The following is a 279,384-nucleotide window of genomic DNA, read 5'->3' as shown; positions in this document are numbered from 1 at the left end:
TCACTCACTGAACAGAGATACTGAATCACTTGCCACTGGGCTCAATTTCTGTATTATACGCAGAAAAGGTGTTAAAATCAAACATTTTTCTTACCTCATGCATACAACTATAAAAATATTCTCACAATCTTGAGGCATTATCGCTCTACATTTTCAATTTAAAAGGCTCCAGTTTGCAAAGCGCCGTGAGCTGCACAAGACGTTAAGGCCAGTCTGTGTTTCAGCAGGTGACAGAGAATGACCGTCACGTTTTGGAGAAATGTGAAGATTACACTGAGGAAAATAACCAGGGCATTGTGGGTGCACCTATCAGCTACTATGGGTCACAAAGTAATTCCATTTTATGCTGCTCATGTTTCTGCTCTAAGGTAATAAAATCTGGAATCAGCAGCCATTTACAATTCTCTGAGCAAAAGCTATAAACTCGACCCCTTCCAAGGGCCAACACCTCACGACTGGCAACATCCGTTCTTCTCATCTTCAGGCAACTAACAAGGCTTTGCTAAATCATTCCACTAAGAGAAATGTTTATTTTTAGGTTGTCTATGTTATAATTCCATCTAAGATGTCCACAAAGGCACCCAGCAAGGATCTATACATCTACACATACACATACATGCATGATCTGAAGTCTCCTGTTAAATAGAAGGTTCTGACATGATAAAATGCCATAAGTGAATAGGTTTTACTGAACACAAAAAAAGGTTTACACGTGCATTATTAACTGTTTTCCTTCCACTGGAAACAGTTATCGTGGGCTATATTGTAAATGTGAATTGACAAGGCCTTAGCTCTGTACAATTAACATGGATTTTAATTTCCACGACTCCAGGAGGGCTCCTGGAGAACGTGGGGCTCCCACCTCACCTTCGCTTTCCTCATTTCTCTATTTCTGGTTAACGAGATGCAGATTACAGCATTTCTTTATGCATCAATGATTCCACATTAATATTACTCATAAACATTTCTGAAATATGAGAATTTTCAGGTTTGCTCAGATTTTTGATTTAAAAAACGCAGCATTTCATTACAGTTTTAAAGTTTGAATCTTCACACGACTGCTAATTCTTCGTCAAATTATGGATATCCTGTTCAATTTAATCAAATTTGCTATTACACTGGAAACAAAATGAACGTTACTGCTTGGCTTTATTTTATTCTATAAGTACTAGAATGGAGAAAACCTTTTATGGCCTAGTTTTATTCTTGCATTATTGAAGACTAAAACGTGAAAATCATTCCTATGTTTAATAGTTAGTTTACAAATATTTCTATTTTGCATGTAACTTTACTTGATTCCTCATGTGTATTTTGCCTGTTTTCCACCCCATAGAAGATGAATGGCAAAACACCAAGACATCCAAAGCGTAAGTCCAATCAGCAGACTAGTCCAGGTTTCTTTCATAAAACTTACACAAGCTCAGATGAGGTCCAGGTAACAAAAACGTAACACTGGATAAAAAGCTTTTCATGTGCAAAAATCTTTCTCGGCCAGCGAAATCTAAGCAGAACAGTAGCAGAGAGGTTGTTCACATACAGTCAGATGAACACGCTTTCACATTTAATTATTAAAAAGGCAGAAGTGAAGGAGAGACCATTAGACACTGAGATGTGGAACTGGTTGTTTCGAGTCTCTTTACCTGCATTTAATGTCACCCTGGTGACCATTCTCTGCAGGGCAGCAAAGAAGGGCCGCGAACTCACCCAACACGTCTGTGTGACCTGCCAGCCGCAGGGACAACCTACGCTCCGTTAAGCTGGTGTTGATTGAGAGAACTATCTTATCATTAAGTTACTCCATTCAGTAGCAATTGTAAATTCCTAAGAACATTATTCAGCGCATTTTTTATGTTAGGAGGACATAAAATATAACAGATTGCCATGGTATGAAAAGCATCCTGGATCGCCAGCTCCTCTTTCCCATAAACACTACCTGTGCTCAGGTAGCCGGCAAGGCCTGTTGCACGACATTCTGCACTCGCTCTTTCCAGACAAAACGACCAAAATATGAGCATAGAGGTATTTAGTGGAGCAACCAGAACATTCAACCTCATAGGAGTTACAGAAAATCAGAAAAACAATTAGTTAAAGCCCCTCAGCTCTGAACCATTACTAAGAACACGGCAATGGTATGATTATACTACAGGGACACTTATAGATATGAACAAATATACAAATACTGTAAATATTTATTACATTAAAACGTATTTCATTGAATCATTTGAATCTCATCTCATGTAAAAATATATCAGTTTGTCAAGTGAACCTAAATGCAAGTGCTGCAGAACTTAATGGGACTTTTTCCGATTAATTTAATTAAAGCAGACCGAGGCCATCTCTGATATGTTGTATATAAGGTGGTTAAGGCCACACAACCATTCCCAGCTTTCAAGAAAAAAATAGAGATGGGAAAGGGCATTTTATTTATCTACTTAAGACAAACAATAAAATGTTCTATGTGTGCCTTGCAAAAATACAATCTACCCTAAATAATGGCCCCACGTGCTCTGAATTAAAGACCTTCATTGATCTTTTAGAAAGAGAATGTTGCAAAAGGACTCTAGCAAGAGAAAGGACAGTCTTGTGACAGAGCAACTGCATCCCCCTGTTAATAGCTCAGTTCTTGCCTCTGACACAGAGATTCTGTGTGGCAATGGGCAAGTGGTTCCAGCCAACATTTCACTTTCCTCAGCGCTGTTTTCAGGCCCCGAATGTGAGGCAGAGGGGCTGGTGACACAGCGTGTTCCGAGGGTGATTAACAGCTGTCTCTGGGAGGTGTAGATGGGTCAGCAGTTCCAGTAAGACTTGGAACAGCAGTATCACTTTGTCCTATAAATTGTTCTTCTGGTTATTTAGAGAAAATCATATCATCTTACTGCATTTACTTTTCCCTGGGGAAAAAATGATGCTACTATTTAGACTTTTGTCTCAGTTCTCCAGTCATCAAGTGGAAGAACATTGTCTTTCCCTCTGGCCTGTTCTCCGCGTTACGTTCAAACAGCTGTCTTCTTCAAATTGTTAATATTTCTGATTGTGTCTGAGTACAGTGAGGCTTTAATCTTAGTTTAAGCCATGAGAAGATACCTTCTTCAATCATGAAGATGATATATTTTTCATTCCTGGTATCTGTCATTACAACAGACTTTATCTAATAGACAACATTTGCATAAAATAAAGGTAATTTGCTTTTGGACGAACCAAAGTATGTGCATTTTTTTCTATATTGCAAACAGTGACTCAAAGCTCTTGGGCATATTCCATTTAATATGTTAAAACAAGCACTGTGTGCTCTGCAGGCTCCTAAATGTGACAGTCCCACGCATGGACCCGCGCTGCTCCGTGTTCTGCTGCTGCGGAGTCAGCAGAGGGAGCACAACTTAACTAAAACCCCTTTTTTCTAGGACTCTGCTGACACAGCCAGCGATGCCCTTCAAACAAACAAACAAACAGGTACATTCAAAGAGCCCTGTTGGCTGATACCTGCAATTCAGTGTTTGGCAAAGTAACAGCAAAAAGCTATAAAGACTTGCTTTCAAATCCCATTACAGAATTTCATATTGCTATGTTTGCTTTACTAAAAAGCAGAGATAAAAAGGATATTTTAAAATCCATGTACATATAGAAAACATTGGTATAATTCATGTTTCATTTATGTGATGACACATGTATACTGCTAGGACTTAAAATAATTATCCAAAGCAGCCTTCTTCCAAGCAGATTACACACTAGAAACCACTATGACTGCGGGGAAAGGACCCAGGCTTAGTTAGGCAGCTGATAGAATAAGTATTGACAAATCTTTGCATTTTAAATTCAAACAATCTTTGAAAACTCAGTATTACCTTTCAGCATTTCTACTCTAGATCTGCGCATTGTAGCAGCAACACCAGCGCTTCTGAGTGCACCCCAGACTCCAGCACACTCCTGCTTGGCCCACTGTCTCTGTACACCTGCTTTTCATCTTTTCAACTACGAATTTATAAAAAATATTATGGATCTCTTTCAATTAGACAACCCTAAACTACAGCTCCTCAGTCTCCTTAATTTACCTGTAAAAACAAAGAAAATACCTAGTGTCCTCCAGCAAATCTTGAGTGTCTAAATCAGCTCCATGGTAAGGAGTGACTTAGTGAAGAAGTCAGCTCTTGGTGTGCTGCTTTTAACATCAGCCTTGATGCCAAGCACAAGATCAGGACAACGGGTGACATTTTCTTCTCTGTTCCGCAGATCCAACCCTCGAGCCATCTGAACGTGCCCTCAAACCAACCATGTGCATTAGGAAAGACACCTGATGATACCTAATATACAATACCCAATATACAATACCCAACATACAATACCCAACATACAATACTCAACATACAATTGACTTTTGAAAGACGGGGAATAAACTTTCTGTATAAAAACAAGACTGCTGGTTCTAGACAAAAGCGTTTTGTTGCACATTTGGGCAGAGGCGGAGGGTCGGTGTACAAGCGCTGTGGAGGGTGCAGCCGCCAAGCACACCCGAAAGGTTAATCACCGAGTGGGAGGGGTATCACCTTATGAAAGTCTCCAGTCCGCTGTACCAACCTGCAGAACCAGCATGGACCCAAATTCTGATCGCAAAACGTGCTAAGCTGGGGCTGAGTGGAATGCAAAAGGTGTGATGACAAACCAGGTACTCCCAGAACATCCCAAAACGTTGCCATCAGATGCAAGTTTGTGTCACGGCCTCAAAATGTAAACGGTTCAAGAGTTGAGAACCAGGCTGAGAAATCCAAGTGGTGCCCTGTGCTCTGCAGAGAACCGTGACACCAAGGTCCTTCAAAAAGCCAAATAAAAAGTAAGGGGGGAGTCAACCCCATCATCCTCCCAGCAAGGCTGCACGGGAAAGCAGCAGAAGAAATCTGAGGAATGATCTAAGTGCAAACACTTGAAAAGGCCAAAAACGGGGAACACATATATCAGTACGAAATGTATTTTATTCCTGTAACTGAATTATGACTACAAGCCGTGATCACTAAAATCACAGTCCATAAAATTTACTACAATGTTTAGGTGGTGGCTGCTAATAGAAACACACCAAAAAAAAGGCCATTCAGGGACCAACAGAGCTGTTTAATTTAAGATATATTTTCTAGTCTGTGCCTATGGAATTCACACAAAATTGTAAATGGTCTGGGTTCTTATTTGAAACAGCAGCTTTTTATACCCTTGCAGCAACGTGAACCATTTTAAATATAAATACACAAAAAATAGAAATGCAAATGAGAAACAAGCTCCACAAATGCCACAGACTGCTCAGAAATGCTACAAATTCTACAATCACATTTTAATTATTTAAGGTAGGGGTTGTTGCATTCTCATACTGGATAGATATCAATGAAACTTCAAGTTATTTCAGCTTATAAAAGAAATCTATTGCAAGGCTGTGCTCAAATGACAGCTTAAATAGAAAATGGGAATATCGGACAACGGGAGACAGCTGTAAAGAAATAGTGATTTATATATTTGGAAAACGTGGTAGACAGCTCAGGTTTCAGAGGAACGGCACTTCAAAATCATAGAGAACACAACTAGAAACTTCTGGAGGTGACACGGTGTTGGGTGTTGAAAGACTCACAACAACAGGAATGAAAATGTTGTCCTGCTGTCCCCGACCGAACACCGAGCTGCAGGATCGTTTCTGCTCTGTTAACTCACAACGTGTATGGGAAAGGACTCTCGAATGGATCTTAGAAACACTTGAGCAGAAAAACGGAGCAGTTATTTAGTTCCACACAGCTGCAATCCATGCTTTGTGAGGCGCCTTGTATTGAAACTAAAATTAATCCTGATGATAGACTCCTCTTCCAATGCTTTTTGTTCAAAAATATCTTAAAATACCTCCCAGTCTTCAAAATGGAAATTATCGTTATTTCGTTCCAGCGAACAGAAACTACTCCAGAAGCATAAAAATCTGAAAAACAAGATATCATTGGATTGCTAATATAAAAATCAAAATAAATGTCTACAGAATTCTAATGGGTGAAGATAATACATCGGGGTATTTACAATATGCCCACGTGCATTAGTGGAGCTCAATTCTGGATCACTTTGGTTTTGAGGGATTTGAGGAAACCAGAAAGAAACAACATGTCCCTAACTTGCACTGGCAATAATGTAAAACTATCTCATGACATAAAATGTAGGCGTTGCTGTCGATGAATCACTGTGATTTAAAAAAGGATCCTGATAGATAGGCAATGAATCACCTTCAGTTTTGCAATCGGAAGAAGCTGGCGTCTTACGGGAGCCCTTTGCCCCCGTTGGCAAGGAGATGTGCCCACTGCTGGGATCTCCCGGCACAGCAGCAGCCTCAGAGCAACACAGCTGGATTTTGACATGTACAGAACCGGGCTGGATACCAGCAAAGCTTCACCAGCTGCAAGCGACAGCCCAGGAGCAGTTTGGTAGATGCCACTAAAAGTACTTTAAAAGCAAATGCCACATGTAGAAGTTTCATAAGCAGACTCACGCCTAACCTGTGACTGTGCTTTCAGATGCCATCAAACTTGTTCTGAAGTCAATAGGGAGTTTATAGCTTCAACAGAAATTCAGTGTTTAAGCCCCAGTTAAGCAAAATCCTAATTTGTATGTCAAGCACTTTAAAAAACCCATTTCCCGGCTAAGGGAAGACTTCTTTAGGTAGGGTATATTACTAAATTATGTATCATACATACGCATGCACACAAATAAATCAGTGTATGTTGTAATACAGATCCATAAGAAATTAGCTTCTCATAAAATGCCGTGCTTTCTATACAGAATTACTGTTCCTCACTAACCACAGTCACAACACCATGCCCAGAATTAATAAAATAAACTCCCACGAAACCCTAGATTCAATGTTTAGCCAGATACCTACAGTATATTTAAATACTGTCCTAAAATATTCAAGTATAATAGAAACGCTATCCAGTAAATTTATATTGTGCTCATATGATTCATTATATGAAAATTAGCAAATTCCTCTGTGGCTTCTTAAGCCTGTGCAAGATTTTCAAAGATTTAAGCATATAGTATGGCAAAATATATGAGAAGAGATACGTAGGCACTGCAGCTATTTACAGGACAACAAGGCTCCATTGTTTGTTTAGTTTCATTAGATCATTATCACTGCACCTTTTAATCTATTTTAATATGCTAATCATGAAGTCTATTCTTAAAAATGGTGCTTAGTCAATAATTATCAACTAAGGTACCAATTTATCAATAAATTTAAAAACAGATGTACTGCGTTATGGGGCTGAAATCTGCACATGAAAATTGTGTTTCTTTTGGAAGTATTAATAAATTAAATAGTAAATGCTGTATATTATGTGCACAATATCCAGTTAATTTTTGTCTTCTAAGACATCTCAGGTGCAATAAATTTTATGCTGAGACTGAAGAATTTTTGTAATATCAATACTTAACTAACCACATTGAGTTTTCTCAGTGCTTTCAGTAGCAGAGAATTTCCCAAGGTCTGTTTGCGGGTGGATAATACTGGTGGTAGGAAGCCTGGGAGATTTCTCTTTCCTCAGCCCCTGTCACGTCAATGCTGTTCAGCGTTCACAGGACAGGCAACTTAAGCATTGTTTCCAAGAGATGAGCTAATAAGGCACACAACCGTAATAGGGCAAAATACACTCATTAATATCCCAAATGCAGATCCCTGCCATGGCAGAATACTCAATACTCCCACAGGAAGAGGAGGAGGAGGAAGAAAAGCAACATGAGTTTAAACTCATTCCTTGAATGAAATCCCACTTTTAAAGTTTTTCCTGGCAGTCAAACACATTGCAAATTATCCATAAAAATGCTTCTCTCATATCAGGATGGGCCATTTTCATCACAAAGCTGTCATCTTCTAAAATACTAAAACTGTACAATGTATTTTAACATGGCAAGACTATACGTAGCACTCATATAATTTGATTGAATGCTTTTTTATTTAGTATCACTTCAAATAGTTTAACTGTTGGACAGTCACTAAGTCCTAAAAGATAAAAAGCACCATGTCGCAAAACTGATTCATTAGTGCAAATAGTGCTATTTGTGTACCAAATACAGGAAATATCTCAGCATGAGAGGGAACACACTTTCCTATATTAAATTTTTTAATATATAATTGCATAGAATTTCTGATATATGCCAAGTATAAGATTGATATTCTGATATATGCCAAGTATACTCGCTGTATATGTGAGTGTACAGCCACTAAACTCTGCGACGTCAAGCTAGTTCGAGCACATCAAAGCTTCAGAAAGTAGGTAAGTAGTACTAAAGAAGGCTTAACATTTAGCGTTCTCCTCTCCGAGGAGCCCCTACATTAATCTAGCACAAAACATATTCAGGCTGTGTGTGGAACGCAGTCATTCCCACACTGTGCTGGGAGCAGCAGTGAGACTCGGCCAGCGCGGAGCTGCAGGACCCCGCTTGCCGCTCCGTGTCAGTGCTGCCGTTCCTCCAACCAGACAAACACCAGGCACAGTTCAAACGAGCACCCCACTTTGACTAGATAGACCAGCAGGCCTCGCACCAGCCTATAGTAAGATTACTCAACTAAAATTGTAATAATACAGACACATGAACTTTTGTCCACCTATCATCTGTTGCACAAATGTGTCTCTTTCATCTGTTAAATTAGCAAAAGAAAAATTAACCTTCTCAACTGTATGAACCAAGAAGCATCTAACCTGCTCAGCCACTTTTCAGCAGCACAGTAATCTCTTGTCATCTGACTACTGTACTTTTGACCCTCCAAAATATTCCCAACTAAAATATGTTGACGTGTTTTTACATGTGATTCGATAATTATTGTGCTCAATAGTGTGGGATACTTATCACATACTTAGATCAATGTTCTTTGCATCTCATGTGCTCCATCTTTCTAAATATTAATTTTTCCAGACAGCTTTAAAACTACCCCATCCAGGTGACTTGAGGCTGTCTACACAAGGAGTGGAGAATCAGGTCACAAGTGGGGTAAGTTTGCTTTTGTAACTGAAATTCCAACGTTGTGCAACGCTCTGAGAAGTATTTAATGAACACCAGTACATTAATTATGCTCTAAATTTAAGTTACCTTGAACAGTTCCACTTCTGAGTCTTCTATTGGACTACAGGACAAGAGCATCAAGAGAATCTTCCCCATTCTTGTTTTTTGGGGGTTGGTAGAAAATACAACATAACATAATGTTGTACTCTATTTTGTTCCAGGAAAAAAGAATATAAAACAACCCACAACATTTTGAAGGAAATTTAGCACTTAAAACTGGTTATCATAAGAGCTAGATAGAAAATATCCATTTTAAAGCCTGCCTGTGGCTAAATAATAGCAATATGAGAAAAAGAATACTTAAGTATCAACTACGACAATTCAGAATTCAGTAAGCGCCAACTTACCACCTTTCACGTTATCATATTTCTTACTTTCAACAAAAATTATAGTAATTTCGTTATGAATTTCCTATTTGATATACTTCAGAAAGACTTCTTGCATACTGGAACCCCAAAAATCAGAGCCCAGGATCAGAGTTACTGTGAAACAGATGATACCAAGAAGCCCTAGAACAGCACTGCACTATCTTGAGTTCTAAAGTCAATAAAATGGGTTAAAAATAGAAGTTTGTGGGTGAACATTTTCCCCAGCAAACTCCAAGTAGTCCGGGATGTCAGTGTATACATTGGGCAAACCGAACTATTTTTAATTACGTCATTTCTGTTCCTACCATCTAACTCTAATAAACAAAACTCCCTTTACCACTGAAGAACAACATACCATAATACATACATTCAGATAATGGATGATCATGGCAACATCATATAATAATACAAAAATGGGTACACGCTAAATAGTTCTACAAGGTTACTTAAGCCTTCTGTCACACATCTCCCTGTAGTTTTCTGACATGAGTATTTGGTAGTGGCACAGAATTTGATGGAGATGTTTAAGTCTTTTCCAAATGTACTTTTCAAGTGTAAAAAAGCCAAGATACGTCTCTCTTAAGGATATAGAATAACTTACTAAAAACACAGTGGGTAAGTGCTATTTGAATCTTAACGAAAAACGAATACTCTCTCTGCAGCCCTTTGATAAGAAGAAGTAGACAAATGCACTTGAAAAATAAATATAACCCAGATAATGGTGTGTTAATGCAAAATTCTACAAAGTTCTTACTTTGTTATTAATGCATCAACTTATTGTATTTCCTAGTAAGAGATCTGGCAAGGTTGGAATTTTACAATGTGCATGAAAGCTAAAAGGAAAGAATTTCTTTGTTGCTGTTGTTGGGTTATTCTTCCTCTACGTTATTCATATCCTAAGAATATGTCTGCTATGACTTGGCCCTACTTTTGTCAACCTTTGTTTTAAAGCGTGGCCATTGGAATTGCCTTGCTTTCCCCATGAAGAAATGAACATTTTTACCTGCCAAGGTATGGAAAATTATTTCACATAACTCAATTTTTCCTTTATGTGAAATATATGTCACTCCTGCTTTTCCTGTGTCATTCACTGAGAAAGTAGGGTATAGTAACATTAATGTTTAAGTAAATATGGCAATAAACAGCATCCATTTAGCAGTTCCATGGCTTGTGCTACTGTTCTTTGCTTCTGCAATAAATTAACCTTCCAGAAATGGTGCTTGATGTTATTCTTCAGCTACAGATATTGATCCTTAGCCTGCGGTGGCATGCACAGCACGACCCCTGTCACATATCAACACGGGCCGCAGAGCTGGGATCTGCACAGTGACTGCGTAACTGTACAAATGATTCTAGTCAAGGAAGAGGGAAAGTGGTGTTGCTATTTTTGGCAAGAAATTTTCAAGAGATAAAATAACATCATTTTAGGACACCAAACTAAAAGTTGAGTAGCCACAGCTAAGAACAACTTACTGTTCGGATAAAGTAACGTATACTTTCAGAATTTTGTTACTTTTAACAACTAAGGTTAAACAAATGCTTTAAGAACTAATGCTAAAGAGTGATTTTTGCAGTTGTCCTCATTTTCAGCTGTAAAGAATCTACTGATGCTTGACTAAATCAGTAAAGACTCTGATTGCACTTTGTATTTTGCACATAAACATTGTGGAGAGCATGAAGTGTCTCTTAGCTCAAAGCCAGAAAATCTCTGTGCCCCTGTGTTCACATGGATTTCAGATTGTAGGAAGCTTTGTACATGACAATTCCCCAGAGACATCCCAGCTCATGTAAACCTGCCTGTTTTCTTCAGAAACATGAACTGTCATTCTGTTTCTATATTTGACAGCATTTGCTAGTTTCAAGTGAAGCGAAAAGCATATAATCAAGTTCTAACTCTGTGTCAGTAAGATTAATAATTATAGGGTTATGCAACATGAACAATAGCGGTAAAAGCAAAGCAGCTATGTTAAATTTTAACAGCATTAAAGAGAGGGGAAGCGATTGAGAAAATTTCAGTTCCCTTCTCTGTCACGTGTTCTTGTCATCATTTTTTTCTGTATTTAAAATACTTCAAGAATTTCTTCCGTAAGTGATCTAAGAAGACAGATAACAGCAAATCTTTCTGTTTCATGTCACGATAAATAGATGTATACACCACAATTCAAGACAAAAGAGTATATTTAAATACTTAGACTTATAGCTAACTTCTTGTTTTTCTAGAATATTTATTAAGTTAGCATATTGAAAAAATCATATTAATTAACTTTCTAGAAAGTATTATTTTGAATAATTACATGCAACTCTATTTCTTTAATCTAAATAAGCATGTCATTTTCACATACAAACCACAAATTATCCACTGGAATTTTGTCCATATACTCTGGGCTACTTGCTAACTTGGTCGTTTTATTTTTAAATCAGTTATTCATTTTTAATTTGGACAGAATACCAATAGTTAACTTTGCAATCAATTATATTGTCATACTCCATTATTCTTCAGAGGAGATTAATTTCTTAAGCAAGCAAGTTTAGTGTGAGGAACTAGAAGTTGTCACTGTGACTTTGTGTAACCCCTCAAGTGGGTTTGTGAACAACCAAGTATCCTGTGGCTCTAATATATACTGAGGATAAGTTACTGTGATTTCTCACTGTTCTCATTACTTTTTTAATTGCTAAACAAAAATCGGTAGTTTGCAAATTTCTATACGCTGAATTCGAAGCATGATCACAAGACAGATGGTCGATCTCTTCAAAGATTCGGTTGTATTTAAAAGGAATCGTATTAAAATGCTGTTGAGATTATCACCAAAAATAATCCTGCATGGCCATGTGGATTAGATCCAGCGCCATGTGCTGTAATGTAGAGCTGGCTGGCAGGATAAGGCCCTGCTTCTGTTCACGGTGCATGCAAAGCCCCACTGAAACTTTTGGAACCGTCTCTAATCCAGAAGATCAGAAGGGATCTTCAATGGCAAAGTGCTTCCCACACCCTGTACTTCCCGTCCTTTGTGTAACAAGGTGTGAACATCTGCTTTCAACCTTATTGCTGTACTCTGTCCAAAACTGGAGGTTACTTGGCAGCAGTCCAGGCGACCCTTCACCAACAGTGACAGACTTGCTTCAGAGGGATACAAGGATGAAAATGAGGACAACTATGACCTGGGAAATTTGGGGCATTTAGAACCTGCTTTTCATCTCTCACCTCCACTTTGTGCAGTCAATATATCATAACAAAATAGGTTTAACACCAAACTATTTGCAAAGCAGAAATAGTTTTTCATTGGGTTACAAGAAGACAGTTTTCACCTCATGGCTTGATACAGGCACACCCTTCCAATGCAACGATCGGGCTTGTAAAGTGTGCGTGGCATACTGGGTAAAACTAATACAATTGCATAATGGTGTCTCTTGTATTTTGAGAATTCCTAAACTGTTTGAGGTGTAAACTGGTACCAGACTTGGTTCATTGTTTGGAACTAGGGAATATTTTGTACAACTGTACATAACAGCTTCACTGAGTCAGACAAGAACTCTTGGAGTTAAATACCAGCTCCTTTAAAACTCACTGTCAGATTTCTGTCAGTTGACTTAATTTACCTTTTGTGGGACAATGAGGAAGGCACGTGTTTTTGAACAGGAATTCTGCAGCTCTTGGTCAATATCTGAACATAATGTGTTCAAAATCTCTGCCGACACAAACACAGGCACCATACTGAGCAGGCTCTCAAACTGAGCCCCCCCTCCTCAGACGTGCTGAGGAAATCGTGGGTCTATAATCCTAGGTTAGGGAAAAAAGTAGAAACTATGGATACCGAGATCACAGTAATACATCAACTGATCAATAAACAGCTTCCTCATAAGATTTACACCTCAATCAAAGCAGAAGAAGTTGCCGCTTCCATTCTATTTGTCAGATACAAAGCCCCCATACTATCAATGGGCTGTGTACTGTGAATCACAGAGCTCAACTGGATCTTGTATCTTGCCAGTTGTATCTTTATTTTACTATTTGTTCTCGGATGTTAGAAAAGCTGTTGGAAGCAGTTCAAAATTACATTGTTGGAAAATTGTTAGTACCCTAGTCATACAATGTCATTTTGAAGCTCCCTGGGAATTTAGATGCGCACAGCTTATTAGGATGTGACCTTTCCCTTGATTTTTTATTTTAAGATCAAGTTAACATGAAATTTCCCCAGTGGGAGTTGCTGTGTTTCCTTCACAGATAAGGAAAAGAGCAACGTCAACTCCGTATAGAGACAACTTTCATACATTTCTACAATACGAACAACTTTGTGATCTTGAAAGATATCCAAGGCATTCCTAGAGGTTGAGAGGAAAGTCATGCGGTATGTTAACAACAAAAAAAAGGCAGAAACATAACAAAGGTATTTCCCTGAATCTTTCACCCATTTTTTTTTTTCCAATGTCATTTGAGATTAAGCTTTGAGGAATTTTAAGGCCTATGGACTCCTTGCATTCAGAGGACCGGGATAGCACTGGCTATGAGGTAACTGTTTCTGGAACAAAGTCATGTTCCTTTGGGTGATCACAATTACCACCCCTACAGCACTGTTTTTTTAATACACAATACAGATCTTGTCTCACAAATCCACACACTTCAGCATTTCGCTGGTTATTATATTAGCATATTTTTTCCTGGGATCTCATCTGGGCAGGAACAACCCCAGGTTCCAGTATAAGTTGGGGAATGACCTATTAGAGAGTAGTGTAGGGGAAAGGGACCTGGGCGTCCTGGGGACAGCAGGGTGACCATGAGCCACTGGGCCCTTGTGGCCAGGAAGGCCAATGGGACCTGGGGTGGGTTAGAAGGGGGTGGTCAGTAGGTCAGAGAGGTTCTCCTGCCCCTCTGCTCTGCCTTGGGGAGACCACACCTGGAATCTTGTGTCCAGCTGTGGCCCCTCAGTTCCAGCAGGACAGGGAACTGCTGGAGAGAGTCCAGCGCAGCCACCAAGATGCTGAAGGGAGTGGAGCATCTCCCGTGTGAGGAAAGGCTGAGGGAGCTGGGGCTCTGGAGCTGGACAAGAGGACACTGAGAGGGGACTCATTCCTGGGGATCAATATGGAAAGGGGGAGTGTCAGGAGGATGGAGCCAGGCTCTTCTGGTGACAACCAGTGACAGGACAAGGGGTAATGGGGGCAAACTGGAACACAGGAGGTTCCACTTAAATTTGAGAAGAAACTTGTTCCCGGTGAGGGTGTCAGAGCCTGGCCCAGGCTGCCCAGGGGGTTGTGGAGTCTCCTTCTGTGCAGACATTCCAACCCGCCTGGACACCTTCCTGTGTAACCTCATCTGGGTGTTCCTGCTCCATGGGGGGATTGCACTGGATGAGCTTTCCAGGTCCCTTCCCACCCCTGACATTCTGGGATTGTGTGATTCTGTGATCTAAAAGCAGAATGCTGAAAAAATCAGTTTTCAACATTTTCCTTTGTGGCCGGTATTCAGAATGACTGACAAGAATAATACCTCAAGTTCCTTGGTGGCCAGTGAGAGGTTCCACCAGAGGCTGATCCAGAACAGCAAAAATAGTCTCTTGCTCCAAATGATTCTGTAGAGGAGAGATCTCTTTGTGGTACGGGCTGATTACCAATGACCAATAACAGTGTTTAAATACTTACAGAAAGTAAACATTTTTCAATAGTTTTAGAAAGGTATATTCAACACTTCTCAGCCCTTATCTCTCTATGCTGCTGAAGCCTGCAGAGATAATTAGTTAAATAATTAGAAGCTGAATGATTCTGCTTGTATTTGAAAAATTACAAATTGTCCAGACTGCAAAACTTAACCATTTAAAATAAGTTCTTATTCAAGAGAGAATAATTTTCTCACTGAAAGTAAAATCGGTATGCCAATAAAGAGATAACTAAAGAGAATTAAATATTTTGCTTTTTGGATACTCAGGGTAAAAGTTTTAGGCATTAAGCCTTTGCAATGCAAACAACATTTTTTGGTCAATTAGAGATACCAAAGGAAAACATAAACATGTTGAAATAAAATAAATTACTTTTTTTTAGCTTTTCATATACGCAGTCTGCTGACTCGGTACTTTGGGTGGGCATTGTACCTATGATGTTCTTGTAATGATACCACATTATAATATAAAGTAATGCAGCATAACATAAATTCATCATGATCCTATTTGAAAGTCCTAGTCGTGACACATTCAAGAAAACAATACCAAGATTCAAATGGTTCCTAAAGTAACCTCAGCCAACTTTGGAGTCTCAGTGGTCTGCAGTTCTTCACATCGCAGTGATGTGTATTTCTGCTGGAACTCAGCTGTGCAGATGAAATGTAGCCCTTGAAGTTCTCCTACACCACTATTCACAGGGGTATGTCCTCATGTGCTAAATGTGCGTTTCCAGAAACAGCCCTTCCTCTTTCAATGACTGCCAAGAGATGCAGGTTCACTACTCTGACACGCAAGTAGCAGACAGCCTTAAATCAATTTCGATTATAGGCAGACTGTAGGAGTTAATTTGCAATTGATCCAAAGCTAATGTCTCTCTTTGGGGTCATTAACTACATCACCTGTTAAAGACGTCTGTGAAACCTTCTATATCTGACAAAGGAGTAAACAAATCCAAAGTGAAACAGTTTACTGCATATCACTGTAGAGTGCACTGGTCATATAGAGTTAATTTTGCTGCAAGCAAAGCTACCAAGATTCTAGGAAAACGCTAATAATATAGAAGGAAAAAATTACAAGCTGAGTTCTACAGACTTGGAGGAAACAATTTTCTGGCTCCCATGATTTCTAAGAGCAGAGTGTATCAGCAGCAGGTCTGAGAAGTGATTCAACACCAGTTGTGTATCTTTTTCTACCCTGCTGACACAGACTCTCAATGCAGATGCATAGTGTAAGCACTAAAAGTTTATTTACAGAGGGCAGGACTGAACATTTCATGTGAACACATTCAGACCAGATAAAGAGCTTTGTCTCCCATTAGTAATTTAAAGAATTGTGATTTGGTACTTCCAACACACCTACAAATGAATTCCTCAGTCATAAAATCACTGGTGCTAAACAAGTTCTGATATCTTTTATCAAGCCTCTTTTTTCTTGTCATTTGTTAACGTATTTCATATGGAGCTTTTCTTCTTTTTATAGATACATTTGCTTTAGTTATAAATTAACCTCGGAATTTACTCTCCCAGAGGCCACGAACTGCTTTTTTATTCCCTTGTAAAAGTTTCAAGCTATATGAATTTATGATTTAGAACCATTTTGAATAACAGCTGATAGTTCAAATACAGAAAGGAAAGGAAAATCCAGAAGATTGACAATGTAATTAAGAAAAAGCCAGAAACGTTTAGATGCTTTTCTGTGCTTTCTGCTCTGGAAGCCACGATTGATTTACCAAAAGGGAACATATTGAGCTGTGGGATTTCTGGTGCTTCTGGTTCCCTGTAGGAACATTAACTAAGAGACAGCCTCATTCTGAAAGGTCCTTCTAAAAAGTCCCGTATTTCCGTGGCTCCTGAGGATGGCTAGCATGTCCCACAGGTATGCAGAAGACTTGAAAATTTAGACTCCCATGCAATTTGAACCATCTTATAGAAACGTCAACATTTGTTTAGCAGATTGATTCAAGTAATGACCATTGAAGGACTAATTTTTCATTTGATAAAGGCTTATAATATTCACTGTTTGCTCTTGTATGTCTGTGTTGGTCTCTTCACCTCCAACAGCTTGGGAAACCGTTGGCTTGTTCCAGCCTGGACTGACTACAATGGAAAGCAGTTTTAACACAAATATCTAAATTGTTGTTAGTGTCACCATGGAAGGAGAAACAGTTGGACCTCACCCTGTAATAATATCAGAAAATCCAAATGAAAAAGTTCTAAAAGACACATCCATAAGAAAGTTAATTGGTTCTAGTGTTTGAAGAGCAATTTGTATAAGGACAGAATAATACTTTTAAACAGCCAGAGTAACACACACACTAATTCCTTTACTTGTCCTTCCGTGCTGCTCTTATTCTCATTACAAACCATTTAAATTTGAAAAATCTGATTTGACAAAACATAACAGATATCCATTCATTATGGTTTAATTCCCGTTCTAGCGAAGATTTTCCAAGGTGGAGCAATTTGAAAAACGTGCCTTCAAGATTTAGAAAATAGGAAACGAACTTATGGAACTTTGCATTTCTGGATCAGTGCTCCTGATCGGCTGGGACAGGCTGCGGTCGTGCTGCTGCATACACCGTGCGGAACAACCTGCTCACTTACTCCACTTTGGGGTAGGTTAAAAATGACGCTGGTTGTTTACAAAAATTTACTTTAAAAAGTAACTCTTAATTAAGAATAATGCAAAGGATTGAGGAGCCCTGGGGTATTTTTCCTGTAGAAATAATTTTCCTGCAGTGCTTACCCCCATCTTTAGTTTCCTGTGCTCAAGACAATATCTTTCTTGCAGAGGTAAACGGACAGAACTTCCTTCTCTACATGCTGTTTCTGAGATTGCCAGTTATTTGAAGTTAAAATATTCAAATCTTCATCGTATGTTGTGTTTTGTGTCTCTGATTTGTCCTATTTTATTAGTTAGTGCCTCATCATCTTGAAAAATGTTGTAACTTACTCTACATTTATTCTTGAATGCTTCATGTGTTTAATTACCTATTCTTGCCTTCTGTTTGTTAAGTCTTAACAAAACATGGTATTTTCTTCTCCTTTTAATTGAATCAATAGTGACATGACATAACTAAAAGGATTTTAACAGTCAAAATATTTAGCAATTTTTACAAGAGAAATGGAGTGTTTAAAATAGTGGCCACATTGTTAAATATTTCAGCTCTCAGATCTTCAAGTCTTAAAATACATGTTCATCTATTTAGATTTTACAGTTCTGTGCTTTCTATTTAATTAAAAAAAAATTTAAAACACCATGGCTTATTTGTTGACTCTAGTTGGGGAAAATCAGTCTGATTTGGCCCTAATATTCATTTTAATCCCGTTCAAATCAAGGAGATGGTGAACGTAGGGGTCAGATTGCCCTGACTACCCTGAAAGATCAGAACCATAAAGTTATAGACAGGTATAACCATCTACTCTCACACCTTGTGTACACATTTCATAACTTTGTTTGCACTGTGTACTTTCACTCGGGCCAAAAGGAATTTTCAGCTCAAATAAGTTGTAATGTATTCTTGAAAGGTGAGTTACAATGTTAGTTATCTATAGTTCTTGGAACAGACAGTAGGACAGCAAAAATGTCAAAATATTGTTCATATTTTTCAGATTAATGACTATGTCATACCCAAGTATTTTCCTGACATCTGCTCAGGACAGATGTACAAATAAAGAGTTTTGCCATCGCATAGAACAAGTTCTGATAACAACTCGATCCTTCACCAAAGGTTAGAAAAAAATTCTAGGATTATTTTCCAAGATTTTGGGCTTTATGTTATATGTCCTTTTATTTATTTATATGACAGCCAAATGGACAGACAGCCTTGACTAAAATGACTTACATAGATTTTTTTCTTTTCTTAAGATGTCGACCATACACCTTCCATTTCTTTCTTACGTGCCACACGATTTCAATAATTTCTAATTTTGAGATCTTTGTAAGTTTAATTTTTTTAGGGCTAAAAATCTATGAATGGAACATTAAGCACAGCTCATCTTGGTCTGCAGGCAGGAAGAAACTTAAAAGAAAATTATAACAAATCTGAGAGGCATTTAAACTAATTCAGTTTCAGCTATACCAATAAACTAAAGAGCACCGAGACTTTCACTCTGGCCATATTTCTTCCACCCACGTTATCAAGCTGTCTCAGTCATCAGAACTGGGTGGCAACACCCAAATGGCTGGTTGCAAATGGTCCATGGCCCATGCTAACTCCTGAACTATTTCTGGAAAGTGTTCGAATGGCTGGTTGTTGGCTGAGCCAAAACTGGACCAAGGACAATTCTAAGAATTTAGCCATTTAACAGTCCAGTTCCTGAGTTGGTTCCCAAGTTACAGCACTTCTAAATTTACTAGTATGGATCTAGCCTTTGAGTTCAATTAGACTTCTCCAAGACTAGGGAATATAATTGCTTTGGGGTTTTGTTTTGTTTTCCCTCAAATTCATTGAGTTATTCCATTTGGGATCAGCTTATTTTCCTAAATATGGTCCCACCTTCTGCCCTCAGCTGGCAATCCATGGAGAAGGTAATCCCAGCTTGCAGGAAGGGGAAGACGTACAGCATCAGTGTGAACCTGAGTAAGACTCCAGAACTCTCCTACACCCCACCAAACATGCATTTCCTTTGTACACCATTTATTGAGCACTAACATAGAATGTACTGACCTATTTTTCCCCAACTCGCACTTCATTTTGATGAAATATTATATCTGTGCAAAAAGAAATTGCAGAGATGGAAAACTAAGATACAAGTTACATTCTTGATACACAGACAAAGCAAGTAAAATTATCAGATTCCTGTAGCTGACATCTAAGAGAGGCATTTACCTGTCTGTTTTGTGCCAAATGAAAACAGAAGAAGTATTTTGCTGCTTCGAAGGTCCACAATATAAAAATGGCAGCACCATAGCAAACTGGAAACAGCTTAGTATTTTTCTCATCTTATTCTCTGAGAACAGGTAACAACACAGTGGATACAGTGTCTCAAAATCGCCCCTAGCTTTTAGGAGCTAAAATAATCCACGTGCCCTATGCTTGTAGAAGAAAACCAACTATTCTTCAGATGGCCTGTACGGCATCAAAGGGCACAAGGGAACCTGTTATGAAAAATGGCTCACATAACATGAAGGGAGGAAAATCCTGTGGGGTCTCTCAGTACCTCTTCCCAATGTAACACGCATCTCTGCAGGATATTTTCTGATTTTTTTCCTGCAGTTTTATTCCAGCAATTCTTATTCAGAAGATGCTTTCTTTGAGGAGCTATGCAACAGTTTATATGACATCCTGGAATCAGAAAACGGTGCTATTTAGTATTTAGCCTACATTGTCTTTATTTAATTTCCATATTCATAGCTAAATGAGCACTCCCTCACTCCTAGCGTTTGAACTCCAAAGAATGCCTTTCTCCCACAGAGTAACTGCCAGATATAATTACTACATTCATTAGCCCTTCCTGGAGTAATTGTCAGGAAAGCAGCAACCATACCTGCATCAATTTCTTCTTCCTCCTTGCTTTTTTTTCTGCTTTCGTTCCAGGACAATTCGAGTTTTTGCTTCATCTCTCCCCCTTACCCTGGGTCTCTCACCTTTTTCACCTCAAACCTTCTCCTCTCTTTATTTTTCCCTTCAAAATGCAGATTTGGGGAGGAAAGGGAGAGATAGCCATACTGTCTCTCAGTGTTTTAATGTCTACCAATTTGTTATTGTTCCGGTTGGTTTTGCTGTAATTTAAATCCCTTCGTTTTGGCATAAGGAGATTCATCGTCCAGTTGTTTCATCAGTGACAACAAGAGAGCTGCACTCCTGTCTAGGGGCCAAGCTTCAGCAGAAATTTAGAATTGCCACATGCTGTATGAGGCTGTGCTGTGCCTTCCTGTTGGAGGACGGGGGAGGAGACAGGAATCCGTTGCACACCCTGCGTCAGAGAACGTGGTCACGCTGCAGTATATCACATGTAGGGTATGGACGTGTTGCTGTGATTCTGAACTTACCTCCAACTCCAGCAATATTCACTGCCTGTCCTCAGCGACAGGAAAGCTGTCACTTGTTGTTAGCATATCGGACAGTCCCTGTTCTCGGAGGAGTCATAAACAAAGCTAGATTTAAAAAACAGAACAAACTTGGGCAGAAAAAGAACAATGAGCAGGAATGCCAAAATACAGTGAAAGACCACATTATGGCATTGTCAGCATATCTTAAACCAAGAAAAGCTGGAAATCTCATAAGAGACCAGAGAGAAGAATTCAAAATCAAGAAGGTTCCAAGAACAAACTTTACACTTTGAGAAAGAAATTCAAACATCTGTATTTTCATAGAATTCCCCTGTTTTTTAATACCTTATTTGGCAAACATAAAAAGAGCTAAATAAATAGAGAAAAACAACAGTCTCGGCCAATCTTCCCACTGCCTTCCTTTGAAATTGCCTTCAATTAATTAATTCTTTCATTTCCTTTCCTGATATTCATAATGGACATTTTTTTTCACTCTTTTCCACCCCTGTTCTCTGCTGGGCCTCCAAAGTCCCACATTAGCCTCACATCCCTGTCTTGACCCGCCACGACAATTCATCTCATCATACCGAACACCAGTAGCCTCTAGACAGATTAAAGGTATTCTAGCTTTTGCACAGTATTTTAAAGCCAGAGCCTATTTTAACATTGCACATTACTCCATCTATTCTGCACAAATTTTGTTTCATGGATATTTGCATTTGCAAAGAATCAGAACACTGCTGATAAGATTTTTCTCTTTTGAAAGCAGAATTGATAAGACGTACAGAAGGTCGCTCTCTTGGATTTTCATTTGGTCTCTCATCTACTCAAAACCGGCACTCTGGTGACCCAAAAAAGAATGGAAAGAAATGCACGTGACTTCCCCATCCTCAGAATTGCACCACGAAGGATGAAACAGCATATTCTGTACAGAGGGCCGCTGTGCTGTATGGAACCCTTTTCTTGCATAAAAAAAGCCTTTCTTAACAAAACCGTGACTCATTAAAAATTTGACAGATACCACAATCCAGTGCATAGAACAAGGAAAATGGTGATAGACCGTTAGACACAGGCTCATTTCATAATGGGATCAGTTACTGTGAGCGCTGGCATCAGCATGCAAAGTGTCTTGGCTTTTTTAATATAAATTAAAACATGAAGGTATGTTTGTAGGAAAAATATATTTTAAAAATGTGATTTTTTTAATTAAGATTTTAATTTTCAAAAATTTTCAAGAAGACGTGTCTACAAGAAAATATCTTTGTTGGAGGAAAAATGGATTCTTGATATTGAAGGGTTTTCCAGTACTGTCTTCAAACACTGTCGAGAACTCCTGCCAACACCAACTGTGCTGTAATTACTATTTCTTAATAAATTAGCAATCCTGGTCTAAGAAAATAATTCTTCAAATGTCATTACCTATGACAGAAAGTAACTTGCATAACCTGAGGTTTTATCCTACCTAGCCTGAGTAAAACCTAAACCAAGTGCAATGATTTCAAGGGTATATTTTACACAAGGTATTGGATCACCTCAAAAAACCTCAACTAAACAAGATATTATGAACATAATAAATATCCGCCACACCCAATTGAACTGGGTGAAGTTGGCCAGGCCAGTCACATGAGGCAGACCCAAAGAACAAGACTTTGGGCAGTGCCCAAAGGAAACTGTGCAAGGAACTCTCTTGGGTCTCTTATTCATCATGCCATTATGTGCTTCTCTGCATCACAGAAACAATTAACCAGTTCAGGAGAACTGGCAAGCTCGCATCATCACTCATACTCCAAGGAGTTTGCAAAACAGAACCAACATCAATTGACAAGCTAATCATGGAAAGCAAGTGTGGAGTTTGCTTGGAATAGCATTTCCTAAGTGCGAACATTCAAATAATTAAAAAAAAGAAAAAAAAAAAAAGGCAAGCTAGGAACTACTAATTAAGCTTCCACAGGATTTTTGGAAATTATTTTGCATTGTCTTGATAATTAAAAAAAACTTTAAAACCACTGTTAAAAACCTGAACCTTTCCAACTAGTTCTTCAATGGCTGCTTATTTCCTATTTGAAATTCAGGATCTGTCATAATAAACTTTTGTAATATTAATTTTGAAACTTATTCTGCAGTTAATTGTAACAACTCATACTTAGCCGAGATCTTTACTACATAAGCTACTCCAGGCCAATTGAGCAATTCTGGCCATATCTCTAGTGTAAATGTACGGGGAAAAAAATAAAATCCAGGAAAAGAAACCTTTTTAATGGTGCTTATTTCATTCAGAGAATTGATTTAATGTGAAAAGCTTTTGTTCTAAATAAAACTTAAAGTTTCATCTTGTTTATCATCTCGAACCATCTTCAGCAACAGCTGAAATTCTGAAAGTGAAAGCATATTTGCAGAACTTGTGTTTCCACACTCTTTTCTATGTAGAACTCAAAACATCTAAACCTTTATATGAGCGCCTTGCCATATGCATTCCTTTGGCAAACTCTTTTTATGTTGACAGTTACTATAGAAGATTTAAAATAAATAAAGCACTAACCAGCTTTTCTCAATATTCCTAATAATTAAAAAAATCAAATACACTAACATGACTAGACGTACAAATAAGGCATCTCAGAAATGCAGTTTAAATATAAATGTGATGCTACAGAAGAAATACAGTTAAATCCTCACAGGCGTTTAGTGTCTCAACGAAGTAAAAACATCCACTATCAGTGGTTAACTTCAGCAGAATCGGAGGAATAGCCATATCACCAGGGCAGTGCCAGAAGTCTGTTTCAGACATACTGCAAGCTAGAAAGCAAATAGATAAAATAATATCTCCTCACCCTGGAGGGAATGGGGACCTCAGCCTGTGGCCTCTTCAAAATCTGTCATGATTCCATTAAATATGGTCTCAAATAACGTTAGATAATACAGGTAAAATTATGTGTAAATAAAGCAAACTTCTGCCCTCACGTACTTCTGTACTTGCTTATCCAGAGATTTCTCTGGGTGTAACTGAAAAGAAAATTTGGCTTTATTGTTTATTTTTTTACATTCTTAGGTAGGATTAAGAATCAATTTAGCAATATACCACACAATAACATGCTTCTATTAAGCTTAAAAAGTGAGATTTGGCATAAAATTGTGCAGCTGAAATACCACTGTAGGGAACAGCGAACAGTAACTCCAAGTAAAACGTATTCAAGATGAAAGGATAAACCCTCCAGTTTTATTTACTGTAGACATAAGAAGTCAGTACCTAAGCCTATCATGAGGAAATATGTACATTATGAAAGGCAGTAAACAGAAGTGGCTGCATTTTTCCACAAGACCCCATATTAGATAGCACCACAAAGCACCAGGTCTAGGTAGTAAAACCTGTTTTTCTGACCACCCCTACTAGAAGATCTTGGTGTAAGTGTTAAAGCCTGTAATTAACATTTTTCTTTTCATAGTTCCTTTTTTTTTGGTGTAACAGAGTGACTCTTTTGGTAGTCTGACATATGTTTCAAGCCACCACGGCTGAGGACTTATTTCACGGCAACATCAAAATATTGCCCTAGCATAACTATTGAAAACGTACATCATTCTATTTGTATACAGATAGCAACCTAAGTTCAAAGCCTCTCAGACTTCAGAATTGCTGCTACACAGCCATGAATAGTTACAGCAGTTACACAACATCCCTGTTCAATAAATCTAAACGCACACACAAGTACTATGGACTTACAATGCAATATTATAACATAAAATCCTATTTTATGCAATGCAGTGTAATCACAGATTGTGTAAAAAGTTTAAGACAAGATCATAATTCTGGGCAGGGCTACTTTGTGCAAATATGAAGTTCTCCGAGAAGCAATGTGCTTCAACTCAGTGGAAAAACACAAGGCGCAATAAGAAAACTTCCATCACTATCACTTATTCTATACGCCTATTCCATGACAACTTAAAGTGTCGGCATGAAAAGAACATATTTAGAATTTTATACATACATACAGGTAAGTTAGAGGAATGGTAGCTGGAGGTCTTCTATAAAAAATTACAGTATTCTGGCAAAAGGGAATGTAAAATATGTCACAATCAGATCCGCACTAAAGGGGAAAGACGTGAGCCCCCATGGAGTTAATGAAATTCCAATAATCCGTAAAACAGTAGGGAGTATATTTTCCTCCCATAATAGCTGTTTCAAGACAAAAACTGGAACTCATGTCTAATTTTAGGGTCTAGTATAGACTAATATCAACTGCGTCTGTATCAAAATGTTAGTGTTTAAAGTTAAGATATGTTAAGAAATTGATCACACAAATTCCAGAACAAAAGACAGATAAATATATTGCTCCTGTTATACTGGTATTTCTTAATAATTTAAAGAAAATTATATAGGACTTTTGCTATAATATATATTCACGGTTTTTTAATTTCAGGCACTTAGTCTCACTGAGCAAACAACAATTCATTTAGAGTCAGAGACTATATTTTCAGTGTACTAACCCCACAGACTGACAACAACAGTCACGGCATGAAGTAAACCATATACAGGACAACATTTTGAACACCGCACACAAGCTGCAAAGCAGACCCTACTGGACCAGCAGAACCGCCACTGCCCCAAATGAAGCTGAGCTTTTTTTCTAGACCCTTTGCATCTTCCAATAAATGAACATCATCTTTTTTTGATACCGCAGAATGTTCTGGGTACTTCTCTGTTGGGATATTATCCGATATTTATTATACTGTGTTATCAGATGTTACATATAGCCTTTCAACATTACTGAGATAAGTAAGAAGCCATTCTATAACATAGGGTTAATACATTACCTACACACACAGATCCCCTACAGGTGTGCACATAACCATACATACGTGTTGACCTCAGCAGTCACCAAACACACTTGTGCCGGGACATACATACACAGAGCTACGTCAGCTTTGTGGTTTTTAAATTGCTAATTATCAACCAGCAGAGTAGACTTTGGGATTCATAGACTTGAATTCATAGACTTTGTCCGGAATGTGCAGCCTGCATGGTGTGGAGGTGATCTGCTTAGTCATGACGGAAGGGAGTGGCTTATGCAAGTCCACAAAGCATCATCTGCTGAGCGACTCCAGAAATCCACAACCTGCCTTTTGAGGTACTTACTCATCTTTCCCCTTCTAAGTAGGATATTTTTCATATTTGCAGTGAAATCTAGTGAAACTGCAAGTAAAACCAGCTCTATTTAGAGAATAGAGTGCTGCTTAGAAGTTCAGGGTTTTTTTCGCTATGAATTTGGGAATTAGTTATCACACATATACCCAACTTTTCTGAATTCATCGTGATACAGATTAGAATCTATTACCATTGCAATACTCTATTAGTGTTGTAAGGATAAATCAAAACACTGACAATTTTTGCAGCAATCTCACTACTACGTTGTGCCTCTGTTGTAAATTTATAACTGTTTGCATTCCCATGTCATGGGTCATACAGCATTAAGGATCAAAACAATCTTTTCATCTGAGTGAGTTACAAGATTGCCCAAATCTTGACTAGTCTGCCAGGTACTACTGCAACACAGGTAATTAAGAATATCTATATAGTTCATATATAATGAATTTTAATTGGAGAATGATGTAATTGGTTAGTTGAATTCTACAGAGTGGTTTAGGAGGGGACAAACAGGCCAAATAATATAATGGAAGGTGTGAGTGGACTGGGAGAATAATGGGAACCTTATCAAATTGACTTAAGTCCTGCAAAACGTTTTCACATATGAAGACTGCAGACTAGGCCTTGCCTTTCCCCTGCACCCCCCCTCTAAATTAAAGGAATAAAAGCCTCCAAAAGATTTAGCTGTATATTTTTGCTGTGGTGTGAGAAGAGCTGACATCTTTGTAGCAACAGGCTAAAGAGAAGCCCATGTTGCAGCAGAAGGCCTGATGCTGAAGTAGAAACTTGGTTCTTGTCCTGTGGTTCCCACATGGATATTCTCCTTCATATCTGCTTACACCTGCAAGATCTGGAAGTATCCTAAGCCCCTCTCACCGCGGGTGCTAGCACTAGGCTGACAGTTTGCTTAGCGCCTGCATTTTCTACATACTTTGTCCCTGGAACCTGCAAGAAAGCACAACTGAAAAAAAGATGGACTATCCTTCATATAAAAAAGTGGAGGGGGATGGAGGAGAGCGGAACAGACAAAAGAAATGTAAGATGTTTATCATTTCACGTAGGAATCAATTTACATTTCATATTCCTGCGAATCTAAGTATCTCTTATGACAAATATTATAGCTCTTTCGTTTTTCACTCTGCCTTGGAAAGCGGAAAAAAAAGGGGGTAGGGGAAGATTTTTTTCCATGTACCCTGTAACAGTTAGATGAAAACCTTAAGAACAGACCTGTTAATGTGAGAACTCCCACCTCCCGCTTGTGGCACGGGTATGTAGGACCTGAGTATAACAATGTTCTCTTGCTTCGCATTATTTTAACCTTTTTCTTTTGTTAATTCACAAAAAGTTAACTGACACACAAGGAACATTTGGTACAAAGTACCTGAAAAATAGACCCCTGCTGTTAAAAAAATAGACATCACAGAAATACAGTATGGAATAAAGCACTCATCATCTAATATCATGCTAAAGTCAATAAGCCTATCAGTGATTAAAAAATGAAACAAGTAGCAATAACTAATGGAGAGTATTGTATCCAGGACTTCAGAAGAAACTAGCATGGAGAGTTGAAACTTATATTTCAATTTCTCTTGAGTAACTGCACTGGTAACTGTTTTACCGTGTGCCAGAGGAGAATACAGGAATAATCCTTGTAACAAAAGCTAGTAAAAGAAACGAAAACGCTGAATAGCAAATATGCACAACTAACAATTCACAAATAGGCTACAAAAAAAAAATGAGTAGTAAGGATATTCAACACCGTGCTGTATAGATTATATGTAAAAAAAAACAAAACAAAACAAAAAAACCAAAAGAGAGCCTCAGCAATATGTGAACAAAATGTCTAAGTATACTTTTCATTATTTAGTCCAGCTTTGTACAAGACTCAGTTTTTGTTCTTTTAAACTTTTCCTTATTTTTACAATACGACTTTTGGCAAAATTCATTTTATTAGCCACTGCTATAAGTAGAAAATCATACTGACAGTAATTGAAGCTGGGACTAAATTTCTTTTATTGGCTTAGAAATGGACTTATGGTTATTTTAAAACATCCACAGAAGAGTCAGATTTAGAAGCAGTGTTGGTAGTGGTTGTTTTTATCACTATCATAAGGAAGGTTAGAAGGCACAGCTTAAATATTCTTCACTTATGTTCTAATATTTTCCCACTTTCATTTTTTTTGTGATAATTTATTATACAAAATATAAATTTCTATCGGGAGAAAAATTTGTATATGCTATATTGTAATGGAAGTTTCATCAAATGCTGATGTTTAATGAATTGTATTATCCATGAAGACATTTCTAAGAAACACATCCTATCTTAAGGGTGTTTACAGATACATAATCTCTGTAACTAAGAGTTATAATGAGATATTTTACAAAACTGATGCCTAAGAACATTTACATTCAAAATCTACCGGTGTGAAAATATATTTAAATTGTTTGTCTGATTGGTGATCATTCAAAGTCCATGCCAACTATTTTTTCAACCCTCTCTCCCCTTGACAAGTCCATGCTTATATTGCACCACGTGCTTTAACATACTGCTAAAAGTGATTTCTTACAATCTCAAAATTAAATCTCTAAGCAATTCTTGCAGCATTTTTTTTTTGGTGACAGCCAAAGAGAATAATGATGTCAAACATGCAACTTCGTGCAACAAATTCCGATATTAATGAAAGCGAGTCGCATGAAACTTTTTTCAAAGGAGAATCCTGAGTATCATCTGTCATAGTCACTTGGTATACACTGGGAATTTTTAGTTAACCAGTAACAAATCATAGTAACCTTTTAAAAGGTAAATTACTGATTAAATTATGGACGAAATGGTACTTTTTTTGGTTTTTTTTGAATGCTCATTTTAAATGGAACATTACAGTGATGTTTCCCAGCAGAGCCTTGTTCAGAGGTGGGGCAGTAAGTCACAAACACAAGGCTAGCCCAGGACCCCAGTTATTGCAGAGATAACTATAACTAATCCTTCTGAGTTAAAGGAGCAATTGATAATGCCCTGAGCTTTTCACCAGAATAAATACCAGTCTTACGTCACTGCTACTAATAAATACATCACTGTTAAGTCAGGATTGTATTGCCGTGTGCACACAGTGCTACCGCGTTACAACACCACAGGAACTTGCACTCTCCAGTTGTGGAATACCCTGAGAGAAATGACACCAGGAAGATTACAAAACGCTCCTGCGAACCTGAGACATGCCATCAAGACATAACTTATTTCAACACAGCCTCTCGGTTGTTGCAGGCTCAGAAAGGCTCCCCGACTTTCTGCAGTTGAGAAATTTAATTTAAAACAACAAAAAAAGCCCGTTCATTCATTAAGCGAACGAGGCAGGAGAGCAGCAGCGCTTCCCTGCGCGCTCCTCGCGCAGCGCGAACGGGCACCCCGGGGTCTGCCCTTGCGAACACATCCCCCCATCCCCTCCAGCTCCGGGAGGGAGGAGCTCGGCCCTGTCCGCGCCTCCCGCTCTGCTCAGCATCCTCCTCCCGGCCGGGCTGCGGTTCCCGTGCCCGGGTGCAGCACCATGGACACAGCGCCCGGGCCCCGCTCCCTCCCGGCCCGGCAGCGCCGCGGGGCGCCCGGCGCACCTGGAGCTCCCGGTGCGGGGTCCCGCCCGCCGCCTCTCGCCGCGGAGCAGCCCCAGCGCCTCTGCCCGCCCACGCAGCCCCGCGGGCAGCGGCAGCGGCCCTGGCAGACCCGCTCCCCGCAGGGCCGTGCCTCGCAGTCCCTCAGCGCTCCGCTGCTCCGCTCCGCTCCGGGAGAAGCCCTCTAACCCCGCCCCCCCGCGGAGCCACCGTCCTTCCCCGCCGCCCCGAGCATCCCCGGCACCACGGCCTCCTCCCCCGGCCCGGGGCTCAGCCCGCTCCCCATGCCGGGGCGCAGCTCCCGGCCGCGCACGCTTCCCCTCCCCGCCAGCAGCCCCTCCTGGCCCCTCTTCACAGCGCGGCGCCCCTCGCCAGCCCCCGCGCCATGTCTCCCTCAGCCCGGCGCTCTCCTCACGCCCCCGCCAGCCCTCTCACCTCGGGGGACGGTCACCCCGTAGCCCGCACTGACCTGGCGCTGTCAAGTCTCAGCGGGAGAAATTGTTCCCTTCTAGTGGGATAAACTCCCCGGCTCGGCCCGTCCTACCGACCGGGCGCCGCCTCCCCCGGGCCGGGCGCCGCCTCCCGCCCCGCCCACGCGCCCGGCGCTCAGGGGGACCCGCGGGCGGCAGCGGGGGTCGGGCCGTGCGGGCGGGCTGGGGCACCGGCGCTGGGACACCGGCGCTGGGACACCGGCGCTGAGGCACCGGCGCTGAGGCACCGGCGCTGAGGTGGCTGCGGCCGCGGGGTAACGCGGCGAGAGGGACGGAGCAAGGGCTGCGAACGGGTCAGCGGGGAGGAGGCGCCGCTTCTCCCGCCTTTCCCCTCAGACCCCGGCCTTTCACCCCAGCCGGTTCCCTCCGGGTCCGTGCCCGGGCGCGAACGCACAAGCGCGTACCTGAGGGCAAGACCGCGGGCCCTGAGGTGGATCTGGAGTTTGGTCTCTGCTCTCTGTAATCTCTTGGCTGAAAAGTCAGTATTTCCGACTCCTGACTGCTTTCTCTTTTGCATTCCCGTTCTCCAGCTAACTCCTGTCTGCGCTCCTGTCGCTGGTCTGGCCACCTCACGTCAGTTTGTGTCCTGCTGTGGCAGCAGCAAAGGCTTTTCTGAAAAGATTCTTAGCAGTGACAGAGGTAAATGGAATTCTTTTTTTTCCCCTCACGTTCTTTAGCTACAGATTATCTCTCCCTTTTCCCCCTCCGCGCTGCCAGGAATGCAGGGGGAAATGGCACAGGCGGTGTGCAGTGAGTCTCAGGAGAGAGCAAGTTGAAACAAGCATGTCACCTCCTGCTTCACCCTCTGATTCCTTCAGAAAGATGTGGAAAAAAGAAGTCATAAGATCACCAGGGTTTAGGGAGTCATCTTATAAGTCAAGATGCCCCAGGATACAAGAGTTTATCTTTAAAAACTCTTGATCTCTCGGACATCATTAGAAGATTCAGAGGATCCTAAATTTGCCTCATTATGGTTCTTACTCATCAAGGATTTTGAAGGAGAACCTACATCTGCTTCATTATTTGTATACTGAAGGCAATTTATAGATTAGACTTGAGTACGTCAAAATACCTGGTCTACTTATATATAGATACTGACATCGCCTGCAGCTTTTTGTTCATGAGAGCAATCTTTCTGTCTGTAGAAGCTTGAAGCCTTTGTTAATTTTTATGAGAATGATCTGCCTATTTGGATAGGCTTGAAGTGTTACTTCTGCTTTGACATATCAGGGAATTTTTTTCAATTCATGCTTTTCCCTCTGATTTTTTTAAGCTCTAGAAATACGGAAATATTTTGTTTGTAAGTTTTTGTTGTTGTTGTTGTTGTTGTTGTTGTTTTTCTTCTGGATTTTATTTTAACCTGCTGTAGTAATATGTATTCAGTAATACCCTGACTCAGAATTAGGAGTCAGGTACGGAAAACAAGTAAAACAAAACCTCAGAATTAGCTCAAGATGTCATGAATGAATAAACAGGCAAATGTGGGTAAAATAATCTAATAATAACAGAGGCTGAAATACCTAAATTATTAATATTTCTAACCATTGTACAGCAATATCTGCGGTACATTTACAATAGAAGGTTAAAAAGAGGATCTTAGCTGGGCAACTCCACAGAGTTCAGATTTAGCCCTGCTGAGAACAGAAACAATGCTGTTCTCTGTGCAAACTGCTGGAGAATATACCCATTTAATTTAAGTGTCTGAGTAATAGAGGGGCCCTCCCAAAAAGCTAAGGTTTAACATGCAAATTTTTTAAAACTCCATGAGACTGGGAGCGTTCCAAAAAGAGGCAGGATTAATGAACATCTGATTGTGACTATACACTTACAGTTTGAGCCTAGACTTTCAGTAAGTTCATAAGCAGAAATACAAAGCATGGTTTACATTTTAATTAAATCGCATGGATGAAGTAGGGATATGTAACTCAGTCCAAAGAAATCAGCCAAACTGAGCTTTCAAAGAAGTGTCACAAATACTGTATCATTTTATTTCTGCTATAAGCATTATATTATTTTAGCAAGTTCATCCTTTGAACAGAACTCATAAAATATAAAGCAGAAACCGTAATCTTGACGTGTACAAATTACTCAGGTTTTGTAAATATGCATTTTAACAGATTGAGACAGGAAAGGAAAAAATTGCTTACTCTGATTTCCTGCTTAACATAGATTTTTAGGTAGTATTTGGTACCTCATTAAATGCTTCTTTTAAAAGGACAGCTAATCTTAATTTGAAGAATCAAGCGATGAAGAAACCATAAATATTTTTGGTAGCTAAAAATATGCCTTATTTATAATTTGAATTAATCTCTTTTCCTTATCAACAAAGAGTGTTGTTTTTTGTTGTTTTTTTTTTTTTTTTTCCACACATGTGACACAGAAAGCCAATTATTTTCATATTGGTAAAGAAATAAAATTGGCTACAAATATATGATCTGTTCTATAATTCTAGTGTTTCATTATACAGTAATGAAATGGTCATAATAAAGAAATTATCAATTTCTCATACAGCTTTTGTTTGCATTATTTGACTGCACAGTTTTTGATTATGTGGACTTTCTCCCCTGCTTATCTGAGAGAATTCCTAAGTTTAGCTGGGACCTTTAAGTGTTATGAAATAAAACTGAAATGTTGGACTCAGGCCTTCCTGAATCCTGGGCAATTCTTCCCTAATCTCCAAAAGAAGCAGAAAAGGGCCTCTCAGCATCACTTCTAGTTTTAAAATTGGATGATAATTTGTCTTCGCAGAAGAACAATTATACTTTGTTTTTCTTATTGGATATAAAAATGTTAGTTCTTTCCATGTAAAAGCATTGCATTTTATATTAATTCCAATCATTCAGTTTTTCATGCTAAGTCTTTTTAAAGAGTTTGATGCATCTGAAAGAAAAAAATCCTCCTTCTGTGTACGTTATTAGTTTTAATTATTAAGAAAATTTCAAGCAGATTAAATTGAATCATATGACAAAAATAGTCCCACTGAAATGAGAGAGTACTTTGTGGAATCTCAAGATTGGTAAATGGAATTAGTGTGGACCAAATAGCCTCCCTTAAGCATTTTTATTTCTCTTTTCCATCTTAATGAATGGATTTTTGTGCAACAGGTTCTAAGGTATGCCAGGTAGGGTTTTATAGTTTGATCCAAGGTTAGAACAATGTATGTATTAAAGACTCTGCAAAGACACTAGTTCCAACTTTTACTTAATTATTTTGACATTTCCATTGTGTCTGTGCTTTAAGTCTCCAGGTGCATTACAGAAGTTTAAAATCCCAAATCACACAGCGTGTCTCATCTCAGTATTCTGGACAGAATGGAAAATTATCTAACCAAACTTTTAATATCTAGAGGACAATTTCATACCTTAGTAGTGTGACTATAAATCTAGCAGTCAGAGCAAGATCTGATTATGGAAATTGTACTGGTTTAAAGTACTGCAGTTTAAATAAGCTAAAAACTATTGTATTCCTGCCTTTTTTAAAGTTACCCTGTGTACTTTCTTTCGGATTATGTGATTTTTTTATACTGATGTATCTGGGTTCTTTTATTCTAACAATAACTTTGTCTTAGCCTATCTTATTCTGTCTTTATTCCCAGTTTTTGGTCTGGGAAGATATGTTTGTAGAAGTATTTCATAATATTCTGCCACACTCTTATCTTCAATTTTCACATTTTGTATATACACACCTGAAGCAAATCAGAAGTTTCAGCAACTGTTGGTGGCATTTTATACAGATATATGGCAAAGCCTATAGTATAAACCCCATTTCTTTAAGTAATGGTAAAGGACTATCCCTTGGTATGGTTCCAAACTCTTTGAGATCGCACTCCAGTATTGTTGTACCGCATTGCGCATGCTGTGCTTCGGATCCAGCAAGAGCGATAGGACTAGGCATAATGCAGATTTCTCACAGATAACTGCAGAGCGGGTCAAAACAAGAACCCTTTAAACTAAAAATGATCCTCCTTCCTTGAACTTTGAGGCTTAGATAAAAAGAGAACAAAATCCAAATCATGCCTGCTATAAATTCAGTGAAGCCAAGATCACACCAGGCTGCCTACCTCTTAATTATAAGGCTTTTTTTCATGGTCTTTGGTCTCTCCCCAACTCTTGACTTCTCTGATTTCATCCTCTCTTGAAGAGAAAAACTTTCTCTCTAGGATTGTCTTGTTCTTCTGTAATTAGATATTATCTTCTGTTCTAGTCTCATTCTGATCAAACGGGTCCAAATTGCATAGTGCACACAGATAGCAGGCAGAAGAATAGATATCAGAAATTTATTCCTTTTAAAGCAAGCGAAAGTTTATGCTCATTTTGAGTCTCATTTAAAAACAGTTTATCCTGATTTATTGGGTGATTAAGTTAGGACAGATTTATGAATGTCTCTTATTCAGCTTTAGAAATTCAGATTTCTACATTTGTACATGCTTAGACATCTTAAAATAGTAGCTGATGCAACCAAGACTTGGAGTTGTGCTAATGTAAGATGGGAAGGCGGTGGCTCGTCTTGTGGTCAGAGCATGGGACTGGCTGCTGAGAGGTCGCCGTTCTATTCCTGGTGGTGTCACCAGCTTCCTGTGGGTCACTCTCCCAGTCACTCAGCTGTGCCTCATTTCACTCATACAAAATTGAAATAATACTTGCAGTGCTGTTGCACTGTGGGACTTAAGTCATTAGTGTTTATACAATTGTTTTATGCTCATAAAAGGACTTTGTGTGTAACTGTATCAGCAGGTCAAAACCTATATTCCTAATGTAATTCCTTTTGTATAATTTGCTATGTCTTTCTCACACAGCAACTCATCGATTCTGGTAGAGAAAACTAAGAACTCAGAAGTGCCAAATTTAAATTAAAGCATCTGGAGAACTTTGCTTCCAGGTTCCAATTAAACATCTGTTTATGAAGAAAATTGAGTTTTCTTTGTAAGAGTGTGAGAAAGGTAGTTTTGTGGTATTTACTCCCTCATAATTGTTAAAAAATAATTAATTGCCTCGGTCCCATTGTTTCTTTTGGAGGATTGTGTGAAGATCTCTTGGTACTTCCATTTCCTATAACCTTTGTCCCGTTTTATAGTTTTTATACATTGTTGTGATGGAATTAATTTGAAATACTATTTTTAAAATCCCTGCTTTTTACATATTTTACCCTAATCTCCAGGGTGCTCCAGATAGATGGAGGAAATACTGTCGGTCAACCAAATGATGACTCTGTAGAAAACCAGTATACGTTGCAGCTACTAAATCCCGGCAAAAGTCATGGAATCAAGAGCATCTCCTGCATACTGCCCAGCCTTAGGGATTAATTTCTCAGCATTTCGGTCACAGGGGCACGGATCTCATGTTCATGTTACCACAACTTTTATTTCTATTGCAGAGGGAAACTTGGAGGGGTTTTAACACAAGGAGATTGCTGTATCTTTCAAATGTCTGCTAAATTTTGTTTAGATACTTACAAACGTTTTAAATGTTTTATAATCCTTCAGAACAGATAGTAAAGACATGTAGATAGTAAAGACTGAAAGAAAATAAGATGGCATTCAGACTATCCTATAGATTTAGTTAACTGAAATGCCTTAATTAGTCTTTACAGCAAATGGGTTGCATGCCTTCCAATAGGAAGACCAGAGACTAAATAGAGCAGTTTCTTGTTTCTCTTTGTAATAAATACATATAATAATGTTAAACATATCATTTTAGTAGTGTTGTTTCTGAAAGAATCACCAGGAGTGGCATAGCAATAAAATAGAAGTGTCCTTTTCTTCCCTCTTACAAATTGTATTGCAGAGGCTTCTTTTTCCACGCAAGCTGTGCCCACCAAGGTACACTCCAAAACATGCACACGAACCTCTGACTTCTGGCTTGTACATGTGGATTCACAGGCAGTGGTGTGAGACTCCTGACAGCAGCGTAGTGAAAAAGGACATAAATATTTGGAGTATTAGGGCATAATATTTGTCAAATGTTGTTTTGTGTAAATGTACACAGATGCTAAACTCAGAGGCCTCAGATGACAGTTTCTACTGCATAAACAGAATCTGCTTACTCTGTGATTAAATCTACATCATAAAAATGTGCTGCCAACATGCATGGAATTTTGCTGGGCAAACTTTAATCCTTACTGATTGTTGAATTTTGTTTTGCAGAAGCACAAGAAAATAAAATATGGTGAGGCAATACAGCTTGAAATAGCTATTATATTAAGGTCATAATGTTTTGTTCATGCAGATAGTTCCATTGGTTTATCAGCTGCTCTTCTGAACAGACTCTTGTTAGTCCTTTAAGTAAATAATTATTTTAATTTAAGATCTTAAGACTCTTAAAAAATAAAGTTAATAACTGGTTTTTAGTCTGTGCTAACCATTAGAGGATGCCAGGTAACTTTAGCAGTGAATCAGGGTCTATTTTGGGAGGAAAATATTACAATAATTTGCAGGAAATAACCTTTTTGTTCCAAAACAGCTGTCATTGAACACTATTATATCTACAACAATTAAAATTATCTTTGGTAACTTTTAGCATTTGGCATTGCTCCATTATTGTTCAGTTAAATATTTTTCAAGTATGTTAGGACTTCTGCCCACTGTGTGCTTGAAACCTTTCATTATCAATACAGAAGCTCTCATTTTTGTCATATTGTAGCCCGTCATGGCAGGACGTGGTATCTTCCATGAAGATTCTATGCCATTCTATAGAACGGCAACAGGACTTCTACTGAGTACTGCTGACTCTACCTTTACAGTATAGAATTTGCTTTTTAATATGAACACTTGAATGCTGAAAAAAACAAGTTAACATATAAAGTGAATTAGGAAACGTGCAAACATCCTGGTGAATTTAAATAGCTGGTTGGATCAGAAATGGAGGAAAAAAACCATTGCGTCGGGAACAAAACACAAAGCAGCCAGAAACCTTGTATTTCTAACTTAGGATATTAATACTCGCTGCTAAAAAATTATTTGTTATGAAAATGTAATGGATTTTAAAAATGCAGTTTTAGGGGGTGTTGTTGGTTGATGGCTTTAATATGCTTCAAATACTAATGAGAAATATTTCCACAGTGCTTAGACTGTTTATTCACTCAGATTGTAACTAGCTGATACACCACTAGCACTATACGTGAATTGTCTCTCAGAATCAAATCTTTATTATTTGTATTGTAGCAGCACTTGTGATTCCTATTTATGGCTTTGGGACCTCAGTATTAGCAGAGCAGAACTGTGTGCGGAGTGTGCTGGCCAAAGAGTCTCTCATCCGCGTGTAACATACGGCAGCACTTTATTAATAGCACATTTGCATACTATGGTGTGCTTACTTGTATTTGCATCAGAATGAGTTAATATAGAAGCATCTTTTCAATGTGACATGGCAGATGCCATCAAACTCATTTTTCTACATAAATTTTACTCTGTGAACTTAATTACTAGTATTTTCTTACCCTACGTATTGTGTTAGCAAAAAAAAAATGCGGTCTTGAGAACATATAGAGGACATTGTGTTGATTTCTGGTATTTGAATCTTACATGTAACTAATAAATAGAGAAGTGTAGCAGTTTAGTACTCTGAGGGCCAGAACCTGGCAAGCCACTGTTGTTTCAATGAACTAAAGTAAATTTAATCTGAACTCTCCTACTTTCATTTGCAAATTTCTGACATTTGGGCTGGCTCACCCCTCGATGTCTTTATTTATCTCTGAGGACCTTGCATTCTACTGTGTACAGAGCTTTGGTCCAGCAGTCGAACCTGAAGTAATACTAGGTTACCAATGTTTAAAAGAAGGGTAGGACAGAAAATCTGATTAAATTGGGAAATTATAATTGAAATTTATTTTGTATTTAATTTATTCCAGCTCAAATATGCTTAGTTACAAAGTATCCATGTGTAAAAATTAATTTGTGTTGTGTGGAATTAGACCCCTTGCTAATTTTTTTTCTCTACATAGGCATTCTATTCTATTCTATTCTATTCTATTCTATTCTATTCTATTCTATTCTATTCTATTCTATTCTATTCTATTCTATTCTAGGCTTTTTGGGAAAAAATGGCTTGTTATAGACTGTGGCTTGGACAGCTTCGTTCTGCAAGGACTTTTTTGCAGGCAGGATGGAACAACTTCTCCTCTAAATTACAGTAGTAAGTAATGGAGTGAAAGCGTAACAACCAATGCCCAGGAGGTGAAAAGCGAAATTTCAAATTCAGTATTCCATATTGTAATGTTAGATGGACAGGAAGAGTGTTTTAAGATTTTAACTTTCATTGTGATTATTGGGAGAAAATAAGCAGAATAACTTCTGTCACTAGATATAAGTCCAGAAGATTACTAAAAATGGTAAAAAATGTTAAGAGTTTAGCCAGTTCCTTGGAATTAAGTTATTAAAAGTGCTAACGTTAGCTCAGGACAAAGAAGTGATTTAGGGTAACTGCTCTCACATATGGCAGCAAACTCCTTCCATTCCATCCTTTCTGTTTCCAGCTTCCTGTTTACTCATCACGCAGCTCCAGTCCCCTTTTGTCTGCAGTTCTTTATTCATGAGTGTACCTTTTGCATTTATTTGATTTTGTTGTTTGTTTGGAAACCTCAGTTCCATTTGTACAGGTTTTCACCTCAGCTTTTTTGTTATAGAATGTTCCCATTGTTTAGACTGTATGATGTGATTTCTTATGGTCTGACCCATTTACCAGCTCAGGTTTTCAGGTGCTCTCAAAGCTTTCCTTAAATTCATGTTTATATTTTTGAGAAACAGTCCTTGTAAAAACACCTGCATTTCTATTACTAGCAGTATTTTTTTTGAAACAGACAGTTATATATCTTGTTTCCCAGTTAATTTGCTTCTCTAACACTCTGAAACCACTTAAATTGTGAAAGTAATGATTTCTAGTAGCCAGGTGGAACTAGGAGTGTGGAAAAGAAAATAAGCCAACCTGCTATGAGAACTGAGGGTGTGACAGCAAAGCCAAATGTTGAATTCACCTCTTTCTGATTATATTAACTTTGTCTTTTGAGAAGTTATCTAAATATTTTATGTTTCTAGATCTGGTAAACTTGTTTATAAGACCATATTGGTATATTCCTTCACATGTCTAAAACCAATTTTATAGATATTTCTTTTAAACATTTTGAGTAGTGTTGACTTCCATCTACACTTTTAATTTACACTGTACTGCTTTTCCATATGCCAGTTATCTATTATCCTTCAGCTTAAATAATAACAGTTGAGCTAGTGCTGAAGCTCATCCCTATGGCTGTTTAAATAACTTATAAATCTTCCCCATAACTAATTTCAAATTGAAATATGTCCCTCGACTCATATTGAAAATAGAGAGTTGCCTGGACACAAGGCAGTCTTTTAAAATCTCTTTTTAGTGAGAAAGGACTAAAATTGTTTGGGCATCTTTAGTTTGCTTACCTGTTGGGTTTCAGTTGGAGATAAATCAGTCCTTTCTTTCCACTTTTGTTACTGTTCCAAAGGCAGCCGCACCGCCGTGTTAAGGCAGAGCACAAGTGGGCACATCCTGCTGGCAGAAACGTGCACACATGTGAGTTACAGCAGGAACTGGGGGGTGTCTGAGATCAGAGCCCGGTCCAGCGCAGGCTCTGCCTGAGTTCACGTCCCCTTTTGCTGGGTGGTACCAAAGACCTTCACCCCATCTCCAAAAGCAGAATGAGTGTGTGGTGATGTGCCGGGGTACAGCCGGGTCCCTCATGGCTTCCTGCTGGGAAAGGGGGTAAAATCTCTAATGTCGCTGATAAATTGTGTGTTGGGTAGGGGTGGGCTCACAGGCAAAAGGAAAAGGCGGCATTCTGAGGTTGCTTATAACAAGGAGCAGATCTTCTGTGTTTTCTGACCTCATCATTACATTAACTGAACCTGTCTTTGTTTGCTTTTGGTGCTTGGGGAGGCGAGGAACTAAGAGGGCTTTTTGATCTCTCCTGGGTACTTTGCAGCAATGTATCCAGGTGTGTGCTTCAAAACACATCTTGTGGAAAAAAAGGGCATTAACAGGAACCAGTTGATTAACAGGAACCTGCTGATTTTCTCTGTTGCTTCAGTTAGACACCTTTTCTGTTCTCAACCATTGCCAAATGCCACTAAAAGGGACTGCAGACTAACAAGAACTAATTAAAAGAAATACTTTCCTAATCTACAGATTTATGCTCATCATGTAGGGCACAACAATAACAATCCTAGACACCAAACCAAAAGTAAAATAACTGTAATAATATAACTGTAATAAATAACTGAGTCATGATTAACACAACTTTCCAGAGTCTTTAGATTAATTCACATAATAAAAAACATTAAGCAAAGCCAAAATTAAAGAAGGGTTCACTTCCTAGGTCTGTGTATTACTTGTATTTAAACACAGATCTCTGAAGTTCCAAATGGGCTGGTAGAAAAGCTTTTTGAGTCCTAGAGACACAACAGAAGGACACCTGTCTATCTATCTGCTTTTGACTGAGCTGAGGGAAATGAATCTTTTTCTTGAGTCCTGGAACTTTCTTCCCTGCCTGAATGGTGGATCCTGTGACGTATGTTCCCACCATCCCATTTGTCCTAGTAAGAAACTGGCCAATCTAACAGTAGGAAATGGACTTCAGAGGCCCTAAAAATTTAGGACAGCAGTTGGTGGAAGAATAGCTGCAGTTGGAATAATCACCTTCTAGTCAGCGATGTTGCAGAAGAGACAGACTGGAGGTGGGGAAAACGGGGTTTTAGAGAGGACCTTGCAAAGACAGCTGTGTTTCAGGGTTGATTTCCTAATAATATGTGTCTATTCACATCAGACCATTTGGAGAACAGGTTTTCCAGCTATAGGATCTCCAGTTCATTTTTGGTTTGTGTTTTTTGTTTGGTTTGTGATTTTTTTTGTGTGTTTGGGTTTTTTTAAGTTTTTGTTGTTTGTAATTTTGTTGTTTCTATTGTTTGCTTTCTCTTTTGTTACTGAAGTTTTTAAGTCTGCTTTGAGCTTTCTAAGCAGGACTGCATTTCATTCATGTGTGATGTTCCCTATCCTGTGGTTAGAGAAGCTGGCATTAGTGAGACATGTTGAAGAGAAGCATAGACCTGCATCGCCTATCGTTTGCCCTTAAGTGAATATCTTTCACTGGTAGTTTATGGGCAGAAACGTTAAACATTAAAAATCTGCTCAATTGTGTACAAGATTCTTTGAGTAGATAAATGACCCTTGTAATAACTTTAACTCTTAAAGCAGATGTTAATTAGGCTGTGAGTAATTTTTAAAGCATTGCCATAGTGATGGTTTCCAGAATGTTCTCTGCTCAAAGTAGAATTTGGGCAACTCCTTTTACAAAGTGGCCTTAGTTATTCCTGGAATATAAATGAATAAAAATATTTCCATAAATTATGACTTTTTAATGTTATTTCAGCAGCTTAAGCCAGTGAGGTGATTTGACCTGTTTATGGATTCCTTAAAGGATAGAGCTGTATTTTGAATATACAAAAGTTGAGGAAGTTTTGTGTATTTTCTGTAAATTTCAAAGTAGCCTTGTAGTACTAGGACTGAGGCCCCAGGCACACGTTTACACATCTCTACTGTCACTACCATGGAAGAACTTACATTAATGTACTTATTTCTATGTGTCTGTCAATGACTGCAGGAATCAAGACTTCAATTTATGTCTAAGATGAGCAGAATGCCATCTCCTGCTGCTTTCCTCAGAACTCTGGGTAGTCTCTGGGGGTGCTTTGCCCCAGCTCTTTTAGTCAGTGGTGCTTTATGGAAAACAGGCATTTATCTGCAACTTCTTTCCCCCAGTTCTGAAAAGCGGTTTCAGACTCCTACACAACTACAGCTGCATGGATGAAAGCTAGTAAGCAGACAGAAATATCCATTCCTGCTGAAAACAAAAACATACCTGTTGTACAGAAACAACACCTTCAGGAGTGGAAACTGTGAGTGACAGCTTTTGCTTGGGTTTCTAAGCACATGCTCTCTAACTGTGAGGGAGAGGAAGATGCTGGGAAGTGGCAAGCTCATGAGGAGAGAAAAGTGGCTTCTAGAAAGATATTAAGCTCTAAAAGGTGTTCTATACACCCTTGCTTTGCTCAAGTGTTAATTTGTGCAGAAAATGGCCCTCAGCCTGTCCTCCTATGGACAACTTTTACCTAAATCTTCTCCTTTCCTGTGAACACTGAGGTGCTTTTCTCTCTTTTCTGCTTGGATAACTGTGTGCAGGGTATTTCCACCTGGCTTCCTTGTTGGTGGCTCATAATAAAGCATTAAGACTGAGAAAAGGTCCTGATGTCTTTCTGCACATTATCAGGAGGTTTTTGGTTGATGTAGGATTCTGTTTTGGCTGGATGTGCCAGAATGGATTTACAGATATGGCAAGGAGCACCTTTATATTTGATTCAACAACACCAAAGAATCCATTTACCAATGAGGTAAGGAAGCGATGGAATATTAGTAAAAATAGGTAGTTTTCTGAATTACTTAACAATTCAAATGGGCTGTAGAAGCAAAGACTGTTGGAGGACTATTGATACAAGTGAAGTGTTGTAGTGTGTGGGAAGCTGTACTAACAGAAGCAGCGCTGCACTACACCATTCAGCATATTCTCATGGCTTGTAGACATCAGGAACTTGGACCAGCCTATAGAAGGCACAGGTCAATTGACTCATTAACCATCTCTGCGGGGAGGGTTCTTCTAGCAGCAGAAACTGGAGAAAGACGTAAAAAATATGCTACTTGTGATTTCAACTACACGGATTCGGTTTAAGAATGCAATTGAAACAAGTCATCTAGAAAGTGATGTATTACCGCCCAGAGCCTACAAACCAAGTTTTAATATATCTCTAGAAGACCCAGTTGACTATCAAGAATTAGTTAAAGGCTTACTAGAGCAATTTCTTTGTGTTATGCAGGCGATCAAATCAGATAATAATATTTTCTGTCTTTAACACTGAGGACTGGTAGTATCAAGCAATTCTTTTCCTTTCTCTGGAGTTGCTTTGATACATTCTTTCCGCTATGGTAAGTAATTTAATGAATAGTAAAATCCATGTAATCATTCTGTTAGCATCAGATTTATCATCTGTTGGGTTTTTTGGTTTGGTTTTGCGTGTACATTTTCTTCACTCTTTCCGTAATCTAGATGAAAGAACATAAATGCCTCCATAGCTGTTCACAGTGTTTTGTTCCCTGTGCAATGCTACTTCTGCTTTATAGTTTAATTCTGTGAAATTCTATGTTTAATCTTAGCTTCCTAAATGTTTAGATTTACCACTTTCTGGTTCTTCTCTAGTTTTATATAGATGTGAACCATTTGGCATGTCTGACATCACATTTTCTGCCAAACAACAGAGAAGCTAATTGAAATACTCTGAGTATTTCAATTTCAAGCTGTGGGCCAAATTCTCGGTTGTCATCAGCTCTGTTGTCGTAATCATGGAGCTCCACAACAGTACGTGGAAATATGCTGACACAAATGGGGGCTATAGCCTGCAATCTGGGATTGAGATCCGTTCTTTAGTTGCCTGATGGAAAGGAAATTTTTTGTACATCCTGGTGCTGTTTTCTCCAGCAACATGGTTTCTCAGTAATTGCCACCTTTGTCCTCCTCATTACAGAATGTGCTATATCTAGCAGCTGAGATGAACTGTTGTACCATCCAGGATTGAATGGGGCAGCGGTCACATCCACTCTTGGCAAATAGTTTCAGCCTTGGATCCTGTTTCTTGTATCCTGATGCTGAGCGTTCTGTTTACTACAGTTTTCACAATAGCCTTTGAGAATGAGTACTCCGAGAACACAATAGTGTACCTCCAAAAGGGTTGCCAAGAGGGAAAAAAAATAGACTTCCTTCTTTGGCAGTGGTAGAATATAGGTAAGGCCAAGCAGTGTGCATGGCCAGCAAGAAGGGCATAACAATGCATTTTCACTCCAACAGCTCAAATGAAGTTTCCTTGAGAAAACTCACTTTCCTTAGGCAAGGGGAGTCCAGAATGACTCTTCTTGTTAAAGAAAGTTGCATGTAGAGGAAAGGAGAATAGAATTCAAACATTTAAGGGGAAAGGAACTATGGTCATTTCATAATTCTCAACCTGCTATAGATAATTGGTAGCAAGAAATGCAATTTAAAATAGAGGATGCTGTGAGTGCCTATGAAAAATATTGGGTCATCTTATTTATAGGCAGCACATCACAACTGCTTTTTTAATACCGTTAAGAGAAATGCTAATATGAAAAATAGACCGTGATATCCTGAGTACCCAGGAGATGTTTCTGGGAGTTATAGGAAGAGTCAGAGAACATACAGGACTACTGTGGCTCATCGGGCGGGCTGCTGCTTGATCCAGCTCCCAAGAATTTTTTGCTTGTGTGGGAGAAGGACGGAAGGGTCAAGGTAAGAAGGGAGGAGGATATCCATGCTATTTTTTTTCCTCATTTTCCCTGGAGAGTGGAGAAATAAATCATATACCCGCCCCTGAGGCTGGGCCTGGACACCGATCACAACGCCAAGGAGCATCACGGCAAAGCTGGTGGTGCCAAAGGACTGAGTATGAGCTTTGGTTTATACTATGAGGGACTGTAGCAGTAAAGGGCTGGGAGGATAAAAATATAAATCAGAATACTTCATTGGGAAAGGGAAACAGAAGAGATAGACACATAATAAAGGAAGAAATAGGAAGAGAAAACAGATGAGTGTAGAAACTTCAACTTCTGGATTCCCAGTCATTAAGATTTCCTTGCAGAGTTGAGCGGTATGGGTGCTGATTTTGAGTCAGCTAACAAAAATTAGAGCTGTAGTCTCATAATTCAGGTACTAGCCTGATTGTGACTCTTGTGTACGCATGAGGCTTTTTCCTCCCCACTTACACTGTTAGTTTTGTTCATCTTCAGCAGCATTTACAACAGAATTAGTCAGACTTCCACTCAACTCAAAAGACATGTTTTTTAAATTAAGCCTCAGCCAAAGAACAAATGGATTTAAATTACAGGAAAAAAAATATTTCACAAAACTTTGAAAAGTTCAGTAAAGCTGAACTTATAAATTCTAGAGGTCCGACAAAACTGCACATACTATAGCCCCCTTTTTTTACCTCATCTCAGCTACCCCGTGAAAGACTTCAGTGCCACTGTTTTAATTCCTAATGCCTGTGAGATAGAGTTTGTGCCTTAAACACATCTACATCTTTCCATAATCTCACCTTTATTCAGAACTTCTAATGTCTGTGTTTCTGTAATTACACAGAGGGTGCTGGAAACTGCGACAGCGTCAACAGAGTATAGGTGAGGTACATTAATATAATCCATAGGTCATCCATAGGGCAGGTGTACCCTGGTAAGGCATGTTGGAAACTTTTTCCCATTATACTGGCCAGATGCAGCGATTGCTCTGGGGAAGGGGAGGATGAGAGAATGAGCGTGGGCGGTGCACGGGAATTCACTCTGGTTGGCTGAAAGCTCCGCTCTAAGGAGAAATATGCTGACTTTTGTATGTATGTGATAAATGTGTTTTAAGAATAGCAGTGATTTCTTAATCCAGTTTTGCAAGTACAAGCAATTACAATGCCTTGTAAAATAGTTGCTTAGATTCCATAGTCCCAATGTAACAAAGATCAAACTGCTTTTCAGCTTCTGATGATCACTTTTACTCCTGCTTGAAGGAGCAGAATTTGAAATCAAATATTTATATCTTAATTTCTTTATATGAACTTCTGGGGAAAAAATATTACAAATGGATCCTACTATTCTACTTTTTATTCATGGATGGCAGTTAGCGTTGGTGGCTTTAAACACACGGGCTGTTTTGTGCTGTGAATGCAATAGGAGTTTTCCAAGGACCCAGTGTATATTGAAGTACAGAAGAAAAGCATTTTAGTTCTTCAGGACAGAGTGAAACAGTTTTTTCTTAACACCTTCTACATTAGTGATGGGATTTGCTAGATAATGCTGTTCTTTCTAAGCCACATGGGAGATGAACAATTTGTATTACTATATGTATGCAGCTATATTTCAGTTTAGAAAGTGAGTGGAAAGCAAATAATGATATTTAAGCTCCACGTGCCCAAAACAACCCAAAACTGGATCTTCATTTAAAATAAGAAATGTGCATTACCGAGGCATTATCTTTTTAAGACCAGTCCCTAATGAACAGTGCTGCAGTGGCATTTGAAAACACACAGAAAATAAATCTGCATGATGTGATGCTGTTGGCAGGAATATTTTTTGTGTGTATATGATAATCCCAGGACTGATCTGGCATTTGTTGTCTGAATTGTCTTGCATCCCAAGAGTGAGTTATTCTTGTAACACAGGGCTCAACACTGAAGGTGGTTACCCCTTCTAAGTGGGGATTACAGAATCTATGTACAAAACTACAGGGTAAAATACGCTGAACACGCGGGGGGTTGGTTTTGTTTTTTAAACTGGGATGCTATAATGTTATGAGTTTAATTGCAGTTGTATCTTTCCTATAGGTAGTATAGCCAAGATCTGTTTCAGAGCCCATGGGTGGAAAAAACCCAAGCCCTGCTTCTCTTTTTTTCAGTTCCCTCCTTTCCCTCCCATCTCCATATTGTCAACCAGGGGAATTGGCAGTGAGGTTGTGTGTGTGTGTGTGTGTGTGTGTGTGTGAGGAACAACCCCCAAAGCCGCCTTCCTGCAGCTGCAACACGCCAGAAAGCGAAATGCAGCATATGCGTGCACTCAGTCAAACAACTTAACATGGACATTTTAATTGTAGGGATATATATGGTTTTTTTTTTTTAGTGTGCTAACTAAGGTTTTTCTTCTATAGCAGATTTCTAAAATAATGTATTAATTTTCCAAAGAATTTTGCTACCATGGGTAAAATATAGGACATGGTTTAGCCATATTTTTGTAGGTCATTCAGTTATTTGTAGCCCACTATCTCTCTGTTACTCATATTATTTCCTCTTTTTGCAAACCCTTTTCATATGATTTCTTATTGTCTGGAGGCGGAAGTTTCCAAGCTCACGCTGCCCAAGCTGAGTTTAACAAAAGACTAAAAATGAGGAAATGATTAAACGTATTTGAATTTTATCATGCTTTCAGTTTTAATAGCGTTGGGACTCTTAACTGCCATCTAAGGAGTTTGGAACAAAAGCTGATGCAAGTTTGTTGCTGTACCACATTCAACAATAACCTCAAATTTCCCTATGGCCATGGGCAGTAGAATTTGTGCGATGCAGAAGTGTCAGCTCCCACTTCTCGACCCCGTTTGCTGGACGGAGAGTGTTCCTGGCATGGGGTTCTGCACTTACAGATGCCATTGCCCCCTGCTGGGAAACGCATGAAATACTCATTTCTAAGTAAAACAGGGACAATCTTCTTTTTCCTTTAGTTATTGAGGAATTGAACTCACAGTAGACATGTGCCTCCTTCGAAATTAATGAATGGCTTCAGCTTTCAACATTGAAACTGAACTTAGTAAATAAATTTCATAGTAGCATCTCAAAATGTGTTGTGGCATTAACACAGAGGAAGCTTTACTTTAAAACTAAAAGCTTCCATATTGAGATTTGTTTCATGTATCCACAGTGTTGATCTTCTAAGAACAATTTAGTCTTTATTTTACATTTTGGCACAATAATAAGCAGTAACTCTACCAGAGACTGTAAGTTCAAATTCAAAACATAGGTGTAAAGCTGTAAAACTCGTATGAGTAGTTACAAATGAACTTGAGATTAGTTAGTAGCCAGCTCACAGAATCAATAAGATTGATGTCCTCAGTGTTTGCATCAGACAGAAATGGTATCAGCTGCTGGTCTGACGTTGGTGGAACGGGGTGTGGTGGCAGCTGCTGAACTGGTGCAATGCCTTCGCTTTTGGTGATTAATGGAAAAGCAAGGAACTTACAAGACGTGAACACTGTATCAGCAGCAGCGTAATGACCGAAACAGTCTGTGAGTGACAAATCATTACTTTGATACAATAGCAGGACTACTTGTGGTATCTCCGTGCATTCCAGAAGGGGTAAGATAGCACAGAAGTTAGTTAATGTGTTCTACGAATTGTCCTTTTTGCTTCTGTTTTGATAATACTGTGATTCAGTATCTTTACAGAAATTGTGAGGCCTTTTCTTCTGAAATATGCGGTAATTTTGTTAATATTGGGAAGCCAACAGCCAAAGAACAGCTCCAGAATATCTCTAGTGAGCAGATGGCAACAGACTTGGAAAACCCATTCTAACCAAATCTGCTGGAGAGAGAGAATGGGCCTTTTACGCTGAAGTGAGTTTTTGGCATACATCTTCTGTACTCTGTTAGAAAAGCTTATGTGCTCAGAGTAAGAAATAATACGGGTCACTGAGTGCAATCACATAAATTACATATATTGTGTGCGTTGTGAAGCAAGAGGCTGATGCGGACTGTCTTTTCTCTTGGTAATTGAAAAGCAAGTCTTTGGAGCAAGATGCACAGAACCACTAAACATATACGTGTAGATAAGTTTGAAAATATTTCGTTGTTCAGAGACTACCTCACATGGGTTTTTATTTTTTAATTTATTCTGCTTTGGGGAAAATCCTCTCCTAGAAGCATGAAAGCCTTGGGGCGCAGAGCTGTTCTGCTGGGTGGGAGATGGTACACAGGGATCGAGTGCCAGTGCCCGCACAAACCCATCACAGAACCCCAGAGTGTCAGGGGTGGGAAGAGCCTTGGAAAGCTCATGCAGTGCAATCCCCCCCTGGAGCAGGAACACCCAGATGAGGTTACACAGGAAGGTGTCCAGGCAGGTTGGAATGTCTGCACAGAAGGAGACTCCACAACCAACCTGGGCAGCCACAGGTGACACTTGGTACCAATGGTACCTGAGGGCCCTACCAGGGACAGCTGGCCCATCGCTCTGCGGTGTTTTCCTGAGAAGGGTCCTATAGCCTCTAGGTCTCTGCTGACCAACGCTTGCTGCCTGTGGTGGATCTTTCACAACAGAACCGGTCTGTTAGTGTTCTGGTATGCGGTTTGTTCCACGGCCACTTCTCCCATAAGGCAGCAGCATTGGTCAGAGCTGGCAGTTACCTGCTTTTCAGGATTTTTTGGTAAAATGACTATTTGAGAAGATAGCTGATGCCTTGGACAGAAAGGAAGCTTCTGATTTTTTACAGAACACGGTATTCACATTTGGGAAACGTGTTATTTCCTCCGTTAAGAATATACCTTGTGAAGTACTGATATGCATACTGACCCGTACTTCCATTTGTTTAAAATGTAAGTGATCTTTTCACTGGGTAATAATCGATCTTGCAATGTTATGGAGTTCTCTAGCTTAAATCTCCCTTACAGTACACCCCTGATTTTTAGCCTTCATTGATACTAAATAAGTGTAATGGCTTGTAAATGCATTGGACTCCTTTTGGTGTGGGGTTCATGAACAGAGTACACTCACCATAGCAGCAGGTTGGGGGCCAATATTTCACATAGAAAACCAGTCAAAGCCCAGTCTACTCCAAGAAAGTCACCGACTCCTACAAAAATGGTATAAATTAGTTAAATTATTGTAAAACGACTTTCAACACTGTTAAAGCAACATCAGGTAAATAAGCAGAAAATCACTCAACCTTTTGTATGTGTCAGAAACTAAGGAACAGGGGGCTTGATCAGCTGTGCTGTTAAATCACTTTCGATGCTGATTGAAAAGGGCATGTTGCTGAAAACCACAGCTGGCATTAGGATACTTTTCTAGATTAGACGATGGATTGTATTTTAGAATTGTATTGTGCGAACTGGGCACAAAAGTTAGTCTTGACTTCATCATTATTTCATCACCTATTTCAGACTTATCAAACTTGATGCAAAGGAAACGGCAGACCTCAAAAATTGTTTTTAAAGCTCCTTTCAGACTTTGTGAATATAACCTAGAAAATGCAAGTTCTTATTTCAGGAGAATGAACAGGCTTTCTGGACCACGGTAAAATATTTGACAATGATTGATTTAAATGAATGTGGTGTGGGTTTTTTTTTTCTGTGTGAATTTTATCCCCATATGTTTGTAATTGTTAGGGATCTTTTCAGAGTTCTTTTCGAAGAACGAGGCTAACTGGAAATGTAGCTTTAAGATTTTTTGCAGTTCTTGAAGACCACTTTTTAAATGTAGCATAGCCCAAAGGAAATGTTTGGTCTGTCATTGTCGGATGATGCAATTCAGTCGGTTAAGGTCTTGTGATATCTTGTTCAAGTATGCACAGATTGCAATTGCTTCCTGTCAGTGGCCAAGGAAGTTATTTAAACATTAGAAAGCCGGGGCTGAATGGAAAGTGATGGTCTCAGTTTTAGTCAGAGGGTGCTGCGTTTTTGAGAGCAGAGGTGCCAACCCCAGCCGATGCTGAGCAGTGAGGTGGAAAATGAATGACCAGATGCAAGTATCAAATGCCTCAAGTTGGATATTAACTCCAGTTCTCAATGATAGGCCAAACAAACAGCAGAAGTCTCCGGGAACAGGTATAAATGTTCCCGATTCTCCTATTTATAACACAAACCAACCGATTCGATTTAGTTTTCACAAGTCTTTCTGGTGAGGAAGGGAACATAAGCATCCACCTTCCACAAGTGACTTGCACACTTACAAATCTGTTTCAGAAGACATTTTGGCAATCCTGCTGAATTAACTTCAACTTAGGCCAACTTAATGTAATGGGTGCAAACTTAGAGGGAGGAGGAGAAAGACAAGAACTGTCCTGTTGGGTCACACCAATGGTCAGTATAAATCCATCTCTGACTAATGGCAATACGAGAGGATAAGAAGATATTTTACACAGTTAATGTAGATAATCATGGTGCTTTGGTGTAGTATCCAAAATATAGAATTAATGAGCATTTCCTGAGATGTCCTATTTTTTTCTTTGAGCTTTTAGAGAATAGACAAAATTCTGGTGTGAGAGGACCCAATCATAGGAAAAAAGGACTAATTAACCGCTAGAATTACCAGGAATGTTTGCTCTCCCAATTAAGTTTTAATTTCAAATTAGAATTTCCTGTGTTGTAGTAACTTGCAGAAAGGAGCTGGTAACTCAGTGGGGAGCAGCTGCTGAGCCGTTGAACACGTTTCCTGCTGCTCCCGCACAGAAAGCGGCGTGAGAATGGGTCTGCGAGCTTCGCGTGGATCTTCTGCTGAACAAGCCTGTCGAGCTGCTTCTGAGTAATCCAGTGTCCCCATTTTGCCCATTTCGTGGCATTTTAGGAGAAAGTATTAGCGAAGGTTCACAATCTTCCAACCGGAAAGAAAATGGAAACACATTCTTGTGAAGTGCTGAGTCACCCTGACGCTGGGAGCCAAAAGCTGATGCAATTCTGGTGTTATCACCGGAAGATCTCTTTGGTAATCACAGACACACCTCTTGTTTCAATAGCTTCGGCAAGGACTGTTGATTCCGCAGACCTAACCCAGTGTGTACAAACCGCATCTTTGTTTTCTAATCCCCGTCTCTAAAAAGAAAGGTTTAAAGCTTGAGAGGCTGCAAGGGGCTGATATCGAAGGGAACTTCAGCCTTTTGCCGTGGAATTGCGAGGTGCACAGAAACCCAGGGGAAAACCTCTTCTAAAATATGGAACACTATTCTAGTGTTTTGACGTGTATTTCATTCTTCACACTTGCTGAGTCTTCATTTTGTGCTGTGTGCCACAATGTTTTTAATTGTAGCAGAAACTGGGTTTTAACTGAGTGTAAATACAAGCACTGTAAAATAACAAATTCTCCATTTTACGTCTCTTCTATAGTGCTGTTCAGAATATCAGATTGTATCACTACAACTATGCGATTTCTGCATGTAACTGAGTTAATAGTGTTTTGTTACCAACGGAAGGAGGACCCGTAGTGCTGTTTCATTTCTTTTCTGTGATCAGCTTGATTAAGGAGGGATGGTGCTGTCCTAAGAATGTTAAGCTTGAGCTGGTAAGAATTGTAATACAATTTTTACTAACGTCTGCATCCAAGGAACAAGCCCAGTGATAACAAAGTGTTAAGATGGCATATACGTTGGCTGTAACACTAAGTAAAAATTAGAAGAGAATTGAGAGAAATGAGAGATCAATGTATTGCTTGTTTTACTGTTAAAAGATCTCCAGTTTAAAAATAATTGATATTCCTTCTTCCACACCCTTCTGCCATAATTATGTAAAGAATCTGGATTATGCTTCCGACTTGATTTAACTGTTTTATAATAAGTCACAAGCATACCTTGCCTACTTGATGATATTCCTTTAAGGCTGTGCCAGTCTTTCCATTATTAAATCATGTTTAGTGTTATATACTGGTTGCTTAAAAAAATTCATTTCAAGCTTGAACTTGCTATGCATTCTCAGCTAGCCATATGTGTGAGGGAGCACAAAAAACATCACTGCTAGTTAGCAACTTAACACATTATTATGCAATTTAATGGAAATTTTGGCTTTTCATTAAAAAAAAAAGTGGAAAAGACTGTTTATCATAATAAGGGCTTGAGTTTGTTAATCAGGAGAATAAAAATAATTAAGATCTGCATTCTGTGTATATGGCCTGTGTGCTACCCCTATATTTTCCTCTCTTGCTGTCCTTCCATCATAGATCTGACCCATCTATAGAAAATTTGACTTGGTTTGAACAGGTAGCAAGCGACTAGAAAGGATTAATTGTGTGTAGAGAGTACAAAGGATTGTAAGTTTTAACACAGCGGTTCAGATACATGGACAGGTACAGGAGTCCCCGTTACCCGCTCTGCTACTATTCTGGCTTGTTAGCTTTTCTGAAATTCAGAATTAGACGAGAAATGAAAGAAACGATGGGTCTTTCTGTAACCTGGTTAGTTAGAGCCTTTGCTCACACACCACCCATCCCTTCCCCACCATATCCCAGAGGAACACACGGACTCGGCAATTCAGCAGGGCTGATCAACCTAAAGAAGTTTTTAGTATGGAATGCTATATGTTTTGTAGGACGGGGCAGAGATTTGTGATAGCTGAATTAGTGTTTTGGGAGTGTTCAGAATGAAACACTACATCCCTTATGGGTCACACGCAGACTTCATAGCTGGTCAATGTACTTGCTCCCCACCTTCTAAGTTTTATATATGACCTAGTGAAGGTCAAAAAGAAATGTTGCTCAGCCATACCTACACCGCCAGATGTACTGAAACATGTCTGAAGGAGTTACTGGAAGGACAGTAGAAATCTCCCCTTCTGGGCTTTGTAGGTCTCCAAGTAACTTTAGGCAGCAGCTCCATTTCCCGGTATCCTTGTGCTGACCCTCGTCAAACTGACTCCAGTAACATATTTTTACGCCTTCAGTCTAAAAAGTGACCTGGTCTGTAATCTTTCTTGGCTATAATTATATTCTCAGTTTTTCAGAACAGATGATCAAATTCAGTCTTTTTATTATTTGCTATTTCTTAAGATTAGACACAAAACCAGATATCCCCCTGCTAACTCCCCCAAATGACCAAACCGAAACACCCACCAACAACAAAAACTGGAGGCTTTGGGGGTTGGGGGGCCGCAGGTTGGCTTGTATTTGTTTAAAATCTATTTTAGGGCGTCAGTGTGGTCAGAGAGGGGCAGGCTGTAGCACTTTGGCAGGTCCATGGGCTCTGCGCAGCTCTGTTGTGAGCCCCCCTCACATCCAAGCGCTCAGCTCCGGGCGCATCCTGCGCTCACGTCTAGCGCCATGTGGGGTTGCCAAGTGGTCTCTTATCCAAATACTGACTAGGCCGGGACTGCTTAATCTCCAAGATCAGGGAGACTTATTCTGATGTGGCTGTAGACTCTAGACAGTTAAATCTGCAGAATGCACTGAAGGCAGATTGCTTTTCAGAAGTTGCTGAGGGCATAATTTGGCTTTTTGCAGTTTGAGGGTGGGCTGTTTAACCTGAACAAGTTCCAGCTTGTTCAATGATAATTTAACAATATGTTTTCCCCATACTTGCTGTGTTCCTCCCAAGAGATGCTTGCATCTCCTTGATGCATTAAAGGAGACCTGTATTTAATGTACATATTAAATAAGTCTCTAAAGCAAATTCTCACATAATTTTACATTTAAAAGTACTAGTTGAGGTGTGTGTGTATATATAATTTTGTTAGATGCATATATAGAAATAAAACAGTCTTTGCTCTTCCCTTTTGTACCTCCTCAAGACATGTAATCTACAAAGCAGGAGAATTGCATGATAAAATGTGCCAGAGTGGAATGCATAATTATTCCAGAGGAGGGTAAGTCAGTTCAGAACTTGTACTAACATTCTTAAGGGCAGCAGGAGTCTTCTTGCCATGAAATTACATCAGCTCTCTATGGCCCAGAGTCAATGCACATGCTTTCCCTTTCTAGTAAAAAAAGGTGTGAAAAATGCTAATGTCTTCAAAAATGTACTGTAGAACAAAGCTGAGTAAATGAGTGTATATTATGGCGTGGTATTCACCTGTGAGTGAACTTGAGTTTAAGGGGAGAAGAGATTGAGACATTGTACTTTTAAAACAACCATTTCACTTTTTTAATAGATTAAGTCATGACTTGCAAACAGACAAAAACTATCTAAATAAGAAAAAGAATGCTTCCTTGATCCTAGTTCAGAGACATTCCCATAACAGGTGGGGCAGAGGCCTTTAAATTACGAGTCTTCATATACCCAAGTTTGTTACAATTCCATCAAGCGATGAGAAAACACATTTTTACGGTAAACAGTAGTAAATGCGGCTAACAACACCCATTTTCAGGATTGTTAGAAGATGAATGTTTGGTTGGGCTTGTGTAGTAACAATTTCAGAGGTAGGATCTCTTCTTGATGCAGTTTCCTAGGAGCCTTAAGATGAAGCATACAGCACTTACTGCTAATATCATGTCGCCAAGACAAACAGGTAACGAATGCAGCTCGCAGTTCTGAGTTACTATCATTTCTCTGCAGTAATCAGGCCAGCTAGTGGATAGGGAGCAAATCTCCATTTCCCCACGAGGAGAGGGGAGGAAAGGAGCATTTATTTTTTCTTAAGCCAGAATACCTGACACTCCCAGCTGTTTGGTGGATCTACGGTGTGAGACGAATCGTACATAGACTGCAAGGTGATACGGCACCCTGGCAGCAGAATTTGCTTGCTCACTGAATTCTAGTGGCAGTTTCTCGAGTAGCACATCATGTTTTTTACCGCACAAACCAGTGGGGTACGTGGTCTCAAGCTCTGCCTGACTCAAGAAAAAAGTGTAAGCGGGAAAAACATCCCTGAAGATATATCCGTGTTCATGACACTATGGTTAATATAGGTTGCAAAGAAAGAAAAGTGTGCAAAAAACAGAGGCTACAGGAGTTTGGCTTGAACCAGCCAAAACTATCAAGTGCTCAGTGATGATAGATAGAGTCAGGATAGCAATCTGCTGTTTAAAGGGCCCATCTGGAAGGTTTACATCATCACCACTGGGGAGATGAGCAGAGCGGATCTGCAGCCAGAGCGCTCTTGGCAGGTGAGGTGTTGGCTCAGGGCATTCTGCACTCAGGGAAAGGATGGGGAGAGGATGCTGTGCCCCCTTGGCTTGCTTTGTGTGTTCAAATTCTCCTGACTTTAGGAGAAGATGCATATTAGGAGTGAAGCTGGGAGATACTTAAGTTTTATTACTGTAAGTGGCAATGAAATAAATATATTCTTCTCTCACATTGACATCTTCTGATTATCCAAAAAATTTTCCCTCAGTAGCTCCAGTTCCCACAAACATTTCAAGAGACTTAAGTGGCAGAATTTTATGGGAAATCCCTGAGGGGTAGGGGAAAAGGCACACCAGCTGATCTTGGTTTTCCTTAACAGCAGAACTACTGAAAAATCTAACATCCGTGGACCTTGTTTGTTCTTTGGGTGATCCTCTTTGCTGCTCTGAGTTACAGTAAAACAAAGCCCATGCTGTAGGTTTTGCTCCGGCCTCGGAAGGGCACACGGCTCGCTGAGGAACCGCGGCTCTCGTTAGTTTAGCCTCCTGCATCCAGAGTGCTGCCCTCAGTGCTGCGGTGCTTCTGTAACGGGTGGAGCCCATCTAGCTGTAGAATTTAATTGTCCCTATACCAGATCATCTCTTAAAGATGGTTGTCACTCCAACACTTGTAACAGACTTGGGAGAAGTAGCTCTCGAATTAAAAATTGTTAAGTAGAAGCCCATATGCACTACTTCTTTTTCTTCCTCATCTGGATGGACAAAACCAAGTTATTTCCTATCACCTGTCCAGGTGCTTTTAAATTCAGAAAAGAAAGAAGAAGAAAGCAGGAGAAGAACACGAACAGTTAGCTTTCATTTTTTACTACTTCAGCTGTCTTCACGTGTTAGGAAGCATAGACCAGCACAAAGAAATAACAACAATTCCAAATCTTGCCTTAAACAGAAACCCAGCTGCTCCTCAGAGCTTATAAATCCTCAAAGTAGAATTTAGCTGATTGGGATTGGGAAGAAAAACAGGCAGACGTAAGTAAAATAGAAATGATTAGGAGGAGAGACAAATGCTAGCAGAGCCTGGGTGTAAAGAGTTAAGGTCCCAATTAATCCATTCTTGGTCTTCACACTGTTCTATCCATCGCTTTTACAGGACAAAGATTTAGCCATAAAGGTTAGGTACCTTCTCCTCCAGAACATATATCCTGTACTGGCAAACTTAAATGTCAACTAATGTGAAGTGGATCAGTTTTTAAATGCTAAGAGGAATCACAACTCGAGTTCCAGGAAAAAATACAAAATCTGCCTTTTTATATATATATATATATATATAATTTTTTTTTAAAAAAAATTATTTATTTATTTATTTATTTATTTTTTCTGTAATGTGATCTATAGGGAAATAAAACATATCTCTTTTACCTCTGGGCCATCTTAAAGTGAAACAAGGGGATCTGTTGTTCTTCTTGCGTTAGTTTAAATTTAAAGAACTCACTTGACACTCTACACATTATTTAAACTCTTTCTCTTTTTAAAAAGGTGCTATTTTTATTTGCATTCTTTGTGCTGCAGGCATCTAACTACAGATGAGCACATCAGTGTTTCAGGAAACAATGTAAAGAATCACCTTGAGGTGGAACATTCTTCCTTAGAAAATGAGGAGGAATTAGAGGAAATGAGGAAAACCGGATTTTGCAAATTTGGCTGCTTATTTACATGACCGAATATGCATTTGGAAAACTAATTAACTAATTTTAAGCGCCTGTTTTGAAAATTCTGCTATGAGTCCTTAAAAATATCTTTTAAAATTGTTTGTTTGGAAATGTATGTCTAATAAAAAGCATTTCTGTGTCGGAGATGCATGTTGGCATTCAGAACTTAAATTCATTTCTGCTGGCGTATGTGAGGGTCTGGACCATCTTTCTTAAATTACTCCGAGTCAATAAGCACTTCTAGTTGTTTTCGGTATGGAAAAATAAACTCTAGTAATGATCCAAATTTGCAGATGTGGTTGTTTGCAGCACTGTGTCGCCAGGCAGCTTTATTCTGCCGGCGGGAGAAGAAAAGCCAAGCTCAGTTGAGGTGGTTCCAAGGGCTGAGGGAGTCCAGCCTAAGAGGAAACTCCGTCCCAAACACTGGCTGCGGGTGCCGTGTCGCACCTTCCTACCCCTGCCTGGTCTCCACCTGCCAGTTTTGGGGTAGCCCTGGTGGCCCACAGCCCACCCCTCCATGGCCACCCCGATGGGCAGGGTGACAAGCCCCCGGTGCCGGCTGTGCTGGGCTTAAGCTAATTACAGCAGGTGGCAATGAAATAAATATATTCTTCTCTCACATTGACATCTTCTGATTATCTGAAGAATTTTTGCCTGCCCAGCCTCACTGGAAGCTGCTGTTGATGGACAACGTGATAGGAAATGTATTTGTAGCATTCAACCAAATGCTGGCAACAACCACGTCAATGCGCAGACAATACGCACCGACTTTTAGAATTTAGTAAATAGGAGCTTTATTGTATGTGATCTTTTCCTTGAGACAACATTGGCTCCGAGGAGGGACTTTGTTCTTGTGGAGTAGGAAGTATACAAAGCACACACAATATTTACAAAGTACCTTAGTACTATTTTGACTAATTTTGACTGGAGAGTTAGTGGTTGTTTCAAAGCTACATTAGTCACTTTGCCCGTAATCATAATCTCTTGAAATCTGCTTCAGTGTTTTGAATTGGCTTCGGGCCTAATGGCCAGAAAATGGCTCCAACTTGATCTTAAGACTAAACTTGATTAGTAGCTCTGTAGATTTTATATTCTCCTGATTTATAACTGCAAGATGAAAAAAGATGGAGCGCTGTTGCATCGTGAGCTGCATCTCCATGGAAAAGGAGCAAATGAAGTACAGACCATACATTCCTAGGCTGACGTTCATAGAGATGAACAGTCACAGACACTCAGATTATTTCTGTGTTACCGTCTGTGCAACCCTAGATAGCATTATATTGGATAACTGGCCATGTAGAGCCTGCACATGAATTCAAAGCACAATTTAATGAGCTAAGACAAAACGGACGATAAATCTTTGAATAAACCTTTTGCAAAACCTTTTTTTCTTCTGATTAGTATTTTGGAGATGTGTTATAGATTGCTTAAAAATGTCTTAACTGTGAAACACCGCACAAGGAACATCAGCGTGCATCGGCTTGCGTGTGACACGCTTTAGCACGCTCGGAGGTATAGAGAAGTCTTGGCATTGTGGCGAGGCAATGTGTTATGTACATTGTGTGGGAGGATACACCATGCAGATTTGATTGCATCATCTTGCTCTCTTTTTTCTTTTCTTTTCTCTCTTTTTTTTTTGTTCCAGATGGTAAAACAAAGACCGTAGTGAAACCCGTTTTCTCCCAGGAAGAGGTGGGAGGGAATTTTATATGAGCAAGAAACTTTGCCCCAAGTCGAAATCTGGGGCCTGGACTAATGAACTACCTGTAATTCACATTGTACTAAATATTGCTGAAACTAGGCATGTACTAATCATGAACCACGCCAAACTATGCATAATTACTATGCTTTCTCTGTAGCAGTAATTAATTTGCGTTGGCAACTTTGATTACTCTTTCTAATCTAGAAGTAAAGTGCTTCTCAGACATGAAAGGCTGTGTAAGTGCTCACGGTGGTTCCAGCAGCCCAGGAAGGGTGTTTCAATCCAGCGGGGGGCAGAGGGGGACAGAACCTACAAAAAACCAAAGTAGAGCTGACACATGAACTCATGAAAACTATTAACAGAGCATTCTGTTTTGCCACAGAATTCGTCGTCTAAACTACAGGCTTCTGTCCTCCTGAAAGAAAAGAGGATGGTCAGTAATTCACTCAGAAGGCTTCTCTGAGAGCTGTTCCATAAAAATGAGGGTTATATGCTGAGCAGAGAGACTGAGATGTCATCCTACAGAGGCCAATGCCATGCATTTAACGCCTGTAACGCTGCAGTGCAGACTTACCCATAAAGTCACTTTAGTCTGAGCCTGGAGGAGAGCATTGCTCTAGGCAAGATTGTTGATTGTTGTCAGTCCCCGTCGTCAGGCCAAAAAGGGTGTCAGTCGTGCTGCCTGCGACTGATTTGGCCGTGTCTGCTTTTCAGGAAACACACATGCTAAGCTCAGCAGCCTCGGCTCTGTTGACAAACAGCGAGCTATCAGATGCGAACCTACCAACTACCTCTGGCGTGACGGGAGATGAAAGTCCCCGCAGCTCAGCGCCAGCGTCCCGGCCCGAGCCCTGCGCACAAAGCCAGAGCTGCTGCCAGGAGTTCCCCATCAAACGGTGATCGTGATGCACCTGGACCGCGCAGACTATCCCTCTACGAGCAGGAAAGCTTCCGGGGCAAACATGCGCCTGCAAACCCACTGCGAATCCCACAGGGATTTGAAGTTAACGCCGTGTTGCTCGTTTTCTCCCTCAGACACACTCATGTTAGTTATTTTTTCTTGTTTCCCCCCTTAGCGCTGTTTCCTGACGAGGAATACTGACGCGTGCAATTCAGGATAGGCAGAATGACATGATAATCATTTGGAAATGAATGGTCTAGAGATTACTAAATAACTTCAGTTTGATTTAGGTAATTAAACAAAAATTCTGCTATTACCTCAAAATCTGGGATCAATTCTGCTTTTGCAAGTTAGAGAAATAGTCTGAAAAGGCACAACTTCTTAGAAAATATGTAAATGTGATTCCTGGAATTTATGAGATTTTATGATGCTGATTCAAAAAGGGAATTATTTGTGATAGTTTATTTTCTTACAGTTGTGGTTTGTGTCCAAATATTTTCTAATCATAAAGCTACCCTTGTGATATCAGTCAAACCAGACAGTACATATCGGTGTTGAAACAAGCTTTGTAGAAGACATTGTTTTAAACCAGGCATGGGACTTTACATTTATTAGAAGGTGTTCACAAAAATAAGGGCAACATCATGCATATTCTTTGCAACTAAACCCGGTTATGGTTACAATTTGGAAAAAAATGTAAATAGACATATGGAGATACAGCAGTACATATACACTCTATTTATGACATTAAGTTAGGGTACCGATAACTCTCAGCGATACATCAGAAGTCCACAACCAGCTGATGGGGAGATTGTATAAGGGGGAGGAAACTGCTTCAATTTCTCACATTATTTACGTGGCTTGACAAGAACGTCAGTGTGAATTGCCCCCTAAACGTGGGAGGCAAGAACAAGTCAAGACTATACTTTTGCAGTACAAAACATTTACACACAAAATACACATGCATTGCAATGCATTGGAAATGGGTAAAGCAAGAAGAAACCCATTACTCAATGCTTTATTAACACAGTTCTACAAAGGAGTCTCAAATAGGGTTATATAGTTCAGTCACAGTAAGGCCACAATATTACAATGGATAACGACCTTAGAACTCGGCAATCTGTGCTAGTAATAGAACCCTTCTTTTTTATAGATTTTTATATGTGTTCCTGAATGGTATCTCATCAAAGTCCTTCTTTTTTTTTGTCTTTTTTTCTTTTTAAATTTAACATATTGCTTAATACAACAGTTAGCACAGTAGAGAAGGTACTGCCACAGGGAAAACAAAACCTATGTAACATTCACGTAGTGTTCAGACTATACGGTAGGCGCGGTTAGGTGGAGCTGGCTAATCAGAAAAAAGGCTGGCAAAGGATTTCCTCAAGTTTCGAATAGTTTCGGCTTTCGCTTCATCTTCGTTCACAGACGATCGGAAGAAGGACGATTCTGTGAAACTGAAGGCATTGGTCAAAGACTGCGACTTGCTGCAAGACAAAAACACAACATGTCTTGTATGGTCACATTGCTCACCGGCTTCCAGTCACATATCACTCCTACAAATTATGAGAAATGGAAAAATGTCCATGAGATGGAGACAGTTTGCATGGGAACAGAACAGACATTCAACACGAGCCATGGAGTTGGATGCAATACTGGATGCATTCCTGCTGCGCTTTGACTTGAGAAGTAGGACGAGATTTTTCTGTGGAGAACACACTGCTTTTTGTGCACATCTGAAACACCATATTCTGGTAAACTGGAAGGTATCAATTAGAACTGGAGGAAGAAGTGGGCCTGCCTGCTAAATCCACATCACCACCCACCACGGCATGATTAATACTTGTGTTTGTTAAGGCTGCAAACACTTACGTACAAAGAAAAATCAGGTATATGGCAAGAGTTTGTAGAAGCTGTAATGTGCTTTCTCTCTACATCTATATGGGATGTTTGATCCTTCCTGGAGGCTTAATGACACTTCATACCTTTTAAAATCCCCAAATCACATATAGTATTTTTTGTCTATAAGCAGTTAGTCTAGCAATGCTATGCTGGTTTTAGTCTTATCATGTTACTACGTTATAAGTCTCTGTAAGCATGAACAAAATAACATACAAGGAAAAAGTCTCAGGTTTAAAACTTTAACTCATGACTTGTCAGATAAAATAATATTTACAAAGTAGGCTTGAATTTAAATACCAAACATTAATGAGTTATAATCTTTTTAGGAAGATATCCATGCGTTAGTAAAAGTAGTTCACCGTAGTAAAACTGATTTCATTTTTATCTCAGACCCATAACAGGATTTCAGTTTTGGCCGTAGTAAAACTGAAACACTTTCCTTATTCAGATTGTCTTATACTCCCCACGGTTTGCAACTTCTCTCCCTCTAAACTAATAATGTACAGCAAACAGTGCTACAGGCGCTTTAGGTTTTTCATAAATTATAGTTGTGTTAATGAGAATAGACTGATAAATGTTTGTTTGTACTCACTGAAAGAGGGAGGGTGGGAAGCAGCACTTGACTTGATTAGTAACACAATAAGTAGCCTAATTAAATATTTATTCACAGATTAATAACATGTACATACAGGTTAGGCAACAGCATGTGGGTGAATACAAAGAGCACACATGCAAATAGAGTTAATCCTAAAGGCAGGAGATCTGAGTCTTGGTGGGGACCTAAAAATGCTTCTTGAAAGTTAGAAACTTTAATTTCTCCTTTTTTATTGTATTTTAAATAAACACTATTCTCTTCCATTTGAAGAAAAGAGAAATGAATCTAGATTTGAGCACGGAACTAAAGGAAAAGGGGCAAGCTGGGAAACGGTACGTGGTACAGTTCTTCTGTACCTGTTCTTAACTGTTTTTCTTAAATGCCAAGTTCACAAGTTAAGTTACAAACTATAAATGACCTTCTATCTTGCTTAAGAAAACCCACCTTTCTCATCTCTATCTATACTTAAATTATGGCTTAATTGATTTGAGTTTTAAGATTACAGAACAGAATAAAGGAATCCAGTGTCCTAGGAAGGCAAGGAAAATATTGTTGTCTTTGCCTATTGTCACCTAATGCCTCTTTCCCACTGAACTGTGCTCAGGTGAGGATTCAGAATGGGCTCACACTGGTATTAGAGTGTGGGCGGGTGGAAAAGGGGGATCTGTGTTAACTGGGTAGAACAAAGGCTACCTGCCAGCCTTTGTACTTACCAAGAGCGGGAGAATGTGTCTGTGACTCTACCAACAATAGCGCGCGGCCCGACTGCTGTGCTGAGAACCGGCAAATCATTGCCGGGACCTTCCCCGTGTCCCTGCGGTGGATTTAAGCTGCAACAGGGATCACGGCTACAGATCCCTCCCGTGTTCTGTACCACAGCACAGAACCTATAGACCCCTCCCGTGTTCTGTACCACAGCACAGAACCTATAGACCTCTCCCGTGTTCTGCACCACAGCACAGGGAGGGCTAGTTCTGTGCGGCACAGAACCTATAGATCCCTCCCATGTTCTGTACCACGGCACAGTGCTGGTTCTGTGCAGTAGCACAGAACCTATAAATCCCTCTTGTGTTCTGAATCACAGCACGGGGCTGGCTCCGTGCAGCACAGAACCTATAGATCCCTCTTCTGTTCTGAACCACAGCACAGGGCTGGCTCCATGCAGCACAGAACCTATAGATCCCTCCCGTGTTCTGTACCACAGCACAGGGCCAGCTCCGTGCAGCAGCACAGAACCTATAGATCCTTCCCATGTTCTATACCACAGCACAGGGCTGGCTCCATGCAGCACAGAACCTATAGATCCCTCTTGTGTTCTGAACCACAGCACAGAACCTATAGATCCCTCTGGTGTTCTGAACCACAGCACAGAACCTATAGATCCCTCTGGCGTTCTGTAGCACAGCACAGACCCTGCAGCCGAGAGAACGACGGCGGTTCTGTGCCTGTCCTGCCCACAGGAACCACGACCCACGCGTGGCCGGACAGAAAGACGGCTTGGCCGCCAGCGTGTTCACTTGGGCCATTTGTGAGATCGGCCTTTTGAAACTGGGATCTGTTGTCCGAGTGACTGCGAGGTTAAAAGTTTACAGAGATAAGACGTCCCCTGCGCGCGGCCCTGCAGCACACCCAGAGCATGAGTCAGTGACGTGAAAAGGAGAAAACAAATACGAGAAAGATGATGAGTTTTCAGACCTAGCTGGGGCAGAAATTGCACAACTAATAGATGAAATTTTGTGTAGTGCTTAGGATATAATTAATGATACTGTCTTACCAGTCATAAACAGAAAAGCTTTTTGAAAAGCTTGAACCTCATTGTAGACTTGGGAACACAGGTACATTTTTTTTTCTGGATATCAGACTGACTCCCAAATTACACTCACGACAACAACATCTGTCTTATGAGGTGAAAAGAAGATGGATAAAGCGAATCTTACTTCAGCTGCGGATGCGACTGCGGCTTCTGCTGAGGAGCGGGCTGCGGCTGCGGCTGCGGCTGCGGCGCGGGCTGGGGAGCAGGCGGGGGCTGCGGCTGCGGCTCCGCTTCCTTGGATAACCTGGTGCCGGGAGGACCTTGCGCCTGGGGCCGCGGCTGCTGGGTGGTGGGTCCCGGCGGGCGCTGGGGCTGGGGAGCCGAGGGCTTTGCCGCCTGCCCGGGGGGGTACACGCGCTGGGGCTGCAATGGCTCCTGGCTTTGTGACTGCATCCCTTGGGGTTGCACTGGGCCCCCTAGGTTCAGCACAAGAGAAACTTCATAACGTTATAGTATCAACGAATTTTTGCTAGATTTCATATTCAACACTTTAAAATAATCCTTGAATGTGCTTAATTCTGGTTTTGAGGCAAAATTCTATTAATACGGACTGCAGTTTCATGTAGGCAATAGTACTAATCACAGCTGCTACATTAGTAACTTGCTTGGAGCCCCTAAAATTGCTAAGAACTACCCAATTTATCCCAGCAGTAGTAGTACTGATTTCAAATCAAATCAATGGAGTTACACCCAATATAATGATGGCCCAGCTCAAGGAGAGGCTGCAAGAGAACCGAATATACCAGCAATATCTGTTCCAGCAATACAGCTATTTTCTGTGTAGTTATTGCAGTTTTGTTCCTTCGAGGTTTTAAAGTTATTTCTATAATACTGCTCTTAGCTTCACTCTTCTAGCAGTTAAACAACTTTACCCTGAAATTTTCTGGCTAATTTCAAGTCTCTTGATAACTTATTTAATGCCTCAGTGAAATATATGTCAAGAACATTACAAGAAACACAAGTAAGTCATTACTAATTTTTTTTACCAAGGAGATCTCTCCACCGAGCAGGAACTATCAGCAAAATACCCCAGCGAGTGTGAAACTACCATGTGCAGCAGAGACTGAGGTTGTGAAACCCATAGCTGAAAGATGCTACATCATCATACAGGGAGTTTTCTGCTTTCTCACTGAAAAAGTGCTGTGTCAGATACCAGTGGCCACGCTGCTTTTATCGCACATCAGCCGGCTGAATGTGGTTTTCTGGGCTGACAGCTGTTGGAACTATTCGCTCTTGCATGTGACAAGGCACACGGGACATCGGAGTTAAGGGGAGGAAAGGACAAGATGAAACGCTGAGGGATTTGTTGTACAACGCTTCAGTCAGGGCGAGAGCTTTGCTGAACAGTTAATACTAGAGAAGACACCTGATCTACACCTTCCGAACACTTTGGGATTTTTAGTCTTACACAGACATTTAGTGCAAGTAAAAGACTTAAATCTATTCAGGTGCCTAAAAGAAAAGCTTCATCTGTGGAAGTAGTGCTGCCATACATGATTTTTTTGTTGTTTTAATTGCTATTATAGTTAGCGTTCCACTCACTATATGACATTCCAGTGTATGTCTGAGAACAGCATGTACTAACACTGTGGTAACTTTTAATACAGTTGTAGCAGTGTGTTGTGGTGTAGAAAGATAAATAGCACGTACTGTATGTTAAGGAATGTGCCTTCATTGTTTATTAATTTGAACCACTTTTGTAGGAAATATTTGAAGGTGATAACACAGTCTTGCAACATCTTAATAAGGATCATTTTCTTATTAGCCTCCTTTCACTCAATATTGAAAACCAGAAAGGTTTCTTTCCCCCACTTGTACATACAGGCTTGAATGCCAGAAACTTTACACTGAAGACAGATATAACTTTCTTTTATTGCACATTAAGCTGTACAAGATATTTCACATAAAAGATATACTGCTGTCACACTTCCAGCATTTGCTCACTTTCTTGCAGCTGGGTTGTACAAAAGGCAACAATCATGAAAGAAACTTTTACCAAAAAGAACTCAGCAAAACTGAACATTGAGCCTACACTGTAAAACATCTGTTCCCTGCTCCCCACAACATCGCACCTAAGCATGCTGGCATGCAGAGACGTCTGGGCTCCTGGCGTGCGGTGCGGAGCGCCCGGGCACGGCCCCCGCGCCTCCTCGCACCCCACTCGTGTGAAAGCGCTTGTGAGCACTGCAGCTACTGCATGCAACGAAATACCGACTGCTTGAAATGGAATCAGTCATCAGATTCATTTCTCCACCCCGGGGCAGTGTGGTTGGTTCGCTTTGAGGGTGGCTGGAGGTAAGGACTTGTGAACCTGATTCTAAGTGGCATTTTCTCAATATAGAACAAAACAGCCAATGCCATCATTGGAATGATCGCTGACCCAGACGAATGCTGATCACTAAAGCAAAATATTCATGTAATTTACTGATAGGTAGTAAACAGCAGCACTTACCACAAACATTTAAATAGTTAATAATGCATACCTTAATTCTCATCCTACCAGCCAGCTTGTACAAATAAAAGAAACACTAAGAATGATGATTCTCACTGATAATTTTTTCCTGTGTTTGTAGGGAAAACAGACGTAGAACATGAGGCTGTTTTCCCTTTCAACAAAACTGTTTGCACTAAACTAATGGCCACTACTCATCTTTGTACATATTCGAGATTAAAATTATAGCTTTGCAGCTCACTCCCAACTAAGCTTTATGGTATGCTAGCACTGTGGAGCCTGTGATTCTAGGCTAGGTTTCTCACAACAGATTAACTGCCTGCTGTGTATTTCTTGTAATATTACATTATAAATTGCTTATGCAAAAATCACCAATAATTTACCTGGCAGTTGTCAGGCAGCTCGAGTTTTTGTGGGTTTTTTTTGCATGTTTGATTTCAAGCAACTATTACAAACCCTATTTATGTGGATAATGCCAGGACTGTATTTTCTTTGTAGCTATCTGGGTGTTTCTACGTTTAAAAGAGTAGACCTGAGTTGGTAAAGAAAACTGCTGACACAGTTTTTCTTGCATTCTAATCCAAGGGCAAGATCCCCTGCTGGCCAAAGGTACCTTGGTCGACCATCTAACACCTCCGTACTTGAAAGAAACCAGCTCCTACGGGAAGTTTAACAGTCCTTGAGGTACTTTGCACCAAATAACCTGGGATTTGACTCTTAGGTACGTATAAGATTTTTGAAAGCATTTGCATGAGTCTTCGTTAAAAATCTCCATGGATTTCTAATTCAGAACGACAACGAAAGGTACTACTTACTTGAAATAGGATACATTAAATACTCACACTTTCACTGAGATATTGCACATAGGTGGCCCATTTACATAGCTTTGTAGCGAATAATTTAATGCAGCATTACTAAAAATATGAATACCAGTATGTAAAATAGAAGATACTTTAAATATTCCTTGGGAAGAACTGTCTCTTATGGAGTCACTGAAATATTAGACTTCCACTTGTGTATAAGTAAAACTCAAATGTTAACAAACTTTATAAAATTATAAATAAAAAGCCTCACTAGCAAATTCTAATCTAGACTTTTAAAAATATATCTGGATCACCTACCTATTAGTCATGCACACGCACAAAAAATAAAGGCTATGGGTACAGTGTGCACACTCACAGAGTAAGCCAAAGTATTCGGATTTGAACCTTGGTGGTGTTTTACTGAACGATATATAATACTCCAAAATACTGTCTAACCATCCATAATGTACAGTTGCACTGGGCTCTAAAGAGGCACATTCTTTGTACACTGTTGACATCAGCCCTGAAGTCACAAGTTTTACAGAGGAAGGTCGGTAAGCATTACACGCACAGACAGAACAAGGAAACAACCAGACGGTATAGTTGACACTGCATAGAAAAAACACAGTCCAGGTCAGCACTGAAACAATGCGAAAACTGAACAAAACTGCTATGTTCGCTTTTAGGATTGTGTGTTTCGGTTTTGTTTTTGTTTCTCATTTTTGCTTTACCCCTTGCATTTAGTCTCAATTATCTAAGTAGCCTGGACTTGTTTTGGTCCTACTGCAACGCCATTACAGTCGAGAATGTACTGTAAACAACCTTGAGGTGGTGGTCGCTGAGGTGGGATTTTGTTTGGCTCTGGCTCCTTTAGTGATCCGCTCTGGAAAATACATTTGAAAACAGAAGAGAAAAGTATTAGAGTAGCTTAGTCCCAATTTTTCACTAATTTGTCTTTATTTTCACTAGAAATCTCTTTATTGGTTGGGGCTGAACAGATACTTTTAATTTCTTCCAGATAACTTTTTCGAATGCAGTTGCTGTCTGACATGATATATGAATCCTGGACTGAGCTGAGTTCTTAAGAAAGATTGTTTTCCCCTAGCAGCCTGTGATCATGAAATAGGGAATAAGGAGTGTTCTCCAGTCTTCCCTCCCGTTGGGTACGGTCTCCTTCAGTTCCCAGCACCTCAAATGACTTTTCTGTACCTCGTTGCATCTGCTCTCTTTTTTTAGGACAGACTGAATAGAAAATGGACTTTGACAGATACCTGCGTGTAATGTAAGAAATAATTGATATTTAGTTACATTCAGTTGTATCTGGAAGCACTAGCGCAGCAGGGGTGTTTTTGCCAGTGGTAGTTTCCCTTTGATTTGCTGAGTGTAAATGGGGAGGGAGATGGACTCCTCTAGTTTCGCTGTTTTGCTGAGCAAAATGAAAGAAGGAAGCAAAAGCCACAGACAAATAATAAAAATAATTGAAATTACTTCATGCTACTCCATCTGACATGTTATTAGAAACACATGTGATACTTCACTTTTCAAAACAGCAGATTTATTTGGCAATGTCCTTTTCAAATGTGTATTTGTCGAGAGGAAAAGATGGGCCTGAACCAAACCCTTGGAGCAGAACACCCTCTGGGAACATAAGTACTTGAGTCCAAACTTTGTCTTAGGCCCATCTCTAATATTTTGAAAAGTGAAATATGGTAAATCATTAGGCATAATAGCTTGGGGTTTTTCTTAAGGATCCAGAAATGAAACTGCCATCTGTCAAGAGGGAAAAATCCCAGAATGCATTAAATAGTAAATAGAAAATTAATTGAAGTTTCTTGCAAACTTACTGTTTTTTTCCCTGATAGATTTGTATTTGATCTCAGAACTATAGAAATAAATCTTACTCATAGTGACGTGAATTCCTGCATAGCGATCTAGAAGTTACACTCTTAAACGTTTCAAAACAACACCACTCCACCATACACAGCTGTTGCACATTGCTTTGTCTGCTGTAGCCACCTAACTAAAAGGACATAGGACAGGCCTAAAACTCTAATTATTCAGAGTTACCAACCTGCAGGAAACCAGACAAGGAGTGAAAACGATACGGACAAAATGAGGCAAAATCTGGTCCTTATATTAACTGCCCCAGTTACATAGCGTCATTGTAAGGACGAGGATATGTAGAAAAGAGAATTCCATAAGGAAAGACACAGCCACCAGAACATTTTAAAGGGCTTTAGTGTGGGTTAAAGTCTTCTCTGTTTTGTTTTTCTCCTTCCTCTAATTTGCTGAACCACATGTAAAAGTCGACGTTCTATCCTATGCATGTTTCAGTAACATTAAGTATTTGTGGTATAACTCACATAATGCCTTGGAGCTCACTGGAACAATGTGCATTTACATCAGTAACTCCTTGGATACTGGGGAAATTAGCCCAGGGTGGAAACCTTGAAAAGCTGCCCTGGAGGAGCTGGCTCGTTTCACATCCTGGCGCTTGCTGTGCCGCAGCGGCACCTTCGCCCCGCGGCGCCGGGGCGGCCCCGCTCCGCCTCGGGGGCTCTGCCTCGGGCACACGGAGCGCGTCCCTCAGGGCAAAACTAAGTCCTGGGGCTCCAGGACCTCCGAGAGTTTCTGCTGGAGGACCAAACAGATATGTGGCTTTTGTTAGAAAGCACGCGTGTTATTTTATAAGGAACATTACTACAATTACCATGCGATAGACTTCCTAGCCTTCCAAAGGACCGTGAGCCACTCTATGTTGTTATCCCAAGTGGCACGAGAGGACTAGTGAGGATGTGAGTGTTGCTATTTTGCTACTAAAACAAAAAAGTTATGTAGGTAAGACTAGTCTTTTATCTGGCTGGCAATTTAAATTCTCATCTACTTGAGCGTTAAAACAACATCTGCAGGGCCTGTGTCTCCTCCATGCCTTGAGGCTGAGGCAAACCTGCCATTTGTTCTTGCACCAAAATGGTCTTGGGTTTTATCGCACACACCACCTAACTGACGTGACAACATCAGTACTTACACAATCTGCGTATCTCTCCATCTTACAAAGAAATTATTTTATCCTAAATTAAGCTCTCAATAAACCCTCCAGAAGCTCGCTAACCCTTACCTCAACTGTTCTGAGAGCCGAGGGCCCGCGTGTGTTTGCTGCTGCAGATGTGCCTCCCCTCGCCAGTCACTGACTGCAGCTGTCCTGGTTTTACCACCCACACATCCTTTTTTCACCAGCTATCACCTGGTGCTTCCAGGAACCTCACCCACACTCCAGGCCAATCACATGGGTATATTACTTTTGCTAATTAGCCAACCCACCCAGGCTGACCCAAAAAGACTAATTAGCACTACATTCCTAACTGAGAAATCTTACTCATGGTTTTTCAATGGTCTGTAGTAATCCAGTCCTTTTCAAGAGTCTTTCTTTCAGACAGTCTTGATACTTGATATTAAAGCCAAGCTTTGAACCAGTCTTGTTTGCTGTCCTGAGCCAAGGCCTTTAATAAAATCCAGGCTTCTTCTAAAGCACCAGTTGCTGGCAAATTAACTCCAGACTGTTAGTTCTCACCTCTGCAGGGTGGTGTGCCAACGGAGTTGTAAGTGCTGCTCGCTCCTCGTGGGCAACACGGTCTCTCTGAACAGCGGTGCTGGACCAGACCTGTCCTGCAGATGTACTCACGCCTCTTGGGTTTTTTCTTGTTCCCTTTGTTGCCCAGCCTAGGAGCTCACCCTCCTACTTTCTGTTAGTACAAACATGTTTTCCTGCACTGCACCGCGATTTACAAACTCACCTATAGCTTAGTTCAAACACTACGGGAATCACGGATTAGAATGCAGCATGTATCACTGAAAGTGACCCTGAACAGATTCTTATTTGGATGCCCAGGGCTAACGAGTAAAATTGGAAGAACAGAAAGCAGAAACTACAGTGTTTAGTATGGTTATGATTACCTAAGTGAGGTGTGGTACTGCTGTCGTAAGGGGCCCTTTCGGTTTTCATTTTATGGAGCACAACTTCCGAACCACATCCAAATTCCCCAAAGAGAAGGGACTGCTGATGTTGATAGTAACTCTGTATAGAACTGCTTATAGAATCTCTCCTGTGCAAAGGGGATTTACTGTTTATATAACTATTCTAAAAAAATACAACAAACCTCCAAGCCACATGAATGCTGCAAGTGTACTATAGCGATTTCTCAACTCTGGGTATAACCATTGGTGCTCTGGTTGCATAATGGTCTGTAAGAACACTGGCTAAGTTAATTATAGCCAGAGCAGAAACCCCACTACTTGTCTAGGAGATGGGTGTCTCCAGATGTCTCTGTAGCACTTTCCTCCGTTCCATGCTTACCTGAAATAGCCTCCTTCCAATGTTAGGGGTAGAACTGGAGAAAAGAACTGTTTGTTCTTCAGAGCATGTTGTATTAGCGTTTGATCAGTGATATTACTTCTTTTTCTACCTTGTGTATTTATCTAAATGCAGAGTGGATTCATATATACGTGAATTTGGAGTAGTCTGAAGAATGTTGAATGGGTGGGAGCAAAAGCAGCAACTTGGCAGGGAAATAGCCCTTGGGCAAAAGAGATGCTAAACTGAGTCCCAGCAAAAATTGATTTTGATTTGGCTGAGTTTAAAGATTTTGGGAACTATAGTTGGAGCACATATAGTTGTTCTTGGGTTCCATTCGGTTTTCTTTGTAATGCAATGATAGAAGCTTTTCATAGGTATTTCAATATTTGAAGGGAAAGCCATGTTTTTCAGATCAAGAAGTGGAGGGATCAATTGGGACTTGCCAAAATATGAGCTGAGTTAGATCTCATATAGGAACAAGAATAAATAGTAAAACAAGGAACAGGAGAACTAGGAAAAAATGTAATTGCTAAGAAGAGAGGTAATTGAGATAATTTAAGTGGAGTGTCAATAGTAAATTAATGTTTGAAGTGTCATACATTGTGATAAATACAGGAGCAAGGGCAAGATGGCAGGTGGGATAAAAACTAAAAATGAGATGGACGTCAAAATCAAAGATCTTCCTGGGCTCATATTGGTCAGAAATCTTCTGCCTCTTGGAAATCAAAACCAGCTGAGCCAGGAGATACAGAATTCCAGAGCAGGTATCTAGCAACCGGGAATGTACGAGTTACACAGGAGAAGGTGAAGCACTAATACTACAGGAATTATGTTGCCAGTAAGGAAGTGGCTACTGAGGAGACACACAGTTATTGAATAAAAACAAATGGGAAGGATATAACTGGGATGTGGAACTCAAGCAGAATTTCCATGAATTAAATTAGCACAGAAAATTAGGTGTGTGCTACTAAAACCTGCAGGTGATACAGAGCTGGAAGCCTACAGGACCAAAATATCCTAAAGGAGGAATGAAACTGATGAGTTGAGTTAAAAAAGAAAGAAGAAGCAGAAATACAATGTCCAAAAATATTTATGGACTAATAACATGCACCTGTCACAAAAGCAGAGCTCAGAAACTGAAGATTTTTGTGCAGTGAAAAAGGCAAAATCTTATCTCACATGGAGTGAAATGTTTCTGGCAGGCGCTGGCACGATGCTGAGTATCATTCACAGAACCCCAGAGTGTCAGGGGTTGAAGGGCCCTGGAAAGCTCATCCAGTGCAATCCCCCCATGGAGCAGGAACACCCAGATGAGGTTACACAGGAAGGTGTCCAGGCGGGTTGGAATGTCTGCAGAGAAGGAGACTCCACAACCTCCTGGGCAGCCTGGGCCAGGCTCTGACACCCTCACCCCCAACAAGTTTCTTCTCATCTTTCAGTGGAACCTCCTGTGTTCCAGTTTGCACCCATTGCCCCTTGTCCTGTCCCTGGTTGTCACCAGCAGAGCCTGGCTCCATCCTCCTGACACTGCCCCTTTCCATACTGATCCCCATGAATAAGTCCCCCCTCAGTGTCCTCTTGTCCAGCTCCAGAGCCCCAGCTCCCTCAGCCTTTCCTCACACGGGAGATGCTCCACTCCCTGCAGCATCTTGGTGGCTGCGCTGGACTCTCTCCAGCAGTTCCCTGTCCTGCTGGAACTGAGGGGCCACAACTGGACATGATATTCACATCACCCCTGCTCGAGAAAGGTGAATGTGAGCGGATCTGGTGCAGAGAAGCGGTATTAAAGTGACCAGGCAGATGAAGGGAGAGGAGAGGAGAGGAGAGGAGAGGAGAGGAAAAAGGAAAGGAAAGAAGGAAAGAAAGGAAAGGAAAGGAAAGGAAAAAGAAAAGAAAAGAAAAGAAAGAAAAGAAAAGAAAAGAAAAGAAAAGAAAAGAAAAGAAAAGAAAAGAAAAGAAAAGAAAAGAAAAGAAAAGAAAAGAAGAGAAAAGAAAAGAAGAGAAAAGAAAAGAAAGAGGAAAAGAGAAAAGAAAAGAAGAGAAAAGAAAAGAAGAGAAAAGAAAAGAAAGAAGAAGAGAAAGACGCAGATTTTGATCTTAATATGGGATGTCATTCTTGCATGAACAGGATGAAATTAAGATCTGCAGAACTTGCCGAGCCACAGAGATCCATCATTTAATGGATCCGCTAATTGAAATTTATGCTTTGAAACAAGAGAGTCTGGAAAAAATAAGGTGGAGCTCACTCTAACGGTCTTATAACCCACATTTTATCTTAATAGTATGGTCAGTGTTGGAGAAGCGAGGAGCGGGCAAAGCAGCAGTGCCTGGAGCACCCCGGGAGCTGCGAGATCCGGGACAACCAGCCGTGAGCAGCTGGACAGACGGACACCCACCCACCGCTCCGGTCGCAGCTTTTTCTGCTATGGACCAATCAAGAATATTTGAAAATGGATTTTTTGTAATTACTCTCTGTGCTTTTCCTTGTTTAAAAATTCTAACTTATATTTAGCACATGGTCCTTACTCAAAATAAACTGCGGCCATGACTGCTGGGGAGAGAGACAGAATCCTTGCAAGTTAAACATGGACGAAAGCCAAGCAGCTTTGGTCAACAGGTTGTGATTTAGAGGTCAGAGAAATCAAATACAAGAGTCAAGTGGAGACAGAGAGAATCATAACAAAAAAGGTAGAGGGGAAACACCCACCACAGCGGGAAAGGAAAGGAGAGCAACGAAAAGCCTCCAAAGAAAAGATATTTCTATTAGGCTCAGCTTAAATAAACAAAATCAGGGAGTAAAAATAGATGAAAAATAAGATAAAATAAAAAATCAAAAGGATGTTATGTGATAATAATTATAGCACTAAAACACAACAGAAAGATCGGACTTAGACTCTCCTTGTCTATTTGTGCATATGGCAGCTGTTGCCTGTTCTAGAACGACAGGATTACTGTTGTCTTTGTTTTAATTTTCCAAAGGCTGGGGTTTGCTCTGTAATGGATTAGGACATGACTGTGGGACAAGAAAACTGTTTCTCACAGAAGTCTACTACGCACTTACAAAGGCTGCTCTATAGTGAGGGCCTCATGATTGCTTCAAAATCAAATGTTTCCTGTAGTTCTGGAGGGTGGTCACCATGGAGTTTCCCTTGAAAAGGGATTGTAAAGGCACACTTGTTCAGTTCTTGGCACATTATTTCAAAACACGCTAAGAAAGATAAGAACTTATTGGTGTTTTGGTTTTATCATTCTCATTTAATGGATAGATTCACAGCTAACAAGCAAAAGCATTTATGTAGGCATTTATCACTAGCAAACATCCAGCGAGCTATTTACCTGTTCTGCTCATGGGTGAGACTGAATAAGCAGCAGGATTGAGCAATACACGTGTACCTCCCTTAGAAATTGCTCCATCTACTGGTACAGGATCTCAAGAAGCATTGTAAAATCGGTTATCTTAACTTTCCCAATCAATATTTTAGTATCTGTTTGATATTTGTATGTTGGGTCCCACTCTTTTCTAATTACTGTCAATATTAAAAAACTTAGTATTTATTTTCCTGCATGATCTTTAATATATTACAGTACCTGAACACCAAGTTCTAATGCTTAAAATAAACCAAGCTTTGTGTAATGACACAGCGACTATTTTAAATACACGGACACCCTTCAACCAGCAGTTAAATTCTGGGTCTCTGCCCCTGTTGTGATCTCTGTCACTTGTTTGAAGAACACAGGAAAGAAACCCTGATGGGGTTTCTGATTCAAAGATGGAAAACCCATGATCGGTGTTGTAAAATACATGCCATCCTTGTATACTTGTGATAAATCGACTCCACTGTTGTAAATGCCGCTGGAATGAAGTGTGCCTCAAACGTGGCCTCCTACCAGCATGTGAGAGCGCAGGGTCCATACATGTTTATTTTCTTCTGCTTTTCCTAAATCCACATTTATATTAGGATCTAAAGGGGTAACGGCTGTTTTTGGTTTATTTTCACCAAGATAAATTAATTAAAAGGTTAAAAACCCCTTTGATTAAAATAAGCATCTTCTCATGCAAATATACATGGCTAAAGACCGTGCATGTGTGTATATATATATATATATATATACACTTGAAGGCAGCACATTAAAATATATTCTGTATTAAAATAATGAAAAGAAATGAAATAAGTACAATATCTTTATGAGAAATTTTTGAATAGGGAGCATTTAGTGATTGTAAAATGTATACCCCATTTCTCGTTTAATGTGACACAGATCTGTAACGTGTTGCGATCCCTGGTGACACTAAATAATCCATAAATCCCAGAGTCAGTTCTCCCACCGGAGAGCCCGCCAGAAGATGCCGCTGTGAGCCAGGGAACCACACCGCGCTGCAGTAAAAATGCTCAGCACCTCCTGCATTTCAAAAATTACTCCGAAAAATCAGTTTAACGTGCCAATTTAAAGAAAGGCTTTTGAGTTATATAACCTTCCCCACGTATTGTGTCTCAGGTTCCGCGATGTCTATACGCTCCAGCAATATTTTCCACTGTTCCTTATGAGTTTTGGTGGCAATGTTTTTAGATTCTCTGCCAATATTTTTAGGAAGGCATCTTGCTGCTGCCTGCCTGATTTTCCTTTAAGTCACAAAAATAACTCCATAAGCATTTTCATACAAAATTGCTTGCTAGGGACTATGATTGAAAAGAACTTCTGGGCAGATGGACAGTGCAGCTGGTAAAGAATGACTGCTTAGAGTGCTCATGTGGGCTGCGGGTGATGCTCAGTTCACATGTACACAGACACACTACGTGTTCCTTGACAAGATATGCAGCTCTGTTTATACAGAGTAAGCTGCTGTAAGGGTTCAGAAAGGTCAACCATTAAAAGCCATATAGTACAACTGCCCAGATTTTGGGCAGGGGCTCTGTGTTCCCCTGCCCTGGGCAGCCAATGAGTCTGGCTGAGCTCTTGGGTGTATTTAGGATCGGCGCTTCCATCAGAAGTTACTCCACAAATCGGGGCACATGAGCTTTATGGTCACATGAAGCCATAACTGCCATTTATCCCCTATTTAAATGTCTTCCTAAGAGAAAGAAATGTAAGATGTATGGTTTCAGGGGTCATTAGATCTTTTAGAAGGCTTTTGAAGGCAAGCTGTTCTTCCATGACTCCTGCTGTCTGTTAGTATAGATCTAATTACCCCAGGGAGTGATTTGCTTTGCACCAGTTCAGCAGGATTCTCAGGTACGAATACTGGAACTCTGTATTTACCCTCATTCATGCAGAATGCTTCAGTGTGCTCTTTCAATGCGCCTGTTTGTCAGGCAGCCCTTCCTTCCTGACACCAGGAAGAAAAACGTGTTTCCACAAGTGCCAAGGGGCTGTGACAGAAGGAAAACTCTTGGTGATGATCTTAATTAGTGGCAAGAAGAGTTAGCATTAGGGGTCTGAAAGATGATACCAATCTGTAGCAAACCTACAAGTCATGGCCCTGTTCCTCTTCCCCTGATCAATGGTTATACATATACAATTTGAAATCACTGTATCTCTGCAACCACGAACCACCCGTGAAGGAGGGAACATAGAGCATTTATAAAACGGTCACTAAAACTTGATAACTCATTAAAATGTTCGTAAACTTTTGTCTAATTGTAACACATTGTCCTCATGAAATACATTGCTTTGAAATTGGGTCCATCTTTTTGAAACACCCTGTACTTCGGCTGAACTTCTACGAGACCGTGCAAAGCAGAAAGTCATTTAGATAACGTCCACACCTCAGGTTTAGTGTGGAGAAGGTTACTTCTAATAAGCAGGCTAATACTGAATTCTAGATGTCCATATAATTCCACGGTGGGATCCTTCCCAGTTAAATGCATTCTCCTTCAGATAAGATCAGCTCAACTAACTGTATTGTCTGGCCAGCAGAAAAGCTTCAGTGGTTTGAAACAAATAGCTGCTTATCATGAGCAGCTTACTTTAAAAAAGAAGGCAAGTACAACAGATGGAATGTAATAGAACTGTGACTACTCTTACGGAAGCACAAGAATAGGTGATTTGATAATGGTTTGCTTTTCTCTCTGGAGGTAATACTTCTTGTTGTTTACACTATATTTACATTTTGTTCAATTTTCTCTCTGAACATAGAAAAATAAAACTGGAGAAAACCTCTTGGCTTTAGTCAAATAGCCCAAAGGGTCAAGGAACCAAGAATAATTAAGAGAAAAATCGAAAAAGTGGAAATAAATCAAAGCAGACCTCTAAATAGCTGAAGAGAGCTGAGCAAGGGCTCCCTGACTCCAGTCTCCACTGAACGCAATGTAACTGTACTGCACCGGGTACGGAAACAAGCGCAGAGCAGCACCGAGCGGCACCCGCGGAGGGTGCACACCAGGCAGCTGGGCTTCAGCAGGGATCTGCCCAGCAACAGATGGAGATGGAGAGAAGCGCTTCCCCTGGCTGCAACGCTGCACCGGGGACATTAACCCTCTGCTTTGGGGGTTTTTTACGGAAAGATTTGAAAAGGGCTTCTCAAAAGGTCTTTCAAAAGTATTCAAAGAGGTTACAAAAGGTAGAAATTTCGATTTCCGTCATTTTATTGCCTACAAGCAGAGCAGGTTTGTCTCATGGAAAACTTCTATTTAAATCGTATTCCTAGATAAAGTTCTACTATATAGTTTTATCACGGTTGTGAGTAAAACAGGCTGTCACATTTTTAAATTAAATAGAAACAATGTAATTTTTGCAATGAGATTTTTGGCCATGTGTAGTCATGCCAGCCAGAACTCCTCTGAGTCCAGGGACTCTTGCTTTTCTTTGCAGTGGGAAGACTCATGATAAGAACAAACCGGGCAAGCTTTGGATCCTGTAATCAAGAGTAACTTCTGGTTCGGTGTTGCAGCCAAAGGTCTGCAGTAACCACTCGAGAAGAGCAGGAGCCACCGTTTGGTGGCTCAGCGAGGAGCAACACGACTGCAAACTGTGCATTTCCCCTCCACCGATTCTCTGCCACGCTGGGTACCAGTCAAACTTCTTATAGAGCCTGGGCAAGTGCTTACAGATAAATAACTCAATAGATCATATACAAAATGTATATTTAAAAATTCTCTACATATCTGGTATCTCAGATGATAGATTTCTTGTGTTTAAGAATCCCGGGATCTGAGGGTTCAACACAACCAAGACAGATGTTGGGGTCCCCACAGCTGGAAGCAGCTCCTCCTGCTGCTCCGACCGAGAACACGCTGCCCAGCCAAGCATTCCCATCAACATCTGGCTGCACAGCTGGAAACAAAGCCTTATTTTCCTAATCGTTGGTTTGTTTTCTGATGGGTAGTTAATTGGAATAGTACCGACCATTGCAGGCATTTATAAATGTAAGCGTTCCTTTCTGTACCATGCACCCAATGCCGTAGCAGTGGGTAGATTATAATTAATTTTGAAAACCCCATGCAGTTAATAAGGGAATTCAAAACATGGCACATCTACAGCTGTGCTGTTGACTGTAAAGTCTTCATTGAAAAGCAGAAGTAGCAAAACACACCAATTGCTCTTTGATATTTATATTACTTTGGTTTCTGAGACCAGATACATATGCACATAGTTGACTTGGGAGAAGTTACTGATTTGCAATTTATGTGACATACAGAAATATGCAGTATCCCCCTGCCCCACAAGTCCATGGACTGTGCTTGTCAAGATTAGGAAATAATTTCTCAGATTAGAAAAGGAGAAGACTGTTCAAAGATGAAAGGGACATCTTGTTTTAACAGACTGATTTGTTATTAGGAAAGCAACCTAGCTAAAAATTAACTACACATGAGGAAATATCTGTATTAAACAGTATAGATCTGTTGAATGATTCTTCATGATTTTCCCTTAAAGCTGGGAAGATCAATGGGTATTTGCAAAGAGTATCTTCTGTAGCAATTCCGATCCCCTTTGTCTGTCCTGCAGTGGTGGGTGATATGAGAAGGCAATTTTTAAGGAAGCAGTGTCTGATTAACTGAGAGAAAAACTCATGAATACTGCAAATATTCTGAAGGGATATCTCTGGTTTTGGTCAAATGGAATCCACAATTAGAGGATACGATAAGGGAAATAAGATTAATGTTGAATAACATGCAGTTGCTGTAGCAAAGTCTGAATTCTTCAGTAACCTAAACTAAGTAGAAATCTATCAGCCAGCCAGCAAATACTCTCTGTGGATCCATCCAGAACTTTTTTGTTTCAGGGGAAAAAGCCTTTTCACAGACATGATAAGTGACAGCAACGACTGAGGAATTTAGGAAGTTTCTTACAGTGCTCCTTGTGTCCCGTTTTCATTCTGGGTTTACGTAGGCAGCTTTTCTTTGGAAACAAGTAAAAGCTTTATTTACATCCAATAGATAAGCAGTTTCTTTGGATGACACCAGTAACCATAAACATTCCTCCTCGTCTTCTTTAAAATGCAGAGAAGGATGCCTACCCAAGACAAACTGGGCATCCATCAATGTCACAATAGTATTTGTTACTGTTTTAAATTTTGATTTGGGTTGACTTGCATGCTCCGGGCAACTCTAAATTTGCTTCATTCATATGGCTTCATTCATATGGCTAATTTACTAGTCCTAAAAGAACCTGTATTTTGCCATAAGGTGGTATCTTTTTTCTCCCTCCTTGTCTTCCTTTTTCAGTGCCCTTTACAATGGACCAGAGTCATGTTGGATGGAAACTTCTCCATTGTATGTGGTTCTGTGGTTGAAACAATTTTGTGCTTAGTTTCAAGTGGCTGTAATATAAATAGAAGCCACACCACTTTTTTATGTGGGATGGTGTATTTTTATAACTTGAAGCATGATGATATATTTGAAGAACAAATTAGTCATTCTGCCTCAAGAACTAGTCTGTCTGAGGTATGCCACAAAACTGTTTTCAAATTGTTTACCTGCTGTGGAGCCTACTGGGAGTAAAAATAGATCCTTGATTCAGGCTTGGTAATTCCTGTATTACAGTTTGGCTTATTCTGATGCTTCATTGATTACCATGGAGCTGCGCTGGTACACAGAGCAGCAATACAGTCCTTCAGAGTTTATTGTCAGGAGGTATTGTCATGGTTTATTCCTTCAGTATATTAAAGGAGGTACATGAAAGTTGTAGCTCTTGATCAGACCTGCTGCTTAGCTATAAAGACATAAAAGATGCTGTTCAGCATTTATATAGCCCTTTTCAAAGACTCACAGCATCATGGAATGGTTTGGGTTAGAACCGGCCTTTTCAAAGCTCATCTAGTCTGCCCCCCCGCCACAGCAGGGACATCCTTCACTGGATTGAGCCCATCCAACCTCACCTTCAACACTGCCAGGGATGGGGCATCCACGGCTGCTCTGGACAGCCTGGTCTAGTGTCTTAACAACCTCATTGGAAATAATTTCTTCCTTATATTCAATCTAAATCTATCCTCTTTCATTTTAAAACCATTCCCCACTGTCCTGTGACTACAGGCCTTGGCCCCTTTTCGGTATAGAAAGGTGCAATAAGGTCTCCCGGGAGCTTCTCTTCTCCAGCTGAGCAGCCCAACTCTCTCTCGCTGTGTCTGTCATCAATGAAGATACTAAACAGGGCTGGTGTCAGCACAGACCCTTGAGGGACACCACTTGTTACTGGTTTCCATTTGAACACTGAGCCGTTGACCGGAACTCTGGGCACAGCCATCTGGCCAATTCCTTATCCATCTGATAGTCCACCCATCAAATGTGTATGTCTCCAACTTAGAGGAAAAAATGTTTATGTTCTTAGACACCTTTACAAAAATACCACACTCTCAGAAGTTATTTAAAGGATCAGTAAAATGAACTTCACATTTTGTAAGCAGGGAAATGGAAGCACAAAGATGATTTCCAAAGTCTGAATGGTAGCAAGGCTGGGGCAGAATTCTGCATCCCTGCACTTTAACTAGCAGGCCATGTAAAAGAGAAGAAGTGAAATACATCCATTTGCAACCTTTGACACAAGTTTTCTTATATGCTAAACATATTTCATGAGTTTCCTAGATTTTAAAGGTATTTTTTTAATTGCAGCAAATTAAAAAAATATATTATTGTATAATTCATTTATCACAAGAACAAGTATTATTGTCTTAGTATTCTTTCTGACATCCTCAGGGCAAAGGTTGTCTATGAAAGTGCTTCTTATTATTTCCATTATATTTTATACAGATATAACTGAGAGGAAACAATACAAACCCTGGTATTTCACTGCATTCACAGCTACCAGTTTACTGGTGGAACCACACCAACACTTGCACTATTTGATTATCTCATTTGAATGTGACAAACCTATAAAACATGTTGATAAGTTCTTGAATCCTTGTAGTTGAACATAGGTCTGCGTAGTTTTCCAGCCAAATTCCTTGAGGGAAAATTTGAGCTTAAAATTATAGAATAAGATGCTCTATTTTAAACCCCGAAGTTTCCTACCTGAGGCTGCTGAGTGGCAGTGGGTCTCTGAGGAGATGGTACAGGAGTTTTGGACAACATTTGGTTCATTTTGCTTACGACTAGCTCGGTTATGTGTTGCCTGTCTTCAGCCTGGTGCTCACCGATCAGAGGCATCGCACAGTCCATGACCTGCAACATAAACCACATCAGCTACTGACACGGCACCGGAGAAACCGATCCACGCCTGCCGAGAAAGTCGGATCAGCCACTTGATTGGTTATTTTTAACAAAAGCCAAACAAGATCTGTGGAAATGATATATGTTATATCAGAAAAAAAGCGCCCGAGCGCAGGATACGGGTCAGCAGAGCAAGAAAAGAGCGATTTTACAATGTCATCCCTTTCCAGCCTTTGAGCAACACACAGTCTCAGTGTGATGACACTGGGGGAACGGGGCTCCCGTGGGAAGCGCATCACACATAAGCAAAATCATGTTTGTCAGGCTGTTCAGTGGTCTGCCCAAAATCACAGAGTCACACAGAACCCCAGAGTGTCAGGGATGGGAAGGGCCCTGGAAAGCTCATCCAGTGCAATCCCCCCATGGAGCAGGAACACCCAGATGAGGTTACACAGGAAGGTGTCCAGGCGGGTTGGAATGTCTGCACAGAAGGAGACTCCACAACCCCCCTGGGCAGCCTGGGCCAGGCTCTGACACCCTCACCCCAAACAAGTTTCTTCTCAAATTTAAGTGGAACCTCCTGTGTTCCAGTTTGCACCCATTGCCCCTTGTCTTGTCACTGGTTGTCACCCAGAAGAGCCTGGCTCCATCCTCCTGACACTCCCCCTTTATGTATCTGTAAATATTAATGAGGTCACCCCTCAAGTCTCCTCTTCTCCAAGCTAAAGAGACTCAGCTCCCTCAGACATAATCATCCACGTTTCTGTATAAAGTACATTTCTGAAGATTTTCTCATGTGTTTTTGTGACTCAAAATGTGTTCATCAGCTGGATTAGAACATGGAAATGCAAACTAAAACTTCAGCTTCCTGTCTGTTTGTTGGATTTCTGCTAGGGAATGCTGGATCCTTATTGAGAAATGAAAAATTGTAAATAAGTCCTTGTTATAATTGATATGCTTTCTGTAGTGTTGCTGGAGTGCAGCTGATGCAAAAAAAGAAGTAATAACCTACAGAGAAAGGATGACATCAGAGAGGCAAAAAAAAATGTGCACGTTTCCATTCTAGATGTGGCAGGTTAACTGTGTTCAGCAATTAATTAAGTCAGGTGAATAAAACTGATACTGAATTCAGTCACTTCGGTGGGTTACAAGCATTTGTTATTTCTACAGAATCTTTGTTATTTCTACAATGTATCTACTTTTGGCACATCTGTATTTGTTTCAGGGGAAATAAAAGTGTAACATAATAACCCCAACTATTAGTCACAATGGCACTGGACATTCTTATCTTGACAATAAAAGGATTTAATTCACTTTTGGGACACTGCAATCCTTTTCAATACGGATCAAGGCACGTCACCTGCAGTTTGATGTTTCTCAGGTACGGATCTCATGTGAGCGAGGCCTACAGTGCAAACAGTAGTAGTAACAATTAATGAGAGGCTGTTGGGATAGAGCAGTTAGACTGCACCAGCAGCGATACTCTGTGTGGATGTCATTCTGTGTCCAAATAGAGTGGTGTCCATCTCCCTTTGGGTCTGTGAAAGGCTGCCTAGCTGCCACCTCTCACACAAGGCTTCTCACCAGCATAGGCGAGGGATGCTGTAGAGACAATAATAAGCTGGGATAGTGAGAGAGGTGGTGGGCGAAAAAGGAAAGAATCCTTAGTAAGGGATCCTCATGGGGTTTGCACAACTGCGGAAGGATCGGTGAGTTTTACAGGGGTGTTTTAGTGCTTCCAAAAGTACGTCCTCCTGTATCTCTTTGGCTTCTGAGGTTCCCTCTCTGTTGCAGGTAAACGGAACAAGACTGAGAAGGTTCAACAGAGGCAAACGGAAATGTTACAGGTAAAGGTGCTCAGAGACATGCGAGGAGTGGTACGATGTGTAGGTGAAGGCTAGGGAAACGACTGAGAGTGCTGCTTTACCTTCACTAGAAATTACGAAGAAGGGCAGACACTGATTTCCTTAGGTGGGAGTGGAAAGCTAGTGATAGCCTCAGGGGCTAGTCCTACACAGGTACCTCTGTGCATACGCTTTATGTAAAGTAATCAGTTTAGAGCTACATTTAAATGATCATATTTCAAATCGACACATCTTATCCATTTGCCATTAAAAAAAAATCTTGAGAGCTTTCTGCAACCATGTTTCCTGATGCCATGGGCAACTGTGGGTGCCAGTGGCCACAGAGCCAGAGGGGTTGGAATGGCCCTGGAAAGCTGATCCAGTGCAATCCCCCCATGGAGCAGGAACACCCAGATGAGGTTACACAGGAAGGTGTCCAGGCGGGTTGGAATGTCTGCACAGAAGGAGACTCCACAACCCCCCTGGGCAGCCTGGGCCAGGCTCTGACACCCTCACCCCAAACAAGTTTCTTCTCATCTTTCAGTGGAACCTCCTGTGTTCCAGTTTGCACCCATTGCCCCTTGTCCTGTCCCTGGTTGTCACCAGAAGAGCCTGGCTCCATCCTCCTGACACTGCCCCTTTCCATATTGATCCCCAGGAATGAGTCCCCCCTCAGTGTCCTCTTGTCCAGCTCCAGAGCCCCAGCTCCCTCAGCCTTTCCTCACACGGGAGATGCTCCACTCCCTGCAGCATCTTGGTGGCTGCGCTGGACTCTCTCCAGCAGTTCCCTGTCCTGCTGGAACTGAGGGGCCACAACTGGACACAATATTCCAGGTGTGGTCTCCCCAGGGCAGAGCAGAGGGGCAGGAGAACCTCTCTGACCTACTGACCACCCCCTTCTAGCCCACCCCAGGTCCCATTGGCTTCCTGGCCACAAGGGCCCAGTGCTGGCTCATGGTCACCCTGCTGTCCCCAGGACCCCCAGGTCCCTTTCCCCTGCACTGCTCTCCAATAGGTCATTCCCCAACTTACACTGGAACCTGGGGCTGTTCCTGCCCAGATTCAAGACTCTACACTTGCCCTTGTTCTATTTCATTACATTTTTCCCCGCCCAGCTCTCAGCCTGTCCAGGTCTCTGATGGCAGCACAGCTTCCAGTGTCACCACTCCTCCCAGCTTGGTGTCATCAGCAAACTTGCTGACAGTCACTCTGTTCCCTCGTCCAAATCATTGATGAATATATTGAACAGTACTGGCCCCAGCACTGCCCCTGAGGCACTGCACTGGATACAGGCATCAACTGGACTCTGCCCCATTGACCACGACTCTCTGGCTTCTTCCCTTCAGCCAGTTCACAGTCACCTCACTGCCCGATCATCCAGACCGCACTCCCTCAGTTCAGCTGTGAGGATGCTGTGGGACACTGTGTCAAATGTCTTGCTGTTTGTGTGCCTCTTGAAATGCAAAATTTTTGTGCACTTACTCTAGTATTAACATCTGCTGAGTTATTGCTCTTTCTTAATAATGTTGTAATACTTAAAGATCCACTTCATTTTATCAGGAGCTTTTTCTTGCAAGAGTAATATGCATTATCCTGGAGGGAGGAGGGAACCATATACACCAGAGACTCTAGCCAGGACTTTAAAGCACTATTAATGACTGAACATTGGAATGTCTTGATGTCAGCGTGAAGGACATGGGATATGTGCCTGGTTTTCAGAGGGGGACTTATGTCTGCAGTCTAAAAAACAGCCCCCCTTGAAGACAGGCATTAGCGACAGTTATTTTTGTACATACTGCCCCTCGCACCAGCAGGTATGTGTTCAACCCCCTCTTACCCAACAACAGAAGCAACAGTTACATGTTTCACAAGTGTGCAAATAAAACTTCGCTTTGTTTACCATCCACTTACATTAAAAAAATGATTTGGAATGACTGTGAAACAGATTGCCTAAAATAAGATCCTGCCAAAGGATCAGACGGGATTAAGATCTGCAGGACGGGGTCCTGACCGAATTTCTATTTTTAAATATTTCTCTAACTGCAAGTTTACATCTAAACTTCCCTTAGGATATATTACCATGTTGTTTGCCAGAACACATATGAAAATTGTAGTTCTATGGCTAAGGATGAAAAAAGAAGCCTCGAGGTGCTTCTCAAAACCTCATGTCCACTTCAGCAGAGAAGATCTTCGATTTCTTGACGATGGTATTTTTAAGCATAGCTGCCCTACTCACAAATCGAGGCAGTTTCAAACCCATATGACATAAAAAGCACAGCCGCCTGCCCCGGACGACCTTTTGTCACTTGGACAGGTTTGGATGCTGTTAAAAACCCTCGTGTTTGTTGCCAAACTGGGGTAAATATTGCTGGCCACAGATCTGCCGCACACAACGCTGAATAAGCGCTGGGTCGGCTGCGGCTCTGAACGATGATGATGTGCTGGTGCCTTCCTGAAGGGCACAGGCAGCAGCCAAAGGTAAAAAGAGAAAGGAAGGTGTCACATTATCAAGAAAACTACTGATCCCAAAGAGAAACGTCTTCCCTGCGGTGCCACTGCTGCTGTTCGTGACAAAGCAGCTGCGGTCACGGCGAATACTTTACAAGGAGGGTTTGTTGTCCTTTTTTCCCCCAGTTATCAAAAATCAGTAATGTTTTATATAAATGTACCTTAAGAATTGAAAATATTTTGGGTAACAATACCAGTTTTCCAGACCTGTGAGTAACTTACAGGAATGCCACGCTGGCATTTTCCCCGCTTTAGAGGGCCTGACAAAGCTTAAACATACACAAAGCATCCTGTTTATAAATAGTCTATTTGTACTAGTTTTAAAATATCGTTTAAACACAGCCAGTTTTTTTTTTTTTCAGTGCCTCGTTCAGCCATTCAAAATATTGTAGTTTCCTACTAAGAGGATTCCATAGAAAAAAAGACATCTGTAATTTATAAAGTCAAATATGTTACTCTTGCAGATGTCAGTAAAAACATGCATCACTGTGAATTCTGGTCACTTAATTCATATCACTTCTATCTTTAATTTATGTACGTTTCAATAACCAACTCTATGGGATGAATTTTATCACCCCGAAAATGTACTTGACACATCTTTATATTAAACTATAAGAGACTGAGTAGAAGTAACAGAAGCTGGAACAGGATGTTCCAGTGAACACAATACTGTGATAAGCCAGATCATCAACCTTGTAGTGATACGACCTTTTAGTGAATATTAGTCTGTGGCCTCTGCTGCTAGTGGGGGTTATCAAACATCTGAAATTTGGGCTGCAAGACTGAGACTGGCCAGAAAGAGAAGAGAAATGCTGCTGAACTCTGAGGAATATGGGAAGAAATGGGATGGGATTAATAAAGGAGGCAGCACATGGTGAGGAATCAGTAATTGCAAAGGGATCATCATGTTTGAAGGAGAAACTCCCCCAGCTGCCACTGTCCAGCTACAGTTCTGCACCCACTGCCACGATGGGAAAAGATGTATGAGTTACAGGAGAGGATGTGATAAGTGGTAAGTGCAGAGAGAGGAGGAATTAATTTCATTGTGAATCAGGGTAATTTTCAAGGTCTGTGCTTGAGAGTGTGAGGACTGAGAAAACCATTTCCTTTGGTCTGTGAATAAGAGGAGCTGGACGGTGTTGTTGCTGTGGTATGAATGTGTTATTCTTCTGGGTTGGTTTTGTGGGACCCGGATGTCTCCAATTGTGGTGAAAATTTTGACTGTAAAAGCAGAGGCTGATGAAGATTTTAATTTAAGAGTTCTAAGTATAGGGAAGGTAATTGACATTAAGCAAACACAACGTTTGCAGAGGTCATTTAAGACTGAGCGGGGTGTAAGAAGAGCTGATGTGATTTCTGAGAAGCCAGGGAGTGACTGGCCATGAAGCAATCGTGGGGCTTTCCCCGAGGGCCCCATAGCAGATGCAGGAACCATTTGTAATTGGAAATGTGACCACACCTGAGGAGCTGGGATGGGGCGGCAGAAAAGCGGCGCTGACGGGTGGGAAATGTGCACAGTCCATCCTGCAGCGGCGAACAACAACACCGCAGCAAAAGTAACAACAGCTGCGATTGTGAACGGGGCGTCCCCAGATGAACCATCCAGTGCCTACAAACCTACATGCCTTGTTTTAACCTGGAATGAGAACAAGCCAAGCAAATGATGTCTACGTCCCTTCAAAGCTGATGGAGGAAGCTGAATTTGTATGCTGCAAACTCACGTGAATGTAGGAGATTTAAAAAAAATTGTAAAACCATATAAAAAATGCAGTTAATATAGCTGAGAATAATTCCAGCACTTCGAAGAAAATACGTGAAGGAGATTGGTGTACTCTATAAAATAACAAATAAGTTAACATCACAATGAATTTTACCTGTATTTCCCCCCCTAGTAATAAAGTATGGTTCATTCTGAACAAAAGAAAACAGTAAGCCAGTCACCTACAAGAAGTGCTATTGTTGCTAATTTAAAAAGTTACAGGTATTTTGACAATAGACACAATAAACATAGATACTATGTGAAAGAATATTAGGATGGAAGCCAAAATACTAATGTTATTCATGCGGGTCAATAATTATTGCTCAGTTCAAATGAAAACTAGTGCCCTAGCAAAACAAATTCACCCCTTTATTAACTATGTCTGTAGATAGACTTCATTTACTTCTCTGTCTAGAAGAGCAGCTGACATGATTATTTCTGGAATGGTGTCTGGAAAATTTCAGTGGATTATATCTGTTACTTCCAAAATATTAAAAAAAGTCCCAGAAGAGTTCATTGAATAAACTGATTTTTTCTATCACATGAAGCCCACATACGAAGGAATATATTAATGAATGCAGCACTAATGCATCAGAAACTTGGAAAAAGGCTGTTTTTTCTAGAACTGTAGCTTCTAAGCCATTTCTTATGAAGCTTTATTAAGTTCTATTAGGACATGTAGGAACACTCCTTGGTTTGGAAATAGAGTCTTCCCAGACAGATGCGGTCTTAGTTATACCACCAAAAGAGTCATTTTAGACTCCTCAATGTTCAAAACTTGCAGTACCAGATGATAAATTATGAGAGACTTTCTGACTTGATCAACTATTCCAGCTGGATTCAGTTCCCTTTCTAACCCGAACACAGGATATTCTTTAATGGAAGGAAAGCCACTTAGTATGTAAAAAAATCATGGCCATTATTATTTGCCACTCTTGCACACATTTACATGCCAAATCACCTGATTTACAGATAAAATTATGTTTCTAGGGAACTTTAAAAGATCTGTTTATTATAGGAGACTTGTATCTACGATATTGGCCAACGTGGTAAGAAACAAAGCTCCCTCCCATCTTTCTTTCGGGAAGGGCCTGGGCAGCCCTCCCTGGGTGCCTCCAATCTCCATGGAGTTCTGACCTGTGATAAACCACTGGCCAGGGACATTACCAAATAATCCTAACAGCATATATTTTTATGTCTTTGTCCAGACTTTGGTGCTGAATTTTGGAAATGTATATGATGAAGACAGAAGAGTGCATCCCACACCATATAGGTAGGCTACAGTTGGAGGTGTATCTCCTGGGGTTTGATGGGACAGAATCTCTTGGATCAAGACTTAAAAAATGAATCAAATTCTGTTTCTTAATTTCTTATATTGGCTTACAGCGGCTGAAAATATTCTTTATGGAATCCAAATGGTTTGTATCTTTCTACATTATAAACCACTTGGAAGCTGATTTTCATATAGCTTTGGGTAAAAATAAGCAAGCAGAAATAAGACACCTGCAGCAGCCACTTTACAGGATTCCATTACATTTGTTCTCTTTTACTGCATTCATCACCATGATAGGAGCTTTTGTTTAGCTTCCCAGAAGTTTTGTTTTCCAAGAAGGAATCACAAAAGATACTATTCAGTGGAGTCAGAAACATGAACAGTGCTCAAGTATCTGTTCCTTCTAGTATTAAAATTACAGAAATATTAATTTTAAAAGGGAAAGATCAAAAGTCCTCAATCTATTTAAGAAGTGAAAGTTTAATGGACCTTAATTTGATGTCTTATTAGCAAGAATCTGTGAGGCAGTCAAAAAGTTGTATGTTACAATGGTGTGTTAATAAAACTCTTGTTTCTGGCGTGACGATGCTCGGCAGCCAAAGATTCCAAGGGAGGTGAAAAGAATGGACACTAAGTGAAGAGCTGAGACGATTACACACAACAGTGACTTCCACCTGGTCAACCAGACAACCCTTCCCTTTAGCTAAGAGACTCCTGATTTACTTCATCACTCCCTATTAGGAGTTTGGAGATAGGTCTTTGGAGAACAGAAGTAAAAGACAAGAAAAGCCAGAAGGATCTTCTAGAGAAGGTAATTTTCTCTTTTAGAAAACCACATTCTTCTAAAAGTCAAAGTTATCCCTTACAGCCCCCACATCAGACAACTGTAGGGAGCCCGGAGCTTCGCAGTAAACAGAGGTTGTATTGTGTCTGCATGAGATTATGACTGATATTTTGTCCTTCCTGTCTTCAGACAAATTGGTCTGGATTGTTTTCTTGGGGATGCATAAGGTATCCCTCGACTGCAAGGGGGCACAAACAGACAGCCTTTGAAATTCCCCTGGGAGGAGAATTTGCAGCAGTGTGGAAAGATGAGTGCTACGCTAAAAATGTGTCCTTTTTACAATGTTTGGGAAATAACAGCAATATCGCCTTCGGCTTGTTCAGATGGCTAGAAATCTCTTAGAGGGGCTACTGAAATATGGAGATACTGATGGACAAACCAGCCCCAGGGAACCGACCCAAATCTATGCAATGGACTCCAATCCAGCACCAAAGCCATAAAATGTGAGAAGTTGTACTTACACTGCAATTTCTTGGGTTTTTATGACCTGATTGGTCAAAGGAAGATAACAGTAATGAACATTTGTGTATTTATTTCATAGCAAGGTTTACACATGCAGAAATGAAGTGTCTAGAACTATATTTCAGTGTCACTAAATATCCTTCATTTTTTTTTCTTTCATTTAAAATCTGTAAACCTTCCATACTATTCCTGACCAATCATTACTCTACTTATACAGCAAGCACATTTCACAGGTCTCGAATGGCCATGAGGCTTTAAAATAAAAATACTTTTACAAATCTCATCCTTTTGATCAAACAGATATAGAAGAAAAACTAGTAGAGAAACTAACCCAGAAAAAAATGTGTTTACCCTTCGTGAAGAAGCTGGGTATGATGACCGGGTCTCACACTGAGAACCAATGCACTCTTACCTGCAATGTAAGCGTACTGGACTAGACCACAGATAAAGAATCACTTTACAGATAAAGAATCACTTTACAGTTAGAACATTAGATTCACAAGACACAATGTTGTACTGATTCTCTAATATCAGCCACTGGTATAATTTGTTGCTCTGTGGCTTTGGGGAATAAAAGCAAGCAGAATGTGACAAAATGACCATTACAAAGCAGTTGAATGGCTATAGCAGTAAAATAAGAAAATCATTGTTATAGGATAAAAAGGGAAAGGGCAATATGAAATTAACTAATTACCTTCCAGAAATAGTAATATAAAAAGTAATTGATGTGTTATACTTCCTAACATTAGTTTAGAATGGATTTCTGTAAGCACACGAGTTGTTATATGTAACCCTTAAACACTGTGGGTATTTTAAACCTATTGTCCTGGGTCCTGCATGTCCTGGAGCCCTTGTCCTAGCGCTCTCCTCTGTCCAAACCTGTTCTGTGTACTGAGCTGGCTCCTGTGAAACGCTGCTCTCCCAGCCTTAGCACAGCAATCCCTGGGCAGCCAACGGCTGTCTAGAGTGCTCAGTCCTCGACTGCAGCGTGTGCGTGCGAGCTTTCATAACACAGTTGTGCTCCCATGCTGAAAGTACACAAAAGGCAACAATTTTCCCTATACTGGTGTGGACGGTCTTCTGGTCTTCATTATATCATAGAATTATAGTGCAAAGTAACTGTTAAAATTATAGTGTAATAACTGTTGATGTAAGCTGGATTTTTAGTAGCAAATGATCATAAGTTTTACAGATGTTCTGCTGGATGTGAACTTTGCAAACTTTTCTACATTTCAATGTCTCGCACGGCCTGTGAATACTCTTGCTGATGAGTGCTACCATCTTCCAAACAATTCAGCTGATTCTGTAGAACAGCAAGAATTATCGTGCTTCTCTCCACTCTTAATTGCAACATCTATTATGTGCTCTACTTACAACGTTCTATACACCCAGTGCATGATGTATCCTGCAGTTGTTCGAATTCTGTTGGATTGGAAGTATGACCGTGTCTGGCGTGGAAAAAGAGGCAGGACGGGGGTCACTGTTGGTCCACGGCATCATTTGCACTGGCTGTTTCATTTCTGACAAGCCGCTCCCCCTTCTCCTGCCCTCCCAGGCCTGATGCTGGAATTCCCTTGTGTACCTGACGGTGGCGGAAGCTCAAAAATCTGATAAACTGCGCAATATCAGAAATGTGGAAACAGTCGAGTTCAGTGAATGAAAGCGAAGAGTATTTAGTGCGACGGGTTGGAACCAGAAAAGGTCCAACTATGTACAGAAGCAGCAGGATGAAAAGCAGGCAGGGAATAAAAAAGGTCGGTAGGTGGGACTAAGTAGTGTTGGCCACTGCCAATCATTTCTCAGCCAAGCTTTAGCCACGGTGTGTAAGAAACAACATTGCTTTATGTCTGAAACCTCTAGTTCTTACAAGAATATACTTCTCAAATGCCATCCTACTCTAGTTTCGTAGCTTTCTGAATGCAACCTTTCCGTTTTTAACTATTATCTTATGAGGTAAGATAACTAAGATGCTATGTCTTAATTTATTTTATAGTTTAAATTTTGGGGTCAGAATTTATTGGATTAAAGCTGTCATGAACTATCTCAAATGTAATGACTGTAGATAAGCGGGTGTGTATGGAAAAGCTGAGACGCATCCTCTGAGACACACGGGGGCTCTGGGAGCTGCAGAGGCTCCTACTGCGCGTTAAACGGCGTGTGGGGCCGCCCAGGACTGCACGATGAGCACCCGAGCAGGGTTACAACGGGGTCCTACATCTGCAGCTACAGTGAGCTTTTGCTACAATAAAACACAAGCAGTTCTGATTTGGCCAGGCAGACCAAGGTAAACAGGACTCCTTGACGTCCTCCTCAGCATCTCGGGAGGTGCTGATTAATTCTCGTTGTTTTGCTGAATGTTGCATGCTGCTCAGGCCTTTAAAATGCTATTTATTGATTTAGGAATTGTTAGCAGTTACAATAATTAATAAATACATTTGTGAAACCAGAAGAGAAGAAAATACGTAGAGTTGTTAAACACTGTGAGAAAACAAAGATTTTTACTTCTACATAGCTTTTCTGTTATAAATGGATATAAATAACTAGAAAGGGTCAATCCATAATCTCCAGATCACTCTCAGGATACAGAAAAATACTCTTTATTTTGCTTTAGCACATATCAATCTCTTTTTGAGTGGGGAGATTCTGAAGACCCTTACCTATCTCCTTAATAAAATTCTAAGGACGTGGAAGAAGCTGAAGAAATCCTGAATTATGTGACAGGCAAGTGCCAATAGCTTGTCAAGTTATATATACCCATAATAAGATACATGAGAAACACAAACTTCTCAAAAATATCTACAGCAGAAACTTGTGATTCATGAAGAATCCGATCTTGAAGGTAACATTTAGGTTAGAAAAAACGCAGTTGCTTTCCATTCATTCTTAATTTCCCTTTCCATGTAAAGGTATAATTTGGTTGGGGTTCCCTTGGGATAGCGCTATCTATAAACCTTCCAGGAAAAACTGGTAAGCCTGCTCAGGAAAGCAATCATACGGGCTGGGAAAATGTGCCGTCCACCTTTGGGTTGGTTTTGTAGTTTGTGGACATTTCCTCAAACACTAAAAGACATTACCATATATATGGTTACACTTTCCAGCAAGTGCTGCCACTAACTGCAATGTGTGGCTTTGTATGATGATGTAAATGTTGCTCAAAAATACACAGTCTTGCCTGAAACGCAAATAAACCAGTGCCTATCACAAATGTGCTTTCCTCGGGTGTTTGTAAGATATAAAACATATATTGAAAGGAGTAGGATTGCTTACCTCAAAAATATAATCTTTTCCGTCCTTTCCATGCACGGCTTTAACAGCACAGATGTCCAAACCACCAAATATTTCCGAACAGGTGTCAACCCAAAGCTTGTACCTGTTTCATAGAAATAATTTATTTCTGTGAGCATCTTACAGGCTCTTGTTTTTCTATAGGCTTAAGCTAATAAAGTATTTTATAATGTTTGCCCCAAGTTCAGAGTTTTCACCATATTGTCAGTTTTACGAATTCACATTTCCCACTAGTAGCTTAGAGATCCTGGCCTGATTACTTTCCCCAGCAGAATGCAGAAGAGCCAGGGCTCTGTACCGTCACCCAGAGCTATGCTGGAGCCTGTCCCAGTTTATACTGGTCCAGATGTGTCTGCTCTAAGCTGTGAGTGACCCAAGGATGAGCTGCGCTGGAACACAAGCAGCATTTTGCTGTGTCCCATCCTGCATTCCCAGCGCCATTGGGCTGTACACAGAATCCCAGAATGTCAGGGGTTGAAGGGACCTGGAAAGCTCATCCAGTGCAATCCCCCCATGGGGCAGGAACACCCAGATGAGGTTACACAGGAAGGTGTCCAGGCGGGTTGGAATGTCTGCACAGAAGGAGACTCCACAACCCCCTGGGCAGCCTGGGCCAGGCTCTGACACCCTCACCCCCAACAAGTTTCTTCTCATCTTTCAGTGGAACCTCCTGTGTTCCAGCTTGTTCAGCTTTCCAGCTGGGGCTGCACTTCACAGGACAGCTCCACAGACAGGGGCTGATGCTCTGAGCAGTTTCTGTGGCTCCACTGGTGCCAGGGGGGTCAGAGAGCCGGGAACAGGGCTCCTGTGTGCCGGTGACATTCAACCCTGCGCACAGCCCTAGGTGTGACAATCCTCTTGCCTATTGTGCCTATTCCGAATGATGGGTGGGTTTCACGCTTTCATCAGGAAAACTAGAATGCAAGTCCCCATCTTAAAATATTGACCCAACTGTATTCTAAGGTAGCAATGGGAGCTTTATATGTACATCACTTAACGAAGCAAAAGAGAAATCAAAACAACCCTTGAGCTGATGCGAGAGAAAAAGATGTGTGACACTACGTACAAGTTACGTAGCGTGCAGAGATAATAGTCTTCATGTGGAGTTACAGACAGCTACAATAAAATTCAATAGCAATGTCAAGAATTCAGCATCGAACATCAGAACTCCTCCATGTCATTTCTAACCTCGTGGTAAGAAATAGGAGCTGAAGAATGGACAGTCTGGCCATTCTACATGCAGAAATACGATTTATTTTTCTTGTGTGAAGAGCTCCATCCATCTGATGGACAGAGAGAATCTGTGACTAAGGTGGGCACGAGGTGGGACTGACTAGCAGAGCGAGGCGGTTCCGTGTTGGAGCTGTCGCAGCAGCACCATTTGAGGACATGTTTTCCTCAAAAAAACCCAGTTTTAAAGCAGCCATTTATCATGTTTTGTTTTTTTTTTTTTTCTCTTTCACTGGCTAGCATTTGAGTATAAGTGAGTATAAATGAGAGCTATTTCCTCTCCTGCTCCAGCCTTTGGGCCACATGGATAGATTTGCCCCATCGTTGTATTTTCCACTGCAAAAAACAAAGATGTAATAAACATAGCATTTGACTTCACTGTAGGATCAAAGCAAACTCATTACTGGGCTGAGAGCCTTACTCGTATATAAATATCTTCAGGACCAGCATCCCTTCCAAGAAAACTTACTAGGTCACATTCTTTATATTTTCTTCTATCAAGTCTGTTCCAGTGGAAAAGTTTTTCTTTTAAGCAGAATACAAAGAAATTGATACAACTGTTTGAAAAGCTCCTGACGGTAACAATTTAGCAATGAAAATACTATTTTTTTCCTGTGAGAAACATGTTTTTTGTCCAAAATGAGAGGTTCTTTTGGATGCCTGACCATTTCAACATCTGTAGGTACACTGACTGACTGGACTCTTTGCATGCACTTGCTTATAAATAAATGGGTTTTTTTTCTGTAAAATACTGACATGTATCTTAGAAAGCTGTGAGGACAGTGAAACTGGCCTTTAATGGTAAATATCTGGACTTTATATGACAAAAAATAAAAGCCTTTTTCTTTGAAATACTGAAACATCAGTCAGAACTATGAAGGCATTTTTAATAGTCTGTCTCCTGCCAACACGCCAGAGCTGGAAAAATACAGTTACATTTGGAAAGCGAGGTCTTGGACGGGCTCGCCTGCCGTGTTTTAAAGCCCAGACGGTTTGACAGGAGCACACGGGGCTGCTCTTCCCAGAGCTGATCCAGAGCCCACCGCTAATCCAGTGTGTTCCTCGGGATCTGATGGGCAGTGAGCACGAGGCTCTGGTTCCTCGGGATCTGACGGGCATTGAGCATGGGGCTCTGGTTCCTCGGGATCTGATGGGCAGTGAGCACAGGGCTCTGGTTCCTCGGGATCTGATGGGCAGTGGGCACGGGGCTCTGGTTCCTCGGAATCTGACGGGCATTGAGCATGGGGCTCTGGTTCCTCGGGATCTGACGGGCAGTGAGCACAGGGCTCTGGTTCCTCGGGATCTGATGGGCAGTGGGCACGGGGCTCTGGTTCCTCGGGATCTGACGGGCAGTGAGCACAGGGCTCTGGTTCCTCGGGATCTGATGGGCAGTGAGCACAGGGCTCTGGTTCCTCGGGATCTGATGGGCAGTGGGCACGGGGCTCTGGTTCCTCGGGATCTGACGGGCATTGAGCATGGGGCTCTGGTTCCTCGGGATCTGATGGGCAGTGAGCACAGGGCTCTGGTTCCTCGGGATCTGATGGGCAGTGGGCACGGGGCTCTGGTTCCTCGGGATCTGATGGGCAGTGGGCACGTGGCTCTGGTTCCTCAGGGTCTGATGGGCAGTGAGCACAGGGCTCTGGTTCCTCGGGATCTGATGGGCAGTGGGCACGGGGCTCTGGTTCCTCGGGATCTGATGGGCAGTGGGCACAGGGTTCTGGTTCCTCGGGATCTGATGGGCAGTGAGCACAGCGCTCTCTCTCCTCCTGGCCCGACCCTGGTCACTGAGAACGTGTGGCACGGAGATGTGCTGGTTCTCTACCTGGCCATTGTCCCTTCCTGCACTACATTCCTCTTTCTTTTCTAAACTCTGAGACTAAGTTTAGTATTCAGTCAACAGTGTCAATTCAGGCACTGCTTTCAAAACAGTTTTTCCCAATTCAGGAGGCGCATTATAAATGAAATGCACGTGCGTCAGACTCGATTGCTTTTGGTAAGCCGTTAAACTGCTTCAGCTCTTCAGAAAACTTCCATTTTCCCTTCTCCTCCTTGCTCCGCTTGCTGCACTTGGCTGGGGAACCAGACAAAAAGCAGGCTATGTGATACATATCCCCTTCTGTTTTGAGAAAACGTCCACCTTTTCTATGCTTTTGTCCTCGTCAGCATAAAAGAACTTTTGCTGGCTAGCGTGTTTTTAATGGGAAAATACCTATTATGCTCTAATTGTCTTACGTCCAGGCATGGAAGCAGAAGCAGAGCACAGAGAGCGTTTATAACGAGGTTGCGTTTCATACTCATTACCCACACTCAATATTGTTTGGTTTCCTTACAGCAAAACTGCAGTGCCTGTGTTTTCACTGTAATTACACACACTAGAGCTCCCTCTTTCTCCTTCCAGTGAAGGAATAACCTCAGTGTCTAAAGAAGGTGGGAGGGGGATGAGGGAGGGAAAACAATGTGGCTCCAGCCCATCCGCAGCGCGGAGAGCAGCGAGGACACAGTCTAGACAGGGCTTGGACAGCAGGGACTCGCAATTCCTGTCCTCCTTGTTTTCCCCTTTCTCAGGGCAGGCAACGCTTCAGCTCCCGGGTCTCCCTCAGCTCATGGGCTGTAGGTTCCAGACTTAAAAAAACCCCAATGAAACAACAAAGCCAAAAACAAACCCAACCCCAAAACGACAAAACCAAACAACCGAAACACCAGGAAAAGACTACTGTTGAACTTTAAAACACCTCTTCAATTATACTTTTCTTGTACAGAGTTCTTTCAGCTTCCTCGGGTAGCAACCTTTGGAGAAGCTGAACAAAAGAAAATTCATCGCCTTCCAAAAGCCTCCCAGACTTATTCTGCAGGGAAAAGGGGTCTGTAGGCTGCGGAGGAATTGGAGCAAATGCGGGTACTGGGAGCAGAGTTCTGTCAGTAAAACCTGAGCTCCAGAGCGGTTCTGCACGGAGAACGGGCCTGACTGCACTGCAAGAATATCCAGCACAGCATGGGAGAGCCACGGAAAGCAGGGGAAGCCAAAGCAGAGAGCCGGGGTGACGGGAAATGCGCTTCAGCTCATCCTAGCGGCTGCGTAAAGCGCCTCGCAGAGCAGTTCGGTGGGGATCTCAGGAATGACGGAGGAGCAATTTAGCAGCATTGAAAGTAGAAAGGAGAAATATGATTTAAGTAGGCAAAGTTCAGACCAGAGTGTTTGGTTATAATATGTGGGATAGGAGGAGAAAAGTTTAAACACTGTGGCCTGGGGTAAGACTGTTACAGAGGGGAAATGAACCCGAGAAATGATTGACAGGTCGAATCTGAAAAAGGCAGTTTTCTGAAGGAATTGCAGTTGTTTTCTAGGTGCAGGTAGGAATGTAGGAACCCAAGGGAGCAGGCGGGCACCTAAGGCCGGGACTTAGTTTGGTTAGTTAACTCTGAGACAAGTCACACCCAAACCCTTGGCTCATGTTCTATCCACCTAATTCAAAGGTTCTTTTCCAAACCGGATGGGAGACATGCATTTCCTCCAAAATGCAATCAACAATGTCATTTAAAAAAATTAATTTAAAATAAAATTCCATTGATTTTTTAAATTACCTTTTACATGAGACTCGACTTACTTATCTGACATAGCAATTTGTTCCAACATTGCGGAGCCCGTGTTTGTCTTCCAGTTTCCGGATATGGAAGTTCTCCTGAAAGGGGGAAAATATTACAAAGACAGCAAAGGGTTTTATATTTTCACTAGGTCTTCAATTACTCTGAATTTCACATGAATACTGTAGCACTATTGACACTTTTTTAACATCTCGCAGCTTAGAGCACAATATCTAAAATGTGATGAACTCTAACAGGCATTGCAATTGTCTGTAATACTTCACTGTAGGCAGGTTATGAAGTATGACAATGCTGTGAATTTTGTGTTTCCCATATATTCATTTAAAAAACAAAACAAAACACCCCCGCACTACTATGATTAAGGGAAAGTGTTAGCAATAAGTTGCTGTCAGTTATAAATGGACTGAATGGCCGGTAACGTACTGTTACTGCACATAGCAAGAGACCGAAGCTTCAGCATCATTCCAGACCCAGACCATGGCAGAGTTAGGTCCCAGTACTAGAAAATCAAGATATCTCTGTTTTTAATATCACAGAAGCGCTCTCAGATCTGGTTTAGAGCTGGACTTTGGGTTCTCCTCCTGTTTTCACTCTTTGCTACTTTACTGATGTAATGTAAGCAGTTAATGTCAAGGCTTGAGCATACCAGCTTTTATTTCATATCTAAGAAAAAACATATAGAAATGTTTTTCCTCCTCAGACCTCAGGACTGCTACCAGGGCACAGATTACTGTTCTCTGAAACCTAAATGCTGTACTGGGAACAGGCTGGGGCTACGAATTATCAAGTGTTTCCAGTTAGTAAAGTTATAGGAACATCTGTAATGTGTTACAAGTGTATTAGGCAGCAGCTATGGTTTTCTCTCCATTTCTCTATTAAGCTAATTACGGGGCTCAGTAGCAGTTTTGGAGGAATGCTGGCTTTTCTATGGGAGCCTCACAAAGGCAGCTGAATTGTAGGGTGCAGAGGAGGGCGGGGGCACCGGGCACAGGCACTGTCACCTCCAGCACAACAGGGGCTCCGGCAGACCCGCCTGTCACAGAAAAGTGCCCGCCTGACCACCTGGCACTTTACACCTCGGATATGGCGTCTGCAATTCACATCTGATTGCCTCTGCTGAAATACGTAGGTTTCCCACCCTTCTTTGCTTCTGTTCTGATAATTGCTAAGGGTCTTTCACATCACTATTTCTTCCTCTTTTACGAAGTACTGAATAATATAGAAAACAACTCCTAACACTTTTGAGCGCTTTACACTTAGGCTTAGCATGTTTTCACTTGATTTGGTCTTTGCAAAGAACTCTCTTAAAATTGGAGAAAAAGGAATGGTGATTAATATAAAGTACTCATAGTAACTCGAGCTTCCCCTCTTCCAACACCTTTCTGCTTTATTTAGTACCATTTAAAGTACACAATCCAAATTGTCTGGGCAGGGACCTGTCATCAGAAAGGCAGGTAGAAACGTCTACCTACAGTTCTTCCGCAGGCAGTGGTTTGGTTCTACAGCACTCCCTTTTTTGGTTGGTGTGCTCTGCTCTTCTTCTGTTGACCTTTCGCTCAAAGTACATTAAGTTAGGATTCACAGTATTGCTTTTGGCGAGGAGATTTCAGTGCAGTGTTTTTGTATTTCTGTTTTTCTTCACTGTGTGTGACCCCTTTAACTCTATTTCCTTGAAGTCAGATGGATTCTGTAACGGCACCGAGTGCAGTTCAGTATGCGTCACAAAGCGTTTTGGTGAGCTGTGGTATTCAGCGGGATCCAATGGTGCATTTTGGCTATAATCTCCGCTGACAGATGATAAGCACCAGTGTTTTGTGAGTCATGGATCCACTTATACCACAATTTCCCACAGAATTATAAAACTGAAGCTCTTAATAACTCTCTTTAAACTACAAAAACAAATGTTCAGCTGGTATTTTTTGTGGTGGCTCTCTAAGTACTCTGTTCCTGTGCCTCAGAACAAAATGAGAACCAGCTGTAAAACAATAGTCTACTGACATAATGTATATGTATGCATATGAAGAATTTTTCAGACATTGGGCAAATCTTCTCCTTTTCACGATGCTTTGTAACAATGCATTGGTATTTCTTTTTTGGTGTGATTTAATTGTCTGAAAGAATCTAGAGAAAAAACGATGGCGAGGCTGTTAGCATTTGGATGAACCCATAGCTTCTGAGTAGAAACTTAAAAATAAGTAGAAGGCAGGAGGAACAAGCTGTCATTTTAACTTATTTTTGCTGTCCCTTAGGCCAACTGCTTCTTCTGAGAAGAAGAAACATTTACATTTGAAAATGATAAATTTACCGTGGCTGACTCTTCCCAAATTATTGTAGACACTGAACAGCATTTAAATTTTAAGTCACAGAAAAAACTGTAGGGATCTCTCCTATGAGATATAGTGGTGCAATTCCTGCTGCAGGGATGAACCATCAAGTCACAAACATTGCATCTGCTGGTACCGGGCGTGTGTCACAAGCACCGAGACCTGGGCCTTGTCCCAAGACTCTGCCCCCTGGGAGCTGTGAGACAGAGACAAACCAGCTCCATTGATGATAAACAGCAGAGGAGGGGAGGGATGGGGAGCACAGCACAAGAGATCTGCCTGTCAAAGCACCAACAAGAGAGACAGGTGCCATCCCAGCCTTGAAGGAGTGGGATGGCGAGGTCTGGCTGACGGGGATGGGAAGTGAAGGGAGAACAAGGCTGTTGAACGGCACCGAGTAAGAAAAGGGGCAAGGGAGAACCTGGGGCAAAAAAAAAGCTCAGGCTTACGGGGTAAGGACTAAGACAGGTAGGGCTGCTGAGGCAAAGTGGTGGGACTGGCCCAAGATATGGTTTGGGCAGATAGGACAGAGGTGACTTTGGGGTGTAGGAGTACGGTGCTGTTAGGAAAAGTAGGATGGACGTCTCCAGATATGGGTCCAAAGCCAGGAAAAGCCACCCATCTGGAACACCAGTGTAAGACAAGCAAAATCAGAACGGACTTTCCTGGAGAAGCCAGGGGCTAACAGCTGTATTGTTCAGAAGCCTTTGTTTATGACTCTTATTGCCTGTAGGGAGAGGTGGAGCAGACCCAGCACACCTAACTCTGTGTAGGGAGCTTGAGCTAAAGAGTGTGTGTCCTGCATCACCAGCAACATGGAAAGTCACCAACACAGGACTCCAGAAACCCCCAGTCCTCGTGCGCTGAGTGTTCTGCCTCGGTCATCGTATACAACTCAAAACGTCGATAGCTCTGGGTCCAGCAGGAGGCCCGAGTGTCTGCGCCACTGGATGGATCCAACCTCTGGGAACGGCGTTTCCCCGGCTCTGTATGGTGCTTTCCTGAGGCCCCCCAGACGCCCAGTGAGACGCAGACGGACTACTGAGCTGTTCTTGAAAGGCCCAATCTTGGGCGTTCTTTCTCAAACACCCCTTCACATCATGTGTCAGGAGAGGGCAGCGGTTACTGATGCAGTTTGGATGTTGTGACAGTAACGCCTTAGGAGAGAAGTCAAGAGTGTGTGGCCTTCCAATAGCAACCTGTATTTTGCCTCTTCCCCCGACATGGACAAATGTTTCTGCTTTCTCATAGAGCCTGTTGACTGTTCCAGAATTACTTGTCACTTAGTGCTAACCCTGTCTTTAATGTTATAAAACATTTTATGCATTTTCTTTAACCTGGCTCCAACTTTTGCTTCTCTTAGTATTTATCATTTGCTTGGAGTTTAATTGTTTTTACTGATAAAGAACCTGACTGTACCTTACAAGCCTCAACATACAAGGAATCTCTGATCCTTCCAGTGTTACAGGAGTTCCTAGAGAAATATCTTTGCATGTCTATGTGGGTGTGCATATGTAAATACATGTGTGTATTTTTGTCAATGTTTTGTTGCATTTTCCTGCCTCAGAATTGTGAGTGTGAGGGAACAAAGACATGAGATGATCTAACTTGTCTTAAAAATGTGACTGAACTGAATGTATGTCAGATTACATTGCTTGATAATTGAAACAGGGTAAAAATATGCATAATCACAGTTACCATAGCTCAACTGCTACATGATAACCTGTTTTGCTGATCTAGCTGTCTGTGAAACTGAAACACCACGTCTTTGGAGAGTCTGGCAATGGAGGCTGGAGTCAGCACAGCAGCTCGCAGACTCATCCCACTGCCTCAGGCTGATCGCTACGCAGCAATTTGGAAACAAAAGGATGAAAGAAGTTAAGAGTTTAGCTCACATGTATGCTTTGTAGTTACTGCCTATCTTTTGGATCCTGATGTCGTATTTGGAGTCTATGAAGGGCTCGGTGGTGGCATAGGTCTGAGTGAGCGCGACCACGCTGGCTATGTCCTGAAAATCGTAGTGGTTGTCTACCTTGATCTGGAGTCATCATAGCACCAGTGAACAGCGGACACAAGAGAAAAAAGAGCAATTAGGAACAAAATGCAAATGATATTCATGACAAGCACATTTTTTGACAGCATCAGTTTATAAACAAAGTATTGGATATCTTATCTGATTTCTGGATTCCATAACATTCCTGCATTCAAGTGTCCAACATTACCTGTTCATGTGTAGAAAGCAAACTGCAGAGTTTTATTTTGCTTTTCAATTACCTTGTCTATTTTTTAGTGGTGATTGTTAATTTTATATGTGCAGGCTTTAGCATTTTTCAAGGTGTGATAATATGCAACACTAACTGACACATAATTCTTGGTAGCTCTGTAAATCTGTATCCCAGCATGTGCTATGAGGAAGAGATGCCGGGCGATGCCATCCCGTGCGCGCTCATAGGGAGCACAGCGAGGGGGCTCAAGAGAACAGAGTTGGTTCTCCCACTTGCACACCTCTCTGCAAGGAGTCAGTTTTCTAGGAGTCTGAACACTTGTGCTAAGATGGGGAGCGGTGCTAAACCCATTGATTTGAACAGCTTGGAAGAAGGGGGAGCTGGAAAAGTGGGGAAGGTTGGTTTAGGGGGAGAGGCAGGAGGTGGAGGACAGAGGTGTTCTTTGGACAGCGGGCACATCTCTATGGTTGACATCAAGGGAGCTGCTCAAAATAGGGAGAAAAAGTGACTCAAAGAGAAGTCAGGGTGAGAAGAAAATGGGAAACTGGAACTCCACCAGCACACTGACCCAAAGTACATTTCAGAAAGGTGAGATAGGAGGCAGGGGTTAGTATTTCTTGTGTTATCTGACATTAGGAGAGGTTGCAACTCTGCGTGCCCAGTGCCCTGTTTGCCTCACCTGGCTCTGCAAGGGGAACCTGTGCGATGGGACCTGCGCCAAACGGGCTCTGCTGGAGCTCACGCAAACCCTAAGGCTTAAGTATCGGCTCCCAGCTCTCAGATGGAGAACCGGACAGAGTCATCTGCCACTGGAGAGCCACAACATCGGTCACAACGCCCGCTTCCACCTCGGTTTCTGAAAACTGGGCAGCATGTGCCAGTCTAATGGTGTCCAGTGCGAACAGCACCCCCAGCAGCGCTGTTCTGGAGGGCTGGGCTACCGCCAGAACCTTCGTTTGGACTCTGACAGTACACAGCTCTCTACAAAACACTCACAATAATCTTGAAGGACTTAAAATATTTTGTAGCTTAAAAAATCCAGATTTCATGCCCTTTAGTATGCTGAACATTCCTGTGTATTATTTCCCTTTTCTATAAATGAGAGGTGAACATTGAAAGGATGGTACAAACATGCTAATACTTCATGTATGCAATCCACAGAAACTGTAGTTTAAGTAATTAGCGTTTAATTTTACTCTCAATTAAACTGACTGCTGTATTTCCCCTGTCTTACTAAGTACAAAATAAAGCAAAACGGTCATAGGCAAAAGAACACAACATACAGCACATATTGCATAATTACTGAATAAAATACAACTCAATCAGTTTTCCATTTCTATTGCTAGTGGCAAATATTGTGTCTATGGAGCTTTGATAAATGTAACTGTTCTCTCATTATTTAAAATCTAAAACTCTTAAAGCACTGAAATGTTTTCAGTGAGAAAAAGTGGTTAATCTGTAATGACTAGAAATTTTCACTGATATCAATGAAAGTGGGATTTAAACCATATCCCACCAAACCATCATTGTGAGAGAAGTGATATCAAAACAACTGTACTCACCACTGAAATGCAATTACTTTGGAGAAAGAAAGCAGCAGTTATACAATGGTATGAAACAGTCACAGAGAACACGTTAGGACAGGAAAGGAAGAAAAGTTCAGTATCAAGCTGAAACTAATGAAGAACCAAGGCAAAACCCTCCATATTCCCAGGTCCAAAAAGCTGGATTGTGCAAACACACCTTGACTCTTAAATAGTTTCACTGCAGTCAACCATGTTAATAAACACAGTTCCACTTCAAGAAAGCATCTCAGCACAGTTGAAAGAACGTCCTGTATAGGACAGTGCATAAACTGAAAAGGCATCCATGTGAAAATATGTGTTTTAATATTTTCCTTGTGAGAGGTGCTTTCTTGAATAACATACAAGCAGAGATTTGCAAGGGTAGGGCTCCGAGACAGTGGAAAGTTGAAATATCCAAGAGATGAAAGCACATGCACATGATTGCAGACAACCCCCCGGCTCCTAACATGCAGTAAGTAGCATCTGCACCTTTCCCATGCCCGAGTGAGCGTGTCCGATCTTCACCACCACGGGGAACGTGGGCATGGTCAGCTACGGGAAACAGAGGAGACGCGTTAGACAGAGCAACCGGGAGCGCACCCACTAACCTGCGCTGGGTACGAAAATGACTTAAACGCGACCATAACGCAGCCAAAGCCGCTCTTGCCGGGGGCTATTTGAACATGTTGTTCACCTCTGTAAGACTCCGTGTGTGTTTTCCGAGTGCTATGTTATTCCCGACACATACACCTTGTGTAATTCTACCTTAGCTTTTTGGTATGTCTTTCGACTTCACTTTTTGAATTGCATTTCTGCCATTTCCTATTCTATGTTTTGCTACTGTGTGTTCTGACCCGTAAACTCACACTCTCAAAGGTTATAACCATTAATGATGTCAAATTAATCACCTTTTTCCTTTTCCTCTTAATTTCCTTTATTGAGCAAGGCTGTAAATTCTTTTTGTGACCACTTATGAAAGCAATGATGTCTAATTCACCAGAACAACTTTAGGCAGATCCCAGCTTCTCTTACAGAATATCCAGGTTCTCTAGAGAAGGCTCCAGCTTCTGCATAGAATGCAAGTCATAATTCAGCCACTGATGAGGAAACCAAACATGCAAAGCCATAGGGATACGCTGTATTCAAGCAAATTATAATGGTTCTGTCTCTCAGAAAGTTCCGTGAGTAACCAGTTTTATTTCCATCATTTGAGGCAGCTTTAGATCTCCCGGTCATGGGAGCAGCTGCCACTTATTTGTCTTTTTCTTCCACCTAAAATGTACCTATATTGAACCTCTATCAACCAAGCATAAATACAAATACTTAGTAGAACGGGATTATCACTAGAAATAAAAAACTGAACATCCTCAACATGTAATTAAACTGGGCAGCAGCAGGACAGCAAGTGTCATGGGCCCTGAAACCAAATTTTAACAGAGTAAATACAATCAAAGGCAGAGCTGATGCTTTGGAAAACTACTGAAATCCTCTTAGAGATTTTATGACAAATTTGTTTTCCAAATACTTGCAAAAGATTGTCAAGAGGCTAAATGGAGTTCACACGTATCTCACCGTGCTTTGCACATTGCACAGAAACACACAGATACAGATATTTACACCAAAAATGTCATGGAACTGTCAATACTGACATTAAGAGATAAAGAAAGAAAGGCCACTTGGCTTTTGGTAACATCCAAACCCATTTGTAGGGTTATAAAGCTAATTACAATTCACACCTGCTTTTCCTGCGTTTTAAGCATTTATTTTCAACATGCTTTTAAGGATTCCTGCTTTAAAAGCACTTGAACTGAAAGGCAGATGTGCACCAGAAGCAGCGGCGCTCCCTGCACAGTTACTCACCGGCAGCTTCCCAGCACAACGCATTCGGGTTTGGTCGGTTGGTGTGTAAATGGACTTCCCTATCAAATGCATCCTGATGCACTGTTTTGTTGACTTCGTTTGAAAAGCGTACAAAGGACGTCTAAGCAAACAAACCCAAGTTGCTTGTTTTTCTGACAGAATCTCTGTTTCTGCTCTGCCAGATCAGAAATGGAATCTTTGGATTGATGCCTTTGCCATATCAGAGATTTCAAAGCCTGACGAGACGCCGGGTCCAACAGTTGCACACAACACACACCACAGGGTTTGCGCTGATTTCTGCATCAAACCCAAAGCTATGTCTTTTCAGAAGAAAACCGGGTTTGTTTTGAAGACTTGCAGTTATGAGAACCCTACTACCATCCTAATTAAATGATTCCACTTAGTGAAGTAGGAATGTAACACAGATCTAATATCTTCTGCCAGGGCATCCTCGAGATGTGCAACCAAGGGTCACCCCATGGGCAAGCGGACCACCCTGAATCCCTGTGGGGCACGAGGAACCGTGGCTGCCACGTCCCAGTGCCTCTGTAAAGGCAATGGGTATTTCTTGCAGAAATTCTGGGGTCTAATGCTGTAGGAATCAATAACTACAAATACTTTGAAAGTCATTTATTTAACTCGTGTTTAGGAACCATTAAAAGAGCTGGTCTTTAAATCCAAAATACGTCTAGTCACTTATTTATTGCTTGCAAATTTTTAACCCAGCCACTTCTTTTTTCAATTTGTTTTGTTTTTTGGGGGGGAGGAGGAACGAACCACTGCCTGCCCAAGGCTCGTAAGGGCAGCACCACATCTTTATGGCTGAACTACAAACCACCGTGCCGGGGTTCTAATGGCGATGCTGGCAGAGCTCTGACTGCAGCCCGTCATTAGCGGATCACGTATCTTCCCGTGATCCCAAAGCTCTGGAATCCTTGTGGGCCACAGGAACAAACAGAAGAGAAAGTTTCAAACCCCCTCTGCCTTCTCCCTCAGAAAATAACAAACCCAGAGATTTCTGCTTGAAATGATAGAAAACTCCACTTGAGTCCCACCTCTGCCCAGTCTGCTCCTGTCTGTTCATTCCTGTCCTAACACAACAGGCGCTCGCAAGACTCGTCAGACATTTTGGGAAACATTATGTACCATACAAGGGTGACACTAACACCAAAAACCTACCGCCTCCATGGGTTCCCTTTGAATTTACACTATAGCTGGTACAGAGAGAACTGGAAAGGAAATCTCACATGTATCAATGGATCCACTTCAAACAGAGCTGATACTAACAGGACTCATCGCATGTTTTCTTTGACATGTATTATTGGGGCAAAAAGGCCATTCTACAAAAATATCACTTATTTTTTGAAGTTTTTCTTAAATTCAGAAAAGCATAAATGCTACTGTGACAATTATAAACTGAGGAAAAAATCAGGAAAGACCAACAACAGAAATCACATTAAGAAATCTGGCAAGTTCCTGTTCATGAGAGATTAAAATGGACTACATTACATGAACCTTCGCACATACATATAACACACATGAAATACATCTGAATATTTTAAAAAATAAAGCTAAAAGAGGCTTCTACTGTAACCTAAATAACAATGCAATAAACTATAATCATTAATTAGAGAGAAAAGAGAACACATGGCAAGCACGCAATACAATTTTCCGTAGTTATATATGGATATGGTTGGATTGGTAATAAATATTAGTAACAGCAGGAAAAACTGTCATGGCTTTTTGTAGGAACCTATATCAAATGAGTCAAAATACATTAGTGATATTTGCTGATATGATATCATTAATCAAAATAACATCACTGAGTATTAGGATGTTTTATCACCTCCTAAAAACTACAAGGAGGCATTGAGTCTGCATGTTTTCATTTCTGTGCTTTTAACTCCTCGATTGCTATTTTAAAGAAATGTGTAGCCTCATTTCAACAGAATAAGTTGCGCGGCTCAATTCTGTGAGTAGAACTCGGTACTACTAGTAGTAGGTACTACTTTGATCTGTGATGCCAAAGGCACGTTCCCTAGGACAGCAAAATGTAGATTACATTTTGTAGATATAAGGCGGTAGTAAAAACTCTTTAGAAGCAGCATCCTTTTAAAGCCTGGGTCACAGAAGTCTGGATTCCCAGGTTCAAACGGAGAAATATTTAGCGTGGACATTGCTTCACTGAAGTGTTTTAATGCTTTCTGTCATATATTAGTAGCATGAGCTAAATTTTAAAACTTAACGAGCAGACAAATGTGGTTGCTGGACACGACTCGCAGCGGGCAGAGCAGCAGATGCTGCAAAGCTCGGCCCTGTCCTGGGTACCTGTACCGCGAAGGTCCAATGACGGGGAGAAGTGATTAAATCTGCGTTGGAAAGACATCTGTATGTATAGGTTCAGGACGTGGCTGAAAAATCTTCATGTTTTCAATAGCATGTCTATCTTTTCCCTATCCAAATCTCTGCATACTAGCATTTTTCACTCAAGAGCTCATTTGCATGCCACGTAACTATTGCTTTATTTTACATAACTACCATTTGTTTTACTGTTTTCAAGGCAGTCCAGTTGAAAGTAATTATTTTAATGGTGTTGACTGAATGTCACTAAAACCGATTCTGCAACGGGCCTAATATGCTTTTTTAGGTGCACACGTTTGCAGTGAATTGGTGTAGAACTCTCAGGAGCAATCTTTCTCGGCCACACACTTGCACCGGGACTCAAACCAGAGCCTCACGGCACACCTGCGAAATGGGAGGCCAAGGGGCTTCCAAAGCATTTGCAGCAACTGTAGCAGTCTTTAATTCTTTTAAATTGCTGATTGAAACACAGTCACCCCTCGACATCTCTCACAGTCATGGATTTTACCTTGATTTTTCATCAGATCTATTCCTATCTGTTCACTGAGAGCACAGACAGAGCGGCAGGAACTCACGGCACACGCCATTTCTACTGACAGGCAAACAGCAAAGTAATTGTAGTTACGATGAAATTACTTAGATTTACAAACAAAGAACTATCTCAAGCAGGGGTTATGCTGGTGGAATTACTAAATCCGGGGAGAAATGTGACCCAGTATTCTGAAGTTGCTGAATAAACACTAATGAAGGCAAGCGTGCACTCACAGCAATGGTTGTGAAATACATCCCGGCAGCCTGTTTCTCGTGGCATTAAGTCTCTCAGAATTAGGTCATGACATCTGTTGGGTTCGCTAGCGTGGGACCACAAAGCCTTTTGAAACTGTTGGTGTTGGGAGCAGCAAGTGATCAAATCACCCTCATTAAAGCTTTGGATTTCTAGTCTTCCGTTGATGTAAATTATTACATCACTGCTAGGATGCTTTGCAAATTGGATTCAACACAAATTAGGTTCAAAGATTCATTAGTTACTGATCAGAATCTAATTTAAATGCCTGAAATCTGCAAAATAATATTGTACTGCTCTTCTGAAATGTCAGGACGTTTTCAATATGTTACATACGTTGTTTGTACAAAAGAGTTAGGGTTGGTCTATCTTCTGTTCTGATCCCTCATATTAATAATTATGCTGAATGAACAAGGAGACGCAGAAAATTCAATCAATTTCAGCAAACACCGCGATTATTGGTCTTCACTTTGCTAGAATATAAGAAAATCAGTTTAAAACCAGGTTCAAAAGACACTGATAGAAAGATGTAGGTGGGCAAAAAAAGCACGCAGGTGCTGTGAGAGCACCGAAAACCATCAGCAACACGGGTTCCAGGGGACCTGGAGAACACAGAAAGGTCTGAAAGCTCCTCACCTCTGATCTGGAGATGCCCAGCAGGAAACAGTGAAACCTGCTGCATCCAAACTCTGACCTGCGCAGCTCAGGAATGAAGTGATACAGCTCATGTACTTATCTGCTAATATGCTTATGAAGAACCGCACTATTTTTACACTACATTGCTACCTGCATTTTCAATGTATTTTCAATGAAAAATAAAAAGTAGAATCATCAGCTTGCAGTAGCACTTCTTTCTTACTTCTTAAGTACTTCTCTCCTCAGGAGAATCCATTGCTACCATTTCCTTTAACCTGACATTCGTGCACATGCGGTACCATTGCAGGAAAAAAAATCCCGTTACTTGCCCATATCAACAAGAGTCATGTCACAGAATCCCACAATGTCAGGGGTTGAAGGGCCCTGGAAAGCTCATCCAGTGCAATCCCCCCATGGAGCAGGAACACCCAGATGAGGTTACACAGGAAGGTGTCCAGGCGGGTTGGAATGTCTGCACAGAAGGAGACTCCACAACCCCCCTGGGCAGCCTGGGCCAGGCTCTGACACCCTCACCCCCAACAAGTTTCTTCTCCTCTTTCAGTGGAACCTCCTGTGTTCCAGTTTGCACCCATTGCCCCTTGTCCTGTCACTGGTTGTCACCAGAAGAGCCTGGCTCCATCCTCCTGACACTCCCCCTTTCCATATTGATCCCCAGGAATGAGTCGCCCCTCAGTGTCCTCTTGTCTAGCTCCAGAGCCCCAGCTCCCTCAGCCTTTCCTCACACGGGAGATGCTCCACTCCCTTCAGCATCTTGGTGGCTGCGCTGGACTCTCTGCAGCAGTTCCCTGTCCTGCTGGAACTGAGGGGCCACAGCTGGACACAAGATTCCAGGTGTGGTCTCCCCAGGGCAGAGCAGAGGGGCAGGAGAACCTCTCTGACCTACTGACCACCCCCTTCTAACCCACCCCAGGTACCATTGGCTTCCTGGCCACAAGGGCCCAGTGCTGGCTCATGGTCACCCTGCTGTCCCCAGGACCCCCAGATCCCTTTCTCCTACACTGCTCTCCCATAGGTCATTCCCCAACTTACACTGGAACCTGGGGCTGTTCCTGCCCAGATTCAAGACTCTACACTTGCCCTTGTTCTAGTTCATTGAATTTTTCCCCGCCCAGCTCTCAGCCTGTCCAGGTCTCTGATGGCAGCACAGCTTCCAGTGTCACCACTCCTCCCAGCTTGGTGCCATCAGCAAACTTGCTGACAGTCACTCTGTTCCCTCGTCCAAATCATTGATGAATATATTGAATAATACCGGCCCCAGCACTGCCCCTGAGGCACTGCACTGGATACAGGCATCACTTTACTAGATACGTCCTCCCAGTGAACCCGACAAAGTAAATTTAACTTGTGTTTTACCAAGGAACACAACAGGCAGTGGAACGGGAGGCGACGAGGGGTCACTGGAGGATGCGGGTGTCACCGGAGCTGGGACGTCCCCATCACAAACCTGAGGCTCTTGGGCACAAATCCCACTTGATTATTTAACTGATTTCCCAGAGCAGACTCCAGGTCACCGCAGCGTGTGGCACCGTTTCACCACGCGCGTTTGGGAAGGAACTGTTTGACCAAACCTCAGCCCCGCAGCCCCAGACCCGCACACACCTGCTCCCGGTTATTCACGCCCCGGAACCCATTGGGCTTTGGCACTGCAGGATATTTATAGATGGGAACAGTGCCCAGAGAGCTCTCGATGAAAACACCAGGACTAGTCACCAGAAATACTTCCATTTTTTATTGTAACTAGCTATGAAGCCCATACACTCTTAATTAATTTCTGCAATTTAAGTATTTCTGAACAGTACTTAGAGTCACATCATATAAGCTATTTTATTTCCAAGAGAGATAATTATTTGAATTATTGTAAGTTTACTTTGAATTCTTTCAAGATAGAATGTAAAATATAATTGAAGTTGTATAGAAACATAAAACGAGGCAAAGAAAAGAAAAATAGGAAAAAAAAAAGCCCGCTGCTGGCAACAATACAGAAAGCACGGTTTATTGAAGGTGGCATTGACCCTGCCTTTAATGTCCCCATGGGTGAGTTGACTAGAAAAGCCACAATAGGAAAAAAAAAGAGGGGGAGGAAAAAAGTAGCAACACCAACAAAAAAAGGTGTTGCGTAAACACGACTCACCTCAATTTCAGTGTTTAAATATTTACCTTTCCAATAGTTCGCAAGCAAAGTTCATTTAACCGCTCTAGTTCCATGCAATTTATTTGTGGAATATGCATCACACTAAATCTAATTCTGCTCTGCTTGCTTTGGAGAAAGGAAATTAAAAGTGAAATAATGAAGGAGGCCTTTTCTTCACTCTTCCTTTCCCAGAAACGGGCAGGAAGAGCCCTGACTCAATAAACAAGCAGAGGATGGACTGTCTCTGGCCTGTGTGGTTGAAGCAAACAGGGTGCGCAGGTACAGCGGGCTGGGCCGTGCGGCAGGGCTCGCCAGCAGGGGTAGCTCAGCGAACTCCTCTCCCAATTACCAAAACCAGCAACAGCGCCTTTAACCAGCTCAGATTTGCAACAAACACAAAGAACAATTCACAGATGTCCAGCCGGATTTTCCACCGCCTTGTACCCCGACAGAAAAAATAAGTGTAGAATTCTACCTGTGTGGAGTAACGGTTTGTAGCCCTTTACACCCACGGCAAGCCCACGCAGAATCTGATATGCTCAGGAATATCTTTTTAGAAAAATGGACATTAAAGAAATCTGAAAGCTGAAGCGGGTGAAACAAGTAGAGCTTTAAATTGATTCGTGTGCCAGTGAACCAAAGAGACACAAATGCACCCTAATGTGATTTCTTCATTCAAAACAGAGGGCTAAAATGACTTATAACCTAAATAAGTGCAATACAGACTGGTCCCAGGGAAGCATTGGGCCAGCTCAGTTCCCACTGAAATTAACAGGAGTTGATGCGAAAATGGGTATTTTGAGCAGCATCTGTAGCGGGTTCCTTCAGCTCTAACAGCCCTCGAGAGATGGGATCTGAACACACCGATTCTCTCGGTACTCACTGAAACTAATACAAGCTTGACATGATCTTGGTGTATAAACTGACAGTATCAAGCAAATCTGAGCCAGCAAATCAATCTAGAATACCTTTGTTTCCACAAATATTTTTCAAGTAAAGAAGAACAATTATGTAAAAGAAAAGAGAAGTGATCTGATGGTAGAAAAAGCTTCCATTTGCAACACCTGCACAGCATGAAAGCAGAAATTGTCATTAAAAAGACAAAGGTGAAGAATAATGGCAGCAAATAAAAAAGCGCAGTTCCCACAGATCTCTGGTGGAAATTCTGGAGAAGACAAAATCTTCGCAGAGACAAATTATGTTTTGATTCTGGCTTGTCGGTGTTTCATTCCATTCCAATCATTCTACCAACTAGTTAGCAAACTGCTGCCTCTAAAACCAGGCAACATTCTGCCACCTTATAAAAGAATTACCCAAACTGCTCTGCCTAGAAACTGTAGGAGGCTTTTTTACTGCAGTATTTAGGGAGTGACAGCTATAGATCCCTTTGGTTATAGACAGTTATAGATCCCTTTGGGAGCAGTCACTGGTGCATAGGGAGGCACTGCGATTGAAAATTCATGCAAGCTCATCTATTTTGTGAAATACTATTCTAATTTTGCATTATCTACACGATTGTGCAGTTTTTGTACAGGATGTGGACTGTGACGATCGCAGTTCAGCTGAAAGTAGTTTTAAGTGAAAATAAATGCAATGCCAAACGAGAACTCTAGCAAAGCATCAAGAAAGCAACAGATACACTGGTACTGGTGAGAATCCTGCCTGCCATCAGCCTAAAATCACACAGTCCCAGAATGTCAGGGACTGGAAGGGTCCTGGAAAGCTCATCCAGTGCAATCCCCCCATGGAGCAGGAACACCCAGATGAGGTTACACAGGAAGGTGTCCAGGCGGGTTGGAATGTCTGCACAGAAGGAGACTCCACAACCCCCTGGGCAGCCTGGGCCAGGCTCTGCCACCCTCACCCCGAACAAGTTTCTTCTCATCTTTCAGTGGAACCTCCTGTGTTCCAGTTTGCACCCATTGCCCCTTGTCCTGTCACTGGTTGTCACCAGAAGAGCCTGGCTCCATCCTCCTGACACTCCCCCTTTCCATATTGATCCCCAGGAATGAGTCCCCCCTCAGTGTCCTCTTGTCCAGCTCCAGAGCCCCAGCTCCCTCAGCCTTTCCTCACACGGGAGATGCTCCACTCCCTTCAACATCTTCATGGCTCTAACGATTCACTTGCCACAATGGAGAGAGAATAAGATCAATAAAGATAAAATAATGACACTCCATCACTGGCCAGAAGCCAACACACAGAGCACTGGTCCAGCCAAAGGACACGGTGTAGATCCGATGAGCTGGCAGCTGGACAGGCCAGCGCAGCGTCCCCGCCGGAGCTCTAGAGCCCTGCACGAGGCCGGACAGACAACGGCCGTTCTGTGCAGAACTCAACGAACCCAACTCGGTCCTGCCAGAGAAACGCTCCCCATCGGCACCCAGGGTCAAGGACCTGCACACATCGTGCTGCCCCTTACAGAAAACAGGACTTGGTTTGTACCCACAGTACAAAAAGCCCCTCCAGAACTGGAAGTCCTGGGCAAAGTTAGAATTCCCACTGAGAAGAGATGAAGCTGATGATAAATTTGGCTGTAGTCAGGATTCCTGCCCTGTTTCTATACTGCACACATCAACAAACAGTCGATTGTCTGCAATCCTCTTTATTTTGTTGCATCTTACTAGAACACAGAAATTAGTTGTTCAACACTTGCTTAGCTGGACAGAAATGAGAAAGTGTCAAGTGTTTTTTCTACTGTTTCAACAATGAGTTGAAGGAATTGGTGACGATATCCCTTGATAAATGAACTTTTCTGTTTCTCATTAGCAAGTGTTGGCTGTGTCAGAGTGTAACCAAGGAGTGGGCACCAGCCTGGTCGCTGCTGTGACATCAAGGCTTATCAAATCAAAGGAAAATCGGCATCACAACGCAGCGTAGTGAAAGAAGCCCCGTGCTCTCAGTCCATTTACACAATCAGTACAATAACCAAGTGTTTCTTTTCCTTTAGTCCGCTTCTGTTTATAACATGTTGGCTGTAACTTCTCTTCCTATTATTTAAGATACAAGATTATTTTGCTTAAAAGTCAGCCAAAGAATATTTCTATGTCTTTTGGGAATAATCTTTGTATTTTACAAGGTCAAGATCTAACTGTGATACAGAAGGAGTGCTGAGCTCAGGGTTTTTTTTAGACTATCTAAAAGTAATTTTCCTAATACTGTGAAAAATATAGACTATGACAAAGGACAATGCAGCCTCAAAGTAAAACCCCATGCCTGCTGATACTGTTCAGAGGCAACAGGTACTCAAGCACTGCACTGATACCAGTAGAACCTACAGGTAATGTTGGTCTCCTCTGATAATGGACTAAAAATGCATTTTCTTGCATTTGTAAGAACATGTTCCCGAGTACAGAGACTTGCAGATGTATTAAAGTCCCTTTCAAATGCTAGGATGTAAATCATTGTCTGAACTCTGACAGTAACCGGACAACACCCTGGTTTAGCTGGGAGCTCTGTGCGTTCCGCGCCCTCCCCTCCAGAGACGCTGCGGGGACGTCGTTCTGGACTCAAACCTCGCCGAAAGCTTCTCTGAGGGCTTGAAATATTCCACCTATGGACAGATGGCTTTGAAAGACTCTAAAAAATTATTTCAAGGGTAGCTGCAGGCAACACTATGTAAGATTGCAATGAAAATGGGTTTTTATGGCATTTGTATAATTCCATATGAGATTTAGTTAGAGCATGTTTACGCTTCTACACGTTGAGTTTAAGTATTTAATTTTCAACTATGTCTGTGAGATAGTTGTGAATTGATTTTTAACTTTGCACAACGTTATTTTAAATTTTGTTATGAGCCTAACAACTTTAGTTTGATTGCACCAGTGCATGGCACTGGGCACAAAGGCCTCTGAGACACGCGGAGCACAGCGGGTTGACGTGCTCACCTGGACCACCTCAGGGCCCTCAGTCACCCATGCTCCGTGTTGAGGAGCCAGCTTGCCCAGCATATTCCTTCATTATTTGGATTTTACTGAACCAGTAATCAAAGCGGTCATTTAGATCATCTACAGCAGCAGCCATGTGGTGGCATCTGGAAACCAATCAGTGGCTCTCAGTTAATTCATTCCTCACCTTCCAGTCCTAGTGCCCTAAGTGAGACCTGAAAATGGATGGTCCTACAACCGCCAACCACAGCAACCAGTGCAACACCTGCCGGGCGGTTTGTGGTCTGCTTGTAGCCTGAACTTCCCATGTCAGGTTTCAGCCTCACAGCTTTTTTATCTTTTCGCTCACATGAAAAGCTTCCTGAAAGAACTCCATTTTCTGCAGGTGTAGCAGAGATTTTAACAGGTCTAAGTTATTTTCAGGTGTTAGTCCGGGACTTGGATCCAACTTTATGACTTGAAGCCAAAACTTCAGACTGAAAAACTAAAAACCAGAGTATGGCTGCTTGAACTAAACCAGGACATAGTGTACAGCATTCGTGGTCAGTTTTGAAGTAGATCTCAAATCTGAAAATGAGACACAATTCTAACAATTCTGAATATTTGTGGTTTTCTTTTTTCTTTTTCCTTTTTTTTAACAGAGTGATTTTTTTGGAGGCGGGGGGGGTGGGGAGGAAGATGAATCAGAGCAGTAAACTATTGTAAAACTGACCTCTTACTGTTAAGAAATAATAGAAATCTGGTGCTGTGAAACAGGTATACATCTATATGCAGGTAACAAGCTACTTTGTGTAGAGGTAAACCTCAAGAAAATACATTTGCAGGAGTCTGCATTAAAATGGTTTAAATTATGTTAATGAATACTCAGCTCCTACGCTTGATTTGTGAAACATGCAATCCTTTAAGCAGTCCTGTCCTGCATGGCAATCCATCTATGTATTTAATTACTCTCGAATCAAACCTTCTGTTCCTCGCTCATGAAACAACTTCTTTATGCACAGGAGGTGTCCGCATGTTACACACACCCAGACTGCTACAGCAACAAAGATCTGGAGCTGGAAAAGATTCCCAGCTCTTGTATTTGTGTCTGTGTTTCATGTACAATATGAGGCAGAGGACACAGACACCGCTCTGTGCCGGTGGGGGCTGAGGACAGGGAATGCAGAGAGAGCCGTGCGTCCAACACACACCACCAGAGATTTTTCCTTAAATTAAAACTGCGACGAAATAATAACAAATGCATTATTGCTCCTTTTAATTCCTTACTCCTTGTACCTCCCAATTGTCCGAGCTCGCAAGCAGAGCACTGACATGCCCGTTGATGAATGGAGTTCTGTGCGGGCTGCAAACAGGGGTGTCGTTTCACAAGCACGCACAGGAGCGCGGGGCAAGAGCAGGGGCTGCGAATGAAACCAGCGGAAACAGGGCAGCGCTGTTCGCCGGACCAAACCAGAGAGGCGGCAGAACCCGCTCTTAAATTCGAACCGCAAGGAAATTTACTGGAAAAAAGAGAAAATCGTTCTTCTGCTGAAGCCCATAAAAGCGGCTTCAGCGCGCTGTAAGCGCTGGTTTTGCCCAGGCTGCGGTCCCACAGCGGCACAGCCTCGCCGCTCCGGGGACTTTCACCAATGATGCGCTTTTTCCTTAAGAAAGGCGGAGTTGGGACTCGGTGTCGGGGCCATAAATACGAGGGTCCCATGTCAGGGCAGCGAGAAGCGAGCGGACGGCGGCGAGTGCGCGGAGCGGGCGGGAGGGGCCGTTGCGCAGCCGGGACCCGCGGCTCGCAGAGCTTCCCAAGGCCGGCCGGAGCAGCCTGGGGCCGGGCCGGGGCAGCCCGGGACCGTCTGGGGCAGCATGGGGCCGGTGCGCAGCGCCTGGCTCTGCTCCGCGCTGCTGCTGCTGGCGGCCGTGGCGCCCGAGCCGGGGGGCGCCTGCAGCTGCGCACCCGCGCACCCGCAGCAGCTGCTCTGCGACGCGGCGCTGGGTGAGTGCGGGGCGCGGCGCGGGGACTGCGGGGGCGCGGGACGGGGCGGCTGCAGGTCCTGCTGCACAGGGGCTGGGGGACAGTGACAGCGGTTCTTGCGCTTTGGCGTCTGTCTGGAGTGTTTTGTGGGCACAAGCCGTGGAAACCAGTGTGTTATTTAGTGCCTTGTTTTTCCTTTTAGTAGGAATGGCTTCTATAACTTAGACTAAGCAGGGGACAATACCAGGGCTTTCAAATAGCTGCTCTTAACGGTTCTTCTAATAAAATATCTGAGGTGTGAGACCACACCTGGAATCTTGTGTCCAGTTGTGGCCCCTCAGTTCCAGCAGGACAGGGAACTGCTGCAGAGAGTCCAGCGCAGCCACCAAGATGCTGCAGGGAGTGGAGCATCTCCCGTGTGAGGAAAGGCTGAGGGAGCTGGGGCTCTGGAGCTGGACAAGAGGACACTGAGGGGGGACTCATTCATGGGGATCAATATGGAAAGGGGCAGTGCCAGGAGGATGGAGCCAGGCTCTTCTGGTGACAACCAGTGACAGGACAAGGGGCAATGGGGGCAAACTGGAACACAGGAGGTTTCACTTAAATACGAGAAGAAACTTGTGAGGGTGTCAGAGCCTGGCCCAGGCTGCCCAGGGGGGTTGTGGAGTCTCCTTCTGTGCAGACATTCCAACCCGCCTGGACACCTTCCTGTGTAACCTCATCTGGGTGTTCCTGCTCCATGGGGGGATTGCACTGGATGAGCTTTCCAGGGCTCTTCAACCCCTGACATTGTGGGATTCTGTGTAAATATATCTGCTATCTATAAACTACACATATATTTTTAATAGCATTTCAGGGAAAATGGAAAACAAAACACAAACTGCCAGGTGATACCATGTTCAAACACTTGATCTTTGTTCTGCTATACTACAATTTCTTTAATGGGTTGTGGTGGTTTTTTTTTTTTTCATTTTCCAAAAATACTTGAGCAGGAAACTGCATTTTCTGCAGAAAAACTGGCTACAGCAGTTGTATATAAATAGAACTTCCCAATCTTTAGGACACTCGTGTTTCATGATATGTTTTCATTGTGTGTCATGATGTTTTCAGTGCTCCATCAGCACTGTGGTTGTCAAACACTTACAGAAAGAAACTACAGGTCTCAAAATTCGACTGCATGGGGACTGGAAAAAGTGACATTTTGCAGGCTTTTGATTTCATTAGGCCAGGCCAAGGCTGGTTCGCTTCCATCTAACGTGAACAGTAAATGTAGAACATGAGTTTCCAAAGTGTCACAAAATTAGCATCTCTATGGGGCAGGCAATACCTTCTGCATACTGATTAATCGCTTTTATCCCCTGACAGAAAATCTTTGTAGCCATGACAAACTCCCAGCTCTGTTTGTGGCCATCAGTTAAATTGCTTTTTAATCTGGCTGCATTAAGCAATCTTTTTCATTAAGTTACCTACACCAGGCGTTAGAACTTGGAGTTGTTTGTGGTGTGAAAGAAAATAGAAACTGTGCTACCAGGAGCTTAACCATAGATGTGTACATTGAACTGTCACAGTCTGCTGCATTCTCACATGCCAGCAAGTGGCAGTTGTTCAACAGGCTTAATGTAGAGATATTTCTAAATCAACAATTTCACAGTATAGAGGAAACTCAAAATATTAAGAGACATCTTCCTTAGGGAAGCCATTCTGGCCATTCTTATTACATATTAAGACATATTCCATCCTTAAATACATTTTACAAATGGTAGATATATGCTACTTTTAATCTATATTTAAATACTGAAGTTTGTAAAATAAAACTGCTTCATATTTGGACTTGATGCTCAAGCTTTCACTTCTGTAAATATTCCTATATACGTAAGCTGCACCTTTTGGCTAAGGAATGTTTATATCAAGGATTCTTTTGTTTATCATTTTAACATAGTATTTATATATATTATAAAAGGATGCATATGGATATTTGTTTATATAAGTACATAGATAAATACATGAAGATTTGTACTTCAATATCAACATTACTTCCAAAATATTGATAAAGAAAGAAAGGGACGGCTCTTCAGCCACCAGAACCTATGGGAGTTGAATGCTAATCAGCTATTTGCTCAGACTATTCAGCTTTTTTCAGTTATTTTTAAGCACACCCCCCTCTGTACCCACAAACACACTGAAGTATTTCCTTACAGAATAAACCCCTGGCAAATCTTCATAAAAAAAGACAACAGAAATCAGGCCGTGCCTCTAAATTCCACAGCAAAGTAAAAACTGAGGCAAAGTCCCAGAGCTCGCGGAGCTGCCAGCCGCTGCGTGCGCTGGGGTTACTGCTTTATTCCTCAGGTTCCCCATGCATCTGTAACGTTTTTAACGTCCTCTGGGATCGCTGGTGATGTGGGTGCAAAGGGAGGTGGAGGGGGTTCCATCAACAGGTGTTACTTGAGCCACTAACCAAATGTGTGAGGCCACAAAACCTCAGCGTTTATGAGATACCCCAGGAAAAAAACAAGTAGAGACCTTAATGAAGTTTGTGACCGGCTCTTTTCACTGTTGTTCACATGATTTGTGCGGTAGGAGGTTTTGGAGGGTTCCCCTCTGTCTCAATGCTCACAGTGACCTCAGGGTCACAGAACAGGCTCTGTGCCAGCCCTGGTCCTGCAGGGTGCTGACAGAACTGACCCCGGGACCGACGGCACCCCAGGTGTTTGTTCCCCTGGACACCGCAGGGACAGCAGGATCCCCTGCCAGGAACCAGGCGTCCCACACTGGTCCTGCCACTCACCCGGGCTCCATTTGGTCACCTTCTCATGCGCCCTTCAGGGGGGCTGATTTTGAACTAATCTGAGCAGTTTTCATTAGCTTCTCCGTAGTTTTAAATTTCACTTCCAAGAGGTAAATCCTCATTTGAAAGCAGTGCCTGGCACCATGCAGGTACACACCTTTGATACACAAAGGGAGGTGGATGCACTCCCTTTGTGTTCTAACCGCTGAGGCTGTCCCACCACCTGCCCTGTTCATGGGGACTGTCCTGTCCCCAGAGGCCATGGAGATGGGAGGTTCGTTAAGGGAATGACCTGTTAGAGAGCAGTGTAGGGGAAAGGGACCTGGGGGTCCTGGGGACAACAGGATGACCATGAGCCAGCACTGGGCCCTTGTGGCCAGGAAGCCAATGGTACCTGGGGTGGGTTAGAAGGGGGTGGTCAGTAGGTCAGAGAGGTTCTCCTGCCCCTCTGCTCTGCCCTGGGGAGACCACACCTGGAATATTGTGTCCAGTTGTGGCCCCTCAGTTCCAGCAGGACAGGGAACTGCTGCAGAGAGTCCAGCGCAGCCACCAAGATGCTGAAGGGAGTGGAGCATCTCCCGTGTGAGGAAAGGCTGAGGGAGCTGGGGCTCTGGAGCTGGACAAGAGGACACTGAGGGGGGACTCATTCCTGGGGATCAATATGGAAAGGGGCAGTGTCAGGAGGATGGAGCCAGGCTCTGCTGGTGACAACCAGTGACAGGACAAGGGGCAATGGGTGCAAACTGGAACGCAGGACGCTTCTCCTTCCAGAAATACCTTGTGCTGCGGATCTGCTGTTTCACCTTTCCTGGTCAGTACTGAGGCACCACAGCTCAAACTGGTACCAGAAAATTCCTCTGATAACGGCTCTTTTGGAGAGAACCACAGATGTGACCGATTTTATCAGTGCCGAGAGAACAGATCTGTTCAGTCTCCCTGGACTCAATTCTAAACCAATATTCACAGCAAATTAGACAATCTGTAGAGAGAAATAGTATATGTGGGGAGGACGGATTGTTTTCTGAAGACTGTCATACTGGTTTTCCCCCCTTAGGTATAAGCAAGGTTGTTTTTTGGACAGTATGACAAATACATAAATACTCTGCATTTCTGAGCAATGTAACAGCAGTGCCCTATCTTTAAAGTTAGATAGATTCTTTCTGATTTAAACTGTCTTATGGTGGTTGTTTTTTCTTAAACATACATAAAAATGATGTTTTTACTGAATATTTGGCACCAAGAGAAATGACTAACAGAACTTCATTACAAAGAAATATATAATATAGCATCAGAGAATAGTTCTATGGCTTTGGAGGAGAGTGGCACATTTCAGAGTAGGATGGGAGTGTTACAGCTGGAGCTTGGCAGCATTTTCAGCCTGCTAAAATCTCCTCAAATCGCTGAGATCAGGCATTGTAAACATGTGCCAGATTCGATATTAAATTTTAATCATATTTAAAAATAACAGTAAAAAGTTTTATTTAAATACACCAGAATTAAGTTCTCAAAGTCAGCTCCTCTGGGATAAAATTACAATATGCTATTTCTTTATTACTGAGTTTCATATTAAAACTTTGATGGCTCAGTATCCCAAGATTTTTCCTCTCTGCAATATAATATCTAGTTTTGTTCTAGAATGGATGAATTTGTACATTATTAGACTGGGAAGTAACTTTACCTGATGGGGAAAATCAGCATTGGAGAAGGTATTGGAAGTGTAGACAGCACTTCTTCCAAGTTAGGAGAGGGAGTTTTCTCAGCAACAATTGTCAATCCAATTATAGCAATAAAGCGCTGGCCTTGTGCTGGTGCGGGTGTCTCTGGAGCAAAGCACAACACCTCGGCTTGGGTCTTGCAGGAATTATTACACAAAGGAAGTTGTGAGGCTGTGTTAGTGCCGTGGAGAGCAGGCTGCCAGAACAACATTCATTATCTTAACCGGTGAATCATCTTAAATCCATTTAGCAATCATACTGATCTCAAAAGTACTGCTACTCGTGTTTGTAGGTTTAATGCTGAAAATAAGGTAATTCCCTTAGCCCCACGTCCTCAGAAAGTGGCTGGGAAAAGCTCAATTCCTGCCCTGCTCTGCAGAGCCCACGAGTGTCCAGAACACAGTGTGGGAACCATCAATGTCAGACCCTTCCCCACGTCCCCTTCTTCTCATATGACTAATGTCAACTTCATTAACAAAGAATATTGAAAAAGAGACATTTTACCCTTAACTCACATTTCAACACGCTCATAAGTGACATAAGTACCAAACCCACCTTTCACCTGCTTTAGCTGTATCATGTCCTGCCAAGGTCAGGTATACAGAAGGGGACAGGTTTCTTTAAGTATGAAAGAATTACATCATAATTTTTCTTCCTTGCCTGTCATGCATACTTTCATACACATTAGCAGTGTTTGATGCACTTAGAGTGAAGCTCTTACCAAAGAAAAAATACCTGCAACCCTGCAAAGGTCCATCACTGGTACGAATGCCTGATTATTATAATTTATCATTGCAGTACACACGTTTCTTGGCATTGTAGCCTGAAACATCTACATGCTTTCAAAACTACAGAACTGGACTGCACTGGCTGCAGACATGGTGCCGTTGATGACTAGTTACAGCTAGGTGTAGTTGTACCTGTCTCTGCTGAATGCTGTGCTCGGCGAGCCGTGCGGGCGCTGCCAGGGCAGCTGCAGTTTGAGTCCTTCCATTTGCAGGTGCAACTGAAAACATGTTGGCGAAACAGCCTCCTGGGATAAAGACCGAATTTCCCGTTTGGGAGTAGGAAATATTTACTGAATCAGATCTACAAATAATCCTGTATCTACTTCAGGTCTTAAGGCAGAAGCAAACACTTTGAGACCTTCCTTCCAAACTGCATGTCCAGTCTGTCTCCTAAGGTACTTTTCACGTGTAAGGCTCAGCTTCTGCTGCCAGCAGCTCGCAGCAATCGCGTCCCATCTGCTGGAGTTACCGCTGCTCAGAACCCCGCCATTTGAGCACGAAAATGGGGCTCGGGCTGCAAAACCGCAGTCGCTTTCCTCCCCTGTGCTCGCCCAGCTTTTCGTGGCAGGGTTCCCAATGGCTTCAACGTGTGGCTGTGAAACGAGGCGGCATCGTGACAGCGAACAACGGGACGGGACTCTGAGCACGACGCTCCTGTCAATTAGAATGTAGGTGACAACCCCTAAATAATTAAGCGTTTTGAAAAAAAAACCAAACAGTATTGTGTAGTAAAATGAAATCTCAGAAGAATTATGCAGACTGCCCGATGTAGAAGTGACTCAGTAATAGTGACTCATTGCTGAGCACGTTATAAATGCAGGATCAGAAAATCAGGAACTACTACTGTAAAGAAAAGTGCTAAGGAACTAAAAGCCCGTGATTTCAAAACCAACATTCTGCGCACGCTGTGTGGAAAACAACGCGCGAGCTTAGAAACAGAGATTAAATAATACAAAACGCAGAACATGAAAGACTGCCAAACTCTTAATCCTATTAACGGGCCAACTTTAATCCCTAACTTTCTCATTAAAAAGTATCTCGGTACCAAGGGTTTTTCCGCGTGGAGGAGGGGGAGCGCAGCTATGAATGGAAATCCACAATAACATCATGTATGTTGTTCTGCAGACTTCGGAGTATAAAGAGAGCGTTATTCTGCAGCTGAAATTGGGCAGATGTTGATTACTAGTCAAATGATGTGGTATTTGAGGCTTGTGAAATAGGGAGAAATATTTCTGGTAACATGAGTAGCAGCTGTAAAAACAGTGCAGAAAAATAAAACTGACCTGGAACATTAGGAGATCGTGCTATTTTTTAGGTAATATTTAAGTTAAAAGAATACCACGCATCTGTTAAAAATACACTCACCTCTTCCTTTTGAAACTCCGTAAAATCAAGATTTGGAAACCTCAATCTCATAAATTGAATGTATTCCAATTAAAAAACCAAACCACACAAGCAGCCGCCTAATCTGGTTTAACAAAGGAGCCAAAGCTGATCCACTTTTGCCTTCAACACAAGGAATTTTTGCATCTGGAGCCAGAAACACACAGAGAGGCACAGAACCCTGCCCTCCCTGAGCCCCGAGCAGCCTCCGCGCGGCGCCCTGCGCCCCGAGAGCCGCCCCGGAAACGCCGCTCGCGTGCAGGCTTGTGTGTGCACAACACAGAGATTCACCCCATTCTCCAAGCATTCGCATTGCAAAATAACACAGTGCAAACTAATATCCAGAGCAAACGGTGATAAAATAACCCTTGGTATCTGTTGTATCGACTCCAGAAGCGTTCAAGGGGTTTTTCAAGAAGGTGAGTTGTTGGAATGCAGTATTTTTTCTCTGAATAAAAAAACGCCTTGAATAACAGTGGATGATGAAATATCCTAATTTATCATCTAGAAAAGAAATTTCAATGGAATTCTTTTAGCTCAAGTGTTAAAGTTTTAAGGCTTTGAGTTTTCAGTCACTGGTATGGTTGTTATCTCACCACATTCACCTTTCCATGCGACTGAAGGACCACCAAGACCAAGCAGTGCCATTCTATGCATTGCTTTCCATAGAAACAGTGTTACAGTGACATTCTTCAGCAAGCTCTGTGGTTACAGATCCAAAACACTTGTGTCCAAATAGTCCATTAAGTTCCACTTTTTTTCTTTCTTGTGATTTCAGAAAGTATGGCTCAGTCAATTACTGTGCCAGAGATATAGTTATTTTACAGATGGCTATAAGCTTTTACTGATAAAATACCAGAAAACTAAAATACAAAGCAAGAAAAATAAAACTGGCTCTACATGCTAACAAGCACAAGCATCTTTAGAGTGGAAGATTCCTTGACTTTGGGTCTAGGAATAGTGATCATGTAGAGTTAAGAAATCCATGGTGCAGACACAGAGGAGAAGAGTTTTCAGATTCAGTATTGGGCCAGTTTTGCTCTTTTTCAGGTGTTTAAAGAGGATTCAATAGCATCTTGATGGGTTCTCAAAAGAGGAAAGAAAGTATATATATGTAAGGCTGATCCATCATCTCAGCAGATACCCTGATGCAATGATCTATTTCTCTGTTGAAGGAACAATTAAAAAGTCCCAAATAACTCCGAAATCCACACTGCAAAAGAATGCAGCCTTCGCTATGTTGTAAGCATCAAAAGCAAAAAGCGTGTGGAAAACCCGCACTGTAGGGCTGTGCCAACCGCAAAAGGGTCGCCAGATTGATTCCCGAAGCCGTGCGTTGTTCTGTCCCATCACCAAACCGGTTGTTACTGGCAATAATTTGGCAGCAGTCCTGTGGGAACCCGGGGGTCGTCTCTGGTCTCCCACAAACATTACACGGCCCATTTTGACAAAATGCACCAGTTTTCATTCAGTACCCAGACTCAACTTCCAACCTCCCCCTCATCCCACACAAGATCTGGAGTCTTCGGTATAAGACGAAAAGAAATACGTGAATACTCTGAAACTATTTTTCAGAGGTGAAGACAGTAGCCAGCAAATATTGATTAAAAAAGCCCCATACAAACAAACATGCCAAAGAACAACAACAAAAGCAACAATTGATGGTAAAGCATTTGGACAGCCATGGCAGAAGTGGTCTCTAGATGACTGGAAGTGCTTGGCATAGAAAGAATTATGGCCATTGTAAACCATATATATAGATAACAGAAGAACAGAATTAAACAGATGTATTTTGCACTAGAAGGACAGCACCTACACTACATGGATGCCAAATTCTTCTTTAGAGAAGTTAACAATGGGTGCAGTAACAAACAGAGGATGAAGGGTATTCCAGTAAATTCGTAACAACCAGATCCTGAAAGATCACAAACAAATTTGAGTCAATTTGCAAAAGCGCATGTTGGCTGTGAGCGTAACTCGGGTATAGAGATACGGATTTACGTGCCTCCACGCTGAAAGCCAAACAACCGAAGCAATAAAAAGTAGTTTTTGAGAACAGGGAGTGCAGAGCTTTTTGCATGCAGTGCAGATCATCTCAGCTCAAACTACGTGAAATGAAGTTATAGCACTAGCAAAGCCTGTGTCTGGACCCCGAGCACAGAAGAATGAAGAAAATTACAAATGGGAAGGGAAAAAAAAAAGGCATTTTAATGAGACTATAGTTGGCAAATCCTTCAGCATAAACAGAGAAACCAGAATATTTGCCATTAAGGGACTTGCTTTGAAAAGATCTTAAACATTTCAGATTAAGGGCAACTCATTAGGCCATGACATTATTCTCCTGGCACTGGCACTTGCTGGCATTACTCAATACTTAGTTTCCTTAAATTGCAAGTGACAGAAGGATTTCCACAACGTCTCAGCAGATCCCTGGATGCACATGTTCTCTAAGTGAGAGGGACGTGGGTGCTCAGGTACCTGCGCACAGCACAGACACACTGGCAGCTCAGACAGCCAGAGCATCCCTGCTGATCCTTTTGGATGCTGTTTCTAAGTCTCTAAAATAATCTGCTTTAAAAATATCAGGCTGTATGTAAAGCTACATGTTAGGTATTTAATTACTTATTTTAAAACATTATGTTGATGTTGGTCAAGCAATAACTTTTGCCTTCTTTCGGACAAATTGCCTTCTTTTGGCAGCCATTACCCATACCTGTGAGCTTAGCCCAAATTTACAATGATCGTTTTATGCTGTTAGTACTTCTTCCTTTCATATGGATTTTGAGAAATTATAATCCTTTCCATATATAGGCATATGAATACATATTAAATGCATATTTAGGCAAGTGAATTTGCTTTCTTCATTGGTGAAACTCGCAGCTTTACACTAAGCAGATGCACCAAGGGATGTTCAGCTGCCGATCCGCAGCGTTGCGCAGGGAACGAGTACGGCTGATGAGTACGGAGGGAGTAACACTTTTACAATCTCTTGTACATTTAAGAGGCTTTGTAAGCAATACAAATCAGCGGCCAATGCACACTATTTTATTTTGAAACCTATCCAAGGTATCTGTTCTATCTTTTCTATCCTGTGCAGTATTGCTTGAAAGTGGGGTCATTAATTTTTGCTTGCTGCAACAAATTCTGTGCAGATTCCTCTTCCTTTCCATGGTTAAGATTATTCTCCCTGCCTGCTGACTCTCTTCACTCTCTGCAAGGAAACTGAAGCATATCAAATGTTTAGTTTCCAATCTAAAGATTTGGTTTTTCTTTTTTTGGTCATAAACCCATACCCATGGAACCCGAGTATGCACATGTGTGTCCTGGGGTTCCTCTGGCAGCTCTGCAGTGCCGCTCGTCAGCATTCTTCACGAGACCAAGAGTCTGTAAGACTGAGCACACTATACTGGCTATAGTATCTACAGCATCTACACCTAAACGCGGTGAATGAAGCAGTGTGTCTATACCCTATCTTCAGAGGCATTCATCTTGGAATTCCAGCATTATTTTACTGTCATTTGAGTTTGGGTGAATACGGTAGATGAGGCCAGTTCTGCTCACAAACTTTGAGTTAGTTTCCTTTCCTGAACCTCCACCTGGAGCAGCTCTTTGGTGACAAGGAGGACTGAATTAGTCCCTCCTGTGATTTCAAGCTGCTTCTCCTCTCCAGTCTCATCCTGAATCCACTGAATTAACTCACTCCCAAAACTGAAGATGGGCACTGCTGCAAATCTCATTATCGGATTTGCACCCGTTCTTCTCTTCAAATACAAAATACTTTAAATGTGTATACTACAAGGAGGGGTGGTCCTGCATTGTGCTGATCACTGATAGGAAGCGACAGGGTATCAATAAAACCCTTTCTTTCTTAACTCTGTGGGAAGCACTCTGAAAATAATCATCTCTCCTTCAGTTGCAAATGTTTGTTAACAGGCAACTCTTGGCTTAGTTTAGTCCTGGCTGTAACGTAACCTGTGGCACTTCAACACTGTACTGCAGTCTCTAGTCATTTCAAAGTAGTTTATCCCAATATGTGAATGAACTTCACCATCAATTATGTCATTGATTAGTTAATGCATCAGTTCTGGAAAGCTGTCCTTATGATACTGCAAAACAATTAAAGGCAAATAAATTTAAGAAAGCCTTTCATAGTTCATTTAAACGAGGAGTCTATGTTCTTAAAAAAAGACAGGCATATATTTATCAGCTCATTCTGATACTGTACAGTCTTGGTCATAAATGAGGCTCCTATTGTTGGGCTGATGTTGGGATCAGAGCCATCTTCTACAAATCTCCACACGATACTTGATTCGCCCACACCAGTGGGTGGGTGTAAAGTTGTATTAGCACGATTTACTATGAACTTATTTTCTGACACACCCAACAAAGTAGGAAGATTAGCCCCATTTCATAGTGAGGGTTACAAAAAGAGCATAAACACAGTTTTACAAAGGTTTCACAAGCAGCTCCTTCCCCCTCCACAATGAACAATGGAGATCTCAGACTGGAGGGAAACAATACAAGGAGATCTGTTAATATCATCACAGGGCCAGCAAAAGCCCTTTCACACGGCAGCCCGGCACGGCCTGCAAATCCAGGGGTATTTCTGGTGTTTCCTGGTTTACTCTGCAATTCTTTTAGATCACTGGACCTAAAACTTGACCTTCAAACAAGCAACTGGGGCTGTACTCTGTGGCACATTCTGCTGAACGCTTGTGGTGCTGTACAAACCCCAGACACACCAGAGCCGCTGTCATTGCACCCCGGGCACAACAACTGAGCTGGGAGGTGAGGGCCGGGCAGCAGTGCTACTGCCTTCCCTTGGACATGTAAAATAGCGCAAAAGTGTTTGCAATGAGGCAAAATCCTGAAGAGCAAACCTTTTCGCTAAACTCTTTTGAGAAAAAATTATATATATATATGTATATATATATATATATATAGGCTTTTGATTAAAAAAAACCAAAAACCAAACCCTCCACAAAAAACAACAAGAATTTTGGAGAAGAAGAATTTTTGAATGGCAACATCAAGTTTTGAAGAACCTGAGGTGGGTGTGGTTGGTGCTCCCGCAGTTCTCGCTGTGGAATTTCCCCCCACGCGCATCCCGGGTCCGATGCTGCAGGAACTGGAGACATTTGTGTAGCAAGTTGAAGCTACTGCACCCCAAGGATGAAACTAGTTCTGATAGATAGAAGTTGGAGGTAATCTTACAGGAGAAGGGTGAGCAGAAACAGCTGCATATTGTGTATGCGAATGCTTTCATGTTTATATCTATACATATTTATGTTATGTGTCCATAGTTTTGCTTTATTTGATACTACACACTGACTGATACGTAATTTCACTTTGTTGTCTATTTTTGCCCATTTGGATGCTTTCTCTATGTGTTGCCATAAATATTTGGAATGCCACCCTCAAGCCTTCTACGTAGCAATACACTCCTATTTAGATCCCTCTCCTTGTGCCACTTTTTCCTTGTCCACATAAGAGCAACAGGATCTGGCAACAGTTTGATTGAGGTGTCAGACATTAAAGATACGGGTAGAAATAAGGGCTCAAAAATCACTCCTATTTAGGAAAGTGAACGGGCTAAACTGAGGCAAATATAAGAAAAAAGAAGGAGCTGCGTGAGGCATTACTGCAACCTTGTTCGTAACTTTTTAGCAACTTAGATCTTTCTTTTCCTGTCAACGTAACTTTTTAAGTCTCATTTCCAGGTTTTTGTAGCAAAGCTGATTTGGATTATAAACTCGTGCGATATGAAATAATCTTTCTTGATTTCTGAAGAGCAAACCTGTTCAAAGTGCCGCAGGTGCCGTTTCTGCCCGGGTACCTGTGCTGGGGTTGGTACAGTCGGGCTGAGCTGGAGGCCACAGCCCCAACACAGGTTCTTGCTCAAGGTGCCTGTTTGATGGACGTTGCTGCTCCTGGTCGTGATCTCAGGTCTCAAATGGGATCTCATCACCTGGGCCCGTCAGGACTCGTGGCTTTTATTAACGAGGGCTAACGCCATGGAGCAAGAATGTTCAGCACAAAGGACGGGGCGCAATCAGAGACCTCCCTCTGCGTTTCGGTAGCTCCTCTGTTTGGTGCCATGTCAATGCTGGAGGAGACGTTTCTAAAAGTTAAAAGTGGCCATAGAGGTGCCTAAAAGGAGATAAATCTCCAGGCAAACCGGGACACACGCAGAACATGCTGCTCTGTGCACGGGCCTCAGATCCATTGCAAGGCTAAGGGACAGGATTTAGCCCCTGTTTTTACAAAAACCAGCTAAGGCATCCCAGTCTAGACAGCCCTGCCCTTCTCTTCATTAACCTACCAAGGACTGGAGCTCATTAACGGAGTTTTGCTTTAAGCTGCAACTCCCTAATCAAAAATATGTGAATTAATGAATTGTACGTATTACATAGTTTATCACTGATACAATGGAAACTCCAGTGCAGCTAATATTCCAAACTGGATGCATCCATCCTGATAATAATCTATAAATCTTTTGATTCTAGATGACATTTTTCTTCTGATAGAAATCTTACTCCAGAGACAAAAATACTGAACTAACCCCAACTTAAAACAACAGTTTAATAATAGTTTGTATTTCTCACAGTATTGTGACCTTAACACACCTGACATCATTGTTCAGGATGCGGCTTGAGGGTTTTCAGAGTCCAAACAGATGAAAGAAGAGATTTTCAGAGCTCCAAGTGTCTGCTTCTCTATCTATCTATCTTTAAAATTTATACTCTTTTTAGCTATATTTTTATTTTTACTTACATTTGATCTATTTTTAGGTTTCTATATTTAAAATAAGAACATACACAAGAAATTATAATTTCTTGTTCTTTTGTCCAGTAATATCCAAAATATTTTCCTATGCAAGTATTTGTCGTTGTACAGTTGCAGATACTAGGGAAAGAAGATCTCATTTATTCATCACTGTTTGCCTTCTCCCTTATTGTTTATTTCTTAGGATAATAAAGTTAATCTGGAGAAGTCATTTTTTTGCATTTTTGAAGCAGTAATAAAGTTGATTACTTTTGTTGAGTCAAGTTGCCTGTCTTCAAACAACAGTGCTGTGGCCAACAGGTTAAGGAAAAAGGCTAAACAGCATCATCTTAAAACCTGTATAGTACTATCTCAAATAGTATCATAAAGAATGTATTATTAAATAATACTAACTTGTAACAATGAGAGTAATTCAACACTAAACAGATTTCCCTTTGTCAGTGCCTCAGAAATAGCTCCGCGTCTGCTGTTTTCAGGGAACAGATGAATTTCAGTGGACGAAGCGCAAGGATTTACTTTATTCTGATTCCATCTGTATCTATGACGTGGAACAGCCTTCAGTTCACTGCTCAGTTCTCTGTCTGCTGTGAAAAAGATAGTTGTATTTCATTGCATATCTCACGATCTAACGGCAGTGAATTTCTTTTGAAGAGGCCTCTAGTAGAAGTAGTTCTTCATGTTCATTAAAATTGCTATTACACAAGGTGATGGTACAGTTTATTTAAAAGTAAATAATTAGCATAGCTAATTATAGAGAGAGATCACCCAGGAAAGATGCAGTTAATGTCTAACTTCCTACCATTACTCTGTATAAACAGTTTTATACTGTGTAAAGCCCTGGAATATCTAAACACAACTATATCCCATTTTATACTCAGTTCTGTCCTTCATCCAGTTCAAAATTACCTTCTGTTGATGTAGAAATGCTTGCGAGATTTTTATTATTATTCAGAAAGGAAAGAATAAAAATATTCTCAGCACATTTCCAACACTGCGTGTCCAACAGCCGAGCTGATGGACTCGACGGACCCTTGTCCTGCAATACCTGCAGCACCGGGACATGTGCGGCTGGCACAGGCGGGAACGGGACAGAGCGGCCGGAGCCCAGAGCTGGGGCTCTGGAGCTGGACAAGAGGACACTGAGGGGGGACTCATTCTTGGGGATCAATATGGAAAGGGGCAGTGTCAGGAGGATGGAGCCAGGCTCTTCTGGTGACAACCAGTGACAGGACAAGGGGCAATGGGTGCAAACTGGAACACAGGAGGTTCCACTGAAAGATGAGAAGAAACTTGTTGGGGGTGAGGGTGTCAGAGCCTGGCCCAGGCTGCCCAGGGGGTTGTGGAGTCTCCTTCTGTGCAGACATTCCAACCCGCCTGGACACCTTCCTGTGTAACCTCATCTGGGTGTTCCTGCTCCATGGGGGGATTGCACTGGGTGAGCTTTCCAGGGCCCTTCAACCCCTGACACTCTGGGGTTCTGTGAAATGCCACATCCTACTACTGGAATATGAGAGCAAATGTCTTTTGAAAAACAGTACGTGTTTTTAATGCGGGGTGAGTTGGAGGCACGCAGAGATATTGGCACTAGAATCCAGAGGCTGTGCCTATGTATTTCATATATGCAACTTCCTCATAGGAATCCTATAAGTGACAGATAAAATGCCATTATTACAACTCAACAAGCAGAGGTTGTTCTCAGTCAGGGCCAGAGAAGCCAAGGCAGCCACGGGGCACTGGAACCTTTTCTAGGGGAGGGCAGATGAGCAGGAATCCGAGGTTGAACCGCCCTCCGAACCACGAGCGAGGACAGGGAGATGGGCGGCCCAGGAATGCTGCATCAGGAAATGCTTGTGGTTGAAAACAGAAGCAACCACACGAATAAGAGGGTTTGGGAGACAGCTAGACGGCACTGATTGAAAAAAAATATATTAAAACACAGAAAAAAGCAAACCAAGAAGGATTAAAAGGCCCCAGAAGATCTGTGTGCATTTGAATCTGGTAAAACCCAAATAACTGAAAATTCAGACATCCTGTAACAATAAAACTTCCTTGTCATTAAAAAAGATAAAAAATAAAACTCTCAATTTGGTCTTCCTTCACCATCTGGAAGCTTTCTCTTAAACAAACAAACGAATGAAACATAGACAACATAAAAGTAGTTTTCATTTTCTTCTACACACCCAGAAAGAGATCTCTTAATGACAAACCCCAAAATGTTGTACTTTGAGCCTGGAGCCACTGTGAGCTATCACTGATCACCTCTAATGCTCCTCTCAGACGCTAACAAGCAGAATTTAATACAAATATGAAAATGAGTAACGTTTCAACATTAAACACAAGGGGAAAAGTAGTTTTAATTATCCTACAAATGTCTGCATTGAGTAGGCAGGAAAACAGGAAAACATACTCTGCCTAAAACCCGCGTTATGGTATGTGTATGGAGAATAATGCAGCAGGCTCCTAGCGGCTGTCTCAGCCCTCACCTTCTGTAGCGAATGAACGCTTTAACGAGAAAACTTCTTTGTAGGTAATAACGATGCAAAGGAAAGCAATGCAAAACAAACCAACATGATTCTAATTTGACCTTTCCAGCAGTATAATACACAGATCCACAACACTTTTCATCTGGAATTAGATCAAAGCACGTAAGAAGTACTGTTAATTTGTGGGAACACGGCGCATCTGCAGATGATTAAAGAGATGCTGCCACTTACCATATGAAATGAGGAATTTGGTCTTCATACTTAAAAGAACTCTTTCCTTCCAATCCAACCTGTAAGTCTAAAATGCTCTTTTAAAAGAGTTTAAAAGGCTCGGGAGGAGGGAGCATTGCCAAAAGATAGAGGACTCAAGCTTTGAAGCTGCAGGCGTCTGCATTGTGTGGATTATTACATCTAGTTTGCTCTGCTAATAAGTGAGGGAGTGAGAATTGCCCATTATTAGATGGGACTGACCTCTATTTGGCTGCAAAGAAAATTACCATCTGGCTTTCTTATTCCTTTTCTTTAGATAGAACGTTTTGAGGTCAATCTATCAAAGAAATGTTTTGGCCATGTACCATATGGCCAACAATCCTGTTCTTCCCCATGCCTGATAGTCCCGGTATGTTTTAAACTGCATATGCGAGGGAGATGCCTCAAACACACAGATAGGACAATAAACCATTTCTTCTTTCATAAAACCTCATACTTTCCTTCTTCAAAGAATAGAAAATAAATGTGTCAAAAGATGAAGTAATAAATTGATACAGGTGAACACAACTCGACATGTTGTGTTAAGAAAAATGCTATAATCCATAGTCTCAGAAAAGCATATGAAAGATTATTCTCATCTTGTCTTCTGATTTCATACACAAAATTGACGCTTTAATCTTGCCTGGCACAGTCTTTCAGACTTCAAGTCTATGCCATTGATCGCCAGTTCTTCTGTCATCAACAGGAGCATCCTTTGCCTTTGCTCACTGATTATAATGGAGTCCTTCAAAGATTTTGGTGAACCGTTTCTGTGAAAACCGAGTGGTAACTTCATTCAGATTTCCAGATGCATGGAAATTCAGATGTATATCATAGGTAGCCCACTTAACTTTATTTTCGGGAGTTTACTCAATCTAGTGTTCTTATAGAAACAAGTCTTAAAATCTACTTCTAGCTAAAGTGTAAAAACAATGCTGAAATCTATCAATATGATTTTTGCTATTTCTTCTAAAACCAGACATATGCTTATTTGCACTTAAATGTTTTTCTCTATTACAGCAATTCGAGCAAAAATATCCAGCGAAAAGGTGGTTCCTGCCAGTGATGATCCTCTTGATAGCCACAAAATGATCCGGTATGAAATCAAACAAATAAAGGTACATGGAATCACTTAGCTATTTTGAAGTTCAGTGCTGATAACCTGTGTATGTGACTACAATTTAGCCCTAAATGCTTTCAGGTGGAAAAGGCTCCGGCTGCCTCCACAGTTAGACCCAGGTGAACTACACAGAATAAATCGAACTAGGGAAAAAAAAAAGAGAAAGAAAACTGTTCTGACATTTATGAGTTGCTTGCTAAATAACTATACTTAACAAAAGTTGTCTTTATTCGCAATGGCTTTATGAAGGCTATAAAAACATACTTCAATCTGTGAACGGTGTTCAATAACATGTGCTGTTTCTGGCCGATGCTCCACACCTGTGTTAGTTGCATTATGGTATCACAACTCTCTGAGTGGACGATGCAAACTGCATGAACAGAGGAGAGCATTTCCAGCTGAAATAGCCAGGACATTTGTTCATAAATGAATAGAGATCTTTGCAGAAACAAGAGACCTTCCCTGATGCTCCTCCACACAAAAATCCCGCTGCATCAATGCTGTTAGGAGAGCAAAGCAGGAGCACCCAAAAATACTGTCGCTCAAAATCACACGGGATTTTTCCATTATTTGTTCAGCTCCAATAAGGAGATGTTCATTAATGTACTTCAAAAAGACATGTCCTGATCCTGTCCAAGTCACCAGCAAAATCCCTCTGATGTAAAAAAGAGCATGACCTACCTGTTCCGGAATACACAAAAGCCAGGTAGTCCCTTGCAATTAAAATGTGTGAGTGTTGATGGGGTGTCTGGTTTGGTTTGGTTATTTGTTTTAAGTTTTCTAGGCGGTTTTATCTCTCACTTTTCAGAGAAGATGATTTTATATTCTTTGCATTGATTTGTATTACTACATTTATTGGGAACACTTAAGCAGATCATTATGAACGGCTACGTGCTTTCAGAAACAATGTAGATGAGCTCAAAGGGGTCTTACTAAGAAAAATCTGCGGTAAACAAGAATATCTCAAAACATTCCCAAGGATGGTTATGACTCCTGTTACGGTTTCACAGCAAATTCAGCACACCAGTTCTTTTTACCTTGCTAAAACAAACCCCAAAACTTGTCACCATCTGTCACTTTCTGTCTTCTTAAAGTATTAAGGGTATTTTCAAATGTGTCTTTACAGAAATACGTATATAAATACCAGAGCAATTCTCTTTCCTCCCACTAGCACTTCAGTTGTCTTTTGCTACTGATATTTCAGTAACTTTATAGAAATGCAAATCGTCTTATACTTCAGGACAAAAGAGAAGACTGAGAAGTCTAGCCTGTGTTGTTACTTTCAGTCTGTCAGCCCATTGTTCAGTGACAGCACACGGAAATCTCTGAAACACCTTCATACAGGGGGGCTGCTCTGGAGTTTCTCCCAAATTTTCCTAAGTGGAGGCATCAGTGCCAGATCTTCATGTAATTCCATTAAGGCAACTCAGCTGGTACTGGGCAGACCAGAGCGCTTGATTGGCCAACCAAAGATGCTCTACATCATTAGATAAAGACCAATGGGTCCTAACAGTCCCAGCTCCAGGTGCCTGCTCCTGGGCAGCAGGGCGCTGAGCGGAGCTGAGCTCACCCTGGCTCCAGCAAACACGACAACAGCGTCTTTGTCTGAAGCCTCCGCAACACAGCAGCTTCTGCCGACTGCGCGTCTTCTGCGGGCTGGCTGCTAAATTATCAGTCCATAAAGGCAACTGCACTGCACCTGGTAAACTGTACAGGAACTGCCAAAGAGTGATGTAACCTGTTTATTCTAAATATACGATTGACAGTGGGCATATGAGTAAAAATTGAACAGGGCTGGGTATACCGAAAAATTAATGAGAAATACTTTTAAACTAACAGAAGTTTGAAAGTGTTCTGGGTAACACTGTAAAGTCCACGTCAAGTTACAAAAGCGAAGAGAGTGATGGATTTTAAATAGCTCATGCTTGTAAATATTTGCTAAGGGCAAAATAATCCTATAAAATAATATGATGGTGTATAAAATCAGTGAGATTTGGCCAGCTCGGTGTAGCAGGACAGTCCCCAGGCTGCCCAACAAGGGCTGGCCGCACCGAGCCCACCAGCAGGGACCTCATGGGGCTCTCAGTCTTCTCAGTAACCCCAAGCTTACCGACCAGAGCAGGAACTGGGTAACGCGATTTCTTGCCTCTTCCCTCAGATGATAACATGTAAAATAATCTAAGTCAGCATATGTCAAATGGCAGAATGTTCTCTTTGCACCGTTTTTGTCTTTCTTCTCTCAGACCGATTTCTCATGTTGTAAATGTGATGACCCGCAGTTACGATAAATGGAACAGTCCTCTCAGAGTTGGGTGGGCATGTTAAGAAGCTATACGTGTTATTTTCTTTTATTGCAATATTTACAGCACTATACTAAAGAGAAAGGAAAATATGTGATTTATATGCAATTTAATATTCATCTTCCTAACATTATTGTTATTGACTTGGTTATCCTACTTACTCTGAGGAGCCACCCAAGAATTAAAACAGTGCCATTAGCTTTCGTGACACTGTCCTATATTATCAGAGCAGCAAAGTAAGGCCAAAGATATTACTGTCATACATGGAATCAACACATTTTACCTAATTAAACTAGTATAAGTGAAATTGCTAAATATTTTCTGCAGAAGCTGAATGGATGGAAACCTACGGAAAAAATTAGACTTCTTTTACAAGACAGTGGGGTCTCCTCACAGTGGGAATAAGAAGTATTAAAGCTAAATCTCCACTTTCCAGAGGTGCACGCAGCTCTAAAGCTAGAGAAGAGTCACTACGGAAAGCTAAGAAAACAAGCCATGATATAGTTGAAAAGGTTTAGAGAACAAAAAGAAGAATGTAATTACTGTAACGGGAACATGCCTGACACAGTGCAGGTAATACAGATAGTCTTTAAAAAGCGTTCTGGAATCTTGAAGCGATAGCTCTGCAGAGGTCTCAGCGACCCTGCTCGGGACAGGCCGGGATCGATGCACACGGGAGTGTCGGGCTCACATCTCTCTGTTCTCCCAGCCCCGCACCCTTTCTTTCTACCTCTGTGAGGTCCTTCCAGAACCTCAAATGCACATGGACCACACCACAATGCAGGATTGAATCAGGTCACAGGTTAATAATGCAAATAATGCAATAATGTAAAAAACAAACAAGCAAAAACCCCCAATCACACGACCAAACCAACCCCCAAAAAACAAACACCAAACTTACTTAAATATTAACTCAGTCTCTATTATAAGTTGCCATGGATATTTATCTTTTTTTTTAATTTAATAGCTAAATCAATGTGTGTTGTCTGCATACTGCCTTTGGAGTTAACTTAGATGAGGTGAGGGGATATTAGAAGCTGTCCCCACTGTTCGCTGCAGCCACTCGGGTTCCCGGGAGCAGGTACCGGTGTCCAGCCCGTGCTCTGCTCCTCCTCCTCACCTGCCCACCTCTGTGTGGGGCCCACAGACCCAATAATCTTACCTAGTAACACCTCGCACATTTTCATCATTATGTGCATTTTCTATTATTTTCACTGCTGCTTTGTACAGGATACTAATTTGTTTAGGTTTGGTTTGGGTTTTCTACTAAGCATTTCAAATTCACACACAATAGTTTTGGACCAGAATCCCAGTGACAACAACTATGGCCGTTTCTATTCCATCAATTTTCCTTCAGGAAAATCAACGTGTTCTACGAGCTGGATCCCATTTTCCAACAGATGTTTGAGAAGGTTGCATTGGGCAAAATTCTGGACACGGCAAACCAGGTTGCTTTAATGACAGAACACAAGAACAAGGTTCTTAGCGCGTGTCATGTCTTTGGAGATCCACCCCATTACAGTGGTCAAGATCAAATTTCCTGTATTCATATACTGAGAAACCTCTGCATCTCACAACGCTGCAGCACCGTGTTTGAGATAACGCTGTCTGCATTAAAGGGAAGATGGTAGAATAGAATATTAACTGAAGAGAAAGCCTTAAAGATCCATTAAAAACACTGAAAAAGCAAGTCTAACCCCCTCTAATTTAAAGAACTAAGACCTAATTTCCTTCTAAACGTAATGGACACGTTTCATTTAGTGTAGAGAAGGGGTGTAATTGGTGTTTTCTCATATAAGAGATGCACCACAAATTCCTTTCAGCTGCTGTTTGCAACTGTTTTCACATGGGTTTTTTTTTCCAGTACTGACTTTCTGTTTCTGATAATTTTCAGATGTTTAAAGGATTTGAGAAGCTCAAGGATGTGCAGTATGTCTATACCCCTTTTGATTCGTCGCTCTGTGGAGTGAAACTAGAAGCTAACAACAAAAAACAGTATCTTTTGACAGGTAAAATATGACAAAACCAGCGTACCTATAAGACCAGAAGTAACTGCTTAGATTGGCTTTGCAAAAATGTGCCAGCCCTTGTTAAAAAGTAGTGTATTTATGTATGCTCCAATTAATACAAACACAATTAAATGTACAAATGACGTAAAGCTGTAATTATACTGTGATCTTACATGTTTTCCATCCCTCCTTGACGATCTTGAAGCACTTTCAAAGAAAGTTGAAGTCAGTAACTATGTAATCACTAAATAGGAAGTATGCCATTATTATTTCTTTAAAACCAACAGCACTGATTTCCCTAGAAACACAAACGTTTACTGAGACAACACCTGCCTATGTGCATGTGGATTTGGGGCTCTAAGTAATCTCAGGTGTTCCTACAGAACCCTGCAATCTAGTTTAACCTACTACTGCACTGTACCCGTCCCTTGCTGGCATATTGTCAGCATCTTTGGAAAAATATCCTTCTTAAATCTTTAACATTTATTCAGCTTGCAATCAGCAGAGTAGTTCTCTAATTGCATTTATTGAAAAAGGGTGAAATACAACTAATTTGGTGCAATTAGTTAAAAACTTTAGATATTCTTGTGATTTATTTCTATATTTAGAACAGAGTTTTATTTACTTGCCTTATTTTTTTTATTTTTCATGCTGCAGGTCAAATTTTAAGTGATGGCAAAGTCCTCATCCATTTATGCAACTACATTGAACCATGGGATGATTTATCCTTGTCTCAAAAGAAGAGTCTTAACCAGAGATATCAAATGGGCTGCGGCTGCAAAGTGAGTATAGAAAAACACTAACAGAATCCCAGAATGTCAGGGGTTGAAGGGCCCTGGAAAGCTCATCCAGTGCAATCCCCCCATGGAGCAGGAACACCCAGATGAGGTTACACAGGAAGGTGTCCAGGCGGGTTGGAATGTCTGCACAGAAGGAGACTCCACAACCTCCCTGGGCAGCCTGGGCCAGGCTCTGCCACCTTCACCCCGAACAACTTTGTTCTCAAATTTGAGTGGAACCTCCTGTGTTCCAGTTTGCACCCATTGCCCCTTGTCCTGTCCCTGGTTGTCACCAGAAGAGCCTGGCTCCATCCTCCTGACACTGCCCCTTGCCATATTGATCCCCAGGAATGAGTCCCCCCTCAGTCTCCTCTTGTCCAGCTCCAGAGCCCCAGCTCCCTCAGCCTTTCCTCACACGGGAGATGCTCCACTCCCTGCAGCATCTTGGTGGCTGCGCTGGACTCTCTCCAGCAGTTCCCTGTCCTGCTGGAACTGAGGGGCCACAGCTGGACACAAGATTCCAGGTGTGGTCTCCCCAGGGCAGAGCAGAGGGGCAGGAGAACCTCTCTGACCTACTGACCACCCCCTTCTAACCCACCCCAGGTACCATTGGCTTCCTGGCCACAAGGGCCCAGTGCTGGCTCATGGTCACCCTGCTGTCCCCAGGACTCCCAGGCCCCTTTCCCCTCCGCTAGTCTCCAACAGCTCGTTTCCCAACTTATCCTGGTGGAGCCCACCTGACAGGCACAAGTGGGTGTCACTGGCAGGAGCTGTTCTCTTATATTTGATACTATCTGAGAATAAACACCACTTTTAAAGAGACCTGCAACATACTGAATTAATGTACTGTTTTCACGTTTAGATTACAACCTGCTACATGGTGCCCTGCTCAATCACAGCCCCCAACGAGTGCCTGTGGACGGACTGGCTGATGGAGCGGAGGCTGTACGGGCACCAGGCCAAGCACTACGCCTGCATCAAGAGGAGTGACGGCACCTGCAGCTGGTACCGGGGTGGCCCTCCCCCTGAGAAAGAGTTCATCGACATCAGCGAACCCTAAATCATCGCTTCCTAAAAAGCCTTGGAGTCTAATTCCACCCAACACCGCACGCTCACAGCTTCCAACTGCCATCGTCTAATCTACCCGTTGCTTAGAAACAAAACCAAATTGTCCTGTACAGCTAAAGCACAAGCCCGCGGAGCTGGCGCTGGCGCAGGATGAGGAACAGCCCTCCTGGAGGTAGCTCCTCTGTACAGTTACGCTTTGGACAGAGAGGCACAAGCTGAGAATGCTCCTCTATGTCCTCTAAGGCATAACCAGTGTCCCTTTCCCCAATAGGAATGTACGAGAGCAAAAGAATTGCCAGAGTTCTGTCCCCTATTTGTGTTAACCTACAGATTAAGAGAGCCCTGTGTTTTATTCCAGATCTTCCTGATGAACTACGGAATGTTTTATAGAACTGTTTTTTTCTATATGAAAGTCTTCTGATACAAAAGAATTATTGTACAGTGTATTTGTAAAGTATTACGACAACGTGCTATATAAAAAAAAAAAAAGATTCAAAAAATCCCTGTTTCTCCTTATCTGTTGAAACAAGTTGAACACTTTCGTGATGGAACAATCTGTGCTCCATATTCTGTATATTACTCATGTCGTAGTTTTCTTAGCTACAGAGTTGTAACTTTCATTGATAACGAAGTTAAGAACCAGCCTTGATAATCAAAATCCTCTTCCCCAGTTCAGTCCCCTCTGGCCTAGCTGTGCCTTGTTGAAGGAGAAGGCAGATGTTGTAATGCTTCAGCATTTAATGGAAGCAGCAGCAATAATGCCAGGCTAAACCTGCTTCTGATAGCGCTCCCTGGCCATCCTGGCGGCCGCGGCAGTACTTGGTAGCGCCTCTCTGAACGCGTGGGGAGGTCCTTGTGTCCAGCACTGTTGAAAGCCTTGGCTTGAGAAACTCTTGTAAAAATACATGCAATAGACACTGAGTAACTTGCGCTGCAAGTCATTTCTAAAAAGCTCTCCACTATTTGAACACATATGTTAGTTTATATTTACATTAATGATTTTTCATTCATCAATACCTGTTGTACTCTGTCATAATTAATTTGGCAACTCATGAACTAGGCAAGTGTCATAACTTATTTTGCCTTTTAGTTTTTTTAGTGTCTTCTGTGAATTGATTACTGTAGTTAGTAACTAATCTCCCGCATATTTAAGTTTACAAAAGTAACTCAGTTCACAGTGGTAAAACTTCAAAATTATTTCAGTAAATGCCAAAGTTTAGACAGACGTCCAGCTGCTCGTGTTCCAGAAACTGGAGGAGAACCATCACGCAGGAGATGAACCTGTCGTTGCTGCCATTTCTGACTTACTTTACTCTCCAGTTTTCTTGATTTGTGTCTTTCACATGAGGATTTAGAAGAGGCGGCAGAGATTTGGGCAGTCTCGTTCTTTTGATGAGATCTGTCAAGTTAAAGGGTTCACACCAATGCGCTTCTGGTTCCTGCTCAGCACAGTGTGACGTTTCCCTCGGGAACCAGCGCTGGTATGTGGGTTCATGGATCGGTTCAAGGGCCCAGCTTTCCCCATGCTTCCTGTACATTGAGTCCTTATAAAATCACCAGCATGTCAACTGGCAAAGATCCGTAAATCTTTAAGAGTCCAGGCACCAGTAATTCCAATCAATTCAATGAAGTGGTAGTTTGGACATAAAATTCAGCATGTCCCATTTATAAATGATTTTTGTAACATGTTTTGTTTGTGATTCTAATGTTTATTTTGACAATTGCATGAATCCATATTTAAAGGACAGACAACGACAGCTTTGAAAACACTCTTGTGAGAATGAATATTCTTTTTGCCTCTTCTTTTCGTGGCTAAACTTACACAATACCAAGAAGCACAAATGGCGCAAGGCCAACAGGAAGGCATGCCGTTAGTCATTCGAGGAATATATATATGTATATATATACACGTATACGTATATGTATACGTATACGTATATATTTATATCCACTGTAAATCAGTTTTCCTGATTGACACCACATATTCGTGCTGCCAAATGTAAAGCCTGGCTCATTTTCTGCTTTGCTGAAGACAAAGAAAAAATGACCCAGCAATAATCTGGACCACAGATTTATTATGCCTAGTTAGATCAATGAAATTAAAAACTACATCTCTTGCAAAAAGGAATTGATATTGCAGAGCCAATATTGCCAGCGCTACTGACTGTCAGTGCTGTGCGTTTGTATTAGTACTTTACAGAAAGACTTAGACCCCGGGCCCCATTTCCTCGTGTCAAAGCAAACCCGCTCGTGGAGCAGCCTGCGGGAGCTGCCACCCGCACCCCGAGCACACGGCCAGTGCTATTCAACCCATGGACACTGCAGCGTTTGTTTCCAAATCCATTTTGATGAAATAGTGTCATTTGAACAGCGCGCTGCAGCAAACAGATATCTTCTCCTTTTAATTCAACATAGTTCTGTTCCTATTTCAGATTTCTAGTAAGTAGACCTTAAACTCAAGTAACTCAGCTCAGATTGCCTTTTTATGTTCCTTGTGAAAATGTTTTCTTGGATATTTATGAACAGACTGTAACAGGAATTGTATGCCAGAATTAGTTTAAAAAACCAATTATTTTTGACCTGCCATAAAATATCGCATAAGAGGCGTTTGAAACGGAAGGGTTTCAGTCTGGTTTCTGTCTGAGCGCACACCTGGCCAGACTTCACCCAATGGATGGTACAAAGATTTGTTTTCCTCTCAATAAATACAGCAAGTGAAGCTCTACCAAACACTCTCTCAGAATGAGTTTTTATTTTCCCTGAGGTTCAGCACTGGTGCACACTATGAAAACGATTAACTACAACACGGCCTTCAGAATACGTTATTTTCCTATCAAGATTTTTACTGTAGTGGCCTTGATACCTTATTAACAACAGATTATTTTTACAACATTTTATTTTTACTTCTTGAAACTGTGTATGCATTGTATGAAACAGCAGAAATACAGCCCAATTTGATTTGAATTTGAAAATGACTCACATAACTTATGATAAGAGTAGGGAAAAGAACAGAGAAGGGAGACTAAACAGGCGAACAGTGGGAAACGAACCCAAACACCTTGAACATTGCTGGCTTTTTCTCAAAGCTCCGGTTAAGTTTTTAATTAAATTGTCCTACAATCGTGTTGAAAAAGCCGTGGTGTTTGTTCTTCATGACAGAGAACACAGGAGGTGGGAACGCAGTGAAATAAAGGGAACTAATTACTGGGGGAAAGGCTGTTGATATGACTCAACTAGCAACGAGTTCAAGAAGCCTCGCAGCGTTCTGAATAGTTTTAATCAGTGTGAGATGAATGTTTCTGTTTCAAAAAGTGTTTCATTAAAGCAGCTCCGTTTTTACACAAAAGAATGGCATCTTTGTTTATTTCCCTTCTACTGCCGTCTAAAGATCCCGTACAAACCATCGCGTGGTATGAAAGAGCCAGAGGGCCGAAGGAACGGCCGTCGCGCTCAGCCCAGCGGGGCTGCCGGAGCCCGCCGTGCCGCAGGGACGCAGCTCCGGGCTGCGTGTGCGGAGCCAGGAGGGACGGAACCAACACCGCAGGAACGACGCAAAATACAGCCGTGAAAACAATATCCTCTGAAAGTAAATGAGGCCAGCTGGGCATAAAGTGTTTAAAAAACAACACAGTTTAAATGGCATTTCAATTCATCTAGAAGACTGATACTCAGATCACCTCACAACCCGGCCTAGAAAGGTGAATAAAATGTTATCTTGTACCATGTTGCCTGATTGTTCTTCAAGCCACAAAGTTCCAAATAATTTCTTCAGAAGCAAAAAAACAAACAAATTAGCTTGATCACAATGAGTTATTACAGCACCTCTAAACCATATACGGCAACGCAATACCGAAACACATTCACTCCCTCCAGATTAACATCCATTATATGGAAATATGTAAAAAATCACTCAGCTGTGGGGAACATTAACATTCAAAAAAGACAAATAACTTCTCAGTTAAGACATTAATCAGCAACGTAGAGTAATGAAGGGGGAAAATAACACTCAAACAGTTGTTATGCTCTTAAGCAAAATATCCCTTATGAACACATACACGCATTTTCTTGTTTGTGTTGTTACTGAATTCAAATCCAGTCAGTTGTTCAAGACACCGGTTTGCAATTGCAGCGGCTCACCTACCACATAAACCCCATGGCCGTACTACATAAAAATTAAAAGTGAACACATTAATTCTTGTGCCAAAATTATAGCATATTTCCTTTGTTTCTACATACTGCAATTTAACAGTGCATTATTGATGTCTGCTTCTTCAAGAAAATCACGGAATCGTGGAATATCTCAAGTTGGAAGAGATTCCTAAAGGTCCCTGAGCCCAAGTGCCTGCTCCTTGCGGCTCTACCTAAACCCAAACCCAATGACTGAGCATCGGCCAGATGCTCCGTGGACTCTGCGGTGACCACTGCCCTGGAGAGCCTGAGTAGTAGCTGATAACATCAATGAAGAACAATAAATGGTGCGCAGGAAATCATAAACCAGCTTTAATCTTGGCCATTCTCAGGAAAATAGAGAGACGTAAAACCTATTACCATCAGAAAAGCACATGGCAGAACATGAGATGTGGCTCTGTTTCTCCACCTGCTACAAATGAAATCCCAAGGCATAAAACACTTCCTTCGCATTTAAAAAAACATACATTTTATAAAGTTGTATATTTTCCTGACAAATCTATCAACAAAACCCTCTTCCATTCTAAAAAGATTTGACTGTCTGGGACAATATTTAGATCTGCTGCTCCCATCAGTACCATTCTCCTTCAGCTCTACAGAACTTCTGCGGAGCAAATTTACTAAATATATAACTGTGGTGAAAGCTCTTTTCAACAGCGTCGCATGCGGCAAGGGGAAGCATCTGTGATTAACAGCCCGAAGAAACCAGAGAGACCTGATCTTAGTCAAGTGCTGTCCCTGAGGCTTATCTTAGAGGCCACCAATGGCAAGGAGGTGACAGCCAGTCTCAGGACACACGGCAATGACAGCCTGGGGACCTGACACGAACAGCTAACTAAGACACCCAGTGTGACCCTGCCACGGTACATGAATCACAGACGGGTGACATATGCCCAATGGATTATATTCTAAAAATAATTGATGCTCCTATGCTAGTCTATTCAATCCGCAAATAGACTCCCTCCAGTTTCTCTCAAGGCTGAAAGTATTTTCTCTAGAAAAATATACTAAGAATTTCTGTTTAGAAACCACAAGGAAAAAAAGTCTGCAGCATAAGACAGATCACGAATAAAGGTCCTAAGTGTTATTTTTATGAATGCAGTTTTGTCTGTAAAGGAGCAGGAAATCAATGTCAGCTCAGGTACATGAAGATCACAAGTCCTATCCACCCTGATGTGAGTTCAACGTCCTGCACAACAGGCACACGGCCTTGTGCACCAGCATCCACATACTGCACACTCTGAACGGAACCTACAGAACTGGCTTTCAAAAAACATATAGGTAACTCTTGCACTTGAATAGTTGCTCTGTGTCTTTATAAGCATTTAATCTCTTTAAGATCTGAAGCTGGCTAGCTGAAAAATGACTGCCTTCGCCTCTGAACAGCCTCCAGTCAACCAGCACAGGCTTTCAAGTGGTCAGCCAGCCCCATCCCGACAGCTTCCAGAGCGGCTTTGAAAACAGACAGCACATGGGGAAATGAATTGTGTGTTTACAGTTGCTGTTTCACAGAGACAATCAGCCAATTTAGCACTGGTATTTGCACTTACCATTTCCTTGTGATTTGGATAGAAGGTTTGCTCAATTAAAGGGAACTTCTCTGGACCCAAAGTTTTGTAGACAGACACCAGCTGGGCAAACTGTAAAACAAGGCAAAACAAAAGAAAAAGCTTAGGAGAGAAACCGCATTCTACCCAAATGATCTCATACCGTCATGTTGCTTATTGTCTTCTGTGTTTCATAAAGTCAGCAAACACACACACATTATACGCTTTCTCTCTCCCCCTCTCTCACACAAACACCTTTTCAAGCCGTCCAAGCCATGACTTCATTCACAGAGCACCAAAGAATGACACCTCTCCCAGTTCTGCCTTCGCGTGTACAGAAAATTAAATACATCAGAATATTGCTTTTCAGATGCCTCAGAGTCCATGTATTTTAAGCTGATCTTGTGATATGAAGATCATTATAGTTTAGCATTTTCTATCACTTTAAAGATCAGCTGTATTTCACAGTAATTTAGCACCTCACTGACATTGAAAAGCAATTTTGCGAAACTGGAAAACAGAGAAGAGCAATAACTGCCAATAGGTAACAAGTCAGGTGAAGCACAAGCAAGAGAATTTCCATTTCCGAGGCTCTAGCCATGTGCCACAGCAGCAGAATGGCCCATCAACAATCTAAACAGCTACATGTTACTGACATTTCTGTTCATGTTTTATTTCTGGGGCCCTTCTCCAACACATACCCAGTCCACCCCTACGCCAGACTGCGATAACTTAACACAGAGAGCAAAGCAACCTTTAAACACAAGAAGACAAAGAGTTCTTTACTAAATAGGAAGGCACGGGGGTCTGCTGGTTCTGTGGGGTGAGCAGTGGCTCTGGCGCAGGGCCGGGCCCGGGGCGCTGGCAGCCAGCACACCCGCCTTCCCGCCGCCCCTCGCGTGTTCGGCTGTCGGGATGCCAACATCAGACACCAACAGCCAGCACCGCAGTCCGAACAGCGCGATGTGCTGCTCACACCCGGGGGAAAACAAAGCAGGGAACAATAGGACTCTGTCCATAACGCAGTTTGGTCAAATACCGCCCCTGTTCACGCACGTTGGGGTGCACGGACGGTAAAAACCATGTAAAGGGGAAAAAGAAATCAAAATGAAGGCTTTGCATTGCATTTCCAGCTGGCACAAGGAATTTGTTTAATTTAGTGGTGTTTACTTAGGTTTGGTAAAGGACATATTTAGATTGTGAAGTCCAGTGGGAAATACCTCCATGATGAATAGTTCTCACCAAAAGCTTAAGGAATTCCGGTTGGATAGTGCGCTGTGCAAAACAGACCTCAAGGAAAGGAAATATTATCACAGCTACCAAAATAAGGTGGTTTGCAAGTAGATTCCTGGCAACTTGCTGTTTATTTCTGTTCTTATCCAAGATCCAAATTCAAGATTTCATAAGCAAGTACTGCCTGTTAAATACATAACTTTGCAAAACAATTGTTATGATAAAATAAATGTATTTACCCATCTTCAAAGAAAAACCTTTAAAAAATATTATGATTGTATTTCCTGTGATTCTTTCCTCATCTTCTCTTCCATTGTCACTGAAAGCAAGTGAAAGATGGTGAGAAACCAACACTATTGTAGGGGTTGTGGCATTCACTGAAGAGGTAAGAAAGCTGTAATTCAGATTAATCCTAGCAAATGTTTGTTTACTGAAAATGAACTAGAATCAGCCCCAGATGATCCACCCCTAGCACTGCGAAGCCCCCTCTGATCCCGTGCTGCAGCTCTGCAACAGCCCATAGGAACAGTGGGTTTCAGCTCCCGAGGCAGCGATCGCTGGCACAGACCGACCCGCGCTCACAAGCGGCCTCACCCGCGTGGCTGCCATCCTAGGGACCTCTTGTCCAACTCTGCTCCCACTGTTAGCAATCAGGACACATAACCACGGGCGTAGTTATATGCGGTGCTTTATTTCAGCGCTGGGAAACCAGAGGTTCGCACCCAAAGCTGGCTTCGCTGGTCAGTTTAAGTTACACAGTATTTATACAGTCCATTCACATACATATTCATATATTCATTAAGATACGTAATGGTTACTCAACATTGATTGCAACATCGATTGCAACATCTTGGCACTGTTTTGATCATGTGCAGTGTCCTCTGGTGGTCTTTCAGGGGGTCTTCAGGATGAAGTAAGTAGTCTTCATCACTTCTGTCCCTTTCACCTTTGGGTACTGCACAGGGTACTACTTCTATAGCTAGATAACTGCTGACTTGCTCAGCCTCCGGAGATACTGCATGTTCTTCTCCTCACTCTATGCGTATTTAGGCTAAGATAAAGCTAGGTTGTTAAGATAAGAATGTACTCGAACACGATATGCTTGAACGTCCTTTCAGGGACAGTTGACTAAACTGATTCATCCTTTCAGGAACATTTTGTAAAACTGGTTCTGTTACTAACACCACAATACAGCAACTGCATAAACTGAACCCAAATTCGCATCACATTTTAATTGTACGTGCTTCAAGTGCTATCAGTGTTTCTTATTTTCCCTGATTACTACCGGGCCATTTCTGAAAAAGACTGTATTTCTTTTTAATGACCATATTAATGCTCTGCCTTGATTAGATGTTTGAAAATGTTTTGTTTTACTGGGCTTGGTAATATGACCTTAATTAACACCTTTAAATCACAGTAAAGTTTATCAAATCCTTCCCTGGGCAAGAGTATCGTGGTTTTAGGTGATAAACTACTGAATTATTATCTAATCCAGTGCTGAACTTTTTCAGATACGAGGTGTTCACAAAATAGAGAAGAAGGGTAGAGGTCCTCTATATTGAAATTTGGTATTTTATATGGATGCCAAAAACCCTGGGAGATTTTAACAAATACCTAAAGAAATAACCTCACAGAGTTGAGTATTTCAGCATGAGTCCTTTCAACATCTTCAGATAAAACAAGAAAGTAGTAAAAAGTTCTTTTAGCTCTTACATTAGCAAGCTGAATTTACCTCTCATTTTCAATTTTTCTATCTTATTTTCAGCTCGAAGAGCGAAATTCTCAGGTACATATAGTTATGGTTTTCAGATTATTTTTTCCTAAGGAGAATAGTGGGATTTTGTAACATTCTCTGTAATGTCAGCTCTTTTCTACTAGGGATTAAATGCTTTCACATCTTGGCCTATAGATCGTTCCTCCATAAAAGAAGAGGAGGGCGCCAGCTGCACTTTTTCTCCTCTCTAAACTATGATACAGATAAGAAGAAATACTTAGTCAAAAAAAGACGCTTATTTCCTTTGACTTCACGGAAAAGCTGTATGGGGTTTCACTACATGAAGAACGGAGCTCTAGAAACTCGACTGCGCTGTTATCAAGCAGCGCAGCTACAAAACATCGCTTCGCCCACTTGAGAAGGATCTGAATAATGACTTTGCTTATCGCTTTAGATGAGTTAAAATGTGCTTAATTAGAATAAAGTCCCTGAAATGCTCAGATTTTTTTCCTGAACAAACTGCACAAACTTCTTCCTCAAAGATAATGATAAGTGATATTTAAAATTAATTACGGCAGATGGTGCTTTGTGTTACCTTCAATTCCAGCAAGCTTCTAATCTCTCTGGCCATACTGAAGGATATCCACCATCATCTGTTCCGGCGGAGAATTTCCCGGTATGCTGAATAAGATTTTCATGCAACACACTATTTCTGGTCTGCCTGTAGGGCTGTTCCCTATCAGGGGAGCGCCGCTGAGCTGTGTATTATCAACCTTTTCTGCCCGAGGTTTTCCTTTCTTGCATTCATTCTCTGTACTCTTTACAAGGCTGGCTTCTGCCAGCACTGAAGAACTCTAACTGGCCATCTAGTGCTTCAAAGTAACAACTGAAAGGATCACAAAATGCGCCGGATTGCGTGTTTCACCCAAGCAGCTGCGTTGGCCACTCCAGGACTAGAGAACCAGGAAGACTCTGATGGGCGAGTGCCTTTTGCATCCCACTGTCATTCAAAACTGGTGCCTTTAGCTGAGATTTAATTGATCTTTGACTGCTCTAAGCTGTGGGCACATCTAAAGAGTGAAAAAATGTAATGCAATACCAGTTTACTTCTGGATTTCCATATATAAATTTGCCTTTTACCAAATGCATTAAAGGTGTGTTTGTGTTTGTGGGTGAAATCACTAAAATAACATGTCTAAGATTCTAATATGATCTCAATATTCGCTCTTGCTGCCAGCTTTTTTTGAACATGTGTTACTTAAAAGCAGATGATATGAAGCAGTTTGAAGATCAGCTTGTTTCGCTCATCAAACATTTAGAGTAAAAGTTTCATCCTACTGTGCACTTCAATCATTCATTTGTAAGACTGAAAACCGATGAAAGCTTTCCAGGGAAATTCTGTAGAGGTTCCCAGTATTTCTGTGTGAAACGCACGCTAGAGTAAATGATGCCTGAATATATAGATTGTGACACATGAGCGCGGATGGGGACTATTTCAGTACAGAAAAGGAAGCTCCTCTCTCCCCATGACAACCTGCAGAAATCTCCTGTGGGGGCTGTAGGTCACAGAGATGTTATGGAGATAAGCTGTTCTACATTCTAGCCTGGTTTATGTTACATTTCTGTTATAGCAAACTAATAAAGAGACAACACGTTGACCTTTTTTATCTGTTCAAATAGCACTGTGAAGAATGTCCTGAAGTCTGTTTTTAGGCTGACGTGTCCATTTTTAGGCTGAGGCTCAGAAATACGGCTGGTCCTTCCAGAAAAACGTGATTGCCTTGTAACAGTGAGAGATGTTCAAAAGCACAGACCAAGTACTGTCAGCACAGACATACCAGGGGTCCTTGGTGGCCAGCAAGACTGAGATGAACCTTGTAGACCCTTCGGAGGGAGAAGAAATGAAGCAATGGTGTGGAAGGGTCTGGGAAGCTGGATTGGACATGTGCTCTGTGGGAGTCAACCTACTTTAACCAAGAAGCTGAGCTGTGCCTGTATTTTAAACATGGTTTCTATATTCCTCTTTGTGTTTGTTTGTTTTTTTTTCTTTAATTACTATTACCTGGGAAGTATCTGCTACTTTTTTATGTTCTTCATAATATTTGTTCTTTGTTATGACTGGCCTACATTTCTTCTATTATGCTTTAGCAAACATTCAATCTTTTCCAGAAGGTTGAGTACATACTTGTTTGATTTTCTATTCGATACCTAATACGAGAATCAAGAACAGACTGCTGACTGTAGCTTACATGTTTCTTTCTGTCAGCAGGAGCCAACAGACAACTTAATGGAAGTATTCAAAGTTTCAAAGTCAATTCCAAGTTCGACATGGCAACTAAACAATGAAACATTGCCTACAAATCAGTTTGGGCACATTAACAGAATACAGAAGAGATGAGAACTGACAGGAAAACTTGATGTTCCTCCAATAGTTTTCCATTATTACGATGCAAAGCCAAAGACAACATGGACTATGAATGGAAAGATAACTTACATGGACCCTGCATCATAATTCAAGTAGTAGTTCTGTAACACAGAGCTGCTTCCCACCCCTTCTGCAGCCCCACAGAAGCACAGGGTGACGGCCTGCGCCTGCCCAAGCTCAGCTGCAATCCCCCTTTGCATTTGTATGCAAGTCCTGCTGTTTGACCCATCACCCTGGGACTAGCGGCATTGCTTCCCTCCACCTTGGACTGCAGCTGATGTTTCCTCATCTTCTTCATCTCCAGCTCCTGTCCTCATCCTCTGCAGTGATTCTCTACATCCACTAAGCCTGTGTAGGTTCTGCTGGCCCTTCCCAGAACCATTTGGGTCTCTGCTCCATGTTACCCAGAGTTTCCAAAGGCATTTATTTGGCTTCTGCACTCCCTGCAGCCTGTACTGCCTCTGAGAGACACATCCCTCCAGCTGCTAATCACTGCTGTAATTAACTCCTGCAATATTTTCACATTGGAAGTAACATCTGATGAGATATACAAACCATTATGAATTTCTACAAAAAATGCCTTAAATAAAAACCTCATGCCTTTGGAAGAACCACATGCAGAGCTCTCGCTTACCAATTACCAGAGTGCATCCATGGGAGGGAGAAGCTTCCTACAACAGTTAGAAAAGCAGAGTAAAAAAAAACAAACCAAACCAAAAAACCCACCCAAAACACCAAACTAGAAGAGGACCACAGAGACATAAACACACTTGGACTTGGCTTGCAAAGTCGGGCAGCAAGGCATCTGGCAAGGAGAAACACCTTGGCTAACGACAGAGGCAGTGACAACATGTGTAAACAGCGAGGAAATGAGATTTATGGAACACATGTGGATTAAAACGAAGGAAAAATAGCTATGAGCACAAAAGGTAGAAAACAGATCAAGACATGTTTGTTAGAAAAGGATTAGTGAAAATTAGTACCACGAGGCCTAGATCAAGAGGCCTTCTGGAACTTTTTATTTCAGAATGAAAAGTTGCAGAGGGAAAAAGTTTATGGAACGGAGTCATTCCCATAAAAGCAGTGAGGACCCTTCTCGGGAGCGCTTGGCAGCAGTGAGAATGTGCAGTTTCTTCCACTCCGATGGGAACACCGAGTTCAGTGGGTTGCTCAAGGAAACATCTGTGCACCTGTTTATCGTAATGGGACTGGGGCATGTGCTGAAGCACTTCTCAAAAGGGCTTGGGGCTCACTATCATAAAAAGAGATTTCATTGGTGTGCGGGTTTTTTAGAGATACTACAATCCTGAGACTTTCCAGACAAAATAGTAAGTTTTTATAAAAATACCGAATGCAATGAAACTTCATGGCCGAGGAGGAAATCCACCTCTGATACAAAGGGGGTTGGTGCAGACACAGCCCTCTCACACCCATTGGTAAGGAGCCCTGCAGCTAATGAAACTTTGTGCAGGTGTTCAGATGTGTCTACGTGACGTTACCTTCAGAAACAAAGCATTATTTATGTACTTAACCACTGAAGTAAGAAGTAAATCCCATTTTAAAGCTAAACATATGGTTAAAATACATTATTTTTTTATTTCCTTTAAATTGCACCGATGCAATCAATGTGCAACTACAACTTTGCTCTCAGGATTCAAGTGAGGCTTCTTACCTACATGGACTTTCTGTCCTGAGATGCTTCCCTTGTTTCAGGAAGACAAGGAGACCTAAAAAGCTTTTTCTGGCAAAGCTCGATGGTAGAACACCATTCCCAGCCCAGCACAGAACGCTGCAGTACTTCACAGCGTTTGTAACTGCCCATGGGCTCGAGGAGAAACTTCACAGAACAGCTATGTTAGTACAGCTCAGAAAAGGAACAAGGACAAGGACACTGTGCACCCATGCCAGCTGGGGCAGGAGATGGGGTGGCCACCACGGAGCCGGCACCACGGGACGGACCCTCCTGGCTGGGTGACAAACACCCTTCCCGGGAAGGGGACTCCAACCCTCCACTTCTCCCTGAGTCACCACGCTCCGAGAGCAAAGCAGCGGATATAATGCCTACCTAGATCATGGCTGGGAAAAAAATATTTCTAGGGTACTTTAATGGGGAATATAACATACACGTTTCCTTTTTAATTAAATCTTAGGATTGCACATGACATAATTTTCATAATCTGGCCTGCAAGAATTATGGCCTTCAATTTGACTTCAGCAAAGACAAAAGACAGGGTTTGAACTTCAATACTGCAGCAGAACAGCAGATCATACAAAGGATATGAGCCACAGCTTTCCAGCCCTGGTTTTCAGATTAATCTTACAGCCTTTATTTACAGACAATTTCTTTGAGTAGAAGCTGAGAAATGGTTAAAAGTCTGTTTCCATTTTCTGCCACCAGAAATGTTCAATGCAATGAAAGTCCGCAATGGAAGTCAAGAGCTCCCGCTGCTGCTCCTCGGCGCACAGAAGAGCAGGGCAAAGCGACAACAACCCAGCGCGAAATTCAGGAGTGCACTAAAAAACCTGAATGCACTAAAAAATCTGAATACAAGAATGCACTAAAAAATTCATGGGGATCATGAATTAAATTGGCCTCATGGCAGTAAATACAGGTCAAAGCAAAACACATATATACTCAGTTTGTATATAAAGTACTTCATAGTTCAAGCAAAGATTGATGAATACAGAGCCGTAAGAATTACATGCTGTATGGAACAGAAAACGAATCATCACCCACTGAGATATATTCGCTATTTAAGAGTGTCTGTTTTTTGCAAGGAATTTCAAGTGAGCTTACGTATTTTAGAAAAGCAAAATCATTTAGCAAGACCATAATATTCCCTTTCAACTGCAAGAATAGACTAGACTTGAAACAGCTCTATAAAGATGTGCAAAGAAGAAACCATACCGCTAGGTTTAATGTTTTTAGATTTCTTTGTTGCACATTTAAATGAATAATTATTTGTTAACATTGCTGCAATGTAATGTTCAAATTTGCTCATAAATGGTCTTTCGACCAAAAAGCTTAAACTATTTTCACCTTTCTCTGACACAGTTCTGTGAATTTACTTTCAGCTCTCGCACTACAAATCCATCAACGTGTTTTGCTTTAACCGGCAGACTGAGCAAAGCGGCCAAAAGTCTTCACTGGCTGACAGAGAATTAAACTACAGGTTTTTATGCTTAAGAAAGAAAGAGCAGCACATGTGGACAGTTTGTTCTCTGGCTGCCCTATAGACACACAGACGTCTGCCTTCACTATGTCTGCAAATCCAACACTCTCCATATGATAAAAGGCACAAAACCGGTTTTAGAAAGACCTCTACCCATTCACGTAAATATCTGCAATTAGCAAACTGACTTTGCTGCGGAGATTGCCACCCGTTCTCACATGGAGCCGTTCAAACTTCAGCAGCCCTGCGATGGTGTGCGGTCCCAGCGGAGCGGCTCTGCCCCGCGACCGCGGCTCCCAGCCCGGCAGCGGCTGCAGAGGTGCCTGCAGCACGGGGACGGGATCGCCATCAACACCCTCTGTGGGTGGGCTCGGGCCGCCCCGTGTCCCTGTCACCTTCTATCACGTAGATCCATCTTGCCAGGATGGCTCACACAACAGGACGGTTCAGTGCTGGCTCCAGGTTTCATCCAATGAAATAGATTACACTACAGACACCGACTAAATACAGGTTCTGACATTTCTAAGGTTTATGCTGCTAACAGACATTATGTTTGAACATTGCTAAATGTCTTCCCTGTCTGAGCTGAAGCCAGCTTGCAGGTATGTGTTCTTTAACCTTGACCTCCAATAAGATCCACTCTGGCATACGGGGAACTGCAATAACCAGCCAAATTCTAGCCCCTTGTTCAGCGCTATTGTACAAATCTTACGTTTAGTAATAAGCACAGAATTTTCTTGTAGTGCAATAAATATTCAGTAAGAAGTTCCTAATTTCTTTCTGTAAAACAGGCATGGAATAGCCCTGAAAGGTCTCAGAGATTTACAGTAAAAAGGCTTTCAAAAGATTTTGCTTCTTTGTATATTCATCTTAGTTGTGATTCATTCTCCAGAAGACACTTAAGACACAATATTGAAGCTCATCTGCGTGTCTGTGTCTGCACAGGGTCAACAGGAGCTGGCATGACCAGAGCTCATTTCTTTACCTGCTCCTCCCTGCGGTGTCTGCAGACCCTGCCAGTGCCCCGCGCTGCTGCACAAGGTTAGTGGAGTGGAGCTTGAAGGGGAAAACACACGAGCGCAACTTCTAACAGCAACACAAGGAGGAGGGGAAGAGTACTCTAATAGCATCAGAAAGCAAGAAAGGGCAGTTAAAACAGACCTGCCAAACAAAGCCAGGTAAGAATAGAGCAATAGCAGCAGACACATGAAGACAGAGAAGTAGAAAATCATCTGCAAAAGAAATGCAAAGCAAAACACAACACATGAAGGCACAGAATTACGTAAGCTTGGCAAAAGGAGCAAAAAAGGAAAATGTCAACAAACTTGCAAAAATGTATTTGGCTGTCCGGTCACTAACTGCGGGAAAAGAAACAAACAAGAACTGCGAGATTTACAATACTACCAAGTTTGTCAAAAGCAAAAGCCGCAGCCAGCCCTCCCTGAGAAGGACTGCAGATGAGCAAGGAAATCAGTTTTGGCATAACAAAGTGTTCTGTGGCACTTCTCTTACATTTAGAACCCCAATAACAATAAATTCATCCAATGCAGCAAAGTCCCAGCAATCTTTGGAAGATGTTTCCGTACGAGATGCGTTCACAGATGGAGCCCAATGTAAAAAATGCCAGGATCTTCCTTTCATATCAAGTCAGGATTTCAAATACAGACTCCCCCACCAGCACAGCAAGAGCTCATTGAGGTCACAGAGCTCACAGACGCTTTCCATACACCCATTATTGCACTGTAGGTTGTGCCACCTCCTCCACCTGAGTAAACGTGTAATTAATGTATCAGCAGATGCCTGAAGCCTTCGATAGCCAGCACTGACAGGCAGCCTCCCAAGGCACACTGACAAGAGACCAGACCTGCAGCCAGCTACAGCTGCAGCTGTTTTATCTGCATTGAAGGAACCAGAACTGCCACTGTGGAACTGGACTGATTTTGGAGAAGAGGAGACTGAGGGGTGACTCATTCCTGGGGATCAATATGGAAAGGGGCAGTGTCAGGAGGATGGAGCCAGGCTCTTCTCGATGACAACCAGTGACAGGACAAGGGGCAATGGGTGCAAACTGGAACACAGGAGGTTCCACTGAAATTTAAGAAGAAACTTGTTCCTGGTGAGGGTGGCAGAGCCTGGCCCAGGCTGCCCAGGGGGGTTGTGGAGTCTCCTTCTCTGCAGACATTCCAACCCGCCTGGACACCTTCCTGTGTAACCTCATCTGGGTGTTCCTGCTCCATGGGGGGATTGCACTGGATGAGCTTTCCAGGGCCCTTCAACCCCTGACATTCTGGGATGTTACAAGAATTTTCTTTCTCTTCAATCAAACACACTCAGTCTATACAACTGCAGCAATTCTGTAATCTCTGCAGTGTTGAAATGCTTATCACTACCTGAACCTAGAGGCAGCAGTCTAGCTACACCTAATTAATATGTAAAAGCCCGAGTCTAACTGAGATAAAGTGTTGTAGCTATAGCAGCCACGGACATTGAATCTTTCAGTCCCTCACAAGTAAGCCAGGATCTGCACATCCAGGGTACTCAGCAGGTAACTCCAGCTCCCAGCAGCCGCCGTGCCCGGCGTGGCCGGGGAGCTCTGCCGCGCCATCAGTCTGCGCAGCGGGAGCTAAAACCAAGAGCAGGTTCAACTGATGGGAACACCTACACATGCAGATTTCACAGAAATCTTCATAGGAAGCATCCAAAAGGCTGCATGCAGGACAGAAAGTTTATTTTTAAATTCAAATCAATACACTGGAAAACTGTGGGGTTTTTTTTTAAATATTCTCTCCCTAACCTGAATCATAAGCATGAGATTTCACCTATTACTGCAACCACTGCCATTAATTATCATGACGTTTTCTAGTTACTTCCAGCCCCACTTGGCTTACCTACATCGTGTACTATCAGAAAGATTACACACAATCTCATAACCCTCAGCTAAGGAATGTCTCACTTATTCCTTGAATGACATTTTCTAAAGGAAAACAGAGATAACAAAGTATCTAGATTGTTACTTTAAATAATATCAAATCATAATTTTAGGTATTAATTCTGCCCTTTTTTTCTTTTACTACCATAAAACTTAAAGGTAACAAGGTAAGGAATGAGGTAAGGAACAGCTCTGCATGCACTCAGTAACAAAGAACTTAGTCTTTATTGACAAAACTCAGGCTTTACCCCCAGGTAAGTTGCTTTCTTGACATTCTCAGCGGCATTCAAGTGAAATCCATCTCACCAGCCAGGTTCATGCATTTTTCATGAGGTGGGTGGGAACTATTATCACAGAAGCGAAATAACAGCACTGTAATAATCCCAGATCGTTAACATATTTCAGTATGCAAACATCTCACCACAGACATTCACCTCAGTATTTCCTTTGCCACGACTGCTGGCATCTGAACTTTTCAAAGGTTATATGGCGGTCTGAACTTCTGACGTAAAGGCCTGTGCGTGTCCTGACACTGGCAAACACAAGCTCTAAGACTTGTCTTCAGAAATATCTTCAGTATGTGCGTGGCATCCTTCCCCCACGCCCCCATCCTTAATACACCTCCCATCGAATACGAGTTTGCTGGCTGTGTTGGCAGACACAGGAACCCCCGCTGTCTGCAGGCGCAGAACGAGGAGGTTCCGCAGGCAGCTGGGGGGCGGGCGCTGGGGGCTCCGGCGCGCGGTGCGTCTGCTCAGGGCCGCAGGCAGACCCGTGCACGCTAAGGCAAACACCTGCGACTCTGAAGAACTCGTACGTTGCATTCTAACTCATTTTATTTGACAGCCCTTTTCAAACTAGTGCAACTTGCCCGACTCCTCCTCCTAGCATTTCCATGTTACTCCTGATTTTACACCGATGTAATAATAATTTTTCATTCCTTAAAGGCTCATTCCACTGGACACCTTATTTTTTTAAAATTTTTCCTACTGTAATAAAAATTGCAACTCACTTTTGCAAATCAAATTTTACTGGCAGCAAATTTCTCACCAATTAATAAAGATTGTTACTTGTCACTTTTCTAGAGTCCTGATTTCTAATTTTTCATAAGGGATCTGAACTTGTGATCTTTGTTTTCATAAAAGTATCACCCATGTTAACAAAGGAATTGTCCAGAAAGGCATCAAGAAAGGCGCCAGCGGATGGGAGGCCGAAGCGCACGCTTGCTGACTTGCAGTGCAGTAAGATGTGCGTTACGGAAATATACATACGTGTATGAGGTAGAACCTTCTTTTTATATGAATGTTAAGACTACAAATAATGTCAAATGGCAGGTGGTTCAATACCTTTCATCAGCGCTATAAATGTTGAACTGGTTTCTGATCAAGGAACTCGCAGAATAATTCTGCTAGGGTTTTCTAGTCACAGTTTAACTAAGTTTGGAACACGGCTTGATTCGCTGGCCTAAAGTACATGTAGGAGCCCAGTACGGGCATCAATGGTTTTCATGCACCCAAAACAAAATCAGGGATTTCACATAGGCAGAGTGTTTGAGTCAGGTTTAATTAAACAGGCTAGAATATAATATTAGCAAAACCTACGTCTTTGATCCCATTGCGTTATTTGAACAGTCATGAAATTGGCTGAATCAAAGGATCAATGGGTTTTTACCCTCAGAGTATCTGTGCTGGGCTGAGGTTGAACGGGGTTTGAAGGACTTGTTGCAGTGTTTACCGTTCCCAAATCTGATGAAGGTTCCATGGTGCTCCGGGATGAACACGGTTGTTCCTACATCCCCTCCTACCCCAACAGACAGAAGTCAAGATACTCCAAATTAAATGCCCAAACAAGCCCCTTGTGTTTGTACAGAAACTACTTTTGTGCTCAAGTTCCAAGTCCAGACTCCTAAACTGGGATCCAGCTAAAGTCCAGGCCACCCCTATTCAGAACGGGAGCAGCCACTCGTCTGCAGGCTCCCGCATCCGCATGAAAACCACTGCACGGAGCTACACAAGACTTGGAAAACAGGTTCTAACTTGCAGCATGTGTCCTGTCTGACCCTTAAAATGTCTCTAGATGAGTTATTTCTGAGAGGAAATACCTAAGCGATGGGAAAGAGACTCTTGCTGAGGTTGTGCAACATTGGAGCGCTTCAAACAAACCTTGTTTTGACTGTCGCATGGAGCAATGGCAAGGTGAAAAAGCTCAACGGAAAAAATAAATCATTCTTCTCTATGTTCAAACAAAATAAGATCAGCTTAAAAATATTTTCACTTCATTCCTATGTAGGCTGAGACAAACTGCAGAAATTTCAGCCAAAAAGGAAACTTTTGCACAAAGCAGAGATACAGATATGGCAATTCAGAAGGAACTGTTATCTTATACCTTAGAAAAGCTCCACCATCATTCAAGACTATTTTAAAATTATTACAACTCTAAATTCAAATAAGACCTTATAAGCAAAATACTTTTTACTGGTTTGTGAGGTGTACCATATGGGACAAAAATCCCCATATATGGAACATGACAATTATTTTACATATGTAACCTTGTATTTCTTTTGCCAGGTCTTCCAGGTATTATAGTAAATTTTCCTACAATTCCTAGTTACTCCCAGCTGTTATTATAATAGAGAAGAATCAGTAGACACCAGTTCAGAGAAGGAGATACCTTGGTTTTTGATTTGGTGGAAGAACAGCCATGACACTAATGCCACCAGAAAAACATGACAAGGAGGAATTCTTCATCTGCTTTTTATTACATGATTATTGCATACAAATGCTACTGTTATTGCTTCATTGCCCAGCTTCATCGCGTACAATGAATCAAAGCATTAAGAAATGCCACGCAGCATAGAAAATGTGATGTATTGAAGTAATGAATGCAGAAATGTTCAATATGTATTCTGAGAAGTTACAAAGGCTCTAGCAATCATTTATTCCCCACTGTAGTTTATTGCAACATAAAAGTACGAAAAATTAGCTGAAATAAGTCTACGTTAAAATCTGCTGATAATCTTTAGGAGGGATTTTCATAGTGTAAAAAAATAAACATCTTGAAGGCAATAAAAAGTATTGCGGTAAAACTTCTGTTCAGCATGAAAAACAGTGACAAGTCTTCTTTTCTTACCCAGACGCTAGAGGAAAAATTTATGGAGCTTTGGCTATTTATAACAAGTGGTATTTAAAGTTTTAATGGCGCTTGGGCAACTGAATTCTTCTGCTAAAGCAACAGCGATTGCACCACTGACAATCGTCTTTTACCGCACCACATTTTAACTTGTTGCTGCGATGGTTAGCATTCTATGAACCAAAAAGATCACCACATTCTAACCACACCACTACAAAGCAAGTAGAGAAAAACTGAATTGGTTTCTATACTAAAAGTGGCAAATATCAGTGATTCTCAGTGATGACTCTCGGTGTAACTGAACAGGCTGACTCCTACCCAATATGCACAAGATTATGAAAAGAGCTTTGAAGTGAGGAAACGCGTAGCTTCACATGTCCTTGCTGAAGCACAGCCCCAAAACTATCACAGCAAAACACTGGCTACAAGTCTGCTTAAGCTACGTTCAAAGCCACAAATATGAAAAATATTCTCAGCTTGCTTTTCCCAGACAAACTGTGAATAAACACTTGCCTCACTTGAGGAAGCATGTTAGCGATGGATTGGCTTTCCGTTAGTGTCCTCACTTATTTCATTATTTGTACTACAAATATTTTTTCTCCACACGGCCTACACTGGCTCTTTGAAAAAAATTATTTAAATATCTTAGTTTACTTTTGATTCCTTTCACTATTGCTTCACTGCTCTGCTAAGTAACTTTGTAGCTTGATACTCAATATTCAGGAAAGGGAACTACAAGCAGCACTCCAGGCTGGGCACAGGGTGGCTGGAGAGCAGTCAGGCAGAAAGGGACCTGGGGGGACTAATTGATAGGAAGGTCAACATGAGCCAACAGTGTGCCCAGGTGGCCAAGAAGGCCAGTGGTGTCCTGTCCTGTATCCAAAATAGCGTGGTCAGCAGGCCAAGGGCAGTGATCCTTCCCCTGTGCTCTGCATTGGGGAGGCCACACCTGGAGTGTTGTGTTCAGTTCTGGGCCCCTCAGCTCAGGAAAGAGATTGAAGTGTTGGAGCAGGTCCAGTGAAGAGCAACAAGACTGGTGCAGGGACTTGAGCACAAGCCCTATGGGGAGAGGCTGAGGGAGCTGGGCTTGTTTAGTCTGGAGAAGAGGAGGCTTAGAGCTGAGCTCAGTACTCTCTAGAACTACCTGAAGGGCAGTTCTAGCCAGGTGGGGATAGGTCTCTTCTCCCAGGCATCAGCAACAGGACAAGGGACCATGGGCTTCAACTCTGCCAGGGGAAACTGAGGCTGGAGATTAGAAAGCAGTTCTTTGCAGAGAGCGGTCAGGCATTGGAATGGCTCCCCAGGGAGGTGCTGGACTCACCGGCCCTGGAGGTTTGTAAACTGAGATTGGACATGGCACTTAGTGCCATGATCTAGTCAATGGACTGGAGTTGGACCAAGAGCTGGACTTGGTGATCTCTGAGGGCTTTTCCAGCCCAGTCAACTCTGTGATTCTATTAAACAAGCAAGCAAACAAACAAACAAAAAAGTCACAAACTGGTTTTGCACCAGCAAAGTTTCCAGTGCATCACTTACCACCCAGGGCTTGTCACAGAAGTTATAGATGGACTCCAGCGAGTTGACGCTCGGGATGCCCGCGTACTGCATTCCAATGACCAAGTTACGGAAATCCTCGTTTTCTGCCATGCTGAATGAATGTTGGCGAACAAGGACAAAATCAGGCCTGAATGACCTAGTGAAAGATACGTTGGTAACAGTCAGTGATCAAATTGTTTTTCCTTCAACAGCAAAATCTTATCAGGGAAACATCTAGCTGATGGACACAGCAGTACTAAAAGACCTCTCAAAACAAAGGGAAATGCTACGAGACAGAAAGAATTATTATGACATTACGAAAAACTGTACTGTATCATTTCTTAACCACTGATCAGAAAACATCAGCACCCAGTCAATAATGCGACTCCATTAAGAGAAGAGACAAATCACCCTGGTTTTTAGGCTGTTTTTCCACTCAAAGATAAATCACATTTGAATAAAATCACAATGAATCACAATTCTGATTGCATTCTTAGTTTATATCCACCATGAGCAATGACAACCAAAACCGAAGCAGGGAAATGTCTCTGCCAGAAACTAAAGCTCCTGAAGAACAATTTTTCTTCCATAGCTTGTGTCAGACTGTTTGCACAGATGAAGCAAACCCCACTGCTCCCTACAGGATCACACCAGAGCTGGAGATAACCAGAACCTTTGGTCGGGACATTTGTCAAAATGCATTTCTGAACTCACAACTGCGCTTTTTTTGGTTTTTTGGTCCTCTTTCTTGTATCTAATCAGGATTTCCCTTTGGCGAGCCCTGTGGCCTCTTGTCCCGTCACCATCTGCACCTCACGCAAACCCTGACACTGTGTTACCGAAGCAGGTATGGAGAACACAAGACACAATGAAACAGATCAGGGGCAATTGGCTCCTAAACTTGACTGTTGAAAGATTCTCCTCCTTATCTCAATTTTGCAGGTGGAAAAAACACTGACTAGCTTGAAGCTATCAGCCTCCTGAAGAGGTATAGGATAACTGCAGGCTAAATTAAATTAGTCTAGTAAATTAGTGTAATTATTTACATGCCTTGAATGATTCTGAAATCTCACTTTGGTAAAACAAAACCAAACCAAAATGATTAAAATTCACATTCAAATTTCTTAAGCAGTTTTGAGATTGGAGCCTGAACGCAGCAGTCATTGTATGTTCGCTGGGTTCTGCAGTTGGCTTTCCAACATAACGCGTGACTCGGCAAAGCAACATGATACAGGTTTACTGCCAGGAGTCATTCAAAGGGCACTGTAGACCAGTGACCAAAACTTGTAAATAAATGCTTGCCTTTAACATGTTTCAAAAATGATATTTCTAGCATTGTTCTGAGAATTGGTGATCGAGGCTTCAGGGTGGTGTGCCAAGTGTTTGAAACAAGGCACCTCCTTTTCCTGGCACAGCAGGAGTGTAACACTTAGGGGACTAACGATGTCTTAATCAAAACTGCAGACTCAGTGAAAGAAAAAGACCCCTCTATTGTTTAAAACAGCACTACGGGGTTTACACTTCATCGCAAACACAGCACTGTTCTTAAATAACAGTAAAGAACAGAAAGTATCCACTAAAATACTGATTTAATGAAACAATGGGAGAATTGGGGAATGTACTTTTACATACACACACACACACACACACACACACATATATATATATATATAAAATTTACTTTGCAAAAAGTCTTCAAAGGGACATGATACATTTACATAATTGTTCTAGTTCTGTAATTACCGCTGGGCAGAATGACTGTGTATACAGAAGGTCATGAGAAAAATTTTAATCCTGGCTTAATTGTTTGTAAGATCCAAAAATCTCAGCATTATCTCATCTGGGTGTTCCTGCTCCGGCGGGGGGATTGGACTGGATCAGCTTTCCAGGTCCTTTCAACCCCTGACATTCTGGGACTCTGTGATTTTTCATGGTTTGATTTCCATTCACAAAAACTAAACAAGCAGGTGCTTGTTGCACAGTTTTTTCCTCCTAAACTAAGGCAGCAAAATTTTGTCCTTGAAACTGCAGATTTTCCTAGCTAATTGTGCTGGCCGCAATGCGGCCACCAAAGGGCAGGTGTGACCTAGGGAGAACCATTCCCCACCGTGCAAGTGCAGTGGCATTGGGGAAGCTGAGGCATGAGCGAGGTGAGTGGAGACGCGAAGGCACATCTCGTGATGAACGGCACCGCACAGCCGGGGGCCGGGACACAATTCTGGAGTTTCAACGAATTGCCCGTTGACAAATGGTGATGCATTGAAGTGACTGATTCACTTACCTTGAGAGGGAAATGTTTATAGATGTGTACCTAAGTTTCTAAACATATACCTGTGTGTGTCTCTATATGTGAGTGATTTAACTCCTTTGTGAGTACAGTGTGACCCTTGACGTCATCAAATCCATAATCAAGTTGCTGATTTAACTATAACAAATCCCATTGGATTGTTCTATATCATTTTGTTAATCAGCTGTTGATTAAGCATTATTAGAAATCACATATTAGACTTGTGATCTACCCCAGTAACTTTTAAAGTGCTGCTAAACCAAAGCAGTGTTAACATTCCATTGTGCTACGCTAATATTTTGCTTGTAAATCCATGACACGAGGTCACTGTGGAGCTCATATTAACAACACATAGACTTTTCACCTCAATATTCAGGCCTTCTTGGTCATATGCTCATAGTCCACATTCAATAGGAACTCAGATACCAGTGGGACCAGCAGTTTCTCCCGACTCTCTTGATAGTTGAGACAGACAGAAACAAAAGCACATGCCACACATCCTATTGTCCGACTCGTGTTTAACACTGGATTTCTAACGAAGTTTCTTATCAGCTGAACATACAAAGTAGCATCCATCACTGCCTCTGCATTCCTTAGTGACACAAGAGACAATAAACGTCACAAACCAACTAGGCTTAAAGCAACAAAGTCCAGCACTTATCTGAAGATACAGAACATTAATGAAAAATCATTATATTCTGTATCTGGAGAAGTTGTCACAGCAACAGAGATTTGCTGTCCCACGGTGTCCATACCCTTCTCACACCAGAGCACACACACGCAGGTACCTCACACAGACTGGAGGGAAATTCATGAGCCCAGTGCTACTGGGTTCGATCAATTACCCACAAAAACATGATAAAATCCTTTGGCATCTCATGATCAGAGTTATCAGATGACATACCAAGAGTTCTCTGTTTGCTAACATCAGCAAACTTTCTCACAAACTGCAAATATGATGCTATTTTCTGGAGGTTCCCAACTCACATTAAGTACTGATGTGTTTTGATGCTAACTTGGCCTCAATATTTTTGTTCTGTTTGGAAAGTTCTCTACAAAAAAAGCCACTAAGGAGCAGTGATGAAGATTTCCTGGCTCCAAAACTGCCATTGTTGGGGAAGAAACACCCTCAATCCTAAAAAAAATAATAAAAAAATTAAAAAAAATCTCTTACTCTTCTAACAAAATTATCTTGTGGATTTGGCATAAGTGGTTCTTGTACTAAGATGCGGCGTTTTTAGAACACACAGGAGATTAAACAGTTGCAAGTTTTAAAGCATAAAGTACGCTTGCCAATAGTTTTTTGTTGATTTTTTTTATAAATGAGTAGAAATGTTCAAATCTTTTATCCAGACAGATACTGTGCAAAAATATGAAGATGCTGTATGCTGCCCAGCCCCCTGAACCCTTACTCGGGCCTAAAGAGAATCAGTAGAGTAGCAGGCTTGATCTACCTTCCTGCATGCAATTGTTCAGCCAAGCAACTGCTACATCTAACTTATACAAAATAGGAGTAATTCTCATAAATTACCTAAAATATAGGATTGTCTGAAATAATTTTGCTAATGCTTACTTAAGCTTTTACTTGGCCCAGACGTACCCCTGTTTTCTACTCTTATATTTACAGGGCTGTTGGTGTCCTCACTGAAAAATAAACCCCTGACTTGCATTGGAATAATCCTTTTTGGACAAAACAGCCTACTGGGAAATCTCAGGCTTTTAAATTGAAATCTTTCAAACAGACAGTGATATTCCAGTAACTATCCCGAGAGCACAGCTATGACTTGGCCTGTTTCTACAGGCAATATTCAACACTGGATATAAATACCGGTCATCTGGAAAGGTCTGGTGTGTACAAAATCACCAAGACTGCATTTATTTCTGAAGCAAAGATCAGACCCAAATCAATAACCCGCAATCCCCATCTTTATGTTCTTTATACCAGACTTCATCCCCACCTTAATCCAATCCACCTTTCATGTGACCAAAACATGGAGAGATCTCCTTCCTGTCCCAAGCAGATTTCTGCACGGGGCAGATCCCTCGTTTCCACTCCCCACGCCAACGATCCCTATGGCACATACACAAAAAAACATTCCATACCTTTTACATGCATACATGATGCCATTTACTGCTTTTTGCTCTTATTCTGTTTCATTTTTCTTACCTGACAACTTTAGTGCCATTTCGAAACACTTGGATGTCTACTGCGTAATTGCCATCAGCATGGGCTATCAAGTTGATTTCTGAAAATTCTGCCTATGAAAAGAAGACTCACATCAGTCACTCCGCTTTATTCAACCTTTATTTTCCCAAGTCCCTCCTTTTAAGTATTAGTATCTGAACTGCTGACAATACCCACTTGGAATAAATGAGCACTAACAGGATACTAATCCGACAATCTTTGCCATGTATGACACATGGCACTTGAATAAATTCTAATACAAAGAAAGCAAAAGAAAGACTTTATGGAAAAGGACTGTCGGGCAGTAAAAAGTATATTTCCTTGTTCATGTCTGCATGGAAGTGCAGATATTGTATCATTGATTTTTATGGAGCTATCACATAGAATAACAGAGATTCAACAAGCATTTACATGAAGTTTTGAAGAAAGCAGTACAAAAGCACTGCTAAAACAATTATGATAAATCAAACGCCTTCCTATAGCACTTAGTGTCTCTTCATATATTTTACCCCTTTCCACTTCCTTGATGTGCGTTTACTCTTTTGAAATGATCTGGTGCTAATAAACAATTGACTTGTGAAATTCACAAATAAAGAACTTTTTCAAAGCATCTTCTCACACTGGAAATGGGGAATGTAAAAGGAATCACTTCCATGCTCTGAATCTACAGTTATCTGAAAGGAAAGGACAGGATGTTTTTTATTTATCCACAGTCTTTCATCAGCTTAAACTCTCAAGGCACTTTACAATAACATTACACAGCAGAATAATTGAAATGCAGCCAGCTGTCTTCCAGTGGATAAATAAAAGCGTCTTTGCTGTCGCCGACACTCATACAGAATAGAGCGTGTCAGAATCCTCTTGAAAAATGGCACCACTGGAAGTCCTCCCAAGGGAAACCTGTGTGAGGCTCTCAGAATTCCGTGTTCAGCTGAGCAAGTGCTGACCCCAGCACCGTGCACGTCCAGAGCTTAACCAAGTGCTTGATCTCCAGCACCCATGGCTCCCCATTAAATCCCACACACTTATATACTTCTTGGATCAGTGTTGTGATGTTCTGAACACAAGGGGCAGTTGTACGATTATTGTAAAAACTAGCAAATGGTGAGAGATTGAAATATTTGTATAAGTGCCAACAATGTTAAAGAATCATTTACAATCTATTTAATCTGAGATCGACAACTGAGCTCTTGAGTTAATAAATCATATTATACAATGATGAGGATTCATAATATAAATGATGTACTTTAAAAGCTTAGTACATAACACAAGATTTTCTATGTTATAGATAAGATGCTCTAAGGAGTATAAAAATAAAATAATGCTCTCTGGTATTAGTGCCCTTGTGGCCAGGAAGGCCAGTGGTACCTGGGGTGGGTTAGAAGGGGGTGGTCAGTAGGTCAGAGAGGTTCTCCTGCCCCTCTGCTCTGCCCTGGGGAGACCACACCTGGAATCTTGTGTCCAGCTGTGGCCCCTCAGTTCCAGCAGGACAGGGAACTGCTGCAGAGAGTCCAGCGCAGCCACCAAGATGCTGCAGGGAGTGGAGCATCTCCCGTGTGAGGAAAGGCTGAGGGAGCTGGGGCTCTGGAGCTGGACAAGAGGACACTGAGAGGGGACTCATTCCTGGGGATCAAGATGGAAAGGGGCAGTGTCAGGAGGATGGAGCCAGGCTCTGCTGGGTGACAACCAGTGATGGGACAAGGGGCAATGGGTGCAAACTGGAACACAGGAGGTTCCACTTAAATTTGAGAAGAAACTTGTTGGGGGTGAGGGTGGCAGAGCCTGGCCCAGGCTGCCCAGGGGGGTTGTGGAGTCTCCTTCTGTGCAGACATTCCAACCCGCCTGGACACCTTCCTGTGTAACCTCATCTGGGTGTTCCTGCTCCATGAGGGGATTGCACTGGATGAGCTTTCCAGGGCCCTTTCAACCCCTGACATTCTGGGATTAGCAAAAGGACACTGAAGTAGTTGTTAAGAACTGCATACAATTGTCAGAGTGCTGACCTGCTACAAAGTGATTAGTAGGGGTCAGAAACTTTCAGTCTCTTATTGAGATCTTATTAAAGGTGGTTCTGGTCCTACAAGACCATATGATGGAAATTCTACACTTACACAGAGCTTTTGTTAATATTAAAGAGACAGAGTGCACAACGTCCACTGTATGGGCTGGTCTAGGTGGATTTGGGACAAAAGAGTTCCGCTTCTTTTTCCCATCTGTCCCTTAAACCTCCTGAAGAGCCCTGGCACAGCCTGTCCTGCTTTCAAGCCAAGAACATCAGCAGATATTCAATGGGTAAAGAATTTACAGAGCTGGATGCTGTACTGTTCCAGTGGATTTAGACAGGTTGAATCCACACAGCTCATGATAATCTTCCCTCACTCTTCGGAATTCCAATGACAACACAATTCAGTTTAAGTACTAAAGCCTGTTACGGTAGCATCTATTCGTATAACTACAGATTCAAAGGCAGTGAAAATACTTATTTACCCCTCTGGTTTCAGATATCTAGCACAAATAAAATAGCCACAATTCGAATGTACCCTGAATTATATCTCCATATTTATTCGGTGCTGTTTCAAAAACACCACACATGCTGGCAGTGCAAGCAGAGTGCATGTGTGTTCGTAAGTGAAGGGAGTAGTGATACAGAAAGGCAACAAGTAATTCATGGAGTGTCTGGGAAATTCACAGTCTCTAAGCAACACATTTTGAAAACTGCATTTTTGAATGTTGTGCAAATTACAGTCAGAATCCTCTAAAAAGAGTTATGGTAGAATGAAACAATTAAATATTTGAGTGCCCTACTTAAATTGTGAGGGGTTTTTTTTAAGTCCAAAGGACAATGTAGCTATCTATACATGTATGCATATAGAATCATTGAGGTTTGAAAAGACCCTTAAGATCATTGAGTCCAGCCACCAACCTGGCTCTGCAAAGTTCACCACTAAGCCACGTCCCCAAGTGTCATGACTACAGGTCTTTTTAAATACCTCCAGGGAGGTATGTATTTGTGTATATATGTGTATTCATATGAATACAGAAATATAAAAATAATGTTCAGTCATTTAGTTACCTGTTCAACCTTTATGTCATATTCTCCATGGACCTTTTTTCCACGAAAAGCCTTGGCCCTGCAGGAAAAAGAGAGAGAAAAAATCAAGGATGTCTGTATCTGTAACCAGTAGCTACATAGAAGCTTCCTGTATGGCCTTTAGTGTCTCGAAAATACACATATATACTTATTGAATCTACCACTACACATAAACAGTTCATCCTTGTATCATTAACATCCCATCACGCAGTGTTTTGTGATAAAAAGCATAAATAATGTGATTTTCAACATTAAAGTGTATATTAAAATATACTGAAATACATATTTCACAGCTAGTTATCAATGTAAAAACAAGTACCACTAAAAAGATGCAATCCTGCTCTCAGTAAAGTCAACAACACCAGCGGAAATTCATTTCAATGTGAACAATATCCTAACGACCATTCATGTTAATCTTTGTCCAAAGAGCTTATTTAGAAAAAATGGTTTATTGGAAACACTACACTTAGAAACTTTCTATTGTTTCTCAGGAACACATCAGGGGTAGTGGAGACTGTTGTCATGAAATCTGTGGGTGCCTGATGTACTTATCAGTTTTGCTTTCTCTGGACTATAACCTGAGACACTGCAATTAATCTGAAGGAGAGCTGATGAGGAATTACTGTGCATCAGGACTGCAGTGATACAACAGCAGTGAATTCGCTGGCCTCAGGCCTGCCAAGCAGACACTCTGCAGGACCCGTTAGCTGTGCCTTGGGCAGCCTGGACCTGCTTTGGACTCAACAGAATTGAAAAACCATCAAAGCTGTTGGTAACGACCTCATCGGTGAAAGAGATGCACCTTAAAACAATTCATTATTGCTTTTGGAAAACCCTTTTCCCACTGAGCTCCAGAAGAGTGTCACTCTGGTTTCAATGGTGGAAGAACCACACTTCAGCATAATTAATGGCAAACACTGCCTCTGGCAACATATTTCTGACGGATATCTTAGGTGTCGTTGGGAATGGATGGTTGAAAGCAAAGAAAAGGTTTATACTGAAATGACGTATGAAAACATAGCCTAACAATTAGTTCTGTACAAATACACAATTGGTAAGAAGATTAACAATGAAGAAAGTGTTTCCATTACTGGTTTATGCTGTTTTCTTGTAATAAACACATATGAAATGCGAAGTTTGAAACCCATGGCTTGATTATAGGAGGTGCATACTCACATAAAGTTATCAGATATCTTTGCCAATAAAAAGTAGAAGTTAAACACACTGTATCACTATTATTCATCACTTATTTTTCTTTCCAAACTTGTTTGAAATTCCATCTGGGGAATAAGAAAATTACCTCTTGACAACTTTGAAGATGTCTAGACATGGCTCAACTTACGACAAAGCTGTTGATACTGAAGCACCAGCAGGAGCAGGTTAACCTCACAGAGCAGGGGAACCAAGGACAAGCGTACACTCTGGGACAAGTTCACAGAAGCAGAGCAGAGGGCAAGGGGTCGTCTTCAGAGATACCAGCACATCTGCCTCCGACCAGCAACCGACTCACACCACCACACAACTTCAACGCCCTAGTGGAAAAGCTACCATTTACCACTGAAAAAATACGTCCATTGCCCATATTGGAATGTGCTCAAAACATTAGTTAATTATTAATTAGTGAGAAGCTATTCCTTTAAATTCAGTCTTCCTACTTCAACAACATCTAGATGAGGCAGCCTTTAAACAACTGAACTCTGGCACAACTCAGATTTCAACAAATGACTTCAGCTTTGAAAATAAACAGCAATAGTAAGCACTGAAGTTAAGCAACACGGGGCTTGAAAACAAATGTGACATTTAAACACTTAAAGGGACTTAATAGCAAAGCAGCTGTAACAAACAACTTTTATAAAAATGTCTAATATTCAATAATATTTTCCAAATGCTGAGCCACAAACTGCAGGAATTTGTCTCGATATCTCGAAAAAATACCTTACAGCAAAATACTGTAACATGACCATTTCAGAACAAACACTAAGAAATTCTTGCACGAGTTTGCTGTGAAATAGCACCTAGTGTTCCTTTTATTTACTGTACTTAGGAAATACAGACATGTCCTGCTTGAATTACTTCCTATTCGCAATATAAGAAATGTGCAATCCTACCATAAAAACATCTATTCCATGCATATATTGCATGGGAAGGGTGTGAGGAGAGCTGTCACATGAGGGAAGTCACCAAAGCGCAACACTACTAACATGAATGCCGCCTACTGGAGCTATTAGTGTGACCTCTTAGAGTCACAATCTCTTCAAAATATGTGAAATATTTATGCATTTCTTGCTTCACAATTCATTTTCTGGATAAAAATCTTGCATATTTAAAATTAAACAACCACAGAATATACAGTTGCCAGAGATACAGTGCAATATGAACTCATACTACTTGCTGAACCTCAGTGAGGACAACAAATCAAGTGGTAATCACGAAAAATGTTTCAAATATATACAAACAACTTGAAATATTTCCCTCAAACTTCACAGCATCTACATATGTTTCTGCAGTATCTTGCTATGCCATGAATCCAATGTGCTTTCATTTTATATAAAATAACAAAATATTAAAACCGGTGCTACTTTCCGCTGGCAGCAAAATCAATAGTAAAACGCTTTGCTAACATACAAGGGGTTTTAACTTCTTCGGTTTGCATTCTTTCACACCGCAACGCAAAGCTTATCGGTGACAGCTTGTGTAACCGCACACCCCAACACCCGACACTGGCACTCGGATTTCTGTGCAAATAACAGTGTGAGCCCAGGGTTCCGTTCACTCTGAACACCGATTTCTGGTTATGTCTGAACAGCAAACTGGCAACTCATCACTGATCCGATCAACAAGAAAAGTGGGCGTTCAAAAATAACTATAGCGCCAGTTTCCTGCATCAGGGTAAAAGTCTGCTGATCATCTAGAACGGTAGCACCCTCTAGAGCACACAAACTGCGGACCGCCAACATTTATAAATAGCTCGCATAATTCAAGTAGGATCAAGTACATATATATATATGTATATATATAGACACAGAGCAGTCTCAAATAACTCCTCCAGTGGAACCACCACGTGCGTGTGAAGATTGTGACAGACCATTGACACAGAAGCAGCCAGACTCCCACACACCGCCCCCGCCACTGAATTGACAAAGGTGAAGAGAAAGCAAGCCCAGCATTCATGTTTAAACCCAGTTAGAAATAACTAATTATCTAATTCCATTTTTAAAAGAAAAAAAATAAAAGCGACTGTTATAGAAGAACAAAATATTTAAAACCTGACTCTCAAGGTACTTGATACTCTTAAATGTGTTACTCAGATTCTGGAAAGACCTATTTGGATTTAAAACACTCTTTTTTTCTTCTGCACTATAAAGTTATGCTTTTGCACTTGACCCAACCAGTATTTTACTCTCATAAAAACCAGTTATGTTTTCTCAAGCTATTACTTCATACAGAAATTGTCCTAGAAGAAGCAGAGCATCACCACCAAATAGGTGCTGGAACATACCAAATGCATGACTTTTAGTGCTAGCAGTGCTCCCTGTTGAGCTGGACTTCATTAGATTAATGATCATCATCTCCACTTCAGGAGCCTGTGAATTTGACCAGCAGCACATGTGATCGGCTCTGAAATAGCACGGCTTACTCCTAACAGGTTCCGTAGCTCACGTTTGTACCAGGCCGGTTGAGTTCTGCTGTTTATCACTCGGTTTGATGAAACGCCCCGTTCCATGGAAGTGCTGTCATGGCAAGGATGCACCGATTGCTCTTTCCAGTTATTCACCATGTAGCCTGACAACCCACAGAAACCCCAATTGAAACTTGATGCATTCCCTAAACATATTTTTTTTCCCCAGTACGACAGGCAGGATGCAATTAATGCAGTTCTCCATTCTAAGTCACAATCTAGCCGTCTTTCTATAAGGTAACACATAAACAACTGCATTTTAGCCTATTTAATCTATCAAGCTCACAATAAAAATGATTTCTGAACATTTTATTCCGTGCCAAATGGCAGAGCATGGTAATTTTTTTTTGATATCATATTGTTTGCAGTGGTACAATGTCTCGGTCTTCACGGTGTATCTTACCTGAAACCACTGGCTCTACAGCTACTCCACCAATTTTGTCAGTCGTAACATATGGAAAGAGAATGACCAGGAACAAACCCAAGCACTATGGTCCCAGTGTACATTAGTAGGTGATGGAGTCATCCCAGGGGGCTCATGTGGGAACCAATCACGTAGTTAATTCCATCAAACTAACAGGATTTCTTCTTTGCTCATCTGCCCAGTTTTACTGAGGATCATGAAAGCACCTGAGCAGCTACAGCTTAACAGGGCAGCAGAAAATGTTTGTAGGAACCACTGGTGCAGGGCTTTCCTTCCGTGGCTTGTGTAACTCGGAGCACAGCCCTTTGTCAAACACAAGCCCAAAGCAGAGCTCCCACACGCAGCCATTCCAGCAGAAGCACGGGGCCCCGCACCCACCCCTTCTGGGATCCCTTACTGCTCAGGTTAAAGCCAGGAAAGAGCCCCTCAGCTCCAGCAGGACAGGGAACTGCTGGAGAGAGTCCAGCGCAGCCACCAAGATGCTGCAGGGAGTGGAGCATCTCCCGTGTGAGGAAAGGCTGAGGGAGCTGGGGCTCTGGAGCTGGACAAGAGGACACTGAGCGGGGACTCATTCCTGGGGATCAGTATGGAAAGGAGGAGTGTCAGGAGGATGGAGCCAGGCTCTGCTGGTGACAACCAGTGACAGGACAAGGGGCAATGGGTTCAAACTGGAATACAAGAGGTTCCACTTAAATTTGAGAAGAAACTTCTTCTCATTAAGGGTGCCAGAGCCTGGCCCAGGCTGCCCAGGGAGGTTGTGGAGTCTCCTAGTCTGGAGACAATCAAAACCCACCTGGACACCTTCCTGTGTAACCTCATCTGGGTGTTCCTGCTCCATGGGGGGATTGCACTGGATGAGCTTTCCAGGGCCCTTCCAGCCCCTGACATTCTGGGATTTTGAGAAGAGCAGAGAGTAAAGAGTTTTCAGTGGAGGCTTTTCCTGAGCAGACAGAAGTTGCCCAAAGAGATTCACCTCTAAAAGCATATCAAAAAAGCATAAACAATCTAGAAATAAAGAATGCAAGTTTATTAAGCAAGAATTACTCCATTTCCCTGTCTGTGCTGCACATCCCCTTGCTAGAAAGGTGGGGTCGCTTTTAGAATAGCTTTATATGTGGCATCTCCAGAGGCTTCCACAATCCTTGATGCAATCCCCATTTTTCTCTCCTAATTTTTTACTAGCCTTTTTTAAAAAAAAAAAACAAATTATCCTGTCCCCTTGGCATATATCTGAACGTTATCTCATTTGGTCTGATTATTTAACCAAAGCAGAGCCATTTTATTCTCTCACAGCACAGCTCGTCCAGCCCAAGACCCATTTTTGTTGTTCTGTTCGTGTGTCTGCTCTGTGCCCGAGCACACAGTGTTTTCACTAGAGATGCACTCAAGGAGAAAACGGCTCCCGGCGCTGGCGCTGGCGCTGCCCCGTGAGCTGTTGGCGCAGCACGCCTCGCGCCCTGCCCGCTGCAGGGGGAACAGGAGCTCTCTTGGGAGCAAACACGACCCTGCCCATGGTAATGTCTCAAAATCCCACACCTCCCATTCTGCAACATTTACCATTAGCCCGTTACCTCTGCGCAAGATTTACAGTCACCATGTCATTTCTGGGGGCTTTTTTTTAAAAAAAATTAGATGACAAATGAAAGTATTTTTAAATGTTAATTCCCTCCTCACTGGAAGATCTCATATGTGATGCAACACATTATAACCTTTTCCAAATCTGACTCATTTGAATGACTACTACACTTTCCCATGGTAGGGTTCATAAAAATATTTTGTACTCATGAGATGAACAGAAAGTCCCAAGTCTTGTACAGGAAACACCCCTAGCCAAACTGCAAAATACTGCTGTTCTAAATACCCATGTAGGCTTTAATGGTTCCTAGTGCTCCCAGACTCAAACTGAATATTCTGCGAAAGCTGCTCTCAGTTCTTAATCTTATCTGCTATAGCAAACGTAATAATATTGCAGGCTAAAGTAACAAAGTTAAATTTGCCATTTCCAAGTCTCCCTACCAACTACGAAGTCCATTTTTCCAACTTCTCATTCTGCTGACAATGAAGATAAAGTACTACAAATCGTTAATGAGCCATTCAGCTATTCAGAAAGGAAGGCACTCTGCATGACCTTGAAGAAGTGGCAAAACTGTCACACAATGCAGCCCCTGGTGACTGATCTATGACACAAAAAAACAAACTATCTAGAATATTTTAGTTTACTTTTTTTCCTGTTGAGCTAAAAAAAAATCGAGTGAGTCTAAAAGACTTTACACTAACAGAAGGTGATTTCTAACAACATCTGAAATGTCATAAAAACCAGCACGAAGTGAAACTTTGAAACAGAACCCACGTTATTGAGAAACTCTTTGGCGGAAATTTATCTGCCTTTTAATTTTTCCATTTATACTGAATTCTCGAAGGTGCTTTGAATGCCTCTAAGCAAGATGCATGACTCTGTGAGGTGAGAAAATGTGAATCATTTGTGTCTGGGGGCATTACAAGGTGATGCTCACATACCACATGTTGGGCTATCACATTGTTTGCATTTTCACCTTTGAGGACTTGATATAGAAACTATATCTTAAAAACCCCTCCAGCTAGTTCCCTCTGTGCTTGTCCTGTGGCTGAGATTCTGAACAAACTAGTCCACATGAGCTCAGGAAGAGGGGAAGCGTGCAGAATCCCCCCATTCTGCAGAGAGAGCTGCAGACGGCACGGCCGGGCAGCCCCAGCCTGCAGTTCAACCAGGTTCAGTACCCCCACTCCACTCCTAATATCAAACATTAAACCTGCAGCCCACACAGGGGCAAGACCAGGGGAAAAATGGATTAATGGGAGAAGAAAGGATTGCCACAAGTGCCAAAATATCTTACCAAAGACAGAAACATGTATATATGTTAACCTACACACACACACAAAACCACTCTCCATCAGAAGAGTGGCCTTTGCGGAGAATGGCAGTGACAGTAGAGCGAAGTCTGAGGATTTTTTCCCAGCTGGCCCCCCACAGGCATTTCACAGCCCCGCAGCAACACTTCTGTGGCCCCACCAATACTGAAGGAGATATTTAAATGACAAGGAGCAATTGCGCTGATCTTTGGCTCCATGGTCCTTTCACCTCCATCACACAGATCCAGCGTCTCTTGCAGTTCCATCACCAGAACGTGTTACAGAGCGCTAGAGCTCACATTTGAATCAGGATCCCAAACAATCAGCATAAAACAGTCCTTGATATTTCAATTTTTGTTTTTGTGCAAGTGAAACTAAGGTTTAGGCTTAAGACAGTCATGTGCTGCCCTGTTTCTCTGAGCACACCAATCAGACAACCTGGCGTTCATAGCTCTCCTTAACTTGCAGTAACCAGAGTATATGGCGTTTGCTGCCCTCTTCTGTAGAGAGAAATGTAGATCAGATTGCCTAAAAAATCATTTCCAATCGCAGATAAATTCAGGCCCCTGGTCATCTTTCTGGCTTTAGCAGCTTTAAGGCAGCCGCACCGGTATAAATGCCCTTGGAAAGCCAAGCAGGGGCCGGGCAGCCGTCACACACCAGAGCTGGCTGAGAACAGGGGAAACGCTTCACTACCATCAAATCTGGGGGGTGTGTGTGCTGAACGACAGCCCATCTGCACGGCGTGTACCGCCAACCCAACCTGCACCTACCTTCACATCTACTAGAAAAAGCATCTCAACAGCAACAGTACAGACTCTGTGTATTTAACACAGGGGTAGCAAAAAACCACCGGGGAAATAAATCACTGACATCAACATGCATGAAATGAACAGCAATTGCTAATGCTTTCTATACTCCTTTCCTATTCTGAAGTGAATTAATCAATAGTAAGGGTAGTTTTTGCTCCCTCAAAGCACGCATGCGCATACACCGTTCCCCTTGGCTTCACAACAGTCTCGCCTGACTCTACATCAGATCCCAGGGTATTGGGAAGCCGGGTGCTGCCTCAGCTGCCATCCCCCCAAGGACAGAAGGATTTCATGCACTGTGCTCAGCAGAACAAAAATATTCATTTATCTGTTCTTATGGAAAACTGAGCTTCAGAAATATGCACTTTATCTACTCATTATCTTCAGAGGAACATCTAGAATGCTGCCATGAAAAACCAATTGCTTCAAGATACTCCAGCTACAACAGCCATGAGGAACACATTATATTGATAATCCTCAGTACAAATTGATAGCAAAAAAACCCAGAAAATTCTTTTGCCAGTATCACTTTTTTTTCTTTAAAACCACATTTCACACCACGTTCTGCGGGGAAACACACGGAACGGTGCGGATCACCACTCTGCCACCGCCAGGGTGCTCCAGGTACTCCTTCTCTGGACAGACTTTCAGACATATTGGTACTTCTACCCCAACAAATCGCTGCTAGAACTATTTTCAAACGGGATACTACATTAGCAAGGACCTGAAAATACAGTACTTGTCTAGCAACTCCTGCAAAATGTGCATGAACGGGAGCACGGCTCTGAAAACACAGCGAGCAATATGTTTTAGCAATACTCTAACCCTTTCACTGAAAGGACTGCAGTCTCTTCTGTTCAAAATTAAACTTCCCAAGTACGTTATAAAACTGAACTGTATGTTAGCATTATACTTAGAAGTATAATCACATATATTCTGTCTGTACTTCAAATATCCATGCTTGGTTTATTGATTTTAATATTCTCTATGAAGCCAAATAACTGAAAGTCTGTGTGACTGAGGATTTTCAGCTTCCCCCTATGGCTAAAAGAATAATAGAATTTTCTGGTTCTGCTGAAGTTAGTGAATGATATTTTTTTCCACAGTCAACTGGCAGCACAACTAATAGAGAGAGGGGAAGCTCTACCCATCCGCTCCCCAGCTGAGGGGCGAAGCCCTTGGAGATGAGCATCACAACCAGGATATGGGACAAGAACTTCCATGAAAGCAGCATCTGGCAGGTCTGGATTATTGTAGGCAGCTGTACAAACACATCATTTGCTTATAGTGCAACTAATGAGGAGCTGAATTTTAAAAAAGCAACAACAACAACAACAAAAGCCAACACAAAACAACTCCTCCATGAGTTATACATTCATTTTCATCAAACTGTGCATTACAATAATTTAAAATCCCACAATTGCCCACACCCCTCTCATTACTGGTAAAACAAAAGTGATCTGGATTTTTAATGCTTCATGAACCCTGGAATCAGACGCGCCCCAGCTGTCCCAGCTGTTTGCTGTGCCGCTGCACTGGCTACGCCACGCAAGGCCCATCCTGCACTGGGTCCCACTCAGCTCTGCGACCGGAGTGACACCGGCAGGGAGCTGCCCCTCGCACCGGGGGCTCTGACGCAGCAGAGCTCCCGCCGCGCCGCGTCAGCCCAGCCGAGCTGAACCCAGCATCTCGTCCCCTCCCAGCCCAGCGCTGTTCTGTCTTTTGCATGCACAACTCAATGCTGTCAAAGATGGGGCTTACTGCCCAAAATGGCAGTGTAACAGACGTGGAACAACTAAGATGCAAACAAGCACTCTCTTTTGACATATGCATAGCAATAGTTATAGTAGTTTCATAATGGAATGATTCACATTTCTGGGATTAATTCCCCCAATGCCTATAGGGGTGAGAACAGGACCTGTGCTCCTTTGCATGCAATAGCAAAGGCTGTTCCAAAATCTCAGCGATTCGAGCAGATCTTCTCTCTCAGAGCTGCACTATGGAAAGACTGCTTCAAATTTATGTGGTGACACCCAGTACATTAGCCAAGGATGTCCAAGAGATGAACCGGATCCAGCCCCACATCGTGTTGTGGGGTACGCCCGCCCGCTTTGGTGGCTCAGTTGTGCTGCCAGTCACCTCTGCAGCGCTGGTCCTCGGGCAGCCACTCGCCCATGGCGCCAGTTCATCTGGATGGGACGCGTTAGAGAAAAGGACGGGACAGCTTTTCCCATGAAGATACTGCCATCTGGCAACGGCCGAACCAGCAGGCATCTGCAAGCCCTTGTTACGTAAGATCCCAAATCTGCAGCTCGTTACTGGGAAATATTTTTGCTAGTGAATTTATTATTCTGGGCAAGGATGATCATCCCCGTGAGTAAACAAAACACGAACAAATAACACCATTCAGAATAATAATATTTCTTGATTATTCTACACTGAGGCCTGTTGGGACAAAAATTGAGAATGTGATGAAAACCTTTCGAATCAGGGACCCAGGATATCCATACTGCAAGTCTGACTTGCTTCAGAAAGAAAGGCTGCTGCACTCATCCGAGTTTGCTACTGCATCAACACAAATTAGTCTGCAGTTATATCAGCGATCACTTTGAGACAACTTTCCAACTCAACTCCCACAGAATGGCAAACTGCCATTTTCTTCTAAAATCCTTCTGGCTTTTATTTGTGAACTGGAGGCGGGGAGGGGACCGGCGGGACCAAACCCACAACAGATAGCACAAAACAAAACAAGCAAGTAATCCATAAACTCCTAGCGGCACAACCAAAAGAAAATTCACCAGGGCTTGCAGACATGGCTGTTGATTTTTTTAAAGCAAAACGGCAAAATATTTCTGACTACTTTTGCAGTCAGTATTTTCTAGTGTGTGCCACTTCATTCTTATCCTCAGTTGCTTTTATAACTTTATTTTCTGTAAAAACATCTGTTTTCTATAGCAATCAGCAACAAGCCTGAGGAGCATTATGCTCAGTAACTTCATTTTAAGCTACTGAGACCCGCCTGGACACCTTCCTGTGTAACCTCATCTGAGTGTTCCTGCTCCATGGGGGGATTGCACTGGATGAGCTTTCCAGGGCCCTTCAACCCCTGACATTCTGGGATTCTGTGTGATTCTGTGAGTTTCCACACTGTCATGAACTGCTCTCCACATGCCATCGCCCAGCAGTGAATTCAAAAGAAATTCACTTACAGACAGAATATTACATACCGGGTTTTTTTAAAGATTTCTTATTAGTGGATCTCATTTTTTATACCATAATGTCATAACATGCACTAAGCAGTACGTAGTAAATAAGGCCAGATTCCTTCTTCAAGATTCCAAGGCCCGTTAGCGCAGCGTGTGCCGGTCCCGCCGCGGCTCCAGCGCCACCTGCCGGCGGCTGCTCGGCTCAGCCTCCCGAAACCAAACTGCACAGGGCAAAACCACGGAGGTTGGGGCACTCACCGATTTGTCAGTCAAAAAGCATTAATGCAAAACTAACGGTGGTTTAACTTTAAACTGAAGTATTAATCTTTGTACATAAAGCTGGAGAAACTACAGGTAATTTGAGCAGTAATTTCCATCTATTTAGCATTGCTGCCTACTGTGCATTGTAACTGCCGCTACAAAATTTCTGAGGCAAAAGAAACAGCTGAAGCATTTTCTCAGTTGTATCTCAGATTAAAATAAAACAAGTGAACTTATCACAAGAAGAGCTATGGTGCAGCATTTCACAAATGGGTGAAGTGCTGGCAACAGACTTTTGCTTTTACATTTCACCTCAGTTTGAGAGACTGAAAAATTAAAATATATATATATATATCTCAAGGCATACTTATTTACTAAAAAGAATACAGCTAGATCAGATCCCCTGAAGCTTTATTTCTCCCAGCACAGAAAACCTCTGGCATAAAGCTGTGCCAGGGTGGGAGAAGGGAACAGGGTGGGCTACACCTACGGCTTGAGACCCGTGGCTGCGGTCCCGTCCTGGACTGGCCCCTGTGCCTCTGTGCTCTGGCTCTCGGCACAACTACCCGATTTTCATCATTTGTAAGAGACTAAATCCCTATTTCCCATCAAAGTGAGGACTGGCCCTGGGGCTGCGCGTCCACGTCGTGACAACAACAGCGACAGAAGGGCAGCGAGAGGGAACCGACACTGCTGATAGCTGGGCCCTCCCCATCTTCCCTTAACTATCAGTTCATTCGTAGTGTTCACTCCTCCTTGCAGGACAGTGAATCTAAAATCAGTTCAGAACACCGTATTTTCAAAATATGTGCTCAGAAAAGCACACGCTGAGGTGAGCAACTCTTTCTAATGCAGTGTTATTTCGTTGAAAGAAAGTAGAAGGTCGTTCTTGTACATTCAAACACAATTCTCAGTTAGAAAAATACCTTGTAAATACTCCCACAGTTGTGTCACAGCTTGGGCTGTACTTTGCACTTTGCTGCTGAGCAAGCAGCTAATTGGTAGGACTTATCATTGCCCTTTCTCTCCTATGGATGTAATCTCCTGACCTGCACATCGTTGCTCCCGAGCTGGAGATGGGAAAGAAGCTGCCCAGCAAACAAAGGGAAGGATTTATGAAGCGACAGAAATACCAAATCTGAATCTTTCTAAATTACTGCTTTTGAAAAACACATTTTTCAAAGTTAGTGGCCAAGTCTTAAAACACTTCATCGTTTTGATAGCTGTGCAAATCAACATACTTCGAGCATTTCTTTGGGATTTGACAGCATGAAGATAGTAGTTCTTTCAAGAGCTTAATTTAAAACCACAATATTTTGATACTTTGATTAATTCTCAGTTCTAACATGAGACAATACCAAGTGCATCACTTGATTTAGATCTTCCCGAGTCCTTGTTTTCATACTATCCCTCTATAAAAGGTATTACAGCTTTTTGTCGCATCCCTGGGTTCACACTTTCTTAGCCCTTTTCCCTTCAGCCCACCCACCCACCTACACACACATCTTTAAGACTTGAGAGCTTGAACAATCTCAATGTTTGTATGGTTTGTATTGCATTATCACACAGCTCTCTTCTCTCTGTAGGCCGGTTATAGTCCTTCATTTTCTGCGAGAGGAGCTCAGATTTTTATCCTGTTTGCCTAGGATGGAGTAGTCCTGGCAACCAAGTTTAAGTAGAGTCCAAGGACTAGTGATTTCTTGAGCTACAATTTCTCACTCAGATCCCACAATATGCTCCCTTCTGAGTACAGACAGAAAACCCATTACCCGGAACAGATGGGAGGTTGTCTGTGGGAAGACAAAATCTGTTAGAGGAAAAAACTTAGAATTAAAAAAAAATAACAAAAATCTGAGTCACAGGCCTAACAAGAATCACAAGATTGGTTTAAGAGATCCCTACATTTGAAGAAAAATATATATATGAAGTAAAGTAATATACATGCTTTTTTCTATTTGTTGTATGCTTTTGATCCACAGAATGTCAGGGATTGGAAGGGACCTCAAAAGCTCATCTAGTCCAATCCCCCGATTCCATTCAAAGGAGATGTAAGCTTATTAATTTGAAAGGACAGCTAAAGTTCTTGCTTGATTCCAAAGGCTGTAACCTTATTTAAAAAAAGATGCTCAGAAGCACGCTCTGAGCGCCCACAACACCAGGCCAGTCAGCGATGTCTGCTGGTTTCTCTGAGGGTGTGGAAAAGCAGCCGTGAGCCAGCCATGGCTGCCACTGGAGCAGCTGCCGCGCCGTGACCGCTGCTCGGCTCCAGTGCCACCTCAGTGCTGTCTCGTTCCGGAACAGCAAGGACACAAGTCAGGCTCAGCAGCGCCATTACATTCATTAACTGTTGAGCTTCCTCTGTGACACTGGAATGTCTGTTTTAATCCTCAAGCTTGCTGAGACATGTCCTTTTCATTGACAAAAACTTATCTGAAGAGCTTGATATTGATAGTCACAGCTTGAAAAAGAAGACATAACATTCACAAAACCATCAAGAAAGAGAAAAATCTATTATATGACTATTCTTCTTTTAACTGGTATCTCCTCTTTCCCAGGGCAGTGCTGTAGGATCTTTTAGAATGATGTGCTGGCACTGGTACAAAAGAGCGGAGTCTCCTAATGAGAAGATCATCTCCTTCACACAAAAGTTGTGTCCTTGTTCTCAGCCCTTCCCTCCCTAGGCACCAGCGAAGCAGTTTTTATGAAGTGAAATACAGACAGACGGAACCAGCATTTCCTGTATGCTTTCTGCTGTCTTCCTGGTCACTGAAAGCGATGCTCTCCCCTTCTCCACGTCATGCTTTTGAACAGTATGGCAGTATAGGCACTGCCAACTGCTTTTCCAGTTTTCTTTCCTCTGCCAGGTTCTATTTGCTTTCTGCTGCTTTATTTAGATTTTAAGTTGTTTCAGGGATTTATTACCTTCATCCTCCTTTCATGGTCAGCAAAGTATTTTATAGAATTGAAAAACTGTGCTTATAATTTTGCAATAGTTTTGTGCAGTTTCAACTTTCTTTGTGGTGCTTCTGTTTCATGTTTAATTAGCTATTTTCACAACAGATGTCTAACCTAAAATTGAAGTGGTGGGTGTGTCTGTGTCTGCCTATATATACACTATATCCATATGTATACATATGCAGACATACATAAGTGTGTTGAGAGGTTTGCAAAAAGAGAGCATGTCACATTCCCTTTCCTGACTCTATAAAAGCCTGGCTTTCTTTTGAAGAGTCTAAGTATTGTATCAGAGTCAAGAACCACTAATTATGTGGTATTTTGCAAACCATCACCAAGATGACAGAAGGAAAATTATCACAGTGAAACCTGTTAGCAACCATCCCATCATCTGCTGCTCAGCCTCCTAATGAACGCACAGCAAAAAGATGCTCAATAAATAGGCTTTTTTTAACATTTTAACCCACTATGATGATTTATAGGTTTCTGCACAAAGCTTAATTGTATTTTTCCTGGGCTTCACATTTTTCATGAAATTCACCCCCTGGGGTCAGTGAAAACGTGTTGAGCCATCCACACAAAGCCGATGCAGAAGCCCCTGATGTTGATCGTGCCAGGCACGGAGACAAGGATGCAGGAGAAGGTAATCTTCGGTAAACTGAGAAAGACGGAGTTTGGAAGGAAAGTACCAAAATATCAACAGCGACTATCCTCAGATCAACCCACTGCTGACTCCATATCAACCCTTCCTCGGAGAAAGGGATGAAGAAGGGAGGCAGTGCTGGAAAAGTGGGCTTGGATGAAGATGAGGAAGATGCCAGAGAGGACCAGTCCAGAGAGACACAATAGTTCCTCTGGCACATTCCAGGATCCTCCTTGTCCCTCAAATAAATAGCACAGTTCTATAGGGCTACATTTTGTTAGCAAGTCCTTTTAGTTTTATATATACATATTAAGAAATCTATATAATTCTTACATATTTTATATTTATAAAAAATGTATTACGCATATTCAAATGCCTTTTTAATATATCAACTTCACTCCAATAAATTATTTGATTTATATATATGAAGTATCATATATTTACTATATCCTTTATTATATACTTTTTATAGATCACTATAGCAAATGGGTGTAATGGCTTTTAACAAGCTCCTTCTTTCAATAAAAATTTAATTATATTAACCAAACTTCAGAAAAACATTTATTGGAGTAAAATTTATGCTGGGCCAGTAAAGTCCAACACTCCCCATGGGGTCTGACTCACTCACTCTTATGATCTTTATCACCTGAATTAATATAGGTTCTCAATGCCTAGTCAGTTATTCCAATGTTGTGATATGAGACAAAGGAAACTATGCAAAAGAAAAACTCCATAGATTTCATTGGACTAAGAGCAGTGTAACAATACTGATTTTTTGTAATGCCATGGGGTAAGAAGGCTTTAGCCTGATTAGTCTTTAGACTAATTCTGAATTATCAGTAGCATTAACTCCATCTAAAGCTTGGCATTATGAAATCCCAAATACTGTTCGAAAGAACCCTTTAAATAAGAACCCTTTCATTGATTAAGCTAGAAATGCCAGAAGAATCATTGCAAAAGCACAGGTAAATTAATAGTAGAAAAAACCACAAGATCATGGTTTTATAGGCACAGGGGAACAAGAAGATGATGCCCATTAGAAAACTGAATTAATAACTCCCTAATGTATAGTCCTAGGTAAAGCAATTTATTTCCCCTTTGCATAATTTCTCTCGCAATTCAAAAAGCATGGCATTACTTCAAAAGGCATTTCTCAGATTAAAAAAAAGAATCAGTGCAAGGTTTTGATTACATAAAATACAGCCCCAAATGCCTGCGTCCCCGTCTCGAGCTGTGACTCACTGTTCCACGTGCCTGAGTCACTTGTGCGTTACTCGTGCCCCAAAGGGAGACGCGCAGCTCACCCAGCGCCGACTCAGAACTTAGTGCAGCACCAGCAGGTCACTGTTACCCTGGTCCAACAAGTATATGCACATAAGATCATTTACGGCAGCTCGTGAATGTGTCTTTTCTGACAAATGCTCATGTCTCATTAATTTGAATGGAACACACTTAGGCATCGTTCTGAATAACCAGACAGAGTTCCCATTACAGCCAGAGAGTTCACAGCACAAACCATTACAGAGGGAAGGCAATTGCGGCTTTTGGACCAAAAGCACCATTAGTTTCAATACTGGTACCATTGATTACAGGAAGATTTTGTAGTTCAGCTGAAGGAAAAGAGCTCTCAGCGTGAAAGATGTGAATATCTGTATCTACAAGAAAGAAGTGGGAGCTCCATAAGCATTATTCATTTTTGCCCACTGTGCCTTTTATCTGTGCAATTTGCTCAGCTAGTTTGGTAAGAGAAACAGATGAACCACTGCGTACCATGGGCCAGCTTGTGCCTGGTACATTTAGTACACAAGAGCATTTCAACAACCAAAGACAAATATCTGCCCAGCAAAGACTGTGCTTTACCTCAAAACGTGTTCTGTGCAGCTTCCAAATCACTGGAAAATCATTAACACACCTGATATGTATTCCTTAAGAAAGACACGCCTAAGTGCTCAAGACGACTTGGTAAGAACGATAAATGAAAATCTAGTACCAAACTGGTTACAGGTGGTTTATACATGGACCCTTAAGTGCTCTTAACAGACTTCCCAGTTACTGACATGGGCTTTGAAAATATCCAATCTCAACAGCATATTTATCATTAATGCCATAATTAGATGAGAATCTAAATTACAGTAGATGAGGATGGGAGAAAGTATTACACTTGATAACATCTGGCAAAAAAGAGTTTTTCAAATGGCTAGAAGAAATGTTAAAGCCTCATCCATTGCAATGAAGCGATAGTTTTTCAGGGACTTTATTACCTCTGAGTGCTTAGGACTAGCAATACTGCAGGTTTGCCAGCGCTCCGGCATGCATCAACTCATCTAGACAAAAATGAATACCTGGATTTTTCTTTACTTCCATTACTCTTGGGACACTGGTCTTATCTTCACAAGAATAGAAAAGAAGGAATTACCAAAGCAAATAGGCCATTGCTCGCTACATGTTTTCCCCTGCCAAAATGTACCTTATGGTTTCAAAGCCACGCTGGTGCTGTGCTCTAAAAGAGCAGTACACAGGCAGCTATTGATTCCTCCTCCGTGCCACATAACCACAGATGCTGTTCTTAACTGTCACTCCCACTTTACATTGTTCAGATTGTGTGAGACAAGGCTGGTTCTTCTCCTAAAAACACGTTCAACACACAGCAAAACGCAAACAGAATTTATTCCTCGCAAATTGCAACCATACTACAGACACCAACTGACCTTAATACCAGAATATTAAAGGAATACTTAGATACCATTTACCATTCTTTTGTAATGCCAGCAGTGCAACACATCCATCCTTTGCCTTAATTTTAAACCTAAAAGTACGATTCCTTCATCCTCTTTCACAAATACCTTGGAAATATAAAGAAAGCCCTCAAATATGCTTGACATGAAAATGATCAGTAAAAAAACCTCTCTTCGTCTATAAACTGTACATAGTAAGACATTCGTAACAATGTAGAAGCTTGCACAATAACCGCAGTTATGAGCATCTCCTTGGGTTTTTTGTCCTTTTGCATGCGATTTAATGCTTGTGGCCACAGCTGAATTTGACAGTTTTGATTAGAAACAAGTCAGTAGAGGAATTACAAAAGGAATTAAAAATACAAAGCAAAATATGGGTTTGTACCAAAAAGGGTAGTTAGAAGGGCCGCTAATGAAAGGCGTTGGAGATGGTACCAGTTCATTTAGAATGTAAAATATTGCCGGTGATTGTGTACGGGATGACTCACACCTTCCCCGCTTCTATCTGCTGGGATGCTTCGCAAACCTTATTATAGTTTGTTATTGTCTCTGCATTTTTACATTCCTCTTACAATGAATATGGTACAAGTTGATTAAGAAACCTGACAAAAGCAAGGACACACCGAAATGTCAACTGCAATGAAACACACCAGATGCTTTAATAACCTGTTCACAACAGCATGAAAAACGAAGAGGACTTTTTCACAGTGCCTTGCTGCTGCATTTGAAATTAAATTTATTCCATTTTAAGAATAACTGGTTGGTTTTTTTTCCTTCCGTGAACATAAATGGACCCAAGTACAGGTTACACCAATTTCCTTTACTTACAGCCACACAATCTTAATAAAGCTGAAGTTTCGCATAGGGAACTACAAGAAACCCCCCCCTACCTCTTAGAAAATAAAATTTATGGCAAGTAATCTTTAAAATATCTTAAACTGTTCTTTCTAGCAGAAGAATGAACTTTCTAATCTGAGGAACTATTTCATGTATCACCAAAAAATATTTTAAACGGCTATATGACCAATATATAGAAAAAGTTTGCTATATAACAGCCTTCCAAAAGGATCTCTATTTGTATTTTCTAATAGCTGTCACGTGTTAATTTATCCATGAGCAAGACGCCGGATCAGTCACAAGGAATGGCCCATGTGTAAGTAACGAGCATGACCTGCAGAGCACGGTCAGGTATCCTCCCGGCAGCGCGGGGCTCCCCTGCGGGGCTCTGGGGCGCTTTACCAGTGGCACTGAGGAAGCAGTGTACTCAGAATTGATCCAAAAGGTGCTCTGGACGTCACAGCCTGAGACACTTGACATGATTAATCACACTAAAATTGTGGCTATACGCATACATTCTTTAGAAACTCCATTAACTTTTTCCTTTGCAAGCCTTTTTGCCCTCTGGTGCCCAGCGGAGGCAGCTGCAGGAATGGATTTTAGGCACCCAGTGACATGGAGCTTTCCTCGAGAACAGCAATAAAAAGCCACACACAGATCCAGACTCCATTACTACCAGTATAAAAAGGATCCATATCCATATTAGAAATGACAGAAGAATTACACTAAGAACTGATGTAATAAATCAGCACCTGCTGGGACATGGGCTTGCAAAATTTTTATCTTTAATTTAGCAATACCTGGAATAATTGGTGATAACAAACAATCTATTATTCCACATTGCTACATGACGGAATTACAAATTGGAATTGTGTTCTGCGTTCTGTATCGTCTGTCTTCCGCTCCTCTCACTGTAGTGCTCCAGTGGGATATTTTTCTTGAGAATTTCCAAAGGAAGAGATAATATTTAATTTCCAGGGGCAAGATTTTCCAAGATACCGTTTTTCTTCTTTCACATTCCTGACTTGGACATTCTGTAATAACCCTGAGTCATTATTTGTATGAGTGGTAATCAGTTTTGTGGATCTGTAATTACACAGAATGCTTACAAATACTAAACTGGAGACACATTGTAATTTAGAAATCTCCCATCTAAAGAAAATTATTAAATTGCTTCCAAAGCATTGTTCCATCAACATAGAATAATTATCATTTTTTTAAGAGGCAGCACAAGAAAAGGTAGGGAAACATTTGCTGTTCCTACACACCATTCCACCTTGACCTGCACAGAACCAACCCGCTCTTTTCTATTATTTGCTTTTTAGAATATACTAATATTATCATTTTTCATCTAAGGAGTAAAATCATGCTGCTTTATTGTACTTTAGGAGGTATTTCAAGAAGCTACTTTTTCAGTAGCCAGTCTAAATACACATAGATTCTAGAAATATATGGTCATTTGTAAGAAGAAATGAGTTCACTTTACACGTGCTCTGGGTCAGCTGGGAGCCATCCAGACACAGCTAGGTAAGCTGACAAAACCAGCTCATGTCCTTATTGTATATACATACGTACACAGCCTGCTTATATACACACACACTTTATATGGAGATGCGAATGACGGTGCCAAGTATCTTACAGCACTTAGCCTCCTCCAAAAGTTCCTATAGAGTAGACAGAGAGATCTGCTGTCAGTTGTAAATAAATCCTCCCTGAAGGACCAGTCGTAGCTGTGCATTCTTACATGAAAAAGAAGGACCACAAGTAAAAAATGAAAATAAAAAATGCATTCAGCCACAGATTATGAATTTATATTTAAAATATTCTCCTGTAATTGTCTGAGCTCAATTCAATATAAAATACGTGTTGACTTTGTTACCTTCCTTCACTCAGACTTGTTTTCTGACAGATGGTGAAGTGACTAACTCGACCACGGGATCTCCCTCCAGCCGCAGCGCACAGAATGGACTTCCCTGCTGTCCAGCTGGCTCCTGCTGCCACCTGATTCAGAGTCACTTTGCCCAAATGCCACACAGAAAACAAAGACGTTATAACACATTTTCTGCAAACAATTTATGTCTGAAACACAGAATCACAAGAATCTATCACCTACGCTCAGATGTACTTCTGAAAATTAATGTGATCAGCAGCATTTCCATACTTGTCGCAGGTGTCATGGTTTAACTGTACATTAGCAGTGATGCCAAGGCCTGTGGCACTGCGCACGTCTCCATCGCCGCACTGCTGGGGCAGAGCTGCTGAGAACGCCAACGCCTCCGCCACTTCCCAGCGTTACCTGGGCACGGTGCAGCGCTGCCCACCGCAACGGTGCTGCCACACACCGCCGCTTTCTGGCACACGCATCTGAAACTATGCATGGCTGCACATGGCAAACACTCGGCCCAGCAGTGTGGACAGACACCGCGGTGGGTGGCCCAGCCAAGCCCTGCAGCGCAAACACCCTGAGCTGCGGGTGCCCCTTCTCCCGTGAGGGACAACCACATGTGGCTGGTGACATAAGCACATTTAGTTGATTCGTTGAATGGGTATCCTGAACATGAATACAAATACTGAGTACTGTATTAAATACACTATAAGCTATCAATCGCAAACACATGCACTTTCTTCTGTGCAACACTAAGAGCCACAGTGCTGCCGCTGCCGTCCCCGAGCACTGCTCCAGCCCTGCAGCACGATCTGCGCTGCAGTCGTGCCCACATTGCCACGATTTAGGCACTTCTGCATACAAGTGCCTAAAAATAAAGCAAGCACTTCCATTAGCAGCAGCAGCACTTGGCAGCTGAGAAAAATCAAGCTTCACATTTAAATGATGTTTAATAGAGAGGAATCAAATCCTTCTACCTGCTGAGTACCAACTTCACTTACCTCACTTCTGCCTTGCTCGCATCAGCATTATTTGGGCACAATTATGTACTGGCAAATTTAATTACTGTAAAATCATAAATATTGTAAACATAAACTGTTGACAAAAAAACAACACAGCACATGAGAAATCATAAAAGGGAAATTAAACCAAAATAATAAAATCTTATATCCAGGAATTAATTAAAGTTCCACTTGGGAGAAGACAAGCCTGTAGATTATAACTGGTAGAAATTTGCTCTTATGCTTCTGCTGGCAACTGTGTGGCCACTGTGTTGGACATAACATCCAGAATTAATCTCGATGCTGTTGGACACGTTGTGTAGTGCTTCACACACCAGACTGTCCCATCACCAGCCAGTCCCACCTGCTGGGCTCGGCTCAGCGCTGCCAGACACGGCCGGGCTGCCAAACACGCCATCCACACCACTACCAGTAACTGACAATATCGTGTGCACATCCTCACACTGACCAAAGTATGAGGAACCACAGAACCCCAGAATGTCAGGGGTTGAAGGGCCCTGGAAAGCTCATCCAGTGCAATCCCCCCATGGAGCAGGAACACCCAGATGAGGTTACACAGGAAGGTGTCCAGGCGGGTTGGAATGTCTGCACAGAAGGAGACTCCACAACCCCCCTGGGCAGCCTGGGCCAGGCTCTGCCACCCTCACCGGGAACAAGTTTCTTCTCAAATTTAAGTGGAATCTCCTGTGTTCCAGTTGGAATCCATTGCCCCTTGTCCTGTCCCTGGTTGTCACCAGCAGAGCCTGGCTCCATCCTCCTGACACTGCCCCTTTCCATACTGATCCCCAGGAATGAGTCCCCCCTCAGTGTCCTCTTGTCCAGCTCCAGAGCCCCAGCTCCCTCAGCCTTTCCTCACATGGGAGATGCTCCACTCCCTGCAGCATCTTCGTGGCTCTGGAAATTATCTAATATATAGAATATATTTATAAAAATTATAGAGATTCATTTTAATAAAGGCTAAGGCCTTACACATACAGATTATCTGGTTCGCAGAAATAAATTTTTTGTATCATAAATTATGAAGCACTTAACACAAGATATTATACATTTTATTAATATATCATGTCCTGCCACTGGATCTTCAGACTAACACAAATTCCTGTTTCAGTGTGATAATTTCTCAGTGTCATTAATTGCATCTGGCACCTAACATACCGTAACAGCTACACTCTACTTGATATCCTGACAAATATCCCCCCCAAAAAACCCAAACCAAAACTATTGGTCATATGCTTTTCTCACTGATCTAAAATAAAAAAATCATGAGACAGAATTGGTATATAGCCTGAGGAATCTCCTGCATATATACAGACAGTTTGTACGCAAGTCAGGTCCATTTCCCACAAAAGCAAGGCCTGTGCTGTCATCCTTCACCCCTCGTAGTTTTTGAATCTTCTGGGCAACTCCAATGAAACATGAGGGAGAAAGAGAATCTTGCAATCCATTTAGCCTTGTGAAAATAAAATATAAAATAAAATAAAATAAAATAAAATAAAATAAAATAAAATAAAATAAAATAAAATAAAATAGCAGAAAAATACTTAAAGACAGTGTCTCTTCCAAGAGAAATGGCTAGATGCATATAGATGATTTCATCCAATCACATTAAGCACTTTCTACACAATTTTGGATACTTCTCTCAATCCTTAATCTCTCCTGTGTTTATCTTGAAACTATTCCCCACAAAAGTACTAAGACATCTCTTCACAGAGAAGCATATTGCGTTGGGACAGGGGAATTCCCAGCTGGCTCTTTACTGCTCTTATTGAGCAACGATCAACGGTATCAGAAAGAGAGTGGAGTAAACGGCCCTGGGGTGCGGTGTGGATCTGAATCTGCCCTTGCAAGCAGCTCTGCACACAGGGCAGGTGCTCAGTCCTGCCGGCAGGTCCCGCGGGGCCGTCCCCGCGTCCCGTCCAAGCGCTGAGCTGCGCACAGCTGCCTCCAGCCCCGCAGCCTGCACAGAACACACACTGCACGAGACCTTCAACACCTCCCCAACTGCTCTGGGCAGACGCTGCCGTGCAGCAAGAGCCAGAGAAATACACCCGGCCAGCTGGTGTGAGGAGAGCTGAGTGTGCCCCGGATCCCTCTGGAAGGCAACTCTCCAGCTCCTTATTTCTGGATTGGCCATCCATTTAGAAATTTCACACAAACTGACAGCAAGATAACTTACAGGAACATGGCTTTTTTAGTCACCTTCCACAGACTCCTTTTAAATAATCCATAGGCTAAGAATCCAGACACACCACCTCTTAAAGTGCTTCTCTAATATGTCCTAAAACTTCTGCTCTCTTCTTGACATGCCAGTTTGCTCTCTAGACTACATTTCAGCTGGTTATCTCTGCTTGACAGGGTAAAATACACCCCATTTCTGGCAACCACCCCACCAAACTATTTCCTTCTCAGCTCTGTGACCATATTAGAGACAGGACTCCCTGATCTCCCTCCCCTATCTGCACTCACACAGAAAAAGCTGCAAGTCCCAAAGGCCTTGCAGAAATGTTAGTGCCGTTTGCCTCTTCCCAAAGTCCTCCCCTTCACATCCCAGTGCTCCAGCCCTGACAAATCCCCCACTCTTGTTCCATCCACTGATCAGTTCCAGCGGCTGATTCCTTGCAGTCTGCACCAACCACCACCCCTCCGTGGTGCTCGCAGGTCCCTTCCAACTCAAGATATTCTATGATTCTGCCATCCTATGAACTCCAGACTGCTAAAATGAAATACTCAGTACCCTAAGTCCGTATCAGTAGGAATGGTCAATATAGATGTGTTAGAAAGAGCAACAAAGTTAGCAGAAAAGATATCAAACAGATAGCTATGATCTACTGAAAAACATTCTAAGCAATGGTTTCTTCTATCAAATTTTTTTATTTTAAAAACAATGAAAATGGCAAAGTATTTCAAGCAAGATTTCTGGTTCTTGCTTAAATGGAAGATCTTTGGTCGATGGAAACGCGACTGCTTTACCTCAGTTTAACATCTTCCCTCCTTTTGCAAAAAGATTAGGCAGTGGAAAAAAAAAAATTCCATCAGCATAGTATTACACAGAACACATAAAAACAAAAACTACAGCAGTACTGGTAGTGTTTCACACTTTACAACATAATTCAAATGGCCACAGCAAGGGGCAAACCACCTCCCGTTAGAAGTAATCGCTGTTCCAAAGGGTTTGGTATACAGCGTGGGAAGGGAGGGCGAATGATGAGTATTCTGTGTATATTTAGCAATAAAAAGGTGTTCATGAGCATTATAGAAAAGTCTCATATCTGTGCCTACTACATGGGCTGGAAATACTTACTAGAGGTCGGAGAGTAGAGTAGCTTTGCTTACTGCAGATATGAGGTTCAGAGAAGGTACATTAAAATAAGTACATAAAAGAATGATTGATTTAAATTACAGACAGATTAAGAATCCTTCTTCTTCCAAGTGTTCTTCCATACCAGAAAAACAAGAGTTTCTTTTTTAACCCCAAATTAACACAAATTAACCCAAATTCTGTTTGGAATAAACGCCCGAATCAGTAAAACATTATTAAAGAGCAGCTATAATTGTCACAGAAAGTGCCAAGATTTAAAAAAATATAAAAAGAGCTTAAACATTTATATGAAAAATATCCAAAGCATCTATGACTTACAGTAGAAGAAACATTAAATTTTTAAATTCAGGACTCTAGTCAACCGAGAAGGAAAGAAAGACCAAGGGAGAGAGGGAGGAAAAGGAAAAGGAAGAGGGAGAGGGAAAGTGAGAGGGAAAGGAAGAGGAAAGGAAGAGGAAGGGAAGGGAAGAGGAAGGGAAGAGGAAGGGAAGAGGAAGGGAAGAGGAAAAAGAAAAGGAATTTTACCCCTTTATCTTTTGCATACAAGCTTCTGACAGGGTTGGTTTGGTTTTTTCCTACAGTGTTTGGTGATGCTTTTATTGAAATTATTGGAGTAAATAATTGGTAAGAAAGTTAAAGTTAAGTGTTCTTAGTGTGAGCCGCGGCATTACGTCCAATAACAATTAGGCAGGAATACAAACAGATGCCAAACAATTGAATACATGGTGTTGATTTGACTAATTTATATCATGGCTTGTAAAAAATTATATATAGCTGCTTTGTTCAAATTCAAAGCAGTAAGTATTTCCACACCGCAGGGAAAACAACTGTTCATGCAATCAACAGATAATGAAACACACAACAGAAACTAAAAAGCCAGCCTCACCTACCAGCCAGGAGTTTCCTGAGGATCAGCTGCTTCAGTTAACACATCTGACAGCTCCCGATCCAGACTTTTGTTTCCAGGCAAAACCAAGTCTGTACAGAATAGAACTTCTCCTCCCCTGCACAGTTAAATGACGTGTAAATCAGCAATGCTTTCTCCACTTGCCTGCTTCCTCAGCAACTCTATCCATTCTCTATTCCAGCTTCCATTTTCCAGTTCGGGGCACATTCGCCAGAAGTTTGTGACAACCCAGGAGTACAAGGGGAGGATGGAAAAGCACAAGAGAGGAGTAACTAAGGTTACATGATAGGGAAGGATAAACTAGGTCACAAATGCAGAGATGAGATTCCAATACCCTTTCTGTTCCCTTTGGTAAGCTTGAGCCACTGCTGACAGCACCAGCACAGCGGCATTGCCAGAATCTGGACCCACAGATCAGAAAACTAAACACAAAGGCGAGAAATTTCCCTTGGCGAACATCCTGGATGGTCACACATCTGAAGATATAAAGGAAGAACAAAGTTGAAGATATGAAGAAAAATGCCTGGTTTGGATAACGTCATCTGTATAGTTCTTTAACGTTCACGATTAATTTGGCAGGGACTGTCTTCATTTGGAGCAAAACACAGGAGAGAACTTCAAATTGAGCAAACTGTATCTGGCTTTAAAAAATAATTAAGTCCATAAAGAGAGTTCCTCTGACCTTCCTGTATTTAGCTCCTGGCCAAAAAATGAAAGAAATAAAACCCCACATGTGTGTAAATAACTAGATAATGCCTTTATTAGCATCACTTTGTTATGATTCATTATTAAAAACCCGGTATTGCTTTTAATAAATCCTGGTTGTGGAAGAGAAATGTATAGTGGATAAGTGGTATAAAAAAAAGAGAAGGAATGTAGCAAAATCTGCTAAAAAGATATTGTACTAATGTCAGAAGATCTATTGTTAAAGCTACAAGGTTTCTACAAGAAGAAAAAGGTTGTGGGATTGTGTTAGAGGTTCTGATGAATACAGACCGATTCCCTCTGATAATCGCATGGAGCCGAAGCTGCGTGTGAGCGGCTCGCTCCCCTTGCTGTGCGCCCGGATCGCTGTACTCACTGCTCTAAAGGTGGGCCGATAGAAAAGCATTGTTAATCTCAAATGGATACATGAAACAGGCAGGTTTAAAATCTGTAATTTTTCTTGTTCTGGTCTTCTAATGATGAAACAATATTTCTGGGTAACATTAATTTTGTAAAGAAACAGAATGTGCATTTTCTCGTCCTCCTCTTTTTTTTTCCTTGCCACTTTGAATATTGTAGATTGCATAAGAGGCCTTCTTGTTAATCAATATTTTTTTGTGTTTCTACTGCTATTTTGTCTTTTTGATATTTAACAGTTAATGCTGAACCCAGGGAGAAATTATTAAATGACCGTCCTGGTTTTGTTAAAAACAAGTTTCTCTTTTAGTGAATTAGCCTGTCAGCTAAAGCTTCATATCAGCTGCATTTTCCTGGAGAACCAGACACATGTTTTGGCAGACATCGCAATGGAATGTGAGGTCACTGATGAGCGTGGATGGACATCTCGCCAGAAGGGCAACGAGAAACAGGTGACCAAAAACTGACCAACTGTGTGTAACATCCCATTCATGTGAATACTTCATATGAAAATGGGTGATCATGAGGATCTCGTCCTGTTTTCCTTATGGCGACATTAGGAGAGGACCTTGCAAGTTGTCCCTGCAAACTGAAGCCCAGTGACAGACTGAATCCAGCTCCGGTTGGCTGCAGAGTCCAGTCCAGGCCTTCGGGTGCCGGCTCTGCAGCTGCTGAGACTTTCAAGATTGGTTTTCTTTATTTTGTATTATTTTCTCTATTTTATCAGTAGCATTAGTAAAACATTTTTAGTTTTTCCAACTCTCTTCTCTCTGTCCTTCTTTCCCTCCTGATTGCCTGTGCTGAGTGGGAAAGGGGGCTAGGGGGTTAACAATACATCTGCCAGGGTTTGATTGTCACCCCGCAATCAAACCTTGACAGTGACAAAGCAAAAAAATGTTTAAATCTTGAAGCAATTTCTTAGAGTTGATAATAGGAAGAGGTAGATTAAGAAATTGGTTTTATTTCTGAAACGCCTGAGCTGGCTGATCCGATGCGGTGCTGTCAGGGGGTCTGTAGAATGGCTGCAGAGAGGACAGCACAACAGCCACTGACAGGGATGCTTTAAAATGCAAGTCCACAGCATCATCTTTCTCAAACACTTTTTGCAAATCAAACCCCAATTAGGACACTACTCCAGTCGTTAGACTATAACAACACATTGCAATAGTCATCATAGGCACGAATACCCTCATTTAAAAGCAATTAGCAAGCCACAGCATCTGCAACAGGACATTCTGAATGCATCTGAAAAGAGGCTGTGCCTTGTAGTTTGCTTTTTAACACTTCAACACCATTTTTAGTACTAATGGAAATAAATTATTAGCCCAACCTGTAAAAATCTGCTGCTATATTATTTCCAAAATCAAATGTTCTTTTTCTATCAGTGAAACCACGTTTGCTATTGGAAAAACACTTTTGAAGAAAGCTGAACAAGCACTCTGTACAACATTTTTTTATTAAAACATCTAAATGTTTATTTTCCAGCAAAAGTCCTAAATTTGTCTGATTTTAACATATAAGTTTGAGAGCTATCATGTACAAACAATGTCTTTCTTTAGAAGAACCATGATTAACTGTCATGAAAAACACCATAAAAGCAAATGAAACTTTAGGGGTGATTGTCCACAGTGCACAGAACATCAACAGCCCAGACATAGAACAGAAAGCAACTGATCATTTTCAGCTCCAAAACTGAATGTCAAAGCATCTTCTATGCTTACTCAGCACTTGAGAATTCGACAACCCACATCCGTAGCACACCTTGTCTCTTCAAGCAGGTTTTACTTTCTACTAATCCTCACCTTTCACTAGGTAAGCTAGCTATATTTCTCAAAACAAAACTTCCAGTACTTTATATACCACAAGTTTGATCTACGTCCTCATAAAATTATTGGAATATGATGCTTAGACTATTGGAGGAGAAGCAAGTCAAACACTAGTAAATGAGTAATAAGCACCACCTTTTATGTCTGAAAATAACACATGTTATACGAAATGATGTTGATGTTGTATTTTAGCAGAATAGATTACTCTTAGAGGAGATGACTGACAGACATGAACATCACCAGTACTTTGGGACTCTTTTCACTGCCTTTGTTGCTGACAAAACTTAGAACCTAAAAAGAGCTGAAGCATCTAGCCACTGATGGCTAACAAAGATTCTATTCTAGCATAAACAACACCTCATCTGTTCAGCTCTTCAGCCATGACTTTGAGAAATGGGCAGTTTCTCAGTGCATAGACACAGCAGATGGGATTTGCCCTGCTCAGCTGCCTGAATTCCCAAGGGGACGCAACGTTTGCTGTTCCTCTTGAGATTTGCAGGGTTCTATTTAAAACAAGGATGACAAACTTCCAGCAGGTATCTCTGACGTTACCAGATCTAAAGGAATTAGCACAACTGCCAGCCTGCTGGGCAGTATTAAATCACGTCACGGATTAAAGCTATTCGGCATCATATCTTCGGGCAGTTTCACCTTCTGCGACACCAGGAAGAACTCACACACTGAACCAGCCCCTGCTGGATAAAACAAGCTCTGTCAGGAGCCACTCCAAAATGCCAATATTGACAAAGAACCTACCCCAAGGAGAGTACAGACAGACAGACACTGCAGCAAAAGGTCCTGCAAAACCAAGCGATGGGTTGAGGGTAAAAAAGAAAGCTGCGGAAGCATTCCAATTGTTCCAGTTTGAACTCCTCCCTACAAAGTACAGATTTCCAATAACAGACAACTGTAGTATCAACCTAAATTATTACACTTTTGACAAACCTCCACATATTTCAAAATCAATCAAGTATCAGCAGCGTCTTTCATCCTTTTAGTTCTGGAGTTGTGCAACCCAGAAACAGAAAAATTCCATGTAGCAGATGATTTCTTTCATAACTTATCTCTTAGTCTGTGTGCACAAATTAAAGTCAGTAATGCTTGAACAGGTAAAAAACCAAACAGAAATGTGCAAAACCAACTGAAAAACGTCCCGGAACTTGGTTGTGCCTTTAGCAAGAACAGACAAATTACACCAAATCCGAAGCACCTCTGCTGCCAAGGTTTGACTTGCTCTTAAAGTACAGTACATTTACAAAACCTTTATTAAAAGCATTTGCTTCTAACTCTTTTTTTAATTAAGAAATGAACTAAAAATTAATCCTGAAGGAACAAGAAGTGCAAAGAGAATAGGCATCAGATACTTAAAGTCCTTTTAAGTCCCCTTTGGTGTGAATACCATTATGATCATCCTCAGATGTCAACATGTCATTTGTAATAAGTGTTTAATATTAATTGAGTATGAATTGCTGCTTGGCAAGCAAATATGTTCCACATATTGCATGCGACTTTGCTCTGGTGTGTTGCGCACACAACACCTTCCTTTCTGTCACTCGCCCGTTGCTCCCGTTCACTGCTGGAAACTTTCTGCACAGGACTGTTACTCCTTCAGTTAATTCATTTTGTGCAGACTGGATATGAGTGTATGTTACTGGACAAGTCTAAGAAGATTCTAATAATACCTCACCACAGGAAGCTGAAAATCTGCATTGCTCTAAAGACAAGTATACTTTAGCACAGCCATAACTTGCTCATAGTTAACTTGTTCCTACCATCCACGTCTTCAAAAACATCCCAAGCTTCAGCACTGCCTGCCCTTGACACAAGCACATCCCACAGAGCTGCTGAGCTGACTCGTTCACTCGACTTAAATCCGAACTGAATATTCCTCCTTTGAAGTTGGTCACTGAATGTTGACTCAGACTTTTTAAAATCCATAGACTGCCATGGAAATTAATAAAAGATTTTATTAACATGACTGCAAAACTCTATTTTTATATACTGCTCCGCTTCTAGAAATGCCCTAGAAGAATTAGAAATGATTTTACATGATTTAGGCAGCTGTCAATTCTCAGTATTTACTGTGGAAACAACTGAAGGCTAGTACATCAAAACCTCAAGTTTGCCCCTACAGCTATAGGTATCAAAACAAACACTCTGTTAGGTTTAAAACAAACATCCCACCACTGCATGGCTCTAATACAGCTTCACTTCAGCTGTAAGAGATACGATGCCGTTTCCTTCTATTTTATTTCTGCCCTTTTTTTGGGTGCTAACTGGAGGCAAAATGTTCAAATGCAAATGACTCAACTCTCTATAGCTGAAACGGGCAGGATTTTGAATAATGGATGTTGAGGCACGAAGAAAACAAAAACTTTCACCAAACTGATCAGCACAGCAATCTATGTTTGAGCTATACTTAGAAATAAGTAACATAAGCTCCTAACACTTGGCTGTCGCAATCTGAATAATTGCCATATGCTGTGTGTGGAAAATATATGCAAATTTATTATGTGCAGCAGAAGCAGATCCTGTCATAAACTTGTCTGGGTTTTCTTTTCCTTTCTCCTTTCACAGAAACACCAGTGAAGCCAGTGGTTAATATTCACCAAGTTGCGGACATACCTTTCAGTGCCACCAGATTTAGTTAGTAATAGTGGATCCTTTTAGTTATGTTTCTGAGGTGATTTTCTGTGCTTGAGAAACTCAAAGACACAAATTCCTGGCACCTGGAACACCAGGGGCCTGATGCAAACCCCTCCAGCCCTGGGGTTCAGGTGCTGTGGTACGGTAGGACCTTCCCTTGAGCACAACGCCTGGAGATCACAGCTGACCCCACTATACATTCTCCGTTGAAATAAATCAAGAAATGGTCCTATTGGGTTAGTCAGTATTAGCAAAATTCTGCTCTGAGCAAAAACACGAGTTGTAGAAACTCACGTATCAAACTGTCCTACTGGAAGGTAGCACTCAATTGCTCTTTGCTGAAATGAGCTTTCCAGTCCGTGGAGTAAATTGTGCTACAGTCCAGGAAAGACATTTACTAAAAGATATTTAGATAAAAACAAAACTATTATCTCCCTGTGTCCTATCTAGATAATACCAGTGAATTTTGGTAAATTTATCTTTAATAGAGTAAAACAAATAAACAAAACAACACCTACAAAACAGAAACCCCTGATTTTTAATCTGACTCTCTGACTTGAGTGACAATGGAATCATCCTTCACAAAAGCAAGCAGAACTCACCACAATCAGATTATCAACAGATATTAGGTTTAGAAAAGTATAACCCCCCCCCCCCCGTTTCTAAGCAGAGCCTTCCCTTTCTCTCAGGACTTATCAGTCTGGTGCCTGCAACCCCAACTGATCTTTTTAAAGCTGTCACTTGCTTTTATTGAAGAGGACCCTGATTTAGGGATGGATGTAACTGTACTGAAGAACTGTTCCTGGGCTTTACTAACATTCAAATCATTTTCTATCCAAGAAAATCTTATGACTGAGACAATGAGGGTAGTAATTTAAAATCTTTCCTTTGCGATAATTTCCAGCCTCACGCTTCCTGGTCAGAGCTATATGGAATATATAGCTCTGTGACCAAATTTACTCACAACTGTAAAGCAATAGCCCATCTTTTGCACAGGGCAGAACCGTACCCCCTCTAAACAAATCCTACCATTTTATCAGTTTGTAAGCATTTGCAAACACATTCTACACAAACCAGAAAACTAAGTAAACAGTACCCAATTTTTCCTCAGCAAAACATAAGGGAAGTTGTAACCTCTGCTTCAGCAGTAAAGTCAAACAGCATTTTGCTGGGATTTTTCTGCCTCTAACTCTTCCCCAGAACCCACCAGCTCAAGTTCATCACTGTCAGATGTGACCACGGTGATGAGGAGCCAGCGATGTGAACCTTACACGGGCCCACCAGTCAGACCCCCGACAGGACAGTCCAGCTTTGCAGGGTTGGATGGAGCTCCCTTCCTCATCTCTATGGAAACTCTCCAGACTGGCCCCTTCTTACCATAGGTAATGATGAGACACTCACAGACTACTACTTAATTTTGATGTCATAAGCATTTTTGTAAGTAAAATGTATTTCTGCTGTTTATTCATAATAATCCCTCCTGTTTAAGCATTCTTCAGACTTGCACATTAAAACAGTTGCTAATTAAACTTGAATATCTAAATAAAAAGACGACAGCTTAGGAATTTTACAACGGATAGAAGAATTTCAACAAAGGATACGAGAAAATAAGTATGTAATAAAACTGCTGGTGAGTGAAGGGTAGTTATGTATTGACATTTGACAAGCATCCTGACTTTCAAACAATATTGAAATAACTGATCACTAGGCAGAAAGAAGGTACTCCAGGTATAAAACAGATTAAACATGGCACTTTCACAATATTTCTCAAAGGTCAGGTGTCAGTAACAGAGGACCAACACTTCTGAAAAGGGCATTGGCAGAAGCCAGCATTTTTACCATGTGCTCTTAGGAAAACAGCATTTATTCCATTATTAGCACAGACCTGTTGTGTTATGTCTCTGTCACCTGCAAAAGTGATGTTTATCTTGTCACCACGACGGAGAAATTCAAAGGTAAACTTTTCCACTGGGTGGAAAGAGAGAATCCTTCTTTCCAAATTGTTTCATATGTTAAAAGCATGTGTTCTGTTCCATGTGTTAGCAACAAGCCCTGTGTCACTGCCCTGGCTCATCCTTGCACTAGTTGGCCCGATGTTTCTTTTAGATTTCCCAATGGCAGATGTGAGCAGCAGTGCTTTGAGTTCTGCCTGAACCAGTCTCAGGTACCTTGTCATTCAAACTCTAGTTTCCCACTTTTCTGTTGATGTGTGAATACGGCTCCTGTAATGTACACAGAGCCTACGCTGAAACCACCCAAGTTCATTAGCAGCTCTGCTGCTCACTCATTTGATTGTTTGAGCTGGAGAATGGCACATACTAAAAAGATAGTTTATTTTTCTTTATTCACTGCAACTTTAGTGGATTTTTAGAAATTTAAAAATGTATACGACTAATGGAAAGATCAATATAACAAGCTGAATTTGGATTGAGTCTTTTTTCCTAGGCAAAATAAGCAAAATAAACACAAAACCATTCCCAGCTCCACTGCAGAGAACACCCTGCAGAGAACACCCCGCTCTGCTGCAGAGAACACCCTGAAGAGAATACCCAGCTCTGCTGCAGAGAACACCCTGCAGAGAACACCCAGCTCCGCTGCAGAGAACACCCTGCAGAGAACACCCGGCTCTGCTGCAGAGAACACCCTGCAGAGAACACCCCACTCTGCTGCAGAGAACACCCTGCAGAGAACACCCAGCTCCGCTGCAGAGAACACCCTGCAGAGAACACCCGGCTCTGCTGCAGAGAACACCCTGCAGAGAACACCCAGCTCCGCTGCAGAGAACACCCTGCAGAGAACACCCAGCTCCGCTGCAGAGAACACCTTGCAGAGAACACCCTGAGACAGCACCGGTCCCAGTATGGGATGAAAAGCACACAGGCAGAAAAACAACAATCTCATGCATTTTCCTTCCATAACACATTCTACGATGCTTTAAAAAATGGTATCTAACTCCTAATTTGTAAAAGCATTGACACCTACAGACACGGCACAGGTGAGCAGCACAGTTACGGCTGCGTCGTGACTTGTCATTCTGCAGATGCTGAGCTGGAGAGGCCCAGGCCTCAGTGAGGCAGTGCAGAACGCAGAGCTGCACGCTGCCCCCAGCCGCAAAACCAGCGTCCCCCGAGTCTCAGGGAGGCTTGTATAGCTTGAAATTCACGTAGCTTAAATGGCTTTCAATGCTGTGAGACACAGACTAAAGGATCTAAATACACAAATAATACAGAAGTATCAAGTACACCTGCTACAGATGTAGTTATCCACATAGAAATGAATATTTACGCGGCTTTAGCAATTTTCAGCTTAGATGCACTTCACAGATTATCAGTGAAGTCATTAACACATAAATATATTTAAGTCTTGTTAAAAATTAACACATTTTAAAAGTAGAAATTTTTGTCCTCTTTGCAAAATAACGTAATGTGTGAGGACTTGATATTTCACCAGAGGAAATAACTTTAAAAAAACCCCAAGCACCGTCTAAGAGAATAACTTGAAATACTAGGACTAGAATGGTCTCTGCTCTGGATCAGCAGACGGTACCAATCTGGACCAGCGAAAACACCTCAAAATTCAGTTTGTTCTTTGTTTTCACGTGTACATATGACAGCAGGTGTACTCCTCTATTATAAACTTTGGAAAAAAACATGCCATTTTTCTTGTTCCTCACTTTCATGCTCCCAGCCCCTACAAAAGACACTTTGACTGTGTATTTGTCCAGCACCATCTTAAGAGACGTGATTTTTCTCTTAAAAATACAAAGCCTTGATTGTTTTTTTAAGAGCTGCTGTGTTAGAGCGGTCTCCTGAATGAACCTTCAAAGACCCCATGCAAATCTCCTACCGAGAGCTGTATTTCCTGATATCACAATAGTGACTAGTAAAAACAAACCAAAACAAACCTGTGGGTATTCAGCGATCATTCAAGACATAATATTCCTCCTCTATATTTACTAAAATCCATTTCATTTTGGTGATTTTCAAATCTAAAGCCCTTTGCAGTTCACTGATATGAGACATACAGAAAATAGCGTTGCAGAAGTGGTTATCAAAGTCATATTGTGTGGGTATCGCAACACTTTGCAATACAACAAAAGAAATCATGCTACAGACTATAAGATAGTTATACAACTCATTCTTCAGAGGTGAATAATTTCTACTATCTTATAATACTGCATAGAATTGAAAGTATCTGCACAGTTTATAATTGCCTAAATTCCATCTTTTGTATTCTACAGAATTCTCTTCATTTGTCAGTACAGAAGTCTGCTGTCCATGTCCCAGTTTGTCACTTTGATAGGAAATTAAGTGAAGATAGCAAACATAGTATGGAAGATGTAGAACAGATTTATTCACATCAGAGTAAGTCCAACATAAAGCAAAACTGCAGTGGTGTGGTTATACTGTAGCAAAGCACAGCATTTCCAGAAAAGAGAACTTACCAACGTTGATATCATTATAGCTGGAGATCCATTTTTGTTTTGTCCAAGCCCTTATCAAGTGTGATCACTGACAAAGCACTGAACTCACACCTATGACACACATTACAACGCCCCTGTGTACGCCACGGCCATTCATCACAGTAACTAGCAGGGTTAAAAGCGTTGCCCAGAGGCCAGGCTTCTCTTCTGAGGTTCTTCCCTTTTGTAGAGATACATGAAATCTTGCATGTTTATAAATTGTGAGCTTACAAGGAGTCAGGCAATGTACTTAATCTTCCTCTGACTTTGGACACAGGAACAATATGGCAGAGTGTCTGGAACTACAGCAGTGACAACACACACAGACAGGATCACATGGACCACCAGGAGAATAGCAAAGGCAAGAACTGTACGTAGCCTTATGTGCATTCATGCACATTCCCCAAAACATGCTCGTCATTTTAGCAGCAGTCCACCAGGGATAAACCATCTCACAGCCTCATTCACAAAATTCTCAACAAATAGCCCTAAGTACCCTCAGTCCCCCATGGATTTTATTGTCAGAGGAACCAACCTCAACTGCTCCAGACAGGCGCCTTTCAGCACACCATGTAAAGTCATTTCAGGTCACAGTAATGCTGATGGATCTTACACCTAAAGAAAGCTGAGGACTGTCTGCTGGGCACCGTGAGGAACATGATTCTGGAGGCACAGTCAGCAAGGAGAGCAGAGTTTCCATTTGCTTAGAGAACCAGAGAACTGAGACAAACAAATGAAACCAGCCATGGCACATTGCAGGGCTGGAACATGCAGGTTCCTAGTCACAGCACACCTTGCTCTGAGAGCTGGAACCTCATCAGTGTATGATGACATATCATGCCAAGTTAGACCTGATTAAACCACACCACCTGAAGAAATGGGCAGCATGCCAGGGTTTTGCTGGAAAGGAAACTCACAGTAGTCAGGTTCTGATAAAATGTTTTTGCAGCATCAACATTGCTCTTTCTGTTAAGGAAAACAGTGTGTTAATGATGACAAATTTCCAAATACACATAAGCAAGCAATCACACTTCACAAGCAGAATAAAGGAACAACTCCAACCTAAAACATTTACATTATTAAAATAACAAATGCACCATTTTTATTTGCTCTTTCAGTCATAGGATAGGCAAGGGTCTGGATGCAAAATACTAGAAATCTTGTTGAATTAAATGCAATCTTTCTTTATACACATAGAGCATTGCTGATTTAATGTGTCTGAATGCAAGAGAGCCTCTTCCTGTCATCTACCCATTTAAACATTAATAAGCTTTCAGTCAACCACTAAAAATCTATTACAACATTACTAAAATGAGATAAAAATGTGAGGGCATTCAAAAATGCACTGAAATCTCCACAGAAGATTTAAAAAATAAAATGCTTGTCTGGTTCCAATGCCCCAAGTTATCACCGAACTCTACAAAATGAAACAATCCAGCAATAATACAATAAGAAAATGTCACAGAAACCTATAATACATCCATTGTAAATTGTTTCCATGTGTGTTGTCACTGCTCACAGCTACCAAAAAAATTCTGCATCTGAAAGAATTTATTAGAGAAATAATATCTTCTGCTCTGAAAAACACGTACTGGTTCTACCATCATCAACTTGTTGCACAAGTCCTAATTTTTAAGTGGTGATATTATGTCAGGCCTTGTTGACAGTTTGGGAAACACATAATGATCTTTTCATGAGAATACAGTGTTGATATGATAGAAAAGGAAGTTTTGAAGTGTCACTTCCTGCTGTTGGGATATTCTGTCCCATCAACAGACCTCTCCACTTTGTCCCCGCACTGCAAAAAACCCTTCTTTTCCCTCATGTAAACCTACCAGAGAAAAAAGTACACCCGTGAAGACAAACATGAAAAAGGGTTTTTAAAGTGACTACAATACCTCATATGAGTTTACAAACAAGAGTATTTTTACTTTTGTTAATTCTATGTATTTTAGATATTAGTATAATAATTAAAACCAAAATGTGCTAAAGACATGTTTAAATAATGTTGACACACTGAACCAAAGTCCACATTGAAAATTACAAGCAGCCTCTCTTTCTTAAATTTTGCTTTCACAAATCTCTGTCATTTCATAGAATCATAGAATAGTCTGGGTTGGAAGGGACCTTCAAAGGTCATCTAGTCCAGCCCCCTGCTATGAGCAGGGACACCTTCACCCAGATCAAGTTGCCCAGAGCCCCATCCAGCCTGGCCTTGAATATCTCCAGGGATGGGGCATCCACCACCCCTCTGGCCAACCTGGGCCACCATTTTACCACCTTCATTGTAAAAAATTTCTTCCTCGTGTCTACCCTAAATCTCTCCTTTTAGTTTAAAACGGTCACCCATCATTGAGGAAGGGCAGCCATTTCTGGGCAGCAGGTTACCTTGCACCATCCTTGCTTCCCATGTCAGGGGCAGGAAGGCACATTTCAGTCTATTACAGAATCACAGAATCAAATCAGAATCAACTGGGTTGGAAAAGGCAGACAGCAAGATATTCCCACATCTTTCCAAGCAATATTTATAGCAGAAACATGAATTTTCTTTTTGAATGCGGAAGAAGATTTTGGCCATGTCTTCTCGTTTGGTGCTCAACTGGTGACTTGTATTTGAAAACTGCCTTTGGAGCGCCGCTGTCCCATCAGTCACCTCTCACTTTGTGCTCATGGCATCTGGGTGCTGCCCAGCGGAGCAAGACAAAAATATTTCTCAAGGTTTTTGAAAATCACATTCTGTAGCAGCAGCTGGTCCTGCAGGTTGTTTCCAGGAGGGCTGTCCTGGGTGAGCTGGGGCTGTGAGCAGCGCAGCAGTGAGCCGCTCTGTGCCCAGGACGCAATCACAGCCTGCTCTGCCATGCACAGACCAACTTACGCTTTGCAACCTATTTTAAAGCCGTTCACGATCCTAATTCCAAAGCAACAATCTAAATTTGAGACTATGAATATGCAGACTCTTTCACATACATTTAGAGTTCTCTTCTAAATCCCTTGTATCAAATTTTTCTAGAACTGCAACCTACTGAAACATGTTTACTGGTAATAAGACATATATTTGCTCAAGCAGAACATCACTGACAGTTCATAATGTGAATAATTCCTTTTCAGTTAGTGGGTTTGGAGACCAAAATTGGTGGAGATTTAAAAAAATGTATAATTCTGCAATAATCTCTGGGTATACATTAGAATTGACTTCTTTGCTAATAAAATATATTGAACAACATATTCTTCTCTCTCACATACAGAATGACTGTACCTAGTATTTCTTATCTCTCATTTTCTATTTGTTTCCTGAAATATTATTCCCCCACTGTCTTTAGAGAAAATACACATTATTTCCTGCATATTTTTTTCAAGTAGAGGATCAGCAATGAAAATACATTTGTTTGAATAATGAAATAGTCACTTGATATTTGCAATTTGGTCTTCAAAATGAATGACCATCTGCTTGAGGTGCATTCCAGATTAACCTGTCTGTTCTGATGGCTTCAGCCGCCACTACCCAGCTGACCTGTCTCTGTGCTTCCGCCCTCGCTCCACATGCACGAGAACCTCGATGGAGGCCTGCAGTGTAAAGCCCATTATCGATTTGTATAAAGAAATGAATAAATATATATATGTAAGATAAAACACATAAATAGTAGGTGTTATTAATTTATACATAATACTATACATAACATTATTAGTACAAGTTCCATCTGTATAATTTTCCATGAGCTTTATTTCTTGAATTGTTGCAAGAAACATGAATTTTAACTTTTGTATACCTCTCCCCAAAGTTCTATCCAATTTTTCAAGCAAAACCAATTTTTGTTGCAAGCGTATATACTTTTCCTCTACTGTGTTAGAACACACATAGTGAACAGAGGCAGAAACAAACATTACACACAATTAAATGGCTGCTAGCAGTAACAGACAAGCAGCTTTGGAAATAAACCCACCCCGCGACACCAGCCCTTCGAGTCACACGCACAATGCACAATTAAACCTTTAGGATGGCTTCTGTACCTACAGAATGGAATGTTTCATCTCATCAGTAAAGTAAATCAAGTTAAATATGTTGGTTTGCCCATTATCAGATCAGACTTTTTTTTTTTCAAGCCAACCATTTTTTCAATGAATGTAGAGCTTTTGTAACAATCTACAGTAGCATTTGAAGCATGTACATATACTGCTTACATAAGGAAAAATATTGGATTAAAGGAACTATTCCGATATATATGTCACTGCACAGGAAACTATATCATAAATTGTTTCAAAAATTGATGCCATTTTGCCTCTTTGCTTTCTTTGCAAATCTATTGTCAAATAACATTACTGCCATCAGGAAAAACTGTTGCCCAGTCTTTACACATAAAATCAAAGAAGTTTGTTGGTATTTGTTCTTACAACACCGCCATACACATAGTTATCTCCTCTCTATACATCCATACATTCTAACAGTGCAGGAAGCAATTTTGAATTAAGGAGATCAGTAAAAGCAGACAACGTAAAATGTGAGGCAGCCAGTAACTCCTGAACAAGCTGCCTGCAGGTTGGCGCGCCGTGCGTGTGTTATATAGGTCAGTGAAGGAAACTTGCTTATTTTAGGTAACCTTTACATTGGCTTTTCTAGAGCCCAAAGGGAACACGAAGTGCTGAGACAAACCCAGACATCACCAGAATGGGAGAAGTACATACAGAGTGAAGATACTGCCCTGAGAGGCTGAAGCAACACTTTTCTACACTGCCCAACTTACAAATAGCAGGCAAAACATTTTGTTAAGTCAAATTAACAGTATTCTAGTGCCTCTCAACAATGCTTAGTATTTTACTAACCTATCTTGGATCAACTACTATATTGTTGAGAATGTTGTCTGTAAATGGTCTAAGAAAAAATCTTTGTATGTACTGGAAATCGCACTGAACACGAAAGTTACTGCAAGTTTCATTTCCAATATAAAATTTAACATGTATTTTGCAAACCATTTTGTTAAGGTAATTGATTGTTACTGGCAGGAATAATATTGAAAGAAGTTATGAGATGAAAATTCCATTTGTAGCCTGTATTGCCGTGGCGGTAGTAGTTTGCCAGGAGAAACTAGAAATACCATCTCCCCAGCCTTATTTTAAAGTACTAGAAAAAAAGAATGCATTTTCCTCTCACACCGACAGCTTCCCAAGACGGAGCTTCTCGCTAATGAACTACCAACTCCCTTGGAAAAATAGTTCCAGTCTGTTCATGACACAACCTCTGCGGATCAGCTGGGATTTCCTATGCACACACAAGTGAACAGTCTCCCTTTGGTCTACCTGCTATTTCCTTAAAGAATAAAACAAACAGAAAAGGCCGTAGTTATAATGTACCTTCAGAAAAAAATCCACATTTATTTTGGCTACTTGATCGCTGCTTGACTATTAACAGTGGTGCAACAGACGTGCCGCAAAGTGCCCAACCACCACCAGGAACATGCCCAACGCCTCGAGGAACAAGGCACGTCGAGAGGAGCCGCAGGCAGCACCGGAGCTGCGGGGCTCGCCCTGACCCAACCGTGAGCTTCTGTCTCAAACTGGGAGCTGATAAAAAGGCTTTTCCCATTTCCCCATGTGAGCTGTCTGAATACACAAACTTCTAAATCTCAATTGTTTTTTCTCATTTGCTATAGATTCTTGTTCCAGCCGCTTATGATTTCATTTTGTTTCTAGTATCAATTTTACACGAGATGCTCTTTTCACAGGAGTTCCCTGTATGTACATAACAACTAATGTTTGCTGTTTAAGCCTGCAAAATCTAAAGTGAAACAATCATTTTTACAGACGAGACTGTGAAGGCACTCAGATTCAACAACAGAAGTTGCAGAAATAGGCAACTGTACTTTTAATTATGTATAAACTGCCTGTTGATTTAATCTTATAATTGCTGTAATAGCTACACATAAGCATATTATAATTCCAGGGTCTGTATCACCTCCTTCTTAAAAAGAGAAAAATGTGCTCTTTGAAATAAAACATGTAGAAATAAAATTCCACATTTGCTATAGTTTTAAAGAGACTGATAGACAATTACAACATATTTGTTGCAATTGAAAAATATTACTATTTTTATTACACTTTTTAATCCATGCAAAAATAAGCATTCTCCTATTTTTCCCCTTCTTCACCTATATAACTATATATATAACTATATATATAACTCTATATATATATATATATATATATAAACTGTGTATAACTGTAGCCTGGAATTCTGGCTTGGGTGTTTTCCAGAGAATCATCTTTAGAACAACAGAAGTCCAAAAAGAGCACAGCTCCTGTGAGAAAGACAAAACACCTGTTTGGTTTGGTTGTGTTGAGGTTTTTAATATTAATATATGTATATAAAAATTACATATATATATATATATATATATATATATATATAACCCAACATCTGCTATTAACTAAACATTAACCGTGAAGGGTAGAGTTGTCCTCTCTGCTATAGGAAACTGTTGCTAACTGCCCTGAGTTGACAGTGTCACCTGATGGGATTCTCCATGCCAAAAATTCATCCTGCCAATTCCTACTGTTCCATCTCTGCAAAAAGTGCCAGGAGGCTGCAATGAGAACTCCTGTACCTGGCCTCGTTATGTTATGTATCAAGACAAAAACGAATTCTCTACACAACAGGAAGAAGGTTAATTTAAATCTTATATCAGAGCCATTCAAGAAGTTAACGAACACAAACTATGAACCAATGATTATTTTCTGATGAAGTTCCAAAGATATTAATAACTATTAATAACCATAATTAGTGTAAGAAAATAGAATCAAAACACAGCAAAACAAATTTATTAAGAGTTGAGAAAGAAGCAAAACACAAGTTACAGAGCCCTGACTGCTGGACTGGAGGATGAGCATCAATACACTCAGGCTGGGATTACAAAAGAGAATTACTGAAGAATTTGCACGAATGCTAGAAACAGGACATAGCATTCATTTGTTCTTTAAAGCTAAGTGTTTTTCAAAAATCCCACTGAATGTTGCACTTTTCGATACTTCAGAGAGGAAACCTGACTCTGTGGATATTAACAGTGCAAATGACACAGCTCACCAGCCAGTAATGCTGGGATTACACAAACTGCAACGTCCCATCAGTTGCTGTTAGCAGACAAGTTTCCACAGATGCGTGAAACACATTGCAGAAGGTACAGCTGAAAACATTTTCACTGGAATCTGTTCTACTTCCATATTTCTACTCTCTATTAAAAATTTGTAAAATGGTTTTACAGTAGCAGCTTGGCCAAGGATAACTCATCCAGCCCCTTCTCGCAGAGGTGCAGACCAGGGTTGATCGAAGAGCCGCTGCTGGAGGGCGATGCACAGAACCTATAGAGTGTGTGGGAGCATGAGCGCTCACATCCATCACCGCTACATCCTGCACACCTGCCGCACACCTCACAACAAGGGCAGCATGATACAAAATTGTCAACATGGACATACATACTATTATATTATGTTTTATATATATATATATATCTTTTTAACCAAATAAAAATACTAAAAACTTCACTTCCTGATAGATATCACACTGCATTACTCATAATTGTATTATTAAAAAGTGTCACATCTTAAATAGCTCTATATGGTGAGTCATCAGACAGTGGTTGAAGTTTTGGTTATGTCAATGGCATAAAGTTCCATTTTTTCCTCCAACAAACTTAATGTGCAATTTTGAACGAAACGGATTAGTTGAGGCAGAAGGCTTCTTTATAGGAACACGACAAATTAATCAGATCAGAACAGAGCATTCAACAAGTCATCTTCATTACTCACAGGATTTGAAGCAATTTCCACCACTATATAAGATTTTGTCTGATTTATAGATGAGTACTTCTTCCTAGAGATTTGGAGAGTGCTCCTGAGGTCACTATACAGCACGATTCAGTAGATGACACAACTACCCTGAAGGGTTTCATTCACAAAATGTTTTTACAACCAAAAAAAAAAAAAGCCTATTTGCACACTTTACCTGTAGAAATTTCCAAAGATTTTGCAGTATTTATGAGCAAAGAGAATCCAACATAAAGCTTGAATCCTTGATATTTCTTTCTATAAAATAATTTAGATATAAAGGTTACCTTATAGAAATTATTTTGACTCAGATAAAATAGCCTGTTGTTCACCATTGTGGTACACATTATTTTGCAAGCAGCAGACATTTTAGATATGAACATATTTTTTCAAAATGCTCTCCATTAGTGACAACACCCATAACACAGTCCAATTATATAACAATAAGCTTTGAAATACTGTCACCAGACACAGTGTAGGGGATGACACATCATGTAAAACATCTCTCTTTGCAGTCTGGAAGGAGTAAAACCAAATCTACATTTGAAATGTAAAGTTCCATGAAAAATGTAGCAAAGAACTTGGTTTACCCAGTAAGATAACCTTGCCAAAATAAAGACCTGGATGTCACTTAGGAAAGTCAAAAATCCACAAAATTACCCAATCTGAATACAAAGAAAATGTAAGTGCAAATCTAAAGGGTATGCTACAATAATTGAAAGAAGGCTAGAAGTTCATGTTTCTAAGATTTTCAATCAATTTCGTAATGCCTGTCTTTCTGAGCTAAAACTAAATAAATCTGTGATTATTAAATCCAGAATTACTCTCTGCAACCTATACTTTAATATTGCTGCTGCTGCTGACACGGGTAAGAGCTACATCTAAAATACTGCTCTTCTGGTTGCCGTAACGCGTCTGCTAAAACTGTCTGCTGCCACTTGCTGATCTAAAATGGACCCAGCAATACAAGCACCATCTGACCGCTCAGCAGAACCTGTCTGGACTACATGACCTCTAAAGGTCCTTTCCAACCCAAACTATTCGATGATTCTGTGAATAATTTCCCAGAGCAAATTTATCTGGAATCAAAGTTGTTTACAAATGTGCTGCCTAATTCTTTCATAGTTCAACATCTTCCTGTACCAAAACATTTCCTAAGAGCAATCAACTGGGGAAAATTATTTTAAAATCAGCTCAGATCCAACTGATTCATTACTTGAATTAATTAGAAAAGGGTATGAAGCATGGGGAATTTTCTGTTTGTTTTGCCAAGGAAGCTTATAAAAAAGCGTAAGAATAATTTGTTAAATAACATTTAAACACTTGTATAAAAAACAAACTAAACTCGTAATCCTCTAAGTCTTTAAAGATACCATTCTAAGCTTCCCAGAAGATCTTCCCAGCTGACACTTTTTTTTAATAAAGCCTATTAGATTAGCATTATCTTGAAGATCTTTGCTGCATGCTCAGTTTCTACAAAACACTGTTTAAAACATGTACACTACCACCATGTTTTCAAAACACTATACATACCATCATAATTTAGAAGAATTCAATGAAGAAATGAAGTTTTATGAGTTTAAGAAAGCTGTCCATTAAAAGTAACACCTGATCAGGCTTAGACAATTTGTAAATCAGAAAAGGTAGCCTCAGTTTAATCTGCTAAGCATGGATACAACTTCAACTGGAGGCATTAGAAAAAGCTGATCCACAGCTGTCTGACATACCGCATGGATACCAAGCAGGAAATTGGGTCTTTGTGCAACATTTTTCCAGACTTTGTATTGAACTTGATTAAAATATTTGGTCTGTGGCATCTGACTTCACAATGGTCAGTTCCACCTGAGAAAATGCTAATACTGATTAGAAAAAGCCCCAGATTCGCAAGGTTAGACTCATTTGGTAAAGCTGTAATAGATGTACCAGGGCAATAGTTCTCCCAGAGACTCTGAGTGGATGAGAATCGGTGCACTAAGACACATCCCAAAGCATTTCCAAATGAGGGCCACAAGTCAGTAAATAATTTCAATCTTTGTCATTCTATCTGTATACGGACTGGCATCTAATGTAGTTCTAATTGTTTAAAAAAAATCAAAACTTCAGAACAGAAGACCAAGAGTCAATTCAACAAGACTTAATAGCTGCCATACTGTGTAACACAAGTAATACACATTTTTCCTCTTCCTTTCATTTAGAATGGTGCAGCAACGCGGAGCCTGCACAGTGTGTAACAGTCGCTGTGTCTGCCCAAAGAACACAGTTCTCCACTGCTCACCCCTGAACGTGCTGACAGTCATCCAGCACCTCTGGCTTTTGACAGAAAAACACCTGCTGAAAAATACAGATACACTTTACCTCGGATGGTGAATTCCCAGTGTTTGCAGGGATGTCCTGCTGCTCACATTAAAATATAACTGTTTTACCCACACATTTTCCTCCCTTTGTGACTAAACGTGCTTTACTGTACAAATATGCTTTCTCTATCCCCTCCACAACAGGGAACTGCTCTGAGCTCAGATACATCACTGGGATGACTCATTTTGCAGCATTTTGATGGGTAATTTCAGAATTTATAAAACTACATTCTTATTCCTGTTGAAATAGCTAATGCTCCCCTTTCCCCCGAGGATCTCTACCGAGGCCTTTGCTGAAACCCAAGGACAAAACAAAATACAATTTCAGGGGAAAAAAAAAAAGTGAAGAATTCCAGGTCCACTAATTTCATACAAACAATTAGATATACAACTCCAAGTATTTACCTTTTTCAATACAGTACAAATATGCACCATGTTATACTAATCACAAAGTCCTTACCAGCCCTAGAAATTCAGAAGATGGATCCAACCCCCAAACTTTTAGTGATAGAATTGCTTGCAATAGTTAAAAAATGTAGCAGTACTATTCCAGTTGTTTGCTACAATGGAAGAAGTTTAATCTTTGCTGTCCATCAACTGTCAGAAGGTCAATGCCACCCCTCCTGCAATGTTTTTCAAATTATAGGGAAAATGAAAGAAAAAACTCCAAGGGTAACTTTCAGTATTGCAGGAGTTATATAATTATCATTAAAAAAATAGTGACATTATTTTTTTAAGTCAAATGAACAAAATAGACTCTTTGCTACCCAAAGACCTTTACACAGAATCACAGAATGGACTGGGTTGGAAAAGACCTCAGAGATCATCCAGTCCAACCCTTGGTCCAACTCCAGCCCATTGACTAGATCATGGTACTGAGTGCCATGTCCAATCTCAGTTTAAAAACCTCCAGGGACGGTGAGTCCAGCACCTCCCTGGAAGATGGTTAACATATGGAATGCAAGACTGAAGCCTCATTATAATAACTTAGCTGAAAATTCTATGTTAGTATTTACGTATTTAATTCTATGCCTGCTAGACTCCCATGAGGATAAATATGGTTTGCTACTTGTTCTAGAACAAGCAGCAAAGAATTAGTGGTAAATAATAATTCAATGCAGAAACTGTAATTTTTGTTTATTTTAAATTCCACTGCTTTGTACAATGTCACTATATTCCACAAATACATCATGTACCAAAAATAAACTACTAGAAGTCAGCCTTAGTGTATCTACAGGAAGGTAAAGAAGGGAGTGGAGCATCTCCCGTGTGAGGAAAGGCTGAGGGAGCTGGGGCTCTGGAGCTGGACAAGAAGACACTGAGAGGGGACTCATTCATGGGGATCAATATGGAAAGGGGCAGTGTCAGGAGGATGGAGCCAGGCTCTTCTCAGTGACAACCAGTGACAGGACAAGGGGCAATGGGTGCAAACTGGAACACAAAAGGTTCCACTTAAATATGAGAAGAAACTTGTTGGGGGTGAGGGTGTCAGAGCCTGGCCCAGGCTGCCCAGGGGGTTGTGGAGTCTCCTTCTGTGCAGACATTCCAACCCGCCTGGACACCTTCCTGTGTAACCTCATCTGGGTGTTCCTGCTCCATGGGGGGGTTGCACTGGATGAGCTTTCCAGGTCCCTTCAACCCCTGACATGCTGGGATTCTGTGAACAAACTATGACCACGTTGCTACCAAAGTCTGCTTTACTACTGAAACTACAAGTGCATGTTAGTACATGTGAACTAATGCCTAAATTTAAGTACTACACACGTATTTGCTTAATTTTATTCTTTTAAAACGCTAATAAGATCACAGGAAATTCTGGCAAGTCATTTTGTCTTTAAGGAGGGAACAGATATTGGGATAAAGGGGAACATGAATGTGAGTTAATAACAGATTCTTATGAATAAATATTCTAATGAAATAGAAGCACTAGTAACTTTGATAATTTTTTTAAGAGGAAAAGCTAATTTCACACAGACAGCAGGAGCACAAAGAGATAACTTTGAATTATGACAATCTAAATGCAAGTGATATGGTAGTTTAAATATATGGCAAAAATATAATCTATTCAGGTACTGAATGCATTTCAACATATCAGTGATGCATTGAGTGTATCAATAACAAGTCATGAGAATTTTTAAATCCGTTATTACAGTTTGACAAAGGACAGTTTGTTATTAGTTACATGCTCTTTATGACAAACCAAGTACTTCTAATCACTAAGAGTTGAACAAGAAAAGCTATACAAACACACTATGTACGACTGAAAGATGGGAAGGGAGGAGGAGGGGAAAGCAAAAACAAACCCTTAAGAAATGTGTGCTAGGGAAAATGAATTCAAAATGAATTAAGGGAGCAAAGTGAGCAGAGGAGGCAGCTTAAGGCTGTTCAGAGTGCTTGGTTTTCATTTTCTTGTGTTTTTTTGGTCTAACCATCATTTGGATTTATAATGCTATTCAGAATAGGCTCTTGGAAGACTACAGAAATAAGAAAATATAATCCCCATTATTCCAGTAGAATGAAATTCCAGCATAATGATCTATCAATGGCTAAGTAACAAGCAAATTGCAAGTCTCAATCACTTGATGTACATATTTTTTTCCAAACAAGTACTACTCCTATAGAGAAGTACAATTCCTCTAAGTGAAAAAAGTCAAACACATTTATCCCACCTAAATACTGGGGAGGGGAACTGATTTTTTTTAAACAATACCTGTGTTAGCTGCATGAATTCTTTAGTTAGAAGTCAGAAAGGTACTTCTAAGAAAATGGGTTTGAATAACAGCAAGTATTCTAGTTGTTGGCAATAATTATAAATGTACACTAAGAATTAAGTCACTCTTCCTTCTTTGATGAATTATTGATGTAAAAGTCTACACTAAATTTTCCATTAACTTCCAACTTTTCCATACAAGGGCTCTAGGAAAAAAAAGAAAGCAAGCAGGAAAATAATTTCCTGACTAAAAATTCCCAATGGACTCTGACTTTCCCATCTTTCCATGGATTGTTTTGCAAGGTAACAGCCAGCACAGCTGATTGCGAATGGCCTGCAGGAAGCAAAGCTGTTAGAACTGTCAGGACGATGATGTGAAGGACGCTCTCCCCAGCCACAGGGCTGTCTGCATCTGCAGCAACGCTCCAGGGACTTCGACACATTTTGTCCAGTAAATATTTTTCTTTGCTTGAAAGAGCTTCAGAAAATTTTTGAGGCATTTACCTTAGTTTAGAGGTGATGCTAGAGATCTAGGACCATCATGTTTCCTACTGGAAATAATATGGCAAATTAAAGTTAGGGATAAAGTTTTCAGAAAAAAAAAAATCAATTAATCCCCAAGAAGCAGTTTGAAATAGTTCTTTTAAAGAGTAGCGACTAGTATAGGATGACCATGAGCCAGCACTGTGCCCTTGTGGCCAGGAAGGCCAATGGCATCCTGGGGTGTATTAGAAGGGGGGTGGTTAGTAGATCGAGAGAGGTCCTCCTTCCCCGCTACTCTGCCCTGGTGAGACCACATCTGGAGTATTGTGTCCAGTTCTGGGCCCCTCAGTTCCAGCAGGACAGGGAACTGCTGGAGAGGGTCCAGCATAGGGCAACAAAGATGATTAAGGGAGTGGAGCATCTCCCTTATGAGGAAAGGCTGAGGGAGCTGGGGCTCTTTAGTTTGGAGGAGACTGAGGGGTGACCTTATTAATGTTTATAAATATATAAAGGGTGAGTGCCACGAGGATGGAGCCAGGCTCTTCTCGGTGGCAAACAATGATAGGACAAGGGGCAATGGGATCAAGCTGGAACACAAGAGGTTCCACTTAAATTTGAGAAAAAACTTCTTCTCAGTGAGGGTGTCAGAGCCTGGAACGGGCTGCCCAGGGGGCTTGTGGAGTCTCCTTCCCTGGAGACATTCAAAACCCGCCTGGATATGTTCCTGTGCGACCTCACCTGGGCGTTCCTGCTCCAGCAGGGGGATTGGACTGGATGAGCTTTTGAGGTCCCTTCCAACTCCAAACATACTGTGATACTGTGATAAATGTCATAGCTAACCACACCACACTATTTCTGCAAAATGTCATTGCTACCACATGCAGATACTTAACTGTTCATGGGGGAAAATTACAAGAGTCAATAAACAGAGGTACTGTGACCGGACATGCCTGATCATTATTTTCTAACTTTCATTGTGACTTGCAAACCTCCACAGTCCGTTTTGGTTTCAACATAAAGGTCAGGTAAGTAATTGATTAATAAAAAGACAATTACATTAAAACCACAGATACTTTGATTTTTCCTCTTCACCCTTTCCAAACAATTTCAGCAATGCTTGATTCAAACAAAAGCAAGTTCTGACATATTCTTATTAAATAAAAAATTCAACTTTTAAATAGTTCTAGAAGTTTGCTGTTGTTTTTTTTTTTTTAACGTAGTTAAGCTGACTGCACACTGGCCTCGAAGTGTATTTAGCAGTATTAGTGGAGACAGCTGACAAAGGGAATTGTAAAAGACAGTAATTGCAGCACTTTATATCTGTTTAATTCGAGTTTGAACAGGAAAAAAAAAAAAAGCTATTCTATGTAAGAATAAAAGGACCTTCATTGGCAGGTCCTCTGCACTGTCACCTAACGAGATTCTGTTTCAAAGTGTATGAAAGATGATTGCATATTTAAAATGTTAACTATTTGATCAAAGCTGTTTCTAATCAATTTCTTTTCCATTTCCATACTTAAAGAACTGCTGCTAGTCTTACAGTCATGGATTTTTACCCTGAGTTTTCAGGCAATGTGTCAGACCAAATAGAAGAATTTGTCCTCGTTACACAGAATAGCTTTATGCCTTGGACAGCTCTTTGAGGTAGATATCCCTGGTTTACTGCAGAGAGAGACACACACACGCACATAACCCTCACACACATGTATATTAAGCCCTACCAGTGCACAAAACAAAATTCCTTTTGTATGCTAACTACATTACCAGTTACCATACACCAACACAGATGCAGCAGAGATGATGACTTTGATCAACCAGACACTAGAACAAGCTGCTTCTGCTGATTAACATCATTTACTGTGATTTACACATAATCCTATTTTCCACCATGAAAGTTATTTGCTAAAGTCCCCAAACTGAAAATATTCTCTTTTTATCTTGAGGAGTAGGGTGTCTAGATCGAAAGAATTTCTAAATCATCTATCAAAAAACTATTCTAAAACACAGACTAATTTAAGAAATATGAAATTATACTTTCTATGCTTGCAATACTTCATCAAAATAGGAGGTTTTGAAGAATGCGATCAGTAACTAGAAAATTCTGCAGTGTACACATTTTAGCATACAGTAAGCATACTGGCTTCTTAAAAATTCTCTTTTGCTTACTCAAATTTCTCTCATTCTTCTTGTAATTTTTTAAAATAACTTTATCAGATATTTTAAAACTACTAGTTATGCACACAGGATAATAACAATATGTAACTCACTACCTGTCTGTGCTACAAATTTTAAAAGAAAACTGTATCTTTTCCATGACTCAGCATGAAAAGTTGATGTTTACTTGTTCTGATAATAAGACAAAATCATATATAGAATCTTCACCATTCTTTATTCTTCTTTTTTTGTGCAACATCAGTACTTGTAAATGTGCTGTGACAAACCTGCAGGCAAAATAACACAGTGCAGAGCTCTTGTGTCCCACTGACTCACGCTGAACTATTTGTCCTCGGTTCAGCATCCAGACAGACAGCAAAACAAGGTGAGATGTGGCTCCACACTTGGGACAATCAGCAATAAGATCACAGCATGTCAGGGATCGGAAGGGCCCTGGAAAGCTCATCCAGTGCAATCCCCCCATGGAGCAGGAACACCCAGATGAGGTTACACAGGAAGGTGTCCAGGCGGGTTGGAATGTCTGCACAGAAGGAGACTCCACAACCTCCCTGGGCAGCCTGGGCCAGGCTCTGACACCCTCACCTCCAGCAAGTTTCTTCTTAAATTTCAGTGGAACCTCCTGTGTTCCAGATTGCACCCATTGCCCCTTGTTCTATCACTGGTTGCCACTCAGAAGAGCCTGGCTCCATCCTCCTGACACTCCCCCTTTCCATATTGATCCCCAGGAATGAGTCCCCCCTCAGTGTCCTCTTGTCCAGCTCCAGAGCCCCAGCTCCCTCAGCCTTTCCTCATACGGGAGATGCTCCACTCCCTGCAGCATCTTGGTGGCTGCGCTGGACTCTCTCCAGCAGTTCCCTGTCCTGCTGGAACTGAGGGGCCACAGCTGGACACAATATTCCAGGTGTGGTCTCCCCAGGGCAGAGCAGAAGGGCAGGAGAACCTCTCTGACCTACTGACCACCCCCTTCTAACCCACCCCAGGTACCATTGGCTTCCTGGCCACAAGGGCCCAGTGCTGGCTCATGGTCACCCTGCTGTCCCCAGGACCCCCAGGTCCCTTTCCCCTACACTGCTCTCCCATAGGTCATTCCCAAACTTATACTGGAACCTGGGGTTGTTCCTGCCCAGATTCAAGACTCTACACTTGCCCTTGTTCTATTCCATTGAATTTTTCCCCGCCCAGCTCTCAGCCTGTCCAGGTCTCTGATGGCAGCACAACTTCCAGTGTCAGCCACTCCTCCCAGCTTGGTGTCATCAGCAAACTTGCTGACAGTCACTCTGTTCCCTCGTCCAAGTCATTGATGAATATATTTAATAGTGCTGGTATCACTCATCTATCACTGTATAACTTCATGTGCATGGACATAAGTACATTGTTAGATAAACAATAATCTCATGGTAACAACTGGATATTTTAGATTATGTAAGAAGGGATGTTAGAAGGTTACCTCAGCTATTCTGAGCAAAAATCCTAGCACAGACAAGTACACTGAGGTTGAAATTCTTTGAATTATTCAAATAACTGAAAAAAAAAAAGGCCAGGAAAAGCAGTTTTACAAAATCATTTAACATTTATAAACACTGTTGCCTCACACAGGAGTGCTAGGTACGAACAACCCTGCTAACATATTTGAAAAGCTACAGAACTTTCTTTTAGAATTACTGTTTGTCCCTCAAAAATACATGTTTTCTCAATATCAGTTAGGTTTGCTTCCTTTCAAACAGTCATTTGAAAATCCACAAACTGGAAATGTGCATTTAAATGAAGTACCAAGTGCTTTAAATCTTACACTGGTGTTTGTTAAGTAGTTATACACACAAAGTTCTCATGCTATCATGACTGACAGCAGTTTGCCACATGTTTTTTTCAAAGGCTGAAACCAGTACTGGAATTCTCTTCCATAGAAGCACCATAAATGCATTGTTTTAAATCAAACAAATAAGAAACGACTAACAAACGCTCAGGAACAAGCCTACATTAGCCCAATAACAAGCTACCTCAAGCAAAGCAAACCAGAAAATACAGATTTAATTACATTGTTACAGTGCAAAAATCACACAGTGCCTGGGTTTCTGAATAACAGTAGCAGGTGTGTTTATTCTACATCGAAAGCTTCCTAGAGTCCAGCTCCTGAAGTACATGGAGACTATTCCCAAGGGACCTGGATAATTCCCCTGCTAAAGCAATCACGCAGTAACATCTCATTTCACTCTGAGGGAGGATATTGCTCTGAGGGCCACACGGGACCTGCTGGGTCATCAAAGACCACCCAGCAGCCAAGGGTTGGGGATCTCAAGTGTGCACTTACAATGGGTCACACCACTCGGAGAAAAACAAAGCAAACCAAAAAAACACAACAGCAACCTAAAAACATCCTTAGCTGCCTAACTTTTTGGAAAGGACTTATAGCAAACAGGCAAACAAAACCTCCCAGACACTGCAAGACCCACAAGGCAAAGGAGTGCTCCTCACCAACCCCAGAACAGACCTGCCCTCTGCTTCTACCCATGTGCTTCACAAACAAAGACCAGTCCAGTGCAAGTTACTTTAACAGAAAGAATGTAAACCTTAATACACAGTCATTATACTTTACATTAGTGTGTCTTTTGACTCATCTAAAGCATTACTACTGGCAAGACAATTAACCTTACCCTCTTGTATGTTGAATTGCTGCTAGTTCACACCAGACACCTCCTCCTTAGTAAAACAATGAATCAGCACAAAAATTCTAGAACATGAGTCCAATGAAAATAATTTAGGTAGAGTCCAACCTCATACAAAATACCAACTCTCTAAATCCCATTCTTCTACCATCACACACCATATAAGAGATTCTCCAACCTGCTGAGTGGCATCTGACGGCACAATGGAAGAGCCTCCTCTTATTCCACTGCAACCCAACAGCACCAGAGCAAGAAAACCACAACCACAGAAAAATTAGCATTCTGGACAATGTCCATGAGTGAAAATCCCTACAAATTCTTCTTTAGAAATAAATTATACATACAAATACATATATGCACACATACACCAAATACACCCTTCATAACGCTAGCGCATCACTACTAAAACAACTTTTTTTGTTGTGGTTTTCATTGTAATGGCTGCCTATTTAAACCTCATCTCAAATACTTCAAATATTATTTTATTCCAAAATTGTAAAAGTGTTACTATAAACACTATTGGCATTTATTAATATATATTGTATGCAACAATTATTAATAATTATTAATTGTTATTTACCTCAAACAGTAGATGGCTAAGACAACAAGCACTAAGTAGAACAAGGCTGTAGTCACAGCACATTATGTAATCATATTGCCACTCAGTAGAATTTGACTTATCACATCTTATGATGAAACCTTTTCATTGCCCTTCCAGAATCCCCTATCTAAGATAACAGCTTTTCTAATATTAACCATTTTTTGGTCCTAGAAAGGAAAGAAATCTTTGTTTAAAGCTTTCTTAATGATGAAACACACTAAAATGTGCATATACGTAGAAAGCTTTCATTGCAAATTATCTTCAAAACAAAATAGATCATTGAAGAAAACTAAGAGGTAGTAAATAGTGCTGAATCTTCCTCTTTGGAGCCATCCTAATATCTTTAAACAAAATATGGGACGTAACAGACTGTGACTGTTCTCATATTGGAGTTTAATCTACTAAATCTGCGTTGTTTCAGAAGAATTATAATCAGTTTTTATTAGTAAAAAGTCAGAAGTAATAAACAATGTTGAATAGAACGAAACAGAAGTTAAGGCATAGATATAAGTATACAAATACAACAAGAATGTCACATTGCTGCCTTCTTTTTAAGCAAGAGATCAGCACCATTTTTTTTTCTCTTTCGGAACTCACTTTAAATCATAAGAGACTTTTTAACTACCACTTTTCCTTCCCAGGCTTGTTTTTATCCTCCATATACACACTCTCCCCTGGTTTCTCCTGTGAGAAGTCAACATTATCACAACACGGGCTCTGCCACGGTGACCAACGGAATCTGGTAGGTGTGCAGCTCAGCACATTTCAGCCCCTGCAAGCCGGGCAATCCAGCAAAAACAGTCAATGGTTCATAAACAGCAGTAGATTTGGAAGGTTAACATGAAGAGATAAAGGCACTTCTTGACCAACAGAACCACTTTATTTTCATACACGCACGGAAAGAGTATCTAAACTTGCCCTCGGTTCTGCAACACCTGCTCAGGAATGACTGGAACGCAGGCACTTCTGACTCCTAGAGACAGGGGCACATCCACACACAAGTACAACTTGGGCTCTACTCCCAGCTGGGCCACAAGCCTTGACGGCAATTGGCAGCACACACTGCTGACATAGTTTAACTTGTCGTCAGTTTGAGCAGTGGAAACAACTGCCTATTACAGTTTTAAATAGTCCTCTGGAACCTGTACCTATTACACCTTTAAAGAAAAAACTCTAGATTTTTAACTGTTCATTGTGATATTCCCTAATGCTTATTCACTCACAGTTCATTTCTGCAAAGGCATGATTTTAAAAAATTGGGGGTTAGGACAAGAAATTATAGCTTTTTTTTTATTAAAAGTCATATCATTTTTATTTAGTCTACTTCTCTGTAATACATTTATAAAATATTTTAATATGGTATAATCTATAAATAGGAACAATTCATTAAATTGAATAAATCTATTCATTTGTATCAAATCATGTGGGTGCTTTAGAACAGAATTAAGATATTTAAAAGATTTTATCTGAGGCTCTGATAATATTTTTAATTATTTTAATCACCTGATAAAAATTCAAGGAAATGCATGTATTTTTAATAATAACTCCTACTAGCAATCAATGCTGCATTATAAACACCAATATCCAATCAGATATAGGACTGTGGAGATCAAATGGTCAATTCAAGCAAGTTCAAACATGGACTGGCCATTACAAAAAGCTGGAAGACAGTGCATTGAATGCTTGGACCAAACCTGCCTTTTGTAACAACGTCTGGCACCTGGCTGGCTGATGGTGGCATGAGATGGTTTTGTTCCCACTTCTTGCTTGGTTGGAAGGTGACACCAAGCATCTTACCATTGGGTTTTTGTTTCACTTTAAGGAAAACAGGAAAAGTACACTCAGTCTCTGTCTGCACAAGCTGGGACTATACCCCTAATTTTCACAGAGGGAGGAAAGAACAACTATTCTCCTGCCTCTCATATGAGGAGGTCACAGTAGCCTACAAAAAAAATGGGCTGAGATCAAGCAAACACAGGTGTTCAGAGGTGAAAATAATGAAGAGAACATTGTTCACACTCCTTCCCAGCTGCACTTGAGCAACAACATTGTGACATCTTGTGTCTTCTACCTACTTCAGTCACAGACGCACAGGAAGAGGGATGAAGATAACTGCAGTATGCAGAAAACATAGAAAGGTTCCTCAAAACCTGAAGTTTCATGTTCTTCAGCACTGATACTGGACCCACCCATTAATTAAATGAATCCCACTGAAATTTGCAAGATTTGTTGGAAATCAGTGCATTTGTCAACAAGAGTTCATTAATATTTCTGGTTCAGCCAGGCAGGGACATGCTTGCAGTGGAAGTGGGTATTGCAAAATGGTCAGAGTCTTTTCACTTTTCACAGAAGCTTAAACTAGTCTCCAGTTGACATTACCATGAATGCCCATCACCTCTCTCCTCCGGCTGTCTGGCTGAAAGCACAGTAGCTTTCCTCCGGGAAGTTAAGTCTGACTCAGCACAGATAAAGCTGTTTAATTAAGAAAAGCAGCAGTGCAATCAAGCAAGTATTTTGCATTCTAGACTAAGGTATGGCGCTGTCCTCCCACCCATGGCGTCTGCAAAGTCTTATCACCTCATTACACATTTTTTTCACTCCACAAGTAGCCTCACCTTTGGAAGCACCGTCATTATTCCAGGCAATATTTACTTCATAATTTATTGGTTCACTTTTTGTTATTTATGACATAGCTTGCTTTGCCAATTTACTTTTTTCCATTCTTTACAACTTTTCCACCTACTTGTAATTACCCTTTGCTGCTGTGTTCATCCAACCAGGTCTAGAATCCTCCTGCATCCAAACCTGACTCACTGGTATTCGTTGTTCTCTTCCTCAGACACAAGTTTATACTCAAAACACAGACGTGCCTAAAGTCTTATGACATTTTTAACACAGATAGCAGTGTATCTTATCTACAAACATATAAAAATCCCAATCATCAGTCTGTTTCATCTACAAACATATCAAAATCCCAATCATCAGTCTGTGTCAATTACAGGGATAACACACTTCTGTAGTTCAGAGCATCCACAATGGGTAGGCTGGCTGAAGACCTAAAGGTGATCAAATCATGTGATATTACATGTGAATACTTGTGTGGGTGACTCGCATGGTGCTATTAAGAACTGGGTACTGAAACTGCATACTGTGAAGTCACTAATTCAAAAATATATTGATACTGTGAGAATATTCAGCATCAATCTTTTGGAGAAACACGGTTTCAACTGAAATGTGTAGAGTCTTGCAGTGTCCTATAGTGTTTGCAGAATGGCAAATAACATCCATTTAAAGCAGAGACAGCTCAAAATACAGTCAGTCCTCTAGACACACTTTTTCAAGATGAACAATATGAAGTCTAATAATATAATTTTTAATAACTTTTTGTTTGTATTTCAACAGATTACAATTTGCTACTGGCAAATAATAATTAAATTCTGACTAGACTGTATGTACAATTTCTTATTTCACTTAGATCTAAAACAAAATATACCTATCTGAAATTCATTAATTATTTCCTTGCCCATTTCTCCATTTCCTTTCCATTAAGGAAAACTTTAGGAAAAAAAAAATGGCAAACTCTTTTTAATATATATTACCTATTCAGCTAAACATGTTACTATAGGTTTCATTAAGCATCAGAGCAGTTTCTGTGGTCTCTTCAGAGATAAAGGAGGCAAAAAAAAAAGATTCACTTGTATTCTGAGCACAGGGAACAGGGACAGGACAGGGGATTAAACCAGATACAATCTGCCCAAATTTGTAGTCAGCATCTCATATACATTAAGTCAGCCAAAAGAATGTAGTGTGTTTTGCTATTTATACAAATAGAGCCAAGTATTACACATGACAGAACTGCAGATAGAAAAAAGCTCTGCAATTTTTTCTTAAATCATCTTAAAATACTAGCACACATGTTGTGTGGTGCAGAATTATATCGCGTGGCCATTTCAGAGAACAGCCATGAAATACAACTTGCGTGAGATTGCTGTGTGCTACAAATTCAGATTTGTTAACACATTACACACTGCAGTTAGTTCAGCTCCATGTCCTTGTCCAAGTTCTTGCCCAGCATGACCTTAATACCAAAAAACAGAGAAAGACAAGTAACATGGCTCAGCGAGCTGTGCCTGCAGCCCTTCAGAAAAACACATCCACGAGCCATGAGGAGGCAGAGCTCAAAATAAGCTTTACTTCACTCTGCAGAAACTCACCTCGTTTCACCTGTGTGCCAGCGCAGAGCCGTGCTGCTGGTGGCCATGGCAGCCACGGCTCGTGTCCATAGCTCGCTGTGAATTACGTTGCTATTTTGATTGCAGAAATGGAGAGTGCTAATGCAGAGCTGGGAACCGCAGCGTGCTGGGATGTAGCACTGAGCTAATTACCTGGTTGTAAAACGCTGTCAAGCACATGCCTTAGTGTAAAATCTGGCTGCCAGCTCCTTTCTGGAGTAGGACCTCAGTCTAAAGGCCATAACTAGAATTAGACTGCAACATATCAATTTTGTTTTTAAGATTCAGATTAAACTTCTCACAAAGAAAGTTTCAAAATGCGAAGCTTTCACAAGAAACAAAAATTAAAGATAAACCAAAGTAAAATCTTTATCACTCTTGCTCAATTTCAGGGGTTTTAAGGAACCTGTTACCTTCTTTGAAAGATTACAATGTTACGCCGAAGGCAAGGTTGCTTTTCCTTTTATATTAGGAGCTTCTTATTGCAAAAAGCACAGCAGCTCTAAATTAGTATTTAAAATGAATTAAAGTAGTCTATTGTATGTCTTTTTCCCCTATATAAAATACATTGTTAAGATTACTGTTTCTTTACACTCGTTGCCTGAGGGCAAACATCTACACTTGGCCATCTGGCCAGTCTTACCAGCTAAGACCTTCGTAAAAATCAGTCTCCTTGTACCTGTGCAACTCAGCTGTCCCTTGCCTTGACCCGCTCTCCAAAACTGCTCATCCTCAGCCCCACACGATCCTTCCACTCCCTCTGGGCAACAACTGCTGGTTCCATGTTTGGCCCTGCCCTGGGTTTCCCTCCCTGTTTTACGCTGTGGCTTCCAGTTCAACTGAAGTTAGGAAATACTAATTACTTACGCACAACTGCACCATCCCTACCGAACAGAAAAACTGCAATGAATTTTCATGGGCATATGCAGGTCGTTTGGCAGTTACCTCTACATCCCTATATAAAACAACTGCACACATATTTTTAATTGAAACTGTATTCCAACTTCTAATAAATGGGAAAAAAAAAATTCTGCTCGCTTCAGTAAATTTTTGTATCATAAACCAGTGTTCTTCTGCACTACAACAATACTGTTCATATTAAAACTATTTATGACCAGCAATGTTTATCCATAAATGACTCAGTAATTTTAAAACAGAAAGTTTGCTCTTCATATAGCATTTGTCCCAGCCACTTGGAAATTATCTCTTGGGCCTGTCACAAGATGACTAACTACTAAGGCAGTAAACATTACAAGAAAGGCATAATTCTTGGGGGTGAGGGGGAAAGGTACTGGTACTTACAACAAGATTTGTGCTTAAAATTACAAGAACAAAATTTTTCCACTTGATTCTTTTTATAGTTTCATCAGTACTGCCAACAAATCTTATATTCAGGCTTTAAAGCACAAAACAGACAAAGGAATAATTACGTTTCAACATTGAAACAGCTTTCTAAATATGACACATAAGCTTTCAATAAAGTTAATGATCTATATACACAGCATTTTGGCACCTTGCCACTGATGTATGGCCCCTAATCAATTGCTTGTTCAGCAATGAATATTCAGAACATTTTGTATACAGAACAAAATGGTTGTTTTCTGAGGAAATTAAATACATTTTAAAATAAACTTATCTAGCTGAAATCTTTGGACACTTAATGCAGATCAGTTGCTTGGACAAGAGCATTAAAAGAAAAGGTTAAGCAAGTTGCCTAGGTTTTAATTTGGCTCTGTCACTAACTTCTTGGATGACCTTAAACAAGTTCTTTTACTTCCTAGTTTCCTCCTTTTGCAAAGATATCAAAAAGATACCTAAAGCTGTAAAACGATCTCTGAAGTCTATTGCAAAAAAATCATTATTAAGCCTAACAAGTGGTTCTTGAAGCTTTGCCCTCTCCAGCCGATCCATGAAGCATCTGTAAATCAGACAGTTTTCCATTACATCTTTAAATACTTTGTAAGGTTCTCAACTAGATATATTAACTCAGAACAGGCTTCTGGACATGAGTGAAGGTACTGAAAATGTCTGCTCAGCATGCAGCTGCAGGTGGAAAAAAAGCTGACATTAAAATGCATGAAGAATAGGCCAGAAAATAAAACTAGTTTTTTGAAGACTGGCGCTGTTCCATTTGAAGGAGCTTTTGCATTGCAGGCCACCCCTTCTTCGCGGTGATATTCCAGAATGACAGAAAGTTTCAAATTGGCAAAAGTGATGGCTAGCTATTGGCTTTCACCTTTGGACCAAAGGATCATTTATCGTACAAAGTGACCGAAAGAAAGTATTCCATGAGAAGCAGAACCAACAATGACCGCTTGTCACGGATTTGTCTCTAGTGGTTGACAACAAGCTTCAGTCTGTTTTCTTTTTCCCCTACGCTTGCCGCCAAGGCAGACGTAAAGCCGCGGGCTGGTAGAAAGTCTTTGATATCAACTATTTTGTAGTCTTGCCTGTGGCAGAAGCCCTCAGAGGTCTCGTCTATGTAACTGCAAGTTTCCAAAAAACCTGTGAGAAAAGAATTGTCTTTCACGGCTCTAACACACGTTTAATTGAGAGCATTACTGCAAAAAGGAGGAAAGTTTGACATAATTATGGCATTTGCCCTCTTTCCTTAAGAAGTCAGATCACATAACATGGTAAAAATATAAAAATTAGTCCAAATAAGTTAATTGTCCCATTCTGCCCCTATCCTATGCCATAAAAGTAAAGAATCTTAGAAGAAGAATTTCAAAACTTGTAATAGGACAAACTTCTTAAGGCAAGATAAGTCACTGAGATCAAGATTAAAAAATCCAAGCAACAACTGAGCATCTTCTTACATGTAGAATATCCCATATGATGCCATTAGTGACAATAATTATGTTGGGTTACTAAATCTTAGGCTTCAAGTATGAGTCAATCTCTAATAGAAATAAAATACATTACAAAACAAAATGCCATTTTGATACTAGAGGTAAGAGGCAATGTCCTCTGCTGACAGAAGAAGGTGCTTAATGCTTCCTCTGGCCCTTGCTAAAGAGGAGGCAGTATTAGTAGGATGTCTGTGTCATCCAGACTGAAATTCTTTTATCTCAGTTGAAAATGCCATCCAAAAGCAATACATCCATTTTCAATTTAAGACAAACACAATGCAGCTCAAAACATCATGAAAACAAACCCCCAGCATATCATCTTCCTCTCAGGATTAACGTAAATGAGCTGCAATTGTTTCTCAGGAGGCTCTCAGAGAGATGTCCAGTCGTGTTTTCCTTGTCATTGCAAGGGGGTGTTCAGTGTCACCTGGCAGCAGCTCCTCGCACCTCGTCTCACTGAGTGAGTGCCAGCGCATCCTGCCAGCTGGTGCCCATTGGACCACACAAAGTCAGCTATTGCCAGACCTAGGCTTTCAGTTTGTTCTTTTTCTCAAATTATCATACATATTCCATTTTAGCCCATATAGTCAATATATTTAGCCCATATAGCAACAAGACTGGTGAAGGGACTTGAACACAAGCCCTATGGGGAGAGGCTGAGGGAGCTGGGCTTGTTTAGTCTGGAGAAGAGGAGGCTTAGAGGTGAGCTCAGCACTCTCTAGAACTACCTGAAGGGCAGTTCTAGCCAGGTGGGGATCGGTCTCTTCTCCCAGGCAGTCAGCAACAGGACAAGGGGCCATGGGCTTCAACTCTGCCAGGGGAAATTTAGGCTGGAGATTAGAAAGCAATTCTTTGCAGAGAGAGTGGTCAGGCATTGGAATGGCTGCCCAGGGAGGTGCTGGACTCATCGGCCCTGGAGGTTTTTAAACTGAGATTGGACATGGCACTCAGTGCCATGATCTAGTCAATGGACTGGAGTTGGACCAAGGGTTGGACCTGATGATCTCTAAGGGCTTTTCCAACCCAGTCAATTCTGTGATTCTATAGCAGCTCAATATATGTCAGTATGGATATCCCTACTTCCAAAGGTATGAAACAAACTTTTCTGCATGTATTATCAGAATATACATATACATGTGTTTCAAAACCTATTTTAAAATCTTCAGTTACAAAATTACTAGCTTTTTTTGAGGGGAAAGAGCCAGTAAAACAACAGTTTTTTCTAGAACTACTACATATCCGTGTCACATGGTATGAGAGAGAAGGAAAATAAAATGCAGTAAGCAGGCATGAGTAACCTTGGACCGCATCTCCTCGCCTACCTGGAATGCTGCTGGGGCATCCACCATGCACAGCTTTAAAAACTTCGCTATTGCTGACAGATTGTCTTAATTTCAGGTGCATTTATCAAATACGTAAAACATACCATGATTATAATAAACAGGGAGGCTTCTGTGGGTATAGAAGAATTCTACCAGAAACAGACTTCGTGAACATTTACAGTTATTTAATTTACCAAGCAAAAAATTGTGCTCTGTAGAATATTAAATAAATAGCTGTATCTGCAAGGCAGTGTGCAGTGTCCATGGATGCATCTCCATGACGTAGGTACAGAGGCTGGCTTAGTCTGGCAGATACAACAACCTTCTTTTTTTTCATTAAAAAAAAACACACCACAAAATCAAGCATAGAAGAAAAATCCTGAAAAATCTAATAGCTAACGTCATCTTAACATTCTAACATATTTGCTATAGATTAAAGCTTACGTTTTTGTTTTAACTATTTTATTAAAATACCATTTTAGAACATCAAGCCATAGAACTGTGCACATCCATCTAGACAGCAAGGCTATATACATTTGAGAAGCTGACAATCAAATCAAAACCCCACAATCCATTAATCCATTACGGAATGATGCTGGTGTCATAAAAACATACTTGTTTTACTTGTATTATTTGAAGGCACTATTAAGACCTTCTGTACTGTAATTAGCAACAGTGAACAAGACGATTCACAGCTTGACGTGTAAACATACATTATAGGGAAGCAAATTAGTGAAGGATTAATCAGTATACATCCTTCCTATACAGCACAGCACCCACCAGAGTCATACGTGATAAACGGGTCTGGAAAGGCTGTAACCTGTCCTGCTGGCAGCAGCCAGGCAGGGAGGAAATGACTCCATGTACAAGTTTTATGTTCTGTAAATCCCACATTTTTTATTACGATACTGGAAGCAAAACACCCACCCCACACAAACCCAGCGATGTTAATTAACCTAATCGCACAAATTCACAGGGCTACGGTAAAACCGAGGGCTGGTCCTCGATATCCTGAAGGACCTTCACCCGAACATGCATTTCAGACGCTGCAACAGAAGCAGCGGGATCTGCACGAAAACAAGCCCGCTCATAAATATGAATCAACACACGTAACGCTACGAACACACGCAGTTCAAAACAGAAATTCGTGCCTAAGACACCTAAATCCTACCTGCACCTGTACACGGGTGCTTTATTTCACTAGAGAACACCGTGGGTGCTTTTTCAGGGCGGTAAACATGTTTTATTTAGTGTTTTGATGGAAAACCGTTTTTATTCCTAGTCAGGCGCTGTGGAGTTTGCGGGTTTTTTTGCTCCATCTTCCAGCCCGTAGCGCTTCGCTCCGGCCCCGCGGCTGCCGGGCGGGGAGCGCTGCCCCGGGGAGGCACTGCCCGGGGAGGTGGCACGGCCCGGGGAGATGGCACTGCCCGGGGAGGTGGCACGGCCCGGGGAGGTGGCACTGCCCGGGGAGGTGGCACTGTCCGGGGAGGTGGCACTGCCCGGGGAGATGGCACTGCCCGGGGAGGTGGCACGGCCCGGGGAGGTGGCAAGGCCCGGGGAGGTGGCACTGTCCGGGGAGGTGGCACTGCCCGGGGAGGTGGCACTGCCCGGGGAGATGGCACTGCCCGGGGAGGTGGCACGGCCCGGGGAGGTGGCACGGCCCGGGGAGGTGGCACGGCCCGGGGAGGTGGCACTGCCCGGCCGCGGTCCCGCCGCTGAGCCCCGGGGCCGCCCGCTCAGGTGAGCCTGCGCCTGCGGGGATGAAGAGCGGGCGCGGAGCGGGGCCGGGCCGCGGGGACAGAACCGCAGTGCGCGGGAGGGGAAGGCCGGGGAAGGAGCAGGAGGAGGACGCGGGGCACACACCGCGGCGCGGGGGCACCTACCAGTCCGTGTGCGGCTCGTCGATGACCAGGAGCAGCTTGAACTTTCTGCCGGCAGCCGAGGAGACGGCGGAGGAGGGATCCACCAGCCCGGCCGAGGCCGCCGTCTGCTTCACGGCGTTGGACAGGGAGCTGAAGAAGCTGCTGCCCGTTGACTGCTGCTGCTGCGGCGGCGGAGGCTGCTGAGGGGGCGCCGACTGCGGCGGCTGCCGGCGCTCCGCGGCCGGGGAGGCTGAGGCGGGGGCCGCGGAGCCTGAGGGAGGTGGCGGCGGCGGCTGCTGGGGCTCCGGCCGCTGCAGGTCGGTCATGTAGCCATTGGGCAGGTTGGCGATGAAGCTGCTGTCCGAGAGCCTGCGCCGCAGAAAGTTCATCATCTGGCCGGGCGGGCGAGGCTGCGGAGCGGAGGAGCGGGGCGGGCGGAGCGGAGCGATCCGCAGCCGGGCTCGGTCTCAGCCCCACTGCCGGCCGGGGCGCGCGCCGCCGCCTTCCCTCAGCAGCGCGGGCAGCGCGCGCTCTGCCGCTCCCGCCCGCCGCCAGGGGGCGCCAGCCGCGCGCGCGCTCACGGGGCTGAGGGAAAACGGCGGGAGCGCCGCGCGCCCCGGGGAGCGGGAGCCGGGAATGAGGGAACCGGGAATGAGGGAACCGGGAACGGCCCGGCCTGAGGGACCCGGGAATGGGCACCCGGGAATTAGGGAACCGAGAATGAGGGAACCGGGAATGAGGGAACCGGGAACGGCCCGGCCTGAGCGAACCTGGGCTGAGGGAAGCGGGGAGCGGGAAGGGCCCGGGCTGAGGGAACCAGCCCCGCGGGCCGAACCCCCCTCCCCGCCGCCCTGCGCTGCGGGCTGCCGCGGGGCCGCTCCGGCCGAGCGCAGCGCCTGGTGTAGCCGCAGTCCCACAGCGGGTCGGGCTCCTGCAGCCTTGGGGCGCTGCGGGGACACCGCACCGCGCACGGAGCTGACAGCCCAGCCACAGCCACAGGCGTTATTCATAGCTGAGACACCGAATGCCGTGGTTTGCCCGCAAGCCCCGCGGGCTCGGAGCGGAGCTCAGTGCCGCCCGCAGCCGGGGTGGCGGCGCCGTGAACGGGGAAACTGGGGAAGGGCCTTGTGTGCGGAACAGGCTGAGAACCCGGCCCAGGGTGAGCCCGGAGTCGGCGAAGCCTCGCACTCAAAACACTGCGGAGTTTCGGTGTTTGTTTGGGTTTTTTAATTAAAAACATAAAATACAGTCTAATGAAGATGAAGTGCTGTGTGTCATCAGACAATTTTTCATTGTCAAGGAGAATTACAGATGTATTTTCCTATAGGCTTTCTTTAAGAGTAATTTGAGTTCTTCCCCCAAGTTTTGGGATAATCACAATGTGTTTTAACATAAAATGCACACTCAGCCTTTATTGTACAACATACATATTAATCCAAGAGGCACGTAATTACAAATCATTTTGCAATTGATCTTTACCGGCTGTACCACATGTACCAGGTGCTCTAAGATTACACACGGCCAGTTCATGCAGCAGTTCCCTTCAGAGATCTGGTAAAGCTTTCCTGGCACTAACACTTGCACAGTTTGAAGCTCACACGTTCAAACATATAACCGCATGGATTTTTTAATGAATCACAGAATTTAGAAGCATTCATAATATTATCAGAAAATTAAATAAAATATTAAGACCGTTAGAAGATGCTGACATTTTAAAGACCGTAGACAAAAGAGTGCCAAATGTTTGCTCTGCTGAGGCAAAATACAGATATGCAAAATACAGCCACGTCCAAACACAACTTTTTCTATGGAGGGCACAGAAAATGTACGTCAGAACAACCCCGGGCTATGAGTGCAGGTGGAATGTCCCTGTCACTTGAGCAGTCTGCAGCTTGTGTGCTGGACAAGTTGCGGAGCTGCACTTACATCTCAATACATTTAGATCTAGTGGGATCTACAGAGAATCATTTTCTCTGTGTTAGGATACCTTGGGGCTATTCGTATTTCTGAAAAGCTTGTATGTAAGCACAATAACGCAAGTTTAATGACGTACAACACATGACACAGAAGCAAGTCACTTGCAGACAGAAGTAGAACATTGCGCTTCACCACAGGCAGGGCACGCGTGCCATTTCCACTGATATTGCACGTGCAAAGACGATACAAATTACAAGACTGAGGAATATGTTGAATGATTGCAGAGCCACACGGAGCACAGCAGAATGGGCGCTATTACACGTTGCTGGGCACGTTAACTGAAGTACCACCCAGGTCTCTGTGACAGGGCTGAAATGTCTCCTCAGTGCTCTTTGCTATGAAGATACATGAAACAAACAAGTGATAGGGAGCAATGCGAGTGCCAGGATCTGTTACTATAAAATGAAATATAAACCGATTAAACAGAGTGGGCAGGCTGCTCAAATTTCAGTGAAGCCAGATCTATCCTTTTTAACATAGTTGTGTGGAAAACTTCCATTCTCTGCTTGATGAAACCCAATTCCCATCCATAGTACTTTTGTGTGTATCCTCAGCCCATGCAAGCAATTCCTTAAATTATTATATGGCCTGATTCTAATTGTAACTGCAGCCAACAGACTGTCTGATACTGCTGCGCGTTCCTGTTTCACAGGCTGCGAGATGTTTGGATAAGTCGCAGAGCCCTTGTTCACCTGTTACTGCTCCATACAATGCCAGAAGAGAAGGTATTTCCTAGTTTACACACTTGATTCACTTTGAATGCACTGTCTGCTCTCTATAAGCATCTTCTCAGAAATTCGTACTTCCTTTTTGGTTGGTTTTTGTGGGGTGGTTTGGGTTTGGTTTGTTTTATTTGTTGGGTTTTTTTTCTTTTTACCTCTTTACATTACCACAACACTGACTACAGTTTTAAAAAATACAGATCAATGGTCCTCAACTGCTAGACTTCAGAGATTTTTATAAAAACATCCTGTAACCACCTTATCAATCCAAAACTGCACAAAGGCAACAGCCAACTGAATTTGGTCCAGGTCTCAAAGACCTTGGTCCCTAGTGCAGAACACAACAAGAAGCAGAGTTCTCCATGGAGCATTGTTGTTCCTGTCATCGGAAAACTTAGTTCAAAGAGTATCAGTAGAATATTAGAGGGAGCTTGCTCTGTTTAATGGTACATAAAACTGTGCCTGAAAAAGAACAGCACTTTTTGTCCAACCTAATGATATTCATGATACTTCGACTCATGACACAACTGTGAGATAATTTAACATGATTACATCTGTTAGGAAGTGAGAATACTGAATTGCTGGTACGTTAAGTGACAAAAAGACTCAATGTTATGCCAGAGTACAACAGCAATTTAAAATCCAGTTTTGTTTCCTAACACTGATATCACAATGAAAAAAAGAATAAAAATCAAATTCCTGGGGATTAGTTGTGCTGGCAAACTGAGAGAATATCAGAGAAAAATAAAGGGTGAAGCATCCGAACGAGCACACTTTGTCATGGCTTGGCACAGCTACACTCCGGTAGTAACCCAGAAGTAATTACAGAAGGATTCATGTTAAAAAAAGGATAATAGTAAGAGGCATTTACAGGCAGGTTAGTGCCAGTATTATTTGATTTCATATTCTTTTGCTATTATAATGTAAAACTAAACTTCAAGCTGGTCAAATGCCACTTAAAATTATATTACCATTTTAGAGAAGTAACTTTCAGATAATTCTATGTGGTGGAAATAAAAGAGTCCAGTTACACATGCTAGAAACTGGGGATATCTGTCACTTGAGCCAATTGAATCCAACATATTTTAAATGAAAAATATTCAATATCTCATTTTATCAGCTACTTGTCTACAAAAATATGCAAGTCTACCAAAATGTCATTAGTCATTTTTTCTCCATTAAATGTAATTTCAGCCTGTATGCTGCACATCATACTATACATACAGCAACAGAGAATGCAAATGGGAAGCATTTTCTCTGCATTTTGTGTGCTAGTGCATGTTCTAAGCCACATGGACTTGTGACATGTGACATCCTTAGGAAAAAAGGTTTCATTATGTGAGTGAATTGTGTTTGGTGTGTGTCCACTCATGCCAAGCGTTCAGTTCAGCGCTGGGTCCAGGTCTGTGCACCCCGTTCAGTGGGAAGGAAACCAGCGGCTGCTGTGCCAGGGAAGGTGCAGGAACAGCCATCACCCTCAAAAAGCAAATTTACACATTTCCCAGCCACTGACCTGCCGAAAAGGCTGAGGGAGCTGGGGCTCTTTAGCTTGGAGAAGAGGAGACTGAGGGGCAACCTCATTAATGCTTACAGATATCTAAAGGGGGAGTGTCAGGAGGATGGAGCCAGGCTCTTCTCAGTGACAACCAGTGATAGGACAAGGGGCAATGGGTGCAAACTGGAACACAGGAGGTTCCACTTAAATCTGAGAAGATACTTGTTCCTGGTGAGGGTGTCAGAGCCTGGCCCAGGCTGCCCAGGGGGGTTGTGGAGTCTCCTTCTGTGCAGACATTCCAACCCGCCTGGACACCTTCCTGTGTAACCTCATCTGGGTGTTCCTGCTCCATGGGGGGATTGCACTGGATGAGCTTTCCAGGGCCCTTCAACCCCTGACATTCTGGGATTCTGTGAAATGGGAACAATCCGGATCTGAGGGGCAGGAACATCACTGGCAAATGACAGCGGAACCAGGTCTGGAGTGGCAGACACTTAGGCCTGTTTTCATTACAGAAGTTAAACAGAATCTCTGTGCTGAAAATAAGTCATATACACAAAATACTCTTCTGGACTGTAGCATATGTCACGGAGACCAGCATTACAAGGCTTTTTTAAAGCCTCATAATTTATTGAGACCCCTGCTAGCAGGTCATCTTCTTACAAACTCCACAGAAATATGGCACTTATTTGTTACAGAGATGAAGAGAATACATACACATAAAGAAAATACAACAGACATATGGGCTGAAGTGGATATTCACTATGTGCCATGGATGTTACACAGTATATTAAGGTGACATACGTCACCCATCTTTAATGGCGTATGTGAGTCACTAAACAGACACAGTGTTGGTAATATCATTATACACCCTTTTCCATGCTTTATTTGTAGCTTGGTTTTTAAATATTTTTCTTCCTTAAAAGACATTTACAGTAATCACATTAGTCTAAGATTCATGAACTCTAAAGGAGTCATTTGCGTCAGTTCTGTTAGCGTGAAAGAAATGTTTGTATGGAAATGGATTTGCTGAATTCACTAAGTGTTACACATTTCTAAATGTTCAGATTTCAAATTCACGTTTCACCTCTGACACATTTCTTTAAAAGCTAATCCCTTTCTATATTCTGACATTTGTGCTGCTTATATCAAATGTATATCAAATTTTCCAGTTCCCACTTGTCCGGACGCGCCACAGCCGGTTCTCCCCAGTGTCCGCCCGCCCGCTCCAGTAGCCCCGCTCGCGCCCCGTCCCATCAGACAGCCTCACCGAATCCTCCCCGAACTCCCACTGCAAAAACATGTCAGCTTTCTATTTCTGATCTTCCCTGCGCTCTGTTGTCCGAGGTGGCAGAAGTGCAGCTAAACCATATGAAGATGTGACAGAAATAGGCACACCGAGGAGTAACTGCCTCAGTTATTGCTTGAGAAAGGACACAAACCCAGCTTGAACTTCCCAAATCTGGGCTCTCATGTTTTGATTTGTGAACATTAACAGAGAACACAAATGAACTAGAATTGTTTTTTGTCAGATGGCCATTTAAATGTCTAGATTTCTATTACCTAGACTGCTCCCTTGGTATTGAGTTTCTTCTGATATACCTCCCTGCATATGTTTTGAATCATGTTAGGAAGTCTTTTAATTTACAAGTTCACAAAAAATGTAACAGGAACTTGAAATGCTAACTGAAAATATTTGCAGGGTGCTACACGGAATTGTTAAGTAAGTGTGTTAAGACAGAAGGGCGCTCTGTTTTATTTACATCAGTTCAGGCAATATTTATCTGGCCTTTGGTAGTTTCACATTTTCTAAGCACACCAATTCAAACAGTTCTGTATTGCTGAGAAATCCGAAACCACAAAGTATTCCAGGAAAGAACAAAACAGCCCCATGTTCGGTATTCCATCCCTCTACTCAGCTGCTCGTTGAGTCTTGTGGAGAAAACCCATGAGGATTTGTTTAACAGATCATCACTTAGAGACTGGACTGCTGCCTTTGCGAGCTCTGACCGCGGATGAGCTCGTAGTGCAGAGCAGGCCTAGTGATGTCGTGAGTAACGCTTGCTGAGGTGTGACAAGGAGTTCCACAAATTCTCCATGGGACATGAGAATAAGCTGGAGCAGAAGCAGACAGGCTACAATCTATATGAGTGGAAACCAGAGGTCAAATAAATTATTACAAGAGATAGAAGTCTTAAAATAATTTGCCTCTGTTCCAAAATCTGCAGTGACAATAGTGTTATCTCGCCATTTCCTACTCATAAATATATCTGTTATTTGATTTTTGGTTCACTACATTCTGTTATAAGGATTTTTTTTTAATACATTGATACAAATACAGAGGAACTTCAAGCACTTTTTCCCACATAATTAAGGCTCAAGTGCTGCCAGCCTTACTCCAACTAAACTTCTGTAAAGGCTGAAGGCAAGCTTGCAAATATGTCACAAGTCAACCACAGAAATCTAAATTTAAGTACAATTAATAGCAAAAAAATTCAACAAGTACACACGTGGACTGACAAATTGAATATATAAAGAAGAGGAATATTTCATACATATCTTAGATTTATGTGATAATATAAAGTAGATATAAAATACTGCTTACTGGCATTGTACTTCTAGAGCAATGCAGCCATAAATGTGGTACGCCGGCATGACCTGCTGTATTTCTTGTGTTTTCCACTCTTTTGAAGCCATAGTCTTCACTGTAGTACGAACCTCAGAAACACGTAGTTTATTGCTTTGCCTCTTACAATCACAAGCGTGTTTTAAATCCATTCATTTGTAGATTTTCTGCAATAGAGAGCAGTCTCGACTCATAAAACACATCTACTGTTTTGCAGATGAGCAAATACAGATCTTTCTAAACAAACTGTTTCCAAACTCCACATACTGTATTTAGGGATACTCCCGGCAGCGACACTTGGCCCTTTCCCAGCGCGGAGGAGAGCCATCGCTATGGAAAGAAACTAACAGTAGATGTTACGAGCAACAAAAATGCAATATATAGACACAACGGATGCTACATCAGAGTTTGACTAAGAAGAATAAACATATTTCTAAAACCCAGAAAAATATAAATTCCTCATAGGCTGCACTTACGGTATTTCTCCCTGCTGTATAATTTAAACCTTTATTTTCTTTGATAGCTAAAGAATGAAGGAATACTACAAGGAATACTACAAAAAATGCTGTAGAAAACGTACAGAAGCCAAAGCGCGTTGATCTGCTCAGAGCAGCGGAGCCGAAGGCTCCAGCTCCGCCACACACACTCTGAACACACTCACATGCTTCTCTGTCCCTTAAAACCTGAGGATTTTCCTAATCAGAGAACACCCAATGACACATAAGGAAAATGTTCATCCTGCAAATAAGAGGCCAAACAGTGCATGAATGGCCTCCCAGGATCAAAAAGTCTGCCAGCTAAATCAGACATAATTCGATTGACACACAAGTGCTTTTGTCTGCTTTTTAAGGTTTTTCTTCTGCAAATTTATGCTATAAAATTCCGAGCGTGAATGTCCTACCGTTCTGACTCTTATTCTAGTTGATTGAACAGATAAATGCAAGATCAACTACACCACAGTTAACAGTGAAAAATAAATGCAAGATTGGCTTCTAATGAAAAGGAATAAAACACTGTCAAACACAATCCTAGATGAAATGCAGCAAAAAAAATACAGCGTTTACATCCAATCTGGCCTTTGCAATAAAACTGTAATTTTCTTCTTAAATGAGTTATCAAATGATTAAGATGAATGCACATTTACCTAATTAATTGGCTGCTTTAGTTACCACAAATTAACTTTGAATGCCACGTATGTGAAACCTGATAAGCCATTAATGTGCAACATGCAAGATGAGCAATGAGTTGAAAGGATGACAGCACATGAGCTGAATAAAACCATTATGTTTTCCTAGTATTTTTTTCTCTAATTAAAAGTCGGTACTATGCAATATGTGTAGGATTCAAAGTTTCCCTTTCATCTCACTGGTGTCAATGAACGTTGGTCTGTTTTACAAAAGAAGACATAAGAAAAGTCAGCTGCAATATCAAGAATTAAAAGAAAAAACAACTTCATAGGTCAAAGGTAAACTATACAATGTAAATCTTATACATTATTAATATTAATACATACAGATATTAATACATACAGACATGTATGTATATATATGCAGATATAATTACATGCATTCCCAATACTTTCCTCAAGATCATTAGCTAAACATGGAAGGGACACCCAGGCTGAGATAACCCATCTATGGTATATCTTACAGGTTTGTTTGGTTTTTCTCTTTTTAAAGAAAGTTTAGCAAATCTTTTCTCGGCCAACAATTGCAGTTTTTCACCTTTCACCCTACCCAGGAGCTGTTTGGTGTGTGCGATTTGCTGAGGGTGTTACTGCATCGCTAATTCAAAATTCATAAGACTGTCGAATACCTTTGTTTTCGCAGGGGTTGATTCCTCAGCACCGAAAGAGGACAAGAGTTCCCTGCACAAGAGTTGCACCTGGAGTCGACTTCAAATGTTTTGAGGCCCTTGTGGAAGCCAGATGTGTCTTTTGGTTCTACTTGTAATTCTACTTCTCTACTACACAAGTTGCCTACATGAGAAAGCACACAAATGCTTTTTCAGCCCTCTTGTGTACCTGCAGAAGTTAGTAAGCAACAGTCTGAAAAAGGCACATCTTCAGAAATATTTTAAAAGTGGCTTTCGTTATTTTAGAAGCTTGAGTTTATTGTATAGTTTTCTATATTGCAATAGCAAAACCTCACACCTCAGAGTGCAGTGAGCAATAAAATGAAGCAGTTACTCAAGTTATTGAATTACATAAACTATGCCCTCGGACTAGCCTTTCCCAAGCGCTGCCTGAAGAACCCTGAACACACCAGAATTTGATGCAGCTCTCTCCCGAGGGCCAAGGATAACGTGGGAGTCACCACCCATCACGCACCCGGGGAAACGCAGCTGGCATCCCTCAGATTGCCATGCCCTAAAAGCTAAAAGATCGATATATCCTCCAGATAAACACAGGAGGGGGAGAAAAACCTACAGAAAAATATTGCAGGATTTCTTGGTTCACAAACCCTTTAGCTGTCCCTGGATATCTCGTTTTTATAGCAAAACTGGCTACATTCTTCAAGCAAAATCGTGTCATCCCTCCGTTGGCGCAGTGGAAGCCGGTCCAAGCCCAGAGCATCCTATTCCACATGCACTTGTCTACTTTAAAATGAACTTTTAAATCATGCAGGCCACGTTTCTATGTACTAGAAAAGAACACAGTATAATATATAATTTACTGACAAGTGCATGGTAAATAGTAGGACTTCAATTCAGTTGCAAGCTTGAGAATCAGAGGTTCCCAGGAGAAGTGTGGGAATATGCACCTATGGATTCTATTATTAAAGAAAGAAATGGTTTGTAGGAACAACTCTGTTCAGAGGATAATTTAATACTTCTCGCAAGTCTAACGTAGGAGAACAAACTTCTGTCAGTCTTTAGAGTTTAGGGCCTTAGTATAGAAGAAAATTTTAGTCATTTACTGCAAAATTGCATTCTGACTCACTGCCTTCCATATACTGTGTACAAAACAGTTCAGGCCCCAACACACAAGTACTCTGCTTTAAATTCTTCTTCAAATGATTACCAGATGTCAGCATTTACCATCAAATACCCTCCTGGAAGACCCAGGTCACAAATACTCATTAGGTCATTGTTTATAAAGAAAAAACAAATTAGTCGGGACTCCTAGTTAAGGAAATATACTTAATTCCATTATTAAGATGACAAAAGTTCATATTAAACCTGTGGTTTGATTTCTGTCTCTCAAATGTATGTAAACTGCTTTTTAACCTGAAATCTTGTATCTCAGATAGCAAAGTACACCACCACTAAACCTAAAACATTTTTAGATTTTAATAGCAGCTAAGGCTTATTAATTCCTAAAAATGAATAATAAACCAGCCTGAATGTGTGCCCATAAGCACTACAGAGATTTGCATAACTTTGGTCATTCTCACTGCAATTAAAGGCAGCAGGCCCCACAGTTAAAATTGTTAGGTCTCTGTTGTGTCACTGCTTGCAATGCTGCCAAATACATTATTATGGTATCCTCAACATTCTACATCTACATCTCCGTTCATGGATTTCTTCAGAAAGCTGGTTCCATTGTGCTGTTTGTGGTGAGTTTATCATCAGCCATTTGTTACACAGTGACAATTCTGCCTAAGAATTTTTAGCCTAGAAAAGAGGGCAAGTGATGTGAAGAGTTCAGAGTGAGTTTACTATAGGCACTGGGCTGTGAAACACTTTGCCTTGTTGCTCATTAAAATCATGTGAATTGGACAAACTATTGTTCAGTGAATAGCCCGAGTTGATAACTCTGTGCTGAATTATTGAGCCTGTCCAATGCAGTGCACAAGAAATGGTAGCCCGACGTATCTGCGGCTTTATCAGCTCACTTTCATTTTGTGTTTAACCAGAGTAACTTCAGTACTAGCTAAGAAAATATAATATTGTAAAAATCCTTCTGTAGTATGTTCTGTATTGAGGGAAGCGCTCTGCCATCATCTGTGGAATGATCATTTGTGCCATGAAATATTCTTATGGCCAAATCACTATAAATGCATGACCACCTACAGAAGTGCAGCGGCTTTCGTTGCCCACTAATGAGGAAACAGTCCATTTCAGAAGTTCCTAATTTCACAAGACAATTGAGAAGTATCTCTGTTCCAGTCTGTATTTGCTGGACTAAACATAAGGGTCCAAGCAATATTGCAGCACCATCTTAAGCACACGTTCTACTCTACCCTTGGATGCAGAACCTACCAATAATGAATTGGACATAAAATACACATCTGAATGCTTTCTAAAAGCAAATCTTTATGATGGCCCTCATTCAAAGTGTCTGGTATCCATATTTTGTATAGCTGTATTCAATTTCTGCATTGTCAAGAAGAACAGCACAGCACAGTGACATGTTTATACGACGTTGTGAATTGAACTCATAAAGTAACGGTTGATAATGTGCTGTAACTACTCTTAAAACCGTCACATCCATTTGTAATTTTTATCTGTTTCATTAAGCTCTATACTCCTTTCAGAGAACGCAAACTGGAACAAGTCTCCTTTCCAACATGCTCTTTGAAATCAATGGCACTAAAAGATGAAGACGCAAGAACAACAGGTTTACGTCTTCATCAAGATTTGAATGTCTTGGCAAATCAGGAAGACTTTCTAACTTATTATACATTACAGCTATTTCATCATTCAGCTGCATTACACTAATCGTATGCTTTAGATCACTCTAAGGATAATTGTGCTTTAAGCATTTCTTAGAATTATTTTAGGGTTTAGAGGTTAGTGCTGTTTCTTCTACAGAACTGAAACAGAGGAAGAGAATCTGACGTTTGACACTCAGAAATGCTACAAGACTTTTAAAAATTTATATAATAATCCCTTTCCCATGCTTTATGAAAGTGCTATGCTAAAGTAATCTTATTCCTGGTATTTGCAGTGTGAAATAAAATGAAGCTAATATCAAGTACATAAACTAAGTTACCTTGTTCCAGCTTACACAATATTTTTTGGTTTTTTACTTACAGGGATTAATATTCGAGCTCTTTAAAAGTAATAGAGTATGGAACTCCCCAAGCCACCTATATCTGGAAGTTACACAATCAGTCATTGGCCTTTGTAGGCCTAGGTTGTAGTTCAAAGCTGTTCACTTTAGTACCTTATATTTAGATCTGAACATAAAGCATTTTGCAGTGGTCTGGGCCAAAAATCCCAACCATCTGCCCCTTAGCAGAGTAACTATCACAGCTCGCCAGTGAAAATCAAACCTGAGCATTGAAGAAAGACATGAAATGTCATGAGATGAAAATCAGAGCTGTGATAAGAACCCGCAGAGAAGAGTTTCTTTTCAAACAGGATATTGAATCTTATTCAAAATGCATTTAGCTGACTGACTTCCCTGCTGTCAGCTCCGATTGAGAGGTGTGGGTGTCACTCCAAGGGCACACCTCTTCGCTGCCACCTGGAGAGACACCCGAGTTCGACTCGTTTCCCTCCCCCAGTACATAAGTCAATCCACAGTTCTGACCCTGGCGAACACGGCAACACGAGGAGCGCCGCCCCCCGGCTGCTGGCCCTGCAGAGAGCGAGGGGCGCGCCGTGCCAGCGCAGGTGGGCTCCTGCGCTGCGGGAACCCTGAAGTGATCATTACCTGCGAGGCACCATCAGTTTTGCCAACTAGGAAAACTATGGGGGAGATTTTTATTTCAACGCCTAGAATTTTCTCTGCAGAAAAATACTTGGTATTTGGCCTGTGTGCATAGAGATTTTAACTTTCTGCCAAGGGCTCGTAGCACTCATAGACTATAAGCTGCTTCTTCACATTCCAAAATCCATCCATAAATATTAATGTTCAATATAAGGCAATAAGAGTGGCAGGAAAAGTCAGATGCTCACATTCTGCAAGACATATAGCTTCATCACAACATCTGACAGAGTAGTTGAAATGGATTACCAAGTTGTATGTGTAATTAGCAGGAATTTTCTTTTGAGATGGCGTATTTTCACAGAAAAAAGCCTATGCTTTGGTTCTATATACAGGCAAAATGCTCAGATCCAGGCAGAACAGTCAGCAGCTGAGATGAGCTGAGTCACTATTGTAGCGACAGCCCTCTCACAGTGGGAAGCAAACAGATTAACCGGCCTCATGCAAGAGGTGAGGACATCATCACCCAGGAACGGGGTTAAAGCAGAATCCAAAAACCTCGTGTGTGCAGCACCAAGGTCATTCAGTTATACCACTGGAAACATAAATAGCATCTGCATAATATCGAGCTGATTAACAGATGTGGATCTGTAAAGGTTAAGTCATAAAAATAGCCCAGTTTGCGGCACACTAAGAGTTTCAGGCAGTGCTGTGGTTATGCAGTAAATTAACCCTTCAATTTGGTGGCTATTGCCAGGAATCCTTTACTGGGATATTGTTTACAGCCCTCAGTTCATTGATGAGGAAGCACAGCCTTGTCTTTTATCCAGCAGTGAGAATGAAGCCTCACAAATAGCTCTGATTATAGCCCTTAAATAAAATAAATTAAAATGGGATGATTAATTGGGTCATCTGAGTCATCTGGTTTGAGTGAGAGCATCTTGCAGCATACAGTAAGCTTCAAAGACTTTATTTATTTATTTATTTATTTATTTATTATTATTATTATTACAGAAGTGGTCATTCTTCTTATTATTCTTATTCTTCTTCTTATTATTATTATTATTATTACAGAAGTGGTCATTCTCCCTTAGTATTAAACATTACTTGTGTTCTTTGGCAGCTGCTTCTCTATGGCTCCTTCACATCTGGTAACAGACCTGGATCTCTGACAGCGTGTAGTCTCTTCACATGCATTTATGATATAGATGGTTGCATTACTGTACTATGGCATCATTTTTAAGACTGAAATGATCTTGTGTGTCAGCTGCAACATGCAGGGAGTACTTTGAGTGCACTTAAACACACAATACCTGCAATACTACCCAGTTAAGTTGTTCTCTCTTATATTAGATGGATGAAAAATTCACCATAGGGTTTCTTAAACAGTGCTGAGGGCTCTATAATTTTAAAGAATTTACCTCTGGTAAAAATAATAGCTCAGAGAAACAGATCTTGGTGTCCTGACCCATGGTGCAGTGAAGTGGTTCTCTTGCACTCCCTTCAGGCCACTGAAAGCTGCATTTCCCTAAACTCCCATTTCTTTTCCAGGGCTACATTTCAGGCAGCAGTGAAGAGAATACGAACCCTGAGCACTGCCCGCAGGGGTCAGGGGGTAAGCTGGGGCCTCTGGGATGAAAGGTACCTACATACAAGTGTACATGCAAAGTCCCTTTTTTGTTTCCAATCGCTGTCTGCTAGACAGACAGACAGACAGACATGATGTGCATCCACCGGTCTGGGTTAGCAGCGCACCGGCATGCCGCCGCACACGCCGTTTCTAAGCAAACTTGAATCACAATTTTGCAAAGATTCCTTTGTACTTTGTTGGGGAGAATGGATGGCGATTACAAGAGGACAGAAAAGTCATTTTACCGTTACCTTCACGCGCAAAGGAGAAGCAGTGGAGCGATCAGCGAGGGGCGGCGTCAGTCACTGCTCCCCGGTGATCATTCGGCTTTGTATCCACACACATTAAGTGTGAGCACCAGTGCTCACTGGTTTTTGCAGTACAATCCAATACTCTCAGGGAAAAACAAAGACTTTAAAAATATCACTACTTTTACCATATAAAGTCATGCTTTGTCACTTGGCAAGTCTTTATCAAGTCAAGAAACAAATTTTTAGCTAAGTTTTTGAATTCCAAGAGGATCAAACTTTTGATAAAAAAACCCCAAGGTTTCTTGTGAGTCTTCTTCAGCTTGGTGATAGCATGCAACCTAACACTTGAAAAGGCACCTACACTACATACTGCCCCACAGAAGACAGGAATACAGTACAATATACAAACAAATTACACGTCTGCAAGTTGAGCATTCAGTCAATAATTAACACGTCACGTAAAACACTGAATCCTTTCCTAAAACACTACAGTGATGAAAGCACAATTCTTTATGTCAGAAACGTGATTTTTGGATTTGTGACAAAAATATAATATAGAATCATAGAATCATTTTGGTTGGAAAAGACCTTTAAGATCATCAAGTCCAACCGTTAACACCGACAGTGTTCATTTTGTAACGGAAAGCTGATGAGTACAGATTGGGCAGTTTTATGGTATTCAAGACATGCGTGAAAATCACTATCTGGGAGCAGAATACAGGGACACCTTAATTGTATGCCAGGGCACAGGCCTTCTCTCATTCAGATCAAGTCCTGCTAAATGCCAAGGCCATTAAGAACTCTGCAAGACAAGGACACCGTGAAAAAGATAAAAATAACTGTGCTTTGGTTTTCAGAAAAATCAGAATAAACTATTCATAAAGAGAAGTATTCCATCATTTCAACAGACAATGATTCAAATCAGCCATGATATCTGCCTTATTAACATGAGTTATAATTCATTTGTTTGGATCATGAAGATATGCTAGAGAGCAGTGTAGGGCAAAGGGACCTGGGCGTCCTGGGGACAGCAGGGTGACCATGAGCCAGCACTGGGCCCTTGTGGCCAGGAAGCCAATGGGACCTGGGGTGGGTTAGAAGGGGGTGGTCAGTAGGTCAGAGAGGTTCTCCTGCCCCTCTGCTCTGCCCTGGGGAGACCACACCTGGAATCTTGTGTCCAGCTGTGGCCCCTCAGTTCCAGCAGGACAGGGAACTGCTGGAGAGAGTCCAGCGCAGCCACCAAGATGCTGCAGGGAGTGGAGCATCTCCCGTGTGAGGAAAGGCTGAGGGAGCTGGGGCTCTGGAGCTGGACAAGAGGACACTGAGGGGGGACTCATTGCTGGGGATCAATATGGAAAGGGGCAGTGTCAGGAGGATGGAGCCAGGCTCTTCTCAGTGACAACCAGTGACAGGACAAGGGGCAGTGGGTTCAAACTGGAACACAGGAGGTTCCACTTAAATCTGAGAAGAAACTTGTTGGGGTGAGGGTGTCAGAGCCTGGCCCAGGCTGCCCAGGGGGTTGTGGAGTCTCCTTCTGTGCAGACATTCCAACCCGCCTGGACACCTTCCTGTGTAACCTCATCTGGGTGTTCCTGCTCCATGGGGGGATTGCACTGGATGAGCTTTCCAGGGCCCTTCAATCCCTGACACTCTGTGATTCTGTGACCCATATCACGCAGATGTGATACATGGACATGGGTTACTACAGTTAGGTTGAGTTGTCCACTAGTACATGATGCATTCAGTGTAACTGCATTAATGCCTAGATTTTCAGCCATCTATTTTGTGTATTCCTCAAGACTGCAGTTCTGTTTTACTAAGCAACTAATCTACCGTAGCCCAAATAGATGAGATTTCCGGTATATCTACAAAATACATTAGTAGACTATCATTTGTAATATATTAATTGTGCTAGCTAGCAATTTGTCTGCTCCATTGCTATCGTGTTTTAGGCACAGAGATAGAGGGATTGGCAGAGGAAGCTAAAACAATGTTCAAACAAGTGATTGTTGGGAGACGTTTGATAATAATCTGGAAGTGCTGTGAAAATCCATTATCAAACCGATAATCCAAAAACCTCCATTGCAAAAAAATTTAGCAAATATGAACAAATACATTAAGGTTATTGCAAATAATTCTTACAGTAGATTTTACTATTTTAAAACATTTCAAAGTTGACCTCCAGTAGGTGGTTTCCCCGGTATATCTGTCTGCACAAGGGCCTACGGGAGAAACAAAAACCACAAACACACAAACAAGAAGCTTTTCAGTAGGAAGCTTACTGGCATTGAAGGCAAACTGATTTACTTAAAACTGCCCTTGCTTTAAGCGACATTCAAATTAATTTTGTATCCAAAATGCACAGTTAAAGAGAAAAGGAAATCCTCCAAATTAGAGAATTAATGACAAGCTGGAAACCAGTAGACTCTGTGTTTTAACTGCACATTCTGATATTGCATGTCGCAGCTGGTGAGGTACGGTCAGGTCAGGTCAGGTCTGTCCTATGGGCTCAGCAGGGAAAGAGAAGCAGCCCTGTGGGTCTGTGAGATGGAGATGAGAGGGGAAACAGAAAATAAGACAAACAATATAACTGCACAAATCCCAGGACGCGCAAAAGAGCGAAACACGCGGGGAGGCAGCGCTGGGAACTGCCGGAGCAAAGGATGGAGCAGCCCCGAGGGCGGCTCAGACCCTTTTGGGAGTCACTGCTTTTGTGCATGTGTGCCCATGCACCTGAATATTCTCCTCCACTGGCTTCTCAGTCATCACGAAGCGATCATTAAAGGGTAACCTGTACACTTTGACGCAAGAGACTTACTTCAGGCACCTCAGTTCTGTTCGAAAATTCAAAATCCTAACAAAACTCAGGCACATTTGTGACTCCTTTCCAGGAGCACTCTAGTTCTTAGCTGGTGACCGACCACTTCTCCGTGACTGCCTGTAACCAAGGGAGATACCTGTGTCCAAAGCGCTGTGTGTAATGGCTAAATTGGTAGCTCCATTCCTCGGCGCTGACCAGGCGTGGCTTCTCATCCAGCAGGTGGATGCAGACGTAGCCAAGGCTATCTTCCCACCAGAGAAGAACTGCAGCAAGTTTCCAGGTTTCTTCTGTGGAGAGGCAACAGTATGAACAGAGAAAAATAAAATTATAAGCATATAAAATTGGAAAATAGTACAAAATTAGAAGATTAGTGGGTTTTTGAAGTTACAGCAGCTAAACTAAGTGAAACGGAGGAAACACTTGAGACATTCGGTACAGAATGCCTACAGAGTTACTCTAAGAAATGTATAATAATACTGTTCATTAAACTGCTTTAATTAAAAAAGCAAAGGCATTTAAAAATCTAACACAATAAAATTGTAATTAGTCAAGCACTTCTGAATTAAAAGGCTATTATAAAGGAGATGGAGCCAGATGGAACAAAACCTTTCTCTAATATTTGCCAAAGGCAAAGGATACACAAATCCTACTTAGTCCATACTCTCTAGACTTGTCCTGTCCTCGCTTGGTGAACTAAAACCTCCCCTCGGTCTCATTATACCTTCATAGAGCTTTCACGTGCAAAGCAGGAGACACATCAAAAGGATTTAATGGAAACTGCCATTTGAACCATCATTTTACCTTGCTTCAAATTAATTTCCTAACGGATGTGGGAAAAAGATAAACCATGAAAAACAACAACAACAACAAAACAAAGCAAAAAAACCCCAAAACATCCCACCCAACAACAACAACAACCAAACCAAAACAAAACCCTGCAGCTTTATGATACGTTCCTTTTTGCCCTTCATTTGCAGGTAAATCAGCCTTGCAGTCAGCATGCCTTGTGCGTGAAGAGGCCATTTCCAAATAAAAGAGCAGAAAACTGTATTAAAAGCTTTGCCTGACTTTTTTCCTGCCCATCCCATTGCTACTGGCACATTGAACAGGCTCATTTACTGGATTTCAGCACAAGTCTTTGCGGGTTTCTCCAGTCACACAGCTTCACTTGTGGAAGAAACACATTAAAACCTGCTCCGATCTGCTTAAGTATTATGAAAGCACGAGTGGGTCCTCTGACAATGGTTCCATAGGTATTAATTTCAGAAATGATGAAAGAAAACATTCTTAGTAGAAACACGCAGAGTGACAGAATGTTACCAGGTCACTCACAGGCGGTTAGTTGCAGTTAATTAAAATATAATTTAAAAAAAGCCTCGGTGTTGCAGCAGAATCTGAGTGTAATGAAGCTGCACATTGTGAAAGCAAATCCCAGCAAAACTGCAGCATGTCCTGAGAGATGGATTTAACTTCTCTGGATATCAGTGAATGAGCAGATTTGAAAGCAGAACGTTTCTGAAATAATGTAGAAACTTGCTGGGTGTTCCTATCTGTGTGAACACATGATGAGATTTGCTGTTGTGCCCGCTCTGCCTCTCACTCGCGCCCGTTTGCTGCTGGTCTCGCTCTCCTCTTGGATCATTAACAAAGCAAAATATCTGGGAAAATTATTAGTTCTGAGATCCATTTAATTATAGCCTGCAGATACTAAGCTTAATAAAAGTCACCAAATAGACTGCTGGTTTAACTAGATAGAGTAACCTTGTCTAAAACAAGGATAAGCCACTTTAAAAAGAAAGAAAAAATAAAAGTAGTTTTCATACTTTGAGTGACTAGAAGGTTCCAGAAGCTTAGCTTTCAAGCAAAACCAGAAACAAAAGGAGCTCAACTTGAATATAAAGAATGATTTTTACACAGAAAGGAAAAAAAGAAAGCAGTTTTTAGTTTCCCTAGGGTCAGGGTGTAACCCCAGCTGGCAAGCAGGACCACACAGCCCCCGGTACCCTGCAGGGGATGGGGAAAGGGACAGAACTCATGAGTTGAGATAAGAGCAGTTTAATGGAACAGCAAAGGAAAATAATAATAAAGGCATATACAAAGCAAGCAATTCTCAATGCCATTGCTCACTGCCTGCCACACCAGCGGCCCTGTCAGTTCCCAAGCAGCGGCGTTTGCCCCCAGGCCAGCTCCAAAATACACGCTGAGCGTGACATCGCATGGTGTGGAATATCCGCATGGTGTGGAATATCCTCATGGCCAGTCTGGGTCAGCTGCCCCAGCTGTGTCCCCCTCCCAGTTTCTTGTGCCCGCTCAGTATTCTCCCTAAAAGGTCCTTGATTTGCTGTGAACATTACTTGTCAACAACCAAAACATCAGCAAATTGTCAACGTTCTTCTCACACTAAATCCAAAACTCAGAGCCGTATCTGCTACTAGGAGGAAAATTAACTCTATCCCAGTTGCAACCAGGACACCAGGGGATCTCACGGCTACACGTGGTCCAAATCTCCCAGCTTCTGTTCTTAACCTACCAGTCCTGCTGAGAAGCATTTTCTACTTCTGGCAATATAATCCATTAGCAGATCTCCACCTGAAAGCAGACTGGAAAGCCCTACAAGGTTCCAGTGGTATTTATCTTCTGGTGTTGCAGAAATGTGCTTTCAGATAAGATTTGGGACTGCAGACACACACCCGGCCAGCTGTTACAAAAACAGCAGAACAAAAAGATGTATTATAATATTAGAAATAACATTAATAAGAGAGCCAGGGGGATTTCACGGACACACTAAGCTGATTTAGACTGAAGAGATTTGGTTCAAAGGAAAATTCTAATATTTCATAAAGGAAGCATGAAGTACTCAGCGGTGCATTTTAACATGCCAGCGACAATTACTTTGCCCTGAATAAAGGCTGAGCGGTGCTGCGGATGCGCTGCCTCTCGGTGCTCCGCAGGATGAGTCACCAGCTGCGAGAAGGGAGCAGAACACAAGCCCAGCTCTGCTGCCGAGAGCTGCCGTGCGCTCCGAGGATGCGCTGACCCTTCCTTCCCTCCTCGCTGCAGTTTGCAGTGTACTGAGCCCTCAGCTGCGCAGTCAGCGCCCGCTCTGGTTGCTCTCTGAAAAGCCAAAAGCAAAAATGCTGTAAAATCTACATTACATGCCTTTGTTTATTTTTTTCAGATATGTTTATGGAATTTCACATCAGCTCTTACATTAGAAAACCTTTATAAGGCAGTGAGTTTGTACAGACATATGTAAATTTAGAGAGCAGTGTAGGGGAAAGGAGCCTGGGCGTCCTGGGGACAGCAGGGTGACCATGAGCCAGCACTGGGCCCTTGTGGCCAGGAAGCCAATGGGACCTGGGGTGGGTTAGAAGGGGGTGGTCAGTAGGTCAGAGAGGTTCTCCTGCCCCTCTGCTCTGCCCTGGGGAGACCACACCTGGAATCTTGTGTCCAGTTGTGGCCCCTCAGTTCCAGCAGGACAGGGAACTGCTGGAGAGAGTCCAGCGCAGCCACCAAGATGCTGCAGGGAGTGGAGCATCTCCCGTGTGAGGAAAGGCTGAGGGAGCTGGGGCTCTGGAGCTGGACAAGAGGACACTGAGGGGGGACTCATTCATGGGGATCAATATGGAAAGGGGGAGTGTCAGGAGGATGGAGCCAGGCTCTTCTGGTGACAACCAGTGACAGGACAAGGGGCAATGGGTGCAAACTGGAACACAGGAGGTTCCACTTAAATCTGAGAAGAAACTTGTTGGGGGTGAGGGTGTCAGAGCCTGGCCCAGGCTGCCCAGGGGGTTGTGGAGTCTCCTTCTGTGCAGACATTCCAACCCGCCTGGACACCTTCCTGTGTAACCTCATCTGGGTGTTCCTGCCCCATGGGGGAATTGCACTGGATGAGCTTTCCAGGGCCCTTCCAACCCTTGACACTCCGGGATTCTGTGAAATAAAGCATAGGCATTATTATAAACCCATGAGCTAGGTTAGAGGCTTACATTGCGTTGCACAGCAGGTGAAAATGCACACTATGGAAAGTGGTCCCGTCACAAAGGTAAGTGTCAGCCTGTCTTAAAAACCTCAGCTGTTTAATTATAAGCTGTGGATATTGCACATATCTCAGGCAAACACAACATTTGCAGCAATCCATAAGATGACAGGACCTTTTCTTCCCCCTCCTTTCCAGCCTGCTATGAGGGTAACACAGGTAGCACAGGGTTTCACACCCACGGGTTTAAGCTTCCTCCTGCTGTGCAGCACACAGTGATTGCTGGTTCCTCACACCTTGTGCAAACCCAGTCAGGGAGGGCTGGGGAGCTGGAAGAGAGCAGCAAACACCCCAGTTCGCTCCCTGAGCCAGCGATGGCTCCAGCACACCAAAGGGCCCCGGTACGGCACAGTTTTTCAGTAACTATTTGAAGGCACGATAATATTTGTTTACGAGATTCGCCCGTATTTATGACAGAGTTATGAGATCACATACCAAGTTATGGCTACTCCAAATACCTCAGGATTTTTCAAGATGCAGGTGCCCAAGTCAGTAAGACTCGTAACTGCATCCTTAGCATGAAAACCTCTCTGAAGGTTTTGTGCAGTCATTCCTCTCGCTGTTTTCCACTATAGGTCCAAAATAACTAAACGGGCGTATTATTTCCATTGAATGTATCTTACGCTAAAAGAAAAGTCAATGAAAGAAATGAGGCACTGCGACCTCAGAGACAGATCTTGCAAATTAACATTTACCTTTGGTATGTAATCCTTGTGAAAAAAGTTCATGTAAATGGATTTCAAATAAACAGAAGCTTTTAATATCAGTTCATTTGCAGTTCATTTTCATATTTTCATTCAGTCTTTCAGAACACATTATTTTAAGTTCCTATATTCTTCCATGCCGAGTTAATGCTACCTTTTCAGGGGATTTTATTCTGATTTTTCTTTTCATAATCTTGTCCAGTACAAATAGGTAAAGTTTTGAAATGTTAACAACCACCTTCACATCTATCCTGTTTATCTGTACCCTGCCTCCATTTTCGATATTCTATTGCTACAGAAATTACCCTCCCCAATAAAAAAAGCTCATAATTTGACTTGCAAGTGTAATGAGAGCAATCCGTGCTCACGGCCTTGTCCTGCAGGAAGCACTGGGGCCACCTGGCTGGGGCTGGTGACCCTGCACACTGCCTGCACTCGCGTCCTTTCCCTGCCACCACAACAAAAATGACATAACTCTAAGTATGTGATCATGTTTGTAAACTCTGCTGCTAGAGGAGGAAACTGTAGAGAATGCAGAGCTGAATCAAGCACATCAGGCAACGACTCCGTTTTAGACCCAAGAAACCATTCAGGCTGACATTGAGTTCTTACATTGCTACAGTCAGCAATTTTTTAATATTTGAGCTTTGATTGCAAGTGAGCTTCAGCCCCGATGCTTATGTAAGAGGATCCTTCCATTCCAGATAGCAAGTAAAGGGTTAAAAAAAGAAGTCACCACCCACGAAAGATCTTCATTCTCTACTATAACACATCTAACTTCCTGTACAACCTGCCAGCTTTTCAATAAACCTGGGATAATCGTTACGCCACCCAAAGGATACAGCCTCTGTGACCTCAGTCTCCCAGCCCCCATCGATTTACCCTCAAAAGGGATTAATTCTCTTTTCACAACTTCTTAGAACTCCCCTTAGAGAAATTCTAGTCCGATTGCATTATTATTTCACTCTCCTTTTTATGGCTCTCTTGTTAGAACTCTAATGTAACTGCTTCATTAAACAAACTGATTTTAACACAGGTGGTCTAACGCAGGTATAAAATATTTATCCAGGACTTAAGTGATGAAGGAAGGCTTTGCTCCATTGGAGACTTGTAGAATAAAAGCTACACTTGAAACAGTTGAGAAAGTTCTGTGAATAAGACATTTGCTTACCCCATTATCTGATGTTACTGCTGGGGAGAAAAAGTTATTGACACTCTGTTCAATATTATGAATCACAGAATCCCAGGATGTCAGGGGTTGAAGGGCCCTGGAAAGCTCATCCAGTGCAATCCCCCCATGGAGCAGGAACACCCAGATGAGGTTACACAGGAAGGTGTCCAGGCGGGTTGGAATGTCTGCACAGAAGGAGACTCCACAACCCCCCTGGGCAGCCTGGGCCAGGCTCTGCCACCCTCACCCCAAACAAGTTTCTTCTCAAATTGAAGTGGAACCTCCTGTGTTCCAGTTTGCACCCATTGCCCCTTGTCCTGTCCCTGGTTGTCACCAGAAGAGCCTGGCTCCATCCTCCTGACACTCCCCCTTTCCATATTGATCCCCAGGAATGAGTCCCCCCTCAGTGTCCTCTTGTCCAGCTCCAGAGCCCCAGCTCCCTCAGCCTTTCCTCACACGGGAGATGCTCCACTCCCTGCAGCATCTTGGTGGCTGCGCTGGACTCTCTCCAGAATATGCAAAAATAGGACCCAGTAACATGGATGCATCTAGGGAAAAAAATAAATATGTATTTGAACACATTTACATGTTTAAAACACAACAACAAAACACATAAGTTCCCTCTCCCAGGAAAAACAATAAACCCTAACACCACAAACAAACCACACACGGCAAAACAGAACCAAAAAATGCACCCCCCAAAAACCCAACCAACCAATCACACCACAAAACACCCCCCACAAACCACCAGCACTCATCTCAAACGGCAAACTCGCTCCCTCATCAGATTTGGTAGATAAAATAATTAGTACAGCAGAGATACCACCTGGGAAATACACAGTGAAGGGCAGACTCGATTTTTCTAAAAGGAACACATTCCACACCCAGCCCAGAGGTGAGAAACACAGAGCATCACAGGTCCAGCAGCTCAGGAACCTCACGTTCTAGTCCTCATCACCCTGTGAAAATACACACTTCAGATGGGTCTGAACACTTGGACCCCGGACAGCTTATTCCTGACAGAGCACCAAACATGAACCACCAAACAGCATCTTCAAAGCAAAACCAGCCAGATTGATTCCACCGGGGCTTTTCCTCCAATTTAAGTAAGGAAAATTCACCGTGCATGTGCTTAGTCTCACTAAATGGATTTATTATTATTATTATTATTATTATTATTATTATTATTCATTTGTTATTTGTCTTCATCAAAGTTTCATGACTGCAAATGTCCTTCTGTGAACTGTCTCATGATCTCATCCTATCTGAATTGTTTGTAACACACCGATTTTCACAGCCCTGGGTGGCTTTGTTTGTTTGTTTAAAATCAAATTAACATTTTCAGCATTACAATTAATTGTCTAAATTGATCATTCATTTTTTGGTCATTTGGTTGAAATAAAAAATTCATTTTCCTCAGGGTAATTATTTTGATCCAATTAGGCTTTAATGGCGAATGCCTCAGTATTAATCAGCATTCTGAAATACAGAAGGTCATTTCAATGAAGTAGCACACCTCAGACATAACTGCCCCTTGAGGCAGGTCTGTGAGCTCCTGCACTGGGGAGGGTACCCAGGTCCACTTGGAAATTTTCATTGTGTTCTCCCCAAACCGATCATCACAGAACAAAACCTGCTAATTCACAATAGCACAACAGTAAATTTGTTTCTCTAAGTCATTTATTACAAATGGAACAGAAGTGGGGGCTCCTAAGGATAAGGGGTTTTTTTGGTTGGTTGGTTGTCGTTGTCGGTTGGTTGTTTTGGTTTTGTTTGGGTTGGTTGGTTTGTTTGTTTGCCATTTTTGTTTTGTTTTGATTGGGTATTGATTGATACCTCCAGATTAATATTGTCTCTTGCTGATGTCATAAGGCAGTGAACCAGTTAACATTTCTAGCTCTAAATAAAGATAAGAACTACAAAACGACTTTAAATGAAAGCATAGTGTTTTCGAGGCTGAAGTCCAACAAAGCACTTAAATACACACACACATTCTCAATTAACGCAATGAAGCTCCCCCTATGCCTTGAGCACTTTGCTGGCCTGAGGCCACCGGAGATGGTCGCTGCCCCAGGACTGTTCAGAAAACTCTGCACAGCGCTCCAGTCTCTGCTCTGTAAATATTTAATTTCCATTAAATCCTATGCAGTTATCTACCAGTTTCAAGTCCTCATCTATCTCATAACAGTTTTCCTCTGAAGAAGTGTTTAATATGTAAAGTTTATTTATAAAAAGTGAACGAAATAGGAAATACTCTAAAAATCCCCATCGGGCTGGTGTAACTGCGAGGTGTGGGAATGGTGAGTCAGCCCGGCCCAGGCGTTAACCAGCGGGGCAGGCTGGGAACGACCCGAGAACACAAAATCAAATATACCAAACACAAATCACCGCACTCCTGTGCCGTGTTTCTTTATGGACAGAGAGAGAGAAGAAGAATGACTTGAGAGGGATGAGACGCACCATGCGGGTCCCCTTCACCTGCGGCGGCCGCGGCTCCCAGCGCTTGGTGGAGAAGCTGTTAGTCAATGGCTGGGGGCAACATGGCAAGTCAGAGGGGGAAAGACAGACACTGAAATCTGATTATTCAATACGTAGCAGAAAGCCAGGAAACACCTCCATGTTTTGGGAAGTTGGGCAACTTCGCTACAATCAGGTTGCCCTCACCTGCCCAGCGCAGCCACGTTGGCTACATTTGACAAATGATGATTCCTGTCAAAGCGCTGTTTGGTCAGCGAAGGGCCTCCCTTGAAACTAACTGAAAATGTGGGGATAGTATGCAAAAGAACATTTAGGACTTCAAACTCCTTTTTCGAACAACCTCCGGGGAGCCCAACCCAAACCCATCGGAGGGACAGGCGCTGGGGGGCGGCAGCTCGCGAGGGCAGGCTCAGGGTCCCACCGCAGCTGGAGTTACTTTGAGACAACTTATGAAGTATTTGGGAACTTTTAAAGATGACAAGATAAAAATAAATAGAGGACATGAAAAAACAAGGTCTCTGTTGAGCTGGTAAAACAGATAATCACAAAAGCTCCAGAATATTTACACCATGTGCCACACTTGAAAATAATTCAGTTTATTCTTAGAAAACATGAACCATATGAATGATCTGAGAGTGAACACCCTCAAAAATACTTGATTTCTGAGGCAGAAAAGGAAAATACTTGATAAGCGTGATAAAAGTCCTCATCAGTCCTTCCCTCCCATCTCTACACAGTGACTCTAGAAAATGGAAAAGAAGCAGGGAGGGTTTGACATAGGGAAATAAGAAATATCATTACCTTTCCTTGCTAAAATTCTCTTCAACTTGAGAACTATGAATTGACGTCAAGCTACTAGAAAGAATGTTTTTCGGTTAGTCTCAGTAAAGCAATCAATCTCTTAGTGAAAAGCAAAGAAAGATCTCGAGTGGTTCTTCGGTTGCACAACACAGCAGCAGAGCTTAACCGGGGAAATCAGTGCAGAGCATAGCGAAAGGATGGTAAAAGAGATATAGAAAAATAGTGAAGTTCCAAGGGCAACATGAATAATAAATTTGTACTTTCATAATTGCATAACAAGCCTACCCAAATCACTCAGTGCTTCAAGTATTAATTAGCAACACAGCATCCCTGGGAGGAGAAACCAAAGCTCATTTCACTGAGGCACCAAGAGGTTAAAGCACGATTACGCTCTGGATTTTGGTTTTGCTGTCTTCCTGGTAGTCTGGGAAATCGTACTTTAATAACCCCTAATGGCTTTGCATGGGCTCATTCAAAATTGATAGAGACGCTAATTTTAAAACGCAGTGTACTCCAGATTCAGTGGATTATTGCTGTAGTAATGCAGCTGAACTTAACTATTTGCTTCCATCCTAATGAGTCAAATGCAGTTTCTTATTTTCCTCAAGATTCCAAATTGCCATAAGACAGCAAGATTCTGCAGTTCTTATCAAATAAAAGCATGCAGTGAAGCACTTTGCTTAGGAACAGACCCATGTGTGTATCATGTGACGTATGAAAAGCACAGATTGAAACAAAACATCTATACAGGGACATTATAAATCACAAAACTATCAGATTCAACAAGAGAGTGGGCTAAGAGAGCGAATCTTGCTCTTCTGTCCCCATCATCCATCACCTCCCCTGCTCGCAGGCCCTGCCTGTGGTGTCCCGGACAGTGCTTTCTGTGCTGGGTTAAGCACCTCGCCCTCATTCCCTCCTCCCATTCACATTGCTCAGCGCAGCACAACACAGCAAAGGGCAGAGTCAGGGATGTTCTGGTTAGGAGCCCATCCTCTGCACAACTTTTCCTGCAAATCCTTTAATTTTTTTCCCCCAACGTTGATGTTTCCGTATCGCTGCCCAAGCAGGCACACGTGCAGAACACACAGCACGGCCCTGGGCTCTGCCGGCACAGCCCACCGCTCGGCTGCGCCACTGCCAGCGCCCTGCCCCTCTGCCTTGTCACTAGGGTCTCTCTCATCTGTCATTTATTCTTCAGCTTCTCTGTCCCCATTCCCCATGTACTATGAGGCTTGAACAACTGCGGTTCCACAGTTATATCTGTCTCCATTGCTCTGTGCAGTTTCTTCCTTCAGATCCTTTCTGTTTACTCAACTATTTGCCAGACTAGTCTTTGTTAAGCGTATCTTCTTGTTTTGTTTAGGTTTTTTGTCATCCTCTCTTCTGTTCCTAATATTGTTTATCTTCAGTGCTGATCTCCAGAACAATTAGTGTCTACTTACTTGCCAGCCTTCCCTCCATATCAAAATACACAGCTTCTTTCAGTATCAGCGTACAGCTATATCCACACCTTTCTCAGTCTATGACACCGCTGTGCATTCTGAACCAGAGGAGGCAAGACATTGCCAAACTTTGCATTGGTGCTCCTAATCCTCAGAGAAACAACGGCTGCACCAGAGCCCCTCACGAGCTCCGCCTGCCCTGGGCTCCGGTGACCGTTCCAGTTCTGTTCCCTTTAACCTGGCACCCGAATCCCCATCACTCGTCACCTCCCAGTCCCTGCTCATCCTGCTGCCTTCAGATGGCACTCGGCAAAGCTGCTGTCACCTCGCTGCTGGAAGCCATTATCTCCAGAGCATTATACAACACGTTGTACAAAATTTTCCACCTATTACTAGGTAGAAGCGCCACTACATACGTGGCTTTTGCGTCAGTAAGCTGTTTATTGCCTCTGACTTTCACTAACGATGCTACAAGAAGTTGGATTATAAACAGGGAGTTTCGGGGATTTTGCCGTAAATCTATCTTGCAGTCAAACTAAATAGGTCCAAACCTGAAAAACAGCACTTTCGTCATCTCCCTTCTATTTTCAACAATCCCCTTAAGCTTATTACCACAACACCTATAAAAAAGAATTTTGTAACTGGTTTTCACATGAAGTACATAAATAGAAATAAAAAGATCTTAAAAATTAACTTGTAAAGTCTGCATTGAAATAAGCCTGAACATTTTTCTCCCCAGTTATATCTTTAAACTGAATTCCGGTATCAAATACATTATACTTTGCTATGTAAGAAAGTATAGTCAGGCTTGTGTCTCCCAATGTGCTAATTGCAACTGAGACTTGCTGTGTCATAACTGTGCTGTGTGTGGATAATCACATCAAGCTTTACCAGAGCTCCTGGCTGATCCAGCTCCAGTCTGCAGGGTACAGCTGGTGCTCAGCCCCGCTCGCTCAGGCCTCAGCGCTGTGGGGAGGGAGGAACCAGCCCCCGGTGCCATGGGGGACTCTGCAGTGGCACAGGCTCCCGCACACAGCCAGGGGTGGGAATGGGATTGTTTAGGTCCAGAGAGGTTCTCCTGCCCCTCTGCTCTGCCCTGGGGAGACAACACCTGGAATCTTGTGTCCAGCTGTGGCCCCTCAGTTCCAGCAGGACAGGGAACTGCTGGAGAGAGTCCAGCGCAGCCACCAAGATGCTGCAGGGAGTGGAGCATCTCCCGTGTGAGGAAAGGCTGAGGGAGCTGGGGCTCTGGAGCTGGACAAGAGGACACTGAGGGGGGACTCATTCCTGGGGATCAATATGGAAAGGGGCAGTGTCAGGAGGATGGAGCCAGGCTCTTCTGGTGACAACCAGTGATAGGACAAGGGGCAATGGGTGCAAACTGGAACACAGGAGGTTCCACTGAAAGATGAGAAGAAACTTGTTGGGGGTGAGGGTGTCAGAGCCTGGCCCAGGCTGCCCAGGGGGTTGTGGAGTCTCCTTCTGTGCAGACATTCCAACCCGCCTGGACACCTTCCTGTGTAACCTCATCTGGGTGTTCCTGCTCCATGGGGGGATTGCACTGGATGAGCTTTCCAGGGCCCTTCCCACCCCTGACATTCTGGGATTTCCTCGCCATGCCATCAGTAATGCCCTGGAGAATGGCTTTTCCAGGTTGCTCCTGAAGCCTGAATACAATGTCCCACCCAGCAAAGCCCTGCTGTCACCACTCTGCTGGCCTGGCAGGCAGGTCACACAGAGACACCTCAGTAAACCCCACCTAAAGCCACTGCTTAAACCCATAGCAAGGGACTGAAGTGGGGTGTACTGAGGCTGTGGGGAGCTGGATTCATCTCAGCAATGACTACAGCAGGTGGGCAGCACAAGCCCAGTGGGTGATGTTGAGCAGAGCAGGGAGGATACAGATGATCAGCAGCTCAGGCCGCTTACAGGTTAGTCGAGGCATCAGCAAACCCTGCATTAAAACTTAAATTTTTAGATGCTAGCACTTGTTTGTTATAGACAAGTGTGAATTAATGGAAAAAGCCCCCATCTCCTCAAACAGCAAATTAGATGCCTTGATCCTGCATTGTGATTTACACATGCAGATAAACAGACGGAGGAGGATCCTGGTTGGAAGTCACATGGGCCAGAGTACAGAGCTGGACCCAGAGCTTCTTTCACAAAAAAAGCAGGATGATAAAAACAAACAATAAAACAAAAACCAAACAACACCAAACCACAACCAACAAAACATTTTGAGCATTACCAAAATACCAATGAGAACAGGAAGGCTGAAAGGTATTTATTCACACTGAAGCCCCCACTGTTTTATTCTTGAAAGTATTGGTGTTAGTATCGTAATTATGGGAAGGCAATTTCTTTCAGGGCAAGAATGATTTTTGTTGCTTAGTTACCCTACTTTTTATTCCAAAAGAGAAAACTCATTGCATTGTTACATAAGCAGCGATGTTACATCCATCCTGAGAAAACCAGGATAAAACCTGCCTTGCTGGTGATGGGGGGGCTCACTGAACAGATCTGCATAAAGAGCAGAGTTTGGTTTGATTTTTTGCTTTTGCACACAGCTTTGCTCTAGATGGTCTGAAAATGCTCTAAATGCAAAGGCTACAGCACAATGTGCTGGCAACAGAAGAGATGATGGAACCCCAGAAGAGTCTCTGGTCTCTTCTGCAAACATAAGATAGATTAAAATGCAAAGACTTAGATATATTTGATCCCAACTGCTCTCTGCTCACCAGGAGCAAATTTCTTTCAGTCTCATTGATGCCTGTGAAGAAAAATAATAGAAAACAACAACAACAAAACAGTGGGTCAAAATCATTAAGTCTTTCTCACTTTGACTTTTCTGGTACAACAAACCACTCATTGCAAATTAAATACCTGTTTATTTATCAGCTTAGAAGTTCTACACGCAAACCATGCAAAACTAATTTTATATCTTTACCAATAAATGCCCATGAGCTCTGAGGGAAGAGAAGAGCAAGGGCCAACAAACAGATTTGGAAGCCGGGTATTCTCCCTGCCAGATACCAGGATGGTTCCAGAGCAACAGAAAGCCTGTTCTGTAGTGCTACTGTGGAAAAATCTCATTTGTTTCTTAGCTCACTTGTGTCTTCAGCACCATCTCTGTAAACCTCCTGACTTTGAAAAAAAGGAGTTAAACAATATCAAGAAAGGTTATTCTGGTATATGGTCATGAAGGAGTACCAGAAATACATAAAATAAACTAGACCAACCTGATCTCCTTTTATGATCAGGTGACTCAGCTGGTGGATGAGGGGAAAGCCGTGGATGTGGTCTATCTCGACTTCAGCAAGGCCTTTGACACTGTCTCCCATAATATACTCCTGCAAAAGCTGGTAGCCCGTGGCTTGGACAAGTGCACTCTACGCTGGGTTAAGAACTGGCTGGAGGGCCGGGCCCCGAGAGTGCTGGTGAATGGGGCTGCATCCAGCGGGCGGCCAGTCACTAGTGGTGTCCCCAGGGGTCAGTGTTGGGTCCAGTCCTGTTTAACATCTTTATTGACGATTTAGATGAGGGGATTGAGACCATCATCAGCAAATTTGCTGATGACACCAAGTTGGGAGGGAGTGCCGACCTGCTGGAAGGCAGGAGGGCTCTGCAGAGGGATCTGGATAGACTGGAAAAATGGGCTGATTCCAATGGGATGAAGTTCAACAAGGCCAAGTGCCGGGTGCTGCACTTTGGCCACAACAACCCCTTGCAGCGCTCCAGGCTGGCACAGAGTGGCTGGAGAGCAGTCGGGCAGAAAGGGACCTGGGGGACTAACGGACAGGAAGCTCAACATGAGTCACCAGTGTGCCCAGGTGGCCAAGAAGGCCAATGGTGTCCTGTCCTGTATCCAAACCAGCGTGGTCAGCAGGCCAAGGGCAGTGATCCTTCCCCTGTGCTCTGCATTGGGGAGGCCACACCTGGAGTGTTGTGTTCAGTTCTGGGCCCCTCAGCTCAGGAAAGAGATTGAAGTGCTGGAGGGTCCAGAGAAGAGCAACAAGACTGGTGAAGGGACTTGAGCACAAGACCTATGGGGAGAGGCTGAGGGAGCTGGGCTTGTTTAGTCTGGAGAAGAGGAGGCTTAGAGCTGAGCTCAGCACTCTCTAGAACTACCTGAAGGGCAGTTCTAGCCAGGTGGGGATTGGGCTCTTCTCCCAGGCAGTCAGCAATAGGACAAGGGACCATGGGCTTCAACTCTGCCAGGGGAAACTGAAGCTGGAGATTAGAAAGCAATTCTGTGCAGAGAGAGCGGTCAGGCATTGGAATGGCTGCCCAGGGAGGTGCTGGACTCACCGGCCCTGGAGGTTTTTAAACCGAGATTGGAGATGGCGCTTAGTGCCATGATCTAGTCAATGGACTGGAGTTGGACCAAGGGTTGGACTCGATGATCTCTGAGGGCTTTTCCAACCCAGTTAACTCTGTGATCTTCAGTCAAGTAGAATCTGTGTTTCAATAACATGAAGGGAAGAGAATTCTGCTTTACTGTGCAACCACTGGAGATCCATTGCAGTCCTGATGCTGGAGATATTGTGTAGTCAAACTTGAAGTTACACCCAGCCTGAGTACTGGCATAAAATTCAAGGGGGTGTCAGATTTCAAAAGATAGAGTTTTCTTTCCCAGCCTGAGAGTTAATTTCATGTTTAAGACACATTTTACTTTATTTAGCTACAAGTAAAACAACATAAAAATGAAGTAAAATCCTGACTAATTTTAGGAGTGATAACAAGTGAAACCTGTAAAACAAACACCATATTTTCCAATCCATTTTTCTCTAAAATAGACTTAATGAAATCTTAAAAAAATAGCAGTCTTAATATTAAGACTGAAAAATTATCATCTAGTACAGTAGTTAGCTTACAGTTCTGTTACAGCTTTTTAGAGTATGCTGATTAAAAATCAGCTTACAATCAATTAGATGAAAAACATCCTTTCTAAGCTAGAGTGAGGTTTTCTATCTTGAAAGATCATGTAACAGCAGATAAAGTGCAAATCCAGGTACAGTGGGGTCAGGAAGGCTCAGAGCAGCAGAAATCATTTAAGAATGGTTGACTGTAAATCTTTATTATGATGCTGTAATTTTTATTACCTATGTAGGACACTTCTAAACTAACGTGTCAGATGTGAAGTGGTTTTGTCAACAATTCTACAGAGAAGATTGTCTAAGTCAGAAGATGTCAATTTGTCACAAAATAAACTTGATTTTGCCAGGAATTGCCTCTCTACCAAGGCATTTGGTTTGCTAACCTGTGCACATGATTTGCCACATTTCCTTTTTGCCGCTTTATGACCTGCTCTGTGTTTATTGTGGGAACTTTAATTGCGTAGTTTACTTCACTACATTGACTATGGCATTATTAACACAACTGGGATTGTGTGGGTAGAAAAGCGAAGTAGGAAACTGGCATCTTAGTGTTAGCAGTGAATGGATCACAAATCCAAGAGCAGTTTGGTTTTTGTTTTTAACAGACGAGCTCTGTACCAGTGACTTCTAAGCTATTCTTAAAAGGCTGGATGAACCTCAAAGACGCACATGCCTACCTCACCACAAGTACTGCAGGTATTACACATTAATGCTGCACAGAATCAGTATTATCAAAGGCTGACTCACAAGAATGACACTGCTGGTCGATCCCTATTTTAAGAAGAGATTACTCTTTATTTTCTACGAAGAAAATCAGACACTCTGTCTGGCTGATTCTGTAAGCCTTTCATGGATGTCTTCCCAGGATGCAAACCGAGCACAGCATAGTAAAAGCAGCAAGATAGTTAAGATACCTGAATATTCACTCTTAGTTCTTAATATGTTAGTCAGATGGGAAGCAAATACTCTCAAAAGGAACAGCACAGGTACTGTTCTAGCATTCTCCTGAACGCTAATAATGGTACTTTCATTTTTGCTAAGTCAGAGGCAATTTGATTTCAGTAAATATTGCACTAAGCAAAAAGCTTACTGCTGCTATTCTGGTTTTCCTTGTAGGCATGTTCCTTGACCACTACTCGTTACCATTCAGTATATGTCTCCATAGTTTAGCATTGCACTTTCAGAATCACAGCTTCCCTTTATTATTTTGAACATTTTTCACATTCATTAGTAAAAGATGATCTAGCAGAATATTGTTTTGTATGGAAATACAAAGGAGTCATGACAGGCTTCTTAAAGAAAAGAATGCCCTGATAGACAAGGGTAATTTTAACAGCGGTTTAGCCAGTGAAATAAAGAATAATAACTATTAATAATGTTGGTACCTTGGTAGCTGGCACCTTGTACTCCGAAGGTGAAACAACACCATAAGCTATGTGCAGAAGTTATTAATGTATTTGATTGCAGTAGTCACATATGAAATTAGATTTGTTGAGCGCTGCCACATTCACTTTTGCACAGTGCTTATCACCCCATCACCTTGCGGTTCTTACCCACGTCAGGTCATATTGCAATAGTAAGACTCTAAAAAGGTGAAGGTTACGCCAGCACAGCACTAGGAGAGGAAAAGCACTTCATCACTGCAGGAAACTAAAAAATGAGAGGAGTAGACACTGAGTAAGATGCAGAATAATCTCTAAACATTGCTGTCCGTGCTACAACACTAGACAATAAATTCCGTTTTATGTATCACCAGTAATCAAGATTTACTCAGCCGAACCTTTCTGTTATCAAAGCAAATATATCGTCATTTTTCTGCTCTATTTTCAATAGTTCAGTCAGGAAGGCAGTACAATATATTTAAACACCCCCTACTGTCTGTACCAAATCGCATGACTGACCCATGCCACACAGTTTGTTTCCCCTCCCATCCCGTCCCCGGTCTTGTCACACTCAGTACATTAAACTGGTGTCTGGTGACAGCATTACGTGATTATGTTAGTCAAGAAAACATGGAAGAGTTGCACCTCATTCTTGGAGTAGAAGGTAACAAGGTTTGTAATAATTCTTTTACTGGAATTCTTTCTGCTCTCGAAGTAGAAAATTTAAATAATCATTAAATATACAGTGATGTGTTAAGGAGAATGTATAATGACTGCTAAGTTTTGCTTGCTATAGACTGATCCTACTGATCATCCAAACACCTAAAATAAAATGGAATTCACTACAAAAAACAAAACAAAATAAACAAACAAAGAAAAATATATATAAGCAAAAGATACATAGGCTGATAAGAATGTTTCGCACGATAAAGATTAGTGAACGATAAGTGACTTGGTAATACTGGGATTTAAAATGGCATCACATGGGTAATCTCAGAACATCTGTTGTGCAGAACAGAGCTAAACCAGACTTGGAGAAAAACCTAAAAGCAAGGCAAAAGAGCGAGCTGCATTACTTGCAGAAATACTTTTGGTTTTAGTTTATCTTCATAAGGTCTGTTAAAAATGAAGCCACATAGAACATCCATCAGAACGAGCAGATTTAAATGATCTGTCAACAGATGTCTCCGAGATAAGCAGCCGCAAAACTCCTCCAGACTGTTTCTGGACACCTGTAACTCGTGGTTGAACAGTGAAATCCAAATTAACGCACTACGCTGCCTGGTCTCCCTATCACTGCAAGCCTGGTAGCATTTGCAGCTTTAATCTGTTTTTCCGCCCCAGCAAAGAGAAGAGTCTCCAGGTCAGCATCGGTGTGTCTGTTCCTAATGACAGCTGCAAGAAGACTGGCTCCCAACCCCTGCCTCAAAACCTGCCAGTTGAATAAATGAGTCCTTTAAAATTGGTTGCTGCTACTGGGTATAGAGGCTTCAGCTGGTACTGAACCTGCTACACCGGGCATGGTCCAAAACATAAAACCAGGTCGTGACTTGCGATCAGAGGTAGAGAACAGAGTCAGTATTTCCCTGCACAAATGGAAAGCCAAAGTATAATCAAATGAATTTTCCAAGGGCACAGTTGTTATTCAACGGACATTCAGAATTCCAGACAGTCTTCAATAACAAGATGTCCTTTCCTCTCCAAGAAATTAACAATTAAATGCATTTCAATTTTTAACTGATATGGAAAATTCTGTTAACCCAGTTCATGACTACAAATCCCATAGAGCGTCTCCTACAGATTCACAATTAATCAGTAGATTATTAAAATCACATGCTATGCAAGTAGCTTTCAAAACTGTTTCTAAACTTATAGACTGCTTTGCAAACAATCCCTTTTAAAACTTATTTCTTGAGCCCTCCCATAGCTGCAGGTTCCGGGCTGCATACGCGCCAGGTTAACACGGCACCTCGTCTGTGAGATCTGCTCAACTGATGCTGGTACCAGGAGTTTGTGGAGAACATTTTCCCCAGCAAAATTCTGACAGAAATACAGTTTGTTTTGGAAAATGCTTTTGCACTTTACCAGAGCCATAGATCTATTTTCCACCTACTCTGACACAATGTCACTGCAGACCAGCAGCGCTTCGAATGGGGTTTACAAAAATAGCAGGCACTCTCATTTCCTTTCATCATGTCAAAGGATGACTTAATGGATGTCAAGAAGTTTGAAAGAGAAGCAAATTTGGTTTTTTACTTTATCCTACTGATTTTCTGCAGAAACCATCAAAAGCAGCATTGAAAACCCAAGATATCCAAAGGGGGAGGGAGAACATGTTCGCTGGTTTGTCAGATAAAACTCAAGTGAGAGTGGACTGCTTAACAAGTATTTGCCAACACTGCCAGATCCTCCCAAGCTTTCACCAATGAGTGAGAAAAATAAGTATCTTTCCTTCTCAGTTATTTACATACTACCCATGGACTGGCCTATAGCTATTTGTATCCAAATGGATTAAATAATTAACATTAGACATATCATGTCAGGAATGCTCAGTGATGTCTTGATAAAAACTGGATTGTACCATTCTGTTTCTTGGTCTTATTTCTTCAGTTTCACTCCATTCATATCAATGAGATCAGTACCCTACACCAGCTTTCTTCTCCCTCTGCTGCTTTTCCTGTTAGAGAGATAAACTTCACATTTTCTTCTTAAAATAATTATTTAAACTGTATAACACAGGCCATCCTATCAGTCTTTTTTTAAGTTACAAAACCAAACCCACGTATAGCTGGTTACAAAATACCATGATGTCAATAAAAATAAAGGCAAAAATCTTAATAGCCAACACATTTTTAAACGAAACCAGTTTTGAACATTAATGAATTAATTAAGTCCACTTTTAGTAAGACTCACCTTCTTTTTCTTAAAGTGAAGGCCGTAGATTTTATTTTTTAAAGAATAAATCTATTCTTTCTTCTCAACAATTTCCTGATACCACTGTCATTTTACAGGAACTTGGCACATAGTAAGATAGAACAGAACTCAGAGACATCTTCACTTCTTAAAGAAAGCATCGTGGAACCACCACTGCTTATTTTACGTCTGAGCTGTTTCACAGGGGTATCTCAAAGTGCAGCCTTGGAATTTGGTCTCGGGCTTTAATTACAGAACAGAAATAGTTTTTAACTCTCCTGATTGAGCACAGGTCTAATAAAGAAGAGACGGTGAGGCAGAGGAACACAGCAAACTCTGCTTTACATTTACGTTCCTTATATTTCAGAGAAAGCACTCAGTCTTTAAAGACTTTGGTTTGAGAAAGATTGGCATTCAACCCAAATCCATATACTTTTGTACTAGTTTCAGGTTGTGTTTCTTGCTGCTGTTTTCTTGTGTGGTTTTTTGTTGTTTTGTTGTTGTTTTTCCTCCTTCAGTGATGAGTTCTGAATCTTATGTAGCTGTATCTATATCTATGGCTCTATTCATTTAGCTAAAAAGAATGTTTAAAGCATTCAAATTCAACCTTAAATTCCTCTTAGAATTTCCTAATGGAAATTATCTGCCAGCCTTCAAACAGATGTATACAGTACATCTGAAGACTTCTTAACACACATTAAATAACGTATAAATGTTTTACTGAAAATATATGCTAGAGAAAAATTAATTCTATTTACATTTTTCAGTGGAAGAGATTCAACACAAGCACCAGTTATGCATATATATATATGTATGTATGTATATATATAAAAGCAATACAAGCAGAACATAGAAACTGATGATCATTTTTACACTAAAAGGTAGAAGATTCCTCTCCCCAATCCCGCCCAAGCCTCAGAAACAGCCGACCCAAATCTCATCTGCCAGTTACGCGTATCCTGTTATAATGCCTGCTGCAATAAACCCAAGAACAGAAAATTGCCGGGGCACACTGACTCGCAGCTGAAGAGCTTGCTGCTCTCCAGGAGAGGTGGTTGTCAATAAGATGTGCCCAGCTATGTCAAAAGTGCCTCTGCATGCAGGACACACTGCTCCCAGCTTGCGGCCACTTCTTTCTGCTCACCTACCCCATACTCTGTTTTCTTCAGGGTGAAGAAAAATAATATATATTCCAGCTTAACAGAAGCGTTCTCTATAAATTAGCTCTAGAGTCACTTTGGAATGTTATTAAGTTTTGGAGTTTTTTTAAAGCAATTACCACATGTGGAAGGTAACAGAAACTACATCTGTCACAATGACCCCCATGTTTTATTTCATGCTGCTGCTTGCCCTCAGAGCAGCCACCAAAAGTCCTCTTATTCAAGTTATCTGTGGAAAAGAACAGACTGCACTCACATATCAGTACTGTGCAGCAATTAATGGGGATACTCAAGCTTGTAGCTAGTTAAACTTTTAGATTAGACCATCTCTTTTAAGCTCTGATAAAATATGAGCAAGTCCCACATCTTCATGGGATTGTAAGCTGGAATCCGACTGTAACATGGCTGATACTCAGAGAGAGGAACAGAATCTGAATTTTAAAACAATTAAAAATTAATGACTATACACCAGTCACAATGTAAAGAACCCGGATTGCTCAACCAGCTAAGGTGTGAGTTTCCTGGGGGCGGACGGGCAGGCAGGACCAGAGGGACACTTCCTTGAACGTGAGGAAAGGCAGGTCAGCCAGAGCCTCTGGTGCATCTTATGATTAAAAGCCCTCCATGTTCCAATCTAAAGCACCAACTCTTACTCTACACCACCCATTTTCCAGAGGTATCCTGTTGCCACGAAGACAGCCTCAGTTCAGTGTTTTCAGCTGGAAGCCCCGAGTACTAGACAATGTTTTTGGTAATATCTTAAAGACCAGAGCACAGGTCTATTGAAAAAGCTGAGAAAACTCACAGAAGAAATGTTCAGTCTCTAGGGCTCCAGTGACACTTAACATTTTTGGAATATTTTGCCATCAGTCACAACCTGATTCACATTACGCTGCTAGCTTCCTTCCCACACTGCACGCCACCTGAAGAGACTGTGATTTGTAAGAACAAAGCCTAGCAAAAACAATATTTAGAAACCTTTCAGTTACAGAGATGATGTATTATAAGCATCACCCATTTATAAATCAAGTTGCTGCTGCCTACATCTGGCAAATCCATCAGGGATTGCTAATTTAGAGGCTATTGATCCAAATCTGTCTATTAGTTTAAAAAATATTCACTTGAAATTAAAAATGGGTAGATGCTGAAACTGGGATTGTGCAGAACCACTAGACACAGCAAAGAGTGTTTTTTAATTGACTGCAATGTGCCGTCCTACCTCACAGCTGCTGGAGGTGTCTGCTGCACAGAACAACATATATATATAGGTTACCAATGTGTTAATTCTTTCTTGCCTTTCAGATCCACAATTTATTAAGCTTCCTCAAAATTCCCTCTTTGTAACAGATAGTTCTACTGCACAGTATCTAACACATTTTGAGAAAAATAAGATCAGGATTATGCATAATATTGAACAGCATGACAGGAGTTTTCCATATGGGTCAGCAGTGCTTTGATAATTGATAATCAGAAACAAAAGTCAGTGCTTTGCAAAAAAACACCCTACACCTCCAAGGTGGTGGTGACTTCCAATGGTCAGGCAAATGTTGGGTTTCCCATGGGAAACATGGTTCTTATCTCAGGTTTTGGAAGGAAAAGATAGATGTTAAAATCAGGAATAATGTCCTTCCTTTTATAGCTCCTGTTAGCCTTTCTATGTGGGCATTCATGTCATCACTGAAGTCAGGGGTTTGTGTCTTTCTCCAGCTGGCAACTAAACAGAAGTAATGTCCTTTTCACAGCTGCAGTCGAGCTGCGTCACAAGTGTCACTGCAATAAATGGCATGACTGTACCTTTGGGACGGTGGCTCTGCAAAAATGCACTTGGAGAGGGAGCAGAGTCACCAGCCCTTTCACTGCTCCTGTGAAAATCCCACACAGAGACAAACTAAATTATGGAACAATATCTGTATGCCCATAGTAAAAGCCAATCTAAGCAGCAGCAAGCAGCCACAAGAGACAGAATACATGCAACCATGAAAAATCATCACCCTTCCTGGGGTGTATTAGAAGGGGGGTGGTTAGTAGATTGAGAAAGGTCCTCCTTCCCCTCTACTCTGCCCTGGTGAGACCACATCTGGAGTATTGTGTCCAGTTCTGGGCCCCTCAGTTCCAGCAGGACAGGGAACTGTTGGGGAGGGTCCAGCATAGGGCAACGAAGATGATTAAGGGATTGGAGCACCTCCCTTATGAGGAAAGGCTGAGGGAGCTGGGGCTCTTTAGTTTGGAGAAGAGGAGACTGAGGCGTGACCTAATTAATGTTTATAAATATATAAAGGGTGAGTGCCACGAGGATGGAGCCAGGCTCTTCTCAGTGGCAAACAATGATAGGACAAGGGGCAATGGGATCAAGCTGGAACACAAGAGGTTCCACTTAAATTTGAGAAAAAACTTCTCAGTGAGGGTGACAGAGCCTGGAACGGGCTGCCCAGGGGGCTTGTGGAGTCTCCTTCTCTGCAGACATTCAAACCTGCCTGGACATGTTCCTGTGCGACCTCACCTGGGCGTTCCTGCTCCAGCAGGGGGATTGGACTGGATGATCTTTTGAGGTCCCTTCCAATCCCAAACATACTGTGATACTGTGATGTTATGTATTTACTGCTTCTATTTAATCAGTCAGACCCAAAAGAGACTTTCTGCTGCTGTCAGTTTCTGTAATTATTTCAGATCTTGTTTTGGGACCTTAGTTGATTAATTGGCTTCTCTTCAAGAACTACAATGACAGCTCATCCTGTGCATTTCACATTTTCTTAAAATAATATAAGCCATGTTATTAGATAATTCAGATGCAAAGCAAGTGAGGAAAACAATATGAGAGCACATACTTCAGGAGAGCAGAAAATTCTCTGGAAAGTGTTAGTAAGTCAAAGCAAAAAGCTCCTGAGTAATATAGTTGTTCAGTGTGCAAAGAAATAGCTTTAACACTTACAGAAGTATTAATGGAATTGGTTAAATTTAAACATGCTCACATTCCTTTTATTTACTCAGGGAAGATGCAGCCACTAGAGAAAAGCCAAGTGAAATCTTCTAGAGTTCTTTAAGTAAATCATTCACTATATTATTTAAAATTACCTGAGTACTATAACAGGATTTTTTCAAACCTCTGACATCTCACCAGAAACTGTTCATAAAAATAAGTTCTCCTGGAACAAGAAGAAAAGTCTTTGCATGGACTAATACCACTAGTAAATAAAAGAGGTTAGGAATAAGTGGGCAGTTTTCACAAAGGAGGAACGTTCATTATGAGGTCAAACACATTTTGTGGGACCGGTGCTGTTCAACACTTGCAGAAATATTCTGTAAGAAAAGGTGAAAACCGGTTTTCCATTGTGCTACAACCTAAAGCAGACTTTGAGGATCTTGCCGAGTGATGGGGAAGGAATGAAAGACACAACGTCAAGAAGTGCAAAGCAATGCACAGTCAGGAAAATTTACTTCACTTATGCAATTACACCTTTTAAATTAGCTGTTGCCTCTCACACGGTGTACGGAAGATATTCTGATAGTTCTCCAAGAACATACGATCAACATGAAAAGGTACTCAAAACCTAAGGAAGTATTAGGAAAATAATTGAGAAGATTAGAAGATGTGCTGCTACTTAACACCCTCATGATTAATATTTTGGGGAACTGTGACTTCCCACTGTCCCACCTCCAAAACCGCAGATGGATTGGAAGTGATAAACAGAAGGAAAAAAACAATAAGGAGGGCAGAAAAGTTATCATGTCAGAAGGACTGAGAAGCCAGGGATTCTTCAGCCAGGAGCAGCAATAAGAGATGGGAAATCAGAGACAGTTCTGCAGTGTAACTGCGGAGCAGTTATATTCAAAACCAAAAGCAAATAACTCCTGTGGAAGTAAAAAAATGCCTTTTTTTTTTTTTTTTTTTTTTTTAAATTAGATGACTTAATAGAAGATACATCAGTTGGTGGCTGTGAAACACAATGATCCATCTTTGTCTAGATGATCACTACTGGTCATTATCTGAAATAGTTTTATTTTATATGACTGACATGAATGTTCTTATGTTCTCTTTCAACTGGGAAAAGTCTCCTCAGATGGAGTTTGGTTTGAAACCTGCTGTGCCGGTCCCTTTCCCCGGCGACAGGCCTCCTTTCTTCAGACAAGATTTCACAGGACTTGCTACAGCTGCTGATGCTGCTTTTGGTTGTGGTGCTGTTTTGTTTAGCACCAGGTTAAGCTTCTGTGCACTCTGCTGTACCTGGACAGGCATCAAGCTCCTACAAATAGAGGCAACACCTGGAGGAGGGACTGAGGGCGTGAAGTCTCATGAATCACAATTACCAGGTGCAAAAGCTTCATAACAGGAACACCTGGGGGTCCCTTCCACTCCAGTTCTGTCAGTGAATAATAAACTGAAGTAATATGTAAAGCATTTATTTTGCGAGTATTAAAATATTTTCTTCCCATACACAAATATGGAAGAAAACTAGAAAATTAATTTTATTCCAATTAGAATAACCATCCATATGTCAAATTAGCCCACGAGAGAAAGACTCCAATTTTTTTTGCTCATCCAAAACACCACCATTGCTAGAGAGAGTAAGAAATCTTGCATTGTTTACCCTGTCTCAGGCTAAGAAGTAAACTGTGATATTTTTATGTCAAGATTGTCTCATTAAAAGATTCCTGCCTC

The 279,384-nt window shown here is 41.6% G+C and overlaps 2 protein-coding genes across 2 annotated transcripts; one reads left to right on the top strand and one right to left on the bottom strand.

Moving 5' to 3' along the window:
• Nucleotides 1-60,879: 60,879 nt before the first annotated feature.
• On the bottom strand, nucleotides 60,880-237,031 carry SYN2 (synapsin II; the record flags this gene model as incomplete). The annotated part of the gene is made up of 13 exons (XM_080350370.1): nucleotides 60,880-61,461; nucleotides 64,409-64,700; nucleotides 68,362-68,422; nucleotides 82,339-82,488; nucleotides 94,434-94,536; nucleotides 99,287-99,361; nucleotides 103,504-103,646; nucleotides 105,888-105,950; nucleotides 148,245-148,334; nucleotides 164,381-164,537; nucleotides 168,835-168,926; nucleotides 171,926-171,983; nucleotides 236,661-237,031. 13 exons carry the CDS (start codon nucleotides 237,029-237,031, stop codon nucleotides 61,326-61,328), a joined length of 1,791 nt encoding a protein of 596 aa, XP_080206496.1. The 3' UTR covers nucleotides 60,880-61,325.
• Nucleotides 118,930-142,498, top strand: TIMP4 (TIMP metallopeptidase inhibitor 4; the record flags this gene model as incomplete). The annotated part of the gene is made up of 5 exons (XM_080350726.1): nucleotides 118,930-119,059; nucleotides 136,251-136,348; nucleotides 140,545-140,659; nucleotides 141,317-141,441; nucleotides 142,301-142,498. The coding sequence occupies 5 exons, from the start codon at nucleotides 118,930-118,932 to the stop codon at nucleotides 142,496-142,498; spliced, it is 666 nt and encodes a 221-aa protein (XP_080206852.1).
• Nucleotides 237,032-279,384: the final 42,353 nt, after the last annotated feature.

Source organism: Nesoenas mayeri (assembly GCF_963082525.1).
Source record: "Nesoenas mayeri genome assembly, chromosome: 10".
Classification (NCBI taxonomy): domain Eukaryota; kingdom Metazoa; phylum Chordata; class Aves; order Columbiformes; family Columbidae; genus Nesoenas; species Nesoenas mayeri.
Note: the sequence above shows the minus strand (reverse complement) of the source record. Positions and strands in the feature narration are given on the sequence as shown.